Source organism: Topomyia yanbarensis, chromosome 3 (genome assembly GCF_030247195.1).
Source record: "Topomyia yanbarensis strain Yona2022 chromosome 3, ASM3024719v1, whole genome shotgun sequence".
In the NCBI taxonomy this organism is placed as follows: domain Eukaryota; kingdom Metazoa; phylum Arthropoda; class Insecta; order Diptera; family Culicidae; genus Topomyia; species Topomyia yanbarensis.
In genome coordinates, this window is record NC_080672.1 from 137,864,080 (window position 1) to 138,112,001 (window position 247,922).

A 247,922-nucleotide genomic window follows, 5' to 3' on the forward strand; every position below is an offset into this window, starting at 1 on the left:
TATTTTCATGTCACTAAACTCAATTATTTTTTTGGTAGTGAAATAAGTGCGAGGAAATATATTTCCAAACCACTAGGCCTCGTGTGAAACTATCTAAGATATAACTTCGTTAAAATCTTAAACAACTTTTCCGGGTGATTTCAGGTCAATTTTTAGTTGTCAACAAACTTGTAGATAATTAAATTGTCTATAAAATTCTCACATTTAGTGTTTTTCGAATGTCTAAAGCACCGCATCTACGGACAGAAATATGAACTAGCTCGAGTAGTAAAACCAATATTGTTACGAAAAAACCTATTTTAATCCACCTAGCGGTGCAATTGTGCCTTTCTCAATCATGAATCACGAGAATGTGTGCGTTGTTTATATTCATTAAAAACTTTTAAATGCATATATTACATTTTATTATTATACATCACATGACAACTATATACCGGAAAATAAATCATTATTCGAGTTCTAAAATTTTGAAAAAGAAAAAACATCCACGGTAATATTGAACTGAAAAAAGGTGCGAAATCGGCAAAGTCCCAAAAAGTCGATATCCATAAAAAAAATTTTTTCGAGATAACATAAAATCTCGACGTTTCATGCATTTTAAAGATATTTGGCATCAAAAATACGAATTCGATTTCTGAAATTTCATGGGGTCCCCCCTTTGAAAAAAAAAATGAGTTCCGGCTTATATGGGAATTTCATATGTGACCGGACGATTTAGTCTATATTTCCGGACCCATATAAGCGATCCGTACGAAATTTTATAGACATCTGTGGGGATATTATAGCTATCATTTGGGACTAAGTTTGTGAAAATCGGCCCAATTATTTCAGGGAAACTGATGTGAGTTCGTAAATTTTGAAAGATGGCCGCTTTTCCCGGGCACTTCCGGAACCGTCTATGGTGGTCAATGTAGTCAACGAATGTTTGGTTGGCCGTCGGTGACCTAGAACAGCAAATTTAAGTTGTTTGAGACATTTTAGCGACATTTTTACCTTTTTTGCTTTCATCGGAGTATCGGTTTGAATCACAATTTGCTATGTGATCGCACGCCACAACCTGTAACTCCGGAACCAGGAAGTCGGATCGGGATGAAATTAAATAGCCATTTACGGGGACGCAATACCTTTCATTTGAGGCCAAGTGTAGTCGAATCGGTCTAGCCATCTCCGAGAAACCGATGTGACTGTTACTCTGAATTTGGATACTTCCGCCGGGGCTTCCGGAACCGATGATGGTGGCCAATGTGGCCAAATAGACTTTGAATGGATTTTAGTGACCTAATACTACAAATCGAAGCAGTTGTGGTCAAATTTTGGAAAAATTTTCACCTTTATACATTCATTGCAGAATTTATTAAAATCGACATTTTCTGCGTGTTCGTGCTCATCACCCTGTAATTCCGGAACCGGAAGTCGGATCCATTAGAAATTCAATAGCAGCCTATGGGAACGTTGCACCTTTAATTTGAGACTAAGTTTGTCAAAATCGGTTCAGCCATCTCTGAGAAAAATGAGTGACATTTTTGGTCACATACACACACACATACATACACACACAGACATTTGCCGAACTCGACGAACTGAATCGAATGGTATATGTCACTCGGCCCTCCGGGCCTCCGTTAAAAAATCGGTTTTCAGAGCAATTGCAATACCTTTCTATTGCGAAAGGCAAAAAAACATAAAAAAAGTTGCTCTGGACCCCCCGACGGATCATTTTGATCTTAGTTTCAAATGAAAGGGGAAAGTCCATTCTTTCATATTCCGAAGTTTCAAAGATGCTGATTTTTTTGCATAAAGTTTTTCTAATAAATACACCGTGTTCACATATGAAATTCCCATATAAGCTAGAACTCAAAATTTTTTTCGAAGGGGGGACTCCATGAAATTTCAGAAATCGAATTTTTTATGCCAAACATCTTTAAAATGCATGAAACGTCGAGATTTTGTTATCTCGAATTTTTTTTGTAGAATCGACTTTTTGGGACTTTGCCGATTTCGCACCTTTTTCAGTTCAATATACCGTGGCTGTTTTTTCTTTTACAAAATTTTAGAACTCGAATAATGATTTCTTTTGTTGTATATAGTTGTCATGTCTGTGGTAGGTAATCCTAGAAAAGAAAATGATTACTAAAGACTTGCTTTATATTATACTTACCTTAGATTATTCAGCAGCAATAAAAATTAAAAAAATACAAGCTAAACGAAGCGATTACATCGCGACTCAAAAATTAATAACAAAAAAAAATGATGACAGTTTGGATATTGAGAACCATTTATCAGAGTCCATAAATACAAGTCGCGCCAAGGAACCTAATCACAATCGACTACTCGCTTACGATACGTAGAGGTAAACGAGTAGTCGATTGTGATTAGGTTCCTTGCGCGACTTGTATTTATGGACTCTGATAAAGGGTTCTCAATATCCAGATTGTCATCATTTTTTTTGTTATTAATTTTTGAGTCGCGATGTAATCGCTTCATTTAGCTTGTATTTTTTAATTTTTATTGCTGCTGAATAATCTAAGGTAAGTATAATATAAAGCAAGTCTTTAGTAATCATTTTCTTTTCTAGGATTACCTACCACAATGTCATGTACAATAATAAAATGTAATATATGGATTTGAAAGCTTTTAATGAATATAAAAAACGCAAACATTCCCGTGTTCATGATTGAGTAAGGCACAATTGCACCGCTAGGTGGATTAAAACAGGTTTTTTAGTTAGGATACATAATCACTCTCTTTTTTACTGCAAAAATCGATTTTACATTGAAATTTACTGTAAAAACGTTAAAGTTTATTGTTTTTGTATTGTAGCATAACATGAGCCTTTACTGTAAATTATTTTAAAATTACTGTACTGTCACAGTGAAAACAAATATAAATCTCGACAAACATATGATTACGGCGTAAAAGCCAACTGTCAAAACTCTCTTTGAAAGGAAATTTAATTTAATTTATTTTTTTTATTTCCATATCAACATTAGAATAGGGCTAATAAGATTTGTAAACAAACTTTTGTTTTGCTGATTGCTCTTAATTTGTTATATTTTCAACCCAGAAGACATTTGAAATTTATTCTACCAAGGGTAAAGATGTTGATTCATGTGTATCTTTCATGAAATTCGACTCGACCGCGGAGTAATGAGCGAAATAAGTTGGTTTATAAAAATCGCATTAGCCCTTTTGAAGAACTGATATTGATTTAATATGTTAATTGACATGGCATCTTTTGCAATTTTCTCAATGTTTACGTTTTGCAGATAGGCCCTTTTCAAATGTTTGACTTTGCTGCACATGTGTGCACATCACATTTGTGCCATTTGCGTCTTTTGAAAAAATAGTCGTCACCCGAGCGTCACTAGTATCAAATGTCAAAAATCTACCGCTCAGTAAAGAGTCGTTTTTCGCGTTTTTCTTTGCTGATCGGCTTCCTGTTTAATGTAGAATAGAGAAAAAGTTGCTTTTCTCGAGAAAAAGTCCCAAGAAAATTGTTTAATATGGAGACCCGTTCTGCGAACAACGTTTCCGGTATAAATTTTATAGACAAAGGTCCAAATATTTGTCGAATTTGTTTGGCTAATGGCGGTCCGCTTCCTGGAAATGATCATTCCAAGGGAATGGAATCAATCTTCAGCACGATCCGGGAATACGAGGAGAAAAGTTTGTACGGTATCCTGGTGACGGTGTGTGCTCCGCTTGGCAATCGTGAGATGCTGAAAGGGGTGCCGGAACGAATCTGCCGTGGTTGCAAATGGCGTCTGCTGTCCGCTTACGAGCTGTACGAGACCTGCCTGCGGAGCGACGAAAAAATGCGTGCAGCCTTCGAGGCGAGAAGACAGGTAAGGATATCAGCGTAAATGGAGATTTTTTGTAAACAGTTTTTTTTTAGCAGGAACAACCACAACAAATACAAATCAAGCAGGAAATTTCGGATAGGGATGAGGAAGAGTACAATCATAATAATGCTCCAAGTGTAGATATGTCTACTTTTATGTCGGAGAGCAGTTATTTCCCTGAAGCGGAGAGCACAGAGTTTTTAGATCAATCAACTGACTTGTTAGAGGAAATGGTTCCAGCTGTAGATCCAAATGAGTCATTATTTGAAGAGCATTATAAACTGAATGAAAGGGGAAACCACTGCTGTGGAATTTGTGAACAAGAGTTTCCTTACAAGAGCACATGCCGAACACACATCATCGTGAAACATGATCCAACAAAGCCATTCAAATGTGATGTGTGTCACTTTACGCTAACGACGGAACTCCGACTTATAAGGCATAAAGCGACCACCCACGGAGTAGGCGTTTTCAAAATCGATGAGGTTGCACCAGAAGAGTCGCAAGGAGACTCAATTTTTTCTTGCAAGATTTGTTCCAAAGAATTTAATTCGATTGTGCGTCTAAAACGGCACAAAAATGTCCACGTAGCCTACAATAGGCCATTCAAATGTGAAATTTGTTTGTACCGATTCCCGAATCGAGCTCAATTTACACAGCACTTGAAAACACATCAGGAAAAAGCGGATGAAGCTGAGCCGGGTTCCGAACAGGACGACTGGAAATGCGAACATTGCGAAGAAAAACTGCCCGGTAAACGAGCTTTAACAATGCACACTCGGCGTTTTCATCCGGAGACGCTTCAGAACGAAAAAGAAAAGAATGATTATAAATGCATTATTTGTTCGGAAGAATTTGCCCGAGAGAGCGTTCTTAACACGCACATGAAAATGCACGAACTGATGGCATTCGAAAAGGAAAAGGAACAACGTAGGGAACTAGAATTGTTAATAAAGACGGAACTGCAAGCTGCCAAAAGGGAGTCGCTATCATATACCACTCCCGTTGTGGATACTAATGTCAGTAATGGCAATACGAACACGAACGTCAACGCCAACAACAATACAGTGAGTGCAAAGAAGAAGAGCGATGCGGACGTTGCATTTGTTTGTATGGTCTGTGAGGAGGAATTCGAGGAGCGCGACTTTTTGCTGAAGCATCAGAAAAATCTGCATAAAGAACTTCAACTTAACATTGTTCCCGGTGCCGTGGAGAATGCTGATGAAGGTGAGTACGTTATCTTTATCTATATTGTATTGAATAGTTCTATTTTGATTATCTAATTCTTCGCATACGGTTGAAAGCTAAATCCAAATCTCGCCTTTTAGTAGAGCTAGTATGGCTCATAACGAATCAAGTGTTAGAGATTCTACGTGCCTTAATTTGCTCTCAGTCCATTGGATAAGTCTAGCTATAAGAAATCTCGCTGCAGTAGCTGCAGTATGATCGCTGGCCAAAATTTTCGAAAGCGTCAATGGTGAGCTGCGGACCGTAGTCCATCACCATAAATTTCGACATCTCAAATCTCTCTTGAATATGTAGCGAGGATTCGAAACGATAGCAGCTGTGGAGTGAGAGTACCATCTGTTTCTCGCACCAGTATTGTTTTTCTAGCGCATTGATAGATTTTGTATGGTTTTTTTGGAATTAACGTTTCATAAAATAAGTGTTCGTGTTTAAACCCTATCCCTTCGGTCTACGATATGTTTTCTAAATAAAAATAGAAAATATTTTTAATCATGCATACCAAAACCAAAGTCCTTCTAAAGGAAGGTCCTAGCATGCGTCATAACGAAAACTGCCTCTGTGCTCGTGTGTGTGACAGTTTCTTCGGCGAATGGTAGCGTCTACGTTATCAATACCACGTTTTATAGGATGTCTTCATTACCACTAACAGTTTTGACGCATACTAGGACCATGTTTAGAGGAACTTTGATACAAAACCTCTTTTCTTTATCCTTGCATTGTAGTCTCCAGGGGTTGTATTTCTCTCTCACTCACGCGAGAAGTAGCTTATCCGATGTCCAACTTTTCCGAGATAAGATGAGTCGCAAAATTCTCCGCCTCCACAAATAGCGTGAGAATGATTTTCCGGATAAAATTTATTTGACTTTTTCCTTCTCACCGGAAAAGGTGATAAAATTTTAATTTCGTGGAAATCAATAAAAACTTCAAAAAATACACGTAATTACAAAGAAAAGCGGCAAAGAAGTATGATGGACTTGTTTTATCGTGTTTTGGAATAACGACAGCAAAGCAGGGAACGCCAAAAGGATACCGTGATAAACTCATTCACTCATTCTCCGGCTGTTTTATTTATCCGGAGAAATAACACGTTGTATTTATCCGGAGAAGTTGTGTGAGTGCCAATAACTTTTCGTGTGAAAATGTGAGTTTTTATTGTCGCAGTAGCAAACTATCCGGGCGCATTTACTCATATGAGCGATAAATGCAATGCCTGGTAGTCTCTAATGCCATTTTCGTTTTTGACAGTGCACTACACTGCCTATAATCGCAAGTCAGTCCCATGTAGATAGGGAATCCCATAGAACATGGGACTGACTTGCGATTATGGGCAGACTGTAGTCGGTGCTACACTCATTCAAACTTGAAAACGTCATAAGGTTACTATGCCTGAAATCTGATGTGATGTCAGGAGCACCACCAGACACGCTTCTACCATATTTACCCGAACGACATTTGCCCGAATATCACATAAACCCGAATGCCATTTGCCCGAATCCCATTCACACGAAAAACATATCGAAATGATAGTACACCAGAGGAGATTAAATTTACTGAAATGCAATTATTATTTGATTTACATTCAATCCTACGAAACAATTAGCACTAAAGCTATACCTGTTTAACAGTTAATCCTATCATCTGGATTGTATGATTTAACTAATGTCTCCAGTTTTAGGTCTCTTAGCTGCTGGTTCCACCTGCAGTGTGTGTAAAACGTTGCAAGCAAAGCCGACCAGGTTATTGGCCATTGGACCAAAGGCCATTGTATGTTCTATGCTTTGAAAGACATTTGGCATAAAGGTCGTTTCGAACAAGGGTCAATGGGTTTATGGTACGAAAAAAGCTTTTGTCACAATGTGCATTCATTTCGATACAGATTCATAGAAACTTTGGAAAGAAGGAATCAAACCTCAAGTTAAAGTAAGCCGGGCAAACTAGTCGATCAACAGATTGCTTGCGAGAGCTACTTGGTATATAGATTCAAAGAACTGCTCTTGTGTCAAAGAAGGAATTAAATTGTATGTTTGAATGAACCGGGAAAACTGGATCACCAGTTTACTTGCGAACTTACAGTGGCACACAGATTCAAAGAGCTGCTCATGTTTGAAAGAAGGAATCAACCCCTACATTTGAGTAAATCGGGCAAACGAGTCGATCACCAGTTTACTTGTGACTAGAGATGGGCGAAACAGTTCACTTCGAAGAACCATTCCCGACTGAACAGTTCTGTAAAAAGAACTAGTTCAGATGAACCGTTCTTCCGTTCAGCTGATAATTTACTTGTATCTAGCGAATGTCTCTAAAAACATTCGATTCTTGGAGAGGAACCAAACAGATGCTGTCCAAACTATTATACCCCTGTATGCTTAACAAGTTCATCAAGGGTAGCGATTTCTTCATGGTGTATAACTAGAGAAATAGAGAATGTGATGAGTCGTTCTTCGTCGGTTCCATTCTGGGAGAGCACAGAGAGCGGTTTGTGGGACGGCAAGTCGGTTCATTTTCATTCGTTCGCCTAAAAATCGGTCCGAGAAATTCGCCAAACGGCTTTAGGTCAGGTTCAGTTCATTCGCTTTGAAGAGAATTGAGAACTACCGTTCTTTTAAAAAGAACTTCCGTTCGCTCATTCTCTTCGAAGAACCAGTTCACTTGAACCGTTCGCGAACGAATGGCCCATCTCTACTTGTGACAGCAGTTTGATATATAGATTCAGAGAACTACTCATGTTTGAAAGAAGAATCTACCGTTATGTTTGAGTAAACTGGGCAAACAGTTTGCTTGCGAACTTATTTGGCATGTAAATTCAAAGAACTGCTCATTATCAACTCTTAAGTTTGAGTAAACCGGGCAAACGAGTGGATCACCAGTTTATTTGCGAGGGCTATTTGGTTTGCACAATTCAAAGAACTGTTCATGTTTGAAAGAAGGAATCAACTCTCATGTTTCTGGCAAACGGCTGTTGATCCAACGAATCTTGTTCCAAGGACAATGGAGCCGGTGGAGTGAACTTTTGCTCTCAGCCGACAGCAACCAGGAAATCACAGCAATCCCATCAAGAGTTGGTGCCGGGAATGATGCGGAATGCACGAAGGTATGCTCAAAACTGTTTTCTGGCCATCAAACTCCTTTTGAGATTTAGCTGGCGGTGGCTTAAACGATTGACATGATAATGATGATGTCGCTAATAATTTTCTGATCTCACGTGGTTTCCGAAGATAGAAACGGAATCAATGTAAAGTTTAAATTGCATCACTGACGACTTAGCACGCGTTGTTAGGAGCAGAATACATTGAAGTAGATAAAATAGAGGACTTGACGTTGCACAGTTCTAGACAAACAGGCGCAAAATTTAGTCCACCTCCCGAGGACCAGTGGCAGACAGTCACCACTTCGTCCGATTTTGCAAATTTTGTCTCGCTGGACGGACCGAGATCCCCTAAGCTCTAAGCTGCAGTCCTATCAGCCCGCTGAAAAAAGTGGTTTCTTGTTAATCCCGGTTGAAATCATGTGTTATTTTTATGGCAGAAAACGATTTATCAACACAATTCTCCTAAAATCCGTTCGAATCTTCGTTTAACCTCTATTTTGCGTATTCGTGTGCGAGATTAACATGACTTAATGGTGTACAAAATAAGTTGAACATTTTTAATATAAATTTTAACCCTCAAAAAGGCAAGGGGTTTCAGGCCCCTCAGAAGCCTCTCAGTTACAGTTCACCAGTTTCAATGAACACGTAATTTGAGATACAAATGATCGAGCGTTTTGGGGCTTTGCATTCTCTCACTGATAAAACGACAAAAAAGAGGCTTTTGATTTAATTGGGTCTTAGGAGCGATGCTTCGTGAAGTCACAATTTTAGCTTGCCTGTTTGAGTGGTGCTCAATGCAACATGCATATCGTGGGAAATCTAGGATCACGCTGGATGTTGATTTTCACATTGAGAAGGTCTTCTCGCTCAAGTAATTTAGCTTGCGTGTGTTCCTAGATATTGAAGGTGCTTTTGACAATGTGACAATGTGTGTTTATTCCGAAAGCGACGCGCGGTTATAGGGTATCTACATGTATCTCAGGTTAGATAAACGCAATGCTTAGTAACCGCATTCTTTGTTTGCCACTAAGACAGGTAGAGATACAGAAGCTTTTGCGGTTGTACTCAAAGTGGCGTTGTCACATTGGTTATGGAACTTGGTTGTCGATGGCTTGTTGAAGAAACTAAATGACTTTGGATTTCCTACCTGCGGGCTTGCTGCGATTACCAAATTCTAATTACTGGACTTTGCATCGGAACAATCCTTGACCTAATACAACAAGCATTAAGAGCTGTCGACAAGTTAAATTATCAGTTAATCCAAACTTCAATGGTTCTTTTCACGAAGAAGCGAGCAACAATCATGGTTCGTCCCTTGCAGTTCTTTGATTCTGAGCTACTATGTGCAGATCAAGTCAAATACTTTGAAGTTATATTGGATTCCAAACTGAATTGGTCTGCTCACATTGCACGGTGGGGCAGGAACTAAAATTAGCAAGACAAAACCTCTAGGGCTTTGGGAGTGAATTATTTTTACTTGATTTGTTCAGCAAAGTATCTTGGTTTTATCTGCACCTTATTTTGATTATGTAAATTAGTTTGGATTTTCACCGCATAGGTGGCGTTGCGATGTTAACTTTTTGATTTCGCAAGTTTGGTGTCTTCGGCAAAGTTTTAGAACGTTCAAAACTACAAGTTGTCGAAGATAGTTAAGCTCTATGCTGTCAAGCATATTTGTCACTTATTTGTTGCACATCCAAAATATGTTTGGGTTTTCCTTTAGAATTCGACTTGTTTAGTTGTTTTCCGCACTGTGTATGTACCAGGTACCACATTTGCAAAACCCCTTGTATTTGATGCAGTCTTCGTCCGCTTTCAGTCTTGGTACAATAGTACGCGTAGATCGGACAATGCCAAAACTAAGATTTAGGTGACGCTGCAGTTGGGGAATATTTGGTGGTTGCCTGAAAAATTTTCTTGCTCAAACGGTCATTTTTATTCTAATTTCCAAAGTTTGGAAACGTTGTTCATGCCTATATTTTTGCATCATGTGATTGTGAAGAAATCTGATGTAATTAAAAAAAAGAATTAAGATCATACGTTAACTAAACTGTCAGAAAATCTAACTTAAAAAAAGAGTTGAATAAACGCTCTTTACATAGCAATACGTTGCAATCCCATCAGCTTATTAATACATCTTTCGGCTGCCTTAGTGAGCATTTGTTCCGCTTCTACTACCTATCGTATCAGCTTCTCTCAACCAGCAAATACTTTTAATAAACTTATCTAAAAAACTGTAAATTTTCCTTTCAGTGCCGGACGTGTCAATGGAAGATTCTCCCGAGGATGAATCAATGGCAGTAGACATCGATCCGGCCGAGCTGATGTCCCAACCGCAATCAGAAAATGATCCGACGAAAGGTCCTCCTGTTCCACCACCAATGCCCAAGTGCCATCTCTGCCAGAAGTCCTTCCTGTATAATTGCTTGCTGCAAACCCACATCAAGAACAGTCATAGCGAGGCTAAGCCGTTCGAATGCAAAGTGTGCCATATGCGTTTCGGCTATCGCGGTACTCTACAGAAGCACGAATTGATACATTCCGCTCAGAATATTCGCCCGGGAGGGCACGGTTCCATAATGTACAAATGTAAGATTTGCCTTGCCAAATTCTTGGAGCTTAAAGCTCTCACTTTCCACATTCGAAGTCATCGAAACTCTTTGCCCGTGGAACCAACCCATACGAAGAAGATAGAAATATTCCAGTGCACCTACTGTCCACAAATTTTCAACGATAAGGAGGCATACGATGAACACCAAACGAAGCAGCATCCTCTGATGCAATCTCAGCAGACTGCGATCAAACAGCAACCATCGTCGACAGCACCACCAGTCCAGTCACAAGCACACCATCATTCACGGAAGAATCCCGACCCGAAACGGTTGGTGGAGCGGGTACCAAAGAATGAGAAGGAACTATTCTTCGATAGTCTGTCAATCGTCAAGGTTGAACGCCAATAGGAATCGGCGGAATTTAGTGTGAAGATTTTTGTAAGATCAAAAAGAGTGTAAGATGTAAAGACAAAATTTCGCATTAGCGGTACTGGTAAGTACTTAGGATTTAAGTAATCGTGAAGCCATTATTATGCAGCATACTTTTATTGGGGGTAAATATTGACTTTAGCCTATAGATTCGGCGTTTATTGTGTTACCGAAACAGATGCTACAGGTGTATTATAAATCATTGACTTTACGTGATGTGGAATTTGTGATTGATTTCATAAGTGTTTGAATAAATAGACGAGATGTATATTGGAGTAAAAATTTTGGTAGTGAAATCACAGCCCAGCTGAACCAGGCATGCCAAAAGAGGTGTACCCCATAATGAATGTTAAACATTTTTCTTAACACTATTATAATTTTGGAGCGTGAATTTTAATATATTCAGTGCTGTGATTTTTTCAATCATTTCAATTGGGAGTCCGGCGCACGCGAAACTTAACGCCAATATACTATTCCGTGCATATCACTAAATAAATACATGAAAAATGTAGTGATTTACCCTTCTTTACAAATAACACAATTATACTTATGTATTCTGCTGTAGTACTGTACATATTACTCCTTATTCAAGTTACCGAATAAAGGAAATCTTACTTGCTAAATTTACATCACGTAATTTGAAGGACCCATTTAACCAATTAAAAATATGCTCAAATGTTCAAATGCGCCTATCTCTAGTCGCTTTTCTTGGCTATCCATCTAAATACTTATAGATTGCGTGATTCATACAATAGGAAACATATTTTTTGAATGAATTCCATGTTAAAGTAACGAAATAAAACATCATGTATAAACGACAAAAGTTTATTATGATAAATTTGGCTGCACTCCCCAATAAGTATTATGCCAAATGTTCCTTAACTCCCAATAGGTATTATATCAAATGTCCATTGTGCCAAATGTCCGTAATACCAAATGTCCTTTAGCCCCCAATAAATATTATGCCAAATGCTCATTATCCCAAATGTCCCTACTTCTCTATAAGCAGTATGCCAAATGTTCATTATGCCAAACGTCTCTTGTGCCATACACCCACTTAACCACGCTTTACTGCTCCGGTGTTTTTCAATGAAAAACGACATAACATTTGTCGGAATGCCATTCATCCCAATACCACGTACACCGGACTGTCGTTTGACCGAATGCCTCGCCTCAAGTCCACTAACCCGAGAATCATACCAAAATAAAGTATAGGTACTGCAGTAAATTAAATTTTAGAACAATAAAAAAATTTACGATGACTATTTTTTCATCATTTCGCGCAAAGGTTGGATTTTCATAAACGATAGTTTTATTACGCTATATTTCACCCTAAGGAGAAAAGTAAACACAAAAATTTCTTACCACGTTAAATCCCTACAAAAACTAAAACACACTTTGTGTTTCAAACGAACGACTGGTCAAACGTGATCTCCCGTCCGAGCAGAAGTTCTGTTTATGCCAATAAGACACAGTGAAGCCGAAACATGTCTTGGTTTAGCAGGCCTATGCGAAAGCATTATGCTATATTTCAAACAGAACTTCTGCTCGGACGGGACATCACGTTAGACCAGTCGTTCGATTGAAACACAGAGTGTTTAGTTTTTAGGGATTTAGCGTCAAGCCGGCGCTAATCTATTCCGACAACAAGCTAGTGTCGGTTTCTGATGAGACGAAATTGAAACGCACTCATGACTGATAATTTTATGCAAGAGTGAAACATTGCTTTCCAACGTTTATTCAAGTGCCTTCCTTGGTTGATGGGTTTGACGGTACAGCGAAGACCCGTTTTTATCAGCCCTCTTTGTTTATGTTTGGTTGACCAAATGGGGACAATGGCAAAACATATTTGATTTTTTTTTAATAAACCGAAGCTCTAAAAATATTCTTCTTTAATCCCTAGACATAGCATCAAAATACTGGTTGGTCGATAAAATCGGGTCAAAAAACTGATAAAAACAGGGACTGATAAAAACGGATTTTCAATGTATTGCAAACATCATCAATAATATTTGTGCATCAGTTTTAAAGAACCTCTGACAGACAATTGCTTTAAGATGGTTATTGCATTACGCCTGGAAAATGATGCATCGAGGAGACCGAGAGGGCTTATAGGTGTCACAATGTCCCGGGTGTTATGACGCACATTTGTTTGTTTCGTACGGACTGTGACGTACTTATAGTTTTGGATATTATGACGTATAAGAACTGCGTCATAATGTTCCAATGCTGTATGACTTGGGACGCTATGACGCAAACCTGTTCGTCAAAATATCCCACACAATGAGTGCGTTATATCATTCCGGACATAATGATGCAATACCTTTTCATCATAACATCCCAATATCAGTGCACGTCATAAGATCTCGGACATTACTTTCGGAACTTGTGATACAAGATTCTTCAGATCTTTTAACGAATTGGTGCTTTTGGATCTTATGACACACACTTCTACGCCATAATTTCCCGGACTTTTTGACGCTCACTGTAGTAGGAAGTTATGACCTGGGACGACGCTTCATAATGTCCGACACTATGAGTACGACACAGCGTCCAAGATGTGCATTGCGACACAAAATCCGAAAACGACAGGGCGTCAAAACGTCCGGGACATTATGACGCACAAATGATAAGCCATACTATCCGAAAACGCATGTGCGTCATATGATCTCGGAGTTTATGACGCACTCTCATTTTAAGATTCTATGACGCACCTTTTGTGCGTCATAATGTCCCAGATACCTCTGCGTATTAATATCCTAATGTCAGTGTGCGTCATAAGTTTCCCGACATTGTGACGCTTTATTGATTTATGGTGCGTCATAATGTCCAGGAAGTTTTTTTGTTTTTATGCCTGATGCCTGTTTCCTTGGCCTGATATAAGGCAAATACACTAATAGGCTATCGTCACAAATAAACATACAAATACTATTACAATACTATTTACATTATAGAGGTTTTAACCTCTGACCTTCGCCTCCTCGGGTTAAAGAAATCTTTTGGAAAAATCTCTAACCCTATGTGCCGGGTTGGGACTCGAACCCAGGTCAGCTGCGCACAAGGCAATCAATTAACCAACTACCCTGTGTCCAGGTAGTTGCGACGCGCCACCTTTCTGTCGTGATGACACGGTGCCGGGATAGTAACCACATACACACACGTTATAATGAACGCGATTGCATGTTCGCGTTTTTTACCAGATTGGTATCAACGCGAAAGACACGATCGTTACCCTTATGCTCAGTAAGAAGAATTAACGCTTTATGTCAGATTGGTCGTGGTACATATCGACTGTGAGTCAGTGAATGGCTGACGCACAAAAGTGCCCGAGCCGAGGGCAATCACTGGCAATGATCAATCGAAGGTTATGAAGCTGAAATATGACTAACCATATTTCCGTTTAATATCCATTGAACCATACTGAGCGGCCAATGTACATTTATATTAACAACGTTGTTCGTCATTATTTTAGTTTAGTGTTTCTCTTTAGGAAATAGCAAAAATTTATGGAACTGATACGCAAGGAGAGGATCGAAGACACCATGGGCAAAGTCCGTAAACGGTAAGAGCCGAAGCAAATACTAGGCCAGAATGCGACATTTACGAAAGACCAATTTGCTTCAACGAATTTTTCAGTATCTCTCGTCAGAGGACGCTCGATAGTTGTCAAACCTCATGGAGCAATGGGCATCTGGGACGGTGGCTACATTCCATTATCCCGAAGGTATCAACGAATGCTTTGTTTAAGGGGTTGGATGTGAACCGGGACTTTATTCGTACGATGTCAAGGATCATGTCCAACCATTACTCGTTTGACGCGCATCTCCGTCGTATAGGGCTTGCTGAAAGTAATCATTGTGTTTGTGAGAACGGCTATCACGACATCGAGCATGTTGTTTGGCTGTGCGCAGAGTACTGTGTTGCCAGGTCCCAACTAATTGATTCCCTTCGGGCCCGAGGTAGATCACCCTATGTGCCAGTCCGGGACGTCCTGGCTAGCCGTGACCACCCCTATATTTTTTTATCGATATCTTCTTGAAAACTATTGATGTCCAAGTTTAATACATTTTCCCCTCTCTCATTCACAGTAGAATCTCACCAACCTATCCCTGTATCTACAATATGGCATCTCTTCACGAGTCTTCGGTGCATACCCTTCTTGATAACCGTCTACCCAGAACATCATGACATACCTCACATGCAGATGATATAGAGAACATCATGACAGCATCAGAGTGCCAATAATTATCCGAAATATCGACCCTCCCCTCTCCCCTGCGATTACAGGCTGGAAACTACAACACTACAACAAAGTGTGCATATCCGCCACAATGATCAATCAGCAAACGACGATGTCAATTACACAATATGTATCCCACTTCCTACCTTTTTCCTTTACTTACATAAGAGGGGAGCAAGCCGCCCCTAAATACGGCTTTCCCTTCCCCCACTAACATGTGACATGTAATTAAAAAAAAATGAATTATCGGCCTCGTTAAGCTAAAGCATTTGGGCCTAAATAAACGTATTTAAGATAAAAAATACTAGGCCAAAGCAGGCCACTGGAACGTCGAGCAGCACACAGCCTGCGAATAGCCGTCGGCCAAATAAAGGGGTTGTATGGAGTATGGACCCTAAAAATCGACGGCAGAAAAACACCACAACAATGAGCAGCATTTGGTGCATCAAAATTAACCTTCGTCACACAAAAGGTTCCACAAGTGTCCTTGCCGGGTGGTTCAGCAAAGAGCGCCTAGACATCGCTCCTTTACAGGAGTCGTGGGCAAATAAACATAAAATCTTTGGTTTAAATTTTGTCGGCTCACAAGTTAGTATATTATAAAGACCAGCTAATTCCAAGAGCTGTAGTCTTGTTAAACTGAGCAATAAAATTCTCTCTAATTACAGGAGTCATTCAGCGAGATGTCGTTACAATGACAGTGAGGGCACCGACGGCTATGGGAAAGCAAGAGATTGTGATCACATCTGCCTACTTCAATGGTGATGCGGATACAGCACCACGTTCTGAAATCGATACCCTCATAAAGTACTGCAGAAGCATAAACAAGCCCTTTTGTCATTGGATGTGATGCCAATGCGCATCATACAATATGGTGTAGCTCGGATTTAATCGTGGGGTGAGTACCTACTAGAATACCTTTGGTCAAATGATGTCAATGTATGTAACAAGGGAGTTGAACTTACATTTCTAGTAGTACTATCACAGTCACGTAATGTTTGGCATAGAAGCCAATAAATTCATAGTGCCAAAACACAGAAAAATAAGGAAAACAAATTGGTGTGTAATCTTCTGCTGAACTGGATAATGCGGCAAACGACCTACAAAAGAGGATCATAACCGTCGATAATGACAGTGGCTCCTTTGTAACGAGGTCTGTATGTCGTGATGTTCCTTGGTGGGACGTAAATTTAGCAACACTTAGGAAGGAAGCTGGGTGCCTGTTCAATAAAGCGAAGATTACTGGTAACTGGTCAGACCACAGGACCACTCTTACTAAATACAACGCTGAGTTGACAAATGCTAAGAACTCAATGTGCGAGATTTGGGAAAATATCGCGAACTTTCCAGACGCAGTTCGCCTTCAAAAAGCCTTATCAAAGAATTACACAAATGGCCTAGGACAAGCGAAAAAAGGCGATGGCTCCCTCACAACTGACAATAGTGAAACATCGGATATTCTAATGAACACCAACTTTCTTAGGTCGATTGCGAGAGACGAGAATATGACAGTTTGGGATTGTGATGGACTCGTTCTAACAGGACTCGCTGAAACTAGCCTGTTAGTCTTTTACACCATCTCTAATTAAATGGGTTATCAACACGTTAGAACCCTACAAATTCCCCCACCCTGACAATTTTCTTCCAATATTTCTACTAAAAACTGTAGAGATAATTCTCCCGAATCTACTAAACATCCTGAGATCCACTCTTATTCTTAGGCACCCACCTATAAGCTGGAGAGAAGTTAGGGTAATATTTATTCCAAAAACAGGTAGCAATGACCTGATACTTCCCAAGGCCCATTAGTTTGACATCAACACTTCTGAAACTGATAGAAAAAGTACTGGACACCATATTCGAACGGAGTACTTATCGAACGTTCTGCTGCCCAAGTACATACCTTATTGACAAGTACATATCTGAGTGTGGAGTTAGTGTAGCTGGTAAATCGATTGCCTTGTACGCAGATCACATGGGTTCAATTCCCAAACCCGCACATAGGGTTAAAGTTTTTATTAAAGAAATTTCTCTAACCTGACAAAGAGGCGAATGACCCTAAGGTTAACACCACTACAATCAAAATAAAAAATATATACCTTAGTGACATTTATTGGGTTAATCCTCGATTTCAAAGAAATAGCTATTTGCGCTTTTTCTTGCCATCGAGATTGCTTTTGAATAATACACTCTACATATCAATGCACAAGGCCCTTAGAACAGGGGAGCGGAAAGTCAATAGGGCAATGCAATACTGTAGAGTCCACAGATCATAGCCGCGATGGGATACACTAAAGCAACTGTAACATAGAGGCTGTCCCCTGGGAAGTGTGCTGTTACCCCTGCTCTAATCACTTATGGAAACCGTGCTGCATCTACCATCATTGTACAAAATGGGGGAGACGGAACATGGCTCTCTGATAGTGCTAAAGGGTAAACCGTTATTTAATGAGGATTTAAATGATCAACTGAGTATAATAAAGGAACTCAAACTAAAGCCTGTCTTGACTTTTGAACTATGGAAATGGAGGCTAAACTGAACTTTGACATTTCATATGAGGTTCACATAATGGATAATAAGATGTGGGATGCAGAAGGTCCCATACTACCTCAAGGTACAATATAATACTATACTGATGGTTCTAAACTGGCTCGGGAGTCTACGGATCAAGAAATAAAGAAGCGATAGTAATGGGAGAGTGGCCTACAGTTTTCCTGGCAGAAATATATGCAATGTACACCTTAGAAAAATGATGAATTTTTGAAAACTCAATCGACCTACCTCTTAGTCGATTCCTAGTCTCATAAGGAGTACTTACTTTAAATTTGACGGCAATCGGACAAGTCACGCTACCGGCCCAATGTACCTGAAGTTTGTATGGAATTTTTTGACAACTTCCATAAAAAAAATCCATCTACTTGCGTTGTCATCTCTAGGTGGCACTGCATGTATTAGATTATCGCTGCAACTGAAAATAACAAACATAATTTACTTGTCTACTACTTTGTTGAAGTCTGCGAGTCAATCTGGCTTTGTTAGAAGATTAATTTTTCAACGATGTGATGTCTTGCATGTTTCATTATGCTCTGTATTTTTCAAAATAACGAGCATTATACAAAAAATCGTAAAATTTTCAAGTTCGTGTTTTGAAATTTTTCACTTGGCACTTCGAAAAACATATCTTTGAAACCGTGAACTTCTGCAGCTGTTCTTATGCATCTGTAAAATCGACGCAAGATTCGTTTCATTCTGTTTTTCCTACAACACATAGGTATATAGTAAAAACGTCCTGAGCATCGAAATAAAACAAATTATTTCTGTTCGTGCGACTTATTTTCGAAGTTGAATTTGGAAAGTTAAATAAATTAAATTATAATTGAACCCGCATGTATTCTGTAGTAACATGGTTAATATAAATTAAAGTTTACCGTAACTTTTTTCTCCAAGACTTCTTTTAAATCCAGTGCAGCTATTTACGATAGTAAGAGAGAACATTCATATTCCGGTGCTCATTTTATCGAAGACCTCGAAGCAATTCAACATTTATCGTAAGTGTCACTCTTGCTGAAAAAACGTAGCGTCGTCTGATTCTTGAACCCGTAAGTCAAAGGTCCTATAATTTTCAAAGGAACGCACTATGCTAATGGGCTTAAAAACTACATTAACACTAAATATTCATTTTTTTTAGTTTTATTTACTTAAAGAGCATAGTCCTTAGATATTGGCATAATTGTTTTATTGAAAAACATTTGTTCTCAAATATGGATTTCTTCTTGATCCATGAAATTTCAGCCTCCTTTTTCTCACTTCGAGCTGAACTTGGAACCTTTTGAATAAGTACTCTTGATTTACCATCGGCTGATCACGCTCCTCAATAAAACCTTGTTTTCCATTCGTTTACCCCTAGCTAATTTTGGGTAATATGTAAAATTACGCATGACGTTTAACTGATTTTTTAGCTGCAGTCGCTGCAGTGCAGTACAGCTCAGTTAGCGAACGCTAAGCCAAAAAGCAGCCCACTTCAAGAATTCTGTACTGGTAATCTGGTGGGAAATTTTCTAGTAACACCGTAATAATCAAAATAGAAAGTAAATAAAGACAGACTCTCATTGTAATTATTGAAATTTGCTCCCAGAATTATTTGTCAAAGCTTGCCATTTATTTTACATAAATTTTCCTCGTTTCTGCAAACTTACTCCGTTAATATATGTGTCCGAAGATGACTTTGTAACGATACCTTTTGGGAGAAACCTTTACCACATATATGACACGAGATTTTTGCCAGGACGTAATGCTTGTGTTTTTGATGGAACTGAAGGGAACTTTTCCGACTGAAAGTCTTTTCGCATATTTCGCATTTGAATGGCCGATCGTTCGAGTGGCAAATGGCATGACTGAGCAGCTCATCTTTGGATATGAATTCTTTGGGGCAACTGGAACACATGAAATCTTTCTGTCGCAAATGTTTCCGTCGTTTGTGCATGATTAGATTGCAGGAAAATCGAAAGTGCTCACCGCAGAGATCACAAACGTACGATTTGATGTCGGAATGGGTTAGCATATGCTTCTTAAGGCCACTTCTCTGTGTCGTTGAGTGACCACAAATGGAGCAGCTGAATGGTTTTTTCTGACTGTGACTCAGTTTATGGCTACGAAGTGAAGCTGCTTGACGATATGTTTTTCCACAATCATCGCATCGGAATTTGTCCGGATCGTGTGTAGCCATGTGACCTGTGTAAGCCATTTTAGTTTTAAATCGTTCACCGCAGCAGGTGCACAGGAAGGATGCTTCCTCGGAGTGAAGCTGCATGTGGCAACGTAAGGATTTCCTACTGCTAAGCACTTTATGGCAATATTGGCATTCGAGATTCCGAGTCGGGTTGGTTCTAGTCTGTAAGTTAACTGATTCAGGTTTGGTAGATTCGAAGATTTCATTGAGGAAAATATCGTCTAGTATTGTAGTGGACTCTGGCGTCATACTTTCTAATGTTATATTAATCAATTCGTCGTTGATGCCAGTGTTGTTTCCAGTAACTAACTCTACTCCGGCAGTCATATTTGTGTTTATCCAAGGCTTTGTTCTCAAACGATCATCTGACTGTAAACATTGGTTGCGGAACCGAATTAGGTGTTTTATTGTTAAACAACACCTATTGCATATTGTCTTGGGTAGGTTGTCACTTTCAATGATCTAAAAAGAGATTTGTTACTTGATACAATCCGAACCTAGGGTATAATGTGTAATTGTAACTATAAAGTGGCCAGACATCCCGGATTTTAAGCACTTATCCCGCAAAGCAAGAAGTCCCGAAAAGTGACCGGCATTTTACAATATACTGTCTTTTTACTCACATATCGTAACAAAACACTCATAAAAGGTATTGAGTTTCTTATTCTCCAAAGAACTTAAGCTTCTTTAGATTCTGACGGTACGTATTTTGATTACTAGTACTGCATCTCAGGAAGTTTCGCAGTATTACTGTGTAAATACATGGAAAACTTATATCTTCAATTGGTTTCTTAAGGGATCCCGCATTCACCTCGAAAACGGCTGGTCACTTTACTTTAGCACCTACCTGTAGGTTTGGAATAAACTCCATAAGCAAGTCGGAAAACTTTCGCTTTTTACCACAAATGAAAGATTCTTTGTATACACGGAAATAAAAAACAACTCAAAATTGGCTTCTTTTGACTCAATCTTGGACTATCGTGGAATAAGGTAAATTTGAGTAAAAGTAGATATACTTAATTTTGGGTAAATTGGTGGAACCTATTACTACGTAGAATTGACCCATTTAAAAAAAGCCAGTGTTGTGTAAATTTAACTTACTAGATGGTAAAAAAGATGGGGAGAGGAACCAGCTGAACTAGGTGAATTTAAGTCACTAGATAATAAAAAAGATCCATTGTAAGGTTAACGATATCAATCTATAAAAATACACAAATTAAGTGGAAGGAATTGTTTGGATATGTGATAAATAGAATGCAGATAAACATAGGTTATAGATTCAATGGTTTTATTTGAAAATGTTTTTTTGAATTTTCAGTTTTGCGATAATTAAGAATTGTTACAAGATATTATTTGGATAGTGAATTCGCCAAAAACTCTTTGTATCGTACAGTTAAGTCTGTAACAGCTTTACACTTGCTGTAATCTTTTGTTCCCCAGACGTTAACGGAAATTAGGTCATCCACTTTTCGAAGCAACACGGGTACCGGCAACCCAAAAACGACAAATGCTTTGAATAAAATTTCGATGGCCCGTGTGCTAGAATTACCGCACGGAATGACGTTTTGGTTAAAAACAACGTACATGTTACCTCTCTTATAGCGATCAGCAATGCAAATTATGTGTGGTTCAATTATTGTTGCAGATGATTGTTGCACAGCGAGTTTTTCGTCAAAACCGATCTCGGTACGCACGTAGCTTTTCCATCTTATCAAGGGCGCAGCTGCTATCTCTTCCATACTAGCATTTTCGAGAACGGTGGTACGTTTGATGCCTCTATTTGACAGTTTTTTAATCAGCCTCAATGCTCCTCTGACAAAATCTGATTAGGGAAAAACAGGAATTAGAGAAATATAATTACTTGACACAATTATAAAATCTCTTACCATCTTCTACCATACTCCAGCTAGCATTGTCGAATAACAATCCTGCACGGAGTAGTGTTTGCAAATCTCCAAGAGCGTGAATATTCGTCTGGATACGATCAAATGCCTGTATAATCTGTAGAAGAACTAGTTAAAATCTCGATGATACACTATAAAATGCTACTAACCATTTCACCTTCATACGCCAATAAATGAGGAAATGTTTTTACTATAATATGAAAGTTATTTTCCTGTAGAAGTGCTTTATGCAAACTATGCACCTGAGCCATTCCCTCCGCTACTTGCCGAGCGTTTGTAGCTGTTGGGATAAGGGCGGCAAGATGCGCAGCCAGTTGCACCAATTCATCCTCAACAATAATAACAGTTTTCTTAGTTCGCCGAAATAGCCTATCCTCGGGAAGTAAGTCCTTTCGCATGTTGCTTACTCTCGTTTCGATTAAACCCGTATGTGGTCCTCTATCCAAACCACCGTTTTTCCAAAAGAAGTAAGACTGAAATTAAAATTAAGGAAGAGATTGATCTGAAATGTCGCAAAAATTCGATAAATGTAGTTTTAATCTATTCCATGTATGATTATATTGTTCAATAATGCTTGAAATGTGCTTTCAGTATCCGTATAAATATACAAACATGTTGTTTTTAACTTATGAAATATGCGGTTGGGGTAGGTTAGCAGTGACGCACGCGAGTCACGTTGGTGACCAATATTCAGTTCTATTGCAGATATTTAGCACTTTTCATGAAAGTAATTTAATTTCCATTTGAATACTTATTTGCTGGTTTACCCACAACTTACCCTTTTACCCCTCAGTGCATCAAACACTTTGACAAAATTTCAAGATATTGCCAACAGTCTGCCCTTCTATGCAGCGTGTTTTATTTTACTCGATCTGCCCGAATCAAAGCGGTAAAACATGAAAATTGAAAACACCGCCAACTAGTCCCGAAGTCCCTATATAATCAGTTTTCACACAATGTCCATTATATGCCTTAAGCGGCCCTTACACGTACAATATTTTTGTCAATACACAGTATTGACGATATTGCTTCAATACATCAATCCCATTTGAAATGCACATCGTCAATACAACTTTTTTACATCACACGTTCAATACTTTTGTCAATACTCTCTAGTATTGACAAAAATATTGAACATGTAAAGCGGACATTAAACTCACCTCCTTTGGTGCGTTTTCTGAGACGCAAGTGTTCTCCAACTGAGGAAACTCATCTAAGATATGGATTGCAAGATCTTGTTTTTGCTGCCAAGTAGGATACCTTTAATGACAATAGTAGTAATTAGCATTAAGATAAAAAGTAGCATCTATAATGACCGCATACTTCTTTTCACGTAAAATTTGATGTTCAAAGAAATGTTTTGTGAGTATACGGTTCATATAGAGCATTTTTTTCGGTTCAGGGACTATCCCGCAATCCAACTGCCGAGTTAAAATCTTTAGAAACTTAGGTTCCTTAGCAAGGATGGAGCGTATCGACTCTCTTTGCTGTTCCTCGTTGAATAGGTTTTGTCCGTTTTCTGCCACATTTTCAGAAACAATATTTTCAAAGTGTCGTTCAATAACGTTGAGAATGATTTTGCGAGGGCCTTTTTCGATGATACCCATTTCAAGCAAGTCATCTTCATTCAATTGCCAAAGGGACACGTTGTCTATAAGGTTCGCTGAAATAATAAAAAAAAGAAAATACGATGACTTAAGTTATTGTTAAATACGAATAGACACCAATTACCATAAGATAATTCAAAAAGTAGGTTTCACACACACACATACTAATACAGAAATACACACACATATATGCACATATAATGCGATCCTGGCATATCCGGACATATTCAGGAACTTCCCCGTAATGTGGAAGTCGGGCCGTCAGTGAACCGGAAGCTACGCTCCACTCAGAATCGCTGGATGGATCTCAGCACCTACTGACTGGGTCATTGAGTAGGCTAGGTTCACCACCGGGGACTAAATCGGAACGAAGCGGGGAGCTAAATGGCTCAAGGAAATGCAAATCGGTATCGGGAGAAACCTACCGCTCAGTTTCGGGAGAACTTCTCTCACTGGGGAATTCTTCGTCGGAGTAGGCTAGATCCATCCTCGTGGACAGACCGAGTAGTTCGCGAACAAGATTTTAGTATAGTCGGGAGCTGAATTGCTCATCGGGGAAATGGAGCGAAATGGAACGAGAGGGGAACCAAAGGGCCTAAGGGAGTTGCGGTGGTGAATGATACCGGATAGGGTGCCAAAGGGCTCAAGAAGTTGGGGTGCTAAAACCATAGAAGAATCGGGAGAACTTCCTTCACCGGGGAACTCTCCGTTGGCGTAAGCTAGATTCAGGGACTAGACCGAAACACTACCATTCGCGGATCATCGGGGCACCAGCGAACCGGAATCGCCGAACTGACCTCAGCACCTGGCTAGTTTCGGGAGAACCTCTCTCGCCGGGGAATTTTCCGTCAAAGTAGGCTAGGTTCACCGTCGGGGACTAGACGAAGTAGTTCGCGAATAAGTCGGGAGTACAACAAGTAGGTAATGCTGAATGGTACGAGAACAGGACTTGCCATGCTTAAGGGAGCCGAAGGGCTCGGTAAATTAGACAACCTGAAGTTTGCCGTCCAGATTGTCTTCGTAGGGGAAGAGCACTAAGTCTCGACCCACAGCAAGTTTTCCAACTGCCATGCAGAAAATGCCAGTCTATGTAGATGGTGGAGAACTAGTGGTGTGTCGAGAGAAACGCTCAAAAATATACACACAGTTGCGCGCTCACGTTAATACAACTTATAGAGACACACTATACACAAGTGCACGCATACATATATGGATAACCAGGTATTCATACTTATACAAATACGCATACCGATTGGCACACCTACGCACCATACGAGTGCGCCAAAATTCTTTGCATGAAAAATAAATTTAGAGTATAATTGTTTAACAATTTATTTAGACATTTTATAATATTTTAGTTATCATTGTATTTTAAGCTAATGTAATGGAAACTTTCCAACTCATCTCCTAATTGCCACAAGCTGTAGCATTTTCTGCTCAATAAATTTTCAAAAATGATTCTTACGACATTAGAGGAAATTGTAACTTTATATGCTAGAAGTTCTACATCAAATTTAACAATATCCAATTCTTGAATAATGAAAAATATGACAGAATCACACTCGACTATTGCTAGAAGTATGCCATATGATTTAACAGAGCATTTTTCGTATTTGACAACAAAACCAGGACAAAAAGTGATTCCATTAATTTCAAGATGACTAATTGTTTTTATTTCGGAAGGTAGATCGAATAGCAACAGGGAAGTGTCTAATACACTTTTTTGTATTAGTGATGATGAAAGAATTATTGGTTTATCAACAACATAATTATGTTTTAAAATAGAATTAATTTGCTTCAAATTCAGTCTCTTTGTGAGGCTAAGGGATAGGTTTTTAAAATTGCCACAGGTTTTGCTTTGAGATTTTGATTCTTTAAACTTGGCTTCGAACATCATGCAACTGAAATTTGCAATAGGGCCATTCTCTCTGCACACTTGAGCGTAATGTACAATGTGATGAATTTTGTTTATGGCGTTAGCACACGGAAAACATATCTTAAACAATTGATGAAATTTTGTGACAGATTCTGACAAATTTTGAACCATTTCTGAAGTCACTTTGTGTGAAAAACTAATGTAAGTAATTTGAAGCAAAGCTGCTATTATCTCTTGATACTTCTCATTGGACTTCAAAATATTGGTAAATATGAACGGAAAACTACGCAATAGTAGCCAACATTGAGCCGCTGACTGACTTAGATTATTATTTTTACTTCTCAAATTAAGTTTGCTGAAGTTTGCAGATGGCTTGTCTCTAATCTCAGTATCACCGTATTCAAATTTGTCAATTAACTGATTTATACGATTTTCAGTAATTATTTTGTCTCGAAACACTGCTGCTTGTAAAATTTTTTTAAGAACCATCGGAACCACACCTTCCAAGAGGTCGTGCATAGGATCTAGCGTGCGGCTTGATGGCCACCTGAAATAGTTAAGCATATGGAGAGCGCAACTAGTTTTTATTCCGTACAGACTTGATGGTATTTGAGATTCTTCACATGCAATTAGAGAATTTTGAACTTTTTCAATAGTTCTAAGGGGAAATTTATCACTGAAATCTCCTGATATCAACTCATTTCTACTTATTTCGCAAATCCTGCAAAACATATTAGCAGATGGTCCCAACATGCCGTATATATCGTGCAACGCCAATGTATCCCCGAGTACGTGAACAAGTACTGCCCGTAAAGTCCAGATTCCGGACTCTGTTTTAACTGGAACTCCTTCATTTGATTCTAATCGCGAAAGGTCATTAATTAAAGGTTGTAGCACTGTTTTGTACCTAGCAGAGCCGCAAAAAAAAAAAACAAATAAAATAAATGCGCTGTATCAATAGGTTTTTGATTAACAAAGAGAAGACCGGAGCAAGTTGATATACGTCATTTCATTTGGCAGTTTTGTGTGTTTAAGCCAGAGTCTACAAAAATTGACATCCCCACGTGAGCTTGAAAGAGAAACAAAATTCTATTCATGCTCGCCGGGATGAATGGCATATTCGGTTCGCATTTAAAAAAAAAAAAGCATTTCATGTGGCGTTTCAAATTAAATTCAAACAAATTCCACGTGAATACGACATATTTATCCATTGAATGTTCATTGCCATGCTATTGAGTCGTAATATTCACGTGTAATTCATTTGGAAATTTTAGTCAATGGTATTTCTTATGATGTTGATGTGCTTTTCACACCATGTTCGCATGAATTTCATTTGAAAACCGTATTTCTCACGCTCGAATGGATATTCAAGTGGCAACCGTGTGCGTTTCATGTGTTTGTGGATTGAAATAATTCAATAGATTTCCAAATGATGTTAACGTGTTAAGTTTTTTCAGTGCAGGTTAAGTTAAATGTTGACATTTTCATGAGTTCCTTCGTGTCATCTTGTAGAACTCAATATCCCAGTAGAGAGATATCCACAGGGTCAATTAAATTGAAAATTAAAAGGAAATGATTGAGCAGCTCGGCTGTTTGAATGAATGAATGACACGAACAACTACAAATTGAACATAGTAGGACATGATTTGAAATGTGGTCCTCTCTCAAGATCAAAACAACCTGTTGAAAATTTGCAGCTCGGTCTGCACTCAAGCATTCGATTCTGCGTAAAACCACAGACTAACAGAAATAACATTATGAGGGAATTTCCACAAAAAACATCGAACCGACGATTTTCCCAGAACACTAGGTCTACTATGTTGAAGGGAACCTGAGATGTCTTTATGCCATGCGAGACTGGCGACAAGCAGCCATGGACGGAGTGAACTAGAGATGACTTCTTGATACGGCAAAGGACATAAAGAGTTTGTATTATCAAATTGTTCCGGTCTATCCTACCTAATTATTCTATCATCTTACCCGTACTGTTTGAGGACACTGGATTTGACCATCAACGCCATATAAATACTATCCAATGATGAGTTTATTCGTGGATCAAAGTTTTCAATTTTGAAACAGATATTGGTCATTTTATTTTTGCTTTTGCGTGAACCGAGTGGGTTCAGATACTCTCCATCGTCAATGTGAATTGAGAGTCTCAAGCAATTTAGATGAAGTTGGAGTAAAGGATGGGTTCGAAAGTGCTCACCATCTTTGAACGTTTCAAGCGTATCATCTGTCCTCGTTGTTTCCTTTTCAACCATCGCTCTTGCCTTGGTGTTAGACATAATGAGTTGTAGTGTCTCTAGAATCGATATGTAGTGAAATACATCTTTCTGGACTTTTACTTTCGTAACGTATTTATGTCTTCGAAATATGCGCTGAACTTTTTTCCCTCTTGAACGGTAGACTACGACACGTCGTAATATTTCGCGCTTTCCCAAAACAGTCTCTATCGGTTCCGGAACTGAACAGCCAGCTTTCCCAGACAAATATGCAATATTATCAGCAGGAAACTTAACATCTCTAGTAAAGTCAGGAATTTGCAATTCATTGATAAATCCTACAGTATCCTTGTCTTCTAGCAACTTTTTCGTTGTTAGGAAAGATTTTATTTTTGTCATTGTATACTGCTGAATCCACTCCGATACGAAGACATATCCGTCAATGAATGACTTTAATTTAGTCTCTGGAAGAGATACATCACACCTGAGATCTGTTATCATATTAGAAACAGCATTTGTGATATCTTGTAATGAAACGGGACTCTTATAGAAAAATGGATTTTCTATTTCTGGTTCTGAGCAATAATCGTTACTCGTTTGTGTTGGCTCTGTAGTCTGATGACTGTTGGATTGCAAGTCAAAATCTGGTAAAGGATGCTTTTTCAATATGTGAAGCTTAAAACTTTTGAAATACGAATAAATTGATCCACACAACGAACATTTAAATGGGGATTCTGCTTGTAAACTTATTGGTATTTCATGACTCGTCACAAAATGATGCTTAAGTTCATCTATGTATCCTTCGACGAACAGGCCACAATCCTGAATGTGACATTTAAAACCTTTAAAAAAATATAGTCGTTAAACAAATATTAACGTGTGCGTAACTCGAGTAATCGTACGGGGACAAAATCTCGTATGGGGCGGGCATAGCGTAGTTGGAAAATCGATTGCCTTGTACGTAGCTCAGCTGTGTTCAATTCCCAACTCCACACGTAGGGTTATAGATTTCTCTATCCCGAAAAATAGGCAAATGACCCTAAGGTTAAACCAACGACACTACCACACCGAGCTGGGATACACAACACAACTGCGCAATGAAAAAACCACAGCCACTTTTTCAAAAGCACCATCCAGCTAAGCCGATGGTTTTTCCAGCAGGTATTTTGCATGAATTGAATCTTGATGAACTAATAAATCGACTGATATTCTTCTTTTAGAGTTTTAAAAAGGTTTATATGGATAATCCGGTGGCAAAGCTGAACACAAATTTTCCTAAGCACACTACCAAGCGTTCAATTCTAACACATGCTTAAAAACGTAACTTGAACCTTTACATACCATGTATGACTAGCGCCGCCTAGTGTGAGAACTTTGAAATAATTTATACACCATGCATTGGTCAGTGCTGATAAATATTACCGAAAACACTACCCTTCCAAATTATCATGACAGAATTTTAAAAAGTAACATGTCCACTAACTCTGCCGTGCAGATTTATTCTAAACCAATCTTCTTGTCGTCGGATGAACAGTGGTTTATAATACAATCTTACAAAATTATCACACTTTTCAAGGTAGATCATAAACTATCACATGCTAAAATATTGCAAGTTCACCAGCGCCGCGTTTGGAATCATCGGTAACCCTTGTCCTCTCGAGCAATTTTGCTAAAAGTAACATCGGCCTTCTAAACATCGGCCGCCAATCGAAAAAATATGATCATGACCCAAGAGAAGACCTGACCTCCACTTGTAATACAGAGAAAATACCAACTCATCACGTTGATTTTTGATTGCTAGCGTCGCCAGTTGAAGAAATTATAAAACAAATTCGTTCAAACTTACAACTTTTTTGAACACCTCAAATTTCTATTTCCCTACGTTCCAAAATACAGAGAAAATATCATTTCATAACGCCAATTTTTGCACACTAACGCCCCCAATCGGAGAAATTCTAAATCAAATTCACAAACCAAGAGAAGGTCTGCCCTAGACTTGCAACTATTCTGAACAGCTCAAACCATTGTTGCTCCCACTTACCAAGATACAAAGAAAATACCATCTCATAGTTGATTTTGCACACTAGCACCGCCAATCGGAGAAATTCCAAAACTTATTCATGACCCAAGAGAAGGCCTGCTCTAGACTTGGAACGTTGTTGAACACCTCAAAGCACTTTCCTAAATACAGAGAAAATACCATCTCAAAGCACTTTTAGTTATTGTTGAATAGACAAACGAATAGAGTAGGTACAAACAGAATGAAGATTAGGGATGATCGACAAACTACAGATCCACCCATGCAAAACGAAGTACGAAAGGCAATTTTAGAGCTAAAAATAGCAAGGCCGCTGGAATTACGAAATCCTAGTCGAACACTTAAAGATCTGGAGAGAATCCACTGCATGATTGGGATGATCTGAGTGGAAGAAGAACTCAAATTCCTTATTACCGCTGTCTCGGCAATGAGAAATCCGCTCACTAGGAAACCTGACAACACATCATCAATCAGCCCACTGAATTCTCACACCAAATTTCCCAAAGAGCGAAGCAGAATGTTTTGAACAATAAATAGCAGCAGCGATTTGTATCTTGATGTAAGATAAAATAAAAAGGGTAAAGGGTTCCGGATCAACTGGTATTGTGTTTTACTATTCGTCTTTGCGAATCAAAACCATTTTGATTCGTAAACTATGTAATACATATCTATAAAAAGTTTATATATAAGGTAAGTAGAATGAGACTTACCAGTTAGTTTTTCGTATGACCTATCGTCTAACTTTTTGTGAAGTTGTTCCATTTGCGATATTTTCAAGGCGGAATTAAAGCTCGCAAAACTCTCACCAGACGTGATGTGTACCGCGTTATACGGTTGCGGAATGTAAACAAATTTCGTGGGGTGTGCAGGATTTTTGCCTCATGCAATTCACACAGTTCAAAAAATGCAAGCAATCCTGCTGGGGGTGTCGGATATCTGAAAAATAAAACAATCTGTTAGGTAACTTGTACTTCACCAGCGCGTTGAATTTACAATTTACCTGCAATTTACTGTAATGCACTCGCCAATCTGTGTAACGAAAAAAGCGTTGTTTTCTTCTCTGGGTAGAAACTTCACCGTTGTCGTGATCACCAATGGGAAAAGAAAAGTTTGCGTTGAAATTTTCTCCACAATGCACAATGTGCGAGATGAAAACACAGGACAGTATTTGTGACGGATCTCTGGAAATAGAAAAATGAATTATGTACACGATTTCTGCCATTCTAACGCGTTGGATTAACAATATACCTGCAATTGCTAAAATAAATGTAAACTCGGTTTCCAGCAATTCATACACCAATCAGTGCAATGGAAAATGCTGTTTCCAATAATTCATGCAGCAATCTGTGCAACGAAAAGAAATTTTCTCCTGTAGTGCACTGCAACCTTTCCGGACTGTATTCGGTTGTCTTTACGCCACTCACGACGAAATCCGTAAATTACTACACCAGGAAAAGACACGGATTTTTTTTTCAAGCGCAGCGGAACTAAGCGTCTATCGCGACGGAAGCCAAAAAAACAAATGGCGTCATCCACGAAGCTAGCACGTCACGCTATTTTTCAACCAAATCAGGGTTACTATTACTCAACGCAAGGTTAGTTGTGATTTACCTTCCGTTGGGTAAATTTAAACCAATGACTTCTGTTCTTAAATTAAGCCAATTTGAACGATTTCCATGCTTTTTTTAGAATGCAAAAAAAAAACAAATCGAAATTTACAAATCAAATAGTAACATCAATAAATTATGAATACTTTTTATTGTTTTTTATTTCATTGCGTCTAAATTTTTTTTCAATTTATTTTTACTCATTATTAAGTAATATACGTACTACTTAATCGTTGAGTCAAAATAAACCAATCGTCTACTTCGAAATCTACCCAACTTGATACTTTAGCACTTGTACTCAATTTTAGGTAGTTTCAACTCAAATTTTGAGTACTTTTTTATTTCCGTGTAATGAACGATACGTGGCTTCTGTTGTAGAAAGACAGGTCCGGCAAACCATTGCTTATTGATGCACTAACCGCCTATTTTAAAGAACAGCTCGACAAAATGATTGCTAAAATTGTTGTGTTATCGTCAAAACCTAAACATTCTATTATCATGCAAGATTAAATCAAGAGTACTTATTTAAAAGGTCCTAATTGACATTTAGCGCGAAGTGAGAAAAACTAAGTTAAAGTTTCATGGATCTAAAACAAATCCCTATTTGAGAACAAATGTGTGTTTTGATGGAATAATTCGACATACACGGAAAACCGATTTATCACAATTTCAACCAAATAGTTGATTTTTTGGTTTCGTCTATTTGATATTTGGGCGAACTAAGTTTTTGCTGAAAACAATAATCCAGCGCTGTTGGTTTGATGCTGTCAGTCTTAGTCTGGACACGAACGCTTCAGACTAGCACAAAACTTGAAAAGCCTACCTGTAGTAAAGCTTGAAACGCTTTTCTAAGCTTGTAACGATTGTTTCAGTCCGGACACAATTGCATATGCGATTACATTACCATTTCAGCCAAGACACAAACGAATGGAATTCAACTGATCTCATTGTTGAATTAAACTGCTTCATCGTAAAATACAACATAGGATATTTCAAACGTTTTGTTTCCTTGACCGACGGATGAAGGTATGGAATTAAATTGTTGAAGTATAACAGTAATTCGTACGTGAACATAATATTGAATTATGTTTCTCATAATATTATCTTTTTATGAACTACACTCTTAAAAGTGGCGAAATGGCCAAAGGTATTTAAGGATTGTTGGTAATTGATTGATGATTTCAATTTCGGATGAAAGGCACAACTACAAAAAACAAAGGCACACTACAAAAAAATCATACTTATTCCACATCTAGTTTGGCATCTCAAAAGATGCAAAATAATTATATTGCATATTTCGAAATTTGTATATGATTGAAATTTTACGATATAATCAACTAAATCCGAAATAGAAAGATTTTGACAATTTTCGCAATACTTTCAACCGACACCAGAGCTGCCTTTAGCTCTCCAAATGCTGTCTCGGCTGATTCTGTCCACACGAACTTCTTTTTCGACTTTTTCAGCAGATCGGATATCGGGGTTACGATGCGGCTGTAGTCCCGTGTAAAACGCTGGTAGAACCCTGCCAAACCTAAAAGTCTCCGAATGCCCTTCACGCTCTTCGGACGGGCATAGTCGAGAATTGGTGAAATCCGCGGATTGTCAATCGATACGCTGCGCTCCGTCAAAAGGTACCCGAGGTATGACGCCTGTTTCCTGCAGAATCTACTTTTATCAAGCGAAATCGTCAGATTTGCCTTTGCCAAACGTTCTGCTACTATTTTCAGCAGTCTCACATGCTCACTGAACGAATTCGTCGCTATCACGATATCGTCCAGATAGACGAAAACGTTTGGTTCGAGATCGAAACCGATTACCCGGTCCATAAGCCGGCACATCGTGCGTTTGTTAAACCAAACGGACAAACTTTGTACCGAAACAAGCCTTGCGGTGTGCGGAATGCAGTATAGTCCCTTGATTCTTCCTTTAGAGGAATCTGGAAATAGGCATCCTTCAAATTCACTACCGAATAATACTTCGCCTTCCCTAAACGATGAAAGATCTCTCCCATGTTCCTCATCGGGTACGAGTCTTTCTTAGTCCAGGCGTTTATCTTGCGAGAGTCCAGATATACTCCAGTTTACCATTCGCTTTCCGAACTGGTACTAAAGCGCTAGCCCACTCGCTCGAACACTCTTCGATAGCATCCATCTGCTTGTATCGTTCAATCTCAGCTTCCATTTCCGCTTGTACTGCTGGTGAACACTGATACCATGATTGTCTTCTTGGTTTCGCATCTTCGGTCAATCGAATCTCGTGCTGCAACAACAAGGTTCTGCCAAACTTATTTGCTGTTGTGCATGGAAACTGCTTGATTGCTTCAATTAGCTCCTTGCGTTCAACGGATGTCAGATCGTGTTCTGTTTCTACCGTCTCCGGAGTCGTTTTTGACGGTTCTGGTAGCTCTAGAGCTGGAATGTCCAACGTCGCATCAGGGTCAACGTTCTTCAACGCGGGTAGCGTCTCGATCGGCAGCAAGGTGAATTCGATCATATCCACCTTTCCATTTCTCATTGGGATGGTATCAACAGTGGCCACTCGTTCGAATCCGTGCTCTCCCTCAATCATCGGCTCGATTCCGAACGATTTCCAGAAGTTGTATACTAGGATCAGCTCTCTACAAATCTGCGGTACAACTAGCGTCGGAATCACTCTGATCATTCCCTTGAATACCATCGGTAGCTGTACGAATCCGAGACATTCATGTACGGTTTTATCGGCCGTGACAATCTTCAGCGGGCTACGCTGCATCGTCAGTCCATATCTTTTGGCAATATCGGTCATGCTCGTGACACTGACGCTTGCTCCAGAGTCGAGTAGAGCGTCGTAATCGGTGTCAAAAATCTTCACGGTCACGTGAGGGCTGCTTTCGGTGCGAACCCTTAGCTCACACACCTTCAGAAATGGGTCCTCAAACGGACTAGAACTGGGAACATCGTTCATCAGCGGAATGTTGTTGTTCCCTATTGCGCATTCCTGACCTAGTTTCCCGATGGATTACCTATCCTGTCCCGGTCAATCCGTGGGTGGTTCTCGCCGGTCACCGCTGTCTTATCGGGTGTTCCGCAGATGTAGCAGAACAACTGCTTTTCGTGTCTGCAGTTTCGCCATATATGTCCCGTTCTGCGGCAATTCCAGCAAAGGGGACCATTTTGCTGTTCGACTGCTGGCGTGGTACTGGGTTGCTGAGTACGCGTTAACGGTTTGGACTGCTCCTTTGCTCGCCGATTACCATCGAACCTCTTTCCTAGTGCGTTCACCTCTTCTGCTTCGGAGTAGGATCCCGTTGACGCTTCAGCCTCGATATTGTGTAGACGTGTTACGTGTCGGTCCTTCTCGACATTGTCTGAGTGCCGGAACGTTCGCATCGATGCGGTACGCATAGTACTCAAGCTTTCGCACATCTCGTACCGTTCTACACGCTAGTTTTGAACGGTAGTGTGAGCGCATATTGTCCCAGATGTTTAAGCGCTCTATCTCAGTCTTGAACGTCAAAAACGGCTCGTTCCGAAGTTGTTTCCGCTCGTAGATTTTCTGACGGTTTCCTTGGTCCTTATTTGGGTTACCATACATGTAACGGATTTTCTCCTCGAAGTCTTGCCAATCTAGGAACTCGTCAGCGTAGCACAAGTACCAATCGTAGGCATCTCCCCGTAATATGGTATGCACTCGCTGCAACAGAATGTCGTCTGCGATCCGATCCATTCGCGCTAGCCACGAATCTTATGAAGAAAATCTTCCAACGATCGATGGCGGGGGTCGCCACTAACAGTTAGATGCCATTTCTCCATACGCTGGTCTGCGTTCTGAATCTCACGATCCGCGATTCGTCGACCCAAACGACGTCTTGGGCGAAACTCCTCAGCGTCATACCCATCTTCGTCCTCGCTACTCTGCAGGATTACTGCACTCTGCCTTCGATGCAGGCCACCAGTGGGATTACCTCGACTATCCCACTGAGAAAAACTCCGTCTGTCACTCCACCGCCTATCAGCTGGATCCTCCCGTTCAGCTATTCTAGTCTCCATGCCACACATTCTGCTCAACCGTCGCGCTTGCTCCCGACCGTCTCGTGCATCGTAGTACGAACGGTCGCTTACTGTCTCCATCCGTCGTTCGACTGATTCCCTTCGAATCACTCGTCCTCTATCGAACTCATCCTGTCTCGTCTGTGGAATTCCGCTATATCTTGCTTCTCTCTGCCTGCGTTCGGTTCTGGACGGTTGACTCGGATGTACGGTGTCGGTTGCGCTTCTCTGTCGAACTCCACCCTACTCATCAGCTCAGGAACTTGAAGCCCTCGAATGGAAGGGTTGACGAGCCTCGTCAGATCCGGTATCTGGGTTGCCAGTCTAAATTCTGCCAATTCTCGCCTGAACTCAACCACTTGCATTCTCAGCATTCTGTTTTCGTCGTTTAATTGGTTTTCTCTCCTCAGTTGTTCCTCACTTGCCGTTTTGGGAATAGCTCCAAGGGATCGCTTCGAATGCTCATCAGACGACCTGTCCTCGCGTTCTTGTCCGTCGTCTTGATGCCCTTCGCCTTTCCCATCATCTTTCCCTGACTCCAATGCCATCTGCTGATTATTGACAACTTCTTCTGAGTGAGAATCTTCGAAACCCTTCTTCCCACTAAATTTATTCAACACACTTCTAATTTCCCCCACGAGTTCTTTACGCATGGCTTCGGATCCCAGATCCTCGGCGATGCTTCGGGCGACCCTAAGCGCGTAATGTTTCAAACGAGAAATACACCTTTCATCTGGACCCTTCTCCAACTTCCCTCTCAAGCCATCGATTATGCCTGACACGCGATCGAATTCTTGTTCGATAGTAAACAGCGACGGATAATCCCGATTTTCCCTCACATATTCGTAAAAAAGGTTTCGTAGGAGTCGGTATCTGGCTTCCGAATCAGTTTTAGTTTCCTCAACCTTACCACGAATCATGAGCTCGTAATCTACTTCCTCATTGGTTAAGTGGTCGGCTCTCGGAAACTTAGAAGCCATTTCGGTTTATATTTGAATATTTAAAAATTTATAAATTATATAGAAAATGTGCAAAAGAAATGGTAAAGATAAATATACAGCCTTATCTCTACTTGATATTCCCATACAACGACAACATCACATGAATATTCCTTAGAATCCAAAATATTTCCATATCCTCAATACATTTCTCCAAAAAATATGCCTGATGATATTTCTCTAAAATAAACGGTCTCCAAAATATGTTACATTACCCTAAATACTACATAAATTACAAAAATGAACCTAGACTAAGTATGTACATAAGAACGAAAATAAATGACGAAAACAATCATAACTTCAACAATATTCTCCAAATATACTTCAAGAATTCCGAAAAAAAATCGTACAGGCCAGAGAAAGGCAAAAATGTAAAAAAAATATCAATTAAATTCATCCCTTTATTTAAATGTTTTTAAAGATAAAATAGTTAAAATCGACAATGAAGTCAGGTAAATTTCTGTTATTTGTGTATTGGTACAGGTAGATGCGTCCATGCTAAAACAAGCTTTCCAAGCTGAGACAGTAACCTACCTGCGTAACCGTTATGCCCAGCGTGTATGAACCTATTTGCTGTCGCCACCTTGATGTATTTCAGTAAGGTGCACTAGTTTGCTGTCATTTTGTATGATGTGCGTCTTGACTCAAAATCAATAATCATTTTCAATAGCTACTATTTGAGAATCTCGCAAAATTAAAGGAAAATGTAGTTACGTTTTGCCTTTCTCAATAGAAAGGTATTGCAATTGCTCTGAAAACCGACTTTTTAACGGAGGCCCGGAGGGCCGAGTGACATATACCATTCGATTCAGTTCGTCGAGTTCGGCAAATGTCTGTGTGTGTGTGTGTGTATGTATGTGTGTATGTGTGTGTGTATGTGTGTGTATGTGACCAAAAATGTCACTCATTTTTCTCAGAGATGGCTGAACCGATTTTGACAAACTTAGTCTCAAATGAAAGGTGCAACATTCCCATAGGCTGCTATTGAATTTCTAATGGATCCGACTTCCGGTTCCGGAATTACAGGGTGATAAGTACGAACACGCAGAAAATGTCGATTTTAATAAATTCTGCAATGAATGTATAAAGGTGAAAAATTTTCCAAAATATGACCACAACTGCTTCGATTTGTAGTATTAGGTCACTAACATCCATTCAAAGTCTATTTGGCCACATTGGCCACCATCCTCGGTTCCGGAAGCCCCGGCGGAAGTATCTAAATTCAGAATAACAGTCACATCGGTTTCTCGGAGATGGCTAGACCGATTCGACTAAACTTGGCCTCAAATGAAAGGTATTGCGTCCCCGTAAATGGCTATTTAATTTCATCCCGATCCGACTTCCGGTTCCGGAGTTACAGGTTGTGGCGTGCGATCACATAGCAAATTGTGATTCAAACCGATACTCCGATGAAAGCAAAAAAGGTAAAAATTTCGCTAAAATGTCTCTCAAACAACTTAAATTTGCTGTTCTAGGTCACCGACGGCCAACCAAACTTTCGTTGACTACATTGACCACCATAGACGGTTCCGGAAGTGCCCGGGAAAAGCGGCCATCTTTCAAAATTTACGAACTCACATCAGTTTCCCTGAAATGGTTGGGCCGATTTTCACAAACTTAGTTCCAAATGATAGCTATAATATCCCCACAGATGTCTATAAAATTTCGTACGGATCGCTTATATGGGTCCGGAAATATAGACTAAATCGTCCGGTCACATATGAAATTCCCATATAAGCCAGAACTCAATTTTTTTTTCAAAGGGGGACCCCATGAAATTTCAGAAATCGAATTCGTATTTTTGATGCCAAACATCTTTAAAATGCATGAAACGTCGAGATTTTATGTTATCTCGAAAAATTTTTTTTTTGTAAAAATCGACTTTTTGGGACTTTGCCGATTCCGCACCTTTTTTCAGTTCAATATTACCGTGGCTGTTTTTTTTTCAAAATTTTAGAACTCGAACTCTTTTAATGAATATAAACAACGCACACATTCTCGTGATTCATAATTGAGAAAGGCACAATTGCACCGCTAGGTGGATTAAAATAGGTTTTTCAGTTCAATATTACCGTGGCTGTTTTTTTTTTCAAAATTTTAGAACTCGAACTCTTTTAATGAATATAAACAACGCACACATTCTCGTGATTCATAATTGAGAAAGGCACAATTGCACCGCTAGGTGGATTAAAATAGGTTTTTCATTTTTGTGTTGTAATCAACTAAACAGGAAAACAAAAATTCGCTTTGTTTTTTTTTCATCGAATGGCTTTCAGTGTAGAACTTTCATTAGGGTTTAAATTGCAAATGTAAACAAACTCCGTTTTCGCTATTATGACATTATGCGACAAAAATTCTACAAGATTAAGGTGAAAATTAGTTAAAATGGTTTTTAGTTCGATCTATAATTAAAGAAAACAAAACGGCTAAACATGCATTTTCTTCGAGATTTCGACTTAGGCTTTTCTTCTCATATGGAATATAAAGGCTAAACTTACATTTTTAGACAGGACCGAGGCAAATGGTTATTCACAAAATTATTCTGTAATCGGCGGTTCTATTATATAAATGATAAACAATATCTACCATGATCATGTCTACTCGGTAGTTGTTACACATAAACTTTCGAATATTTCGATATTTTCATGAAATTTGAAGAAAAGATGCACGCGCCATTTCATTTACATAGGGTTTCTATGCGCCCATTTGCTGGACCCTATTAAAAATATCCTGTCAAGCTCGTCCATTTACCCAGCCCTACCTAGCAAGACAGAGTCAGTTTAGCCCATTTACCGCGCCCTTCTGAAAATTATGTTCACGGTTTAGCCCTGGTGGTTGAAATCACGACTGGAATGCAAATTGGGCGTAAGCATTCTTTTAGTTTCTACCAACTAAAAGCACATAGGAACTAAATTCTTTGTTATATTGTCATATAACATTGCTTCAGGAAAAACATGGTCATAAAGTAATTTATACCTACAATAAAAGCTACATTTAGAAAAGCATCGCCGAATATTGAAACTGATTTTTCTCCATTTGAGTACATTGCGACTTAGGCCCTAATGAATGATCTGTGTCGAATTATACCAATATAGTGTAAAGACTATGTTCTTTAGGTGAATGACACTAAACACATAAATATTTTAGTGCTAATGTATTTTTCAACCCTTTCCTAATAAACATCGCATGATTTAAGATAGGTATCATCAGAGACTAATTGAGACGGCGGACTCACGAGTTTCTCATAGTTCAAGAGGTACTAGCTCATGTTGTACTAGAGGGTCCCTCGAAATGTCAAATAGAAAACGGGTTTATAATCGAAGGTGCTTTGCTTTTCTTTGGAGAGTGCTGTCAAATACAAATTTGTATTTGGTGCTGTATAGTCCTTGACATCGGTAGTGATGGATTCTTTGTTATTTTGGAACAATTTTTTTTTCAAAATTTGCAGATTGCGGATGCCATTACGTATTCATTAGCATGGCACGCAACATCTGGAGCAGTAAGACGTACAAGCTGTGTGTCATAAGATCAGAAATTGAGTGTGAGTCATAGAATCGAAAAAATTAAAGTTTCAACCCAAATTTGTTTCCGATTTTTTTAAATGTGTCATAAGGGGTCTGGCACGACGCCAATTCATGATCGGTTTCAATTGTACAAACTGCGTCAAAACATCTGAAATCATAAAATCCCTTTACAATGAAAAAAAAAAGATTTCAGATTGAAATCATTAAAATACTATTTCTTCGCCCTTTACGAGTACAAGTAGAAACACCAGTACTTAATCCCCTTACGCTTCACTAATCTTCTGACGACTTTCCTAGTCTATTTAACCAGCTGATTTCTCGGTGGCGTTGCAACCTTTACACATTTTTGCTCACAAACAATAACAAATGCATGTAGCAACGATCCTAGAAACGAACTTAGCAACGAACAATAAACAATTCCTACTAACTTTATGAGCCTGATAGAAAGCTCGATCATCAGATTTATTTATTAATGCTGATTTCGTTTTTAGAATCGAGTCGCTCTAGGTTCGCTCTGAGCTGTCACTTTTGTATGGATTTTGAAAATATTAGAGCGAACCTCGGGCGACTCTGATCTAAAACCGAAATCAGCAATAAGATTGGCAAAACTGAGGACCGTTCTTCCTCTATTTCTTCAAAAGATCTAGTACATGATGTATAATGAAATTTGGAGTACTTCTTCGTGAGTTGGTAGTCTCGATTAGTCTCTGGTATTATCCAAACAATATGTGAAATCGTTGTACTGTATTGGTTAAAGTTCGTGTATAATTTTTTATTTAGGGTTTAGTATGATGCCTCCTTTTGAAAATTGAAGTACCTTTTGGGCCCAAGAATTATACGACGCTAATCACATAAGGCCTTCTTCAGCAAAAGTAGCACTTTCAACGAATATTGAATTTCTTCAAGGTTTTCTACAAAATGAGCACCGGACTACGAATGTTCTCTATTGCCATTGGAAATAGTTGCATTGGATTTAAAAGAAGTCTTGGAGAATAAAATGCGGGAAAGTATAGTTTATATTAACTAACCATTGGCTGGAAGTGGTTAAAATCAATGAATGACATGTTGCATCAGAATAAATGAGGTTTTCAATTAGGGGAATTATGGTTAAAACCGACCCTAAGGTTAACACCTTTTCTGAGTTGCCACAAAACCAATAAAATTATATTTTTTATGCAGAATTCTGCTTAACAAGGCTTAATTTTTTCAGCGCTTCAAAAAATTGATTTCAATAAAAATTATTGCGTGTAAAACTTGGAAAACAAAGTAACTTTTGTTCGGTTAAAAACTTAAAATCTACCAACTAAATTTAACATCCAGACGAGTATGAACGCTTCTATCGTATGTTTTGTTTATTTTTGTGACAGTCGGCGTTCTAACGTAAATCCAATTTTTCTTCAAATGTTCTACATAAACATACTTATAATAAAGTGTCATTATGAAATGAATAAAAATTTGATTTGTAGGGAAAGTTGTGGGGTGTCGGTTTTACCCACAGTGTCGGTTTTCCCACATTTCCCCTATAAATTATTTTACTTTCCAAGTTCAACTTCGAAAGAAAGTCGCATGAGCAGAAGAAAATAATTTGTTTTATTTCGATGCTTAGGACGTTTTTACTTTACTACCTACACTCAAAAAAAGTAAACTTTATGCCTATTGATTTTACACATAGATTTTTGCAATTAACGGAGGCATATAGACACTATTTGTTGGCACATAAACCTAATGTGTATATTTACAAGAAATATTAATCTTACATTCACATTTCATAACTATTAGGCACATAAAACCCCATTCTATAACAATATGCACATATAACTTATGTGTGTGCATACATAGTTTATACAGTTGACACGTAGAAGGTATGTGTGCGAGTGATAACAATAGCATTTCTTCTTCATATTGCTTGTGGCACTAAAACTGGATTCCAACTGCACTGCGCACTTACCATTCTTTCATTAAATTCTTCTCATAGACCGGTTAGTTCGACTGGTCTGTCTATGAAAGTACCATCTCTATCACTTGAAATACATGTTTTTTGACAGCTCGCAGTTTTGAGATCACTCGCACTTTAAAAGTGCGGAGTCCAGGTTGGTGGGAAGTGCGCAATATGAATTTTAAGCGGTTTGAAGCAAATAGAATTAACGTTTGGATTTTTTTCAGTGTAGGTGCAGTGGGAAAAACATAGAATGAAATTAGCCTTGTGTCGGTTTTGCCAGGAGTCTATAAACAGGTGCAGAAGTTTTAAAATATTTCCCGCATGTGTCCTTTTTCTTTAAAAGGTATCAAGTCCAAAATTTCAAAATAAGGTCATGAAAAGCTTTCAACTTTTTGTGTAACGCTTGTTATTTCGATATATACCGTGTAATGTAATGTGTATGTAATAATCATATGATGTTCTGCAATTAACTCAGTTTGTTTACATTTGTCACTAAGGACCATTTAAATCAGCACTCTTGAAATCTGGTATAACTTCAATGTGTTACCTTAGATTGTTTACTAATTATTATATTTGTGTGAGTGTTATTTGATATCGATATATCACTTTCAGATACACAGTTGCTGTAACAAACAATGAATGTACAAGTAATAAACTCTTTCCTGTAATAATTCGGTCGTCGATAATTTTTTTTCCAAAAATACGACAAAATTCGTTGAGCGAAAATCTTCCATGATTTAGAGGGTTCATAGCGTCGTATTAATCGAAAGAGGAGAAATCAAACAAAGATTGGCACATTTGTTGTTTTCAAAATGTGTGGCAAAATTGCTTGTTTACGACGAGGGACTGTGTGTGGGACAATCGAATGTGTGTAACCGAACTTGTCGACAAATTCCTTCTACACGGTTAAATAAAACAACCTGCAGAATAAGTTCTTTTAACTTACTTTTGAGTTGTGCGTCGCTTTCGCACTTATTAGTGTTATCAAAAACAAAACGAGAGATTCGACTCAGTCGAGGTCTTCCGTGGAGGAAGGTATTTTTGAGTTGTTTGGGGTATACTCAAAATTAGGTAAATTCAACTTAAATTTGAGTATAAAAACCTATCAATGAGTTGTAATTTTTGCCGTGGTTGAATGGAAACTACCTTCAACACGGTTTACCTAATTTTAACTTCTAAAACTAAAAACTAACTAAAAGGAACTCAATTTTAGGTAGTTTTTCGTTTCCGTGTAGAGCCCATTACCGATAAGTAAATGACAGCTGATCTAAAGTCTCGCTTTGCCAGTGCTGAGTCTCGAGCAATGAAATCCAATTGTGAGAAGCATTACACGCAATCTCTTTTCGGTGGAACGAGATAGCACTAAATTCGATCGATTGCCTGCTCTGCAAAGCTAGTGTGTCAAAAAGAGAACGGAACCAAGTAATTTCTTTTCGCCATCACTCTCTCCCTTCCTCCTGCACCGCTCGACAGCGATGATCTTTCGTCCGTCGCCTGTCGTATATTATATTTTAAAATGGCCGTCCGCCATGGTCACGACGGATAGCGAGCGATAGTGCTTTGCGAAGTGTATTCGTGAAAAAAGTGTGTCTGATGGCTTTTGTACTCCAGTTCGCGAATGTGACGTGCTGAAGTTACTGATAGTGAAGGAGTACCGCGCTATTCTGTGGTGCAAGTGGAGTAAATTCGAACAGGAATATCCGCCGGAAGGTTGGACCTTTTTTCTGCTAGGAAAGGACTGAAAAAGCCTCGTCGACGGACGCGAAAAAACTTCCCGGGAGCGTTTTTTCTTCAGTTCTTCTGTTCCTCTTCCCACAATCGCAAGCTCTCCCTCTCTTACTGTCTATCTCAACTCGGTCGAGCGCGCTCTAGTTGTATGGCGAACTGTCTATTTTTTTTATTTTCCACTTGTGGGCATGTGTGTGTAAACTGTGGTGTTCTCTTGCGTAAGCTATTTGTATACGTGTGGTTTATCGAACCACATAGAAGCGATAGATTAGTGTACGCTATGTTGCCAGAATCAGCAATGATCTATGGAATGTTTATTTTCAATAAACATTTCTATCGCTAAAAAAATGGTGCCGAATTATTTCGTGAGGAAGACATAACATTTTGCACTGCGGTTGAAGTTAGATATTTCGTGAGAAAAACAAAACAAACTTCTTTGGTTTGACTTTGCATCTGTGGTTGTAAATGAGCTGTCAGAAACCTTAATGGTGATAGGGCTTTTCAGGCTTACGAAGTTTGTAAAGTATTTTGATTGACAACATTAAAAAAGCTATAAATAAAATAGCCCAAGAATTTTTAAATTCAGCTGAGCTTTTATTTTTTTTTATCTAATTTTGTAATTATTGAACTCGATATCCTTTTAGTACAGACTCTGAATCAGGTCAAGGAAATTATGGAAAATTTTACGTTACGGTAACCGAAAAAATATATTCACCCTAATAACACTAGCTTAATATAAAATTTTATATTTGACCACGGCGAAGTTTGTCGGCAAACCAAATGTCTGCTTTGGCAACACGGTGTACATGAATTCGGAAGAAGAACAAAGTGTTAGAGGCAGCCAGTGCTACCAATCATGTCTCCTTGAGCCGAAACGCTACGTGGATGTTTGTATATGTTTTATCGATGGAAAATCAGCGGTGGCTACATGGCAGAAGATCTTCATCGATATACTCTTTATTGCACGTCCCGCGTTACAGTAGACATACCCTATCAACATACCATAGTGTGAATCAAACTTGGAGCCCAATGTGAATAATGTGAAGTACCGTGCGTGAACATGCAGAACAGAAAAATCGAAAAAGAATTGGCACGGGACAGGAGAACGATCTTCGTTCGATGTGCTCCTTTTGGAGGCACACATACACATCTAAGTGGAAGGGTGGAAAACCAATCTTTATAATAGCAGTAAATCGTTCAGGTGGAAAAGCTGTCGTTTCGCGTTCGTTAGTGAACACTCAAAGTAACAACAGATAGCGCAGTTAGTATCGTTAGTATCATCTAACGATTTTAGAGTAATCGACAAATGTTAGCAAAGTTATCAAATCTAATTTGGTACATAATGAAATTTCAGTTTGAAACACCATGTTGAAAAATGATGTTGAAGAAGTTGCACACTCTTAACCTGCAAGAGTGCATGTATGTAGTTATAGGTTGCGTGAACAAAGTGTGAAGTGAAAGAGGAAAAAGTTGAAGAGTGAACTGGCAAACCTTCATGGATGAAGATTACGGAAGAACGCGGAAAAGAGAAAAACGGGCAACGAGAGGGGCGGCAGGTCGTCTCCGTTGGCCGTCATTATCTCGTACGGCTTTTATTGTAGTTGCTGTTGATGAACATGGAAAACACTCACACATAATCGCAGACAATTAATGTTCGCCATTGTGACACCAATACAGTTATAAACAAGACCTAAGTTTACACCCGCGCGCTCGTTTTCACTGCCATATCCCCCTCGCTTGTTTTGTTGTGTTCGCTATGATGGGCTCTCATTTCGCCGTCCAGTTAGGCCAGGCCAGAGTTGCCAGCTGATGAAGACCAAAAGTCACATTGTGTAATGAAAGTACAATAATACTAGCAGCGAGCATTTTGTCGTAAGAAGTAGTGATAACACACATAAATTCATTTTGAGTTGCGCATTAGTGTGTGGTTAACAGTTGTGATAAAAGAATAATCCACACCAGATTTATACCATGAGTTTTTCGAAGACGTTGACAGACTCATTCATTGCCTACCCGAGTATCTAGTACGTAATGAAATAGTGAGCACTTTAAAACTCTGAACTGCATTATATTAGCAGCACGAATCCAATTGGAATAAAACAGTTTCTAATAAACTTCAAATTCGGATCTATTGGATTATTCACCTGGCAGGCAACTCTGGCTCGTTCAGGGAGAATCACCGCTTCGCGTTCTTCCTTTTCCACAACCCACCATCGTCGTCTATTATAGCATTTTTTCGCTTTTCTCTTGGATGTTGGTTGGTCGCCGTGTCTCCTTCCCATCATCTTCTTTTTTTGGTTTACGGCATTTTTTTTTGGCTGCTGTGATTCTCATCGCGAACTCACCGCGGCGCGGATTGGATTTGATGATGGCTGCTGCTGTTGGCTTCACCAATGTTTCAAAAGCGTCAAGTGCGGAAGAAGTACTAGTAAAAAATAGGCAGCATATGAGTGAAACCAAATGTATACCTTCAGCAGCACCTCACAATCAGAATCAATAATTTCGCGAATGAGAAATAGAAAAGTGCAATAATGTTATTTTTAGTGAAATCAGCCACGGGCCAAGACAAATGAAAACAGTCCAATTTCAATTTACTCAGTAGCGATAGAGAGTGAATAAAACTCGTAATTGAGTCATTTTGACAGAAAACAAGCATACTGTGTTCGGATTATGGAGCATCAGTAAAGAAAAGCAGCTGAGGCAGTGTTGAAGGAAAAAAGAAAAAAAAATCAGTGTGCGTTCCGATCTTTACTGCCCAAATTTTTGTTTTTCGGAGTTGTACAGTTAACTAGAGTAGTAAGATGAACCGGAATTCAGCGAGACTGGAGTTTTGCTGTTGCTACAATACCAACTATCGCAACTACTGCTGGTGCTATTATTCAAGCCGTGCTTGCTGTGGTTCGTTTCCATCATCTCGTCATCCAAGGAATATCACCTGTTTCGTAGGAAACTCATCTTAGGAACCATCCTCCTCATCCCCCAACTAATTTGCTTCGCGACACGCAACGTTACGCACTGTAAAAGACACTGTAACTGTATAAAGAGAAAAACAGGGAAACTGCCGAGGACGCCAAACGAAACGTGGTTTTTATCCCCGAACCCAAAAAGATTTCGTCACTGCGTATTCCCGTTTAGAATATGTTAGGTGAGTAAAGCAGTAACTGTAGCCATATTTGCATTCTCATGACAATCATAAACTTAGTCTAGCAAAACAGCACATAACCAAATTGTGAAACTTTTGACACTAGAAGCAGTATGAGTTTTCTTGGGGACACCTCCTAAGCAATCCTACTACTTATTTTAAAGGTATTTGCAAAAATCTACCGAATAAACTGAATAACGGCTTTGTTCCATACATGATTAGCAAAACGACTGTTTCGAGCATTTTTGTGTGTACGAGGTTATAAAACGCCCCAGTTTCAGGGACCGCCTAATTATCTGAAGCGCAAAAATAACTGATAATAGCATCATTTCGTGAAACCAACGTGCTAAGTTAGTTTCTCATGCGATGCGCAACAATAATATACACAAAATTTCCAAAAAAGGCGTTTCGATGCAATCTCTCTATTAGCATTTCAACCAATCAGAAAAAGTCAAATTGGAAAGACTCATTATTATAAAGTTCATATATCAGTTTTTTAAATGGGTAGAAACCAAACAAAACGTCCCAAAAAATTCTGGATGGTTAGCCCCATTATTAACACAACTGTAAAACATGCAAAGATTTCAAGTATTACCAATATTTATTTATTAAGAATTATGTTTTAGGTAAATCGTGGTTTCTTGCGTTTTTACTTTTATTTGATTTGATAAAAATTTCAATCGATTGGGGCATATAAACCACAGTAACTGTCCGGACGAAGGAAGAAATTAGAATTCAAGCATCTTCGCAAAATGTACAATTTTGAGATTTTAAGAAAACAATAATCTGAAACTAAAGGGTGTTACTGTCAAAAATTGGTCAACTTTATCTTTTTTTCATAATGCAGTAAAAAAATCTGCGCATCCCTCATTTTAAAGATGTATGTGTATCATGGCTACTGTTTGATTTCGATATTTGGCATCGAATCTAGAGGAGCAACGGAGCAAAAGCATCACGAAAATCCGAATTACTCGTACGCCAATAAAATTATTGAATGTGTCCCAACCGACAGTCACCAACGTAATAAAAGCATTCGAAATACGTCTGTCGACATCCAGGAGGACTAGATCGCGAAGAAATCGAAAGCCAGAGGCCGCAAAGACGACGAAAACATTAGCCAAGGCAGAATTTAAGGGGTCCTCTGCTCTCGAGGCCTGAAATTGAGCTGTTTTGTTGAATAAATTGCGAGATATCTCTGAATATCTTATGAAAAGTTTTACTCGGAAGTTATTTCAACATCAATGTAATCAATAACGTTTCACGGTTACCAATTTTTTTCTGGTCTTCAAAATTAAAATTCAAGGTTAAAAAATTTGCTTCAGATTTAAAATTCCAGATCCGCTCATTAGATACGTCGCAATCAATTCCCTAAATGCAGCTCAGTTTCAGGCCACGAGAGTAGTCCCGCTTAAAAAGTTTCCTGGATAGGAACATTCTACGTCGAATGGAAGAGAAAAGGTGACTTAGCTTTTCAAACACATTTAGCTGCCGAAGTTTGCAAAGAAATATCTCTTTTGGCAGGTCATCTGTTACTGATGACATTCACGTCGCAATCGTTACCATCGACCACGTAATTTATGTGCAGGAGTGCCTGCAAAAACGGCTATTGCCTTTCATCAAGCGACACAATTGTTCGGTTTTCTTTGGCCACATAGGGCATCTTGCCTTTACGGAAAAAGGCCATGGAGTGCTAGGCCACGAACAACCTCCAGATGGTGTCCAAGACCATGAACCCTCCCAACATGCCAGAGCTTGTCCTAATAGGAAAATATAAGGCAATAGTCACGCGCAACCTCAAGAAGACGCGAAAAACAGTTGTCAGCAAGATGCGGTTCAAGATAAACTGGCGCTCTGTGGCGAGGAAAGTGACCAAAGAGGCTCTGCAAAATTTTATGGAAAGAGTTAAACAAAAGACTCGGCCGTTCGCGTTCGATAAAAAGGAAGCAGGAGAGAATATTTTTTCCTTATTCTATTTGAATTGAACTTGCAAAAGAAACTTGATCCCATTTTTTTAAATAAAAATTTGATCGATTTACACACATTCTTGTTTGACTAATTTTTGATCGCAACACCCTGTAATTTGGAACTAAAAAACCAATACTTTAGATCAGTTGATGCGGAGATCATAATGTCCAACGCAGAAACGAGGGACAACATCGCCAAATGAGGCAAGTAGAGCACTCCTGTTTTCTTAGAAACAACCTTTTTTTTGTTTACACAAATGATCTGTCAACCATAATCTGTTGATGTATTATTTCAACTCCTAAATATAACATATCTTAAGCTACAAAAAATACAAATATCCATCGTGAGAATCAACCTGTATGAAATAAGCGTTCACATTGGGTATGCATTAGAGTGTCCCAAAATGACATTATGTTAAAAAAGCCATCGGGCTCACTTCTTAAATGAAAGGTTAGGGTACTTTCTTCTTCGGAGTGAATTTGTTAAAACGCTCCCTACTGGTGGCGAATGTAGATTTTTTGAAAAATGGGCCGATTTTGGGTAAAATTTCAAATTCATGCCTGTTGAAGTGCTCCTGAACTGTCATAGATTTTTTTCAACATTTTTCTTTTTTATGGAGATCCAAATGGAGAAGTTTGGTTTGTTAGTTTTTACAAATTATGGATTATAAGACTTGCTAAACTTGCTAAAAACTGTATTTTGTTGGTGTTTTTCAGTAGTTTTTCTTCAAAACAGGGTGTCTACAAAATTTTAAAAGCATAGGAAACACTTCAAATAATTGAGCCGAATATAGGGGCGTATTTTTGTTGAAGAAAGTATATAGCTGCGGCTAATAGGGTATGTTTATGTTTATTACCTTCACCAACAGGCCCCTTGGCCCCAATGGTGGTTGCTTAAACTAATTACATTTTAAAATTGACAACATTTTCACTTTTATCGCATTCCGCGTCCTGTTGAAGTCAAAGGCCGTCGCCACACTGTTAAAAATTCGTTGGAGTCCGGTAACAGCGCTCTGGCAACCATAGTTGGTTCTCCTGAACGGAACTCGCAGAAGGGAGTTATTGCATAGAGCTCGAACGCGGGCTTGAAGATCCAGACGTCCGAGGATTGTAGGGCAATCCACTCTGGTAGAGAGTAAGCCCGAGACGAACAGGGCTCGAGAGCAGTCCCTCCGAATGCTGAGTGTATCGAGGTGTATTAGCTGGCAACAGTTTTCATAGCTCGGCAGCTGAAATCTGTTTCGCCATGGGAGATGACGAAGGGCGAAGCGTATGAACCTGCGTTGGACAGCCTCGATTCTGTCAATCCCGTTCTGGTAGTACGGATTCCAAACAGCTGAACAATATTCTAACGTTGAGCGGACCAATTTAAGACAATATACGTCCCTGAAGTTTTTCGCTATTCGGAAGATGAACCCAAGCTGTCGTGATGCCTTATCCACGATGTATGACGTATGTGGTTTGAATGTTAATGCGGAATCCATGATGACTCCTTGATCTTTGATGTGAGAGTGTCTTGGAATGCTCGAGCCGAAGAAATAGTAGTTAAACTGAGTCGGTTGGCGTTTCCGCGTGAACGTAACGATTGAGCATTTGCTCGGGTTTAAAACCATTCTGTTTAGATCACACCATGTACTAAAGATGTTCAGTTCCCTCTGAAGAAGCTCGGCATCGGTTTTATCACGTATTTGTTGAAAATTTTTCATGTCATCGGCGAAAGAAAGGCGGGGTCCTTGTAATGTGAAATTGACGTCATTAAAGTAGAGGAGGAATATTACTGGACCGAGATGGCTTCTTTGTGGTATGCCGGATGTAGCGAAGAATGGTGCAGATAGACAGTCCTTAATGCTGATTTGGAGTTGCCTTCCATTGAGGTAGGAACGAAACCAGCGCAGAAGTTGTCCATGAATGCCGAGTTTGTGCGGCTTCGCTATTGCAATATCATGGTTGATTTTGTCGAAGGCCGCAGATAGATCCTTATAAATAGCATCGGTTTGCAATCCGTCAGCGAATCCATCCATTACATATGTTGTGAACGAGAGCAGGTTTGTCGTTGTCGATCGTTTAGGCATGAAACCGTGTTGGTCATCTGCAATGTAGTGTTTGCAGTGTTGCAGTGAAAGAAAATAGGATCTAACACAACCAGCTCGAACAGTTTTGATACAGCACTTAAACACGAGATTCCCCGATAATTGTCAATGTTCGATTTGTTTCCTTTTTTATGAACTGGAAACATGTGCGCTGCTTTCCAGCAGGAAGGGAATGTACCAGTAAACAGTAAGTAAGACACAAATTCGGTTGATGGTTCGTCCTAGAGAAGGAGTTAAATTAGCGTCGGCAGCGACTTGTTGTGGTGGCAGGCGCTCGTTGGAAAAAACGCTTGAAAATTTGTCGGAGAACAGTTGGCAAATTTCCTTAGTGTCGGTGCCTAAAACTCCATTAAACGACATACAAGATGGCAAACCGGATTCATTTCGCTGCTCGTTAACATACTTCCAGAACGACTTGGGCTTGAATTTCAGTTGACGCTCGACGTTTCGCTGGTGCTTAAAAAAGGCGCGTCGGCTTTATTGTTTGTATTCGTGGTTGAGTTGAAAGTAGTGATTTCGTAATGCAAGTGTCTTATGCTTCGAGAATTTTTTAAATGCAGCTCATTTGGCAGATTTTAAACGTCTAAGGACGATTGATTGCCAGGGAGGGTGTTCATCGGTACTAATTGTTCGTTTTGGTACATGGCGGTCGATAAGGTAGTTAAGAATACCAGAAAACGTCATCGCTGCTTCGTTCGCGTCGTCATTGTTAATATTTTCGTCCCAGTTTATATCCAACAGCGTGCTAATGATGCTGTCGTAGTCAGCGTTTTTAAAATCGTAGACGATAGAGCTTGAGACGTCTTCAAAATTCACTCCTAGGTTACCAGCGAATACAAGATGTAGTGGGCGATGATGACGCACCTGCTTGGTTGGTGACATTATTAATTTGCCGAAGAGTTGCGCTGCTGTAGTTGTCCAAAATGCAACTGGCATTGTTGAAAAGCGCAGATTTTTCGATATCCAATCGTAGAAAACCATTACATGCTTGGCACCACGTCAAGCCAGGTAAGTTGAAGTCGCCCAGTATAACGATATCATCAGACGGGGCGGCGATCGAGGCGATAAAAGAAACAGAGGAAAGATGTACATCGATCAGGCTGGAATTACGAATTCTGTCAGGTGGAAAATACACAACACACAGGAACAGATTGTGATCGGCAAGTTTCACTGATATCCACACTTGCTCCACTGTCCGGACGGATCGGGTACAGCAGAGAGCGAAGCCATGTTGCCGTGTAGGAAGATCCTTACGTCAATCCCACGAACAGTATCGGAACGGTTCACGGTCGCCTGGTCGACTGTGGTGAGGGATTCGAGGCATCCCGAATCAGCTGCGTCGCGCCCCAAAATACGACTATCGTCGTCGTCGAGAGGAATGGTTGGCATCTGATAACAAGGTGTCGGAGCAAAAGGGTATGAGTTATTTATGGTTTTGTTAAATAACCTTTTGACATTTTATGCTATTCATCAAAAATAATACTGTTCTACAAAATAAAACAATTTCAGTGTGTTTAGTTCTCATTTTGTTTTTCGAAAAATAATGAAAAAAGGCGTTTTTTACTTGCCTCTAGTACATCAGAATCGGTTTTTATGATCATTTGACGATTTTTGCATTTCTCATATAAAGAAAGGCTATGCAATCACTGAAAAAATCGACTTTTCAATCGAGGCCCGGAGGGCAGAGATCCATATACCGTTCGATTCAGTGTGTCATTTAAACTCACACAATTTTCTCAGAGATGGCTGAACCGATTTTCACAAACTTAGTTTCATCTGATGAATACCAAAAATTACACTTTTCACTAAGTTTCAATGGCTCTGCCGGTTATATACCATAGAACCAACTAACTTAACTTCTCCATTTAGATATCCAGAAAAACAAAAAAATTCTGAAAAAAATCTAAGACAGTTCAAGACACCAGACATGAATTTGAAATTTTACCGGCCCATTTTTCAAAAAATCAAAATTCGCCACCAGTAGGGAACTTTTTAACAAATTCACTCCGAAGAAGAAAGTGGTCATGATACCCTATCCTTTCATTTAAGAAGTGAGCCCGATGACTTTTTTAACATGATGTCATTTTGGGACACCCTAGTATGCATACGGTAATTGTAAAATTCCTGCATCCATGGAATGTTTATCCTGAATATAATAATAATTGAAGGCCGTGTTGTGTCCAGCGGGCTAAAATCGTCTTGTATTAATTCAGTCAAGAATAACACCACTGCCCAAGTAACCAATAAGCATTAAAACGTAGCCTAATATCTGCTTTATATCCACATATAAAGCTATCTTAAAGAGCCGTGAAGCCTAAATACTGATATAATGCTAGTATTATGCCAGAAAAGGCGAAATATAGTGTTATTACTGTGCAGAGATTGACAGCTCGTTTCTGCAGTACTAATGCATATTATATAGCACCAGCGTACAATTATCCAATTTGAAAGCCTAATGTTGGCACTACTAATGCTATTAAAAAGCTTTAGTTGGCTGTCATTGTCCGCCATGGTTTCAAAACCATTTCTTTCTTTTCCTTTCGGTATGATGAGCAAAAAGGAAAATTTTTAAAATAATATGTTCTGTTTTTTCGTAATTGACTCTCTTCTAATGCATTCTAATGAATATCCTTAATGGGGTTTCGTTTTCACATGATATGAATGTTTTACGAAAATTACCTGTAGTAAGTCTCGAACTGAGGTACCTTGCCTCGTCCTTCACGGTAAGTGCGCTGGCTTTGGTCCCTGGACTATATTGCATATGTTCGATTGAAATAAAATATGCCGAATATAATCTTCAAGAAGAGTTGTATAACAAATAAACCCACAGCATTACAATGGCATTATATCGGGTTTTTATTTGCTCTATAATGGCACTAAATGCACTTGTTAAGCTTACATGCTTTAACGATCCTTGAAGCATGTACGCATCAGCTTTATATACGCATATAGAGCAAGCGATAATGCTAAATGTCGGCTGTGCAGTTATGCATTATTGATACTAATATAGAGCTTTATTACATTGTTAATGCTGTAATGGAGTTTCAATGCAACATTAGTGCAAATGTATAGCCAATATAGTGCAATGGCTTAATGTTATGGTTACTTGGGTGGGACCTGCTTCCATGTCGTAAGAGGCGACTAACAACATGCTAGGAGTTCCTAGGTATTGCTCCGTACCGAAGACTTAAGCTGAATGGATCTTAAAGTTTCGCATCATAGCCTTTAACCTTTTCTGATTCGCTATTCTAGATTGTACGCTAAGTAACAGCATATACCGGCTCCCCGACTCCAAGGTATAACTTTTAGAGCTTTGGTTTTAAAACTGGATTTAAAGAACAAACTTTTATGCAGAAAATTTATTGAATTGGCCTAAGATGAAGCTGTCGAATTGCACCAAGAGTTTTTTGTGCGGCAAGTGAACCAGTAAACCAGTTTTTTTATGAAGTCTAGAACCGTTTACCGACAAATCTACATTAAAAAAACCTCTAAAAGTGACTTCTTGAGGTCTCACGAAGGTCGGACACTAGTTTTGTACTCTATTAATGTGGAATGTGAGCAGCGTAGCTGGAACTAAGTTCTCAAACATCACAAACATTACGTAGCCGGGAGGATAACTAAACATAATTACCAAACACATAATTTGCCCAAAACCGATCCTTTTTTGTCCGGTTATGTAAATACACAAATAACCTTCCGGCATCAGAGAGGATTTTGTTAAATGAATTTTAAACTAATAGGTTGTCGAAACAAAATGTGTTCCAGGTTAATATTATAGTCGCGTCGATGACGTATTTGAAATACACACCAAATATAATGAATTTTAAACGATATGTAAATCAATACGCATGTAAACATACATAGCTTGAATAAAAAATTTGATTGAAAATTTAGTTGAATTTGATGCACTCAATGGGAGCATCAAAAAGCATATCGATCGTGAACCGACAAATGGGCGAAACTAACAAATGTACACAAACAGAGATTTGATTAATATCTGAAAGAGGAGTAAAAATACTTTATAAAAAATATAAAAACTCATTTATAAATATTTCACACTTCATGAAAATCAATAAAAAACAAAACGGCGAATCCGACTTTCGACTGTAAACAAAAAGCCAGGCGGGTTACGCCTCTGCATTTCTAAGGTAGTGTATACAGGCGAAATTGACAGCATCATTGTTTACAAGGTCCGTAAACAGAATCGCCCTAAAGAAAAACCAAGTGCTTGTTACGCCCAGGGGGAATAACCAATTTTCCCCTCCAGCGAGCACGGCGAAAGCCACATTTGATTTTTGATTTTTGGCGACACTGCAGGGCGAAATTGAGAGTCGTCAAAACAAGAGGGCGACTCAAAAATGGCCTAATCAACATTTCATAACAACACTCGGCGAAATAATCTGTTTTCAATTTTATCAACGAAAACGTTATTATATAAAACATTTTAGTTATGCTTCCGAAAACTAGTATTGTTTCAAAGTGTTTCAATACATTTGAAGGCGCAGTATGCAAACACTGTTAAAATACGATTTAATTTTCTGAACCGAATTTTCAAAGCTATTTTTCTCGATTCGATATCATTGCGACTTCGGCCTTTTGGTCGATTCATGATCGATATGATTTTACAATTTCGACGTGTGATATTACATGTCACTTATTTTACAGCAATATTGAAGTAAAATTACATTAAAGTGCATTGGTATCCCGTTTAATGAAGCTGTAATTTTCTGTCAACGTGTAAAATTAAATTAAAGTTCGTTGAAGAAAGCACGACAAGTTGTGTGTATTTGTGGAGAAACTTAATTTTACATTTTTATTCATTCTCCAAATATGTGCATGGAAATAAATTTAAAATTACAAAATATTTTTTGCAGTGTAGTAATAGGTTAATGCGTGAATTAAACGTAAAATGCATTATTGTGGTACAAGTAACCACATAGGTATTTGTTGGAATCAACCTGTCCAAGTTGTAATATCCTCACAAAAAAGCTTTTAACATAAGATGAAAACTTTTCAATGAATGGATCCACTTCTGAAATTTCCGTTTGTTTACATTTGGATCATGCGCTCTTCTCCGCAACTACATAGACAACATACTGAAAGCAAACTGTTCTAGGCTAGCATTTCACAGTCATTTTTATTGTCTCTGTAGTCGGTACGGTACGACCTTTTCCCAGCATAGAAAAACTTCTGCCATACCATCACCCCCACCCCATAACCGCCCTCCACCCAACCAATGATAACTAGGTGAAACATCGACGCAAATGCAGAAAAAATCCGTCCCTCTTGTTTACACTTCACATCCTTGTAGGTGCATGCCAACCGGAGGATGATCTCTCACTCCGTATCCTCTGATTCTGGAATCGATTCTCGTCAAATGCGCGCCGCGGCGTCCATCAACCGTGCATTGAAAGCGTCTGAGAGCGCCACAAGAGAACGTGATTGGTGCGAGTGAGAATTGGAGAGGACCTCTGCTCGTTTTATCATTTTTCCCTTTTCTCCGCTTATTGTCGCCCAGAACCTTCGTCGCCCTGCCTGGCGGAAGGAAGATGAGCGCAATAACAAAAAACCGGTTTTTGCACAACCTCACTTACCGGGATGGAGGAAACAGGCAGGCTTCTGCTGCCTTCCGTTGATCGCAAGAACGCAATGCCCCTGGCTGAGGCTGGCTGTGTAGCAAGTGAACAAATCGGAGCATTTCGCGATGAAACCTGTGTTGCCAAACACTTTGAGCGGTGTCTAGAGCAGAAGGTATAGCTGTCGTTGGAAAATGGCAAATATTTGGTGCGTATCCAGGTCTCGTGGTGCAGTGTTTTGTACTTCTTTTTTATTTTTTATTGATTTATTACGCATATTCAATTATTCTACCTGATCCTACGATTTCAAAAGCATGAATTAAATGGGATCTGATTAAACTCGGTTACTCTTTAAATCTCGAGTACTTTTTCAAATGGACGTAAGTAACAATGAGAGATTCTCTTTGAGGTCTTTCTCTTCTGTTCATTACTCGGCCATTTCAACATTTACTACTCTACTCTTTGCATAATATTGTAGTAAAAACCGTCGGCTTTCGATATGTACTGGAAAATTAGTACAAAGTGTTGTAATGACGTCGTAATAAACGAAAGAGAAAGTAAACAAAGAGAGGCTCTCAATGTTACTTACGTCCATTTGAAAAAGTACTCGAGAAATGTTTAAACATCAATTAGTTTACCACTTTAGTCAGATAAACCTAATCATTTGAGTTGAAACTGACAAATGTCGCGTTGAAATAGAATTAAAATAAATAACATTTGTTTACATAATTTTTACTGTTCTCTGCACTTGTATAGAAAGCGCCAGGGTACACCCAAAGTGTATGATATGTTGAATGTCGTTTGTTTCTGTCAATTGAAATTGGCTGAAGCTGTTTTTAAATGAAAATGGTTCAGAGCGATTGGAAAAGATCGATTAGGCATTCAATGAGACGTTTGACAATGCAAAAATTTTGTTTGGCTCTGCTTCTGCGACCAGAAAAAATCCTTCCGACAAACAGCTTTCGCGTGATTTTTGAAAACAACTCCAAATGAGTGCCTCTCTTTGTTTCCTTTCTCTTTCGTTAATTACACGTTCGATTTTACGTTACCTCTAAAACTCTACAGAATCTACTTGCCAACAATATTATCTTTCGATGTGTACTGTGAAATTATTGGTAAGTTGCGTTATATGACCATAGTAATCGAATAAGAAAGTAAACTAAGAGAGGTTCTCATTTGTTTTCAAAAATCACGCGAGAACTTTGGTTGATCCTTTGGTTATCCTATCCTATTCCTGATGTTGGATCGAAACGACGATTTTGTCGGATGTCGAGCCCACCCAAGAAACAGCGAGAGAAATAAACAAGAAATAATAAGCTAATTAACTGCTTAATTTATGCATCAAATCTATCAATCAAATCTGTGGCAGTCATTTACGCGATGTTGGAGTTTTGTCCATCACCGGTTATCAAATCAAAGTATAAACAAAACACTCTTGGGCAAAATTTGAGTGAAATTGGACAATGTTAATACGTAATTTGTACCATATCAACACTTGCTCCGAAGCGATCGAAGTACAGTAGTTACAGCCGTGTGGTATCCGGTGGTGGCTGAAATCTCTTGCAGTGTTTCAGCAAAGAATTCACCCACTGGGTTTCTGTTCCCCATGTCGTAAGAGGCGACTAACAACAGCTGTGCCGTCAAATGGTGAGATAACATCGTACTCACAAGTTTCCTATCTCATGCCTCCAAGAGAGTCAATCGATGACATTTGGTCATTAGACTGACGTCAGCTGGGTGCTGCTGTAGCATTGGAATGAGAGGGTGCCAACGGGCGGGCCTCAATACCCGAACCGTAAAATTTATGCCCCAATCCATGATGATGAATGGCGGGGGCATCAACACTTCGAACCCTAACCCTACGTGTAACTAGGACTGGGATCCGAAGTGTTGACAAATACCAAGCCGCGCACGGAGCCTTTGGGGCACTAAGGCGCACCCACAGTATTTTTGCCCTTACCCTATCAAGTGGGGCTCTGACAGGGTTGACTTTCTTTCTCTAGCTATTCGTGGGAACAAAACGGAAAACACTAAGAACACTGTAAACATGAGTTTGGAGTAGAATGCGGCGATGGAGGTCGAAGAGGAAAAGGTGCGCAGAAAGCAAACTTGGCGAGCTGCTGAATAGTGGCTCATTGGAGGATGATGTTTCCTGCACTTCGTCCATTCTCAATTCTCCAAATAGAGACGAGGATCGGACAGTGACCAGAGAGGACACAGACCAGTCCTGCGGATCAACTGGGGGTCGGAGGGCTCTGAGAATAAAACAAGAGGAACAGGAAGAGCTCGCCACGGAGCAGCGAAGAAATGCTATGGGTGGCTGCTGAGAAACGGCCACAAACCCGCTGAAACGCTAGACTTGACAAAATCTATAGGGAAGGCACCATCCAAGTGACAGCGTTCGACGGACACGGCGTCGCCGAAGAATAATGGGTTCAGGAAGGAACCGCAATCGAAAAAGATCAAGGATCAGGATCCTAGATAGACACTAAATACTGGGCAGCGCCTAACCTTCAACGAAATGGCCAAGTCGTACTCGATAACCATCATTCCGGTTGGGTACCCTGTGAATACCCTCAGCCATGAACAGGTGAATGCTACTCGCTGCGCTGATCGGTAGCGTCATGTAGTGCACCTACAAACAAGGGTATCTCTAAATCGCCTGTGTGGACAAGGATGCAGCTAAGTGGCTACAGGATGCCACAGCTGCGATCAAGCAATGGGAAGGTGTTTCATTGGAAGTCGTTGAAGCGTCACAGATTCCAAAACAAGCACTTTACATCGCGTATTTTCCCGACAGCATCGAAAGGTCCGATGGGAGCATCCTCTACCTGGTGCAGAATCAGAACGACAATTTCTGCACAGAATGCTTGAGGGTCGTAAAGAGAGAACTACGATCCTCAAAACGGTAGAGCTCCTGTTGGCGGTAGATGAGGTTTCAGTGAAACTGATAAGCTCCCAACACAACCAGCTGAACTACGTATTCGGAAAGGCTAGAATGCGCCATTTGAAGGGGGCCCGGTCTTCGCCGAACGTGGAAGTTTTAAGCAAACATGGACTTTAAAGGTCCTGTGGGTGACCCAACACAGAGCACCTCACGACGGACTTTTGATTATAGCAAGCCAGCAGCAATAATAACGAGTGCATCGGTGGCAGCCCGTCTTGCGAGCTATACACAAAAGAACCAAACCGTATGCGGCTCACGAAGTGGAGAATCCTCAACTCACAAGATAGTATATTGTAACGACCAGCCAACTCCAAGAGCTGCAGTTTTGATGTTAGATGTGATGCTCATGCACATCACACAATATGGGGTAGCACGGATTTAAATACTAGAGGTGAGTACCTACTAGAATATATGTCGTCAAATGATGTCAATATATGTCACAAGGGAGTTGTACCTACATTTCTGTCCGCAGTTAGTAGCGAAGTATTAGACCTCACGTTATGCAGCCCTCAAATAACGGAAAAGATGGGGTTGGCACGTTTCTGTCGAACCTAGTCTTTCGGATCACAGACACATAATGTTCGCCATAGAAGCCAATAAACCACAGCGCAACAACACAGGGAAATAAGAAAAACAAGTTGATGTGTATTCCACTCACACCTGGAACAGCCAGAAAAGAACGGGGAGTAAGATCCAATCTCCGGCAAATCTGGATAATGCGACAAACGACCTACAAAAGAGGATCATACTCGCCTATAATGACAGTTGCCCTCTTGTAGCGAGGTCTGTATGTCGTGATGTTCCTTGGTTGAACAAAAATCTAGCGACACTTAGGAAGGAAGCCAGGCGCCTATTCAATAAAGCGAAGATTACTGGTAACTGGTCAAACTACAGGACCGCTCTCACCAAAAATAACAGTGAGTTGAGAAAGGCTTAAAAACTATCAATGCGTGAGTTTAGTGAAATGAACACCCACTTTCCTGGGTCGGTTGCGAAAGACGAGAATTCGACAGGTCAGGATTGTGATGGATCCTAACAGAAATTGGCCTGTCAGATTTTCACATCATCTCTGATTACATGAGCTATCAACACCTGCGAACCCTACAAATCCTCCTGCCCTGATAACATTCTTCCAATATTTCTACAAAAATTGGCAGACATGATTCTTCCGGATCTACTATACAACCAGTCTTATGCTTGGGCATACACCTATAAGCTAGAGAAAAGTTAGGGTAATATCTATTCCAAAAACAGATGAATAAAACTTGTTGCTACCGAAGGTATATAGAACTATTAGTTTGGCATCAACACTTCTAAAATTGATGGAAAAACTGCTGGACCACTATATACGAACAAAGCACTTATCGAAAGTTCCGCTGAATAAGTACCAGTTTGCATATCAAAAGGGCAAATCTACGGAATCAGCCCTACATACCTTAGAGACATTTATTGAGAAAACTCTTGATTTCAAGGAAATATCAATCGCTTTTCTTGAGGGTGCTTTTGATAATACGTCCTACATATCAATTCACAAGACCCTGGGAAAAAGAGAAGTGGAAAAATTGATAGGAGGCTGGTTTCTTGCAATGCTCAAGAGTCGAGAGATCACAGCAACGTTGGGAGACACGAAAGCAACTATAACACTTAAACCTTGTCTTGACTACAGTTCAAGATAAATAGAGGCTAAACCGAACTTCGATGTCTCATATGAGGTGGACATAGTGGATCGTCAGATATGTGATGTAGGGGATCCCATTCTATATCAAGGTACAATACCATTCTATACGGATGGTTCTGAAATGGGTGAGCTGACTTGCTTGGGAGTCTACGGACCAAAAAAGCGATATCAAAGTAGTAGGAGAGTAGCCTACATTTTGCCAGGTAGATGTATATGCACTTGCTCGGAGGTTTGTAGGAAACGAAACTACAGGAATGCAAAAATCGCAATCTTCTCGGACAGTCAAGTAGTACTGTTGGCATTAAGGTTGTCGAAATGTGAGTTCAAACTGGTTTGGGAGTGTATCACATCTTTACAACAACCGGTAACGCGGAATAAAGTATTGATATGCTGAGTACCTGGACACAAAGGAATCGATGGTTACGAAGTGGCCAACGACTTAGTCAGGCGTGGTAAATCAAAGATTTTTTGGTGGGACCAGAACCATTTCTGTGGATCTACCCATCAAATGGAACTTTCAGCTTGGGCCAGAGACCAACTACTAAACGTCTGGCTTAACGTAGCAGGCGCTCGGCAAGCCAAAAAATTCATACATCCAGATACAACGAGAGTCAAAAAGCTAATGGATCTAAAACGAAAATATTTACGTATAATCACAAGTTTATTTACGGGACATTGTCATGCTAAGTATCATCTGAACAAAATTGGCAAAAGTCAAGACATTTGTCGATTCTGTAACTACTAGCCCGAAAGCTCGGGACATAGTCTCTGCCATTGTGCAGTACCATTTCTTCAAAGGGAGCGATACTTCGGAAGGCATCTTATGACGCCTCACGAGGTATGGCATACCTGTCCCAAATGGATCCTCAGCTACATTAATAATGTACTACCCGGTTGGGACGACACATGTGGACAATAAAACAACTCGCTTCCTACTACATTGTATTCGTGCAGTTTGTAACATGTAGAGTAAACAGGGGCAGCCACAAAAGATAACCTGGTTTCCCTATTTTTCCCTTAACAAAAAAAAAAGAAAAACAAAAGTAGTTAAATTATATGGGAAATACATGTACTTCTCCATTTTAAATGAAAATTTGGGATTCACTTTTTTCATCGCTTTGGTAAAATTTTTAAGCTTTGTAAAGTTCGAGCACAAAATGCAAGGTTTCAAACGTATTTGTTTGTACTCCCAAAAAATAGTTCATTCTTTCAATATTTTTTCTAGCTTTTCATTATCTGCTGAAGCTCATATGCTCAAAGTTTTATAATTTTTTGAGCATTTTGAATAAAGTTATGAATTTTCAAATCGATCGTACCTAAAAATGCATGTATTTTTCAGATCTATTCAACTTCTATCGCAACAGGGCACTTTGTTAATAGAGTCCGATTTCGCTCAAACTTTTCACATTTCATTGATTTTATGATGGATGGCGATGGACAAAATACCAACTACGCAAAAATCTATTTCACTCAACATGAAAAACCAGCTTTATAGAGCTATAATTAATATCTTGGTTAACAACTCTGTCGAAGTCGGTAACTAGCTCAGAGTTAAAAAAAAGTTATAACGATTTTAAAACTTACGGTTCAATCTAAATGTAGAAATTTATTATATCTTCCAACCATGTCAGTGCACCACCGACATTGACATTTAAAACATAAATAAATCCATACTAAATTTTCAACAGGGCGAATAAGATTTGTAAACAAACTTATTTTGATGGTTTCTCTTAACCTTTATATATAAAAGTGAAAGTTTGTATGTATATGATTTATAGACTCCCAAACAGCTTAACCGATTTACGTAAAAATTTACACACAGTAGGCATTTGTTATGGAGCGTGTTTGTGTGCTATTGGTTGGGGATTATCTGCCCGCCAGATGGCGCTACGGAACAAATTGTGTTTTCTTCCTGTTTCGTTGAAAATCGCAGCAGCGCGCGATGGGTATTAGCTAGTTTACTATAATTTCAAAGCAGAAAACAATTGAAATTACTTCTACGAAGGGTAAAAATTTACATAAACGCATATTTTACATGAAATTCCACTCTGCAGCAGACTAGTGAGCGAATCAAGTTTGTTTACAAAAAACAATTTCACCCTTTTGACGAATTAATATTGAAATGAGAATATAGTTATCGCAGAGACTTGGTACTTTTGAATGACATGTTCAGAATGAATTGCTGAATAGCATAGACGTAGTTAGAAAATAAAAAGAAGAGGAGGGGGTCTGGTGTACTCCCCAGTCCCCTTTTAGATAGTTTAGTAACTTTAGAGTACATATTCAACGCAGGTTTGTACCGCCGAATTGAAAATTAATCTTACGTATTTGAGTGCTACTATTCACGGGCTCTGCTGTTATCTCATTTAAAATGGTACAACAATTTATAAGTTTTACATATTTTAAAACCCTAGCCTTTAGAGTCAAAAGTTAAAAGCCGTTTAGAGTCAAAAGTTAAAAAATGCATGTCCATAGATTCCTTGAAGTCTCGGAATTGTTTTTATTGACGTTTTCGTTTGATAATCTAGGAAAGAAACCAGGATATTTACTTTAAACAAACGTTTATGATGAAAGTGAGTTAGGTTCACGTAAAACAGCGGTGATGTTAGAAAAACTGAAATATACTTCAGGTTAGAACCCAAGACGATTTTCAGAACTGGGTTAGTTACAGCCTCAAGCGAAGCAAAACAAGTTTTTGGGTGTAAATCCTGAATGTTGTACATGTTACTTCCCACAGCAACGGTTGTAGTCACAGTTTATAAAGAACAGCTGCGCAAAGACTGAAGCAAATCTACCTATTGAACACTCAAAACGTCTACCTATCGGACACGAAGAATAATAATGCTCGAATGCGTGGGGAGTATCGTTATTATGTGATTATAATTATGAGAAAAAATTCAATGATGTAATATTAACATTTAAATAATGTTAATATTTCGCTTAATGACAATTATTAAAAAATACATGTTTACTGATATTCAAATTTGGCACTATTTCAAACACCGGAACAGCTCTGGGTAGTGTTAATAATCTTCCACCGACAGTGGAAATATGAAGGTATTTCTCAGAGTTAAAGTGCAGCTAAAATTTTGACAAATTTGTGTATTCATTCCACTTATACATATGTACCTGTTTCAAATTTATCTTACGCTGCAAATTCGACTGTTTTTTGTCACACCCCAATCAGACGGCAAGCGGCAAAAATCGATGCATTTCGTTCTTAGTTGCGGATCAGTTGAGAACCGGAAAAAGCTTATATTCTTTATACGATGTTATTTATCGTACTGATTTTTAAACACTTAATTTTAAATTTTTAAATGCACAAAGTTAACTTCTAACTGAAGCGTTCGGGTTTAGTCATTTGAAATTTAACCACAGATAACAGACGTTTGGGCTCGATTTGAATCGTGTGTAAATACCCGCTACTGAAATTCCGAATAAATCAGACGTCTGAAACACGTTTGGCAATCGTTTGTAGATGTCGCAGTGATCGATACAATGCAGTTAGAGTGCAGCTGTCAAACACGTGTAGCAAACAGTTGCGCAGATGGCAATAGTGAAACACGGATTTCCAACGTTTATCAATTTGAAAGTTTACACAGGTTTTTGAAGAAATTTTGTTCTAGCCTAAACGTCTGTTATCTGTGATTTAACTAAAAATAAAAGGTGGCCAAAATTTAAAAAAGACCAATGATTGGTCCAATGTTGCCAATCCTCTTTACGCAACTCTACTATTAAAAACTCTGGTTGTAGTATGATTCATATCCAAATATTATTTACGTTCAATCGCTCACTTTCACAAGGACGTAAGGATTCTTTGTCTTATACAAAACTATATAAAAAGGGGACTGGGGAGTACACAACTATACCAATTTTGACGTATATTCAGTAAACGCAGAAGGGAGTAAAATCAATATACTTCTTTATTGGGTAGTCCCACTTTCCCGACAAAGAGCCTACTTCTTAGTCTTAAAAGAATTGGGTGCGGTTACCGTGACCAAACGAAAGAACGACAGCAACGCACCTGGTGATGATATCCCAACTACAATCAAAAATGTCTTCAATTTTTACACACAACGCTGAAGTTGGACATCTATTTTCTGTGGTAAAAGTAAAAAGACTAATAAGTAGGGTAGACGAGCCCTTTTTCATCTCATTAGTCAGGATGTCACACTATCTCAATTGTAACTCGGCTTATAGTGATCGGATTGAGCTTAAATAGGTATCAGCATGCTTGCTTCGTTCTTAAGAAGCAGTAACATCAAAAATCTGGTTTGGAAAATGTAAAATACTCGCGTTTGAGCGAAGTGAAAAGTCGAGTACAACGCTCCCGTATTCATCCTACCATTTGACCTACACGGTAAAAAAACTACTCATTTTATGTATTTAAATTGCCCATTTTCGGAAGTTATTCGAGCTGTCAAAAAATGGGTATTTTTTGTTTCTAACAATGAGTACTTTTTATCCATTTCACAACTACTCGATGAGGTAATGTCAATGGGTATATTGATCTTAATAATGGGTGAAAAATCCTTAAGCATTATTTCAAGCGAGTTAACCTGCAAACTAAGGAACCTGCAAATTATCGCCCTGCCTCGGAGTCCGTGGCGGAAACGGAACATTTCGGCAATGCTCCGAAAACAACGTCTGTTTAGACTACTGAGGATGTTGAAAATATGCGCCAGTTAGGCATTTTTAGAACAGCCAAAAGATCCAGCCATCAAAAATATAACCAGTTGGCGGTTTTATTTTGTTAAGTATTATTAGAATAGGATTTCTATCTAGATTCCTATACTTTTATAAGGAAACAATAATGTGAAATGAATGTTATTTTATGTCTTTTTTAATTCATAATTTTTATTGACAATATTTTTCATTCTGGCGCGAATTTCATGAACGGGTATTTTTTACGCATTTTTTTTGTAACAGTTCTGCGAAAATTAATGGGTGAAACATACCCAGGTTGACGTACAAGGTCTGTACTCATTTATGGGTACAAACGCTTTACCCATTTAATGGGTTATTCCACTTTTATTGAAAATGAGTAGTTTTCTACGCATTAATGGGTACTTGATTTTATCAGTGTAATGCGTTGAATAGAGAGAGAGCAAACACTGCTCTAACTAATGTATACAAATAGAGGGACGAATACAGGAGCTAAGATGAATTAGGAATTAGGGCACAGTAACTATTTTTCTCGACACTTTTTTGCTATTCGCCGATATTTCCAAAGCATACTTTTAGGCTATCAATGAGTCTACTGATGGTCAGATATCCGAGATTTCCAAAATATAAACCGCATGCGAATTCCAGCATAATTTTTAATCAAATCCCTATCGCCACTAAAAATCTCCGAGACACAAGTGGAGTGCGTAGTACTATAAATGGTCTCTGGCAAAGTGTCGAATTAACATTTTTTTTCATAGGGAAGCAAGGTTAATCCGGCACTTAATACTGCCCGTTGTTGCGAACTTCATTCGGGCCTGGCCGACCCAGATACAGATTGATCCATAAACAACTTGTAATTACCAGGAATTGTACATTGAAGAATGATTTGGCAATCCCACGCATTATCATCTCTGTAATTTGGCAATCCATGAGACGTTTCTGATCAGCTGATTATTTCTTGTTTATTTCTTCTGACGTTACTCCGAGGGGTGCGACGCCCAACAATATCGTTGATTCGATCCAACATCAAACGAATCGGACTAACGAAAGATATTTGTCGGACGAATTTTTCTGTTCGCAGGAGTAGACTTGTTGACAGAACCCACCGCTGAATTGTCAAATTTCAATTTCGAAGTCACAGAAACGTAAGCTCAAGCTTTATGAAATCACTAGTAAGGCAGGTTTGCGTAGTAAGTGAATTTTGTGTAGGTAAGTAAACTGCCCATAATCGCAATCTATGTCGGACTGACTTGCGATTATAGGCAGTAAATAACACTCATAAACTTGTACTTTGCGAAAAGTAAACTTTATGACATGATACTACTTCTGTTCGTCGTAGATTCTGATGATTATCTGATGAATTCATATAATTCAAAGTCTCAAGACAAGCTTAATGAAACGGGTTCCCAATGTTTTGCTTATGCTGGACTGTTTATGATTGTCAAATTACTTTAATATTAAAATCCAAGTACAGTGAAATTTGGCGATTTCCCGAAGCGAATCCAGTGTACTTGCGCCTTCACTCATCTCCAACTGTACATACTATAAAAATCTGTTCTCAATTACAGGATTAAGTCGTCGTGGAGTGAATGCTGGACCGCCCTTGAGCTTGCCATCTACACTGGAGGACTCTACGAATAATTGGAAAGGTACACCTACGGGACCCGCCGATCCATCTCAGCAACCCGGTGGACCCGGAGGAGCTGGTGGCCCAGGAGGTGGTGGACCGGGTGGTGGTCCTGGTGGTGGCGGGGTCAACAGCTTTGGTGGTCCTGGAGGAGGAAACTTCGGCGGGCCCGTGTTTCCTGCCGCCGGCCAGGGTTCTCCTGCGGGAGGATCCGGTGCCAATAGTTATCAGAATGTCCCTCCTGGAACTGGCTCAAATACCCCGCAGTATACGGCGTCGCCGGCTCCTTCCGGATCCAGTACACCTGGTCCCGGTCCGCCACAAAACGTAGGCTCCGGATTCCCACCACCAAACGCCGGTGCAGGCGGTCCTGCTCCATATAATGGTCCCGGAGGCCCTGTCGGTGGTGGTCCATTTGGCTCACCGTCCGCTAATGGTCCGCAGTTTGGCCGACCCGGTAGTTCAGGTTCGGCTTTTGGAAGCGGGCCACACTTTACGTCGCCTGGCGGCCCAGGCAGCTTTGGTGGCCCTCAGTTCGGTCTACCTCCCGGGTCACCTTTCGGTCATGGACCGAACGGTCCGAACATGGGCGGCCCAATGAATCAAGGACACATGATGAGTGGTCCGCAGCCGGTTGATCGAATGGATCAGAGGTAGGGCTTTGTAATGCTAACTCGCATTTGAAGCGATCGACTTATTCCGAATATAATTCCAGTCAATTGAACGTTCCCAGAAGGCATGCATACTTTGGACAACCTGACTATAGAATATATGAATTAAATAAGCGATTACAGCAAAGAACTGAAGTGAGTTTTCGGAAAAGGTTCCAGTTTGCATTTGGTGTTAATAATTTTTCGTTGTTTGCAGGAAAGTGATAACATTTGGTGGGATTCGTTTGCGAACGAATTCTTCGAAGATGATGCAACCCTAACACTAACCTTTTGCTTGGAAGATGGACCAAAAAGATATAGTAAGCAGTTTTGGCTAACTAGCTCGAAAATGTCATGAGAATAACTCGTTCTGTTTCCTCATTTGCAGCTATAGGACGCACACTAATCCCTCGTTATTTTCGAAGTATCTTCGAAGGCGGTGTAACGGAACTGTACTTTAACCTGAGACACTCGAAAGAGTCGTTTCACAATACCTCCATTACGCTTGACTGCGACCAGTGCACGATGGAGACGCTGCATGGGAAACCCATGTACACCAAGGTAAGCTGGAAACATAGCAGTTTATGATCTGCTGAGGATAATTCTTTTTTGACGTTGGACTAAGTCTGTTTTCGATGTGTACTTTACAAATTTAACAAAAATGGTTTGTAACGAAAAGTTGTTAAGTTTCATTTTTCGATAAATTTTCCAAATTTTTACAAGTACTTCTCAGAAATGCTTCTAAGAATAGATTCTAGTACATGAAACTATTATTTTATTATTATGGCATACATTCTCCTATAGAAGTTTGCGCTTCCCTAGTCTGGTACAACAGATTTAGGTACCATGGGCCGATTTTTTCAACGATGTATGTATAAATGTATAAGTCTTAATTTTATACAAAAGATCCATTGTCTTCAAAATTGTAAAGCAAAATAACTTTTGCTTTGAGCACTTTACACCAGAGGCCTTCTTTAAGAAGCTAAATAGACTTAGTCTAGGATTCGTATAATGAATACTGTCGATTAGTCGTCTCCCTATCCCGAATAATAAATTGGGAAGTGGAAAAATAATAAAAAAAAGTCTCGCAGAATTAATTATTTAACTGATGAACCAACCTTTCGATTGCAGGTATTCACCGAGGGCCGACTAATACTGGAGTTCACCTTCGATGACCTGATGCGGATAAAGTCGTGGCACTTTGCTGTACGGGCGCATCGGGAGCTGATACCACGCTCGGTAGTCGCAATGCACACCCAGCAACCGGATCCGTCCATGCTGGAACAGCTGACGAAGAATATCACCAGACAAGGAATTACCAACTCGACACTGAATTATCTGCGCGTGAGTGGTGATGTTTTATAAAACACTACCGAATGGAGCAGCATGCTGCTCCTGTGTACCGGCATCCTCACGCGGGACGTGAACCGTTCACTGCGTAACTCAGTCTCGTGTTTGGATAAACCGGCGTTTTTCTAGGCAAGATTTCAATAAAGTTATTGTTTTCTTTCTTTACAGCTATGTGTGATATTAGAACCGATGCAGGAATTAATGTCCAGACATAAAGCATACTCACTTAGTCCGCGGGATTGCCTGAAGACGACACTGTTCCAGAAGTGGCAACGAATGGTAGCACCACCCGGTAAGCGAGTACCCGCATAATTCAAATCCGTGCTTAAGCCATATCTGAAATCGTTTATCTTCCAAAACGTTCAACGTTGCAGCGAAAGTGTTCAAAATATTATTAATAGACTCGTATCACTGACTGCTAGTTGGTATATGCTATGTTACTAATGAAAAATTTTTCGAATGCTTCTCGTTATTTCGACGAATTTGTATTTATTGGAGGATTATTCTTAATGGAGACTGTGATAATTCGTTGTCCGTCGAAAGCATCGCTCTCGATGGTTCGTCAGATAATGGCCTATTTGCAATTGTCGCAGTGTATGGCAAATCCTTCAAATCCTGACTTGATAGTGGTAGTACCAGCAAGATTTTGACTAATAAGTTAAACTGACAGTTTTGACAACTACCTTGAAAAGTTTGGACCGGTCATTCGAACTACGCTTCGTAAATGATCCAACCTTACCAATCATTGGAAAGCGTATCGTAACTTTTCAATACTTACCAAGGTTCTACTGAGAACTACATGGGAAATCAGTTCGCGTTTACGTTGTTGGAGGTTTGAATTACAAGTGTCCGATATGTCTATTGAGTACCGGAAAGGCAAGGACAATGTTGTGACGGATGCGTTATCTCGGACCGTAGCAGCCGTTTCCACTTTATCCTCTATGTTCTATGTTATCTCTAGGATAACGGTCATTGGGCATATTTCCTACGCTTGTCCGGACATGCCGAAGACTCAAGCGATTCGCATTTAATACATCCTGTGGCAGAAGACAAAGGGTTAACATTCTTCCCTTGTTTCCTTGCCCTTCCTTGAGTACTATGGGCTTTAATATTAAAAATATTTTACACTTTTCAGTCCCTTGCTAATTGAATATAAAAAAGTAAAAAAGGCATAACGGACAACCTTCCTGTTTTAGGTAACATATTATCCTCATTTATGATGACCAGCAATCCGTTCCGCAGCTAAGTGAAATCCTTGTACCACTTGCTACGCTTCTGTAGTCCAGTAATATATTCTTTTGACCATCTTTGCGAAAAATGCTGCATCCGATTCTGCACCAACTGGTACCGTGACAAGCTATTCTCCTTCAAATCACCATACAGTGGCTCTGCTACCGCCGTCAACTCTCGTCCAACTAGGAAGTGTCCGGGACTCAGAGCTTCATAATCAAATGGACCATCCGTCAATTGCACAAGAGGCCGCTAATTTAGTATACCTTCTATCTGGATCAGCAATGTGTTCATCTCTTCATATGTCAAGTAGTTTTCGTTCAACGTTTTGTACAGGTGGGTCTTTATACATTTCCGTTGGACTCCCAAATTCCTCCATGATGAGGAACTTTGGGTGGATTGAAATTCCATTTGATTCCTCTCGGCTGGCAGAACTCGTTTACCTTGTCATTTAATATCTGAGACCGCAGTATCTTGAACAACTCCAATAGATTTCGATCTGCTCCTTGAAAGTTGCTTCCATTATCGGAGAATAACTCAGATGGGTTTCCGCGTCAACCAGCAAACCGATGAAGGGCCGCTAAAAATCCAGCCGACGTTAGCGAACTCACCAGCTCTAGATGAATGGATTTCGTCACCATATATACGAACAGACACACGTACACCTTTATCTTCGCCTTCATTCGTCCAACCTTTATGAAGATAGGTCTCGCATAGTCCATACCAGTTCTGACAAAGGGTTGAGCCGCAGTCACTCGGCAGGTCGGAAGGTCGTCCATATACATCTTTGGGATTGGTTCGAAAGCAACGTACGCATTTCTTCAGGACACGATGAATGGTTCGTTTTGCGTTTACAGGCCAGAACCTTTGTTCTACTACCGCGAGCAATCCGTTTAAATCAACATGAAGATGTTCTCGATGTAGAGCTTCGATCAAGATTTCAGTGAAGTGATTATTTTCCGGTAAAATCATTGGATGCTTTTGGTCTTCTGGTAGATCGGAATTTCGTATGCGACCGCCGACACGTAGCAGCCTTTCGTGCTCGCCATAAATTGGTTTTAATGTCGAATTTTTATTATAAACCTTGCGCTGTACAACAATCATCATTACTTTCTGCGCATCACAATGGTCTTTGAAGCCGAGATATCCCGTTCTGCGTTCAATTTGATTTTGTTTTGTTCGACAATTGTAAATAAAACGGATTATGTACGCGAAAATACGCTGTAACTTACGGTAACTACTGTGTTTCAGAATCAAATCAAACAAATCAAGCTGTGTCTTCGGTACTAACAAACCGATGATTTACAGAAGAGATGCTTCTCCAATCTCTTCAGACTCCGCCAAATCGATTACATCTTCATTGTCTGCAACGATTGAGAGAGCACTTGGACCAGACCACCATCCTTCACAGTGCATCAGGTTAGCTGGGAACACTCCACGAGTTACCAGATCTGCTGCATTGAAATATAACGCCATTTATCAGACGGATACAACTGTCGTATCTTCACAACACGATTTTGTACAAAAACAGGAGTACCTACCCGCATTTCTTTCAACCACTACAATACAATTTTCGAATCGGACCAAAGCACAACCTTTACGGTTTGTAACGCTAGGGTTTCGCGCACTTTTTTCCATAAGCTCAGCTAACAACAATGCAGCACACAATTCAAGTCTCGGAATCGTCATCTCAGCAGGCGTCGCATCTGCCCTGATATCCCGTTGCGTTTCCTTCATGGGAGCGATTCTCGACTTACCGCAAATCAGTCGAACTTTTGCCGTCCGGTCGAACGTTTGCGCTCCGCATTAATGTTTCTCAAATATATGAAACATTCGTAATCATCAGCAATCCGATGCATCAGTGAATCCGTGCAGCTCCATAGCAATAGTGTCGTCAATAGTTATCCGCCGGTTGATCTTAGAAGAATTCAAACTGCAAAGCTCGAAATCTGTTCCATGTGCGAAGTTGCTCTTGGGGAATTGGATCATTCCATCCTATATTCTGTTGCCATAGCTGCTGCACAAACAACTTGGTTACCATTATTGCTGGCGCCAGCAATCCCAAGTGTCTGGATGACACCATTGACTTCGCTGTCCTCGAAACTGAGTTGCTTCTCTTGGGCTTCAATGGGAATTCCCTCTAGTAAAGCATCGTCGTTCGCACACCATTTGTGGAGTTTGAATCCGCTTCTATCTAATAGTACGATCAAGTCATGCTGTAGTTGTTTCGCTTCTCTCAGTGTGACAGCACCAGCGAGTACGTCGTCAATATAGAAGTATTTCCTTTCAGTCAGGTTTGCAGCTGGAAAATTCTTCTGTTCATCTATGACCAGTTTAAGGACTGCTCGGGTCGCCAAATAAGGGGCGGTAGCTGTGGCGTAAGTCACCGTATTTATTTACAGCTTCCTGATTGGTTCATCTTTGCTCGCTCTCCACAGAATCCGCTGATATTTCCGTTGATTTTCGTCTATAATCACTTACCGGTACATTTTAGGTATGTCGGCAGTGAAAACAAATTTTCGCATGCGGAATCTCAATATTATATTGAATAGCAAATCTTGCACCAGTTGGTCCGACTTCCATGACATCGTTCAGAGACAAATCGGAGCTAGCCTTCGCCGAAGCGTCGAACACCATTTGCAACTTAGTGGTGGAGCTGCCTTGTATCATTAAGGACCATTCATAAATTACGTAACGCAAAAATTGCCCAAGATTGACTCGCCACAAATCGCCGCTTCGCTTGTTCCCGGGATTCTCGGAGATCTTCAACGGTTTCTCGAAACGGGAGCTTTACTATGTAGCAGCCATCCTTGGTTCGACTATAAGTTTCTATTCTCTGCGACCTGCACTACAGGTTGTGACTGCTGTGTGGAATCAGTTGCAGTGGATTTCTTCTCCTCCGGATGCAGCAACACATGGTGTCTTTTCATGCATGTCGGGCACGCTTTGGTGTTCTTACAGATTGTCGTTCGGTGTCCTCGTTGCAAACAACCGAAGCATAATCCCAGCTGCTTTGCCTTGGTGTATCTCTCTTCAACATTCAACTTTTTGAAAATTCCACATGCTTCGATCGGGTGACCAGTTCCACACAGCGGGCATCCATCATGCGCCTTCTGAACTGTCACGGTGTGCGTTTTAGTATTAACAGAAGAAGAAGTCTGGGTTCTAAGGGTTAAAGCTTTGCCTTTCGAAATTGCGATGTTCTGTTCACATCGCTCCAAGACATGAGAGCGTGTATGTAGAAAAGTGATAGTGTCCTTGAACACAGGTAGTTTTCCATATTTACAGGATGCCTCCCAGCTTCTTCGTGTGCTTGAATCGAATTTAACGCCAGTAACATGATTAGAATGGCCTCAGCCATCTTGTCCATTTTAAGTTTATGAAACTCAAGTGACTCAACATGCTTCGTGCAATCGTCGATCAACGTTCGCAACTCATACGATGACTCACTGAACATTGGTTTCAAGTTCAGCAACTTCGTTACGTGACTGTGAATAACCATTGGCATGTTTTCGTAGCGATCTATTAAAATCCTCCTTCGTAATTGTTGTTAGTCAATGTCTGTTCATCGATTGCCCCTTTAGCATCTCCATATCAGCCATCTTTGCTTCTTTTTGCCGATTCACTGCCTCAATTTTTTGCTCACGCACACTAAGAGGCACACTGTATGGTACTATGATATGGTATAGAGATGGTCGGGTTCGGGTTTTTGGACCCGAAACCCGGACCCGACCCGAACCCGACGGGTTTCGGGTCGGGTTCGGTTTCTGTAAATTTAAGCTTCTCGGGTTCGGGTTGAGTTCCGGGTTTTCAAATTTGAAATTCTCGGGTTCGGGTCGGGTCCGGGTTTATGAAATTTTGGACTTTCGGGCTCGGGTCGGGTTCTTAGAAATTATCGAGGTCGGGTCGGGTTCGGGTTTTGAACGAAACAACCCATCCATTTCATACTGGAATCAACACAGCGGGGAAAAAAGGCCAGCAGGAAAAACGATCGCTGCGCCACCTACATGTCAAAAATTGCACTACAAAGCCACGCTTTTTCCCGCTAACTTCACACATTCTAGCAGGAAAAAGTAATATATGCTCCGCCTTTTCCCGCTAACTTCACACATTCTAGCAGGAAAAAGTAATATATGCACCGCCTTTTCCCGCTAACTTCACACATTCTAGCAGGAAAAAATTATATATGCCCCACCTTTTCCTGCTAACTTCACAATTTCTAGCAGGAAAAAAAGATATGCCCCGCCTTTTTCTGCTAACTTCACACAATCTAGGAAGGAAACAAACATAAGGGCCCACCTTTTCCTGCTAACTTGGCAGGAAAATTGTAAATATGAGCTCGCAAGTGTTTCTGCCAACTTTATATTGCAGTAGAAAGACTTAATATTCGCGTTGCCTTTTCCTGTTGACTTCATATTTTCCTTTTTCAGGAAATTAAAATATTGATTAAGTAACAATAGACAAAATTCGATCAATTAATTGACGCCTCAACATTTATTAAGCATTACGACCGATGATTTCTCAAAAGTTTGTGAATTCCCCCGGTTGATTTTATTGATATTAACAATCCCTAACATATTCGTTTGCAATGGGAATGTAATGCAAAATAAGCCGCTTAATGTTTATGAAAGAAATCAAGTATTCCTTTTATGCAGAATGAAATAATAAGAAAGAAAGCAACGAAGGCAACCTGATAAATCATCGGATCTCTAATCAGTATATATCATAAAATGTTGGCGTTTTATTCCTGCTAAGCAGTTCGTGAATGATATTTATAATGGACCGACCATTTAACACTAAGCAGTTAGTTTCATGACATATATACATTTCCTTCATGTGCGGGCAAGTATGTTCATAAACAGATTAATAAGAGAAACTACTTCCTTTCTCATTAAGTATGCATGTCATCAAAAAATTGAATACAGATTTACTCAAAGATTATAATTATATTTTGTTTCAAAATTTAAATTATTATTTAATAATACAATTTTTTGTAATCGAATACCTAATCTAAAAACATTTTATTTTACAACTCACATGCTTCATTATTTCCTGTTGGTTCAAGCAACTATATCAGTATATCGGGGTCTTTAATAATTGAATGCATTTTATCGGCAATCATTGGATGAAGCGTCATATTGATTCATTTGATCCTAAATCTTTCAAACATCTATGTGAGGTTTCGTTCTGCAATTCTAGTAACAACGTTTTCTTTTTGGCAGTAACGAGATGGACAGATAGAGACAGAAATCAAAATATGTGAGAGATTTTGATGAACAATTCCAGCTATTCATCAATGATGGACATTTCAAGACGCCGATTAATATCATTGGCAACCTCTCATACCTACAACTGATTTCCAACGCGTCCAAAGTTTCTTGGTTGTTCAAAGTTTCCCCCACTTCTTCCGTTACTCCTTACATTATAAACATTTTATTGGCACCAGTCGCTCGACGCGTCCTGAAAGGCAATTCACTGAAGATTAACATAGCGACGTTACGCCAGAGCTTAGCTCAAACACAATGGCAGGAACAGCGAAATTAACCGTTACAGCTCGGTGTTTACCAGAATCCAACTAGGAAAGAACTCTCGGGTTCAGCTGGACAAAACCAGGTTCTCCGATTTTCTACCAAGATTCTCTTAGTACCACAATGAGAAGGATGCACCAGATAAAATAATTGAGTCAAAGTATCTTCCGATAAATCGCGATTCAGACTCATTCAGAGCTAGAGGACAGGTTGGCTAACTCATGTTCATTTTCACGACATGCTTCTTAGTATATTTTACTCTGTATTCTTCGGTTGGTTTATTTCGGACTGGGTAAATGACATACTTCGGAGCTCGGGCAATACTAAAATGGTGTTTTTCTGATTATTAACTAATCTATACGGAATCAATTTTCGTTCCATACTAACCTGTGTGAAATGCAAAATACACGGGTAGACTAAATCTTCCGGATTGACAGTACTTGAGATGCTCATCACACAGCTAGAATATTCTCCATCCGAACTATGCGAATTTCCCAGTACTTGGCAGCGAATACCTTGGTTCTCTATCATTTGTCGTTTGCCGATTGTGATGACGGAATGCAGAACCTGAAAGAATGTGTAAAAACTTGTTTTAATCCACTATTGATTTTCTCTGGTGATTATATGCTAGCAAAAAATCATTGCCCCAATATCACCGCCTGTGATCACGCACGGCATAATTACGATTTTTTTTACCAGGATTATGAAGTTAAGAAAATCAGGCCCGATAGAAAAGATGCAAATTCGGGGTTAATGGTATTATACATACATCATTATTGTAAGAAACTCCTTATGATGATGATTTAGTCAAATGATTTCGGGAGTGAGAGCGATCCAGCACACATGAAAAACAATCGAAATGCTAACGCTTTCAACTTCTCGCTGTTGTTGCAAGTTGTTGGCAGTTGAAAATCAATAGTTTTGAACATTTTCAATGCACAAGAGGGTCCGCCGGTGCACAGTGTTCCAAAGTGGCAAAATCGTGATTGAAATTGTTTTGACCATGAAAAAACGATTTTTGAGCTATAGTGTCTTCAGGAATGTTTATAAACTGTTTCCCATTTCAGAAAAAGTATTAGTTTGTCCCCCCCCCCCCCAAAAGCTGAGAAGCAAATTTTTGTTTGGTCGTTTAGGAAACTACAAAGGCAGCCCTACGTGGTTGGACGAATTATAGACGTAGGACTACATTACTTAAATGTGAAATATTTCATTTCTAAGCACATTTGGATTAATATTAAATCAAAAATATTTAGCCAGAAAATGAAATATTTCTAACAGATAAGGACGTAAATCTGTGCTAAAAATATATACAGTCGTGATTCGCTGGTTGGACATTTTTTAACTGGACCGCTTTTTAGTTGGACCTCCGCTAGCTGAACAATTGTCCAACTAAAATGCATCTGAATATCAGATTCTTATGTCAAATTTACTTTGACAATCAATCTGACAATTATTAGAGATGTGAATAGATGATGCAGTTACACTACTAACGTCTCCTTTGGAGAGTTTTTGACATCTGTCAGTCGGTTCAACTAACGAATCAAATTCGTTAGTTGGACAGAGGTGTGGTCCAACCAGCGAATCACGACTGTAATTTGCTAGCTTTTAAAAATAGCGTCGAAATAAATGCATGTTAGAAAAATTATTTTGTGCAATCCAAACGAAAATCAGGGATATCTAATAAGAATACTTATAAAAAGCATGGATAATCTGCAAGTTGCAGTTTGCGACGGTTTTTTGAGTGGCAGTGCATTCATTCATAAATAGGCCTTGTAGTATGTATTAGTGAAATCAAAGTAGGATAGGCTGAGTGGAAGTAAATCACGTGGAATCAATAGGGGTCCTTACACGCGCAATAAAAGTGTCATTACTAAGTAGTGTCATTACTGGAATTGTATGGGAATTCCGTCATTACTCACCTTACACGTTCATTAAAAGTGACATTACTGCTCAGTAATGACATTACTAGCGCCTCGTGTAAGGGGCCCTATAAGGGCCCCTTACACGTACAATAAAAGTGTCATTACTAAGTAATGACATTACTAAAATTGTATGAAAAATCCATCATTACTCACCTTACACGATCATTAAAAGTGACATTACTGCTCAGTAATGACATTACTAGCGCCTCGTGTACGGGGCCCTATAGGGTCCCTACACGCACAATTAAAGTGTCATTACTAAGTAATGTCATTACTAGAATTGTATGGAGATCCCATCATTACTCACCTTACACGATCATTAAAAGTGACATTACTGCTCAGTAATGACATTATTAGCGCCTCGTCTAAGGTGCGCTATTAGGGCCCCTTACACGCACAATAAAAGTGTCATTACTTAGTAATGTCATTGCTGGAATTGTATGGAAATTCCGTCATTACTCACCTTACACGATCATTAAAAGTGACATTACTGCTCAATAATGACATTACGAGCGCCTCGTGTAAGGGGCCTAATTAGGTATACACATTCGCCTCAAACATTGAACCCAAGGGAACGGTGTACAGTTGTACAATGCTCGAATCGAAAGGGGTCCTTACACGCGCAATAAAAGTGTCATTACTAAGTAGTGTCATTACTGGAATTGTATGGGAATTCTATCATTACTCGACTTACACGTTCATTAAAAGTGACATTACTGCTCAGTAATGGCATTACTAACGCCTCGTGTACGGGGCCCTTATGGGAATTCTGTCATTACTCACCTCGAAATGATAGATCCTACGAGTGAATGCATTTTGCCTAGTCACCTGTCAAGCATTTGTGTATTTGTGTATGTTGAGATATGTGTGGAGCCTGTAAATAATATTCTAATACGAATAATAATTTATACGTTAAAATAAGAAATTTGTTATATACTACTTGCAGTTTGTTGATTGTTCCTACTTATCTGATTCCATCAAGTATTATTCTCATACTCATCTCCATTGTTCTAAAACCTGGCGACGTCTGATGGCAGAGAAGAATCATTGTTGGCAGCAATGTTGCTCTTCTTGGATGTATGAGCTCGAAAAGGTCATCACAAGAATATAACGCATGAGACCGAAAATAAATAAAAATAAAATAAAGAGAAGAGTTAGTATTGTTATTGAGTATTAATAATATTCCGATTTTTTTTCTAGAGTTGTCCTACTGGAGCTGTGGAGTTATTTGATTCAATTAAGGCGTGGACCTAGACTTCTGGGATGGAGGATAAAGACTTCCGGACGTGAACGATTCATGAATGCGCGAGTGCGGGGGACTGTAGGTTCACGCTTGAGACTGCGTTTGAGTGATTACAAGTGCTGAGACGTTCATATTATCACCGGGATGTTATGATGTCTGGAAGAGTGCGAGTATAGGTTGCGTGGATGGTCGCGAAGGGCTCAAGCATTTTTATATTTGTTTGTCGCGTGTATGTGACTTTGTGTGTATACATTCGATTTTATGTAGTTTAGTGGATATGAGCATTATATTTTTGATTGGTCCACCTGAAAGTATTGGACTTATGCTACTAGGGCCGAGAATAGGGGATTCCGGACGAAACCGATCGCGTGAACACGGGCATTTGGAGGTTCACTCTCGAGACTGGGATTGTTAATTTATAAGTGCTAAACTATTCACTTAGTCACCGGGGTGTTATACTTTTTATGAGATCGTGGGTGTGGTCGTGCGTGGATGATCGCGAAGGACTCGAGCGTTTGTGTGTGGACGTTTTTGTCGCGTGTGCTAGTATGTATGTAACTTCTCGTGGACACATTATTTTTATAAGCGTGTGGCTATTCGCGTATTCTTCAATGATCGCGCGTGGACGTCTTGTCTAGTTTTATTTCTATCCAACTAAAGGCATGAATTTGGGCTGCTAGGATCAAGGGCGGAGACTTCCGGAGGTGACCGATTCATGATTGCGTGAGCTTAGGTTCTTAGGTTCCAACGTTCACCTAATCAATCGGGGTGTTTCAATATTGGCGAGATCGCGGGCGTTCGTATTTGTGACCAGGTTTGTGTTATCGCGTAGGCCACGTTTGTACGTTTGGAATGAGAGATTGTTAGTGTATATGAGAGAATAAGCAATTTGTGTTAGTGAGTGTTAGCATGGATCTAATTGAAAATATAGCAACAAAAGAAGAATGCCTGCAGAGAGAATTGGGCCCTAAACCCACATTGTATATTATTTGACCATGGCAGTGAATAATAAAGGTCGCCAAGTTAAGTACTAAAATTGATCACAATGTAGCTTAACTAAAAAGAAATTAATCGTATCCCAAGTTTCTGTGATATAATCACTGTAATACTGCTTTGGTGGAAAAGCCCCCGGACCACATCAAGGTACAGTATCATGCCGAGGGTAGAATCAACAAAACGTTTAGTTAAATCAAAAACGTGGCGAATGACTGTTTCAATCTGAAATGGTCGTTTTTTGAAAGCATGTATTTGGTTTAGTTCAACAAATACTTCTGTTTACATTTTAAAAAGAAACATTGTTGAATCAAAATAAAATTTGTTAGATCTAATTGATCCCTTTGTTAAAAACCAACAGAATCTTTATTTAATTTCAACTAAATTTGAGTTGTTCTCTCCTTTGGTTAATACAAACGATTTGTTTTTGTTTCTTCAAACTTGTTTGTTCGGTTAAACTTATCATGATTTTGTTGTTTCAAACGAAATATTTGTTGAAACTACTGAAAAGACAACAAATGAATTAGTTGGTAATTTCAACCAACAGTATTGATTGAAGCAAACCTAAATCTTGTTTGTCACTATATCAAACAGAAAAATTGTTATTTAAAACCAAAATTTGTTTATTTTTACTAATTTTTTTTCTGTGTGTAGCGCCTCGTGTACGGGGCCCTGAACAGCTGTGTGAGTACACCACACAGAAGAATCAGGCCTTTTTGAATCAACAAAACGTTTAATTGAATTAAAAACGTGTCGAATGGCTGTTTCAAACTGAAATGGGCGTTTTTCGAAAGCATGTATTTGGTTTAGTTCAACAAATACTTCTGTTTACATTTTAAATAGAAACATTGCTATATCAAAATAAAATTTGTTAGATCTAACTGATCCCTTTGTTAAAAACCAACAGAATCTTTGTTTAATTTCAACTAAATTTGAGTTGTTCTCTCCTTTGGTTAATACAAACGATTTGTTTTTGTTTCTTCAAACTTGTTTGTTCGGTTAAACTTATGATTTTGTTGTTTCAAACGAAATATTTGTTGAAACTACTGAAAAGTCAACAAATAAATTAGTTGGCAATTTCAACCAACAGTATTGATTGAAGCAAACCTGAATCTTGTTTGTCACTATATTAAACGCGCTATTAAAACCAAAATTTGTTTATTTTTACTATTTTTTTTTTTCTGCGTGACGAATGGAACACTGAGATACAAAAATATACATAGATAGCATACTTTCTATTTCCGTCTCTTTTCTTCTGCTGCGATTTTTATGCATTTTCATGCATATACTTCTAGTAAGCATTCAATGAGTGGATGTGAAGCATGAATCGAGGGGTGCTCCGATTAATGTCGCATGCGTTTTTGATGCTCATTCCAATGATCGGTTGAATTAGCTGAAACGTAGCGTACGGTGGCGTACACTAGAGATGGTCGGGTTCGGGTTTTTAGACCCGGACCCGACCCGAACCCGACGGGTTTCGGGTCGGGTTCGGGTACTATAAATTTAAACTTCTCGGGTTCGGGTTATTGAAATTTTAACCTTTCGGGTTCGGGTTATTCGAATTTAGATTTTTTTTGGATAGGGTTCGGGTTTTGAACAGATAACATTTCTTGACACTGTATACGTTTATACACAACACCCAGTCTCTTTTTGTAGTAACTAATTTTACTTCGTGATGGAAATGGATGACACATATAACCGTACTACATTTTACCGCCTTCAAATCGCTAGAATTTGTCGTATTTGCTGTATTTTTAATCTTGTACAAATTTTCTTCGCTTCAGATTTACAAACAGCGCGACTCATTTTATTTTTTGGGTGAGTACTCATGAGACAGTATTCAATAATAAGTCGATATAGATCTGTCATTGGGGCTTAAATCGCAAATGTAAACAAACTGCGTTCTCGCTATTGTGACATTATACGACAAAAATACTACAAAATTGAGATGAAAATTAGTTAAAATGGTTTTTAGTTCGATTTATAATTAAAGAAAACAAAACGGCGAAACATGCATTTTCTTCGTGATTTCGACTTAGGTCCTTCTTCTCATATGGAATATAAAGGCTAAACTTACATTTTAGACAGAACCGGGCGTACGGTTATTATTCACAAAATTATTCTTTAAACTGCGGTTCTATTATATGAATGATAAGCAATATCTACAATGATCATGTCTGCTCGATAGTTGTTACACATAAACATTCGAATATTTCGATATTTTCATGAAATTTGAAGAAAAGATGCACGCGCTTTTTCATTTACATTGGGTTTCTATGTGCCCATTTGCTGAGCCCTATTAAAAAGAATACTGTCAAGGTCGCCCATTTACCCAGCAAGACAGAGTCAGTTTAGCCCATTTACCGCGCCCTTCTGAAAATTATGTACACGGTTTAGCCCTTTCGCAAATGGTGCTTGCTGAAGGGCGAAATCACGACTGGGATGCAAATTTGGCGTAAGCATTTTTTTTACCCACTAAAAGCACATAGAAATTAAATTCTTTGTTATATTGTCATAAGGTTTAACCAAAGATGCTTCTAGAAAAACAATAAAAACTACATTTAGAAAAGCATCGCCGAATATTGAAACTGTTTTTTCTCCATTTGAGTACATTGCGGCTTAGGCCCTAATGAAAGATCTGTGTCGAAGTGTTTCGCATCTAAAATCTCTACACACTCAATTTGGCTCGATAATTTCCCAACAGCCGTGTAGTCAGTAAATTTATAAACTGAAATCTCAGTAAAGTGAGATTTGTTTGCTGATTTTCGGCGAAATATTTTCCGAGTCTCAGCTATCAACTATCAGGGCGGGTTCGGGTTTTTCGAATTTTGAAATTATCGGGCTCGGGTTTTACAAAATTTTCATTTTCAGGTTTGGGTTTTACAAAATTTTCATTCTCGGATTCGGGTTTTTCAATTTTTAAATGTTCGAGCTCGGGCCGGGTTCGGGTTTTTAAAATTTCGGGCTCGGGTCAGGTCCGGGTTTTTCAATTTTCAAGCTCTCGGGTTCGAGTCGGGTTCTGGTTCGAAAAAATTGAAACCCGACCGTCTCTAGCGTACACAGCGAAAACTTCGAGTGCCGGTCGGGCGTTATGGTTGGCTCCCGCCCGTTCGTTTGTGGACTGACTGAATCATACCGAATTTGACTCTTAGAGTCAGAATGTCGGCCGTAATAGCACTGTCCGGGATATTCCGCCTGTTGAACAGGCTGCTGTTCAACAGGCCCCTGTTCAACGAGATTATTGTTTCAATGAAATGCCTATTTTATTTGCCAGGCAATAATAATACATTTACTTGTACCAACTGCTGATAACAGCAAAGACATAATCCTATCGACCGGGCACACTATTTACCGATCATCAATTTTGATGGATCGGAGACAAATGGCGTAATATGAATTTATTTATATTATTAGCTCTCATTATTCTCGAACATTAATAATGAAATGATATTTAATATTGCTGCTGTATCGTCACCCGTGACAGGCTTTTAAGCCGTAATTATATATTTTATTCATATGATTTCAAGACAGATAGACCATTCAAGGCTGTCTTGAAAGGGCTACCTCAAGGTCAAAGTTTGGATGAAATATCCAACGAATTGAAAAATTTACTTGGCTTTTCTCCTTCACAAATTATTCTTATGAAGAGAAAGGCTACCGGCGATGACACGCCAGTACGATCTGGAATTATCCAGGAGCTATATTTAATTCATTTTAACCGTAATGAGGTTAATAATTTGAAAGTATTTGAAAAAGCACGTTTTATGTTCTACGTGCGAGTAAAGTGGGAACATTATAGACGACATGGGGGCAGAATTCAAAATCTGACCCAGTGTCGTAGATGTCAAGGCTTTGGGCACGGCACAAAAAATTGTCATTTGGATTCCAAATGTATGATCTGTGGTGATAAATCGCACACGAAAGATACTTGTCCGGTGAAAAAAACACAAAAAGTTTCAAATGCGCTAATTGTAGCGAAAATCATAAATCGAATTTCTGGGGTTGTCCTGTACGAGAAAAAAATATAAATTCTCGTTCTAGACAACAAAAACAACAAATAAAAAATGTACCTACTTCTTCAGGTACACTTCAAGAAAACACGCCCAAATGTGTTAATCCGATTCAAAATATGTAGATTAACAACTTCTTCTACCTCCGTCACACCATCCTACAATGGTGTGTCATCTTATGCTTCAGTGGCAGGTAGCAATGCCAAAATAACGGCTACAACTACCACGCCCTCAATCTCGTTTGCACCCAACGCTTCCTTTAGTCCAATGGATCTAGGTAGCGTAACGGAAGAAAAATTAAAATACCTACAGGAGTCTATGTTACCTATGATGATTGCCATGTTAAATTCTACATCCATGTTTGAAGCTTTTCAAGCGGGTTGGGAATTTGCTAACAAAATTGTAATGAAATAAAGTTTAACAATGACTTTAAATAATCATTTAAATTTATTAAATTGGAATGCTCGTTCATTCAAAACGTGCGAAGACGAATTTTTCAACTTCTTGAGGATACATAATGTGCATATAGCCGTTGTGACCGAAACTTTTTTAAAACCAAATATTAAATTAAAGAGTAACTCTAATGTTGTTATTCATCGATTTGATCGAATTGTTGGATTCGGCGGAGGAATCGCAATAGCGGTTAATCGCAGGATCAAACATTCCGTTACGCCGTCTCTTGACACCATGGTGATCGAGAGTTTGGGTATCGAAGTTGAAACTGATCTTGGAATCATTTTTATTGCGCCATCAATATATTGATCAATATATTATTTATTGTCAATATTTCTGTTCGTGTAGGGTCCGCTTTTGATCGGACAAGTAGCGTATCTCCACAGCCAGTGCACTGTTACACTGGTTGTGAAAGCACGCAGGCAACTGAGCCTGACCTACCAATTACGTTCCAATAGTCGAAGATGACGTCATTCATAGAAACGTAGTGCGCCAGGTACATAAATCTGTCGTGCCAGACTCTACGTTCTGTGTGCGAATATGTGATATTTCGACTATATTAAACATTATTTAATTTTTAAATGCCATCCCGCATAGATCTGTACCATATGTCAACCATCCCGTATAAATAAATACCATTCCGGAAATCTTCGGAACCATTTCCTAACTATTCATATAATACTCACCATATTGGAAATACTACTGATACATTCCACCATTATAATTCAACTATTATACTACCATACCCATTTTATTTACCATTTACAATACCTTCCGTGTATCCTATATTGGAGATTTGTATACTACATTGTACTTTTGCGCTAGGGGCTAATATTGCACTGGTGGTCTTTTTTATTCGCATATCTGTACACGCTGCTCCTAAAAACCTGTAGCTTAACATGACCAAAAATCCTTGTCTTGCAATATTACGGCGATAGCTCAGTTGGATAAAGCGACAGTCCAGTTAGTCTCAACCAAGCTCTATTTTATACATCGCTAGATCTAAAATATGCATGCCACCATAATCTGTATAGTTCTTGAATGGTATGTTGTCAAAATGTATATGGAAAATCGCATATTTTGATATGGTGACTGTTCTTAACGACCCGTTGTTTGTATGGTCGAGCATGGAAAAACGACACTGGTTATGTTCGATATTATACCACACGATAAAAAATCTTCACGTTGATGGAAAGTGATTTGCAGTTGATTTCGCACTACTTGCTCAACATTTCAATGCGATGTGTGAATCTATTGGAATGGATCATTTCAAAGCACTACGAAATCAACAGCAAATCACTTCCATTTGAAATGTGTTGCATTTAACTTTATACGTATTTCTTACGGTATATCTCATTATGGATTACCTGAGAACAAATAATTACATAATAAATTAACCACAAGTAAAATATACAATACTCACGTTCTACATTACTTTGGAAATGCAAGTTTTCCATTTTTACTCCTATTCCCGAGCATACGTTTGTAGTCGATTAAAGACTTTAATGTTTTGACACTTGTAATTAAAGATGGAACCACTCAAATTCAATAGATTAGTACAGTGGTGCGAGTTCATCGGATATTCATTTCAATTTAAAGATCATTTCTATTAAATAGCTTTCAAAGACCAGGTCATTCTGATACGAGTTATAAATCCTTAGAAAATCAATGCTAAATCACTTCAATTGTTAGTGATACATGATAAACTGATTCAAGTGCAACATCATTTGAATTAGACGTGACATTTTTTTACCGTGCAGGCAATGGTTAATCTATTGTTGAACGAACCATATTGAAAATGGTTTTTCGACGTTTGATACAATGGTTTACATATGGTATAGATTTATGCGGGATTGTATCAAACGTCCTATAAAAAGGTGGTACAGGACGCGAACAATAATTGATCGCCTCCGCATACGAATAACAAAAATAAAACAAAAATGTCAAAAACAAATACAATTTTTGCAATAAAATACCCAATATCACACACATACACAAATATGGCAATTGTTGTGAGCATACTGCAACGATGCAACATGTCTTAGAGTTCCTCTAACACCAGAACCACATGGCACGAAATCCATATAACGAACATGGAATCATCACCATTGTTATTTTTCAGTCTGAAAAAATCAATTTGTGCAACGCACGATATGAAAATAAGTTTGGCAAGAAAACAAAACTTTGCAAAATTGTCGCCTTCTTTTTTAATAGACTTTGTGCAACTGTTTCCTACTGTACAGAATATTGGATGAGTAGTGTTATGATCCCACCGACATTAAGAAGCCGTCTTGGTCGGTGCTCGGAATATGCGACGACTGACTTAAAAGACCAGCACCACACCCTCTAAACAACCGTACCAAGGCAAAATGAGTTGAGCATAAGCACTATTTATACTTATCCAATCACATCCGTTTCAGTGACCGGTCAGTCCGTGCACAGACGCCAGTATTATTTCATACAATTCAAATGCGAACATTCACACTTGTACGGGACGGTGCCGTGTAGGACAAGTGTGAATGCTCGCATTTGATGTGTATGAAAGAATATAGGTGTCCGTGCACGGAACTAAACCGTCATTGAATCTGATCGGAAAGGTGTAAATTTGGCTTTAAAATGGAAGATCAAGATAATTATGTGGCGGAAAAAGAATATACTAATCAGATTTACTAGCAGTTAGTGCTGATCATTGTAAAAATCTAGGAAAGCGAAAAATTGGATTCTTTTTCCTTTTCTTCAGCTTCCAGAAAAAAATGAAACGGCAAAACCGTCTTATACTTACGAAGATAATTTTCACATGGAATATATTTAACGACGCAGATCCAGATTCTTCAACCGTGACACAGAAATTATTCCCACAAAAAGAAATAAATTGGGTAAATTTCAATCACAATGATACGTCGTGAAATCGTCATCTCAACAGACATAGTAACCACTCACCAGTTTCATCTTCAGTGGCCCACACTAGTAGATCGACACACGCCGTGTTGGCCAAAACATTGATCTTGTACTTGTTTACCACAATGTTGGACGGATCATTCACTCTGTCCAATGAGCTATCGTGCTTTATTTTTGCATCTCGGTTTGATCTATCACAAACAAGCGCTTCATAAACTCCTGCAGATCTTTGATAAAATATAATACGGCGTAGGAAAATCTTAAAAACGTACCATTAAGCTTGGCGAACTAAGTAGTTCTTATGACTCACCATTTTGCAAAATTTCCTTCAACAGGGTCACCATAACCAGGTTGATTGTTTCTTAGCTTTTATCTGATGCAACGCGTAGATAGCTCCGGCTTGCTCAAAGTGTTCCAGCGTCTCCTTGGTGAGCAGCTGTTTGGCTAGGGTGAATATCGTCTGCAAATCACTGATGGTAAAATGAAGTCGATTTTTCCGCTCCGGAGAGTCGCAAAAACTCAGTGGTTAAAACTAGAGCCATATATGATGGAGAAAAAGTACATCGTCAGATCGTATGAGACGGAATAAAACGAATTGTTTTTTGGTATGCTTTTCCAGTGACGTTCCGGTGATTCGACTCTTAAGCGAAACTGTCTGATTGCATCGCTTTGCTTTAAATCAGTGTTCGAGCTTGTTTCCAGTCACTTTGGTGTTGGGATTACGTCCCATAAAAACAATAAAAGTGGATCACTTGTTGCGTATCGTCCCATAGATCTTCCTAAAACTAGGAGCACTGGGATTGATACCTTGTATAATTGGTGGTAAAGTCACGTAGTGTCGTTTTCCTTGCACCCTTTGGGCATGTTGGTGGGTACCGCTAAAACCTCGACCTGGTTCAAGATTATTTCATCGCGACTCTCAGGGCATCCCACCGCAATGTCCAATAGTAAACTATTCAAGCATAACAAAACTCGGCGTGCTGTATTTCTGAAAAAGAAGCAGCTACAGCATGTATATTGTATATTATAATTCCAACTTACTATCGATTTGTTGGGCTTGACGTCTCGATCCATACTGCTCTGGGAAGGGCTTTCGAACGCCTCAGAAAATAAGGTATGATTTCTTTCTCGTACTGATTTTCACTTTCTAGATAATATAAACCCAATGCAATAACGGCATCCCGAGAACTGAAGTCGAGACAGAAAACTCCTGCCGCATTTTCCTGCTACAAATTTTCACCATTTGACAGCTTGTGATGCGAATTGCTCATCGTGATGAAAAATATTTACATAACTGCACAGTGGCGTACCTAGCCTAAATTCATGGCCAAAATTATTTTGCATGTTTTTAAGCTTTATATGTCAAAGAATGGTAAAGTGATTTATTATTGTTTTGGACTATATACGAATAAATATTCAACGTATTATTCCTCCTAGCAGTGTAATGCAGCGCCGTTATAAAGAAAAACTAGATTTCACATTAATTCTTCAAATCTAACGATGTTATTGGGGATGACGGGTGTAAATTAGAAGGCTTCGCCCTTGGAGGTTTTGATTTTTTGAACGGACACCACAAATTAAAGCAATTTTTTGCTTTTAAAATTGGTTGATTTGCTATCAAACGACCCTAGTTTTTCTTTAGTGTACTAATATTGTTCCGCTATAGCTACAGTTCCTTTTTCAAATTTTCCAACATTTTAGATAAACATACGAAATTGTTCCAGTATTTGAAAACGACATCTTCTTGTGAACTTTTTTATGCTGTAATCAAAAACCCCATTATGGATGGTTCAAATATATCATACTTTGAAGAATTGAAAATTTATAATATACCAATAATGAACAATTTCATAAAAACGATTCTACAACAAATTGTAAACAAAATTTCTTAATACCGTTATTCAGATATTTGTGAGTGATCTACAGGAAAACGTGAATAAACTTTCTAATTAATAGACTATACACCAAAAAACGCATTTAAATATTCAGTATTCAAATTCACAACATATGCAACCTTAACAAATGACGATCCACCTACGTTTAGATGAAACTTGTAGAATAGTTATAATGAATCAGAAAGGCTGAATAGATTATTAGACAAAGGTCTAATTTTTCTTTTATATTGATTAAAATAGTATCTAAATCACAAAAGAAAAGAAATATACATACGGAGACAATAAATAAATAATTGTATACATTCACATACTCACATACATACTCACCTAATCAAATTCTTCTTGTCACTTGAAATGCTTTGTATAGTCTCAACAAAGTTTTTTTTGGGTATTATAGAAAATTATGGAAGAATGTAATACAAAGTTGAAAAATCTGTTTAAAATTTACCACTTTTAACTACTTACATACAAAAATTATCAATTGGAAAACCTCTTTTTCTGAAGTCATTCGTTTGAGTATGGTTTGAAAAACAAGTTTGTTAAAAAATAGGCAAAAGACAAAAAACTATTTTTTACTATTTCGGCCAGGATTTGGTACTAGCTCCGTCGTTGATGATCCTATACCGATGATTTTCTCTTTATTTGACTGCCACTTGAAATATAAAACCAGATTGTGAGACATTTTAGTTTTGTAAATAATTGAACAAATAGCTATGATGTAGTTTTTTCATGCTCACTTCACGAACCTAGCAGGAATTTTTTTTAACTTTTTTTTTTATTTGATAATTGCTCCGCCCACTCTAGTTAGAATTTGTTGTTGTTGTATTTTTCCCGCTCACTTCACGAACTTAGCGGGAATTTTTCTTATTTTTTTTTCAAGCTTTCAGGTTTTTCCCGCTAGTTTGACACTTTTGTTTACAAAATTGACATGCAGGTGGCGCGGCAGTAGAATTTGCCCGCTAACTTTTTCCCGCGCGTTTGACCGAAGTCATTTCATGACACTGTTTGCGTCTATACACAAAACGCAGTCTTTTTTGTAGTAGTGAATTATACTTCGTAATACGAATGGATGACGCATATAACCGTACCAAATGTTAGCACCTCTGAATCGCTAGAATTCGTCGTATTTTCTGGTGCTCAAATATTGTCTTTTTTCATTCTTGCATAAAATTCCGTCTCTTCCGATTCGCAAACTGTCTGAATTATTTTTTTTAAACGAACATTCATGAAAGATCATTCAACAATACGTGTTTCACATCTAAAATCTCTTTGCGTATTATTTTTCATGATAATTAGTAATAAACCAAGTCAACAGGAATTTATCGGAAAATATCGGTTCAACTTTCTATAATGGAATATAAATTTCGACAAGTACTTTAAAACCGATACTTAGGCCGCGGCGACTTTTTCTCTACGTAAACGGTTTTGTGGGGTACATTCGTACCCCAGAACTAAAATCGCTCTAGTATGTCTAATTTTTATTAAATTTATAATTAAATTGGATAGTTTTATTCTAAAATCATTCGTAAAGTAACCTGTTTAAAAATATTCGTGTTTTGGCTATTTAATTAGGTAATATTTCATTTTGTATGTTCTATACAAAAATTAAAAAAAAATGCGTCAAAATTCTCTTTTTTCCTTCATATTGCTATAACTCCGGTAGTTTCAAATCGATTTTGACCATTTATACGACGTTGTAAAGCTTATTAAATTTCCTTTTGAACAATTTTTTTCAAAATCCGGTCAAAAAGTATATTTATTCCGATGCTTTTTTAAAAGCAAACGCCAATACAAACGTTAAAAATACAGCAATATGCAGTAACAGAGATGAAACAGGAAGGCTTCGAAGGAATAGGTAGAGCCGGTGCATTGTACGTGTATATAAAGTAAGTATGTTCCAGAGCAGGCAGCCCAGGGTCTGCAGAGGATAACGATTCGAATGATGCGTCTTGCATAGTATATACAAATCATATTCACGAATGTGTTTTGACTCTTTCATCCGCAAAAGCAAAAATTATGATACCGATCCAAACGCATTTTCTAGTTGCTTTGCTATAGTGCTTTGTTATACCAAATAACAGATACTATTATTCAGCAGAGTTGAAACTTATGGCGTTTTCGTTTTTTCTTGGTGCTACACCGGTGTAGTGCAAAGAAAGAGATAGACTGATTACACCCAAGTTTGAATGAGTGTAGCACCGACTACACCGGTGTAGTGCACTGTCAAAAACGAATATGCCATTAAAAACAATTTTACACAAGTTTCTCGCTTACTATGTATCGATATTTTGCTTTTAAAAAAATATATATATTTTTTTTGAATTATGTACACATGAAAAAACACTAACGCTAACGGTTTTGTGGGTTACATTTGTACCCCAAACAAACTTTAAGCAAGCATTGTTAAATTGGTCAAATGAAACAAATAGGTTGTACCTGCCTTCACGGAAGTTTAATAATCAAATTGGTTTATGATAAAGATTTCTTGCAATTCTTGCAATAAACTGTAACGGAAAAATAAGGATTTGGACTCATAAATTTGGTGGTACTTTGGTGTCATTATGGCGGCTCAAATTTAATAAGGGCACATTATTTTTTTAAAAGCAGATAGTTTAGGCCAAATTTATTTTCTAGAAACTGTCTTTGTTCCATCAGACCTAAACCTAGCTTCACTTCCGCCAGGTTTCCTTGTTCATGACACTCATATGGTGATGGGATAATAGCACCATTATCAAATCAGTGGTACATATATGATACAAGCACTTTCTGTCAGATTGTTCCCGGGCTGAGCTGTTGCATGATCCGGATTCCTTCATGAAAATACATGAATTTCCACGAACTTAACGAAATGATCGCAAAAATTTTGTGTGTTCTGTTGATTTTTAAGTTTGGAGTCGTTCCGAGAGCTCCATTGGAGATGTCGAAGCATCTCTATTGGCGCGCATACCGTATAATCTGAAGCATAAAATAACGTCAGAAAATGATTGATACCCTTCGATACAGGTTTGACCGTTCCAACCAGTAACGTGGGTGACGGCATGTTAACTGTCGAATACGAATTGACAATTGCCATAGCTTAATTTAATACATGTAATAAATTATACGAAACTGCCTTGCAGGAATGGTTTCTGATAAAAAATCAGAAATTTTGGTTAATTACGACGGGCAAGGTTGTTGGAAACTGTGACCATTAAGCTTTCTGTTTCCCCATGAGTTGGCCGCCGATTTAACTTAATTTCCGGTTAAGATATCAATGATTTATCAAGTTTCTCAGCACGTTACAAATTTGACGTTCAATAATAGTAAATATAAATGCGGATTCTACTCGGTAGTGATTTGTTTTTCCATATGCAGATATAACTCAATGCGTATGGTGCTACTTCAGATTCGAGTGATTCTACTATTCTTAGATGAGTCAAGGGTCCAGCTCGGGTGCCTAGAATTAAAAATCTTCGAGATCTTTGGTTGATTCTCCGTATTAGCAAGCTGGATTCGGATCGGGCTTCTCAAATTTCAAATTTTCGGGTTCGTGTCGGATTCGGGTTTTCAAATTTTAAAATTCTCGGGTCGGGTCGGGTTCGGGTTTTACAAAATTTTCATTCTCGGGCACGGGTCGGGTTCGGGTTTTTAAGTTTTAAAATGTTCGGGCTCGGGTCGGGTTCGGGTTTTCAAATTTTGATGCGCTCGGGTTCGGGTCGGGTTCGGGTTCGAAAAAATTGAAACCCGACCATCTCTAATATGGTACTATGGTAGGTGTATAAAATGGTGTCGTTGGGAACAGCCCTTTTTCGACTTTTTCAGAGCGCAAAAACATCACATGAACCGAACTTCTTTTTCCTTTTTTCTTCTCGTTTCTATTTGTCCAAGAATTTTCAAATGACCTTTCGTTTTGAGGTTAGACCTTCACCTTTCGAATTCAACGCACTGATTGCTCAACACTTTTTTCCTAGATTCGCAAACCATCGGATATCATTTTCAGTTTCCCAAATCAAGCACAATATTTCATTATCGACATTCGCAACTGTCGAAAACCCTTTTCCGAAAGCAATCGGATTTAATTCGCGCTCCTGACCGTCGCAACAGCCGAGAAACACGTCGAATTATCTTCGTTTCGTGCACGAACGAAGAATCAATGATCTTTTCATCCACTAATCCGGTACGATCAGGACCAAAATGTTCCTCGAACGTATGGACTGTAGTTTTATTTGTTGTTTATTGAAAAACGCGTGCAAACCGCACGAAGGTTTAGTAGGGGAGACCGAGGAGGGTTGAAACAATTTTTTGTTTTTGTTAGATAAATCGAAAAAAAAACTGTCATTCGATAATTGCTTATTATTAAATTTCTTACTTCTGTTTATGCTTTATTAAATTACATCAGAATAACTGGTAAAAATCGATAACAAAGCATCAGTATATTGATTTTTGTGACACTGTTCTCTTTGTTTCAACTCTCCTCATGCCGAGGTAAGTTGAAACAGCAATGAATGTGAGTTGAAACAATTAACCAGTTACTTTAAATATTATCAAAACGTTTTCTAAAGCATCAAATGTTACAATTATGTCATTTTTATTCGTTCGCACTAAGATGATCCTTCAAAATGACATGCATTTTTATCAATATTTTTCACAGTGTATATCTATGTATAAACTGACACTTCTTTTGAAATTTAATGTTAGATTTTGGTTACAAATGCAGGAATTTCTGCACTTATCCCAACACTTATAACAATAAGATACTATACCTAACCACTAATTAACTGTAACTGTAAAATCAAGAAATTTGATACCCATTTTTCTGATATGAATTATTTCCCAACCACTTGCCCTAGAACATTCTACATTTATTAAAATGGTTGATATGACCAGTGATGCTATTCATGACTACAAGTGGTACGGGTTTCTGAAAACAGGTAATTTGGTATCCATGTCGGTAGTATTTAGTTCATTTTGGATTATGGTCACTTCGCTCCAAGCTTCAGAAGCTGATAGGAGTAAACAATTAGAACATATGCATATTCCGTGGTTTCAAATGACCTAGATCTATTAAATTGAGAATGTTGATCACTGTTGTCAATTCAGGAAAGAATAATCTTGATTATTATTATTTGTTCAGGGACGTTAATCTGATTATAACATTGCAATAAGACTAGAAGTTCATCATCGAGGAGGAATCAGGAATCAGAATATATTGGCTCAAATGGCACGTTCCCCGTACATAGTCGGGGATTTGTGCCTTGCCGTGTGTTTTCATCATTTCCTGAGCGGAAGGAAAGGACAAGGAGGTGTGGGGAAGTAGACTTGGAAGGGTGGGAAAAACAGCACAAAACAAAAAATAAACAACAGGTAAATTAAACTCACAAGAAGTTCAACTTGCCTGCGAATAAGCCTAAAGCTCTTTACCACATTGGATAAGAAACTTTAGTATGTCTCTGAGTTTCAGTCGACCAAACATGGTTTCGTCTATATAAGGACGGCTGAAGACTCGTAATCGCAATTGCGCTAGCGCTGGGCAGTTGCATATCAGATGATATGAAGTTCCGTAGTCGGATTCACAAAGATCACATGAAAAAGACTCAGCGCGCTGAATAGTTGCCATGTGATAATTGAGTTTGCAGTGGCCGGTTAAAGCCCTGGTCAGCATGCCGCAGTGGAGCTTCGAAAAATGTAAGAAATTTTTCGAAACCACTGGGCATGGTTGTTCTAGAAACGCCTTTGTTTGGCGACACGTTTGTAGATTTCTCCAATAATTGCGGTGCTCGGACGAAGCCCAGGACCGTATTTTTTCCCTTATCCAACTTGTCGAAATTGGCATTGGCATGAAATTTAATGTTAGATTTTGGTTACAAATGCAGGAATTTCTGCACTTATCCCAACACTTATAACAATAAGATACTATACCTAACCACTAATTAACTGTAACTGTAAAATCAAGAAATTTGATACCCATTTTTCTGATATGAATTATTTCCCAACCACTTGCCCTAGAACATTCTACATTTATTAAAATGGTTGATATGACCAGTGATGCTATTCATGACTACAAGTGGTACGGGTTTCTGAAAACAGGTAATTTGGTATCCATGTCGGTAGTATTTAGTTCATTTTGGATTATGGTCACTTCGCTCCAAGCTTCAGAAGCTGATAGGAGTAAACAATTAGAACATATGCATATTCCGTGGTTTCAAATGACCTAGATCTATTAAATTGAGAATGTTGATCACTGTTGTCAATTCAGGAAAGAATAATCTTGATTATTATTATTTGTTCAGGGACGTTAATCTGATTATAACATTGCAATAAGACTAGAAGTTCATCATCGAGGAGAGTTGAAACAAGATGTTTCAACTCTCCTAGGTCGAGAAGTAAGGCTTGATCCACAATTTACAATTTATACATCGCAAAGATAGAAAGAAACGCATACAATTCATAAATGTTAACTCTTAGACTACATAATAGTGATATTTTCATTGTTGAACATCACTTAATATCCTATTTATACCAATTTAAAGAAAATAATGAAAACTTACTTTTGCTCATTTTTTGCAGTGTGTTTACCGTAAATACTCAACCGCTCATTTGACGTAGTTGGCGTGTATTGGAGGGTTTGTGGGTACGATATAAATAAAACAAATGCATTATTGTTTTATCCCTAATGGTACTGTATCGCTAGTAATGGGCACTGTTTCAACTCTCCTCTGTTTCCCCTACAGTAGGTACAGTATGATCTTTTGGTACCTACTCTCCTATCTGCTTCCGCTCGTTGGAGAGTAAACTCTCCCTAACTCCTGTCAAATGAAATGGGGGTAAGAATCTTACGTGTACACAGAAATATATGTAATAATGAAAACAGTGCAATGGGAATTTATATTTGCGTGTAACAATAATCAGAAAGTAACCCAAGTAACAAATTCAGTTTTATCATTCACTTGATGATATCTTCAAGACTAGTTTCATAAAACCGAACATAAAACCAATTACTCTGCAAAACAGCTTCAACCCCTCTTAAGACACAAGTGCACCATAATTAAGATGGTTCTCAAAGGTATTTTCCAAGGTTCTCCTAAAAGTCTTAGGACCTTTTTATCGACACATTCTTATAATGGTGTTCAAGGGCATATTTCACTGATCACTTATTTCACAAATTATACTAACTCATCACAAATTTTGTTAGAATCTCAGAATTTTTTAATTTTTCTAGTTTATCTGGTTTTATTTTCTCTTCAAATAGACCTGAACGAGTTCAGGCGGTTTTGGAGCTTGTGTTCCAAAAGACCCGTTGGGTCGATTCAAACACAGTCGTGATCCGCTGGTTGGACACTCATTAACTGGACCGCTTTTTAGTTGGACCTCCGCTAGTTGGACCATTGTCCAACTAAAAAGCCTCTGAACGGCAAAATCTCGTGTCAAATTGACTTTGACAATCTATCCAACAATCTTTTACACTACTAATGTCTTCTTTGGAGAGTTTTTGACATTTGTCAGTTGGTCCAACTAGCGAATCAAATTCGTTAGTTGGATAGAGGTTGTGGCCCAACCAGCGAATCACGACTGTACTTCCCACCTTTCCATATTCGAACATGTCCTCTGTAGGGGTTCCCATAGTACAAGTGACGGTTATGCGTCTATTCGCATAATAAGCATGGTCCGTATTAGGCTACAGTCGTGATTCGCTGATTGGACAATTTTTACCCGGACCGCTTTTTAGTTGGACATCCGCTAGTTGGACCATTGTCCAACTAAAAAGCATTTGAATGTCAAAATCTTATGTCAAATTTACTTTGATCATCTCATCTCTGATCTGATAATTATTAGAGATGTGAAAAGATGCAATTACACTACTAACATCTCCTTTGGATAGTTTTTGACATCTGTCAGTCAGTCCAACTAACGAATAAAATTTGTTAGTTGGAGAGAGATGTGGCCCAACCAGCGAATCACGACTGCATTAGTTTTGAGGAAATATGTACTATAACCTAACACTAACGGTATTGGAATAGAATAAACGATTTCGAAAATAGTATTTATTTATGCGGGTAACCAAATTTTTGTTAAAAAATATTTGTTTTATGGCCAAGTTAAGTGTTAAAAGTATCGAACGCTATTTCAGATGCTCAACGTCCGGCGAACAAACGAAGGAAACGCAAGGGTTCGAGCTCTGGAGCAGGGGCGGGAAATGCCGGTCCGCCAGTGCCGAGCAAGAAACGATCACCCGGACCGAACTTCTCGCTGGCGTCTCAGGTAGTGAGTTGATTTTCCCATTCTTCGACGTAGTTTCTAGGTTTCGCACTAATCGGAAGGATCTTTGCGGAATGTTTAAGCAAATGTTACATTCCGAAGAGATCCACAAGCAGGATAATGTAATTAATTCAATATTTCTATCTCTTTTTCTATCTTTTTCACTCTACCACGCGACTGCATTCGCGCTACGTCTACGCCTCAAGGACGTAATGGTGGTTGGTGAGCCTTCCCTGATGGGCGGAGAGTTCGGCGAAGAGGATGAACGGATGATAACCAGGCTAGAGAACACGCAGTACGATGCTGCAAATTCGCTGGAGCATGATAGCCACAACGCTTTTGGCGGTCATAACGATTCACCGATGACGGGCGGTGGCCCTGGTGGTCCCAATTCGTGGCAGGTGGATCGAGGTGGTGGCCCAGGACAGCCCAACAATAGTGGACCGGCCAGTCAGGATTCGGACAAGAAAAGTCCGTCGGTGTCCCAGTGACAATTGTAATACTATAGGGTGAAAGAGGAAAATCAGTAGAACCGACTGGCCCGCAGCAGAGTCAATGCGCTCGCTGAAGGGTGCACCCTATATTGATTGCAATAAGCAAAACACAAGGTTCTCAATGACGACGACAACAGCAACGTAAGGCCACACAGAATAAGACAACAAACTTACCAGGGAGAATAAGAGAGAGAAGTAGCAGAATGTGCAGGATTGGCGTCCGCTTGAACCAGCTGAGTGTGGTCCGGTATCCGGATCGCTGCCAGTACCAAGATTTGTTCGCCAGTCCAATTCGGTTATGACCGAAACAAGCACAGCCGTTTCCTGCGGTTAACAAGATTTCCTAGTGTTTAAATGGCGTGCATGCGCTGGATACTTAATCCTGGAATTTGGCACTAATAAAGACAGTGTGCGACGTACTTTGGAGGAACATTTGGACTTTCTAAAAGCAAATCAAATATGATCATCATCTTTATCGGGTGGCAAGAAACAATTTTGACAAGCATTATGAGAAAACATTGCACGAAAACGTGATTTGGTGAACGATTTTTCGGGCGGAAATTTTGCAATATAGATATCGTGTTTTTCGTGGAAGGACATTGGAAACGAATAAAAAGAAAACTAATAAGTAGCATGGTAACGGGAAGTTGAATGTAAACCAGACAAACCACTCTGGAAAATTATAAATAATTCAAAAGAGTAGCGTTTTTTGGGTGGAATAGTGCTACTCAGTAGTAACAGTAGTGCGAGCGGAGAGAAAGCGATAGTGTGCTAGTGTAAATGATGAAACCAACCTTTAAGCTTAGATGTATATGATAGTCGAGCGGTGTAAATGTGGGGATCTACTACTGTTTTTCGTTTTATGTTCATTTCTCCTATTGGAATATGTCGATTGAGTGAAAATATGGGAACTTTCGGTAAGAATACATTTAGTTTTTATTTTTCAATTATTTATTAAAAATAAAACATGATAAAATGTTCAAACGACACAAAAACGGGGTTTCCGTAGAAAACCACGCGATCGCAGGCGTTTGGGTCTAGTTTAAAGAAGGTATGATTCGTTGCAAAAAAGAGAAAAAAAAATCATTTATCTGAACTGTAGTAAAGCATCATCCATTGATGCGAGAAAACAAAACAAATATCCACCTGCAGGACAAATGAACATTTGTAAAAAGAAACACCACTCAATTCAATATATTTCTCTTATCTAATCAATACACACTGACAAACACAAGAAACAAAGCGCGACATGGAATTCCGAAAGGATAAACCAAACATTAGAACCCATAGCAAAAAATAAATTACCCTCTGAATGCAGAAGCAGCAAAACAGCACAGAAATATCGGAACGAGTGCAGAAACCGTATGAAAGTGTATCTGTAAAATCTAGTATTTTAATGTATTAAAATAGGAAAATTAAAATATTCTCTAAAGAAAAAGGTAAAAGTTAATATAAATAATTACGTTTTTGAAGAAAAAAACTGAAGGCAAGACAAAAACCAAGTAAATTATTTTAATCATGAATCTCTTTTTAAAAAATCCATAAAATCACGACAAAAAGAGACGATCCGCGAGTAAATCAGAATAATAATCTAGAAACAAAAAGAATATAAAAATTATGTACATTGACAAAACTCTAACTCAGCCCTATAAATAGAAGCAAAACGAATCGTGAAAAAGTCAACCAGAGTAAACATTGACCCCAAATCCTGAGACAACGAGCCAAGAAGACTGGCAACTGTGTTTTTAGCCGATACAAATGTGAATCGTTATTGGTCACCTCTCGGCTCTCGAAGGTGGATGCTCAACAAAAATGTAACTATGTATCTACGGCATTTCACGCATTTTTCTCTGGTACCGTTGTCTGTCTTCTTGGCATGCTGTCTTTGTTAAATCTGTCAAAGAAGGAAAGCCATCCGGAAGATAAGCACCGCAGAAAGGTGGTTTCGACCGGTCGCGATAGACTCAGAGTAAAAAAAAAACGGCAGAAAACAATGGGAGAAGTAAAAAAAACATCGTCAGTATTTGTTATATAAACAATCATTAAGAAGAAAAAGAGTGATCATTAAGGAAAAATCATTATTTTTACGTGTATATCTTATTATTATTATTGTAATTTAAAGAAAAAGGAAATAACAGAAAAAAAGTGTTAGTAAATCATAATTTTACGCGAAAAAATGAACATCCAATCTTCGATGAGCTTCTTTGTGCGGCTTAAGCTCGCGTTGTAAAGAAATGTCCTAAACGAGCTTTTGTTATACCTCTTGCAGTTTTTAACTAATTGGTGAGTAATCCAAACAAATTTCATTTCTGTTTTGACGCTACATACCCGTCTATCCCCCTGAGGGCTGCTGTTAGTGTGTTGCTCCACCCTCTCCACTTATCCCACAACTTAGACATTCTCTGCTTATCGTCTGCAAAACACGGGTGCCACATTGAAATCAACGTTTCAATCAAAAAAATATTGTGGTTATGTCCGTGATATAACCAAAGTGTCTGACCAGTGGTGCGAATTTTCATGAGTCGAGTCTCCATGTGTCCAGTGGCCTAGTAGAACTTCCCTGCAGCTCCTACAAACAAGCTTATCCTCCTCAAGCCTCTACAGAAGAGTACTGGATGACACTGATTATTTTAGATCATCCGTGATCTTCGATATTGGTTTGAATGTATCCATAGTGGAAAGTCCCCTCAACCTAGGGGTTTGACGGTATTGCAAACATCATCAAGCATATTGCATGCATCAGTGCTACAGAACCTCTGACAGACAATTACGTTGAGATGGTTATTGCATTGTGCCTCGATAGTGGCGCATCGAGGAGACCGAGAGAGCGTATGGGGCTTTTTTACGTTTGGCGTTTTTTCATACTCTGCGCCAACCCATACTAACACTCAATCACTAGCCTGTGCGCGCTGACGAAGTCGACATAAATTTGACTTGCCGTATTTACCAACACGTCATTTTAAATAAAATTTCTATTTTTCACGAAAAATTCCGCCTTTTTATGAGTAAACACCCCCTTAATCGAAAAATTATCTCAAAAACTCAACGTAGGGGTTAGGAATTTTTAACATAAAATATGTATGCAAAGTTTGAAAGAAATCGGTTAACCTATTGTAACCGAGCTATGTTAAAACCTTTGGTTATTTATACAATATTTCGTGAACCGTCATATTATGCTCAAATAAGTATGGGAAAAATAAAATTATCACTTTGAAACGTTTTTTTGCGAAAAAAAACTAACGTATGAAATTTCATACGCTGGGCTGATAGGGTATCAAAAAATCAATACAGATAAAATTCAGGTAATATCCGTATATTTAGTATGAAATTGCACAAACAGCCTTATTCTGCATTACGACGGATCACATTTTCGAACTAATTTGGTTCGATCGAAGAAGGCTCCAGTTTGATTTTGTTGTCGTTATTAAGAATGCGAACCACATTCGTTCGAAAAAGCGATACGTCGTAATGCAGAATAAGGCTGAATATCTTCAACATTGCGAGATCATTCATTTATCAGCTTTTTTGGATGATTTTAACACTCCCGCCCTCTCCTTCATGCCTTTTCGTCTCATGATAGGTTCGTTGCATCGTGGGTGAATGGAGAACAGTGAGTCTAGTTATGTAAGGTATGCAAACTAGGCTGGATGGAACTATCGAAGTCAGTCTTGGATATAATATATATTTGAAGCAGCATCAGATGTTGCTTTAAGCTGTTCTCAACTCCTATTCGGCAGTTTTCACGCCGATACCAGCGTTACGGCTTGGTAAGGCCAAACTGGTGTCGAAGGGGGTCAATTGAGGTTGTCTGACGTATTCTTGATTAGGGCCTTTAATTAATGTGGTAAATAATGTCCTTTTCGCTTCAGATAGTTGATATTCGAGCCAGTAGAACTCCTTGAGCGTCTGACATACAAAAACCGACGGAAATTGAGGATCCGATAGAGATCCTTTCTATGAGACGGCGGCGTCGATATGCCAAAAGAGATGAACAGCGGCAAGCAAGTTTAACATGAGAGAATGAAACTACCATTGAAATGAAATCTGTAAGTAGAACTAAAAAATTCTTAATTTCAGGAACTGTACGAGATAGCGTTGGGCCTTCGACTGGCACGGTCCATTCTCGTTGATTCGGAAGTCTTCTTGGCTGGTTGGTAGATATGTGCTCTTACTTGCAAGTTGATCAATTCGTTTTGGTGGGGGACATGTGGATACTACTAGTTGTCGACTCTTTTGATCGTGAGTATGAGGCTAGTTCAGGAAAGGAGTGCAGGACTGGCACGTAAGAGATAGTTAATTATTCAGGACTTGTTCTTATGATTAATTAACTCATCCAAGTACACCGGCTCTCAGAAATGATAAGCAAACCTTTCGGGTCGGTGTGGTCTATTCGAGTCGAACCAGGCGGACATTCGGTTCGAGCAAACTTCATGGGGAATAGTGGATAAATATTTGTTATGCCTTTATGAGCCGAGATTCTTTTTACGAAATTCTAAAATACCTTCACTGGTATAGCTTCTCAGGATAATAATAATAGTATATTGACTAGAACAATAATAATAATAGTATATTGACTAGAACAGGGAATCGATTTATGTTATAAGATAGAGATGAAACAGCACAGTCGTAGGAAAAGTATTCACGAGTAAGGACTAATACTGCTAGTATGTATGTTTACCGTTTCAATTAACAGTCGATTGAGCCGCTTCGGACCTAGGAGACAAAAAGGAGATTAGAAAGAGACAGAAGCGGATAAATCGACTATTAGGAAAACTTTTTTATTTAAATTTTCTCCATGATCCAAATACACTGAAAAAGCTTCTTTTATGTCTGTAAAACGATAAACATGAAACTTTTGACAATTTATGATGAGGTAACGCGAATAACTTTTAAAAAGGACTTAATTACATGAATTTATTGTTCTTGTTGGAGCAAAATTCCAAATATCTCGAAAACTATCGCATTTTACAAGATATTTGTTAAATGCATTTAAAATGATACTTTATATTCTGTAATAAAATTACAGTTTTGCATGTCAATTAGTATGAAATTTAAAAACATGTATAAAGTTATTGCGAGAAAAACTTTTTTTTCTGATATTTTATCCATCATGAAATTACATTCAAAATATTTTTTTCTCCTTAGGTTTTTATTGACAAAATATAAAAAAATAGAAAAAATGTTTTTTTTTGCAATTTAAATTTTCATCATAAATTTTTGTGAAAGTCAAATGATACAAAATTTTTTTCAGTGTATATTTTTTTCGTGCAGAAGTATTTATTCCTTGTAACTCGTTCTCAGATAGTTTTACTGTATGAAATAGTGTAATCGAACAAAAAAAATTGAATTATTGCTCGTAGAAACGTCTACGCCCTTTTGAAAAATTGGCCTTGTATTAGAATACTGCAATTACCAGAGAAAATCATGGAGATTCATAAACCGAACACAAATGTAAAGTTTCGTTCGAATCGAGCATGGATATTTTGCGATCTGCCGGTTTCTCATGGAATCCCTCACCTCTTATGGCCATTTGTTCCCAATCCGAAACAAGCATTAGTGACATAAAATAAAAAAATAAAAAAAGATTATTGAGCATACATTATAAATTATTGGGTATTAATTACCATTCACAGAAGACCAGATGTTTGAAGACGCCTTTATTGTATAACAAGTATGGTCCAGAAATGTGTTGTTTTTGCGTATAAAATTTCATACGCTAGGACATAATGGGTTAAGTAGTTTTTGAGGTGAAACATTTGTGGTAACGTCTTCCTTCAGAAGGGAAGTAAAGCCGTTGGTTCCGGTCCATGTATTGATCGGCCGATATCTAGTGCTCAGATGGTGAAGTCATCTCTCTGGCATCAGTGATAGGAACTCATATCAAACAGCAGCCAATGAAATATAAAATAGAAAAAAGTAAAACAACTGTTTTAGTATCATAACCTCCCAGCAATAAAACTGATAATGAAGGCTTGTCAAAACTGAAAATATTTGAGCTGTAGCTCTCTCCTAATGGAAAAGGCTGCGCACGCGGCTATGCACAGAACCATCACAAAGCAAACAACTTTGTTCGCAGAAAATTTTGAGTATAAAATTTGCTATAAATGGCAATAGACTAAAACTTTATTTCATGAAATCATATAAATGCAATAATGTTCTTCATTGGAAATTTAATCTGGCTATTACAGGTAACACCGCAAATCATGTTTTTCCACAGATGTTCCACAAAAAGCTTCGTCACCGAGTCGCTTGTCGATATTTTCGCATAGAAAAATAACAGCATGTAATTGAAATGATACACAATAATGTACAAAATTTTTGATCAATTCACTCCACGCAAAGTTCTAAAAAAATCGCAAAAAAACGGTTTTTTACGCTGAAATCCTTTCGCTCCCCCTCCCTTAACACAACCCGATAAGAGTAGGAGTCCAGTTTTATTTGCTTATAGTTAACGTTAATTAGGATGACCATACGTCCTGGTTTCCCAGGACATGCCCTGGTTTTTCACTGACTGTCCTGGTGTCCTGGGAAGTTAAGGAAAACGCTTGATTTGTCCTGGTTTTTGTCCTGTAAGCCTAAAATATTTTTCTTTACTGAGTCTTCGCTTTATTTTCTCTGGTTCAGATTGCTGTTATGACCGATCGCAACCATAATTGCAACGTAAATTCACCCTCAAGCAAAATACGACAAACAAAATTTTAAATACTCGAATCCCTCAATTGTACCATCTGATGTCTTTTTTAATCTCTCGACTTTCTTCTCTTACATGGAAAATGAAAAGAAAAAGCATGAGGTGTTTGTACATAACATGTGAATGACCTGTACAACCGTGATAAGCAGATAGTATAGAAAATCGATAGTAAATGGGACTCTTATGCGTATCACGGCAGTGTGATCCGTTTTCAAGGAAATTTGGCAGCCGAACAAATCGAAACTAGAGCTTCTTCCCGGCTTAAATTGCCTTTCAATCCAGAATGCAAAGAATTCCTTTTGGCGCCCCTGAGAATACAAATAGAAGACGTTTTGGTGACTTTGCTTTTACTTGGGTTCTCTTTCAAGTGGTATTTTTTCGTCTTACTGGAAATCCGCGAATATTTTTCCAATCCATGAAAAGGGAAATGACGAAACATCAATAACTATAGTGGGAAAATTTCATTGAGTGCTTTCTCTAGCTGGTGATTATGGAACCACTTCAGGGTCAATGTTAGCAGTACCTAATCTACGATTGACATGGCCTCACTGGACGCTGAACAGCGACTATCCTGCCGAGTCTAGCATCCTACATAACAGGGAGTATGGAAGGTCGCGTTCAAACTGATATTATTTACACCAACCAATCCGCTAGTTTTCATATAACAATTGATAAACTGGAGGTATTTCTAATCAATGGTAGTTTTTGCAGCTGTTTCGATCAAAGTTCTCAGATCGAGAGATAATAATTGTCATTGGAGGTTGCCAGCTACTTAACTTAAAATCAAGAATGGTGTAGGTAAGTTACTTTGGATGTTTCTACTTTTCTTCAATGACCCCTCGCCGGTGCTGCACAGATGATTTCAGAATATTTCGTATCATCCGCTAAATTGATGATAGCCGATGTATCCAACAACATCATGTTACCTTTGCTGATGGTAATGTAACAAGCACTGCGTGTGTGTAAATCCGAAAAAAGAGCTCGATGATCGAATTCTCATGCAAGACTTTTTGGTTGAGCTATGTCTGTAAGACCCCTGAACTGTTTTACTGCTGAGTAGATCCCTTTTGGACTGTCCTGGTTTTTCACTCGCTTGATATGGTCACCCTAACGTTAATGTTAGCGAAAAGGACAGATAGGAAGAGATAGTTTTTGTCAGCCACCAATCACACAAACGCAGTTGTGAACGCCAGTCTAATGGTTTATCCAAGTATCGAGTGTCTCTTCTCCACATTCCAACATAAATTTTTAATGTTGTCTGATTTTGTAAGAGATTTTAAGTTGTGTGAACGTACTTTGATTTCAATGTCATCGAAGAAGTTTTCTGTTTGGGCTAAAATTCTCAACGTTACCAGTATACGATTACGTATGTGGTGTAGCTGTATGTATGCTTGAAATTAAGCTCAACATTAACTGTTTCACCTCGCTTTTACTAAATGTTCCACCTCGTCGACTGCTGGTCTAACATGAATAAAGCGAAATATCATGTCAAAGACTAGATAATAAGCTTTTAAACAAAAAATGAAAGGAGAAAGCGTTGTTAATATATTCATGTTACCAAAGACATGGTTTCAACAAAACGCATGTAAAATTTTGTTTACGATTGCTTACGGATTGAAATCAGTTCAGCTCAATGTGTTTTATCTCCATGAATAATAGTCCAATTTTTTTTTAAATTTTCAGCGAATATTTAAAAAAAATACATTTAGAAAATGTAGAATAATTCATTTTGTTTCAAATTTCTTCTTGGACCTTCACCTCGGGTTCGACGATTCTGTTTGCGCACTTAGTCCTATTTGCCTACGGGGAGCTTGATAACAACAGCTGAAGCTTTTTCTATCGTTCGAATTTCGACGGTCAATATCTAGTGTCCAGATGGTTAAGTCCTGGGACGGGACGTGCGAAGTGAAATAAAGTAGGGGAGACTGAGGAGACTTGATCCCCGGGGAGACTTGATCCCATCATTGTAACTCAAAGGCGGATCAGAATACATTAATCGAATGTACTATAAAGTTGCCTAGTTTTATCTAAACAAATTTCATTAACACAGAAAAAAGAAATTGGACTTTTGTGTAACCGAATTTTTACCGATTTTAAAAAAAGTCTCAGAAGAACTGAAGATTTATTTTTCAAATTTTCAAACTTTTATAAAATTGATAAAATCACCCACTACATACTCTACTTTTGCATACAGAATTACAGGAGAATGTCAATTATATGAATACGTTATGATTGAGCTGATTCTTTTGTTCAACTATATTTTTACTAAAGTTTGCTGAAATAGATGCTATGGGTTCACTTGATCCCTTCAAATTCGTGGAGATTTGATCCCCTTCGCCATACTTCATACACACCACTGAAAATAAACAAATTCACACCAGAACAATTGAAGTCATTGTTGTCATAAAAAAATGTCAAATATGAACGCTTCATCGTAAAGAAACATAACTGTAATTATTTACTACAGTATACGTAGCAACCATTCATCCCACATTTGACGTTCCTCAACCATAATAAAGACAGCTTTCAAATAATTGCACGGAGATTTGAAGAATTCGTAAAAAAATCAGGTGAGAGATGCGTAATATGTAGTAATAAAAATAACAATATCTAATCATAACAATTTAATCAATACTACAATCCATTTATAAAATTGAATGGGGTAATGTTTTTGCCCTATTAAGAAGGGTACCACATTATTACTACAATGATTTTATTATTTCAGCTTCTTTGATTTGTTATTAAGGTCCATTTTTTTTATTTCGATTATAGAGGTTTTAACGTTAAGGTCATTCGCCTCTTATTAAGAGCCATTATAATAACAAAATTGTCTTGAGAATGGTGAAAATCTTCTGTTTGAGCACAGAAAAATCTCTAATCGAGTACCCCCATTATCGCAATACCATTTGAGTCAATGCGTTGAGCAAAGATGGCAGACGCTGCTCTAACCAAAGGCTTCAGATGGGTAGGATGATAGTAGAAACAGGGCAAAAATAGGCTTATTACCCTACATGCTCTTTTAAACACGTTTTCATAAAGGAATCAAGTGTCCCCAAATTAGGGATCGAGTCTCCACTAATCTAAGAATTTTCCATTTTTTTGTTGTTTTCCAGAAATGCTCATAGCTCATGTCCATTATAATATTTCCAAGTAATTTTTTTATGATTATTAGTCATCCCTAGAAGCAATATAAAACTACAAAAAAATACATAGTTTTTTATCATTCCACGGAGTTGGACTGAAAAATAAAAAAGGGGATCAAGTCTCCTCAGTCTCCCCTAACTGTCACCGTGAACCGGCAATGGCTTGTCACTGCGAACCGGGCCTTTCTTGATGATTTTCATTTTCTTGTAATAAACAGTGTCTGGGTAGTATCGTAATATTCTGGCTATATAGGGCGTGGAGACCATTTTCGCCCTATTTCTATTATCGCCCTACCCATTTGAAGCCGTTAGTTAGAGCAGCGTCTGCCATCTTTGTTCAACGCATTAGCTCAAATGATAGTGCGAAAATAGGAGCATTCGATTCGAGTTTTCGGGGCTCTCAAACAGAATAGTTTCACTTTTTTCAGGACATTTTTGTTATTATATTGGTTCTTGGGAATGAAGCAAGGATACTGACGCCAATTTATGCGCATTTTAACGAGTGTAGGCTGCGTAATTAATAGAATGGTGTGGTACCCTCCCTAATGGGGCCAAAATTAGGTCTTTACCCTACAAGGTGTTTTTAGAACATATATTTTACATGTTGCTTAGATGCATGTACATGCAAAGAAACAAATATGAAAAATACAACGACGGCAAGTGCGATTTTATTATTCTGCTCAACAGTTATGGTTAATGTTGTTTTACATAGCGTAGAGAAACGATAACATAATTCATGTCATGTATGAGCTCTATTATTTTCGGCTCAAATCTGTACCTCATCGGCAGAAATCTATGCCGCATCAGCACAGCACTTTCATCGACATTTGCTTGAAATTATTTTGCAAGCTGATTTTTCCCTACAAAATAACATCAATATCGGGAAGCAGTGGCGGCGCAAGGCTTTTTACCGCTCGGGGCAAAAGTTAAATTTGCCGCCCTCTTACATATTTTTGGTTATCCAAACTATCTCATCAATGCAGTTGTCCGCGCATGTGGATGAAAATTATAACAAAATAGTTAAGAACAAGAAACATTACTTATCTAGTTTTTTCCACTTTCTTTTTATGAAAACTAATCTTAAAAAACTAGATTTACTCGAAACATTACTTGATGTTAAGATTCTTTAAAACTACACATTTTATTTTTGCAAGATTTTTCATAAACATTAATAAACCTGCGGTATTGGATTCAGAAACTCAACCAGTTTTAAAATCTGTAAAAATTCATCTGGTTCCCGGTTGTTAGGATTTCCGGAGGTATGTTCCAATATTGGGATATAATTTGTGAATTTCAATAGAATATTGGCAATATCGATGTCAACATTCTTTGAATGGATTCAGAAGACCGCACCTCAGGATTTTATAAATATTTACAAATGGTTTCCCAGTTCTGGAATATCCCTTCAGAAATCTGAATTAGCAGGAACAAGAGGCATCCGTACGGTTCAATTTCACAAATCCCAAAAGTATTCTTAATCGGTTAAAAATTGTCATAGTTAACGCGATGTTAACTTTTTTTCGCATCCTGGAGGTTTAGTGTCTTCGGCGAAGTTTTAGAACGTTCATAACTACGACACGTTGTCGAAGATAGTTAAGCTCTATGTTGTCAAGCAACAAAATTATAGCAATTATTACAAAATTTCACTAAAATTCCCATTTTTGTGTAATATTTGCTTCATTTTCGTTAAATTTTGTTACGTTACGTTACGATTTTATCAGAACTGATGAATTATGTCGATTATAGTAGATTTTATGGATTTTTAACACGTTTTAAGTTGATTAAAAAAATAGTTTTCTCAAAAAGTTTTGACAAACAATCATGAACGTTTATTAGTCTACAATATATGTCCATCCAAATGTGGAAATACGCCGGATACATATTTTGATCTATTTGTGATATCTTGTTTTGAAGTTTTGACGATTAGCCGCCCGGAAGCCGTATTAATGGCTCCCTAACCGAGAACCCGCTGATGGTCAAAGGCGGTTTCGCTAGAGTTTCTGAACGTGGTACACTCAGCGAATTCGCGCGACTGTCGAAAGATTAACTATCTATCTCAATGGAATATAATATTTAATAATATTTAAATATTTTTAATTTTTTTTAAAGCAATTCCTGTTTGCATTTGCTAAGATCGTTACGGTTCAGGTACATATTGTTTTGAATTCAAATGTTTTACACACACTTAACGTTTTTCGCGATTAACAATAATTAATTAGAATAATAAATTAATATGTCATAAAATAAATAACTATTGATAATCACTAATAAATAATTAAAATATGTTGAGCAGCAAATGCCGCCCCAAATTTAGCCGCCCGGGGCGACTGCCTCTTTCGCCCCCTCCTAGCGCCGCCACTGTCGGGAACGAATAAGAAGACCGTCTTCGCATGTCTCGTCCCAGGTTAAGTCATCGCTCTAACACATAGGAACTCATGTCAAACAGAGGCTGACGAAAAATTAAAAAAAAGTAAAATAACTGTTTTGGTATCGAAACCTCTACCAAAAATCAAACTTATAATGAAGGCTTGGCAAACTGAAAGTATTTGAGCTGTTAGCCTTCCTTACTTTAAAGGAAAAGGCTGCGCGCGCATATGCTCAGAACCATCACAAAGGAAACAACTTTGTTTGCGGCAAATGTTGAGCATAAAATTTACTATAAATGGCAATAGACTAAAACTTTATTTCATGAACGGTGAATCATATAAATGAAATAATGTTTTTAATTGAAAATTTAATCTGGCATTAAAAGAGATAGAGTTATAAAAAGTCTGTCAAAATATAGAAACACGCGCAAAGAATAAAAATCATGAATTGTGTGAGGGGGAGACGATTCTGTTCATGCATTATGATTTTATTGCGAATATTTCATGGTTCCTGCTGTTCGACCGTTTCCCTCTCTCCCCTACACTATATAATTAAGTACGGGTTTATGCCAACACTGTCGAAAATCTCTTCTTGTACCGTCTGTAGTTTTCATTTCACATGCTGCTCGCTCAATAACCAAGCAACGAATTGCAAAAACGAACATAACTTTCCAGTATTCGATTAGGTTTCATAGGCGCACTATATTCATGGCTCTGCATGAAATAGGTAGAGAAATTTCGTTTTTTCCACGTCACTTTCGTAAGCTTCTCTGAAAATTTGTTTTTGCTTTATTTATAGAAGTTATGCCTACTTCGAGATTTAATACAAAATTTATGCACATTATCCCAACTGATTAGTTTTAATATGGTGCAATTCCGTTCAGTGCAATGGAAGTTACTAGCATTCAAAAACTACCTGCTGTTTCTTCCGATATTTTGATAAGGGGTCGCAATATTGAAAGGTAAGTCGTATAGTCACGACAAAGCCACGCAACGAGAAGATCCAGCCACAGACTACCAGACATAACACTATGAGGGAATTCCCTCAAAAAACATCGATCCGACAATTTTCCCAGAACACTAGCTCCACCTTTTATTCACAGTCCCAAACACTTATTTACTGGTGGGTTACCCCTCAGGTTTGGGAACAATTTTTCACTAGTGGTCTATCCCCCATATGCTTGTTCATATGTCAGTGGCGCCATAATTTCAAATGTGGCCACAGTCCCAACTACAAATATATTTAAAATGACCGTTAAAGCTTTGTTTTTGAGTGTTATGTCTGTTAGTCTGTGATCCAACTACGGGGGCGGTTTACCGAATAACATGCGATGATGAGACAGGACGATAAAATATTAAAAATATGTTTCCTCAAGAAGGAATTTTGTCAGGAATTATAAACCTCCAGTTTCCAATGAGCTGCAACCGCCAATGGTCACTGGTTATGTTCTATCGAAGAGTGATCATTCAAGGGGACTTCAGTTGTCTACACACGAGGGAACAGAACACACGTCACAAAAAATAATTACTATGAATTTTGTGACGTTGTCCGGTTGCCTCGTCTGTGGATAGCTTTAGACTTAAGTTATCGAGTTAGTATCCAATACCGAGCAATCTGTGAACTTGAAATACATTTGGTAGTAGCTCAAACTATTTCCGGGACTATAAATAAGTAAGATTTCACAACACAAAAAACTTCGGATGGTTTAAATTTTTGGCTCAATGATTGTTCATTTTATTACCCGGATGTTGCTGGCGTAATCAATGTAACGGTAGTATTTGTTGGATGGTGATGGTGTGCGTGCTTCTTGCGTGTGTGCTTCTTTTAGCAAACGTAGCGGATCTCGTAGGGCGTTTGCTCCCTCATTCTTGATCGTTGACTGTGTTGACTTAGAGTTGTTCCCAATTTTTGTTCCAGTAGTTAGTTGGCAGCTGTCATTTGATAAGCCGTTCGGTAGTTTTTTCAAGAGGAAATTAGAAGGATCCAGAAATTTACCAGGCATAGCTGATTCCGAGTCCGTTGTTGTAGGTCATACTGGCGACAGCTGGGGCAGCGGAGTACGCAACTCCCAAGAGTCCAGCGGAGACAGCCTTAACGGCTGGAGCACCGTACACACCTGGGTGGGCATATGCACCATGAGCATAGGCTGGGGCAGCGTAGGCCGGAGCAGCATATGCTGGGGCAGCATAGGCTGGTGCATGGTAGGCAGGATAAGCAGCGGCAACGTGTCCGACGGCTAATCCTGGGTTGCTAATACGTACATCGGACTTGCTCGACGACGAATATGGGGTGTCGATGGTTTTGGAGTGCGTCGAAATCTGTCCGAGATTTCCGTAGGTACGCAGGATGTTGGACTGCTGGCTGGTGATGGCTGGCGTGTGAATACCGGCGTATGTTGGTCCAGCTGGGTTCAGGGAGTAGGCGGCCTGGCAAACGGCAACAGCGGCTAACAGAACTACGATCTGATCGAAAAACACAATGTATTAGACGAGCGCGTTAAAAAGTTTTTAGTTTGGACTTACTCTGAACATTTTGAGCGTTTTTTTTGTGTTTTAAATAAATAAATAACCTAAGGGTATGTGACTACACTGAGTGCAACTAGTAACTGATAACTTTATTGCAAAACGTAGTCTCCTTTTATAGTCGATTCGGCCGAAAGCTACGCTAAGACGCGCGCGCGCCTTCATTTTTGCCTATGGCACCGTTTAGCAGTCTGAAAAAAAGATAAAAAAAACTCATTGTAGATTCCGGCCGACCGAAACAAGAACATATCGCGATCAAATTCTGCCAGGGTGGACCCGGTGCGAGTGCTGCAACGGGAAAGAACGAGAACACAACACCGGCAACTTTTTAGAAGAATTATAAACCCTTTCCCTCGACTCGGGTGCAATGGATGTAAGTGCGTTGGATTTGCTCAAGTCGATAGATCGACTTTGGAGACAAATTCAATTTGCCCTTCTCCTCCAACACAATATGCTGCGCGTGTACCATGCGAATACCGTGATTAAACTCTTATTCACGTGTAGCTAAAGGTAACGACGTGTGCCTCGAACGGAAGACGGTAAGTGGATCGCAGAACGAACGCACTATGTAAAACAATTAGTTAGGTCTATGAATTTGTTTCGGAAAATCGAATAACCTAATCATCTGTAGGCAGTAGGGCTGGTCAAGGATATGACTTACTCTAGAGGGGCAACGATGACAACACCTTGTATTTTGGAATAATTTGAAAAATATTGTATTAGGTATATATTTGGTTTTCGTTTCGAGAGAGTGAGTACTCACTGTAATCAATAGCAAACCGATACAAACATAAGATACTATACTGATCCGGCACCGATAAGGCCTCCGGTGTTAGTTGGATTATATCTACTATAATAGCCTTCAACTTGAAATTGAGTTTTAATAATAGGTATGTTTAACATGTTTTCCAGGACCTCTACTTCTAAACGATAACATGTATCAATCGCCTCGGAATGTGAGTGACTGCGATGTCATTATTTATGTTTTCCTGTTAGCTCGAAGCAGTGCAATCGTGTAGATGATGTCGCAATTGCATGTTTATCATGCTGACTACTAAAATCATATAATGATTAATATACAACCTAGCAAAGTACACAAATAGTAAGAAAGAGAAAATCAGTTTATGAATATTGAGGCTATTTAAAACAATAATATAAAGGTTATTTAAAACAATAATAATTGAATTGATAAATATGATTTGATTTTGTATATTGTCTTCGATTAAAAATATTCCATCGCACAGACTAAATAACTATAATCTAACCATAAACTATTTTTAATTTGAATGATTCTTTGCTTATACTAAAATCAATGAGATGATAAACATTGTTGAAAAGCTGGCAGCAAACATCCAGTGGCTTATTCTGGCCGTATAGCGTGCGATAGGTTGAGCGCCGGAAAAAATCATTTCTCCGGAAAGACCTACCCGGAACGTTGAAATCAAGCTTTGCTAGCAGCGCAGGGTAATCTATGTTGTCTATAAGCAAGTCTATGTCGCCTATTTCGCAGCGTAGGGAGATTGATGAGAGCGCAGCGATCTTCGTATGGAGGTAGCAGTAATCGATTTTGCCAGAGCAGCCGACGAAGGGCAATGATGAAATTCTTCTGTACCCGTTCGAGACGATTAATGTGGACAATGTGATACGGAGCCCAAATGGTAACTCCGTATTCTAGAACACTGCGTACCAGGGTGATGTATAGAGATGTATAGAGACAGTAAACATAATTGAAATCACGAGTGTTGCGCTTGATGAGTCCCAGTACAGCATAGGATTTAGCTATGACAGAAGAAACAAGTGCGGTGAATTGTACCCAAGTGATAATTGAAGTTTTATAGCACGCTACAATTGCAACCTAAGTTTTATGAGCGTCTTTAAAACCACCGTAAAACCTCAATTGATACTAGGGTAGTTTACAGTCGAGAGTGATTGACTGATGCGACTCGTTGTAAAGGAGCAGAACACATCAGGTAGTCGAAACCAATGGGCGATCGAACTTGCGTGAAAGTTATTATGCTGCATTTCTGAATGTTCACACTCATGCCATTTTTGTCACACCAATCCCCTTTCGAGGTCCATTTGCAATGCGCAACCGTCCACCATAGTTATTATAATACGATACATTTTCAAATCATCTGCATACATGACTTTAGATGACGACAATTCACTGCAGAGGTCGTTCACGAAGAGTACAAAGAGAAGAGGTCCAAGATGACTTCTTTGAGGAACGCCCGATGTAATATGGAATGGATCTGAGAGTGTAGTTCCAAGTCGCACAGAAGCACTGCGATTTGAAGGGTACGATGAGATCCAATTTGTCAGCCAATCTGGAAATCCATTGCGCCTTAGTTTTTCTACAGCAAGTTGATGAGGAACACAATCGAAAGCTTTCGAAAAATCAACATACACCGGGTCGAATCCTGGCCAAAACTATTTTTTGCGGCTATTGCTGTTATTATGCCTTAATATGAACTAAAAATAGAAAATAACTAGTTTTTGGGACAATTTGGCATCTATCCACCTACCAGTGCAGAGGTCGATTTACTAGATCCTTCCGAATACTGGTACTTTCGAGGTGATCTTTGTGAATATATTTGTTTTTCCCGATGCATGAACAGTTGGTCAGTGGAAAAGGGAGAAGAAAATGGATACCTGTGCACATATTCATAGATATACATTTTGCCAAACATAGTATTTGGCCCCATAGGCATACTATTTTCGGTTATTTTAAAGCTGAGGTTACACTAATAGTTCTGTTCAATTACGTTTGTTATAATATTGTCTTATTTTATACAAACATCATCATTAGAAAGCGATTTTGCTGGATATATAATAAAAAATGTTTAAAAATCCCTTAAAATATCACCATTTTGCATCCATGCAAAAATTATTTAGCAATTTTTGGCATACTCTTTATTTTGCCACCATATGCAGTATGCCTTTAGGTATCTAAAAAAAATATAACTAAATAAAAAATCGAAAAAATAAATTTTTTTTTTTGGTTATTGGCCAAGAATTTGTTCTAGTTACTCCTCTGTGCATCGAGCTGTTGTCGTTTTTCCACCTTATCAATCAGCGTCGACACAGCTCACGAGGTTAGTAGTTGTCGAGCGTTTTAAAGTTTAGGGTTTACACCACTCCACTGCATTAGAATACGAACAATTGGCATATTTCGGGAATTTTAGTTGACGCAATAATAAATTAATCGAGATCTTGTAAAATGCTCAGATCGTCGCTGTTGTGCTATCTTATGACAAACGCCATTTTGGGGTAAACTGAGTTAGATATGCCACATTAATTGTCTGAAAAATCTCTACAAAGTGGCGCTTTCAAAATTTTGAATTTCTACTAGGTTACGTAGATATAGCGAGAAACATGAGAAATTATGAGTTTTTTGCTTCAAATCACTGTATCTAGGGATTTGCTCAAGTTACGTTGATGTTTTAGATGTTTTTATGTGTAAAAATGTCTGAGGAACACAATGGCATAAAAATTTTCAAAAGAAAAATGCACGTGAGTGTTGTGAGAAAAACACAGTTTAAGTTTTAAACTGAAAATATAGCATATTTGGCAACACTATAACCAAAAATAACTATTTTTTCTAGATTCCCTGACATTTCCTGATCCAGAGTTCCTTCAAAATGCATCTCTCCAATTGTTTATAGACTAAATGAAACCAAAGATATTCTATTCCATTCTATTCAATTCTATTCTATTCTAACCCTTACACAGCCAGTATTGAAGAGCATCCTGGAAAACACTGCAGTTATTCTGTAGTGTTTTTCTTATCAATATTAATATTTGAAGCATATTTTCGTATGTCGCAAATATTAAAACCGCCAGGCCTACTGTGCAGAGTTGGTATTGAAGATGTTTCAAAATTAGACAAAAAAATATTCATTTAATGAATAAGTTAATTAACGAATTGTTTTGAATCCTAAAGGAGGAAGAAACGAGGACAACCGTACCAACCGTTTCAGTTTAAAGGGGATATAATAAATCGTTGGGAGTGACTTGGCTAAGAAGGTTAATGTCACTCCTTTGGTCCTTTGGGATGGGACAGAGGTATTTACACCTTGCCTTGGCTCATTAAGCCCAGGTTAAAGCGCCTTTACTCGCTCTTAATTCGCGGCCGAGAAATCCGGATGTTTTTTCCGAACTATTCTGGCTGCTTCTGAAAACTGGAAAATCTGACCAGCGACAATCGTACTTTCTCTTATTCTAAGGAAGGGAATCACGTCAGAGGTAGCAGGCGTAAAGGATGACTCAGACGATACATCAGCTTTCGTCAACGTCACCGTTCCGTCAGGATAAGTTTAATACTTTTCTCTTGTGCACGTTCAAACGTACCCTACACACGTAGAAAAAATAGTGTAAATTTACGTCTCCTCACCCTGACATATACGAGCATCAAAAATGACTTAGTTTTACGGTTGACTTTAATTTTACATGACGTTTAATTTCGTAAATCATGTAATTTTACTCCACATACAGCGTTTGTTCTGAATGGTAGGAAGTGCAATTTTATGTCATTGCGCATGTAAAGTATATGTTCCATGTAAAATTAAACGGAACACGGTAATGTTACGTCATTTCGTAAATTACGGTTTGTTGAATTGTGTCATGTTTGCAATTACGTCAACGATAAAATTCAGATTTTTTTGGTGTGTACGTCAAAACATTCCGTGCCTTTGATGTTGTGTGTGAATGCTTCCATTTAACTGCATGTAGCTAAGCTTGAAGTTCCGTACCGGTGACGGAAGCCTGATGTATCGTACTTAATTCGTACAATGATGCGCTATAATGCGAACGACCTCCGACATGAAGGATTAGCACTAAACAAGCGAAAAAACAACCGTCGCTGGCCCTCAAATGCAACAATAATTTTATCGAACAAACCAACTAATTTCAGAAATATTCTTTTAGAAAATGGCAAATAAATCTGACTCACGTGTAATAAGATCATCCACAATGCTGTTATCTGTATCTCTCGTGATGGCGGCATTGACTCCCACACACAGAATACTCACGATTTTCTGGGTTCCAGTTGTAGTTGATGTTGCATTCAATCGAGCCCAGAAGATCCCTTATCGAGCAAGCCATCGCTTCAAACATTTTTTGAATGTTGAACACTCCGGAGTGAACGTATTTTTCGGGTTCAATGATAGCTGCAGCCAGGAGGTCACCGGAATTAAACAGTTCTGGGTTTTTCAGTTTTGAGGGCATTTCCTGAGGTTGGGCCGCTTGCGGTCTGCGGAGTGATGCCTGTAGTCGTATCTCCCCGAACTCAGTCCGCTTGGGGCACGAACTTCTAAATGCAAAATTGTTCTCTTCATCAGCTGAGTTGTTGAAGAGCAGCGAAAGGAAAACTTTATTTCCTCAAAAACTCAGGAGCGAAAAAAAAACACCTTCGTCGTCAGAGGATGCTGCGATCGATCATCGACTAAATGAAACCAAAGATATGAATAAAAACTAAAAATTGATAATCTTTCTATGGAAAATTTTCCATACACGATTAAGACACGTCATACAAATTTAGTCATCTAAAACTCGCAACATAGTCAACTGATCTTCGTAATATTTGAGAGATTAATACAGAATAGATAGAAGCATCAATTGTATTCTTTGGATTGTTTATATCATTAATAAGTTGCCCGACGTTTGGAAGCAATCCTACATGTTCCCAGTGTTCAAAGCCTGAGATAAGCGAAGTATCAAGCAGTACCGTTACGTTGCGTTGTGACGATGATTTTGACGGATTGCACACTGTTTGACTGCTGATTATCTAATAAGAGTTGCTTAGTAGGAATTCATACCAATCCGACCCATATTAAAACCTCAACAGCATGATAGCAATTATTGCCGGCAGCCCCATCTCCATCGTTCACGGGGAAGGATGAAGAATAAGGTAGACGGGAAGTGTTGATGCTCTACCTACTTAACGGAAAGTAGACGATTCATCAGGCTCTTCCATAGGTGTCGCGGAGTTGCTAGTTTGGAAGGGTATATGGTCTAGGATTCGCTCCAAGCAAGCGATGCGACCTTTAAAGAATAGTTTAGTTGGTTTTCGAGTACACCATCACTCGAAAAAGAAAAGATCTTGTTTAGTGTTTGGATCTTTTTAAACTCTTGGTAGTCGGCTACCGAGAGTATCCTATGTTTTGTAAACAAAGCAATTTGAACTTTTTGTAATCTGCGTAGTGAAATCACTTTTTGCAACAGTATTTAGATAGATTTTGCTATTCCTTCTCTACAATATATTTATGGGGTTTGAAAACTATCGCTTGATAACACGTTATACAGACAAAGAATTATAAATGTTATAAATCAAGGAGTGTATCTCCTATTTTACATAATGGATGATTTGTAAAATACACGTATATATACGAGCGATAATAACGACCATTGAAAAGAAATACCGTAAAACGGGGGAACATTGATCAATTTTTCTACATTTTTTCGAATAACTTTCTTCAAATCAGGTAGATGTTATTGTTTGCATTTTTAAAACAAGTACTGGTACCCACAGATTGAAAACGTCCAAATTGTTTGATAATTTATTTAATTTACTATAAAAATAAAAGAAATTTGTTGTACATTTTCATTCGTTATTTTTGGGGTAACTTTGATCAGTAAATTATGTGTATCAAAATAAGAAATAACGCTTCAAATGCTGTGTAAATTGCATATCTACAAGCGATTTTATGGCCCAATATTGCGTCGTCTCGTAAGAAAACAAAATTGCCTGGAAGGATACGGCCGAACTTTTATCGAGCTGTTTCGGGAAAATAGTAGAAATAAAATAGTTAGCAATAAAAATCTCGGATTTTAAAAATAAATTATTGGACATAAATATTTAAGGTTTCGAAAAAAGTGATCAGTTCAGATGAAGTTGGTTGATTTCATTAATATACAAGGAATTGTTTGAACAGATTGAAATGATGCATGAAAGTTGTATCATTTTTAATATGAATTTGTGTTTATAAAAGGTACATTAAATGGCAAAATAACCATTGCCGGTAGATGCTGAACATGTTTAGAATATGGTTTGTATTTTGTTTCGATGATTTTGTTAGCGGGAATCACCATATCGTACGTTACAGAAAAAAGTCTCATTCGATCAAACTTACCCCGGTGATCAAAGATACCCCGTTTTACGGTACAAAGGATTGTTAACCTGATACACATGCTGGTTCGCAATAACGCAACGCAATAACTTGAAATTAGGTTCATAAAAACAGACGCAGCGAATTTTCAGTACGTGTTGACCCGCGATCATCGATACTAGTCAGATTAAAGTCTTGTTGCGGCTGATTTCCGATCAGCTATTCATTTTTAAAGGTAGTGTTCCCTTGATTAGATCTGTTCGTACCCTCTTATTCTGCTACTATCGGCAGAAGGCTAATAGCACACGGTTGTCGCCGGTCTAAAAACTAAATTTCATCAATAGAGTTAGACTCGCGTGGAAGCATGAGATAGGACACTTGTGAGAACCAAAGAGATTAGAAAATCAAAGAAACGACATGCTTCGTCCGGAATCCGAACTCAGCTATAAGCTTCTGCAGCAGCATTGAAACTCCAAACGGAACATTACGTCCCCTTGCCATTCTAATCTCTTTAGAAAACTATGTTATCTCACCGTTTGACGACCTTGAGTGCAATTTTCTTCCATGGTGCCATGGAAGCACTATTCGTTAGCACAATAGCAAGAAACTACTATTATTTCATTACGAAGATCTAAAGCAAACCGACCCAACATTGGTACCAATCCAATTTACTTAATCAACGTTCAATCAAGTAGGTATCTGCAGAAGGGCACTCCGAAAGTTTGAATTTTGGAGCCCGGCGAGACTCTCTGCGGCTATGAATATTTGGACTGCTCTTACTTGGTGTACCGGTACTGCGAGTTTGCAACTGGTCTCGTAAACCAGTCGTAGGATGTCCAAGCTCTGAGCTTCTCGGAGTAAGTAGGGTAGGGTAGCCCTGTAATTGCTCTGATTTCTGGACTTTGAGAAGCCTAAATAGCCTATTTTCAGATCAAGAACTCGCCAGTGATTTGTAATCTTCTTATTCATAGAGAATTAAGCGACAAACCCTTTCGGTTGGCTCTGCGTGCGTGGGCTTAGGAACTTTCAACCATACAACATTATTTCTGCTACCAGAGTGTCTCGACTATGTTGTCCCTTCGAAAGTGTTCGACACAAATGTTCTAACACCACATTTTGCGTGTCTGACAGGGTCCCTGTCGGCATAGGTATAATTACCCATTTAGCCAAAATAGAAACAGAATGAATGTGTTCCCCCGTCCGTCTCAGGTGTGGTCGCGTGCGGTTCAGCAACCAAATCGATCTGCACCATTCACTGGGTTGGGGGTCACGTGTGCGTTTAATAGACCCTATCGATAGCGCATATTTATCGAATCTGTCAAAGCGCGCTAAGGCGGCTCCGTCAGCTACGTGTTTACCAGATCAACCGTCCGACGAAAGGTGCAACTCAATAGACAATTATTCTTTCGAAAACCTGTCTGCAAGAAACAAAACAAAAAAGATTAACCGTAACGCAGCTGACTTGCATCGGGATTCGCCTTCTGAAACTGGTATCATGCGTGGAAAATTAGTCGCGCAATGTCACGGTGCACCGAACGGTGTGGCGGTGCGTGAGAGTTCTTAAAGTCTCACTTGGCTGTGCGATATGTTGATGACTTACTGCATAAGCTGCGCCGTCAATGTACCGACTAGGTGAGGTTGACCTGAACTAAATTGAACTTCAAATCGTGGTGAGGGTAAGGTGGGCTTAAAGCTTAATAATTTACGATTGAAATGGAACCAGATGATTTCTAAATTTATTCTATAAGAATAAACTAAGTTAGTTATGGAATTTGCGTTTCGACTTCGTCTCATCAGAATCCGATACTAACTTAGTGACAGGACTAAGCTAGCGCTGGATTGACGCCAGCTCAAAAAACGGAGACACTGTGTTCCTGAGCAAACCCCTAGTCAAGCGTAATATCCCGCAAGAATAAGAGATCATTTGACCTAACTTTGTAGGACATCCTTAGGGTTTTCATAGGAGTCCAGTATCAAAAAGTGTTCATAACCAGTTTATCTGGTATTGCAAATAATTTAAATATGATTTTGCTTTGTTTTGATCCTGAAAGTTTTCGTTATTGATTATTATATTGTTTTATGTTCCATCCAACCCACTGAGCTGAACGGGTAAAATGCAACTTTCAAGTGCAATCACAGGGAGGGATTTCTTTACAGATACTAAAAGGGGTGGTGTTGATTGGGTGTGTGCAGCTTGTCGCATGGTTATAATACACATATGTATGTACGTCTCTGTCAACCTGCGACAAACGCTCTGCTAGTTCAACCGGGTCGATGTTTGTTGACCTTTAGATGGTGATAGAGTTGTTGCGCTGACACGAGGCCAGGTTATCGCTGTTCTGAACACAAGACTAAAGAACATAAGAAAAGCTCGATTGTCCTACAGCCACCTGGAGTCCTGATCTGCTCAATTTCGAGGCGCACCAAGCTTCAGAACTGAATGTAATTTTCTATAGTTATTTTACTCTTAAGTTACGTTCGCTAGCCATGCTAATGTCTAGTCTAAAAAGAATTGTCTGGATTAAATATCTCAGCAGTGTTCTTCGCGCCATGATGCTCGCTTGAAATAAATTTGGCATGAGAAGAATTTGAAGTCATCATCTATAGTTCTTTTGCCGGATTATATGTGCTCGCTACAAAAGGAATAAACGAAGAATAGTTTGTTATAAAAATGAGTAAAACAATTACAAATACTAGAATACAACCATTTTCTTGTTCAAATAACTACAGTCGGGAAAAGTTTTATGCAGCTATGGAACATACATAACGTCCAAGGTTATAACATCGTATGTGGATGATCTCAGGATATTTCATTTGACTCGTTCAACACCAACATCAGCTGCAAGACATTGCTGATTGGGCTAGCCGCATGCATATAAATCAGCAGAAGTGCACGATAATCTCGTTTTCACTGCCGTTTACTGGAAACACGAATTGAACACGTGGCTACGTGAGTGATTTTGAATTCCCAGCTTTGGATTAAACAACTCATCTTCAGTATAACCAAACAATGCGCATGTGTGAGTCACCATTGTATCCAAGTTTGCACACAAGTCCCGTATAGCGACTGCTGGCCGATCGAAGCGCCGGCCAGTGGCAAGTTGCCACTTGTTGTTGTCATTTTCAAAGCGACAGTTTTATTTCTTACACAAGTTGAAAACATCACTTGTATCACAGAGAACAGACATATAAGCACAGCCTAACAGACATAACACTATGAGGAAATTCCCTCAAAAAACATCCATCCGACAAATTTCCCAGAACACTAGCTCCACCTTTTATTCACGGTCCCAAACGCTCATTTGCTGGTGGGTTACCCTTCAGGTTTGGGAGCCATTTTTCACTAGTGGTCTACCCCCCATATGCTTGTTCATATGTCAGTGGCGCCATAATAGCAAATGTGGCCACGGTACCAACTATAAATATATTTAAAATGACCGTTAAAGCGAGAGAAAAAATGTTTTCGTGTGTTATGTATGTCTGTTAGTCTGTGATATAAGCTAGAACAAACTTTCCCGAAAAACTTGTGTAAACATTTAAATAAAAGTACGTTGAAAATCACCATCGCATACAGGTTCGCATGCGTGAGTCACCATTGTATAAAAGCTTGCATACAAGTCCCGTATAGCGATTGCTGGCCGATCGAAGCGCCGACCAGTGACAAGTTGCTACTTGCTGTTGTCATTTCAAAACGACAGTTTAATTTCTTACACAAGTTGAAAACTTTACTTGTATGTCAGTTGTCAGTGTTTGTATGTCAATTCTCAGTGTCTATACTCACGGTGTGTTTGGTAGAGCAATAGGTAGGCATCACTAAAACTTCAGCATGTGATAGAATGGGCTTTTTCCTTTCCTTTGAAAGTAAAATTAAAATATTCTGTCGGGGGCTCCAGATCAATTTTTTATTTTAAAGTTTTTTTTGTTGGAAAACATAGGTTGTTCAGTGAAACTGATTCACATTATTACCCCTAGGTAGTACTTTAAACATTCAAATATTACCAAAAGTGAGAATCTAATGGACAATTTCATTGTGTACAACTTTGTAGAAAACTGCATCGCGATCCAAAATCGCCAGAGAAAGCTATTCAATTTTTATCAAAGTTTCTAGATTCGCACGGGGCCTAATGGTTAAGAAGCTTTATTCTAAAAACATTTTTATTTGTGAAAAAAATGGATTGCCTTATTTTAACAGTGTGCTCAGAAGAACCTGAATGCTAGCAAAGTCCCACCTTTAAGCGTAAAAAACATAATTCCAAATTCCATCGTTTTATGCGCACCAATGATATTTTAGGAGCATGGTGATATAGAGAAGAGTAGATAAAATTTTGAACGAAATTTAGACACTTTTGAAAGATGCTGGGTATGGCAGCAAAATGAAAAAGTTTTTTTTTTCTGTCACAGATATATTTGTTTCTTCTTTTTTTCTTCACTCATTCTGAACTATGCTTGATGTAATCTTGAATCAACCGTTAGCATCTTGGATCCAAAACTCGAAGACCTTTTTTTTCTTTTTCAATCATCAATTAATCAATCAATTAATGTTGATAAAGACAAACAGGATTCTCAACCCAAAATTGCAATAAAATTCGTCGTTTATTACAATGACTCTAACTGCCTACTTTAGTTCATTCAAATATAAAGCTTTGAATTTAAGCCAATTGTATTTTACCAGGCAGGATATGATCAGGAAGAAGAGTCATTCTAGTTTACATTAGCTATCCCTTAGAGCGAGAAAAGAAATGAAAAAGGCATGATAAAATCCGTTACTACATTGATCAACATCTTGAAAAGGTATAAGATTATCGAATAAATTTGGTCAACACCTTTCCACACCTCCTCAACCCGGAGAAATCTGAAAATATATTTTTTCTGCTGAGAATGGGACTTTATATACATTGAAATTAATCTGAATTTACTGTTCATTTAAACCCAACATTTTTTGTAAGTCCTTGTTAATCAACTTCTTAATCCATAGGCCCCGCGCACACCTAAAAACTGATAAAATTTTCATAGCTTTCTCGGGTGATTTTATATCGATTTATAGCATTCTACGAAGTTGTAGACAATGGGATTGTTCATCAGATTCTCACTTTTAGTATTTTTTGAATGTCTATAGTACCAATTAGTAGCAAAAATGCGAATTAATTTCATTAAAAATCTTAAGTTTTCAATCAAAAAACTTGAAAATAAAAAGTTGTTCTAGACCCCCCGACAGAATATTTTAATTTTATTTTAAAATGAAAGTGAAAAGTCCATTCTTTCATATTCCAAAGTTTTACAGATGCCGAATTTTTTTTTGAATAAAGTTGTTCGACAAAGACACCGTGATACTGCTTATCAAAATTATTGAAAGATGAAGCTGAATGTTTTGATGCATCAAATAGCGTTTTAACACTTCATCACCCTCAGCAAATAGATAATAATTATTGCAATTATTGCTGAAGCATTGATATTATCTAGACAACATTTTATGTGTTCTCTGTATGGCCTAATCCATATGCCATTGCGTTAGTGTGAGTTTGAGGTGCAATTCTTGACTAAATAATGTGGTTAACCCTTCGGCACTCGCGCGAATGGCTCCCCGTATGAGCACCCGCTGGTGCTGGAAGAAGATTTCGCTAGAGTTTCGGAAGGTGTTGCACAAAATAAAACGGCGCGATTGCCGGAGGGTTAAAGCTTACGCACTCTCTTATTTCGTATTAAGTTTACCACCAAGCGACATAACCCTGTAAAATGAGTCGGTTGAACTTCGTTTGACAATTATCGGTGGTTTATTTCGACGCATCCTTGTGATAGTCGATTTCGTTAAAATTGTTGATGCATGTAGTTTTTATTATTCACTGACATGTCCAAAAACACTTTTCCTCAATTAGCAGTACAATATTTTCGCTTTTTAATAAACATCTAAAGGTTGAGTCATCCCGTGCCATGTCTGACTAGTGAAGATCGACCTTCGAGCAAAACTAGCAGAACAATTTGAACCGTCAGTGGGGCCCATAATTGGTGTGCCCGCTGAGATGTTGACTTACTTTAGATCAATACAAATCAATATTATTTCTTCATAAGGGCTAATGAGATCTTTGTAAACAAATTTATTTCGCTCATTATTCCGCTGCCGAGTTGAATTTCATGAAAGATAGACATGAATCAACATCTTTACCCTTGGTAGAATGAATTTCAAATGTTTTCTGTGTTGAAATTATAACAAATTAAGAGAAATCAGCAAAACAAAAGATTGTTTACAAATTTTATTAGCCCTAATCAAAAGTTGACATTGAAATGAGATAGGAGTGCCATATACGTGCATTATACAATTTCTCAGCCAACTTTCACAGATATTATACCAGAGATGCCAGATTTGAAGATTTGTCTTCATTTTGAAGACATTTGAAATGTTGTGAGGACCAGTTTTTCATTTAGAAGACTAATTTATTCGGATGTCCAATTGACTTCTAGCAGATATCTGGCTCAAAATCAATAACCGATTCAGAATCTTGATCGTTGAAGACCAATCATTTTCTATAAAATGTGAAGACATTTGAAAAAGATACCTGGTATCCCTGCATTATACTAAAAATATGACATTCCTGTTATGCAGCGACTCCCTTTGAGAAACCCAAAAACTAGTTTCAAAATCGTTCAACACGTGTCCAACGATAACCGTCTGTTGAACTGTTATATGGACGTCGTCTTACGTTGGTCCAACAAATGTCCTTCATTGGACGATTTAAGCGAACCCTACACTACCCTCTAAGAACGGTTGGTTTCAAAATTGTCCAATAAAGGACGTTCGTTGGACGAATGTGGACAACGTCCAATTAACCGTTCAACAAACGTCCATCGTTGGACCCGTGTTGAATGGTTTTGAAACAATTTTTTGGACGTCTTAGTGGTTAATAGAAATATTGTCAATACTATACCGTTTATTCAAAACGTCATATCTAACAAATGTAAACAAACTGAGTTAATTATGTCAAATAAAAGCCAAGCATTGACTCTTTATCGTCCACAAATAATAGAGAAAAATAATAACTCTAGAGAAAATTTTCAATAGGACGTAAGTAACATTGAGAGCCTCTCTTTGTTTACTCTCTTTCGTTTATTACGACGTCATTACAACACTTTGTACTAATTTTCCAGTGCATATCGACAGCCGAATATTATGCAAAGAGTAGAGTAGTAAATGTTGAAATGGCCGAGTAATGAACAGAAGAGAAAGACCCCAAAGAGAATCTCTCATTGTTACTTACGTCCTATTGAAAATTTTCTCTAGTCATAGTGTCACATATAGTATACCAAAGTTTTGCTAATATTTTGTAGATGTGATGTTTTGCGTCTAGGAGTGACGAATTAATTCACAATTTAAAGTCACTCCCTAATAAATTAAACAATCAATCAATCAATGTTTTGCGTTGTGATGTTTTTCCAAGTCGACTGTAGTTAGCATCTTTTTCCAATGCCAATCATCATATCTACACTCTTGGTTGCAATACAGCACATGAAATATATCACAACTACAAGCCCGTCTCTCAAAACGTCACGGTAAAATGTGCCATCTACAAACGGTTTTGCCAAGACCACATATGTAAAAGAGCATAATAGCAAAAGTGATCGGCAAAATGTAATAAAATAATAGTTATCAATTACCTCCCTATTATCTTCGCGAAAAACATGTAATATACTTATACGATCCTGCAATGAGTAAATGCAGAGGTGATAGTAGAATTAATAGCCTTCTGTGTGCTTTAATTGTTAAATAAATTTAAAAGTTGCAAGGAAATTTTTGCACGCGATTTTCTCCGTTTCACGTTTTTGTTAGATATGATGTAATGAAAAAACGATCTAGAATAAATCAATTATTGAACAATATATCGATCGTGTAAAGCCAATTTTAAAATATTGATCCGGTAGAATTCAAATAGGATTGACGTACTGATGCTGTATTGTTAATACAGCGCAAATTCGTTAGTTGAGTCACGACTGCGCCCCAACTAGCGAATCGTATCCAAGACGGATAAAGGTGTGCACATTTTTTTCTGTGTGTGAGTGCGGTTGTCATTTTTCTTTGATGAAGCCGAAAAAACAAGAGGATATGAAAAGAAAAGAGCAAACAAATGACGTAGTGGGCCTTTCTGTTGCCATAAGTTTTCTTTCGGTTCGGTCATAGTTAATTTAACCGGTTTTTTTCGAAGTAAAAAGTGTCCTTAAGTGTTCTAATAGGTAGATCCGAAGTGAAGCTCGGCCTTTTCTCACTTTTCATCGTGCGCCAAAGAATCAGGATGCTCGTTCGTTCATTTCAAGGGCCCCGACCGCCATGCTTAATTTTGCAAGTATTAAACTAATACACTCAAAAGTGTCAAATGTTCCCACCTTTCTCCATCTTGAATCGTATCCGTTAATTGGGGCAACTGACAGCTGACAAAAATTACCCAAGGGAAACGCAGATTTTTTGTTTTCTTTCATAAAAAATAAACAAATATTTTACGATTCACAAAAGTTGGCTGTTTCCTTCCAGTTTAAAGTTGTTTTTTTGTGACAAAGTATGTCATTAGTGTTCTTTTTGCCATCAATTATTTTTTGATAAATTCCTTCACATAAAACAGGAAATGGATACACCGTCGGGAAAAAGCCGATAAAGCACAAACATACTACGTTGTTACTAGCTAAAAAAGATTGGATAATGTGATTGAATACATCAGAGATGACCTTCAAACTAATTGATGTTGAATGGAAGAAGCGAAATATTTAACACATTTATTTCACTAAAGTCATTCCGAAATATAAATTCAAAAAATAAAATTCCATTGAATTTCAAAGTATGATTTTTTCTGGATCGCCACAGAAATCAACCGATGAACCCCTTGAAATCAATGACATTCAAACGTCAATCAGTTTTTGACTTTCAGTTTTGACATAAGAGTGTCTTTTAGTTGGGACATGCCCCAACTAGCGAACACCCAACTAACGAACAGCCCAACTAGCGAACACCCAACTAACGAATTTGCGCTGTATTCTTATTGAGTTCTTGTCGGCCAGTCTCACGAACACCAATGCAGCTTACTGGTTGAAAACAATCCCATTTACTTTTGCCGTCTTTGTTTATTATTTTCCACCAGCTAGTAAAGTAGTATTTGTGTCATGTGACGTGTACGTACATGAGCCGTAGAAAAGTCTATTGACAATATTCTGGTCTCGTGTATGAAGCAAAATACACTGTGTTACATACACGGAAACGAAAAACTACCTAAAATTGAGTTCCTTTGACTCAATCTTGTGGTATCGTGGGGGAACTTAAAATTAGGTAAACCGTGTTGAAGGTAGTTTCCATTTAACCACGGCAAAAATTACAACTCATTGATAGGTTTTTTATACTCAAATTTAAGTTGAATTTACCTAATTTTGAGTTCACCCCAAACAACTCAAAAGTACCTTCCTCCACGGAAGACCTCGACTGAGTCGAATCTCTCTTTTTGTTTTTGACAACACTAATAAGTGCGAAAGCGACGCACAACTCAAAAGTAAGTTAAAAGAACTTATGCTGCAGGTTGTTTTATTTAACCGTGTAGTGTTACTTTTCGAGCCCTAGCTCGACCGGAATTACATTTGCTGCAATCTTTGTTTACCGTTGCTGATCAGCTGTTCAAAGAGCGCAGCAAACGCCATTCCGGTTAAGCTCCACACGGAAACGAAAAACTACCTAAAATTGAGTTCCTTTCACTCAATCTCGTGGTATCGTGGGGGAACTTAAAATTAGGTAAACCGTGTTGAAGGTAGTTTCCATTTAACCACTGCAAAAATTACAACTCATTGATAGGTTTTTTTATACTCAAATTTAAGTTGAATTTACCTAATTTTGAGTATACCCCAAACAACTCAAAAGTACCTTCTTCCACGGAAGCCCTCTAAGAACGGTTGGTTTCAAAATCGTCCAATGACGGACGTTCGTTGGACCAATTTGGACAACGTCCAAATAAAGTGCGATTCAGACGATACATCAGCTTCCGTCAACAGAACGTCACCGTTCCGTCAGGATAAGTTAAATACTTTCTCTTGCGTCCGTTCACACATGCCGTACGTCAAAACGTTCCGTGCCGTTGATGTTGTGTGTGAATGCCTCCATTTAACTGCATGTAACTTATCCTGACGGAACGGTGACGTTCCATTGACGTTGACGGAAGCTGATGTATCGTCTGAATCGTCCTTAACCGTTCAATGAACGTCCATTGTTGGACCCGTGTTGAACGATTTTAAAACAATTTTTTGGACGTCTCAGTGGGAGACCTCGACTGAGTCGAATCTCTCGTTCTGTTTTTGATAACACTAGGGGACCATTCATAAATTACGTAACGCAAAAATTGCCCAAAATTGACTCCCCCCTCCCCCCATGTAACAAATTGTCACAAATTTCTTCATCCCCCCCTCCCCTGTTACGTAACAAATTCCTAGAAAAAAATTTTTTTTCTTCGGTGAAAACATGTTACGTAACGATCTAGCTAACTCCCCCTCCCCCCTATGTCACAACATGTCACAACTTGTTGTACCCCCTCCCCCCCCTAAAAGCGTTACGTAATTTATGAATGGTCCCTAGTAAGTGCGAAAGCGACGCACAACTCAAAAGTAAGTTGAAAGAACTTATTCTGCAGGTTGTTTTATTTAACCGTGCAGTGATACAACCGATTCTAATTAGAATCGGTTGTCTCGCTGGAGCCGGAATACTGAATAGATTCATCCAGCATTCCGGCTGAACTTACTGGGATGCTTCATAACGTGTTCAGCCCGCAGTACACAACGAGAAACGTCAAAAGCCCGACCTCACGAACACACACTAGCAATAAATTGCGACGATGTGAAATTTATAAGTACCAAAGATGAGTGAGTGTGCTGTGCTGCCACCATCATCACTCAGTTCAAGCCAGTTAGTTAGTAGTCGCGAAGGTGTCGAGTATCATCGTTAAGACGGTTTTGCGTTGTGCAAAGTGGTGACCCCGTCGGAACTTTACAACCATCAGGCTTCCCGCACCCCTTTCAATAGGTCTGGCTGACTGATGTCGTGAAAAACGGTCCAAATCGGATTCAGATTCCGTCCGGGTGTGCCTTGATTTCTTGTTTCTGTGGATTTTCAGTGCCGTATTGTGAAACGAAGAAGTTGAACAAAAAAGGTGTGCGGAAAAAGAAAAGCAGAGCAGAAGTGCGATCCAAAGTGGATAACGAGAAAGAGTTTGTGTCAGTTTTTCCATCTGCTCGTGTGATTGAGTATAATGGCGATGGTGAATGGTGCTATGCTGAAAAGTGCACTTTTTCTGCTGATTTTGCTGGCCGATTGCCGTGTGAACTATGCAGAAGGTGAGTTCTTCAAGGCAGTGTATTTGGTGGCGAGCTCCCCATCACATCAGGAAATGGAAAGCAGTGCAAGTGCAGTTTTTCTTTCTCTTCCTTTTATTTTTCTCTATCACGTCGCATTTTGCGTGGTGAAAATGTTCTTAAAATATAAGAAGTCCAAGATTTTATTGGTTTTCTTTGCACTCTTTACTTGTTGCTGTTTTTGTTGTTCGCTGAAAGGCAAAAAAGGCGGACGATAAATAAATCGCAATTTAAGAACGATCGAGTGAGACAAAAGTGGCTCTGTAGCTACCCAATGTACTCCACGCTCACAAATGCGGCGGGTGGCCCGCGTACGGGTCCGAAGCACACATGCAAACTTGCGCCACATTACCGTAACATACCAATACTCGTTGGGAGGACAGAGAGACTGGTTCGACAGCCTGTAGTTACATTTACACAGTATCGACTTCAAACACGTTCCAGATAGGTAGACCCGTTTATCCATCGTCGTATAGCCCGGCTTCTGCATGCCGATACTGTCTTCCTATCCTGTGATGGCGCACCATACACAGAGCAAACAAATGATCGGGTTCTACCTACTCGAAGAGGACAATAATTTGCAAAAAGGGGTTAGTGGGAGTGATATGTGTCAACCAAAGAATTACCACACCAAGAAGGCTCAAGCATATCTGCTCAGAAACCATGTTTTCGCTTAACTATCAAAACGTTATCAACTCAATTGCGTTAATTAAAGAAATAACGTAACTATAATAATATATTGTAATCCACCGATGTAATTGTAATTTGTAATTTATTAATCGCACGGTAACCTGTTGGTATGTACGTAGTATTCATACATATACACAGTAATCATTATCATTAATCTTGAACCGACCAAATGAGTTCAATCGTACCAGCATTGGATACAAAAAGCAGCTTTTAAATTATCCGAAGAAACTTTTATTCTGATTGGAAACTACTCATTATATTATCCTTCTTGTGTCATCGTCTAAAAAAGCAAACTTGATAGGTCCTTTGTCTTAAAACAATACTTTATAGTCAAGGCTGCCATCAATACAATAAATTTAAAAGCATCAGGCACAATTTGTTAGTTAAAATGTTACTATTATTAATTGCACCTTTTTGGAGACTAACAATGTACAGCAATCACATGCCATCTGTAGGCAATTGCATAACAATCAATGTAATAATTTCGATAAGTATTTAGGCAGGGTTTCTTTAACAGTAAATTTTAAAAACTGCGAAGCGATAGCAAAACCAAATACGGTATTTCATAACAATCATCAATTAAGACAAATCCAAAAATTTTAACACCTATTTCGATTAAGTTTTCATCAAAGGAATTTTGTTCTTACAGATGACAGTGGTTTCAAAGTGTTTTTCTGTTCTTGCGGTAAAAAATCAACGAAAGTTGCAATTGATCCAGCTATTGCAATTTCATTGCCAAATTTCCTCCCGATTGCCGCCCTATATATCCGGTTGTCTGTGCTGTCAAATCTGCGCGCACTTGGAAACTGCATGTGATCACTGCATCAAGATAATGCAAGGAATTTTGCAAAAATGTTCATATTCAGTGCGGGAGAGAAACTATTCAACAAAGCTTTCTTGAAGATTCTCACGGAAACTCCAAATTTTTATTGGATATTTGCTAATACCCGTCGCACGTTGCTACGAATTTCAACTAAATAGGAGTAAAACACCCCAACCAATAGCATACAAACACGCTTTATAATAAATGTCTACACCTACGTATAAATTTTTACGGCAATCGGTTATGCCGTTTGGCAGTCCATAAATCACATACATACAAACATCGACTTTTATATATGTAGATGTAATAAGTGTTGCAAACTGATGAAATTTGCTCGCTTTCATGAAAAAGTTTCCTACCTAGGCTATTACTGTTACGTCTGTGCTAAACTAAATGAAAAGTTATCAACAAATATCTGGCTTCAATAGAAATGCTATTTATTCCAGTCCGGCCAAATCTGGTACTTCTTGACCCGCCAGTCGTAACGAGGATGACTGATTCTAGCAACGACATAGTCAGCGATCGAAAACAAATAAAAAATATCAACATTATCACGGTTCCACATTCTGTGCCCTTGCTCTGAGTCTATCATTTTCGTTTTCAAGACCGCATTAGCCAGGAGACAGTGAAAAAGATGCCCATGATGTTTGTATTGCAACCCAACGGTGATATCAATTTTGACGTATAAAAAGGCTACGATGTCATCCCATTGCATTCCATGCCATTTCAAGCTGGACTTTACTCCAAATATCTTAAAACGGTTCTTAATCCGGAACAGATGGCGCTCTCCGGTCAATTTTCCTCCGTCTTCTGTAAGAGCATCCAATCCACTGATTCAATTCGATCCATCAAAGGGCCAGCCAAGACCAGCGCTACGACTAGTAACGTCGGTACATCAAGAATCATCGGCCTTGTGAATGAGTAGCAATGTCAAACGGGAACACAACGCAATTGGTACTATGGAAGCTCTTGAACCTTCTCCTTGATGTTCGACACTTGCTGCCAGCGTTTATTATTTTTCCCGGTCCTGTGTGGGAAAGTGGTAGAGGAGTCTTAAAAACCACCATTTCGGCAAGTATTTTTTATCGTACAACTTCTCTGTGATACAACCTTGAAACGGTTCATTCGTTTCCCGCTTCTAGCTGCCTTAGCGAGCTACTGCCGTTCCGTCACGGCTTTCAGCTTTGAACCATCGGAGTTCAACGCGAACTGAGACGCTCTATAGGTGACTCTATGGAAGCCCTTGATCCCTCGACACAATCAAGCTGTTGTCGTCAGAGTTCATATATAGTCTCGTCCCTCTGTGAGGGATGCGCACATCTGCTTAGAATACATCAAACATTGATTTATTCTAATTTTCCAGTAATTTACTCTTTGATCCAACATCTTCCGACCAAATGACAACCCTTTCTCTCGATGACAACGATCGAAGAATTCTGAGACGCAATGAAACTGATAATCCTTCGAATCCCTTGATTCTGTTCATCAGAGTGATGAAAAAGCAATGTTGCTATGCTCTCTGCTGCTACTCCAGTCGAAACCGATCCGTCGCACAACTTAATAGAAGTTTGCCGCCAGAACGTCGGTGACTTATGTCGTTTTCGATAGCGAACATGGACACTAATTCAACTCAGTTGCTTCAAACAAACGTTTTTAATGGAACTGAATAAGGTGTCTTAGGTGGCCTAACTTAACGTTAACATCGAATTTTATTAAACTTTAATTGAGCAAAGAACATTTCTAATTCACAGTATTTTTTTTATATAAGCCTCAATACACTAATCCATGCGATAATAAAAAACTGTGCATTTAGCGCGATCAATTTCCGATACTTCGAAACGAGCAATTTGAACTCCAAACAGCCAGCCATCGGGAGTATTGCTTCTTATTAACGCTTCAATGATTATTTCCAAAGTTTGCAGTACAAACCAAGCGTACAAAAGATATAAAAGATTTCCCAAATGAATGTGAAAATTTACTGTGAAATGTTAATGACAAGCTGGCATCTCCACTCTCCCTGTCAGACACGTTTCCATAATTGGGTTAAATGCCAAATTGCAAACGACATGTGTAATAAATATAATAAACACAACGAAAAGGGCTTTTCATCTATCAGTGGCCCAGAATAATAAAAAAAATGTGCATTTATGTAAATCAAAATATACGTAACTAGAATTTCCTGTTCGTTGATCTGGTGAAATTGTGTCCGGTTTATCAACGGTAGCCATTCAAAACAAGCTTGTGCTCCACAATCGTGGACCATCCACGATCAGGAGATACAGCCACAGAAGTGCTGATGAAGACGATCGCATACTAGGATCGTGCGGATAAGCACCTCACCGAGTTGATAACATGAGTTGTATTTTGTCGTTTTGAATTAGACCCAAATAATTGATGGACTCGGTGCAGTGGCAAAAGTATTTCAGAAGAAGGTGTGACCCTTTATAGCGCATCCCAAGTAACAATTGGAGTTTTATAGCACGCTATAAAGTGCAATCTAAGTTTTATGAGTGGTTATAAAACTATCACAAAACCTCAATTGTTACTAGGGATAGTTACTATTTTGATTGGTTGGATTTTTCGAAAGCTTAGTTACTATTCTTTCATAAACTGAAGTTTTCTGTGTTCTTAAAAAATTTTGGTTTTATTTATTTATTTCTGTTCGTACAGATCAGCCGCCTCTGTTTCACCTTCTTTGACCCAGCTGCCTCTCATGTACGAACGGTCAAAAGATTCCCCTCTCGATTGTTGATTATACCCGGTGTGTGAGTGTCGCATTGAACGTACGATTTTAGCATCCATATGTTTTTTATTGGTGGCGAATAGTCAACTAACAAATATTCCAGCTTAAAAGAACCCAACGAGCGAATACTGTACGGTCACTGCAGCATCACATCACTTCATTATATTTGACATGTAAACAGGCACGTTCAAGCAGAAATGATTTTCATTGCATTTAGCGAGACGTCGTGTTAATTGCTTCCAATTAACATTCGCTGTTCTGTTCTGTTTGTGGTCGCTAGAATTTCTTCACTGATGAGCTCCAGCGAAAGTACCAATTGGAATGAAATCATTATATGGATACCAGAACTCATCGGTTGGTAACGTTTGCTTATGATGACTGTGGCGATCGAAAGCGATGTTTTTAAATGTATATTGAGTGTTATCCGAGAACGTAATGTACCGCATTTGAAATGATGTCAAATGTACCGCATTTGAAATGATTCAAGAACTAACAACTAGTCCGTCTTGAATATCGTTTCTGTTTTGTACCTACAAGTGGTATGGTAATGAACCTATTTTCGCCATGCTTCTATTATCACCCCACTCTTTAAAAGCCATTGGTCAGAGCAGCATCTGTCATCTTTGTTCAACGCATTGGGTCAAACAGTATGGCGAAAATTCGAGACTTCGTTGCGCTGAAACACGAGCATTTCACCATTTTAATGACATTCGTGTTATTAAATTTGTTTTCAGCAACGGCGCAAATCTGTTGATGCCATTTCTTCAATTTTTGTTCGAGTAATTATTGAAATAGTGAGACACCCTCTTTGTTATGGCGAAAACAGGCACTCTACCCTATAGTCTGTTCGGAATAGTACACGATATCAGTATATGTTCTTGTGTAATAGACATATTTTACTGTAAAAATTATCCCCGAAATATCAACGAAAAACCTGTTTTAATGCACCTAGTGGTGCAATTGTTCCTTTCTCATTTATCCAAACTACACGGAACAAAATCGTTCCCAAAATCGTGAATAAAGTGCCATCAATCCTTGAACAATCATGTTTTTACGTTGTGAAAACAAGACCATGAACAAAAATCATGTGTTTTATAATTATGTTCAATTTCCCTTCAGTAACGCCCGCATGACGTTTATTTTAGTGGAACTATTTATTTTTGTTTTGTGAACTTCAGTCACGGTTTCCGCCAAGTCATTTCTAATGGGATTTTCAGTACGGGAACTAGCTCACAACTTTATGAACATTATTCATCAAACCAAAGGTTGACTCAAAATGATTTTCATAGATGTAGGAGCCTTAGTTCACAAAATCAAAATATTCTGGATATGTTCTCGTGAACTATTTCGCGAAATTCAGAATTTTATTCATGAATCCATTCAATTCTCGTGAACTAATTCATGATCTCCAATTTATTAGGCGCGATCCAATATCCGTGCTCGTGAAATAGTTCACAAAATCATCAAATATTGTTCATGAATTCGTGAACTGGTTCATGATACTAGTACAAGTCATGATTTACAATCTATTTTGCGTGGTGGTGATATTTAGAAGCTAATCATTTACAATTTCATGCAACATGATAATGAAATTTTGCCGAGAACTCACAAAATTTGGAGAATTATTCATGGAATCATTTTTATTCCATGCACTGTATGAACATTAGTCACATTACTCTTTATTTATGACTAAAATATTGCGATAATATCAACAGCAGTTACAGAAATCGTAACATAGATCCTGAAATCTTGAACATGAATCACTACTTATAACTAAAATATCACGATAACGTGAATATAAATTACTAAAAATCGCGACTAAGATCCTGAAATCATGAATAAGATAGCACAATAACGTGATGAGAAACCACAAGAATCGCCAATAATCTCTTGAAATCATGAACAATATTCGACTGTCAGCTGTGTATTCCCAAATCATGAACTAGAATCGCAACAAAAACTAAACATGTCCAGGGAGCAACAACAGTACCCTAACCATTCTAATGTAACGTCATGTATATATTTGGGGCGAACTAGTTTTTTGAAAACACAAATTGTTTCATGAATTCGAGGTTTATTATTCATAATTTCAGGAACTTGGTCGTGGTTTTCGTAAATCGTTCAGTTCACGGAAACGTAACCGAATTTATGAATGGATTTTTTTCCGTGTGCGATTCCATGGCTGATTATGTTCAATGTAATGGTGGAATTGTCCATTACATATTCAGTACGATTTGCACATAGGGGAAAGTGTGGCAATATCGCCATATGGGGCGAGCTGAGCACCCCCGTTTTGAAAGAATCTATGAACAATTTTCGATTTTTTTTGTTTCCACGAATGCTCCGTCAATCACTATTAGATGATGTAATACTTCAATTACGACATGAAAACAAATCTTAAATAACAAAAAATACAGAAATCTGACGGGATGTCAAAGAACTGAAAATGTTATAAGATTCAAGCTATATGAAATAAGCATTCGCATGACGTATGTGCGCGGTAATTGAAAAATGCATGCATCTCCGTATTATTTAACGTCTTTTTAACTATTTCAAACATAAAAATAATTTAACAAGGCTTTATAGTATCCATAAAAAATCTGCGAAAATAGCTCTACAGTATGGGGCAAAATGAGCACCACGCAAATCTCATATGAGTTTATGCATTAAATCCCGAAAAGTTATCCCTGTGCAAACGTTTTATACCTGAAGTTACTACGAACGATAAATAATAATATTTGCTCGAGAAAATTACTCGCAAAGTTATTATTAAATCAAAATGGACATTTGTATTTAATAGTTCCGAAAATACTGGTAAAAAACTATAAGATGAATTTGTTTGCCCACTAAATGTCACTAAATCAATGGAAAATATGATTCTTGTTGAGTATAAGTGAAATAAATTTTAAATTTTGTGATAAAATGCATTTTTTTCGATATGATCATATTGCCCCTTAAAATTGCTCATATTGCCCCACAAGGTTTTTACCAACACAAAAATCGATCATTACAAACAACGATTATTTTCAAAGATTTTGAATTTTCTTCGGCACGTTTAATAACTGCATGTGAAGAATATGTTGTATTCTACCAATAGAGGGAAATTTGGGATTATTTGCATGTTTTGCTGCAGATATATTTGCCTTCAGCCTTAGGGTGCTCATATTGCCTCACTTTCCCCTACAAACAATGAGTCGACAGCCACGAACTTGAGAAGCTATGTGTCGAAGCTGAAACACTTGAACCCAGCAGTGGATCCGGTAGAAAGGTTCGGGGGGTCCAAAAATTTTCAACTTGTTACCAAATATTAATTCAGTTTCAATTTTAAAGTACCGTGAAGACCCGATTTTATTAGCACCCGATTTGATCAGCCCCCGATTTTTTCTACCCCCGATTATATCAGCTTCATATGAAAATTGATACTTGGTAGTTTGATGGGCTCTAGCAGACGAATCAAATTGTATTTGAATAAATCCTTTCTTGAGCATAGGTATTTTTCTTAGAGATCCGAAATATACAAAAAAAAATATTTTTTTAAAAATTTTGCGCTGTCAGACCCCCTTAATGGAAGTTTAAGATAAATAATCAGGAAAGGTTATGAGTCTAGTCTAGGGACTAAAGAATATGTTAAGAACTTTGGTTTCTTAAAAAGAAACCAAAATATATGTCCCGATTTTATCAATGTCCCGGTTTTATCAGCCTAAAATTCACCAAGGGGCTGATAAAAACGGGTCTTCACTGTAGTTTTAAACTCAAAATCATTTCAAACCAAATTTTTACTGGTTTTCCAAACCAATTAGGGAAGTTTGTTTTGGAGGAACTAGGAAATTTTCTTGGGGGGAGGGGGGGTTAATTAATTGATGAGGGAAGGTGGGTTTAGGGAAAGGTGGTGTGTAATGGGGGGAGGGGGTTGGTTCCCGCTCACCGCATGTCCCTAACTAAGCCTATGTTAAAATACAGAAAACCTATATTAGTCATAAAAATAGACCAGGATTAGGTTGACGATGTTCAGAGTGCATAACCTTTCTAAATGAGAAAGGCAAATAAGTAAGGTGAACTTATAAATATGTCTTTTGTCACTTAAACTACCATAACAAACGAACAAAACGCACCAGGGCTTCTAAATTTCGAGAAACATCGTTGATTAAGCTTCAAAACAAACGCTAAAATTTTGGTGCAGTTTGTTTGAATAGAAAAAGCCGCTTTAATCCACCTAGTGGTGCAATTGTGCCTTTCTAATTTATAAAAACTACGATTCCATGGCTGGTTATGTTTAATATAATGGTGGAAATGTCTATTACATATTCAGTGCGATTTGCACATACGTACAATGAATCGACAGCTACGAACTTGAGTTGCTATGTGTCGACGCTGAAACACTTGAAACCAGCGATGGATCCAGTAGGAGGGTTCGGGGGTTTGAACCCCGCCAAAAATGTTCAAATTGTTAAGAAATTTTAAATTAGTTTCTCAACTCAAAATCATTTCAAGCCAACTTTTTTCTGGTTTTTCAGACCCACTAGGAAAATTTATTCTGGAGGAACTAGAAAATTTTGTTTGGGTAGGGGGGTACGTGTTGAGGGAAGGGCGGTTTTGGGAAGGGTGGTGAGTGATGTGGGGGTTACCTATCACCGTATCCCCCTAACTACGCCCCTGTTAAATTACAGAAAACCTATGTAAGCCAACAAAAATTGGCCCTCCGTTCAGCCATCTGCGAGTAACCGAAGTGCATATTTTTGGTCACATACATACACACATACATATGCATAGACAGACATTTGCCTAATACGACGAACTGTCGAAAGGTTTATGACAGACGGCCCCCAGGGCCGGGATTTTGTTGACGATTTTCAGAGTGATTGCATAACCTTTCTATAGTAGAAAGGTAAAAATGTGAATTCGCTGTGTGTTCGCACTCTTAAACCCGTAACTCCGGAACCGGAGCTCGGAATTTAATGAAATTCAATAGCAACCTATGGGAACGGTGTACCTTTCATTTGAGCTAAGTTTGATGAAATCGGTTCAGCCATCTTCGAGTCACCGATGTGCATATTTTCGGTCACATACATACGCACACACAGACATTTGCCGAATTCGACGAACTGAGTCGAATGGTATATGACAGACGGCCCTCCGTGCCGCGATTAATTTGTCGATGTTCAGAGTGATTGCATAACCTTTCTATAGGGGAAAGGTAAAAGTAATTCTGAAAAATTAGGGTGAACGTATAAATGTGGGACTCTATTTTCCCATGGAACCAATGTCAAAAACTTCAAGCAAAGTGGGCGGAGGTCTAAAATTGTCCAAATGATATAAAATTTAGCATCTGAACTTACTTTGCTGTTTGTCACAATAGGAGACCTTTGAGATTGTTTTAGCAATGCCTTAAGGACATGCTGAATAGAGTTACAAGGTTGCATCTAAAATGGCTGCCGTCGTTTCTGCTTCTTCTTTTTATTTCATCGTCAAAATCAAAACATTGCATTGCCGCGCAAGACAAAATCATTTGTAACTTAAACATTTTACCTCAGATTGCTTAGAAATTGTACCACTGTATGTAAACATGTTAGCACATGCAGATGAATAGATTCTTTTCGCAAAATTTTGATTCGTTTGGAAAATGTGTACCATTTTATTTTTCAAAACAAATGAAACACGTGGTACAAAAATCAATCAGCTGATTGCTGAACAATACGCTTGTGTGCGTGCCATCTCCTGTCGGTATAGTACGTTCTAGCCGCACGCAGATGCTGAACGTAACCCGAATATACCCGAACATAACCGAACCTTTGTTGTGATTTTGGCATCGCTTCACCTTAATGCGGGTGCGTGTGTGGCCAAGGGAGGTGGAGTGGGTTGATGAAAGCTGGAGGTGTTAGGGTAAATGGGGGGGGGATGCTACAACGAACTGCATATTATACCTTTCATTTAGGACTTGTTTTGAGAAAATCGGTTCGATCATCTTCGAGTAACCGATGCGCAAATGTTGGTCACACACATACGCACAGACATACATACATACAAATACACATGTTTTTCGAACGCAACGAAGTGAGTCAAATACTATAAGAGTGTCGGCCAACAATTTCAAGCAATTTGTAATCGATTTATATGGGAATTTCGTATGTGGCCGCATACTTCAACCCGTAACACAGGAACCAGAACTCCGATTTAAAGGAAATTTAATAGCATTCAATAAGGATGTTCTAGCTTTCATTTGAGACCAATTTGGTGAAAATCGAGTCAGACATTTCTGAGCAGATGTGAATTCAACTCAGGAACATAACCACTTTCCCAAAGCTTCCGGTTTCGCCGAAGCTGTCCAATGTAGTCAACGTGTATTTGACTGGGCATCAGTGAGCTGAAACTATAAATTTAAACATTTTACAACGCATTTGATGAAGTTTTGCATCTTTTAGATTCTATGCAGATTCCGATTTATATGGGAATTTCATGCGCGACCCCACTCTTCAACCTGTAACTCCGGAACTGGATGGCGAAATTAAATTAAACCGTACAGACGAATTTAAATTAAATTTAAAATGCGTCTGTACGGTGTATACCGAAGATAAGGAAATAAATAAATAAAATAAATGAAATTCATTATGTTTATGTTTATGTATATTACTTCACCACCCTTGGCCCAAATGGTGGTTGCTTAAACTAATTATATTTTAAAATTGCCAACATGTTCGCTTTTATCGCATTCCGCGTCCGGTTGAAGCCAAGGGCGTCACCACACTGTTAAAAATTCGCTGGAGTCCGGTAACAGCGTTCTGGCAACCATAGTTGGTTCTCCTGAACGGAACTCGCAGAAGAGAGTTATTACGTAGAGCTCGAACGCGGGCTTGAAGATCCAGACGTCCGAGGATTGTAGAGCAATCCACTCCAGCAGAGACGAACAGAGCTCGAGAGCAGTCCCTCCGAATGCTGAGTGTATCGAGGTGTATTAGCTGGCAACGGTTTTCATAGCTCGGCAGCTGAAATCTGTTACGCCATGGGAGATGCCGAAGAGCGAAACGTATGAACCTGCGTTGGACAGCCTCGATTCTGTCAATCCCGCTCTGGTAGTACGGATTCCAAACAACAGAACAATAACGTTGAGCGAATCATCGCGCAGTAAAGCGATTTTTTTTTCGAGAGTTGTCCTACTGGAGCTGTAGAGCTAGGTTCTCGGAAGGGCTCCCCGTCAGAATCACATACTACAATTTGCAGACGAGACAGGCAATGTCGCCCACTAAAACACTGCATTAGGCCAATTGTAGCGGGCCGTGATTCTGAATGTGATATTCATTGTACGGTTCAGGTATGTGTGGGCACAGGGACTCGCGATCGCGTGTATCATCGCGAAGGATTCGAACATTTGTACGTTAACGTGCTCGATCACGTGTGCGTTTGTATGTCGCGTGTGCTAACGTGTATGAGCTTCGCGTGTATAAATTCTATTTCATAACCGTGTGCCTTTCGCATATTCGCGTGTGTTCTAGAATGATCACGCGTATACCGTGAATCTGATACTTAATTTTTTGTGTACGGTTCAGATTCCATAAGAAAGTGGGTTCTTCCATATCATTAGAGTTCCCAATCATGTCGCCGTAGAACGCGTGGTCTAGTGGATATGAGCTTTATTTTTTTGATTGGTCCAACTGAATGTATGGACCTAAATTGCTAGAATGAAGGCTAAAGATTTCCGGACGTGACCGATTCATTATCGTGCGCGTTTGCGGGTTCGCGTTTGAGACCGCGTTTGTAACTTCGTAAGTACTAAAACGTTCACACAATTGCCGGAGTGTTATCAAGTTTATGCGATCGCGGGCATAGGTATGCGTAGATGATCGCGAAGGGCTTAAGTGTTCGTATGTTGACGTGTTTGTCGCGTGTATGTGACTTCGCGTGTATAAATTCGATTTTGAAACCCTGCGGCCATTCATATATTCGCGGACCGTCATTCTGATCTTTAGCTTTCGGTGTACGGATCACATTCTGACAGGGAGAGAGTTACCCCATATCACTAGAGTTTCCGGTCATGTCGCCATGGAACGTTTTGTCTAGAGTCTGGATATGGGAGTTATTTTTCAATTTTATTATTTTTTTTATTAATTAACAGGGACCTAGATTGTTGGTACCGAGGATAGAGACTTCCGGACGATCCCGATTCATGATGGCGCGAGCGTGGGAGTTTGTAGGTTGACGCTTGAGATCGTGTTGCTAAGTTTATGAGTGCTGAGATTTTCACCTTATCACCGGGGTGTAATCACGTTTGCGAGTTCGTGGGCGTAGGTTGCTTGGAAAATCGCGAGGGGCTCTAACGTTTGTGCGCTGACGTGATTTTGTAACGTGTGTTCTTGAATGGTCGCGCGAACCGTGAGTTTGATATTAAATTTTCGGTGCGCGGTTAGAATTCTGGCAGAGAGTGGGATCGTTTATATCGATAGGGTTCCCGGTCATGTCCCCTTAGACGTGTTGTCTAATAGGTATGAGCGTATTTTCTTAATTGGTCCAGCTAAAGGCATGGACCTAGGCTTCTAGGATCAAGGATAGACTTCCGGACGTGATCGATACGTAACCGCGTGCGCGAGGGTTTTTTTTCTAGGTTCATGCTTGAGAACGCGTTTGAGACTGTGTGAGTGTTAAGACGTTCACTATCACCATCTTTGCTGACCCAGTTGGCGGGTGTAGAATGGCAGTATAGGACTCGAAAAGAAGAAATAAAGGACAATATATGAGAGACGTAATAGATTAGATAGGTACAAGATACAGCTGAATTTATGATCATCACATGAAAGACATACATTAGTACTTCAAACTCTACCAATACTTGAATAGCCAACCACCACACATAGCACATCCTTTCTTTTTTTTATGTCGCTAGCCGTGCATTGGAGAATGCCTAAAACTCTGAACTAGGCCCCGTCGAGTCCAGTCCGTCATCTGTCCGTCTCGTCCTGTCGTGTCTTGGGCTTCCAGGTTACATGAATTCACCAGACGCGACTAGCTTATGTCAGCTTAATTGTGCACTGGTTTCGTAGAATCGAGGCGATCATCGAAATGACAGATCCTACGAGTGAATGCACTTGGCCCAGTCACCTGTCGAGCATTTGTATATTTGCGAGTTTGAATGTTTACGTGTGTATGGGAAGTGTTGTGTGTTGAGATATGTGTGTTACCTGTAAATAATAAGTTAATACAAATAATATTTAATGTGTTAAAATAAGACATGTGTAATATGCTACTTGCAGTTTTTGGTCGTTCCTACTTATCTGATTCAATTGAGTATGAGAGTACATCTCAATTCTTCTAAAACCTGGCAACGTCTGATGGTAGCGCATAGTCATTGTTGGCAGCAATGTTGCCCTTTTTTGATGAATGAACTCGGAGAGGTCATCATAGGAATGTGACGCATGAGACCGAAAATAAATAAAACAAAATGAAATAAAGAGAAGAGTTAGTATTATTATTGAGTATTATTTGAACAACACACATGTAACATGCAATAAAACTACTTGGAATCGTCTAAATGCTAGAAAATGATATATATTTACTATTAACGACAATTGCATTCCGTTAAAAGTTTCTCATGCTATGCTGACGGGGAATGGATGATTGATGTTTTTATTTATTTATTAACAGATTAAGGCCGAAGTGGCCTGTGCCGTATACAAAAGATTCCTCCATTCCACTCGGTCCATAGCCGCGCGTCGCCAGCCACGCAGTCTGCGAAGGGTCCGCAAATCGTCTTCCACCTGGTCGATCCATCGTGCTCGCTGCGCGCCACGTCTTCTTGTACCGGTCGGATTGCAATTGAGAACCGTTTTCACCGGGCTATTGTCCGACATTCTGGCTACGTGCCCGGCCCACCGTAGTCGTCCGATTTTCACGGTATGACAGATGGGCGGCTCCCCCAACAGCTGATGCAGCTCATGGTTCATTCGCCGTCTCCATGTGCCGTCTTCCATCTGCACTCCACCGTAGATGGTACGCAGCACTTTCCGTTCGAAGACACCAAGTGCGCGTTGGTCCTCCACGAGCATGGTCCAGGTCTCGTGCCCGTAGAGAACTACCGGTCTAATCAGCGTCTTGTAGATGGTCAACTTCGTGCGACGGCGAATTCTGTTCGACCGAAGTGTCTTGCGGAGGCCAAAGTAAGCACGATTTCCTGCCACGATGCGTCTACGAATCTCTCTGCTGGTATCATTGTCGGCAGTCACCAGTGAGCCCAAGTACACGAACTCTTCAACCACCTCGATTTCGTCGCCACCGATGCAAACTCGAAGCGGGCGGTTCTCATTCTCTTCTCGTGAACCTCTTCCTATCATGTACTTTGTCTTCGACGTGTTGATGGCAAGTCCGACGCGCTTGGCTTCTCTTTTCAGTCTGATGTAGGCTTCCTCCATCTTCTCAAAGTTTCGTGCAATAATATCAACGTCATCGGCGAAGCCAAGTAGCTGAACGGACTTTGTGAAAATCGTACCACTCGTGTCGATCCCTGCTCTTCTTATTACACCTTCCAGCGCGATGTTGAATAACAGACACGAGAGACCATCACCTTGCCGTAACCCTCTGCGTGATTCGAAGGGACTCGAGAGCGTCCCTGAGACACGTACTACGCACATCACCCGATCCATCGTCGCCTTCATTAATCGCGTCAGTTTGTCCGGGAATCCGTACTCGTGCATAATCTGCCATAGCTGATCTCGATCGATAGTGTCGTATGCGGCTTTGAAGTCGATTGATGTGCGTCGGTAAATTAACCGTACCTTCATTTATCTAATCTGAATGAGTCGAATCGAATGCACGAATTGAACACAGATAAAAGGTGGTCCAAATAAGGATTACCCACTATTCTATCATATAAGCCAGTTCTGCATCCATTCCCTGACCCATATGTCACAAATACTCAGACGAACACATACACAGATAGACATACGAGTAGCACATAACAATTTTACACTAGTACTAAAAACTACAATTATTACAACACAACACAACTAATATGGTTCAACTGTTAATTTTAAATGCGCCTGTGCACGTTGACGAGATCGACCGATAAATCGACACACAATGACTCCCACTGCGAGCCGTGCTCAAAAAGACAGCCGTTAAGCTGTTGAACAATGTCTGCAAACACAGCCCACAGAAAAAGTCAATCCACGGCGACCCGGCAATCGTCCACGCCAGTGTGCACAGGTTCTTAGCTGACTGTTAGTTTGGGCTGGTGCAGAGTATGAAATAACAAAAAACATAAAAAGGCCCATAAGCTCTCTCGGTCTCCTCGATGCGCCACTATCGAGGCGTAATGCAATAACCATCTTAGAGCAGGTGTCTGCTCAAATATGCTTGAAGATGTTTTCAATACCGTCAAACCCGTCAGCCTAGGAGAGGGATTTTTCTTAGAGATCCGAAATATGCAAAAGAAAATATTTTTTTTTTAATTTGGCGCTGTCAGACCCCCTTAAGGGAAGTTTAGGCTAAATAATCAGGAAAGCTTATGAGGCTATATCTAGGGACTAAAGAAGAATATGTTAAGAGCTTCGGTTTCTTAAGAAGAAACCAAAATATATGTCCTGATTTTATCAATGTCCCGGTTTTATCAGCCTAAAATTCACCACCTGATAAAAACGGGTCTTCACTGTAGTTTTAAACTCAAAATAATTTCAAACCAAATTTTTACTGGTTTTACAAACCAATTAGGGAAGTTTGTTTTGGAGGAACAAGGAAATTTTCTTGGGGGGGGGGGGGGTAATTAATTGATGAGGGAAGGTGGGTTTAGGGAAAGGTGGTGTGTGATGGGGGGAAGGGGTTGGTTCCCCCTCACCGCAGGTCCCTAACTAAGCCTATGTTAAAATACAGAAAACCTATATTAGTCAAAAAAATAGACCGGGATTAGGTTGACGATGTTCAGAGTGATTGCATAACCTTTCTATATGAGAACGGCAGATAAGTAAGGTGAACTTATAAATGTGGGGCATCACTTTTTTACTTAAACTACCATAACAAACGAACAAAACGCACCAGGACTTCTAAATTTCGAGAAACATCGTTGAATAAGCTTCAAAACAAATGCTAAAAATTTGGTGCAGTTTGTTTGAATAGAAAAAACCCGTATTAATCCACCTAGTGGTGCAATTATGCCTTTCTCATTTATAAAAACTACGATTCCATGGTTGATTATGTTTAATATAATGGTGGAAATATCTATTACATATTCTGTGCGATTTACACATACATTTGAGTTGCTATGTGTCGACGCTGAAACACTTGAAACCAGCGATGGATTCAGGAGGAAGGTTCGGGGGTTTGAACCCCGCCAAAAATTTTCAACTTGTTAAGAAATTTTAAATTAGTTTCTCAACTCAAAATCATTTCATTCAAAAAATTTTCACTGGTTTTTCAGACCCCCTAGATAAATTTATTCTGGAAAAACTAGAAAGTTTTATTCGGGTAGGGGGATACGTGATGAGGGAAGGGCGGTTTAGGGAAGGGTGGTGAGTGATGTGGGATGTACCCCTCACCGTATCCCCCTAACTACGCCCCTGCTAACCCCATGTTGTTTGTGGACAACAACGTTTTTAAACAGCTATAACTTTTGATTGAGGCAAGATCTGCTCCCAAAAACAAGTAAGGCTAATAAATGTGACTATTGCGTTTCATTTCAGCGTTAACAGTTACAAGAATCGGTCTTAGAACTGAAGTTATTGCAATTACTCTGATTGGATACCGATCGACCAGTGCTGCCAGGAACAGTTTACGTTGACAACGGAAAATGAATTTTTCATATATCTTCGTTATGGTGCAATATTTTTGAAAACCGATAAAACTTATCAATTTTGACTGTCTTTGGCTACGTTTTCCATGCAATTGAACTATTCTATTCTAAATAAATATTCTTGAAGAATTGTATTGAGCATAGGAAGGTAAAAATTAAGTAGCTTCTAACACTGCAAGGGAAGCACCTATCTTTATGAAAAAAGACTTTTCGTGTATCTTGATTTCGCCGTTTTCAAGGAAAAATAGTTTTGAAACCCTACATGCACTAGAAAAAAGATGGGCATGAAAGGGTTAAAATACAGAAAACCTATGTCAGCCAAAAAAATGGCCCTCCGTTCACCCATCTCCGAGTAGCCGAAGTGCATATTTTTGGTCACACACATACATACATACACACATACATATGCACACACAGACATTTGCCGAATACGACGAACTGAGTCGAAAGGTATATGACAGACGGCCCCCAGGGCCGGGATTAAGTTGACGATGTGCAGAGTGATTCAGGTATCAGAATATATTGGCTCAAATGGCACGTTCCCCGCATGTAGTCGGGGATTTGTGCCTGAGATACATACATACATACACAACCAATGTCAAAAACTTCAAGCAAAGTGGGCGGAGGTCTAATATTGTCCAAATGATATAAAATTTGGCATCTGAGCTTACTTTGCTGTTTGTCACAATAGGAGACCTTTGAGATTTCAAAAATGAGTGTTTTTGCAATGCCTTAATACGGGTGCGTGTGTGGCAAAGGGAGGTGGAGTGGATTGATGAAAGGTGGAGGTGTTAGGGTAATTGGGGGGGGGGGGGCGACGCTACAGCCAACTGCATATTATACCTTCCATTTAAGACTTGTTTTGAGAAAATCGGTTCGGTCATCTTCGAGTAACCGATGCGCATATGTTGGTCACACACATACGCACAGACATACATACATACTAGACTTCTCCACATTTTGAAAAAGTTTTGAAATATACATGGGTTAGCTCAAATTTTTGTTCTAGGTGTGAATTTAAAAACTTTCGCCAAAAATGGCTTAATTTGGACATGATTTAGAGGTGTCTCCAATCAAAAATCGTGTTTTTGCTATGTTTCCATAGGAAGCACTTACACTTTGATTTGATCGGCCCTACATGCCCACATATCATCAAAGGTTGTTTCTTACACATATCTTAACATGTTTTAACAGGTGAACATAGCTCTAATGGCAATAGAAAATTTGGTAACTGGATTTTTAAATAAAAAATAATGCAAAAACCAAGAAAAAAATACTACTAATTTTCTTTGGTTTTGATACACTTTTCTATATGAAAATCCAGTTAACAAATTTTCTATTGCGATTAGAGCTATGTTCACCTGTTAAAACATGTTAAGATATGTGTAAGGAACAATCTTTGATGATATGTGGGCATGTAGGGCCGATCAAATCAGAGTGTAAGTGATCTTCCTATGGAAACATGGCAAAAATACGATTTTTGATTGGAGACACCTCTAAATCATGTCCAAAATAAGCCATTTTTGGCGAAAGTTCTTAAATTCACACCTAGAACAAAAATTTGAGCTAACCCATGTATATTTCAAAACTTTTTCAAAATGTGGAGAGGTCTAATACATACAAATACACACGTTTTTCGAACGCAACGAAGTGAGTCAAATACTATAAGAGTGTCGGCCAACAATTTCAAGCAATTTGCAACTCATTTTAATTATTTTTGCATCATTTATACGTATATTGATTACCGGTTTATATGGGAATTTCGTATGTGATCGCTTACTTCAACCCGTAACACAGGAACCAGAACTCCGATTTAAAGGATGTTCTATCTTTCATTTGAGACTAATTTTGTGAAAATCGAGTCAGACATTTCTGAGAAGAAGATGTGAATTCAACTCAGAAATATAACACCACTTTCGCGAAGCTTCCAGTTCCGCCGAAGCTGTCCAATGTGGTCAACGTATATTTGATTGGACATCAGTGAGCTGAAACTGTAAATTTAAACATTTTCGAACACATTTTATGAAGTTTTGCATCTTTTAGATTCTATGGTGATTCCGATTTATATGGGAATTTCATGCGCGACCCCACTCTTCAACCTGTAACTCCGGAACCGGATGTCGGAATGAAATGAAATTCATTATGTTTATGTTTATTACCTTCAACAACAGGCCGCTTGGCCCAAATGGTGGTTGCTTAAACTAATTATATTTTAAAATTGCCAACATTTTTGCTTTTATCGCATTCCGCGTCCGGTTGAAGTCAAAGACCGTCGCCACACTGCTAAAAATTCGCTGGAGTCCGGTAACAGCGCTCTGGCAACCATAGTTGGTTCTCCTGAATGGAACTCGCAGAAGAGAGTTATTACGTAGAGCTCTAGCGCGGGCTTGAAGATTCAGACGTCCGAGGATTGTAGGACAATCCACTCTGGCAAAGACGAACAGACTCTAGAGCAGTCCCTCCGAATGCTGAGTGTATCGAGCTGTATTAGCTGGTAACGGTTTTCATAGCTCAGTAGCTGAAATCTGTTACGGGGGTGCCGAAGGGGGAAGCGTATGAACCTGCGTTGGACAGCCTCGATTCTGTCAATCCCGTTCTGGTAGTACGGATTCCAAACAGCAGCACAATATTCTAACGCTGAGCGGACCAACGCGCAGTAAAGCGAGTTAAGACAATATACGTCCCTGAAGTTTTTCGCTATCCGGAAGATGCACCCAAGCTGTCGTGATGTCTTATCCACGATGTATGAAGTATGTGGTTTGAACGTTAGTGCCGAACCCATGATGACTCCGAGATTTTTTATGTGAGAGTGTCTTGGAATGCTCGAAGAAATGGTAGTCAAACTGAGTCGGATGGTGTTTCCGCGTGAACGTAACGATTGTACATTGCATTTGCTCGGGTTTAAAACCAATCTGTTTAGATCACACCACGTACTAAAGCTGTCCAGTTCCCTCTGAAGAAGCTCGGCATCGATTTTATCCTTTATTTGTTGAAAAAAAATCATGTCGTTGGCGAAAGAAAGGCGGGGTCCTTGTAATGTGATATTGGCGTCATTAAAGTAGAGGAGGAATATTACTGGACCGAGATGGCTTCCTTGTGGTATGCCGGATGTAGCGAAGAATGGCGCAGATAGACAGTCCTTAATGCTGATTTGGAGTTGCCTTCCATCGAGGTAGGAACGAAACCAGCGTAGAAGTTGTCCATGAATGCCGAGTTTGTCCAGCTTCGTTATTGCGATATCATGGTTGATTTTGTCGAAGGCCGCATATAGATCCATGTAAATAGCATCGATTTGCAATCCGTCAGCGAATCCATCCATTACATACGTTGTGAACGAGAGCAGGTTTATCGTTGTTGATCGTTTAGGCATGAAACCGTGTTGGTCATCTGCAATGTAGTGTTTGCAGTGAAAGAAAATAGGATCTAACATTAGCAGCCTATGGGTACGTTGTAGCTTTCATTTGAGACTAAGTGTGAAAAAATCGGTTCAGCCATCTCTAAGTAACCGATGTGCATATTTTGGTCACATACATACATATACACGCACACACACACAGAGACATTTGCCTTATTCGACGAACTGAATCGAATGGTATAAGAGACTCAGCCTTCCGGGCTTTGGTTAAAAAGTCGGTTTTCAGAGTGATTGCGTAGCCTTTCTGTCTGTACTAAACTGTGGATTTAGTTATCTTGTTTGCGGGAAATTTATCTGAAAGTCACCTTGTAGGCAGACATGCACAGAACGGAGACCATGAATCGAATGAAGAGCTTGAGAAGATGATCAACTGACGACTCGAAATCGCCCAAATTCGCAACGCATGAAATTGGCAACGTGAGACAATACAAAGCTGCCTCGCAGTCATTACTCATTCCACCGCATCACAGCAAAGATGTAATCGCAGATTTTCCATATCTCCAGGGTTAATTGAGCGAATAAATTGGAACAAAACAGCCACCCGCCGAGCACAGTGCTCTCTTCTGTGTGCTGACGTGTAAATATTGCACATCTTGGATCAAGTCTCATTGGGTCACAACTCAACAGTAGCTCACACACAACTACCACAGCGAACCTTGTTCGGCCCTTCAGCAGAGTCTCGTTCATTTGTATGCAGCCGCCACCGCAATGCATGATCCGAACGTAAACAAAGGCGATGTTGTCAAATGAAAAACATGAAAAGTAACAATTGATTCGGGGAGGCTAGACTAGCTGCATCTGCGAAGATAACTTGGCGAGGCGTGTAAATTTCGCGGAAGAAAGTAAAAGCAATGAAGCTATTAAATCTTCAATGCTGAGTAGATGCACGATTGTTACGTTTGGATACGAGTTTCTGGAGGGGGCTGCCGGGTGGCTGAACTAATATAGCTTCATCGCTGTTGGTCTCTCCCAGTTGAGCGAGTGAATAGAAAACTGCAATGCAAACAATGGAATGAAATGCAAAATTTTCAATGCACATTTCATGGAGCCTGCCAAGCTGCAGCTGCGGGATGTCCTATAAGTGAATGAATGTATGCTGGTTTGTGTGTGGTTTAGAATATCATAAGATCTACTCGGTGAGCACTTACCATGTGGTTTATGGAGTGATAACATCTGCCTGAATGCGTGTGTTGTTGTATTCGGTCTATTGCACAAGTGTATTTATTTACTGCGAAGGCACTATAACGTATGCGGTGAAAAAGAGATTTTTTAACTAGCCTCAAATATAAATAAAACGCAAAATAAAACCATGCAATTGTTTTGGCTTAGAAATAATGTATATTATTTTGTTTTAGTGGAGTGGCCACAGATTTTGTTTGGTGAACGTAAGATGGCCTGGTCTATTCGATGTTTGAAAAAATACTCAATATTCGACATATTTGATAACAAACAAACTGAAAACTTCAATTAGCAACAGTTTGGTTTTCTAATGAAATATGAAATTCAAAATTTAGCTTAGCTTAATTGACCGCCCGTGTGTTTTCCATGATTAATCAAAGCCTGTTGAAATTGCATATTGAACCAATTGTATGATACTTGGGAGTAGTACATCATATTCAACGTGCAACCTCAAGAGAGACTAAGATTATAGTATGATCAATAACGTAGCTGGCCACGCCCTTGCAGGTCAATTTTGGGATGGGAAGGAATGTTAGTTCAACACTTGTGACTATTATAACCAAGGAATTCTCAGCATTATCAACAAGTGTCGCAGGATAGGATTGGTGTTAGTAGGTAGGGAAATGAATCAGGATATATCTTGGTAGATATTGTGATTTAGCTCAGTACATATGCGCTTTGTCTTTCCATTTTAGATCAAAGTTTTCAGGAGTAGGAATATGAATGCCGAATAGGCATTTTGAGAATTATTATTCCGCGGGAAGTTACGTAACAGGATAAAGCCGCATGGAATATAACAGAGGTTCATCTATAGGCAAAATGACCTTAGCAATATGTACGAAAGTCGCTGGCGATCAATTTTCAATAATTCGAAACGAGCTATTTGAACTCCGAACAACCGGCCATCGGGAGTATTGCTTCTTACTAACACTTCAATGATTATTTCCAAAGTTTGCAGTACCAAGCAAGCGTACAAAAAGTATAAAAGATATTCCAAATGAATGTGAAAATTCACTGCAAAAAGTTAATAACAAGTTGGCATCTCCACTCTCCCTATCAGACACGTTTCCATAATTGGGTTAAAAGCCAAATTGCAAACGATATGTGTAGTAAATGTAATAAACACAACGACAAGGGCTTTTGATCCATCGGCAGGCCAGAAGAAGAATGGATGGGTGAAGAGCAATACTGGCAAAACCGACTACCATATGAGCGGTTTAAACTCGAAAGAGTGTGGCAGAGTACTGCGCTGGATGATTTTGAAGAAAAGATTAGGAATGCGATGTTACGAAGTTTTAGCTTCCGATGGCCTTACATTTTCTGAAAATGTTTACCATTGTTTAGGAAAGCAAAATTAGTACAAAGCTAGTGCCAGACCTTCATGAGACCTCAAGGAGCCACTTTTGGAGGTATCCGTCAATGTAGATTTGTCGGTAGACGGTTACAGATTTAATTAAAAGCTGGCTTATTTTGACACATCTACAGAGCGCTTGCCACACAAAAAACTTTTTGTATAATTCTACAGGTTCATTTTAGGCTAATTAAAAAAATCCTACTTGAAAGTTAGCTTTTTTTAAATACGGTTTTTAAACCAAAGCTTTGAAAGTTATACCTTGGCGTGGAAGAGCCGGTATAACTAATACATGCTGTTACTTAGTGTACAATTAGACTTTATCTTTTACGGCTATTGTACAACCGCCAGAAGAAACCCAAAACGTTGGTACACAATCGGGAATAACGAATCAGAATAGGTGACTATATGTCGGTGATTTACTCAATGGATAAAGGTTATGATGCAAAAACTTAAGGTCCGTCCAAGTTAAGTCTTCGGTACGAATCAATACCTTGTCCTAAGAACTCCTAACATGTTGTTAGTCACTTCTTAGAGCATTGGAGCTGGTTCCCAGTGGTTTTATTCTTGGCTGAAACAGGGCAGAAAAAACGGCTTTAATATGAAATTTAAAATTAAGCAAGAAAAACTGCAGTTCAGGATATTTTAGTCTGTAAAATGGGGTAAAAGTGCGTTGCAAAAGTACGCATTGGACTTGTTGAAGCATACAACCATTAGACTTACTACTATTTAAGGCTGCATGTTCACCCATATTTAGTTTTTGATGTCAATGTTTTGCATTAAATGTTTGTTTAACCTAATTCTGAAAAGATACTCCCTGTTGAATAACTAGATGTTAATTGGTATTGTACAAAATATTTCAATATACTGTAAAATTCGAGTAACCAAAATTCGTATGATTCGAATCCAACTAAAACAACAGAATCTGAAACTGTTAACAAATAGTTTCATCCATTTTAATACGTTGGTGTATCGCATATAAAAAATATTACGAATTTTAGCTTGAAATAATTTGCAATATTTGGAACTAGTTACACGAAACAATATTTTTATGATATGGCAGTAGAACCTTTTTCGCTCCTCTTGGTTTCGAACCAAGCATGTGAGATAATGACAATATTTATTTGGCTAAAAAGGAGTGCTAAAATAAATTGTATTATTCCAGTGTTATTCACATATTTATTTAGAACTATCAGTTAATTTCAACTTTTAATTAAAATAAAATTACCTTCTTGAAATATCTACTAATTCATCTCGTTCGCAAAATAAAACGATACCGGACGCAACGGCGCTTAGCAAATTATATCACATGATCGGACAACTACGGCCTCATGATACATACCTTCATCTTAAGTGGAGAATCCACTTATGATTAATTACCTCCCCCTAGTTTGATGGGTTTGACGGTATTGCAAACATCTTCAAGCGTATTTCGTGCATCAGTTTGGAAGAACCTCTGACAAACAATTGCTTTAAGATGGTTATTGCATTACGCCTCGATAGTGGTGCATCGAGGAGATCAAGAGGGTTTATATGCATTTTTTATGTTTTGTGTGTTTTAATACTTTTCCAGCCCAAACAAACAAAAAACTATTAAAGAAATGGAAAAATCGAAACCTATTAGTGCTAGTGTAGTAATAATAATTGCTATGGGCTAGTTGTTTGTCTATCTGTGTATGTGTTCGTCTGAGTATTTGTGACAACTGGGTCATGGATGCAGAACTGACGTATATAACAGAATAATGAGTAATTTATTGTCACCCGGGACAAGGCTTTTGACGTCCACATGTGCTGTGTGAACTGTTTGGATTTTTTTTGTCTAAGTAGAGCTAATTTGGGTACTAGTTTAGATACATCGTCTGACTAAACCCAGTTGGTGCTAGTTACTGACGAGATGAATTCGAAACATAAAAATTAAAATTAATTTAATCATGCTAGCATTAAACCGAGTACAATTAATTTGATTGTATGTTACGTATATTCTTATCCTCTACTTCATTACTCTGCTTCTGTTGTACTTATATTAGCTTGCTTTTCCGTTACTCATATATTACCCAAAATATTATCGGTCAATTTATATGCTTCTACTTAATCTCTCTGCATCATTTCTATCTTTATTCTTCATTTTCCTTTTTTTACTGTATCTTAAATTAGATTGATACTAACACAATCCATTGCGTATTTTCCAAAAGGAACCTAACGATTTCACTCATTCCAAACATACAGACGCTCGTTTCTTTTGCGATAACACAAACCGGGTCACAAACGCGAGCATGCTTTTGCAATCATCCACACATATTTACGCTCGCAATCTCACCAATATTGAACCATTCTGGTAATTGAATGAAGGTTTGACCACTTATAAATTTACAAACGCGGTTTCAAGTATCAACCCACCGTTCGCGCGATCATGAGCCGGTCACGTTCGAACATTCCTATCCTCGGTCCTAGCAGCCTAAACTCATGCCTTCAGTTATCGCTCATATCCACTAGAAAACACGTTCCATGGCGACATGACCGGGAACTCTAGGGGGAACTCTCTTCTAGTATCTGAACCATACACTGAAAATTAAGCATCAGATTCACGGTCATCGCGATCGCTCAAGAACACACGCAAATATTCGAATGGCCACACGGTCGAATTTATCCACGTGAAGTTACATGTATGCTAGCAGCCGTGATAAACATATTAGCATAAAAACGCTTGACCCTAGTAACATTTGCGGTTTTATGATAGTTTGAAAGCCAGTCAAAATGTAGATTGCACTTGTAGCGTGCTATAAAACTGCAATTGTTACTTGGAGAGCTTCGTCGACGCACAACTACGCCTGCGATTTCGCGAATATGAAATCACCCCGGTGATTCACTGAACGTTTTTGCATTCAAACACGGTTTTAAGCGCGGATCTACAAACACATGTGTGTGCGCGATCATGAATCGGCCACGTTCAAAAGTCCCTACTCTCAGCCCTAATAGCATAGACCATGTCTTCAGTTGAACCAATCAAAAAATGACTCATATCCACTAAACAACATTAAATTAAAAAACTGTGACATGGCGCCATGACAGAGAACACTAGTGATATGGGGAATCTCACTCTTCTAACGTTAAACACTTTATCATACAAACGCTTAAGATCTTCGCCATTATTCACGCACACCAAAGTCCGCGGTCTCGCAAACATGAAATTACCCCGACGGTTAAGTGAATTTTTTAGCACTAATAAACTTATAAACACTGTCTCAAGTGGTAACCTATAAACGCCCTTGTTCACGCGATAATGAATCGCTCATGTCCGGAACTTTAGTGATATGGAAGAACTTACTTTCTTCTAGCTAGCATCTGAACCGTGCAATGAAAATTAAGTATTAGATTTACGTTCCGCGCGATCATCTAAGAACACACGCGAATATGCGAATGATTACACGGTTATAAAATAGAATTTATACACGCGAAGTTACATACACGCTAGCACATGCGACATACAAACGTCCACACGACACATAAACGCGCACGAGACATACAAACGCTAACGCGATGGTACACGTTAACTTACAAGTGCCCGAGCCCTTCGCGATGATACAGATGAACACGCGATCTCGATTAGTGCTCGCTATATCACTTATAATCTGATTAACGCGATCTCACGCGGGCACAAATAAACGCTTATTCCTACGCAATCGTAAAGTTGCTACATCCGCACATCTAAACCTCAATATCACAAAAAGAATCACGGCCCGCTGCAATTGGTTTAAGCAATGTTTTAGTGGGAGACATTTCCCGTCTCGTCTGCAATTGCAGTGAGTAATTTTGACGGGAAGCTCTTCCGAGAACTCTGATTTACAGTTCAAGTACAACAACTCTCAATAAAAAAATGAAACAAATTATTACTTTTGTATAGAAACAAATAGACAAAAAAGTCAAAATAAAACGTATCTCACTTATATGTAAATAAATCACTGCACCGTGTATTCCTATAGACGCACAATCATAAAATCAACAACTTCTCTGAACAAGCTATGCGTCTATATTGGACAGTTTAGACGCCCTTAATTTTGAGAACAAAAACGGCATTAAAAAACTGTGACATTGTAATGATCTTAAACATTACACCCATGTAAACCTGAAATAAAAATAGCTATAATGGAGTTCGGAACGGGGTTCAATGAAAAACACTACACACTCCGAAATTTAATTAAAAAACTTTAGTTCCTGGAGCTAAGTTTCTTGGTTTTTTTGTTGGAGACGGACCACTGCGATGAATATTTAGATCTATTGTGATATGCCCCTTCCTTAATCTAAGTGTACTATCAACTATGACATATCACTATTGATGAATGATTGTCTTTATTGAAATACACACTCTTCCCAACTAGGCACTACACTTCGGATGAAGTTTATTACCTGTTTGGGATTTGCAGTCCAAATATCAAAAGGCTCCAGTGTTTCTTTACCGAGGACTCTAAGTCTGCGTTGCATCAGTGCACTGCATTCGCAGAAAAAATGCTGTGATGTTTCACTTTCTGATCCGCAGATGCAGCATATATCGTTTGTAAGTTTACCAATCTTCATAAGATGGTATTTACTCGGACAGTGTCCTGTAAGTAGTCCTGTGATGATGCATAGTTCTTTTGTCGTGACTAACGACTTCCCCTTCAATATAGGGGCCCCTTTTCAAAATTTTGTTGTACTGAATGGATTTAATCAATTTCTTCGGCAGTTTGTCGAAAATATTTGTACCAATGTTGTATTAAATTTTGGAATATGTAGGACATTATCAACGGAAAAATAGTGTTTTGAAAAATCTTTCGAAAACGACTCGGAAAAGTGAAAATTTTCAGCCCATCCCGCACAGAGCCGTCAAAATGGTGCAGCTAGTGAACAATAAAATAATGAAAAGTTTATATATAGGTCCACTACATGTTTGTTCCTATGATTATTCGTATTGGGTTGCTTAACGAGAGCAGTTGGTGGGGGAAAGCCGGCATATTAGTTTTGGTTAAGCCATTAGAAGCCGGACGGAAAGGAAAGCTCATGCACGCCACGAGAACGAGCAAGAAAGCGATAGTAGTGCATATTAGCGAAAGCGTTACGTACATTTTGAACCTTAATAACTTTTCTTCTACTAAACGGATTGCCAATCTTGTTTCATAAATCGGAAGGAAAACGTTCAACGCTTGCTACCGATACGTTGTTTGCTATATAATTTTTTTTTTAAATAGTTCAAAAACTACTTTAAATGAGAATCAACATTAATGATAAAACCTATAAATAGGGGTGTCGCACCTTTTCTCAAAGCCAGACGCGTGTAAGACGCAGTGCATAACAGACGTGCGTGGTCGTGAGAAGCTGCATCGGACGACCAATCAAATCGGCTACCACCGGAGAGAAGAAAAACGTTGGTGGCGGTGAGAAGGCCAAAAAGCCAAAGGCTAAGAAACGCAGTCACTGAAAAGGCGGTAGTAACTTCCACTAAAATTGCCACCAAAATATCGAAGGCTGCAAAGCGTACTCATTCGGTGTGAGCTGCGAAAGGGGAAAGATGTATGTACGCAGTAAAAACAATCGTCGGCAAGGTTTGAATTGTTTCAAAAGATTCTCGTCTTGTATTATCTACAAACCGTTCTTATTAGGAAGAATGCAAAATGGAAAAAGAATTTATTTAGAAAGCTTCTTTTATTAACTAGTACTAAGTTTGCGCTTGTTAATTCTGTACTTTTACCAGTGAATCATAAGAAAATGTTTTTCTAATCTACAAACTCGACGGTTTTTGCAAATCCTTCCAAGAAAATCAGTGAATGTCGCAACTCTGCCACTAAGCGAAAGCTACACCAAAACGAATGATGAAAAGATGGGTTGGTAATGTATATGACATAACAGGGGTGTCGTGACCACACTTCGAAGTTATTTCAAATCTTGCAAAGCATAAATTGACATAATTTCAATGATTGTTCCTTTATGAATAAAATGACAAATTTTCAGATCAACGCGGCAATAACTTTGCAATTTATAGAACAATTTTATATTTTTAGTTATCGTATATTAACTGTCATCTCTTCCAAACAACTTAACCCTCTGCTGCCAACCGCGTGGTTTTGCAGGGTTAAGGAGAATCATTGTAAAATGTCCAATACATGATTTTATGTTGTTACCTCCACTAAAACCACTTCAGAACACTGCCACCTGTCAGATGTACATTGTCTGCTTGTTGAAATCATTATATGAAATTATTGACCTGTATTCAACGCGGAGAACTCGGTAATAAAATTGTTTTGCTGAATATACTAACAAACGGGATCCCCAGGAAAATTTCGCTGAGCCCGGTGAATCGAACTTAATGCGTAAAATTTAACCATTTGAAAGAGATACAAGCAGAATTTTAAGAATATGATCATCGCGGTTATGTCCCGGACATTACCCGCCCCTAGTTTTTCGCTAAGCGTGTTCATTTCTGTACGAAAAAGATTCCAATGGTTGTTTCGAGAGATTTTAACATTGATATTTCAAAGCAAGAAAAGTGTTCATTTCATGAATGAATGTCTCAACGAGCTTAGAATCCAGCGCATCCCCTATCAACGCAGACGCCAACAACAAAGGTTCTTTTCAGAACCACCATAATTATTATAAAGAATAACTTGAAACATTCCCACATATTTCATTGAGTATCATTCGATTTGAATTACAAGTCAAACGAGTAGTCACGACACTCCGGTTATGTCCTAGACATTACCCACCCATCTTTTTTTATTTAATCTAAGCAACTCCAGGCTTTTTTATCGTTAGGTGAAATAAATTTCTTTGATTGTCGCAGTCCAGTTATGGTACTCCAATTGTTGTTTATAGCTGTGATCTCTCACTTTTTCAGCTCCATTTTGAGGGCACACGATGAGACTCCACAGAATGGTTCTGGTCCGATAAAATTAGTGGAAGACCCTCTTCTTGCTAAATCATCGGCTTTTTCATTCCCTACAGCTCCACAATGTCCTGGAACCCAGTACAAATTGACCTGATTTTTCTCCGCCAATTGTCGGAGTGCAAGGATGCATTCCCATACTAGTTTTGAACGACATGTAGGAGCCCTTAGGGCATTTAGTGCTGTTTGACTGTCTGAGAAAATGCAGATATTTGCATACCGGTACCTTCTCTTCAGGCATACATAGGTACATTCTAGAAAGGCATATATTTCTGCTTGAAAAACTGTCGGCCAGTATCCCATGGGAATACTAGTGTTTATTCCTGGTTCTATAACGCCAGATCTAGTCAAATGGTTCATTTTAGACCCATCTGTGTAGAAAATTACTGAGCGAGGACGGAGAATAGGGCCACCTTGTTCCCAGGCTGACCGTTCAGACTCATTAATTTTGTAGGGAGTTTCAAAGTTCGGTATTACCTGTAGCCAATCTTCGTTTGTAATGACAAGGTTATTTATAGGGAAATATTTTAGAACCGCAAGGTGTCCTGTTAAGTCTCCAGATAATAATTGTTTATGACGAGTTATTTTCAATGCGCTTTTTACTGCTTCTAATTTTATCGTCTGATGAAGCGGAAGGAGGTGCAGCATTGCATTTAGTGCCTTCGATGGAGTACTTCGCATGGCACCGGTTATCGCTCCACAAGCAAGCCTTTGAAGTTAACCTAGCTTTTTTTGAATTGATGTCTCTTTTATTTTAGGCCACCAAACTAGCGAGGCATATATTATTCTTGGTTTGACAATTGTGGAGTACCAGTGAACCATACTAGGTCTGAGACCACATTTTTTACCGAATATTCTACTGCACACCCAAAGAGCACTAGTTGCCTTGCTTATAAACTGCTCAATGTGTGCATTCCAGTTTAGTTTTTTATCTAGTATCATTCCCAGATACTTTATCTCAGAGGACAATTCAATTACTGTTCCGTTGAGCAAAAGTGTTGATAAAGAATATTTCCTTTTTCGAGTAAATGGAATTATGATTGTTTTGGAGGGATTTATGTTCAGGACCTCCTTTTTACACCCCTTCAAAGTGAAGTTTAATGCAGATTGCATTCTATTTGAGATAACAGTGTCAAATTTTCCCCTCACGAGGATTACAACATCATCTGCAAATCCCATCACTTCGTATCCCATTTCAGTTACTGATTTCAATAGTTCGTCTACAACCAATGACCATAATAAGGGCGATAGAACTCCGCCTTGAGGGCATCCCTTATTTGTTTTCATAGTTAGTGTCGTGTTTCCGCGTGCTAGTTACTTCACGTTTTATAAGCGTCGAGTTGATCCAATTTATTGTGTAGATATCGAACCCATGTTTCCTCATAGCATTCCGCATTGAGCTATGAGATGCATTGTCGAAAGCTCCCTCTATGTCGAGAAAGGCAGCCAGTGAAATTTCTTTTGTTACGATAGAATTCTCCAGTTTTCCGACCAGCATGTGTAACGCATCTACTGTTGATTTGTTATTTCGATATGCGAATTGAAACTTGCTCAGTGGAGATTATTTCAAATATTCTGATTTAATGTGTAGGTCCATCATTTTCTCCATTATTTTTAGAAATGTGGAGGTCAAGCTGATTGGTCTAAAAGATCTTGGAAGTGATTTTTCGCGCTTCCCAGCTTTTGGTATAAATATTACCCTTGTTTGTCTCCAGCTCGTAGGTATATAATTTAGTACTAGACTTAGCCTAAAGATTTTCGTCAGGTGTGGAATAATATGTTGTTTGCTTTTTTGTAGCATTATTGGCAGTACACCATCCATACCCGGAGATTTGAATGGTTCAAAGGAATCAATCGTCCATTCAACTTTTGCTTCTGTAAATAAAGCATTGGCTATTTCATGAGCTTCGATATCAGCTTCATTGGAGTCAGGCTCTGCGTACATTTGATTTTCTGCTTGTATACTATTTTTGGGAAATGAACCAGGAAAATGTTTCTCCATCATGATTCTGAGTGTATCTTGGGAATCGATAGTGAAAGTTCCATCGCCTTTCTTCACATTACCTAGCCTGTTTGTATGATCTTTAGAGAGAGCTTTTTGTAGTCTTGCAACGACGGGAGTTTGTTCAACCCGTTCGCACATTAGTCTCCAACTCTTTCTTCGAGATTTCCTAATTTCTACGTTATAAACCGTTAGGGACTTTTTATACTCATCCCACTTTCCTATCCGTTTGGCACTGTTCCTAGTAACTTTTCTAAGTTTCTCTAAGGTTTTGTTCCACCATGGCGCGTCCTTATTGGATGTACGCGTTTTAGTTGGACAGTTTCTATTATAAGCACCTATAAGTTTAGACGTTAAAATGTTTGACAAGATCTCCAGTGATTCTTTAGTTAGTATTTCTACTTCAAAGCATGCTTTTTCACCCTGCAGTAGGGAGCAAATAGAATCCCAATTTGTATTTTTAGGATTTCTGTAGATTTCTGTTAGGGTTTCCCCAGCTTTATATTCGAAAAGTATATGCTTGTGATCTGATAAAGAGGTTTCATCAGACACATGCCAATTTATAATGTTTTCAGAGAGTTTTGTACTGGCCATTGTTAAATCCAGCACTTCCTCCCGTATCGCGTTTATAAAAGTAGGTTTGTTGCCTCTATTACATATATCAATATTGTTGGATAAGTTTCTTGGTTTGAGCAGTGCTTAAATTTTGCCAAATCGATCATTATTCTATAACATCGCAAACAAAAAAATTTTTTTTACGTGGATTTTTTAATTACCCGAGCAAACGGAAAACCCATAATACCCCCATGTTCATGGGGTTTGACATGGGTGTTTGAAATGGGTTCAACCCATGAATACAGCATCACCATGGTCCGGTAGATCCCATATGAAATACCATATGTTGGTGTTTTTATGGCTAATTCAGACCACTTTATGGTGTCTTGATGGTTGTGAATTTTGGCACGGACCATGTTTAAGGTCTTTTCACGGGGCTATGTGGTGTTTGAACCCATGAGTATTTGCTCGGGTAACCCGGGGTTTTCACGCGTTTTTTAATAAATGCGATTTTCACGCGAATTTTTTAATTACACATTTTTACACAGTTTATGAATACGGCGGTTTTTTTTTAACTAACACGTTTTTTATTCGTTTCTTTAACGCGCACGTATCGTCCGTGTAAAAAAACATCTATCTCAAGTGAGTTGATGACATCTATCTTATGTGTGTTGAGACTTTCAAATGGTTTTAATTGTTCAATTTTTGAAATTATTGAACAATTATGGCGCATTAGAAAAAAAAAATGTTGCAAAGTCTATCACATTCCCACAAGATGTGCACTTTCGAATTTTGTTTAAACCTGCTAAATTGTGGTCATCTCTGGACTCAATTTATGTGTCAAGATGCTTAGAAAGAGCTGCTACATTTAGCAGCTCATCTTCCATTTATTTCTATATCTATACGTATGCATCAGACGTTGCTGAACGTAAAATAAGATCGGTACAGTTATAGTTCAAATACTGAGACAGTGCCGATCTAAAGATAATTGATCCAATATGTAAATGATGCCGGTTGATTAATAATTCATACAGCGAACGATCATGCCGCTTCGCTTCCAATAAAGTAGATATACTCCGCTGACTGTGGAGTAGAAGGGGGTTATGTAGTGCACTCACAGAACAGAGTCGAACAAACTGCTTGTGGGTGATATGGTACATAAAAGCAAGCATACAAGCAAATTACAGTACCGATACTAATATTTTTCCAGATCGGGGCTCGAACATACGACGTGTATCATATTTCGATTTTCACAGTATCAAACAAAAGCGTTCGAAGAAGTACTATTATATGCTAGGAATGATTATTATATCGCTTTTCGACTTATTTCATCAAACAGTTTTTTAGATTCAATAAAATTAAACTGCCCATTAAAGTATAGCAGTCCCATATTCACTTTTGTCAAAAATGAGTTCTCCGGTGGCTTCTATAGTGGATCACCTTAAAATTACAATGTACAATTGAAACTTGTCGCTTTGTATTAAAAAATATCATGACAAAAAAAGTTTGTGTAGATAGGACAAGACTCAATGAAACAGTAAATCTTCAACAGCATTTTTCTCGGCTTGTTGTTTTTCGTTATGGGACTTATATGCATTTATAGGAAATCTTTAAGTGTAAAAATAAAGATATATTTTAAGTGACTGGTGCTGCGGTCGGAACTTTAATTTTAAAAAAGCTTAAATATGCTATTTTATTATATATTTTCAAATTCGACTGGTACATAATCGTAGCAAAAACTGTTTTTTGGATGTATATAATGTATATGTACTCATTCATCACAATTATGTCCAAGGAAACACACTTCATAAGCCCTACATTACTCTACGCATCGTAATGACCAATGCGTTGGTATGCTTTTCATCTTCTTTACCCGGTGTCGTTTATATGCACACAGTCTAACAAGGCTGTTCGATACGCACGCTCCAAAATTTACGAGCCGTTAAAAGTATTTTTTTACACAAATTCATTTGAATTCTATAGAGAAGATTTCTTTTAGACCTTGAATACAATAGCGTGATTTGGCCTTTGCACCTGCGTTGCTCAGGCAAGAAAAAAATACTCCAAATTACGTATCAAGCGTATGGAAACTAGTGCCACAGTACTTAGGGCCGATTTCTTCACCCTCGCTTAACTTTTAAACCAGGTTCACCAGTACGTTTAAACGTGGCTTAAGCGTTAAGCGAGGGTGAAGAAATCGGCCCTTAGAGAAGTAAAGGAGACAACCTAAGAGTTGTGGTAGTGAGGATAGTTGCGCTAGTTAGTTATTCTCCCAATTTCGATGTGAACCATCATAAAAAATTGTGCTTAGTATATCACACTCTAATCGTGCTGCTATAAAATTTGAAAATAAAATCAGTGCAATAATAAATAGGGGGTAGATATTCCTCTCCCCAAGGTTGAGGGGTTTGACGGCATTGTAAACATCATCAAGCATATTGCGTGCATCAGTGCTACAGAACCTCTGACAGCCAATTGCTTTAAGATGGTTATTGCATTACGCCTCGATAGTGGTGCATCGAGGAGATCGAGAGGTCTTACGCGCCTTTTTATGTTCTATGTTCTTCCATACTGTGCACGTGCGCATACCAACGCTCAACCACTAGTCTGTGCGAGGTGACGTTGTCGACTGGTGGGTCGACGTGGATTGACTTTTGCTGTGTGCTGTGTTTGCAAACATTGTTCCACAATTTGATGGCGGTATTCGTGGACGGGGCTCACAGTGAGAGTCATTGTGTGTCCGTTTATCGGTCGACTTCGTCATCGTGCATAGACTAATTAAATTAATTTAATAAATACATAAGTAGAAACCTATTAGCAGTCGTTTTGTAATAAGCGTAGTTTTTCGTACTAGTGTACAATTGTTATGTACTAGTCGTATGTCTATTTGTGTATGTGTTCATCTGAGTATTTGTGACATTTGGGTCAGGGAATGGATACGGAACTGGCGTATAATACTTCCGGTGTTTAATTTGCGCATTTGGTTCTATTCATTCAGGAAGGTGAGTTTGGATAAATTAGGGCATACTGAATTTACCGACGCACGTGAATCATCCATTCCCGGCCAGCACAGCATGATGAAAGTCTAACACAATTCAATTGTCGTTAATGGTAAATATACAACATTTGCTGCGTTTAGATGAGTTTATCCGCATGTTACATGTGTTTTTCTATTCTATTTTAGTCTGTTTCATTTGTACATCTATTAGATTGCTTTTCCATATACTTCTAATCAAGCTTTTTGTATCTTTTTTTCTTTATTCGGCATGTTATGGTTCCTTTAATTAGTATATACCTACTATACGCTATCTATACTCATATAGGTGCAAACGCTCGTGGCCTTCGCGATAACACAAACCTGGTCACAAATGCGACCATGGAATTGCAATAATCCACTCATATTTACGCCCGCGATTTCGCCAGCATGAAAACACCTTGGTACAGGTCGGACTCGATTATCCGGGTATTCGATTATTCGGGGATTCGATTATCCGTGATTCGATTATCCGGGGAAAATGATTCGATTATCCGGTGCATCGAAAAAAAAAAATTAAAATTTCAATGTCCAATTATAATGCCAACATGATCATTGCAGTCGAATTTTTTTTTCTGTGGATGGGGGTCTAGGGTTAATTTCCTCTCGAATTTTGGTCTACTTCAACAATAGCGTATATATAGGGGTTATTTCGAACAAAATAACCAAAGAAAACCAAAATTTGGAATCGACCTTCACGGTTTGAAACCAGTTTTGAAGAAATTTTTTAGCTAGAGTCAATATATAATAACCTAAATTATTATGTTGTTTGAACCACCCCTCGGTCCATGAGGACACTATTAATTTAAACAAATTGTTTAAAAAAATGTTTTTCTACGGATTATATCTCTGGTACTGTTTGTACTAGAATCAATCAGCGAGATGATTTTTGAATGTTTTGTTCAAGGAATCTAGAAAAATACTAGTTTCTAATGGCAGTGTTGCTAAATATGCAACTTTTTAGTTTTAAACAAAAAGTCCTTTTTTTCGTGATACACACATCGATTACTGCAAGCCTTTTTGGCACATAAAATGTCATTATACCTACTTTGCTCGATCGGTTTCTGGCACTCTCTCGGGATAATGATAATAACATAATTCTCAGTACACTCAGGTTTTTTTTACGCGGGGGATACGAGCCGCGTAAATGAAAACCGCGTAAATTTCAAAATCCGCGTAAATGAAAACCGCGTAAATTTCAAAATCCGCGTAAATGAAAACCGCGTAAATTTCAAAATCCGCGTAAATGAAAACCGCGTAGATTTCAAAATCCGCGTAAATGAAAACCGCGTAAATTTCAAAATCCGCGTAAATGAAGACCACTTAAATTTAAGAATCCGCGATAAAGGGAACCTCATTGATGGATACCGCGTAAATTCCAAAATCCGCGTAAATGAAAACCGCGTAAATTTCAAAAACCGCGTAAATGAAAACCGCGTAAATTTCAAAATCCGCGTAAATGAAAACCGCGTAAATTTCAAAATCCGCGTAAATGAAAACCGCGTAAATTTCAAAATCCGCGTAAAAAAAACCGCGTAAAAAAATACCGCGCAAAAAAAACCGCGTAAAAAAAAAACTTGAGTGTATTCTGTTTGGGTACTTTCCAGTATTCTGATCGAAGCTTTCTTAGCATTCCAATGCAACCATATATTTATATTTCAGAATTTCGATTATCCGTATTTCTACGGGTTTTTTTTGCTGAATTTTTGATACAGGATTCAATAAAAAAAGCTTAGAGGTCTGGTGGAATCCTCCTCAAGATACAATTTTGCGAAGATTATGATTTGCTGCAAGATGCTGATAGAATCATGTTCTTATTTCTTATGAAATCCGGTGTAAAGGTCTAATGAATATCCTGCTCTGAGTATCAGTGGACTTTTGACACAATATTGCTCTTCTCCCATTTCCCCGTTCAACTTTGGGTACCTGCTCAGAATCCTAACGGCACCTTCAACCCCTCCATGCTCGTGTAGTTGATAAACAAACCACGTGTCTAAACGACAATAACTTTTGGTTTACACAACATATATTTACAACGACATGTAATGCTAATATTTGGGACTAATATCTTTCATTTGAGCACCAACAGTTATAAATATTATCAGTAGAACAAAAATTATTACAATTAATCTGATTGGGTTCCGCTGAAGCAGTGTTGCCAGGTATAGTTTCTGTTAATGGTGAAAATGGAATTTTGAAATATTTTCGTAGCCTTACAATATTTTCGAAAACTGATAAAACTTGCTAATTTCGGCCTTCAAGTACCTTTTTCGTACAGTTGGACTAGATCGGGATGTAAATATTGAGCAGCCTCTGGCACTGTGAAAGAAGCACACATCTTCATTAGGCTAAAGAGGGCGCCAGCAGTACTTCTAGCTGAGGCGGCCGGGAACCCATCACCTACATAATCGGTGGTAGTCGTTCGCTGGTGGGTTTGCGAAGACTACATGCGTAGTAGTCACCTAACAATACGGTACGACATTGGTCAACTAATTGATGCTACAAGGACAAAGACAAGGATCTCTTTGTGGAGGCACAACGCGCACTCCTCTAACAAGAATCAGGTTTAAAAGAAACGCTAGCTGTGATATGTGAAACCACAACGTAAATTAATCTGGAGTAAAGAAACATACGACCCCCAGCTTACTTACTGATTTTGTTTTTTCTAGTATACAAGTAATCGAATCATTTACCCCGGAAGCCACGGGTAATCGAGGCCAAACGTATTGCAGAAGACACACCATATTAAAAAGTTTTTCTTGGAATTCTTGCACAAATAACTATAAACAACTAATACATACCGTTAACTCGTTACCAATATAATTAATAAATTAAAACCACCTGAAAATGCAAATCACACCTTGAAGTTCTGAAAAACCGATTAGGACCAAAATTGGTACATTTACATTTACCAAAACAAGAAAATATACACTGATTATTTTATTTCCCATTTATTCGCGAATGAAGCTTATATTCATAAAATAACACAAAAAAGTTTGATTCGATTATCCGGGTGATTCGGTTATCCGGGGTGAGATTTTTTTGAAATCCCCGGATAATCGAGTCCGACCTGTAGTTAAGTAAACGTAGCACCTTTAAACTTCCAAACATTGCGGTCTCAAACATTAACCCACTACTCGCGTGATCATGAAACGGTCACGTCTGGAAGTCTTTTCTCGGCCCTAGCGGCCTGGACAAATGCCTTCCGTTGAACTAATAAAAACGTGACGCTCATATTCACTCAACAACACGTTTCATGGTGAAATGACCTGGAACTCTAGTAATATGGGGAAACAGACTCTCTTCTACCATCTGTACCATACACTAAAAATTAAGCATCAGATTCACGGTCCGCGATTATTCATGAATACACGCGAATATGCGAATAGCCTCACGATTTACAATCGAATTTATAATCGAATTTATATTCGCGAGCATCCACGGCACCTACACCCGCGGTCTCGCAAATATGATAGAATCCCGGTGATAAGGTTAACGTCTCAGCGCTTATAAATTTTCAAATGAGTTCTCAAGCGTCAACCTACAAACTCCCGCAATCGCACGATCATGAATCGGTTACTTCCGGAAGTTCCTATCATTGGTATCAGCAGACTAGGTCCATGCCTTCAATTGGAACAATTAAAAAAAAGAAAGCTCTCATATCCACTGGACATGGGCATGGCGACATGATCGGGAACTCTAGTGGTATGGGGTAACTCTCTCCCTGTCAGGATGTAAATCGTACACCGAAAACTAAATATCAGAATGAGGTCCGCTTGACCATCCAAGAACACACGCGAAAATGTGAATGGCCATATGGTTACAAAATAGAATTTATAAACGCGAAGTCACATGCACGCGAGCACACGCGATAAACACGTTAAAATACGAACGCTTAAGCCCTTCGCGATCATATACGCACACCTACGCCCGCGATCCCACAAACTTGATAACAGCCCGGTAATAAGGTGAATGTCCATACCTAAAATCTTTATAAATGTATTCGATAAATAGATCGAATACATTTATAAAAATTAATTCGAATTGTAGATTATCAAATTTGGTCTCGGTCCGCTTAAGCATGGGATTGCTCATCTGTAGACGGAAACTAAACAACATGGAGTCTAATTCGTTTCTGAGTACAATCTTGTAGTCCATAATTTTACTAACCTGTTGGTAATCTTAGTGTTGTGTAGTAATGACCAAAAAATGATATGAATGTGTCTAACCGACAATGCGACAAAGCTAACCCCAGGTAAATAACTGAACCTGAACAATATTTGCCAAAAAAAGAAAAAAAAACGACACATTTCTTAGTTATACTGGATTGTGTAAGAAAAACTGCAAAAATCCGGTTTATACTCGCAGCTTGGCACTGTAAGCTGCCCGATGTATACAAATTACTGCAAAATGAAAAAAAGGGAGGACTAAAAAAGTCCCGCGAACGCCCGGCAAGATCTGTTTTTTTTTCGTTTGCCATTTCAGTTCGACGCACAGTGGCGAGTATTCAATCAATTGTCGGACAAAACCTAAAATGTTGCTTAGTTTGGCCGAAAATAACAAATTAAACTAATTTTGGGGTGATTAATTCACTTTTAATGTCAAAAGTCAGAAAAAAATGAAATACCTTTTTCCATACAGTGTTATTGAAACTTTCTTATGATTTTGTTCCTATTTTTTTAAAGATTTTTTTTGACTGATCCCTTATATCAATAATATCATAAAAATTGGAGAACACCACTCTTAACGTAACGTAACGCTTTCATTTACTTTAGATTTTCATTTTCTCTTGCCCTAAACACCATGGGCCTCCATATCAGTAAAACAACTTAAAATCTTTCTAAAACCCTTGGCGTAGTTGGCGCAGAACGAAACCTTTTGAAATTCGAAAAATAGAGATGATTTCCCATACAATGTGTACTATTTGTTCGTTCCAAACAGTTTCACCTAATAGAGAATAATGCATTTGTAAACTAAGTATGTCTTATTAGGTCACCTCAGATATATTAAAACAAAAAAGTCACTATTCGAAGCAAACTTGGTGAATATACTACATTCGCAAACAAAGTACTTTCTAGTAAAATCGGATCAAAATCAAAAGAGCAACATGCACGTGTTGTGAACGTATAAATTATATTTTTCGATATGAAAATGGTTAAAATGTCCTGACTTATGTTAAAAAATCAAAAATCGTGTTCCCATCAAATAGTAAAAAAAATTGAAAATACATCATTCAATACATGAGAAGCTTAGGAAAAATATAAAATATCAATAATGAAAACATAACTTTTTGAGGTTTTCTTCGGTCTCCTCCGACCACTGTGCAACACTGAGATTCATTTCCCAATCTGTCATTACTTTGCGTTCTCTCATACACCTTATGTGAGAGATGGTTGCTTGATACGAATACTTTGTTTAGAAATGAAACAGATTGACTGTCATTTGCACAATATAGCGGTAATTCAATGTTATAGCGTTTTCGTTTTTGACATTGCACTCTACGGGTGTAGTCACTCATTCAGAGTTAGGTGTTATCAGGCTATCGCTTTGCCGGTTAGCACCATGTAAAAACGAAAACAACAGTAGTGTTCAAATACAGTCGTATAAATGCACAACACGGCCTTGTCTCTTCGTTCAAAATCTACATATAATAACAACACAGAAGGAAACCTCAATGAACATGTCGTGAAGTCCTTCGCAACTACTTGCTCTAGTCTACCGCATGCAGAATTATCGTAGTTTGATCGATAATTGCTGATAATGGTTATATCAAGGTATATGAACCAAATTTCAAGTCGGTACTAGCTGCAATGCTGAGGTCAATGTTAGCATTCGGGGTTCTTTTTTTACGTGGCAGCTTTGCTCAAATTTTATATGTACTGTTCTGGACTTTCTAGGCTGCAAACTACCATAAAGCTGGTGGATAAACGGACCTTAGCTAACTTCCCACGTTACTTGTGTCATAATAAATCAACAGTATCCAATTAATCACAGATTGTAGGTGGTAACAAATAATGGTAATTGAAATTCGGGATTGGGATACTCTGAGTTTTGTGACGTTCTGTGGCCTCCACTAAAATTTCAACTCGTCACTATCGCACTAAATAATCAAGCAAGAAATAAATTACATAAATGTTGATTGTACCTACCTAATACCTAGTATTAATTTGTCAGTTCTTGTCAAACGATATCACTGACTGTATCCTATCAATACAAACCCTTTCGCACATAGGAAGGTAGCTTTTGTCCACTCCACTCATCTGTTGCGCACCCCAAGACATGCATTATTACCGTAAAATACGTGGTGCTTTATTTTGCTAACCCAAACTCGAACAAAACCACCACACTAAGCTCCGTATGCTTCTATCTGTGTTCATAAGCCATTTTCTTTAGTTCACTTTTTTTCTCCTTCACTCGCCAACAACGGCCCGACTAAGTGACGACGGAAGCTTATTACATCACCGGTTTTGTGTAACAACACAATTACGGTCCATCGTTGGACCAGCAGACTCGGCGCGATGAAAAGTTGGGGTAGTTTTTTTTGCTGACTCTTCCGACGCAAGCACTCTACGACCTTCTTTTTGTGTCAGCCTTAGCGCCGAGTCGACCATTGATGCAGAGTGTACAATAAGTGTATACAGGTACACTTTATAGCTCATTCATTAACAGTGATACTGATGGGGTTAGACATATCTGCTCAGATTTCAGAGCCGCATCACAGTCTCAGCTTCTATGGAGAAGTTGGTAAGATTTGCTCTTGTTTTCTGAGAAATTGACAACATGATAAATTTTTATGTGTTTTCCAGAAAGCAAAATAAACTGCTTGCTAAATTCCTGGGCAATTTTCACTAGGAATATGTTTGATTTTCACTTTCAATTTGTTGTTTTCGATTAAATTTTGTACAATGTTGTTATGAAAAAGCAGGCTTTTCAAGGCAGTGGGCCCTATCCCCACGGTCACGCTACCTGGTAACAAGAAGGAACTAAGTGACGTGACTATTAGTATATGGTCCAATGGTAATTGACTGAAGCTAAAACGTTCATTACGAGCATCAAAGTTGTAATCTTTTTACCTTTCCTATTTATTTACAAGTCATCAAAAATCCGGATTAAAAAATACCACCTGTGTTGAATGGTCGTTCTTGGATATACACACATTTATCATATTATTTTGACTCGTTACGTACTCTGCTTCAAACTAAATTTTATTTGCAGTTAAAGCGGTGCGTGTTTATCATGTAAACAATAGGTGAAGTTCTAGCTAAAATTTAATTGTTTTTTGTATTGTCGTGTTCCAGCACTTCCTTCGCAAGGCCTCGTAAATTGTTCATGTGATTATTTGTTAATAGCAAAACCACTGCGTTCGGGTTAAAGGTATACTAACGTTTCAAACCCTTTCTTCCAACCCTTAGGTTGACGGGTTTTACGGTATTGCAAGCATCGTCAAGCTTATTTTGTACATCAGTTTTAAAGAACCCCTGACAGACAATTGCTTTAGGTGGAGGTTCTCATTAAAAAATTCACAAAAAATTGATTCTTTTTATTTTCTTTTTTTACAATGGAGAAGACCTTTACGTCCTAGCCCAGTACACGTGCTACTGGTAGGGTCCAAGCTACCGCACGGGGTGCACTGGGGGCGTGTCGGGCTCGAATGGTGACGCTGCCATTAATACCGACTAAACTCCATTGGGCTCCGCCATCGTTCCTCCCAGGAACTACATCTCGGTATTACTTCTGGGAGGATGGCTGTACTTAATGTACTAATTCACTCTCACTCACGCGTTCATACGTCCTGTATGAGGCTTACTTGGGTGCTCTCTCTATCGCACCTTGATTCACTCTCAAACACTCCACATGAGGCTGACTTTTGTGCTCACCTTTTTCGTTCCTTGCGAGGCTGACTTGTATGCTCACCTGACTCATTCCTTGCTAGGCTTACTTTTGTGCTCGCCCCACCCATACCATGTGAGACTGACTTGGGTGCTCACCCTATCACCTGGTTCACTATAAGTCGTGCCACTCTATTGTACCTCTGTCACTCCCCCTGGCATCCCATGTGGGACATTTTTCTTAGGCCCCACTTCTGTCATACCATGCGGGGGTGCTGACTTGTGTGCTCACCTTTTTCATTCCTTGCTAGGCTTACTTTTGTGCTAACCTCTACCATACCATGTGAGGCTGATTTTTGTGCTCACCTTTAACATGCCCTGTGAGACTGACCTGGATGCTCACCCTTTCACTCCTCTGCCACGCCATGAGGCATCGATAGCTAAGTCCCAACATACTACGCTACGACCATCCCGTCTTGGCATGAGGCAGTCCACTTATACGCCTATACACTCACTCTTCTGTCTTGCTTCGGGGTGGCTGGGTTTACCCCTTACGCGGTTGCCAGTCGCTGCGCCAAACCTGCCTCAGCATGAACAGACCATTCACTCCCTTTTTTGCGCTTGGCCTTTTTCGCTCCAGCTAACCAATCACTAGTTAGCCGTGCCCGTCGTCTGTTGCTCGGTTCGCCAGATTACCTGTAGCCTACAGGCAATCTGGATGGTAGCAGCCGAGACTGCGTTCCACTTCTCCACCGATTGACACATCCGCTGAATAAGGGTATCAGGGGTTGTGTCCCAGCCACAGACGTCCAGCATTGCTCTTCTTTCGACGTCGAATCGAGGACATACGAACAGTATGTGTTCGGCAGTTTCGTCTACACCTGGGCAGTCCGCGCAGGCTGGGACCTCCGTGTGCCCGAACCTGTGGAGGTACTGTCGGAAACAGCCATGGCCTAACAGGAATTGTGTCAGGTGGATGTGAACTTCCCCATGGGACCTTCCCACCCAGCTCGATATGCTAGGTATCAGCCGGTGGGTCCACCTACCTTTCGAGGAGTTGTCCCACTCACGCTGCCATCTGGCGACCGAGGTCACCCTGGTGCGCTCGCGGGCTCCTCTATTTCCACGTAGCTCGAAGCACTCCTCATCTTCCCGAATGACCAGCCCGACTGGCATCATGCTCGCTATCACGCAGGATGCATTGTGTGATACCGTGCGGTAGGCAGATATCACTCTGAGGCACATCACGCGGTAGGTGCTCTCCAGTTTCTGTAGGCAACTGGTTACCCTCAGTGCTCTTGACCATGACGGGCCGCCGTACCTGAGGATAGATACGGCAACGCCTGCCAGTAATCTACGTCTACTGGCGCACACATTTGAGCTGTTGGACATCATCCTCGATAGAGCCGCAACAGCAGTCGACGCTCTCTTGCATGTATAGTCGACATGGCTGCCGAAGGTCAGCTTGTCGTCTATAATGACTCCGAGAGACTTCAGACTTCGCTGTGAAGTGATCGCGACTTCTCCCACATGGATAACTGCATGTTGTACCGACTTGCCGTTGTTGACGATAACTACCGCCATCTTATGATGAGCGAGCTCCAGGCCTCTCGCGCTCATCCATTCCTCCACCGTGTTGATCGCGTGTACTGCGGTTAGTTCTACCTCAGGGATTGACTCCCCGTAAACCTCCAAGGTTACGTCGTCAGCAAAGTCGATGATCTTGGCCCCAGGAGGGAACTTCAGTCTCAGAACCCCGTCATACATGAGATTCCATAACACAGGGCCTAGGATCGAGCTCTGTGGGACTCCGGCGGTAATCGGAACCCTTTTCTGACCGGCATCGGTCTCGTATAGCAGTACGCGGTTCTGGAAGTAACTTTCCAGGATCTGGTACAGACCCACCGGTAGGCTAAGCCGGTGTAACGAGAGCGCGATGGCATCCCAGCTTGCGCTGTTGAATGCGTTCTTCACGTCAAGTGTCACTAACGCACAGTATCGAATGCCTCGTCTTTTTCGTTGGATCGCTATCTCGGCAGTATTTATCACTGAGTTGAGAGCGTCCACTGTGGACTTACCCTTCCGTAAGCCAATCTGGTTGCTTGACAGGCCGTCCGTGCCTTCCGAGTACGGGGTTAGCCTGTTGAGGATGATCCTCTCAAGCAGTTTGCCAGTCGTGTCGATCAGACAGATTGGCCTGTACGCCGATGGGTCGCCTGGCGGCTTCCCGGGCTTCGGCAACAGCACCAATTTCTGCCTTTTCCATCTATCGGGGAAACGGCACTCGTCAAGGCATCTCTGCATAGCTAGCCTGAACATGTTCGGGTTCGCTATGATCGCTGCCTTGAGAGCGTTGTTTGGAACTCCATCCGGCCCTGGAGCTTTGTTCATTGCGAGGGATTTAGCCACTGTAAGTAGTTCTTCATTCGTCACTGGAGCCACCATTTCGGCCGTGCCCGCACTGTCTCGTAGTGCAGGTGGTCAGGGTCTTGTGGCACGAGACGGGAAGAGTACTTCGATAATCGTTGCCAACCGGTCCGAAGACCGTTCTGGGGGTGAAGAGCCCCCTTTGGTCTTGGCCATCACAATCCTGTAGGCGTCACCCCACGGATTCGCGTTGGCACTCTCACACAGGTTGTCGAAACACGCTCTCTTGCTGCTTTTAATGGCCTTGTTAAGGGCCAATTTCGCAACTCGAAACACTTCACGGCGGTTCTCTCTTGCATCCTCGGTGCGAGCTCTTTGCATCCTACGTCTAGCTCTGAGGCAGGCTGATCGTAGAGCTGCAATCTCGGCACTCCACCAGTATACCGGGCATCTGCCGTTTCTTGGCAGGGTTTTTCTCGGCATAGTGGCGTCGCACGCGCGTGATAGAACAGCTACCAGCGCATCCCCGCTTAGACTGTCGGTGTTGGCCTCCAGTCCCAGGGCCGCGGTGAAAGCTTCGCTGTCGAAGTGATTGGACTTCCACCCGCGTACCTGACAGGGATCTCCCGCCCTCGGATGCTGCACACCATAGTTGATCCTAAAACGAATTGCTAAGTGATCGCTATGGGTGTAGCCTTCGTCTACCCTCCATTCTATGCCTGGAACCAGACACAGGCTGGCAAATGTTACGTCAATCCACGCCTCCACCCCGTTTCTACGGAATGTACTAGCGGAGCTATTATTAGCTAGCACAGTATCGAGTTTAACAAGCGCCTCCATTACCGCCTGACCCCTGCTATTTGTACAGCGGCTGCCCCACTCCACTGCCCAAGCGTTAAAGTCTCCCGCTATGACTACCGGTTTCCGGCTCACTAGGTCTGACGAGAGCCTGTCGATCATCTGGTTGAACTGTTCTATGCGCCATCTTGGTGGAGCGTAGCAGCTGCAGTAGAACACATCATTGATCTTGGCATTCGCAACACCCTCGGCGGAGGAGTGTATTGTCTCTTGAACCGGGAACCGTCCCGTTGTACAGATTGCCACCATTCCAGACCCGTCCGACACCCAATTGCCATTGCCTGCAGGGATGTTGTACGGGTCTGATAGAAGGGCGACATCTGTCCTCGACTCCGAGACCGACTGCCACAACAGCTGTTGGGCTGCTGCACAATGGTAAAGATTTAGCTGTGTGACATTCACGGATTCTTATTTACCTCACCGAAGGGACACGAAGGTCCGCCCATAGCATGTTTATGGGCTTGCTTCTTAGCGGTGCAGATAAGGCACTTGTGCGCCTTAGTGCAACCCCGCTCCTTATGCCCCTACTCGCCGCAGCGACGACATAGTTTGCTCCTGTCTATGCCCTTGCACTCGTAGGATTTGTGGCCGGACTCAAGGCACCGATAGCACCTATCCACTGAAGGCGGCTGGGGTATGCTAATTGGGCATACCGACCAACCGATCTTCAGCTTACCTTTCTCGGTTACCTTTTTGGCATCCGCCTTCAGTAGCCTGAGGTAGGCTACTTGGGTGCCGGAGGGTCCCTCTCTAAAACGCACAGAGGCGACGACATCTTCTGCGGTCGTGAACTCGTCCAGATGCTTGCACTGGAGAGTCATTTCCGCCCCTAGCGACCTGACTTGGGCGCCTTCACCAAGGACCTCTTGGGCCAAGGCCTTGTACATCGCACTAGATTGTGCGCCTCGCTTCAGCACCAGAAGCATTTCTCCCGTGTTGGTGCGTCTCACGCTACGCACATCTTGCCCAAGGGCCGAGAGGCTTTCGGCCGCCTTCATCGACTTTAGGACGTCGGCGTATTTGTCCTTGTCGGTTTTTAACCACAAGGCCTCACCTCTGTCCTTGGCCTTCTTTGCGGGCCGCGGTACCTCCGGTGTTGGTGCCGGCTTGTTCTTGGTGACCAGCGTCCAGGGGTTTACACCCCCCTGCCCCAGTCGGGCTGGGTTGCTGGTACCATCGCTCTGCCCAGCGAGGTCACTCTCGCCCTCGCTTACCTCGACCAAACGGCTTCTGGCCTTAACGGTTGCACGCCGTGTGGTGTCGGTTTTTGCACCCTCGCCTGGCGACTTCCTAGGGCGCTTCGCGTTCGGCGCCGTCTTACGATTTCCCTTGCCTTTTCCCTTCGAGGGGAACTCGGCCGCCGCTCCGAGCGACATGGCTGCTCCATAGAAGGTGAAGGCCACTGTCTGAGTGCCTGTATCGACCTTCTCTCTTCCCTCCCTCTTGGAGGCCACTGCCTGGGTTTCTCTGTCGGACTTCTCCCGACATTCCATCCTCTCGGCATAAGCCTGCTGTTCCTGTCTTGCGACACGAACAGTTTTCCGGAGCACCAGGAGGCTCTGCTTCAACTCCTTGCTTATGTTTTGCTTTGCGCTAGTGAACTCGATTATTAAATCGAGCTGCTCCACCACTTTGCGCATCGCGGATAGTGGCCCGTCCAACGCGTTGGTAGGGGTATTTCCTACCACTACTGGGGGGTCACTGGTGCTATCAGATGCAGCACTCGTCGCTCCACTACTCTCCCCACGGGGGGGAGACCTCGCCAAACCACCAAAGGGGTTTGGCACCTCCGTTTGTTTGTTATTTTTATTTTTGTTCTCCATTTTAGTACCCACGAGTAGCGCGAGAATAAATGTCCGCCACGACAGAGCTCCGCATTAGCGTGGTAAGGGACGCTCCTACTGTGGGGGTTGCCCAGGTACCCCACAGGCTCCGTTAACGATCGAGCATCTTTTTCACCCCCTCGATCACTCATCCCTCGGCACGGGTCGCTTCACGCCTTGGAATTGGGGTTATGACCTATCTTGCTTTACGTGGTGACCGCGGCCCAGATCATCACAACTATCCTCCTTTACCAGGGCTTTGGACCTGTAGCTCTGGTTCTCAATTGTTCCATGTACGTATATTATTACAGACATGCTACTATTGAGATCCGTCATTCACTAGCGGAGTTTGATTCTTTTTCTTTGCATTTTTGAAATGTGTAGGTGTGTACTATATTGTGTTGAACGGGCTTTTCAATCCGCGCATCAAAAACATTTTCTACAGGCCATTGTTCGAAACGGTGTCCTGGCTGCCATGGGACGCTCTTGGCTCGAGACGCGCGCCTCAGGTAGAAACCTTTTCACGGCATTATGCACGTTCTCAGAATTCTTCGCGTTGCACTGTACATGTGTATAGAGAGAACGTATTTCTGTAGAGGGCGCCACGGCTGAACTGCGTCTGCTTGTAGCGCATCTGAATAGTTAGTATTGCGGTGCTTCCCATAGAAGCCTATCGCGTTTCGTCTCTCGTAAACATGCCGATTTTCTTGAAAAGGGCACTCGCGGCAGTAAAAGGCGCAATAGTCGACCCTGATCGAAGGCATTCAGCTTACCGCCGAAACCGACACCGAACATGTGAGCACGTCCGTGAAGAAGTTGAAAACTATGAGTTACGAGGACACTGGACTGGACCAGGGCATCAGTTCTCATTTCATTTCGTCACTATCGTCAGTTTCTTGAGTGAATGCTTAGCTTGCAAGTCCTGCGGCGGAGACGTGACATTCAAGCGTGTATCTGGAGCAGGATTAGCGTTGAAACTCGTGGTGAAATGCCAGTGCAACACGCGGTATGTGGATTCGAGTCGCATTATCGGCAATTCGAATGGAGTAAACCGTCGTTTCATGTTCGCGATGCGCTTGTTGGGGGTCGTCAAATTCGTGTTTTCTTTCACTGGAGGAATGGTCTATAAAATCTACAAATTCTTTGTGTTCACTATTTTTAGTAAAGCTATGGCTTTCGTGGAAAAAGGGCTAAAAAATCGATCATAAAGTTTAGGTCATTACCCCAACAATTTTGTTTTAATTTAGAGCCTAAGAGCCCTATCAGCTTTGTGTTTCAGATCGATCCTGAGGTAGTAGGCTATACGCAGTTTTGGAATTCCACGCGCATCTTACCTTACACAGAATGTTACCACGGGTTCCATTTTGTTTTTTTGTATTAAAAAAAAAATTGTAAATGAATACAAAAATATAAGCTTTTTGAACCCTAAAACTGTTTCCTTCTATGTTTTTTCATTGGCCTAGAAAAATTACAAATTTTGATTACTTTTTGGTCATTTGAATGGCAACCTCCCGTTAACCCTCCGGAAGTCTCGCAAATGGCCCACTGAATGGGCAGCCGCTGGTGCACTAAGACGATTTCGCTAGATTTCAGAGCAGCGTACACTAGCGCAGTTTCCGGAAGATTAAGATGGTTATTGCATTGAGTTCTTGTCGCCCGGTCTCACGAACACTGCTGCAGCTTCCTGGTTGAAAACAATCCCATTTGCTTTTGCCGTCTTTGTTTTCCACCAGCTAATGATGTGTTTGTGTAATGTGACGTGTACACACACGAGCCGTAGAAAAGTGTATTACACATCGATAGTGGTGCATCGAGGAGATAAGAGGGCTTATGGGCCTTTTCTATATTTTGTGTTTTTTCATACTCCTCACTGCACTAGCACAACCATCAAAGGAAGTTGTAATAATTGCAGTTTATATCACTAGTGTACGATTGTTATGTGCTAATCATATGTCTATCTATTTATGCGTTCGTCTGCGTATTTGTGACAAGAGCAGAACTGGCGTATATGATAGAATAGAGGGTAATTTATTGTCTCGCGAGTATTTTTTTATCCTTCCAAGGATTCGATAGTTACTTTTCCCGGTGTTCAATTCGAGCATTCCATTCACTCGGGAAGATCGGATTGTATAAATTGTATATTGGGTACGATTTATTTACCGACACATGGAAATATCAATTCCAGATCAGCAAAGTGTGGAAAAATCCTAAGCGAATGCAATTGTCGTTAATGGTAAATAAATGTCATTTGCTGACTTTTAGACGAGTTCAAGTAGATTGATTGCAGGTTACCTGTGTTCTTTTTTTCTATTTAATTAGTCTGCTTCTGTTGTACTTCTATTAGTTTGCTTTTCCACTAGGGTAAATGGAAATGAGGGACTATAGAGAAACTGATCAAGTTTGGGACTATTTAAAAAAAAATGCGATACGACGTACTAAAATGAAGTAATGCGCCAAAATCATCATATTCTGCAATATTTAACATATTTTAATCAATCTGTCATGGTTACATATAGCTAGAAATATTTCTAAGACACCAAATTTTCCGAAACAAAATTACTTCTTTTTCTGATACATTATGTCGCCTTGAGTGAGCTTTGTTGAATAAGCTTGCTTATGATAAAACGCTCGAAAATTAGAGTTTCATATTTACTAATGTGAACAAAACCTACTACATTTCCATCTAAATAGATTGAAAATACTACGGAAAATATCATGAATTAGATTTTAAATAATGTTTTTTTATATTAAATCGCACTACAAATAATCGTGATTGAGACCACCAGTTTCAGCTATTGACTCCTAGAGGAGCTTTTTGTGGTAGCATTTTGTTATGAAGAAAACATAAATTCGGGGGTTATAGATGCATACATACTAATTTGCTTTTGGCATGTTTTGATAGCATATACTCTCGACATATTTCATAGAAATTTGAGCATTTCTAAATATATTTTTCCTCCGTTTGATATACCAGTAATTCATTTGAAACATATTGCATTTTTTAAAGGGGGCAGAAATTATAGTCCTAAACAAAATTATTTTAGTTCCATTCAAGATAACTACATTCCCACTCATGATCAATATTCTTTAGTCAGTAAAACTGTTATTCTGGTTCCAATCACAGATTAATTTAAATTTCAATCCACAAATTACCATTATTATTAGTTTTACCTGTCATCTAAAACGTTTTTGCTAAAATATTTTCCTAATTTTATGCCGAAATCGAGATATGTGTATACGATACTGCAGAAAAAACAAATTGTCCCACTTAAGATCATTTACCCTACTCATGCACACCAAAAAATAATTTCGGTTAATTTATACGCTTCTACTTAATCTTTTTGCACCTTTCTTTATTTTTATTCGGCATGTTATTTTTCCTTTTTTACTATATCTTAAATTAGACTCATACTAACACTCACTAACACAATCAATTGCAATTTCTCTCATATGCACTCACAATCTCTCGTGGCCTTCACGATAACACAAACCTGGTCACAAACGCGAACATGCAGTTACAATAATCTGAGTGTCGTATAGGTTGGGACAGCGCGATATTTTCATTCGTATGCCGTGTTGCCATCTGTCATTTTTAGCACATACTAGTCTCGGTCGTAGCTCACTTTTTATGTCAAGCTGAAGTTATAGTTCATTCTTGTCACAGCTGCACTTAGCAGTGTCAAAAAACGAGCGAAAAATCTTTTGTTGAGCTGATTTTTGGGGCATCTTAAATTGAATCTTTTTCATTGAAATCGCAACGCAAATAATTTTAAAGTGTTAAGAGTGCTTGCTTCATTGGATTTTTTCCTCGAACAATAGGTTGGGACAAGCGAGTCGTATAGGTTGGGACACCATGCACTTATGCATGCGTACAAGCTTGCGCACAAGTTTTACATGTAAAAACTGTAAGTCAGATTAACGTCCCTCTCGCAGGTTGCTGGGATCCAATAGAGCTATCTATGTTTAGTTCCTATTTGCACCAAGTTCTACTATGGTGGTTAATTAGATCTCATGTTAATAATCCACCAATCATTATGACTTCTCAGGATTTGAATTATATAAGAAGTCCGCTTCAAGGTGTTGATTACAATATGCCTCGATAGTGGTGTATCGAGGAGGCCGGGAGGGCTGATGTGAGCCTTTTTTCTGTTCTATACTTTTCCTCTCTTTACCAGCTCACAACCAACAATCAACCAACAAAGGAATAGATAATTGAGAAAGTTTATGCTACGTGTGGTGGTTGGCTATTCAAGTATTAGTAGTGTTTGAAGTACTAATGTATATTTGTCAAGTGATGAACATAACTTCAGCTGTATCTTGTACCTAATCTATTACATCTCTGATCTATCGCCTTTTGTCTCTTCTTTTCGAGTTTATAGTGCCATTCTACACCCGCCAACAGATAACGCGTTCCATGGCGACATAATCGGGAACTACAGTTGATACGAGAGAACTCACTCCCTTCTAGCGTCAGAGCCACACACTAAAATTTAATATCAGATTAATGGCTCGCGCGATCATTCAAGACCATACGCAAATATGTGAATGGTAGCACAGTCACAAAATCGAATGCATACACGCTAGCACACGCGAAAAACACGTTAACATACAAACGCTTAAGCCCTTCGCGAACGCCCACGCATACCTCGGTGATAGTGAACGTTTAAACACTCATGAATTCTCAAACGCGGTCTCAAGCAGGTACCTACAAAAATGCCCGCGCGCACGCGATCTCAAATGGGTCACGTCCGGAATTCTATTCTCGATCCTAGAAGGCTAGGTCCAAGCCTTCAGCTGTACCAATTAAGAAGATACGTTTATACCTATTAGACAATTTAATATCAGACTCACAGTTCGCGCGATCATTCAAGAGCACAGGCAAATAAGTTACAAAATCACGTCAGCATGCAAACATTTGAGCCCCTCGCGATTATCCAAGCAACCTACGCTCGCGATCTCGCAAATATATAATAAAAAAAGAAACAAAAAAAATAAAATTGAAGAGTTAAGAAAAAAATAACTGCACTAGACTCCAGTAGGACAACTCTGAGGAATGAGGGTCCGCGTGGCCATCCAAGAACACACGCGAATATGTGAATGGCCACAGGGTTACAAAATCGAATTTACTCATGCGAAGTCACGTACACGCCACAAACACGTCAACATACGAAGCTTAAGCCCTTCGCAATCATCTACGCTTACCTACGCCCGCGATCACGCAAACTTAATAACACTCCGGTAATAATGTGACCGTTTTAGTACTTACGAAGTTACAAACGCGGTTTCGAACGCACGCGATCATGAATCGGTCACGTCCGCAAATCTACTCTCCATTCTAGCAATTTAGGTAAATACATCCAATCAAAAAATCAAGCTCATATACACTAGACCACACGTTCCATGGCGACATGACTGGGACCTCTAGTGATATGGAGGAACCCACTCTTCTGGAATCTGAACCGAACACGAAAAATTAAGTATCAGATTCACGGTCTGCACGCGATCTAGAACACACGCGAATATGCGAAAAGCACACGGTTTTAATATAGAATTTATGCACGCGAAGTTACACGTTAGCACACGCGATATACAAACTCACACGCGATCGAATGCGTTAGCATAGAAATGCTCGAGTCCTCCGCGATGATACACGCGATCACGAAATCCCTACGCCACCATATACCTGAACCGTACAATGAATATCACATTCAGAATCACGGCCCGCTGCAATTGGCCTAAAGCAGTGTTTTGGAGGGCGCCATTGCCTGTCTCGTCTGAAATTGTAGTGTGTGCTTCTGACGGGAGCCTTTCCGAGAACCTAGGTCTACAGCTCCAGTAGCACAACCCTCGAAATTTTTTTTACCATATATCGAATTGTTTTTTAGTTATCAGTGATTGAAAAATGTTCTATTTTATGAACTTCAAAAGGAAAAAAAAAACTAATAGCTTGACAAAAAAATCATATTCAGCCAAAACAAAACATACGTGTCGATTATTTTTAGTCAAAGAATGCAAGATAATATGTTGGAAGGAATTAAAATTTTGGTTGTAAATCTGTAAACTTCTGTTGAGTCACTCGTCTCGTTTTCACACTATACGCAGTAGAAATAGGGACAGTGGCTTCTTTGTTGGTTGTTCCTACCGTCCTTTTACGACTACCGTTTGTTTTTGATGATCGTCTCGACAAATGATATAGAATCGCTAATATAATTTTCCATGACATATATTGTTTCTAATTGTTTTGACTAGATTGTTTCTATGATGGTTTTACTAGAACTCTTCGATCGAATTGCACTCAGTCGTGCAAAGCTGTTCCATTCTACGGTACACTTCGTACACCAGAGAAAATGATTGACCTTCAGACAAGAAGCAAGCACATCAATACGCTTTGGAGTGCTTAATTGAGTTCAACGCAAACGTTGAAGGCTTCGAAACTGATGGGATCCGACAGATCTGGGTTGGTGGGGAGGTGCAATCTTTTATCGCAATCTTTGCCGTTAGCCGATGCTTCTTTCTAGGTATACATATATACAATTATTAAGCGGAGGTGGTAGCACAAGGTCGGTCCTCGTCACACTAAACGTAGTCGTGTTTCCATCAATTGAACACAATAATTAATAGAGAACGGTGAAATTGATGTGAACAGTAATCTATGATGAGAACTGTTCAAGGGCCGTGCAACTACAAGTATTTGTTTACTTATCTTGTTTGTAGATTCGAGAATTAACAATTTCTCTAGAATTATGAAGCTTCCATCGGACAGAAAAAATTGTGTGATGCGATACGACAATCTAATTTACATGAAAGCTATCTGTTTAATTGTCTTACCACACTGCCACATACTTCCCTACACAGCACTTTTTCTCAATCATTGCGCAATGAACCTCATTGGGGGTCAATCCTGCCAGCTGACGCCGTCGTCAGTTGGGGGAACGCAACTAACGTCATCGATTTCACATTGTGCGGTTATTCTTTGCCGTGAGCAATATCAATAAAAGAAACTTATAGCTTGCGAATTACTAACGATCAAACCTTATCTTCACACATCAATTTATACTGTAGGCAAGTATCCGCCCCCTTTCTCGAAGCATGAGAATTCTTACTCTGTTGCATTGCAATATATTGAGGATCGAGAGATAATGAAACTTGCACAAGCGGGAACTTTGGGTAGGGCGGATTCAGACAAGCGTACTTGGTGTGTGTGAATTATTGTTTTTAACAAATCTTCGCAATGGGTAACGTATAGAACTTACTTCTCGACTAACTCGTGATAAGGGATAAGGAGTACCAATCAGATTGTATGAAAAATGATTTACTCGAAATTTGTTTTTTTTTCGTATCTGACCATCATGCGAGCCGTTTTGCCCCGATTAGGTAATATTGTTTATAAATGCGTATGTCAATATTATGCCTGTACGATCGACGACTCGTGAAATGAGTGTTGTCTTCTGTAATACTGATTATTTCCAGACATGACTCGATGTCGACGAAGACGGCGCAGTCTGACCCTTCGAAGGCGCCGGCGCTCATTAGGATGAGGCATTTAATTGCAGCTTAAACACCCTTATCAACGCGATAACATTTGCCCCCTCGCACAAAGCTGGTTTCCTCATTTACATTACTGTTAGGGGCCATGCATAAATGACGTAGCATTTTAGGGGGTAGGGAGGGTATACCTAATTTGTGACGAAGTGTGACGTGGGGGAGGGTAGGGTCAGGAGTTGTGCGACGTAGCATTAAGTTTAAATTTTTTTAAGAGTAGAGAAAATAATTTAATGTTCCTCCATTCCCAACAGAAATAAATTTAAATTCACAAGCTCGCAAAAAACAACGAAACATTTTGTACGCGGAATTAACTTACTACATTAATTAGCTTATGTTACTAACTGGTAGACTTAGTTTGGTAGCTTAATTAAATTTTCTCTTCGGATTCAACCAAACAAAATTTAGTAATTTAGATGAACGAATGCTTCATAGAATCAGGATTTTCAACCGTAAACACTATATTTGTGATGAAATGGGCTTATTTTGTACGCAATTTGCTGTTATAATGAAAATGCTGATAAAAGCCATCAAACCTGCTGTAAGGAACATATGTAATTTTTTTCGTCCCCCGGCAGCGTTGCGCAAGGAGGGGGGGGGGGTGTAGGAAAATGCTACGTTATTTACGAGGGGGAGGTTTGAGTTTTGTGACCAAATGCCACGAGGGGGGAGGGAGGGGTCGAAAATCGTCGAAAAAAAGCTACGTCATTTGTGTACGGCCCCTTACTTGTTACATGTCGTAATTTACATTTTTCTGCTCTAAAGATTTTTTTGATCGCGAATGCCTTCTCATAGAAATTTATCCTATTGCTTTCAGATTCTTCGGTGCCATTGCGTGTGCGGCGCTCAAAACCATCAGACCCACCGACAAAATCGTCCGGTGAATTGGAAACGCTGGATAGTGTACAGATGTTTGGCCACAAGCCACCAATTAGTGAGAACAAAACCAGCGTAGCGAAACAGAAACTGATGAACGAAAATCTCACCGGTAAGAAACCACTGAATTTGAACAGTTCGACTGTGTACACCGACCATCTGTTGGGATACAACGGGACGGGTCAGCGGAGAGAATTCTCTATTGTGTCCATCAAACCGGGTGCAGAGCCTACGACAGTTTCGACGCCTTCCGGCGGCAGTGCAATCAATGTGTCTGTAGAAGCCAAGAGTGGTCTTGGGGTGGCTAAGTTAGGCGGCAGTACCTCAACGGTTGACCCTTTAAGTGATGCCATCAATATCGACACGGTGGAGAGAAGCGAGGCTGATCTGAATACAACTCTGCAGAATCATAACATCACCTACACACAGGAGGACTACCACACATACTACAACAGCGTTTGGACGACTGATAAGAGTGCGAGCGATGCGTACTGGAACCGATTGGATAACATGAACGTGAGCAGTTTGCTGTCCAATTCGCACCGGAGAGCCACGGTAAGGACTAAATTGGTTTATACCTAGCGGTGGTTGCATTTTGGAATCAACATGTTATCACTAGATCAATACCCCATTTATTGTTTGTGTTTATTCTACACGATTTATTGATGACATATACCTTTTCGTATTTCTCAAGCGCAAACTTTCAAAATTATGTTGATTTGATTGAGCAATTGCCAAGTGTTCTAAACATACTAGGTGTTAGAAATTTAAAGAAAGCAAGCAGATGATTCAGCAGATGGTCATTGAAATCATAATCATAGTGTGACCTTTTGGGACGCATTCATTTTTGGCGTCGCTAGCAAATATTCACTCCAACTTTGAAAACTTTTTCCGAGGCCCGGAAGGCAGAGTCTCATATACCAATCGACTCCAGTTCGACAAATTGGGACAATATCTGTATGTGTTTGTGTATGTACACTAATGTCATGTATCTCAGCAATGACAGAACCGATTTTAACGAAACTAGTTTCAAACGAAAGGCCTAACGTGGCCATAAGACCAGTGCACAGTGGTCCAGATCGCTAATTTAGGAGGAATTTTTACTTTCTGACAAACCTGTATAATTTAGCCGTATCATGTCTTAGGATGAATTTGTGTACTTTAGAAGATGCTTCTTTTTATTGGAATAGTTATTAGGGTGGTTCTAATTTATCTAAAATACGAAAATAAACTTTTTACTGATGAAAGATAGAGCTCCACAGTCTTCCACAAAGTTGTAAAGTAACTTATTTTGAATAAATTTGTTGAACATATTAAAGCTCTATCTATTTTAGTTTTTGTTATACAAGAAATTTAAAAAAAAAGATTAGGGTGTTCCTGAAAAAAACGTTTTTTTAGTATAACTTTCGTATCTTTTACTTTTTGTTAACACAACCTTTGAACAGCTTATTGAAAACTTCAAGCCGAGTATTTTTCTCCAAGACACCGAAGGTCTAACTTTTTTCTTTAAAAAGTTATGGACACTTTTCGTTAAAAAAAATAGCCTATTTCAAGGCTCAATATCGCTGATGCGGGCACCTAAAATTGAATTCTGTTTCCACCACATGAAAGACCATACTTATTAGTATATTTGAGCAAAAATTGGCGAATACGATATTTTTTTAAAATTTGCAATTTAGATTTAAAGTTTGTAGTTTTGCAGGTTCAACGCATTAAAGCATTTACACACATATCGTTGTATTATGAAAAAAGCCACTTTCAAATATCATTCTCTCATCGCAGCAAGCTTTGCATAAGTGAAACGACTGTCAAAAAAGGTTTCTGATTTTATTCGTTTTAAATAAAACTAGTAAATATGGATATTAGTCGAAGAGAGTTGGCGAATTTGCTTATTGCTGGTAAAAAGACAGATGAACTGCTTAAGTTCATTACAAGTAGTAATCCAAATGTAAAATTGAGACTTGTTAATGTTCGAAAGAAATTTTATATTTTGTTAAAACAACCTTTGAACAGCTTTTAGAAAACTTCAATCCACGTTTTTTCATAACTCTGAAAGTCTAACTTTATACTTTCAAAAGTTATGGAAACTTTTCGCTCATAAATAGCCCTTTTTCAAATGTCATTATCTCTGATTGGGGCAAATAAAAGTAAGTTCGGATTGAACCATAGAAAAGAACATACTTTTAAGTATATTTGAGCAAAAATTGGAAAATATTATTTTTTTTAAGCATGTAATTTTAAATTTACTAACCAAAGTTTTAAATTTTATCGCATAGCGACATAAAAGAAATTGCCTAAAGCCTTTGTATTTCCTTTTCTGTTTTGCTTACATATCAACAATACAGAATGTGTTCATTAAAAATAATTTGGCTATGACAACAATTTATGATTTATATAAGGAGAATTTATTCAATGCCAATTAATTCAAAAGTAGATGCATTGCATTTTCAGGTATATCCAGCGGTGCTCGTTGAATTCGAAGAAGTCTCTTGAAAACGTCATCAAGATTGACGAGTCGATCGAATTTGCGTGCGTGGAATTCTCGGAATCTGCGAATACTTTTATTCCTGGTTTCTTGAACTTCTTCACTGCACATACCTACTGGCAGCATGTTATGTTGAATAATGCTTCCTCCATGGACCAGGAGTTTATGCACGGTTGGTGAGAGAGCGTACCAACCATACAGGCGTACATAAATCAATCGTGTATCTTCGGCGTAACTCCGGTAAGCATCCGCGTTAATTCCCAATTTGCTGTTGATGATTGTTGACGTTCTAGCAACATTTCGTCCAACCCGGTTTCTTCTGCAACGACATCTCGGTTTCTGAAAAATTTTCGAGCTGTGTTACCATCGTTAGAATTTCCGCCACCTGGCAAAGGTTCGCTAATACGAAGACCTAAACGGTCACGTAACGCTTGTCGAATTTTTATTTGTCGTTCCTTAAGCTCGCTGGTATTTTTGCCTACGCGCCAACGCGGTTTTGCTAGAGCTAAACGGTAAGCAATATTCAATAGTAACTCCATTGCTCGTATTAATGCATGTAAAGGTGAAAAAACATATAAACTATCCGGTGGATCGCTGGCTTCCAGTAAAGGATCATTCAATCGCTTTCCGGAGCGTTTGCATATATAACACGCTTGAGACGGTGTGCCTGTTACGTCATTCACTACCTTCGTATCAACCATGGAAAATATGAAGCTTGAACTAATCGGAATCTTGCGCATATTAACATTTACTATAGTCGGGACTAATTCATCGATTTGCTTGTTCATCGCGGCAACTTCATCCTTTGTTAGTTCAGGATTTTCCTTCTTGAAAATTAATTTTACTGGTCGGCACAGGGATACTGAAGATGGAAAATCATTATTCCAAAGAATGCAATCTCTTGGCTCATCTTTCCGGCGACTAACTACACGTAAAGGTACTATAGATAGAGCAAATATATGCGAATCGTTATACTCGAATAGTTCTCCATTTTCATCTTCGTCAACGCACATTTGCTTGTATCTATGTTCAAGTGGAAAAGAGACTGTCAGTCAAAGTTTAGAAGAAAAATAATGTTGCCTACCGGGAATGGTTGCTGCTTCCATCGCAGCCCCACTTAAAGATAACAAACGTATTATCCTCAGGATGCAGTGGTAGAACTCCAATATTCAGAAACGAGATGAGTCGTTCCACGGTATGGTTAACAAGAGCTTGAAGGGGAACATACGCACAAGAAGGCTGAACAGAAATTCCTGAAAAAAATTGTTGATTCAGGGACGAATCTTTGAGAATAGTACATACCGATCGGATAGCATAGTTTCTTTTCTTCTACTATTTTATTATACGCGGGATAAATGTCCAAACCCTTCTGCATAACTGAGCTGCGTATGTTTTGGTACTGCGCCTTAGAAAAATCATTTTCACAAATAAATCTAAGTGCCTCCTCCGCAGTAAACGCTTCTGCAATCGGGACAGCCATAGATCCTAAATTCTCTACGGTAGATCTGACGGGACTTTTCGACAATCGTTCGATTTGTCTGCCAACTAAACGGAAACCAGTAGAATTAGCGTTGACGGCTGACGCTAAACCAAGTTCTTCCGTGGAATACTTATCGCGCAACTTTCCTAATCTTTTTATTTTGGCTCTGCGACATATTTCGGAAAATGGTTTCCTCTTTCGGCCTTTACCTTTACCTTCGACTTCGAATCTTAGCTTTCCTTCAAGCCACACAAAATTTTCCAGCTCAAACCGAATTTGCGTGCGCTTACTCCGAATCCACAACCTTCTAAATTCCAACATGAAGATTTTTATTTTCTTCCGAGCACTAACAAGTCTCAATTTTACATTTGGATTACTACTTGTAATGAACTTAAGCAGTTCATCTGTCTTTTTACCAGCAATAAGCAAATTCGCCAACTCTCTTCGACTAATATCCATATTTACTAGTTTTATTTAAAACGAATAAAATCAGAAACCTTTTTTGACAGTCGTTTCACTTATGCAAAGCTTGCTGCGATGAGAGAATGATATTTGAAAGTGGCTTTTTTCATAATACAACGATATGTGTGTAAATGCTTTAATGCGTTGAACCTGCAAAACTACAAACTTTAAATCTAAATTGCAAATTTTAAAAAAATATCGTATTCGCCAATTTTTGCTCAAATATACTAATAAGTATGGTCTTTCATGTGGTGGAAACAGAATTCAATTTTAGGTGCCCGCATCAGCGATATTGAGCCTTGAAATAGGCTATTTTTTTTAACGAAAAGTGTCCATAACTTTTTAAAGAAAAAAGTTAGACCTTCGGTGTCTTGGAGAAAAATACTCGGCTTGAAGTTTTCAATAAGCTGTTCAAAGGTTGTGTTAACAAAAAGTAAAAGATACGAAAGTTATACTAAAAAAACGTTTTTTTCAGGAACACCCTAATCTTTTTTTTTTAAATTTCTTGTATAACAAAAACTAAAAGAGATAGAGCTTTAATATGTTCAACAAATTTATTCAAAATAAGTTACTTTACAACTTTGTGGAAGACTGTGGAGCTCTATCTTTCATCAGTAAAAAGTTTATTTTCGTATTTTAGATAAATTAGAACCACCCTAATAACTATTCCAATAAAAAGAAGCATCTTCTAAAGTACACAAATTCATCCTAAGACATGATACGGCTAAATTATACAGGTTTGTCAGAAAGTAAAAATTCCTCCTAAATTAGCGATCTGGACCACTGTGCAGTGGTTTTCAACCTTTTTCGTTCCATGTACCCCTTTCCGAATATTGATCCCCACGATGTACCCCTTTCTGAAAATTGTTTAGCATCGGTACCCTGTGGGGTTGCTACCCCTCCAGTTTTTGGAGAGGATCTCATTGCCTCCGGGTTTTGCATCTATTTCTCCGAGTATAGTGATACGATGAATAATTTTAACTCAATATGTTCAAATGAGTTTCTCCGGTGTTAATGTTGACTGCTCTAGAAGCGGACCTTAACTGTTGGCCAGATAGAAAAGATTTGCTACTTTGTTGGAACCTTCCTAGCGACTGTGATGACGAATAACCAAATATTTTGTGCCCAGCAAAAATTTCGGAAGACACCGCGGTGTGCTTCACAGATGCTACCGCTTTCCTGCCTGATTCACGGTACTTAGCTGTGGTAGAGAGCAAAGGTTGTTCGGCTGCTCCTCCACAGCGTGAGTGGCCGGTGCTTTTGGATTTTTGTCGTTAGCCAGGGAAGTGAAATTTCACACCAAACCTTACCAAAGGTGGTAACCCTATTACCCTGTAAAAAAGATTTTCAATTGGATGAATGCGCAATTTTACAATAAGAAAACTGTTCCAGGGAACTCTCAGTAAGCATCTGAATTCTTGACATACTGAAATAATATATAAAAGCAAATACCCGACGAGAACGTTAAAATTTGTCCCACATAATTCACCCCCAACAATCGTCCAATTTACCCCTGGCGGTGAATTCACCCCCGGTTGAAAACCACTGCATTAGACACTATTATTTTAGTATTTGGATATGTTGTTTACTTTCCGAGTTGTGTGTGTGAACATTTTCATCGCATCTCGATCAGAGCCGTCAATATGGTGCACCAATCGAAACTTAAATGATGAAAAGTTTTAAATATAGGTTCGCTACAGATTTGTTTCTATTATCATTTGTATTTGGCTGCTTGGTGCAAACAGAATGGCTGTACAATATCGAGAAGGAAATATTTGTGAGCTGTGCATGGTTAGTGGATGTATCAGTTTGGGTCATTACGTGCTACTTGCAGTGGCTATCATTTTCATTTCCGATGGGTGGAAGATAGCATACGAAAAAAACGGTTTTAAATATGTTTATTTGTTGTATAAACACCAACAGGCCCCTTGGCTCCAATGGTGGTCCCAACCCTAGTTACACTTAAGGATAGACAAAAAAATATTTTTAATCATTTATAGTCCAATGAAAGTCGAAGCCTGTAGCAACTCTATTGAAGACTCGAGGAAGTCCGGTCACAGCGCTGTGGCGACCATAGTTTGTTCTCCTAAAAGAGCAGAGTAAGTCCGAGACGAACAGGGCTCGAGAGCAGTCCCTCCGAATGCTGAGCGTATCGAGGTGTACTAGCTGGCAAAGGTTTTCATAGCTCGGCAGCTGAAATCTGTTTCGCAATGGGAGATGCCGAGGGCGAAGCGTATGAACCGGCGTTGGACAGCCTCGATTCTGTCAATCCCGTTCTGGTAGTATGGATTCCAAACAGCAGAACAATATTCTAACGTTGAGTGGCCCAACGCGTAATAAAGCGATTTAAGACAGTATACGTATAGTAGGGGAGACCGGGGCTAGTTGGCGGTGTTTTCAGTTTTCAATTTTTACCGCTTTGATGTTGCTAGATCTTGCAAAATAGAACACACGGCATAAAAGAGCAGGATGCATTGTCTCCATTTTTAGAGACACAAATATGCGACGCGGAAAACCCGCCAGCTTACCCCGGCCCAGGGGTAAGTTGGCGGTATGTGAGGATACGCCAAAAAACTAAGCAATCAAATGGAGATTCAATTACTTCAAGGGTCCTTTTGGAACGTGCTGAAATTCTTTTCGAGAAAACTGTTTATTAACCGACATTTGCTATTATATTTCAGTTTCAATGCTCCGGCATTTTGACTTTGACGTGTACTCCCTATTCAAAAGCTAATTTTCGGAATTCTTCATGCAATTGGCCAGAATAAATGTCTCCTACATTGGTGAGATACACATGAAAAAGATTTTCTTACTTTGGGGTGAATTCCAGAAATAAAAATGGCTTTTTTGCACTGTAAATAGTACCGCCAACTTGCCCGGCGTGCAGCACCGCCAACTAACCCCAACCGCATATTTTATTAAAAACTATTTAAAAAATAACTTGTTTGTGATATCTATGTGGATACTGAAAGCTCTTTTCATGCGCAATCGAAAAATATAATCATTCGGGAAATAAATTTAAAATCACCCTAAATAACGCAAAGTATTTAAAATTTAGAAAATTTACTTGGTATGCTCGAAAGCACAATATCACCCACAACTTCCACCAAACAATTCGTTTTACAACAAAAACACATTGGATAACGGGTTTCACATAACTTGACGTACACAAGAAAAGGCAGCGTTATATATGTAATAGAAACAGAAAAAAAGGGATTCCGCCAACTTACCCCAATCGTCAACTAGCCCCGGGCTCCCCTATATGAAGTTTTTAGCTATTCAGAAGATGAACCCAAGCTGTCGTGATGCCTTATCCACGATGTATGAAGTAAGTGGTTTGAACGTTAATGCCGAATCCATAATGACTCCGAGATCCTTGGTGTGAGAGTGTCTTGGAATGCTCGAGCCGAAGAAATGGTAGTTGAACTGAGTCGGATGGCGTTTCCGTGTGAACGTAACGATTGAGCATTTGCTCGGGTTTAAAACCATTCTGTTTAGATCACACCACGTACTAAAGCTGTTCAGTACCCTCTGAAGAAGCTCGGCATCGGTTTTATCCCATATTTGTTGAAAAATTTTCATGTCGTCGGCGAAAGAAAGACGGGGTCCTTGTAATGTGATATTGACGTCATTAAAGTAGAGGAGGAATATTACTGGACCAGGATGGCTTCCTTATGGTATGTCGGATGTAGCGAAGAATGGTGCAGATAGACAGTCCTTAATGCTGATTTGGGGTTGCCTTCCATCGAGGTAGGAACGAAACCAGCGCAGAAGTTGTCCATGAATGCCGAGTTAGTCCAGTTTCGCTATTGCGATATCATGGTTGATTTTGTCGAAGGCCGCAGATAGATCCATGTAAATAGCATCAGTTTGCAATCCGTCAGCAAATCCATCCATTGCATTGGTCGGTTTCTATTAGTTAACCTTGTTGGATGGACTACATTTTAACATCGGGAGAGAAGATGATTATTAAGACTCAGCCGGCTCCGTGAACTGACTGTAACGATAAGGTTGCGCTGGTAACGAGTACCAATTGTCAATTCGAACAAAAATATCCCACCCAGAAACGCTTTTCTTTGGAAAACTAATTAGCTCTTATCAGCGTTATCAAACCGTCAACCAAGAATGAAATTTCAACATCTTTTCCTTCACCAACTATTATTATTTTTTCCGACGGGTCGAAATTAGCATAAACATCCACGGAAAAACACAATTTTTAATCTGACTGAAGGTCATTCCTGACTGGTTCCCGCTAATTACACGCACGGGCCGCAAATCTTGAACAGTGTTTGCTCCTCTTTCTCAATGCAAGTGAACTGATTTCATTCGATGCCTTGCCCATTTCGCTTCGAACACAAACTGAATCGATCACAAACACACTTTTAGTAAAAGGTAGTATGTTCTTTCCTTTCGATGACCAGCCCCTTTGGCTTCGAACGCAAACTAAACGAAGTACAAAACTGGGGGCCGTATGCGAGTTCGGCATCATTCGTGTGTTATATTCGTACTGGCAACATATGCGCATATGGTCACGGTATAGGAGGAAATGTGAAGGAAAAACAAAAATCCCGCTTGGTTCGTACCGGTAATAACAAAAAGATCAAAAGAATACCTATGCAATTTGAAAAGCAATCTTTCGGGGCCATGGCGCGAATAATTCTTCGCTACTGTTGCTGATGCTGGCTGGTAACAGGTATGTTCCAATACACGAAAGTTGCTCCGCAGCAAACAGGAGCGAAAACTACTTGCTCCTATTCACTCCGATTGCTACTAGAAGAAAAAAGAAGCAAATACTGGAACGGTTTCCTACCTCTTTGCTCAAGAATACTTTCAGTTTCTCCTGGTACTGGAACAAACCTAATACGAGAGCAGGGAAGCGAACGGTACCTGTAAACTACATTTTTTCCGGTATATTTACCTTTTCACAAGCCGTACAGCGACGCATCACTACTGCTCTTGCCAGAACGGTAGCCAAACCGAGTACATTTTCCCGTAGGGGAATTATGGTTAAAACCGACACCTTAAGCTTAACACTTTTTCCAAGTTGCCACAAAACCAATAAAATTATAATTTTAATGCACAATTCTTCTTCAGAAAATTCTTAACAAGACTTAATTTTTTCAGCGCTTCGAAAAATTAATTTCATTAAAAATTATTGGTTGTAAAACTTGAAAACCAAAGTGACTTTTTGTAGGCACTGCGGGTAAAACCGACACCCTATAGGGGTAAGATCGATGATTTTTCGGACTCTGATCATCAACGATCTATTGGAGTATACATAATATCATTGTCTCATTGTGATAAAGTTCGTCTATGACAAACCAAGAGAACACTAGAAATTCGGTTTGATGAGCTTTTTGCAGAAATAGCAAAAGCTTCGATAGAATCACATAAGCAAAAATTCCAATTTTTTATTTTTAAAGAGACTTATAAGAAATAAACATAATAAAAGTATTTCTGTGTATTTCAGCTATTACTGTAGTGTGCTAATAGTGTAATTGAAGTCTCACAAAGATCCCCAGCCTTTTGTAATGCATCGCAAGTAAACACAACCATCTTAACAGTGTGTCGGTTTTACCCTAACCAAAGGGTGTTGGTTTTACCCCAACAGCGCACATTTTTTTATAAGAGCAATTAAAAATATTGAATTTCTCAAACTCATCTTCAATGCACCTAGTTGATCATAGGAAAGGCCGATAATAATAGGTACTGAAAAATGGGGTGATTTGAAAAGCTTTTGTTCCGTTAAAACCTTAAAATCTACCAACGAAATTTTACATCCAGACGAGTATGAACGCTGCTGTCGTATGTTTTGTTTATTTTTATGACATTCGGCGAACTAACGTAAATCCAATTTTCTTCAAATGCTCTACATAAACGTACTAATAATAATGTATCATTATGAAATGAATAAAAATTTGATTTCTAGGAAAAGTTGTGGGGTGTCGGTTTTTTCCACAATTCCCCTACAGCAGTAGAATACATTTTTGTTTTGCTGCTGTGCTCCGACTGCTCGGTGAGAGTGTGGCATAGTAAAGTTTGTTCTTTCGATTTGTACACTTTTCTCTGCATAGTCAAAGGGAGAGGGCCCGCACGCGAAAGCGTTGATGCCGGTCGTGGCGTAAATGAACCGCATTCATTGTCGTTGTTTGTGATTAAAAATATTGAATAAATTAAAAATATTAAAAGGTGTAAAATGAGGAAAGCTGTACCGCTCGCCTCTGGTGGCTGTACTGGGCGCAGTATTTTTTTGTCATGTTACTGCTTTGCTTACAGGCTGCCGTACAGCGCTGGACGTCCTGCACTAGCGAGCGACAGCAGCATGTTGGGGGTATGGAGAATGTAGGTAGAAAAATTACAGCCGTAGAAAAGGTAGGCATTTTGCATCCTTGTACGAGAGTCAAACGAATGATGAGAAAAACCGATTCGCGTGAATACGCAATCTATCGCTCTCTAGTTCGTTTTCTTACAATGTGCTTTTCCATTTCTTTCTGCTACTAATGCTAATAATATGTATGCGTCTTTCCTTCACCCTTCATCCAGTGACCAGTGTTGCCAGACATATTTTCAGCTTTTGATCAATAACATTGCAACAATATTTTCAAATAATGATGCAGATTTGAAAAGAAAGGAAATAGTTGGTGAAGGAAGAAATTTATAAAATTTATATTTTCGAAAATTTCCCATTCCAACGTGATCCCGTTAAATATCATTAGATTTGAATTATCACTCCGAAGTGTAGTCACGATACTTCGATTATATCTCACAGTATCCACTCATATTTTGCACTATCTGATTGGAAAGCAATGTTGTTTATTCTAGGAAACTGAAATTTTCGAAAATTTGTGAAAATTCATTCCTTTCTGCTACTAACCAAAACGAATATGTGTCTTTGCCCCACCATCCATTTAGTGGAAAGTGTTGTCAAACGCATTTTCAGCTTTTCATCAATAACATTCCCACAATATTTTCAAATAATGTTGCAGATTTGAAAAGAGGAAAAATAATTGGCGAAGGAATCAAAGAATCATTTCAAAATTTCCTATTCAAACGTGATGTCATTAGATTTGAATTGACCTCCCGAAGTGTAGTCACGACACTCCGGTTATGTCGCAAACAGTACCCACGCATATTTTTTATAATGAATAATTTCAAATATTCCTCGCCAAGATCACTATTTATCCGAAAATTCTGATAAGTACACACTTAATTTCTTCTGCCGAATCTCAACTTATTTCGCATCTATTGCCGAACTTTCAACATCTGAGATTTCTGTTAACAATTTTTTGCTGAGATCTCAGTAAAAGTGATGGAAAATACTTCACCGAAAACCAGCAACCAAATCTCACTATACTGAAATATCAATTTCTAAATTTGCACACGGCTGTTGGGAAATTAACGAGCCGAATTGAATGTGTATCAACACATTTGAAGTACCGGTTCTTTATGTATTCTACATCTTTCCGGTTATGTCGCAGACATTACCCTCACATCTTTTAGGGGGAATGAAACACTCAGTACGCGCTTCTTCCTCTTCTTTCAGAGCCAGAACGCAGGCTCAGAGAGCCGCTTTGAAACGGAATATGTATTAAGCATAGCAAGTCCGATTACCACAGAGATCTGTGCCGCAAAGTACACGCCAATCCCTGGGTGGACGCGCATCTAGTCATGATGGCAAAGATGAAAGGCCCGTCCGCCAGTGGAAATGTGCACAAGTGAGCTGGAGATAATCGTTGAGGGTACACCGTACAGCGAAGAAGAGAAGCAAACACGTACGATTGGCACGTGATTAACAACGAGCTCGCAGCAGCGTCGAGGCGATTGAAATCAATGAAAGACCCCGGTCTGAATGAAATACCGAACGTGGTGCTCAAAGCTGCGATCTTGGCATAGCCGGACATGTTCAGGAGGGTGCTGCAGAAGTATCTAACTAGATGAAGGCAACTTCCCCAAAATATGGAAGGTACAGAAGCTGGTACTGCTGCCAAAGCCAGGCAGGTCACCGGGGGATTCGGCTTCGTATAGACGCGTATATGATGTAACAGACTGACGAAATGCATGGAGGGGGTGCGCGGACTATCCAAGATGCAGTTTGAGTTTCGCAAAGGAGTATTGCCAGTTGAGGCGATTTGGACAGTGCCCGAGAATGCCGAGAACAAACAGAAGCGAATAGGCGATCGATACTGCGCTGTTGTCACGATAGATGTGAACAATGCGATTAACCGCACCAGCTGGGAAGCCATCGTCGTAGCGGTGCATAGAATGAGAGTCCCAGACTATCTATGCTAGCTCTTGCGGAGCTACTTCTAGAGCAGTGCTGCTGTACTAGACGAACGAAGGGCAGAAGTGAATGCAAGCCACAGCGCGCGTTCTCCATTCTCGGTCCAACTGGGGTCGATGGGGTCTTGACTCTGCGGCTGTCCAGGAATTTTTAGCAGATGCGGATCGACGTCGTAGGGCGTGTGATCGCATCGAAGCGTGCACTGAAGCAGTTGGGAGTGATAATCGACAACCGGTTGTGCTTCAAAAGTCACATCGACTACTCTTGAGAAAAGTCGGCGAGGGCAACGAACGCAATAGTAAGGATCATACCAAACGTCGGCGGTCCGAGAAGCAGCACGAGACGTCTGCATCTACTGTTTCGTTATCGATACTGCGCTAAGGGTGCGGCGCTCAAAACCAAACGGAACCGCGATTTTGTCTATGTTTAAAATATGTTTGTCATAAAAAAAAATATATTTATTAAATCATCCAGATTACGTACCCAAACCGTACTATTTCAGAATGTTTTACCATGAATTCCCCAAGGTGGTCCAAAAACATCTGTTATTCTACTGCCTGTCAGTCGAACAGTAGACCAGCAGTGAGGTCACTGCTAATGACTGGTTTCATAAAATCACTTTTTAAGCAATTTTCATGAATATTTCCGATCAGGGAGCGTCAAAATCTATTTATTCAGTTCAGGTTTACAGTCGTTACTCACGTTAAAAAAAATCTTGGAGATTATTCCGCTCGAAATGAAGCCCCAATATTGAAACTTTAGAAGCATTGCGGCCATAAATCCGGTCATTCTTCCGACTCCAAATTATTGGTATTTCTTGCTTCCTTTCGATGGATGTATGTATGACATTAAGTTTATGAGATTACTTTCATTATAAGATTTTGCTGAAAATTTCAAGACAAAAATCCAGTGTGTGAGTGACGTTTGCCCTAGAGTCGCTCTCAGTAAACTTACTCAGCCGAGTTCCTACGTTGTAAGTTCTAACATCATTTAAATTAAAGATAAAAAATCCTATGAGATGTAAGTTGGGGGGGGAAGGGGAGGAGTTGCTTCTCTAATCTTCCGGTCATTACATCGGATGCTTTGGTATTCTTAGTATGTATAACAAACATCAAGATGTGACACAAGGTGCCAAGAGCGCACTAAAATTTTGTCAATCCTATTTTTCATTGGATTGTCTGCTCAAAATATATCACCAGGGGACCATTCATAAATGATGTTGGATATTGACAATAGGGGAAGAGCGTCACGTAACGAGATAAAAAAAACTAAAAATGAATTTTAGACGTATCAGCGGATCAGGGATAAAAAAACGTACAACATTGTTTATGAATGGCCCCCAAACAAAGAATATTCCATAACGAATATCACGTAACATCGGTGACAGAGCATTGGGATCAAGGCCAAGTCCCCCCTGGGTCGTGCAAAACTGAGAAGCAACATCAATTTAGGCACAGATAGCAGACGTCCATTTATTTTCATTTTGTTTTGTTTTGTCATTTCATTTGTTTCTCCTGCTACGATGTGTGCGGGAGAACGGGACGGCCAAGGAAATGGAAAGCCAGTGGCCCAAACATATCAGGAACAGGAGGGAGGACTGCGAACAGGGAAACCGACAACAGAGGAGAAATCGTTTATTTATTTATTATTGCTACGATACTAATCACAATTGTTTTGTTTTGCTCATCTTGTTTCGTTTCAGCAAACCAAAATCAATACGGACGAGCACATACGAACAGTTAGGCTTTGTAGGTTCTCATCTTGAGAAATGACAATGACACTGTACGAGATGGCGCTGGGCCTGTGGCCTTCGACTGGCATGGTCCATTCTCATTGATTCGGAAGTCTTCTTGGCTGGTTGGTAGATATGTGCTCCTACTTGCAAGTTGATCAATTCACTTGGGTGGTGGACATGTGGATCCTACTAGTTGTCGACTCTTTTGATCGTGAGTATGAGGCTAGTTCAGGAAAGGAGTGCAGGACTGGCACCTAAGAGATAGTTAATTATTCAGGACTTGTTCTTATGATTACTAAACTCGACCAAGCACACCGGCTCTCAGAAATGATAAGCAACCCTTTCGGGTCGGTGTGGTCTATTCGAGTCGAACCAGGCGGACATTCGGTTCGAGCAAACTTTATGGTTAATAGTGGATAAATATTTCTTACGCCTTTATTGGCAGATTCTTTTTGCGAAATCCTAATATACCTTCACTGGTATAGCTACTCAGGATAATAATAATAGAAAATTAAGGGTTTGCCTGGTCCATAATGTAATGAATATGTATATTGACTAGAACAGGGATAATCGAGTTATGTTATAAGATAGAGAAGAAACAGCACAGTTGAGGGAAAAGTATTCGCGAGTAAGGACTAATACTGCTAGTATGTTTACCGTTTCAATTAATAGTCGATTGATCTGCTTCGGACCTAGGAGACAAAAAGGAGATTAGGAAGAGACAGAAGCGGATTCAATGCAAAATTTGCCAATATGACGTTGACCCCAAGGCGATGGTAGGATTATTTTCCATAGGATGACAGACTAGATGACACGACGTTACACGCTCTGAACTTGCGTCAAATAGTTTGTATCTATGTATGAAATTCGCGGACATCACGGCTGACTACGATCTCTAATTTACTTAACAGTCGATTGATCCGCTTCTGACCTAGGGGACCCATGAGGAGATCAGGAAGAAAATAGAAGCGGAATCAATGCGAAGTTTTAATTGTATCACTGACGACTTAGCACGCGTTGTTAGGAGCAGGATACATTGGACCAGACAAAATAGAGAACTTGACGTTACGTTAAGCTACAGTCCCATCTGCACGATAAAAAAAAAAACTGATCACAATTATTTTGCTTTTCTTGTCTCGTTTCAGCAAACCAAAATCTCTTTACTATCTCTTCATTTTCTGTTTCCAACTATCCTCTATGTAATGTATCTGAAACTTGTGGGACTGGTTAACAGCCGGCGCCTGCTTGTGGAAGAAACTGGTGTGCTATACGGACTAGCACATACGAACAGTTAGGCTTTGTAGGTCCTCATCTTGACAGAGTCTAGATGGGCGGATGAACGTCTGCCAGGGTGTGGGCTGAGAAATGACAATGACAATGACAAAAAATCCTATGAGATGTAAGTTGTTTCTCACTTGGCCTAGCAGAAATTTCAGTTATAACTCTTACTACAATAATTTTATGGTCCAGTTAGGGGTCGTTTATTTTTTGCTGTGGCAGAATAAGTTAGGCTCTATGCCTAACTGGGGCATTTATGCGAGCGACTTTCGTTGCCAACTACTCGTGAGTAGTCTTTCCTCCAGTGGATCCTGCGAGCGGTTTGCTTGATATGGGCTATTGCAAAATGCTGCTGCTCGCTGCAGCTGGTCCGCACTTTACAATAACAAGACACAATATGTAGAAGTTTTCTTACAGGCAATTTATTTTATGTATGATCACCATTCATGGGACGGTGCTAACAGTGCTCGCTCGTTGCTATATTGTACTATACTAATATCTATTCTTTTCTAAAATATCCAACAGACCGTCCTGCTGTCGTTTGATTTTCCTTACTACGGATATCCAATCCGGAACATCACGATTGCTACCGGAGGATTTCTCTACACCGGTGACTACGTCCATTCATGGCTGGCATCGACACAGTACATTGCTCCCCTAATGGCAAACTTTGACACAAGCTTGTCAAATTATTCGTTTGTCAAATTCCGTGACGATGGTAGGCATTTTCGTCAAATTAAATGAAGTTAGTTTGAATAATATTCTCTACTATCTACAGGTGAAACCTTCACGGTGGTGTGGGAGAATGTTTCACTACAAGATCGCCCTGAGAATGGTTCGTTCATGTTCAGCGCTACGCTTAACAAATCCGGCGATATCGTGTTCGCCTATAAAATCATTCCGATAGACATCCAGCAAATCTACGACGATAAACATCCGGTCAAGGTGGGCCTGTCTGATGCGTACATCATCGATAAGACCATTTTCCGTGAGTCTGTTCGAGCGACTGGAAACACGGCGCGGGAGAAACTAATGGCCTCTTTTTTTTCTCTCTTTAATACAGGTACGAAGCAGAAAACGATCTACGAGTATCACAGGGTTAACTTTGGGCGCTCGAAAGTGCAGAACAATACACTGATAACATTGTACGCACAACCAACGTGCTTCAGCTTCAAGGATTGTCAGTCATGCATGATACACGAGGGAGCTGAGTTTAAGGTTGGTTGGTTTTATTTGGGAATCTGGGTTGTATGTCGCGTCCCGGACATTTTTAGCAATATGATTAAGAGCCAGTTTTCCAAAAGTGGGAACCCCTTTGTTCGAGAGGTCGTATTTGATGTGCTCCAATTTTAATGAAAATTTCAGCTTTTCTTTGTGCGTCCGTGTACGCACATAATTCCGCACACCTAAGGTATAAGTAAACCTAAATTCGAAATTGAAAAGTCAATCAAAATTGATAGAGTTATGAAATTGGTCCAACTGGTTAGCAATTTTATCATGTTTTTATGGAAAATTATAATAACAGGAGATTTTAAACAAAATTATACAAAAATTGCAAAAATGAATGATGTGGCAAATTGAAATACCGCGCACAGGCGCTGCAAATTTCGCGCAGCGCACTATTTAGCAGGAATCTAACAAATATGGAAACTCATTTCTGTTCTTCGTCAAGTTTTGTTTTACTTGCTCGTTTTTATCTGTTCTTTTTTAACTCGATTTTTATTTAATCTCACTTCCCTTTTTTGTAAATTTACTTCAACAATTTTTTCTTCATTGTAATCTCATCCAAATATTGCTATAGACTAGTTGCAACAGACGATAACTATCCTTTCGTATTGTCTTGGGTTTCACGTTTGCTGGTTTGTGAAAACCTTTATCAAAAAGGATTTTGGGATATAGCCAATTCAGCAGGTTCTATAATCAAATCATATTATTTTTGATATCAACTCAGAATGAAAAATCCAGAATTTGAGTTTATCTGACTACGTATTGAAATGTTGCTTTTAAATCGCAGATTATCAATTGGAGAAGAACATCCTCTTTCTTGGGATACTGGGCGGATCTATATTGTTAATTCCAGAAGGCTCAAAAATTGCTTCCAGTATGCGTTGGAAACAGAAGTTTTGAATGATTCGAACTAAACCAAAGCAATAAAAGAGTACGTGATAGGTACACGTACTCTTTTATCTCCTAGGTTTAGTTCGAATCTTCCAAAACTCCGGCTCGATGTTTGAAGACAGATTTGGTACTCTATAGCGGTAAGCTTGAATCTAGTTGGTACCGCCACACGGTACTATCTTTGATTTTAGGCCTGAGTTTAGTCCGGCCTAAGACGTTAGTACCTGTCATTGCAGAAATGGCTGCATCCTGAAGCCAAATGAAAACAGTGTGAAAGGCCGCCATGTTCCTCTTGCATACATCTCAATAATTTGAATCAACTTTTCGAACTTTATGTGCAATATTATGGCCCATGGTGGACACAAACCATATGAGGGCAAGTAAGCAAGTTTTATCCCGTACGAAAAACAGGTATAATCGAATTTTAAATGCATTTTTAAATATTCTTTATCGTCCTATATCTACAAGGTGCTACACGCTCATTTCAAAACGCCACACCGAAGAGTTATATTGCAGGTTAGCAGAAGTCGAATCATATTGAAACAAACTGTCGAACGAAATTTTATAATTAGATTCAGAGATGAAAATTGTTTTCGTTCGTTAGTTTACCTATGGCTATCAAAATGAGCGGAGTTTAAGTTGCTCACAATTTTTTAGTTATTTTTACACGACAAAAAGAATATATAATCACAATTTGTTCCCTTTTCTAGTTGTATCTTCTCACAAAGAACACCATAAGCAAGTGGAAGGTTATTTATATTTTACTGCTTTTGAAAGAGTTCAAAACTAAGATTGAATAAAAAATTGTAAATGAAGCCATACCATATAGCCTAAGCAACACTTTTAAATATGACGGCAAACAAACTGTTACAAATATTCTCATTTTGATCGTTATTTAAATGTTATCGGAGCTTGCTTGTATTGTTTCGTAATTTATAATTTTCTAGCATATCTTGAACGATTTGCATTTCCGCTGTAGTACAAAATTTGCTTAATTCTTTATGATAGAACAGATATGCACAGGGTATGAAAGAGCTGTGAAAGCTGAGACTAGACAGATGACTTGACAAAATGACGCAAAAAGTTGAATACGGAAAAATCGCTTAAATCGTGTCGGAACTTAAGGGGGGTTGGCTTCCACTCTTTTTCTATAAGCATTTGATTTAATTTGGAACAGTCAGGTTTGGCTGAAGTGACAAACTACTAAGTGTAATGTTAGAGAAGCTCTTCAAGCCCTTGGAGTGGCTAGCGCCTAACAATACAACTCTATAACGTTCTCGATAGTATGCACCATTATTAGCAAAATAACGTTTTAGTCAATTATGGATCTTAAATAATAAATTGTTTAAGCGGTTACTCCACTGTAGAATTTTAAAACAATCGATTTTTTTTATTTATTAGTCTAAAATTTGCTTTAGGATGTAAAAAATAATATCCCAAAACATGGAGAACGAAAGCAATTCAAAAATATAATTTTCAATTATACTGCAAACTTTGTGTACTGCAAACTTTAACCGCGTTTTTCTCGAAACTACTGGCCGGAAATGTAACTCGAGCAAATGATTTTTGGTCGCTTTGATTTTCACATTATATTAAAAATTTATATTTCTAGTCACGTAAACAGGATTAAATTTTTTATTGCTTACCTTTTTATTGATTAACGATTTTGTGTAGATTTTTATGACATTCTCTACGTTTTTTTACTCAAAACTGCGCCATTTCGCTTAAAATCAAAATATCGAAAAAATCCTACGTACATCGCTATTGACATAAGGAATCAGAAAAACTTTAATTTTTGGCGCTAGGTCAAAAATCACGGGAGATAGATTTCCGACCGTGGACCCCTTCCAAAAAATGCGCATGAGGTGAAAATGCTGCAGAGCCGCCATCTTGTGATGAAATTGCTCGAAAAAATTATTTTATTTGATACAATACTTATGTTATAAATCCCATTCAACAAGATGTCGATTCACCATTTTGTTGAGCAATAAAAAAATTCTCGAAATAATCAGACTTTTAAATAGCATAAACAGTGAATTTTAAATTAACTTTATTGTACAGTTTTTTAACATAGCCGTGTATTGCTGATCAGAACGCAGCAATGCAAATGGCAGCATCATGTTACCGGAAGAAGACAAAAATATGCAAAAATTTGGCATGCTTCTCTTGCATATATTTCGTTATTTTCAATCCTCTCTTCGGCTCTCTTCTGGATAAATATGGCTCTCTTTGCTCGCAATAAAGATGACAATAAATAAGCCAGTTTATCAGGTAGGAAAGACAAGCACTGTCGAACTACACTGATAAAATAAAATACCAATTAATGCGTAGAAAACTACGCATTTTCAATAAAAGTGGAATAACCCATTAAGCGGGTAAAGAGTTCGTATCCATAAATGAATACAGCTCTTGTACGTCAACCTGGGTATGTTTTACCCTTTATTTTTCGCAGAACTGTTACAACAAAACGCGTGAAAAATATCCATTCATGAAAATCGCGCCAGAATGAAAAATACTGTCAATAGAATTATTTCTGAATTAAAAAAAAACATAAAATAACATTCATTTCACATTATTGTCTCCTTAACTACTTAACAAAATAAAACCGCCAACTGGATATATTTGGCTGGATCTTTTGGCTGCTCTAAAAATGCCAAACGCATATTAGCAACATCCTCAGTAGTTTAAACAGCCGTTTTTTATGAGCATTGCCGAAATGTTCCGTTTCCGCCACGTACTCAGATGCAGCCCGGTAATTTGCAGCTTCCACTACGAACCTTAGTTTGCAGGTTAACTCGCTTAAAATAATTCTTAATGACTTTTCACTCATTATTAAGATCAGTATATCCATTGACATTATCTCATCGAGTAGTTGTGAAATGAATAAAAAGCACCAATTGTTATAAGCAATAAAATACCCAGTTTTTGGCAGCTCATAAAATGGGTAAAGTTTTTTTTACCGTGTTTATCTACCCGCATTTTTTTTTTATTTCCTCGTTCTTTCATTCTCTCTACACGCTTGATTCCAATTGCACATCAAAGGGTACAGTAGAGCACGTTTGGATAAATTGAGATCTATTCAATCAATTCAGATCAAAGTTGTTTTTGTGAATTAGAAACAGAACTACAATAAGAATTGTTTTGATTCTTTTCTTTTTGCTTATCGCTAAGAGAATAAGCGGGACCATTTAATTCGTTAATATAAATTGATAACATATTTTCACGAATGATTGCCCATATATCTATTGTATCACACATCAAAGAAAGTAAATAACGGAAGAAAATTATTGTTTTAGGGGATAGATCCAAACAAATGACAATTGGGTATAGATCGTAAAATGCAATATTTTATGAATTTACTTACACTGGTCGTTAGCAAATTGAATCAGAATGATAACAGCTTAGAAATTAGCTCCACAAATACCCTAAGCTAAGAGTAAATAATTGATTTTAAATATGTGCAATGTTCTAATAAGAATAAAATCACATAAAACTTCTGAATACAAAATGGTTTGAAATTTATTGTGAAACAACGGTGATCAATATATTTATTTCGATTTTTGGCATAAATCGTTCCAATTTGCATTGATGCATTATAGAAATATATCTATATTCTGTCTGCCACAGTGCAAAAAAAAAAATAAATATAGCGCTCGTGAATATAAATGATCATTCAGTCAAAGTTTAATTTTCTATTTGATCTTTGTTTACTTTTTATTTAAACCTCGCTGAAAAACGTGTATAATTTTAATTCGCAGACCTTCATTGATAAATAATCTTTATTCCAAACTTGTGTAAATTCACTTGAAACGAAAATAAATGTTCTCCCCCACGTTGATAGGTATCATGTTCAATTAGAAAGACACTCACAGTTCATTTTAAATTCAAATTGAAATATTTTAACCAATTTTTAATCAAAGTATGAAATCTCGACAAACATATAATTCCGGCTTAAATGCCAACTGTCGGAATTCTCTTTGAAGGGAAATTCCGGACAAACCGTTACTCGCCAATCACAGATGTTGGCAGTAAACAAAAGAGAAAAAATTTCTCTTCCATTAACTACTATGAACTGTGTTTATCCAGCGACGGTTTGTCCGGAATTTCCTTTCAAAGAGAGTTTTGACAGTTGGGTTTTAACCAGTAATCATATTTTTGTCGAGAAATAACTATCATGGCACCAATTACAACCGATGGTTTAGCCACCTCTAACTCGACGAGCGCCTATTCAAACTGAATAAAAACATGCATATGTATCTCAATTTATTTTCTTTTGTGCATATTATGTCACTACAAAGTACTGCACATCATCGGCCAACTTTCAACTATCCAACACGTTAAAGTTCTATGTTCAGAAACATATCGGAAACAAGTTGACAAAATTGTTCTCAAACCCTATGGAACGAGATATTTGACGAAGAAAAGCTATTTTACTGCAAGAAAATATCGGAATGAATTTACTCATTTTCTATAACTTGAATTTGTTGTTTTTTAACATTGACGTGTAACGCAGATAAGAACGCAGCCATATAAATGACAGCATCGTTTGATTAAAGCTTACCAAATATTTTAGGCCGGTTTAAAAGTTAGTCCGGTTTAAAAACAGTTAGTACGGCTTTGTGCTTACGGCTATAAAAGATATGTTTGGATGGCGCTGAAACCTTTTATTCATAAACTTTCCGAAATTTTAGCAGCTTTTTAGGTGGAACCGGACCATAAGCAATGTTTTTGGCGTTTTCTAGAGTGTATTATATGTTTTCCTTGTTAGCCGTGACCACAATATATATGAGCGGAATTAGGCTCGCCCAAATTTAATGCACCTTTTTCCGCGCATTATAATTTCAGCCTTTTGAATTGTTATTTAACCTTCCGTCAGTCGTGCTGCGCTAGTGCACTGAGTGCATGCTGCTCTGAAAAGCTAGCGAAATCGTCTTAGAGCATCAGCGGCTGCTCGTTCAGTGGGTCATATGCGCGAATTCCGGAGCGTTAAGATAGGGAATAAAGGTTTCAGCGTAAAAATATCAGTTTTTTGTCAAATTTTTTAGAAAGTTGGGTAAAGCGAATTGATCAAAACTTTTGCACATTAGACTACATTATTTAAATAACGTCCTGTAATTTTTTCATGCAAAAATATCTACAAGCGACTCCCTCTCCTAGGTTGACGGGTTTGACGGTACTGCAAACATCTTCAAGCATATTTGAGCATACTCTGCACCAGCCCAAACTAACAGTCAGCTAAGAGCCTGTGCACACTGGCGTGGCCGATTGGCGGGTCGCCGTGGATTGACTTTTTCTGTGGGCTGTGTTTGCAGACATTGTTCAACAGCTTAACGGCTGTCTTTTTGAGCACGGTTCGCAGTGGGAGTCATTGTGTGTCGATTTATTGGTCGACCTCGTCAACGTGCACAGGCGCATTAAAAAAATTAATGTTGAAGCCTATTAGTTGTGTTGTGTTGTAATAATTGTAGTTTTTAGTACTAGTGTAACATTGTTATGTGCTACTCGTATGTCTATCTGTGTATGTGTTCGACTGAGTATTTGTGACATATGGGTCAGGGAATGGATGCAGGACTGGCTTATATGATAGAATAGTGGGTAATCCTTCTTGGGATCACTTTTTACCGGTGTTCAATTCGTGCATTCGATTCGATTCATTCGGATTGGATAAATAAAGGTACGATTAATTTACCGACGCACGTCAATTATCCATTCCCGGTCAGCATAGCATGAGAAACTTCTAACGTAATGCAATTGTCGTTTTCTGGCATTTAGACAAATCCAAGTAGTTTTATTGCATGTTACATGTGTATTGTTCAATTAATACTCAATATCAATACTAACTCTTCTCCGTGGGCTTGACGGTGGCCTCCAGACTGCAAATTCTTATGCTTAGGGATTTGTAGTTGGAGACCTTGTATTCTGTTGGCCCCTAGAATTTAATAGCAACACAGCGCGTGATTCTGTTGGTGGATAGAAGCGAAGGACTGACGACTAGAAGATTGAATTATTTTTGCTATCTATTCAACTAGATGCATTGCTATCTATTCCAGACCGATGCAGTATCCTATAGTTGATGGTTCATTACATATAATCTAAATTAAATATCATTCAATTTGCACAATGCATTAAAACTTAAGGCAATCAGCCAAAGTACTCGAATCATACCAATTTAAATCCAAATCTGAAGTAAACATCCTTCAATTGCACAATGTATTGAATTTAAAATTTAAGTGAACTATCCAAAGTATTGGGATCATATCAAGTCAAATGTTCAAAATGTGCCTAGTAATTTTGAAGAACGATCATCCACGCGAAAAAAACCGTCAAATAAAGTGGCTGTTTTTGTTTTTCTTCTATTAGTTTGCTATTCCACTACTCATGTAAACCAAAAAAATTAGTCAATTTATACACTTCTACTTAATGTCTTCATTTTTCTTCTTCTTTTAATTCGGCATGTTCTTTTTCCTTTTATCACTATATCTTAATTTAGATTCATTATAACACTCACTAACACAATCAATTGCATATTCTCTCATATACACTCATAATATATCATTCAAAACGTACAAACGCCGCTAGCCTTCGCGATAACACAAACCGGGTCAAAAACGCGAACATGCAATTGTAATCATCCACACATACTCCCGATCTCGCCAACAACCCACCGCTCGCGCGATCATGAGTCGGTCACGTTAGGATGTCCCTACCCTCGTTCTTAAGAGCCTAGATTCATGTATTCAGTTGGACCAATGAAAAATGAGGCTCATATTCATTGGACAACACATTGCATGGAAACGTGACAGGGAACTCTAGTGTTATGGGGGAATTATCTTCTAGTACCTGAACCGTACACTAAAAACTAAGCAACAAACTCACGGTCCTCGCGATCATTCAAGAACACACGAATAATATGGCCACACAGTTACAAAATCGAATTTATACACGCGAAATCACATACGTTCTGGCATACGCGACAAACACGTGAACATACAAGCGCTTGAGCTTTTCGCGATCTTGCACGCACATCTACGGTTGCGTTCTTACAAACTTGATAAAACCACAGGATAAAATGAACTTTTTAACACTTATAAATTGGCATCACCTAATCACAAAATACATACATTAGCTATCAAACCTCATGGAAAAATATATTGTATTTATTTCTGAACAGCCAACAGTAGTACTGTTCAATGCACCTTTTCATCACATTCTGCAGCGCAATTATTCGTCAAGTATACATCAATCCATTAACCCTACCCCAACCCACACCCTGTTCCTCTCCCATGGCGTTTTGATGGTCCGCATAGACTATTCTGCCATTACCCCTCCTATCATCGGCCTTGGACTGACTTGCGCTCTCATTGCCCCACCAAACGCTGCAAAATGAAAATGAAAAATATCTACAAGCGACTCGGTGACGAATCTTTTTGTGGAACGTGTCTGGAAAAACACAATTTGCGGTGTTGAGGTGAAGCGATGCCTAAAATAACAACAAAGGTTCGGTTATGCTCGGATATATTCGGGTTACGTTCAGCATCTGTGTGCGGCCATAACGCACTATACCGATAGAAGATGGCACGCACACAATCGTATCGTTCAGCAATCAGCTGACTTGTACCACGTGTTTTATTTGTTTTGAAAAATAAAAAGGTACGAATTTTCCAAACGAATCAAAATTCCGTGAAGAGAATCTATTTATCTGCATGTGCTAACTGCCTACGTACAGTGATACAATTTCTAAGAAATCTGAGATAAGACATTTAAGTTACAAACGATTTTGTCTTGCGCGCCAATGCAATGTTTTGATTTCGACGATGAAATACAAGGAAGAAGAGAAACGACGGCAGCCATTTTGGCTGCCACCTTGTAACTCTGTTCAGCATGTCCTTAACTACCATTCAAAAACTACTTGACCGATTCATTTCAAACTTTGCATGCACATTCTATGTTAAAATTACCTAACCCCTACGTTGAGTTTTTGAGATAATTTTTCAATTGAGGGGTTTTTTGATAATAAAATGGCGGAATTGTTATTTTTCAAAAAAAAATTGGCGGCCACATAGACGAAGATTCTATTTTATTATTTTGTAGATATATAAGCTACCAAATTTTTTTCTCAGTCGGTTCAGAGTGCGCGGAATTATTCACGGTATGTGGGATAGACTTCTTTCAAGTATTAGATTCTTACGTTGAGGGGGAGTTGGGTTAAACGGGTCGCATTTTGCGATGATGGCGCCACTGACATGTGAACCAGCATGGTGGGGAAAGAACACTAGTGATAAATTGTTTATCGAAGTGTTGAGGTGTAAACCACTAACAAATGAATGTTTGGGACCGTGTATAAAAAGTGGACCAAGTGTTCTGCGAAAACTGGCGGATCGTTTTTTTTTTGAGGGATTTTCTCATACTGTTTTGTCTGTTAGTCTGTGGAAATAGTTCGAAATTTTAAAACCTCTTTAACTCTGGTTTAAATAGATGAAATCTAATTCTGTTTAGTTTTTCTGAAAAGGGCTTTGGGAGGGGTTTGTATGAACGAATTTTAAAGTGGACTTAGGACTATAAGCTAGTGATAATAACCTTTTAGGATGTCTTGAAATTCACGAAATGTTGATGTTTTTTAGGATCTTCGTATTTTCGAAATATGTATTTACTCAGGTTTTTTTCCCACCAATTTTTCATTAATACCAGTTTCAGATTTCTCACATAAAGCATTATAGCTCTACAAAGTAAAAATAAGTCGATAAGCAAAAAAATACATGGTAACAATGCTAATGTCAAAAATTTACAGCAACGTTCGACAAAGGTGGTATATAGGCAAATATATAAGTAGAAACAACCTTTTGAAGACATGTAGTACAGCTTAACCCATTATTGCCCAAGGGACCATTCATAAATTACGTAACGCAAAAATTGCCCAAAATTGACTCCCCCCTCCCCCCATGTAACAAATTGTCACAAATTTCTTCATCCCCCCCTCCCCTGTTACGTAACAAATTCCCAGAAAATTTTTTTTTCTTCGGTGAAAACATGTTACGTAACGATCTAGTTAACTCCCCCTCCCCCCTATGTCACAACATGTTGTACCCCCTTCCCCCCTGAAAGCGTTACGTAATTTATGAATGGTCCCCAACCTACTATATATAGTAGGTGCTAAGAAGAACTCCTATTACTAAAACAATAACGCAGACCAGGCATTATCAATGAGTTAATATTGTTCATACACTCTTGCAGAATACGTTTAGAGAAGTTAGATTGGTTAAACTGGTGTTTATGTTTTGTGTTCAATCAATTTTTCCTTAAGGGATTACACATTTTTGTCAGGATGAAAAAAATCGAATTTTTGCAAATTAGATATTCTGAAACTACATACGCTGAGGAAAATTTTCTCAAAATTTCATCAAGATCGGAATACTACATCTCGAGTTACAGCTATTCAAAGACCGCTACCCATCGACCACTAGTAGGCGGCACTTAGTGTTTGATACGCTAGACCGTTAACTCGCTGCACCGACAGCAAAACTCGATTATTTCGGAGTTGTATTTTGTTGAAAAGTTCATTCGCGGCGATCACGATATCTCAAGAACCAATTGGTCGATCAATCTGAAATTTTCACTGGTTATTCCTTATTATATCAGCTACTTTAAGTACAGAAATAATTATACTGGAACGACCACATCATTTTTTTCCGATCGGAAAACTCAATTTGTGATGCGCGTGAAAAATAAGTTGGGCAATAATGGGTTAATGAAGAAGGGTAATAGTATTGGCAACAGAATCATTTATTCAACTCGTAATTCAGCCTAATTGGGATGGTTGAATAAAAGCTTTTACATTTATTAGCAGTATAGTTTAGCCTAGTTGGAACTAGCGAATACTGGATTTTACATAGGCTGAATAAACTGTTAATGTTCAAATAGTTCAGCGAAAGTTTTATTCAGCTTACATAACCTTTAATCTGATTTTAATCAACACGTTGTCTTATAGTTCAGCTCCTAATGTTTGTTGGGATGTTTCTACTTACAAGTGAATTGATCACTTGGCTTGGGTGGGGATACATACGGCTCCTGCTAGTTGTCGACCCTTTTGTTTTGTTGTTGGGTATGCTGGCTAGTTCATTGGAGAACTGCAAAAGGGGAATGTGGGTTGTTGAACTCGACCAGTCACTTTGGCTATTAGGAAAGAGCAAATCGCTTCCTCAAACCGGTGTACTTTGTTTGAATCGAATGCCTAATGGTTTAAATGGTCATTAAGTTCGAGCAGATTTGTTCGTTCGGAGAATTCGTCCTCTCCGAGAGTTGAAGCGAATATTTGATAAGTATCTGATGAATGGAGATTATTTTTGAGTTTTCCAACATACTCTCACTATTCTAGCGTATTTTCCTAGTCCACATTATGGCTTTATGTGTGAATTATAGGGGCTTCAAACTTATTCACGTTAACATGCAAACGCACGAGCACTTTGTAATCATCCACGCACACCTACGATTACGATCTCGCAAACAGGACAACATTCCGGGAACTAACTGAACGTTTTAGCACTTGGCACTAAATTTACAAAAATGCTCGCAAGAATGAACCTACAAAAACCCACGTTCGCGCGTCCTGAGGTCCCTACTCTAGTGATATGGTTAAACTCACTCTCTTCTACCATCTGAACTATCTTATTTGGGTTAAAGGTTATGCAAAAACTGATTCGAATTACGCAAAGGGCGTACACATCATGAACCATGTCCTGAAAATAAAATTTCAAACTCACAATCGGTCCGATGATCCAATAAAATACGCGAATATGCGAATGGACACACGGTTATTAAACCGAATTCATACGCGCGAAGTTACATACACGCTACGCGACGTACAAATGTTCACGCAACATACAAACGCCCACGTTCTTGAACACGTTAACTTACAAACGGCCGATCCTTTCGCGATGATACGCAAAGACGAACATGCCACCGCGAACAACTACGCCCAAGATTTCGCAAACACAAAAACGCCCCAATGATTTAGTGAACTCCATAGCACTTATGATCTGATTACGCGGTCTTAAGCGTGCACAAATTAACTCTTACTTTCACGCGATCGTAAAGTTCATAAGCCCGCATATTTGAACCGTACACTAAATATCAATCTAAATCATGGTAGTCTGCAATTGGCCTTAAGCAGTGTTTTGGTGGGTGACATCACGCTCTTTGAGACAAATATGCGCAAAATTTTGTCCTTCTGAGGATCGATGTTTACTTGGCAGACAATCGCCACTTCGTCCCATTTTAGCCATAGGCATCGCAGTTCTATCAACCCGCTAAAAATAAATCCTTTAAAAAGTTTTCTTTGCGTGCCTAAAAATTAAATTGACACCGATATGCAGCAATTTCGACTGGAAAAGGGATTACCAAATTGAAACTCAGCATAACATCCAAAATAGCTGTAACTAATAATCTGAATATTACTACTTTTACTGTATTATATCAGCTTTGACTATAATCATTAATAGTCGAAAGATCCGCTCTAGACTTAGGAGCGTAGACGTAGATCAGGACCAAGATAGAATCAAAGCCTTAGTGTAACCTCTTGAAAAACTAAACTTCTATTTTTCGCTCAAATTTGCATCACACAAGCGGTATCTTAAATATAAACAATATTTTTTTCTTGTTTCAGTGTATTTGGTGTCCCACGCTTAACCGATGCTCCACTGGAGTCGATCGCAAGAGACAAGACTGGATCCAGAAAGGTAAATAATCTCCACCAATAGAACATTATTGTACAAACACTAGCCAGCTAAAATGTACCCTCTTCTCTGAAGGTTGCGATAAAACTCAAATCATGGACATTACCGTGTGTCCTGCACTGGGCCAGAAGGGCAACAACTACGGGGAACCGGTGGAAATAAGCACCGAGGGTAGCGAAGCAAACGGAACCTACCGACATGAAACCGAGATTCAGTTGTCAAAGAACGTAAACAACAAAAGCGGAACGAGCGGGGACGACGGTGTGAACAAGGTTCCAGCCTTCCATGTAGCCATGGAACAGCACTCGTCCAGTAGCAGTTTACTCGTGTCGATGATGGTCATCTGCGGCATTCTACTGAGCTGTGGGTGCTGGGTACTGTACGCATACCGAAATCCACATACCAAGAGCGGTCAGCTGCTCATCAGAGTGAGTATTGAGATGGTAGTCTAGGGCACTGTCGACAAATCTAACAATATATTTTTTTTCTATCCTATACTGCTTCGAATCAAAGATGCAAAAGGTATCGAAGTGTTGTGATCGTGGTTTGGTCATAGTTTACATATAGCTCATCCTCATAGCTAGATAAGAGTCATAATCCGATTTTATTAGTCCCTTGGTGTATTTTAAGGCTGAGAATATTGGGACACTAACAAAACTGGGACATTTTTTAAGGAAAACCGAAATTGTAAAATTATTGTTAACCCTCAAAAAGGCAAGGGGTCTGAGGCCCGGCTAGTTATATTTCTCTAGTTTCAATGAACTTGTAATTTGAAATACAAATGATCGAGCGTTTTCAGGCCTTAGATTCTCTCACTGATAAAATGACAAAAAGAGGCTTACGATTTCATTGGGTCTTAGGAGCGATGCTTCTTGAAGTCACAATTTTAGCTTGCCTTTTTGAGGGTTAACTTCGTTATCATTTTCTATTAAGTATTTTGTATGAACTTCCATTAGAGGATTATTCTTTTGTTTAGGCCTAATCTAACGGAATAGATTCTAAGGTGCATAGGAGTTCATTCCCTAACATCTAAAAGTGCCCAAATCGGTTGAAAATACGGTAGGAGCATTTCAATTTTGTGGCCGGATACCCTGCCGGCATGTTATGGGATAATAAAAGTCAGAGCTGATTTTCCTCCAAAAGCTATGCATGGTAATGTTCTAAGACGTCACTCAGTATCAATTTCTATATTGGGAAAGAGCATTGACATTTCATGGATTGAAATCTGAAAAGGCATCCATGTACTCTGTTGGACACGGCATAGATTGGCATAATGTCCGTTAGACAAAATGGACGATAAACATAATTCACAAAAATATAAAAGTTATCGCAAGGCTTCTCTATTGCAGAGATTTCAACCTTACGCTTATTTTTTCGGATCAGGATCTACATAACGAGACACTGAAAATGAAAAATACTGTGGGAAATATTTATCCCATACGAGTGCAGAATTATTTTTTTTTTTTGCTATTTTTCCGTGAATGAGCTGAATGTTTTCTTAATTTAAGTGAACAGTTCTGGTTCAAGCCTATTTCAAGCCCATTTGACGTATTACCAATACAGTTTCACGAAATATTGAAAAATAGAGTATACTAAAATAGAGTATACTAATGAACAAATATTAGGTTTTGGAAACTATGGAAGCTTACAGTGTTATGGACAGCATCAGCATCAGACTACGGATTTAATGTTTGTGACGAATTTTTTTTTGTTTTGGTAACTTGTCACTGTACAAGAAAAAACTGTCTCGCAGCAAACAGTTTCCGTAATTCTATCTTTGATGGATCATAAATATAAACATTGAAATGAATAATATGGTAGATCATCAATATAGAAGAAGGCATATTCGAGTATTCGTTGAATGAATAATTGAATACATCATTCTTTCTTTCATGAGCTGTTCTTCAAGGCATAATTTTCTTCTTGGACATTACATCATGTATGTAAGAACTAATCCAAATTAATATGTGTGATTCATACTTTAATCCAAATGAAAGTGTTGTTAGACAAGAGTGTTGAACAGATGTTAGTCATGCGCTTTTTATCTGTTGTACGTCTGATTCTTTTATTTTAGTAACGATTTCTTCAAGTATATGCAGCGTAATAAAATGTTGATCTAGTTTGATGAGCTTCCAGAACAATTCTACAACATCAAAAGAAGTTCAAACATCCGCGAGCTTACCACCCAACGCCATCACTGCCAAAAAATAAGTTCCGTTAAGTGATATGTGATAATTTATACCGAGCCTAACGTCGTTATACCTAACGTCCATTATGCCTAACGTACGTATGCCGAACGTCCGTATGCCTAACGTGTCACGTTATTAGCTACATTTGGGCGACCACCTGGAGCTCAATGACGATTACACCTGCATTTCAAAACGTACTCTCAGTGCGGAACACGACTTTAGGAAGGTTAATCACTAGTTAACCAATTGATTCAGCATTTCACATCCTTCCATTAATTTCCGGTTAATGTAATCTAGTTAGGATACACATACCCATCAAGCAACGAAAGCTAAACAAGCCTTTATTACAAAAGAACAAGCCGAACAAGAACTGTTCCAGCTATTCAGCTACTTTGTTTGTTGAGTAATCATTCATGCTCATTCCATCGAAATTAAAGCTTTAAATCCGAACGCTCAAATAGTCATATGTATCTCCATTTCTAGTACCGTCCGAACAAATGGTCTTGGCGGCGAGGTGAAGCACGCTACACGGCCGCCACGATTCACATGTGAGACCAACATCTACAGCACCATCCCCAGCATCCCGAGTACCATCGACCGATGCTGCACCTGGTCGGCAATGAGGAGGAACGGCTGCTCAATTATCTGTACCAGCTGGAAGACGGAGGAGGCGGTTATTCCACCTCATGTGGCCTAATGGAGGTGACCGACTATACCTTTACAACGGAACTGGGTGACTGAACGATGAAGGAAGAAAGCTAGAGCTTAAACGGTGTGTTTATTTGAATGAATGAGAGCGAGAAAGACCGCGTGTGCAATAAGTAAGCGTGAGCTTCTTTGTTATGTTTCTTTTAAATTCTACTCAGAGAAGAATACTTAATCCCCTTCAACATATGATGTCCGACAAATTGTTGAAACAAGGGGCACGTCCAGGGGTGAGCCCAAATTAATTTTCCTTAACATCACAGAATTGCAATTAGTTTTTTTTCGTTTTAATATCTTTCGCCTCTAACAGTTATAGTGATATTTACACCTATAATTTAGCAAAAAATCTGTCCAGTTATATCGGTAAGATAGAATTGTAATTGTTTCCCTTCTTACATTTAATTTTATTACTCGATGTTTATTATTGAAAATTATGATTTGAAAGTTTTACTGTTCTTACAAAAAATATCGACCTTGTTTCTACCTTATTCAACTATCAAGCACTTTCGCCTAGCACGCATAGTTCTAAAAGCTTATAGAGTATATACAAAAAAACAGAAACGATGTATTTCACTTTGTGTTGTTGAACGAAAGGAAAAAAAGTCGAGCATAATAAAAGATGTGATACCAATTCATTTTTTTAAAGACATTTAAAAGTGTAATCTTAATTTCGGCACAAAATCGGCTTAATTCTCTAATATTTATTTTCAGAACTGTACTACATGAATATTCCGCGAAAACTGCTATCACGGAACTGTATTTATTTACCCTGTATTTTTGATATATGCCCGTTCAAGCGCGATTTGGCCTATGTTAAGCCGTACCGAACTGAGCGCCAATAATTTTTTTCAATTAAAAATTATTTTTCAACTATTGATCATTTTCATCTAGAAGTTCCTTATTTGCTTTTATTTACTACTGGCATTGTCAAAAATAAATCGATGTACATGTTTACAATGTAATATTGAATACAATGGAATATTGCAGTATTGAATGCGATATCTCAAAACGGCACTTGACCCTTTACAGCTTAACACAGGCCATTTTGTCAATAGAGAAACACATAGATGATAAATAGAATCCTAAACTGTTTTCTAGATGATTAGACACTTGTGCAAACAAAGATAAAGTTGATAGATAGTATAATCATAAATAATGGCAAGTCAACACAAGCGCAGAGATGATTTAGATGTTTGAGGTCATTGGGTTGGTGGAGACTGTGTGATACTTCAACTTCAGACTAATTTATTTTAAACCATATGTTGGCTTGTGTTAAATTTTTGTTTTTTTAGTTTGTATTTTAAAATATACTTTGAATACGTTGCGTTTGTTGACCAAGCAAAATTCAAATTAATATTAGCAGCAATTGTTTGGCATAAGTAATTATAGGGTAGTTGATCATTTGGCATAAAATGCTTAAAATTCAATACATTGGAGGTCTTTTGGCATAACGGTTGTTTGGTATAAAATATCAAATGATTCGGTCATATTCAAATGTTTAAGTAAACCGAGCAATCGTGTGAATCGCATGTTAAATGCTGTAGAATCCCCCAAGCGACTGATCAAAATGTGTAGGGTAACTTGGCCACTTCAGACCTAGCAACCTGGACATTTTCTTTAGAATGGTTTTTTGCTATCTCGCACCAGATTGTATCTATGGAAAAATGTCAGAATTGAATCACACTCCAACACCGTACAAGCGAAAAGAGTTGATAGTCTCACCCAAAGCAAGATATGTGTGTTTGCTTGTTTTCGACCAAGTTAGTGCAATCTACTTATCCCTCTTCGTAAAGGAGATATAACTAGAGACCCCATTGTTTTGATTTTCGAACGAACTTGCGGTGGCACCTAAAGCGCTATCTTGTGGCGAATGGGCGTGCAAATGCGTCCATAAAAAAAACAGATGACAATCCCTGCTCATTTCACCCATCCACAGTTAGGTATTGATAAATGCGCACGGTATGTTGATTCTAGTACACCCATATGCCACCGTATCTGAAGAATCGCACTGATTCAGTGTAACTGGTGATTCGTTACAATGGGGTCTCTAGATCATCATTTCTTTATGTCCTCTTGTAGTTGAATTAGTGAGCACTGCTATATTCTGGTTGTAGTTGTCATTCTGAGGAAACACGTTTTTCGTAGCGGAAAAAGTGTGGTCACAGAATTAGCACACTTGAAGTTTTTTTTGTCTATTTGCCGAATAAACTAAAAATACAAAACAAACCTTGTGTAGGTATTAACAAAAGGCAAGCTTTAAAATGCTATATTTCTGAACAAAATCTGAATAAAATGTTTTATGGATGGGTAAAAACGCATCATGTTCTTCCATCAATTTTGTCGACTGAAATCAAAAACCTCGTTGATCGACATTATGGCCTGTCAGTGAATAGAAAAACCGTACGAATATGACGTCTGAAGATCGTTTGATCGTCATTATTGCACAACATAGACCGCTTATTTCCAAAAACAATTCGACAGCTAGAGTAAACTTTGCTGTGTTGTACGGAAAAAACGTCTGCAACTTTTGGAACAAAATATTTTTAGGAGCGATGAGTCGAAATTCATTCGATTTGGGTCACACGGAAAATGTTAGGTTTAATTTCCATTATTACACGGGTGCGTTTCGACTTCGTCTCATCAGAAACCTACACTAACTTTTCGTCGGAATAGATTAGCGCCGGCTTGACGCAAATCCCTAAAAACTAAAACACGTTTTGTGTTTCAATCGAACGACTGATCAAACGTGATGTCCCGTCCGAGCAGAAGTTCTGTTTATGCCGATAAGACACAGTGAAGCCGAAACATAGCATAGCATAGTTTAATTTCCAGCAGAGAGGTATAAGTACCATAAAATCAGTAAAACACGGTGGCGGTTGTATTATGCCTGATTTTTCATGGCATGGTAGGGAGCCAATCGAGAATATTGATGGCAGAATGGATCATTACAAGCAAATATTGTAGGATCATATGGAACATTTTGCCGGTCTATGTGGTGAACATTTATGCATTATAATGGCCCTACAAATACATCTCGGTTCGTTAAACAGGGTTAAACGGTTCGTTATCAGATGGTTAATATTCATTAATGGCCTGCAACCATGCCTATCTAATTAGGTTTTACACAATCCGACATAACCCTACAAAAGGAGCCGGATGAACTTGGTTTGACAATTCTCGGTGTTTTGTTTACATGAGAGTTACGTGAGCACCCGTTGCAGTTGCACTCACGGAACTGACAAAGTAAACAAACCACCGAGAATTGTCAAACATGAACTTCATTCATCGTGAGTTTATTCGTGTCGTCGTCTTGTAGAACTCAATAGAAAATCTGTGGAACGACGTGGAAAACACGTCAAAGCGAAAAAATCCAAGAATCAGTATGATCTCTGGATCTCAGAGATTCTAAATGATCATGGTATGACGTTCGAGAGCTATTAATTCTAATGTAGTGATATCGTAAGCTGGTTGAAAGCGTCCCCCATTGTCTAGAGATTGCTTTCAAACAAACATTTTTCCTGACTAAATCTTAAGTAGCTATGAACCAATATTCTTGATCTAGATAAAAATTAACAGTTTTTAAATATGTGCTAAATCCGTGTCCGCCCCATTTAACTTCCTTGTTAATTTTATTCATATAACTGAAAATTGCGTCTTATACCATACTATATGACAGTACACTACACTTCCCCGTTATCGCAAATAAGTCCCATAAAGATAGGAAATACCACAGAAAACGGAACAAATGTGTGATCATGGGCAGTACGTGTCTTGAAAGAATTAGTTAATGATCTATTTGATTTTATTACGTTATCCCGATCAGAAACACATAACAGAAATATTTCAAAACTATATTTCGCATTGTTACATGTTGTTGGGAATATGAGTGTGCTAATTCTGGGTCCACTGTACATGCCATTCAAGTGATGCGATCGTATTTAACTGGAAGAACGCAATTTGCATCGTGCAGAGGTATGACTTCAACAAATGTACCGATTACCTCGGGCATCCCGCAAGGCTCAATCATTGGGCCCAGAGTTAAAAATAATCGAAGCTCTTTTTTGACGGCTGAAAATGAACCTGACGCGACTCGCGGTGAATGGAAAAAATATTCAAATATCCATCCTCATTCATTCAGTTGAATATCGTACAATATATTCATTTCATTAATTATCTAGCAAAATGTTTTCAAATGCCGGTAAGACATATGAAACAATAATCATCATCGCTTACATTGTGCTAGGGCCTACTTTGATGCGTTTGATTCGTTGCTGCACGGTCGCTTCGTGTAATAATCGGAGACGAATGAAAATCTGTATGGATGAATGGGCGGTTTGTTCGTTTGACGTTTTCAGCTGCGTCACTGAATATTGAAAATGAATGCGGCTGAATACAAGAGGGTGACACGACGTCATATTATGGTAGTCAACATAAGAATACTCTCTGTAACAAAATGACCGAAATTTGTACTAAATAGGGACGAGGAGCACTTTAGTTGGCATCAAATCAGCGAAAGTGGTCATTGTTTTCTTTTGTTAACTGCTACTGCTGCTTGCTGATGACATTTCAAGCGATTTTGACGTTGTCAAACTGAACCCCATCGATCGGTGGAAAAACGATGTTGCCTATTGTCAAACTCTGTATGTAGAGATAGGGAAGTCAGATACCTGGCTCAATATGATCAATTTTCATTCAATGAATTTGAATATTTTTAACTCTGCTTGGGCCGATTCTTCTCGCGGTGTACATTGATGAGCTTGGTGTTTTAAAGAACTGCGTTATCCAGATGTTTGCCGACGATGTCCAACTGATTTGCATACAACCGGGAATGATGCTAACGGAACTCTTTGCACTACTGATGGAAGATGTTGTAGTGCGATGGACCAAGGAAAACTCATTACACCTCAATATTTCGAAGACTAAAATTATTTCATTTGGTGCAAATCGCCGACACACTATCACTATCTGAAATGGTTTTCGAGCAAAGTCGCATCAAGGTCGCTGATCATGCTGACGACCTTGGACTCATTCAGATGAATCTTGGATGCGACAAAACTATTGCGGTGCAGTGTGGAAAGGTATATGCTTGTCTGCGTACTCTAAAATGAACAACCTTTGATTTGCCTGAACACATCAAATTTAATCTCTTCAAAACCCTTGTTCTACTGCATTTTAAAAACTAGCGCAAAACTAAATTAAATTAAATAGGACTGCAGCTTACAGTTTAGGGAATCTTGGTCCGTCCCGCGAATCAAAATTTGCAAATTCGGACGAAGTGGCGACTATCTGCCAAGTAAACACCAGTCCTCCAGAAGAGGATTAAATTTTGCGCCTGTTTGTCTTGAAGTGTATTACGCCAAGTCCTCTATTTTGTTTAGGCCAATGTATCATGCTCCAACAACGCGTGCTAAGTCGTCAATGACGCAATTAAAACTTCACATTGATTTCGCTTCTGTCTCCTTCCAGATCTGTTCTAGTGTGTATAATTGATTGTTTTGTTCAAAAATCAAAAATAATTTAAAGTTTTAATATGTTACAACTAAGTCACAGACTTGTAAATACTTGTTTCGCCAGTTTAACAAATATCCTAGATCACTATACTGACATATCCCAGTAAATTGCGACAGTCACTTGGATATCAATTATGTAGTCCACTGTCAAAACTTAGGCACTAAACGGAATAACAACAAAACACCCTCTGATGGTAACATCATAGCCGCCTTCGGATTTGTCGTGAATTTTTTAGTCAACTTTTACGCTAGGAGTGGACGTCTGTTATCTGTGCCTAAGTTAATGTTGCTTCTCAGTTTTGCACGAACTGGAGGTAACTTGGCCTTAATCCCACTGCTCTGTCAAGGATGTTATGTGATATTCGTTATGGAATATTGTTTGCATGTCTCGAATAAAAGCAAAATAGTCCAAAATACACTTCTCCAAGCATATTGCAAATTGTTGTTGATTTTATGATCCCCGCTCTAGTGCTACGTCTCAAATTCATTATTAGTTTTATCTCGGTAATTTATGTTACATCATGCTCTTTTCCAACTGTCAACGCGACATCATTTATGAACGGTTTCTTGGTGATATATTTAGAGCAGACAATCCAATGAAAAATGGGATAGCACCTTTATGTTTGTTATACATACTAAGAATATCAACTCATGTGATGTGATGGCCGGAAGATTAGAGAAGCAATCCCCCTCTCCCTTCCCTCCGAGGCATCTATGCAAGAAACATTCGGATATAATGTGACTTTGTGGTGATTATCATGTTTTAAACTAAACAGCAAATAGAAGTATACCAATTTGAATTTTAAAACAAAACTAAAAAATCTGTATTCTCGGGTTATAACTGTTTCAGTTCCAGTACCACACTGGAACTCCTATATAAAATAAAACGCTGCAGAACATGCATTAAGGGGGCGTCTGGTGTAGTGGGCAAAATAATCGACTTTTTTATCCGCTTAATTTTTAGTATTGAACCTCTAGAATAGTCTCTCGCAATCTCTGTGGCTACGCTGAACTTTTTTGTTTTAAACAGACATAAATTCCTCGCGCGTATTTGCTATAACACACATATAGATTTCAATCTATCGGTAACAATTTTCGAAAAACTGACAGCGATAAAAATACAGTGTAAACAATACACTCTAAACTACTTCTACCCAAATTTTCAAGAGAAAATATCGAATGGGTCATTCTCTACTGTGTTTTTTTCCGTGATGCAATTTGATGTGATGAAACCTTTAATAGCGTTTTTCTCGAACGAATTGACATAATTTTTTCTGAGAATGTATAATATGATGAACTACAGAAAACTGAAAAAAAAATTCTCATTATTTTGAAGACAAGTAAAATATGAGATTTTTCGGTTTTCATTCCCGAAACTCGATTTTTTTTCGATATTTTGTGGTTCATCTACCAACTACAAGTCTAAGCTTTACAAAATTTATTGAATTTCCCATATCAGACAATTTTATCGAGAGTTATCGTGTTCGCCGCGGCGCTCCTCGACTTGGAAATGGTTGGACGTCTACTCTTGGAACGCTCGTATATGTTCCGCGTGACTGAAAATATTTTTTTTGTGCACAATAAATGTATAAATAAATCTGAAGATTACCAAAAAGATCCATTGTTACCTTGCTTTCAAAATCGTGCACCAAAATAACCTTCGGTTTCAGCACTTAACACTCAGACGCCCCCCTTAAGTTCATTTTGATGAACTACTCTCCCTCCATCCCTCCAAGAAATAAGCGCTCGACCCCATGACTCCGAATCAATCTAACATTGACTGCAATTTTGTTGACTATTTTTAAGAAAACGCACTTGAAATAAAATTAAAACATCATCACTTGAACAGGAGCAACACAACCATCGCTTGTTGTCAAAGAACAACATGTTCACAGCTTAACCGCTAACATCTATGTAGCTACTGATAATCGCACACAAAATAGGGCCGGGTACCAAACTGCCGCCTCATTATAGTTGTAACACTACTCTCCCAACAAGTCCAGAATGAAGTACCTCAATGAAAATCGAATCTACGAACTAAATCTGAATGATACTCAAATAACATAATAATGAAAAATAGTGGGTCAAAGTCATTGCGATTGTCCATATTGTTCAAATTTTGCAAGGTCAAACCGAAACTAATGTTAAACCAGCATCATAATATGGTTTTGATGCAGGGTTCAAATCTCCGATCAACATGGGGAACGTGCCATTTGAACCAATCTACTGATTCCTGAAGCGATGAACGCACTTGGGACAAAACAAAGAATGACCTTATCAATTGGACAAATACGAAAGGTCTGTGTCTCTGAGTACGAGATCGTGGATCGGCTCAAATCGAATTAGTTTTGGTGATGTACTACCGACGAACCGATGTGCCACATACATGTTGTCTTAATAGTTTAAACTAAAGATTAGCGGCATCTGTTTGATTATTTGCGTAGTAGTAGTACCAGGTATGCCAGAATGGACAAATTTTCTTTTATCCATCATATAAAGATCGTTTACGCAGCTTTTCATTCTCTTTTGTATGCACTATTTTACAATAGTTTTAGTTAAAAGAAAAAAAATATCATGATACATGCATTTTCAGTGAATTCTAAATACTATTTTGATACAGCTGAGGGGAATGCACACCTTCTATAATATCAATATTCTCATCGAGAAGCATACTCTGAATCCAACATGGCGGATCGTTTCATTTCAACATTATCGTTATTTTGTATGGGACAATTTTGGGATCTTCTGTCACTTTGGTTCGTCTGTGGTTATACTCGACTATACTTCATACTGGACGGCTCAACCATCAACAAGCTTCTGATGCTTTAAAACAGATTGTAACGATGCAGTTTAGGTGATATAGAAACGCACTGATGGCACTTTTGTTAGCTCTTTTAACGATATATATTAAACAAAGTAACAGCGAAATAAACACTAATCATGTGATTTACTCATTTTAAACGAGTATGCTTTCATGTAAGCTCCCTCATATCCGATCCTACAGAGGATAGTTAAAACGAATCGAGCATATTAACAATTCATCAATCTCTCATATAGTGCCTTACGATGAGATAGACTTTTTTCCGTTCGCATGAGGAAATGCACCTTTGCTGGCAAAATTTCTCTCGTAGAAAGAACAGATTTGGTTTAGCAGCACCTACACTCATCCATACACCCAAACACGCCCATCACGCACTATTGCAGAGTAAAGAAGGCAATAAACTATTAAATTATTAACATGTTGTACAAAGACCCATACACACACATAGTTTGCATAACTTGTCGCTATTACTAGCATCGCACACACTCCCAATGGTTTGTCTCGTTTTTTTTACTTTTCACAAACATAGAGGGAAATAAAACCTGGAAAAAATAAGTGTAAAAATGCGTCGCCTATTTATCTGTATCAATAATATCACATCACTATTATCTCGGGCCCTATTCTCACAGTCACGTCATCTAGTAACTAGAAGAAATTTTTCTTCTAGTTACTAAGTTGTGACTGTGACTGTGAGAATGACTGTGACTGTGAGAATAGAGCCATCATCTTTGGTCTAATTTGTTTCGAATTAGTGCTGAATTGAAGTAGATGCATTTCTGCGGAATCGTTTACAAAATAAAAATAAAAATCTGAACTTTAATATTCTAACACCATTTCTGATGTAAAATTTCGTGCTGAATCCAAAAATGAGGTTAAAAAAATTACAGTAGAACAGTTTTCGAGTTACAGTAAAAAAATGAATTTTACCTTTAAAATTAAAAGCGCATTCAGTAAAATCCAAATACCTTCGGTTGTAGAGCATCGATTTGAAATATTGTAATGTTGAATTAAAGGTAATTGAATGCACTTTTGATCGTTAGAACATTTTGTTTTAGTGCGATTACTGGTTCTGGCGTTATTTACGAACCTATTGAACTTTTTCTTGATTTTTCGTCATTTTTTGAAGAAAAATGAGCGCTTGGTCAATATTTTGGGCAAGATAATGCAATCCTAAAAAATAATATTTCATGGGAAATTAAAGCCCACTAATAACCAATGAAAATAAGCACTTACTAGTTTAAATCGGATGGAAATTGTGAACGTTATTCAATTTTTGTAGAATGGAGATTTTTGAGTTTCTCTGGGTCAACTTATAGAACCGTCTCGATTCCAATTTTTTCTAGGTTTTGTTTCATAATATATGAGGGACTCTTTGTCAGAATTCTGTTAAACAAGTAAGTGGAAGAATATTGAATGATTTTAATGTGGGGTAATATTCGAACTCGTTTATCCAAATGATTCATGACTTCTGATAACAATAATTTTAGGCTCAATGAAATTATAAGTCATCGAATGATTGGTATGCAATACTGCGTGTAATATTTACAAGTGTATTACATAAAATAACACTTATAATACAAAACTCGTTATAAACTAAATCCTCACACGTCATAAAATTCGTTTTTTGAAACGCTAGCTGCTCAACTGGATTTTGTACAACGTTAATACAAACTATACGAATCAGTAGAAATATGTGATACCACATACGTCAAGTATTATAAAATTAATAATTTGTAAAACTTTTAATTTATTATACTTCACAGAACACCTAGCAGTTCGTGTTTTGAAATCATGTAGGACATCGAATAAGACTTTTTTAGGTTTAAAATCTAAAAATCTGAACTTCAGAATGATTTGAAGAACGTCGAATATTTTGTAATTGCACTTAGATGTTTTACGCAATATATTGTAGTATATTAAAATTTTGTGAACCAGTACAGTAAAATCGGTACACCGTAGAAGCCAATGTGGATCCCACATAATTTCAAATTATTAATTTCAAGACGTTTTTAATAACGTAAAATAAATTGTTAGTAGAACAAAACGTGACGAAATAGGTGGATAAGTCATCATTCGTGAAGCTAGTGTCCGAATTTAACATTTTGCACCGTCATAAGCTTCCGATGTGCGTATCCAGGCGTTGTGGAGCGTGCGGTTTACAACGTTTCTTGAACATATGCGATTCTGTATGACACATTTGAACTTTATGCGTATTTTTTAATGTCAAATTTTTGATGACATTACTCCATTGAGCCTGAACTTATTGTTTTAAGAAGTCTTGAATCATTCGGTTTAACGAGTTCGAATATTACCCCACATTAAATTTTCTCAAAATTCTTCCACTTGTTTAACAGAATTCTGACAGAGAGTCCCTCATATATTATGAAACAAAGCCGCGAAAGAATTGGAATCGAGACGGTTTAATAAGTTGACCCAGAGAAACTCAAAAATCTCCATTCTACAAAAATTGAATAACTTTCACAATTTCCATCCGATTTAAACTAGTAAGTGCTTATTTTCATTGGTTATTAGTGGGCTTTAATTTCCCATAAAATATTATTTTTTAGGATTGCATTATCTTGCCCAAAATATTGACCAAGCGCTATTTTTTCTTCAAAAAATGACGAAAAATCAAGAAAAAGTTCAATAGATTCGTAAATAACGCCAGAACCAGTAATCGCACTAAAACAAAATGTTCTAACGATCGAAAGTGCATTCAATTACCTTTAATTCAACATAATAATATTTCATGTCGATGCACACAGTCGTGTCACCTAGTGATTAGAAGGAATTTTTCTTCTAGTCACTGAGTGATGTGCCTGTGAGAATAAGGCTCCTCATCTTTGTTTCAATTTGTTTCGAATTAGTGCTGAATTGAAGTAGATGCATTTCTGCGGATTCGTCCAGTCTATTAATTATTGTTGTGACTACAACCAACGTTTCAATATAGGGGTCCCTTTTCGAAATTTCGAAAGAAACAGAAGGTACTTTTAGTAACATCCATTGTACTAAACGGAATTACGCAACTGCAGTAATCAGTCAGAAAAATGTTCATGAATCTTCTATTAGAGTTATTAGCATATATAACTTAGGCAAATATAGATAAATTGATTTTCACATACCAATTATCATTTGTGTCATGATTGGTCAGTAGGGGAGACTGAGGAGACTTGATCCCCTTTTTTTATTTTTCAATCCTACTCCGTGGAATGATACAAAAACTATGTATTTTTTGTAGTTTTATATTGTTTCTAGGGTTGACTGATAATCATAAAAAATTACATGGAAATATTATACTGAACATGAGCTATGAGCATTTTTGGAAAACAAAAAACTGGAAAATTCTTTTATTAGTGGAGACTCGATCCCTAATTTGGGGACACTTGATTATTTTTTGAAAACGTGTTTAAAAGAGCATATAGGGTAATAATCCTATTTTTACCCTCTTTCTATTATCATTCTACCCATCTGACGCCTTTGGTTAGAGCAGCGTCTGCCATATTTGCTCAACAAATGGTGTTGCGATAAATGGGGTACTCGATTAGAGTTTTTGCTGCGCTCAAACAGAAGATTTTCACCATTCTCAAGACAATTTTGTTATTATATTGGTTCTTAATAAGAGGCGAATGATCTTAAGGCTAAAACCTCTATAATCGAAATAAAAAATGGCTCCTAATAACAAAGCAAAGAAGCTGAAATAAGAAAATTAATAATGAAATAATGTGGTACCCCTCCCTAACCCCATTCAATGTTATAAATGTATTGTGGTATTGATTACATTGTTGTGATTACATATTACTATTTTTGTTACTACATATTACGCATCTCTCACAAGATTTTTTTACGAATTCCCCAAATCTTTGTGCAATTATTTGAAAGCTGTCGTCATTATGGTTGAGGAACGTCAAATGTGGGATGCATGGTTGCTACGTATACCGTAGTAAACAATTACAGTTAAGTTTCTGTACGATGAAGCGTTAATTTTTGACAGTATTTTTTTTTTGTTATTTTATGGCAACAATCGTTTCAATTGTTCTGGTGTGAATTTGGTTATTTTCAGTGGTGTGTAATGAAGCATGGCGAAGGGGATCAAATCTCCACGAATTTGAAGGGATCAAGTGAACCTATAGCATCTATTTCAGCAAACTTTAGTACAAGTATAGTTGAACAAAAAAATCAGCTCAATCGTAACGTATTCATATAATTGACATTCTCCTGTAATTCTGTATGCAAAATTATAGTATGTAGTGGGTGACTTTATCAATTGTATAAAAGTTTGAAAATTTAGAAAATAAATCTTCTTCAGTTCTTCTGAGATGTTTTTCTTTGAATCGGTAAAAATTCGGTAACACATGTCCAATTTATTTTTTTGTGTTAAAGAAACTTATGTTTAGATAAAGCTGCGCAACTTTCTAGTATATTCAATTAATGTATTCTGATCCGCCTTTGAGTTACAATGATGGGATCAAGTCTCCCCGGGGATCAAGTCTCCTCAGTCTCCCCTACTATTCGATCCGCTCATGCTAGCGTTTCATATCCTTGCTAGCCCCACCTTTTTTATAACGTTGAACCATGCAACGATTATTAGATATTTGAATTTTTCATCATTCGTTTACACGGTGCTAATAGCAGCGGTAGCAAGCCAAAGAACAGAAGCAGCATGGAGGAAAAGTGTCCGTCCCACGGAGAGGCATGGATACTTGCCAGAAATCACCAACCTGAGAAAATCGTTGCTATAAGATGCCGTTTTCGTTGGTAGTGAGCCGGTGAGGTGAAGTTCACCCGTATTGCTTTTTTCGACCACAAGTGCCAATGAAACATACCCAGCAAGCTTCGCTTTCAGCTACAGCCCCCCCCCCCCCTAAGAAACATAGAGGTGTTATCTATTACCAAGAACTCTCGAAGTGTCAGATTTTAACCAAAAGTTAAAAATTTCACCAAACGGTTCGCAGCCTAAGAAAGGTGAGGTTGACAGTCAAACTAGATTCAGTGATAACCTTTTCGTTTTCGACGGCCCTTGATGGTATATACAAGCATAAAAAGCTGACAGAAAGCAATCCTATTGGCTACCAACGTCAATGCGATTATGTATTAACTTTAACGCTCTCTCTTACACTTGAGAATTATGAAGTTAAATCTTTATCTGTTATCTACTGTTTCTGTTGTTCGGTGTGCTATACGATTAATCCGCCAGTACTACTCTCGTGTATGCTGCTTTAAACTCAGCGCCACCTGCGATTTTTTTTTATCGAAACGCACGATTCAAATTACTTTTCGTCGATTCTTTATTGCTGCCTGTCGGCTCCAACAGTACAAGCGCGATCGCCCTCACTTTTTGCTATAACAGTAGAAAAATGTGTCTACCCGAGGATTAGTGGCGAAACACCTCTTGTTGAGGGTGTTTTAATCACCACGTTGCAAGTATGGTTAACCACGTTGCAAGTATGGTTTTGCGCCTTTAAGGGTTAACGGTTGAATTGCGTTGCGTTGTGACGATGATTTTGGCGGATTTGATTATGTAATAAGATTTGCTTAGGAAGTGGTAGGTAGGAATACATACCAATCTGACCCATATTAAAACCTCAACAGCATCTCCATCGTTCACGGGAAAGGATAAAGGATAAGGTAGACGGGAAGTGTTGATGCTCCACCTACATAACGGAAGGTAAACGGAAGGCTCTTCCATAGGTGTCGCGGAGTTGGTCGTTTGAAAAGGTATAAGGTCTAGGATTCGCTCCAAGCAAGCGATGCGACCTGTAAAGAATGGTTTATTAGGTAGTAGTTTAGTTGGTTTTCGAGTACACGATCGCTCGAGAAAGAAAAGATCTTATTTAGTTTTTGGTTCTTTTTAAACTCTGGGTAACCGGCTACCGAGAGTATCCTGTGTTTTCTATACAAAAGCAATTTGAACTCCACACAGCCGACCGTGGGAGTATTGCCTAGGAAAGATAATCTCACGCGTGTTTTTTGAAAAGGGCCAATAAGCATACTGTCAAAATTCACTTTGAAGGGAAATTCCGGACAAACCATCAATCGTAGATTATAAGTCATAGCAGTAGACGACAGAGAAAACTTTTCTCTTTCATAAAATATTAACATCCATTCTCGGCGAGTTACGGTTTGACCGGAATTTTCTCTCAAAGTGAATTTTGACAGAATGCTTATTGGCCGTTTACAAGAAACACGTGAGATTATATCTGCGTAATGGGCCGGATCACTATTTATTGCGGCAGTATTCAAAAAAAAAATTCCTTCTCTACGATATATTTATTGGGTTAAAAACTGCCGAATGACACGTTGTACAGACAGAGTAATGATAGTTCGAGATGTTATATATCAAGGAAAGTTTTTCATATTTTTCAAATCGGATTGTTTGTGAAATGCACGTATACGAACAATAATATCGAACACGAAAACCAAGAAATAATTTTGAGCAGCCCAAAATAAACATTAACTGTACCGAAAGATTCACTCTGCAAGACGGATACACTAGCAGTTTCACGCGCGCGTCGTTTGTCCCCCTTCCCTGTCAGCATACTACCACAGATCCTAGACGATCTTCACTAATGCCACTCCCGCTCGAAATGAAACTGAGACAGGCTCCAGTCCGTCAACCTGTCGAAGTGAACGAATTGACAGCAGTTGGGGATAGAATCAGATCCAGTCCCGAGCTTAAGCAAAAACGGCAAAAGGAGGCCTATACCTCGGTTGGCACCACGGGGAGGTAAGGGATAGGAGTTCTGTATCAGAGGGGAATGCCGACATAGATTGCACGATAATACAGCTTTGCCAACCCCTTTAAGGATTAACGGTTGAATTGTGTATAAACTAACCCAGTCAAAAAGGCGAACGAACATTGTCAAGCGAATTGAAATATTTTGACATTTTACTATAAGTGCTTGTGCTTATTGCCCCAAGGAACAAATGCAACTTGCGAATGCGATTTAAAAGTAATTTAAATTTTTCACATTTCTCGAACATTAAAAAGTCATTTCAAGCTTAAGCCAAAAATGGCGGTTCATTCATCCAGCTTGAAATGACTTTTTAAGCAATTCGCGTGTTCTCGCTTGTACTTTGTTGGTCTAGTGCATTCATTTGGCCAGGAATCAGGAATCAGAATATATTGGCTTAAATGGCATGTTCCCTGTATGTAGTCGGGGATTTGTGCCTTGCCGTGTGTTTTCATCATTTCTTGAGCGGAAGGACAGGGCAAGGAGGAGTGGGGAAGTAGAGTTGGAAGGGTGGAAAAAATAACAGCACAAAACCAAAAATAAACAACAGTTAAGTTAAACTCACAAGTAGTTCAACTTGCCTGCGAATAAGCCTAAAGCTCTTTACCACATTGGATAAGGAACTTTAGTATGTCTCTGAGTCCAAACATGGTTTCGTCTGTATAAGGACGGCCGAAAACTCGAAATCGCAATTGCGCTACCGCTGGACAGTTGCATATCAGATGATATGAGATTCCGTAGTCGGATTCACAAAGATCACATGACTCAGCGCGCTGAATAGTTGCCATGTGATAATTGAGTTTGCAGTGGCCGGTTAAAGCTCTGGTCAGCATGCCGAAGTGGAGCTTCGAAAATGTAGGAGATTTTTCGAAATCACTGGGCACGGTTGTTCTAGAAACGCCTTTGTATGGCGGCACGTTTGTAGATTTCTCCAATAATTACGGTGCTCGGACGAAGTCCAGGACCGTATTTTTCCCTTATCCAACTTGTCGAAATTGGCAGCTCAGGACCAACGAAGTCAATCACTGAACCTGCCCTGGCCAATTCGTCAGCCCATTCATTGCCACTTAGTTCTTCGATTTGGGCTCGGCACGCGATCACTAGCTTAGACCGTGATTTTTCTGAGCTGAGGGCCTTGATTGCAGCCTGACTATCGGAGCAGAAGTTTATAACTCTGCCGGACAAACTCAGTTGAAGGACCGATTGTACCCCGCACATAATTGCAAAGATTTTTGCTTGGAATACAGTACAGTATCTACCTAGTGAGTGACATTGTTCCAATCTCATTTCACTACAGTAGACACCAGCACCAGCGCGTCCCTCCATCAGAGAACCGTCAGTGTAACAGACCACTTGCGTTTGTTGTTTTTCCATATAGCCAGACAACCACTCCTCTCGAGAGAGAATCTTCACATGGAATGTCCTGTAAGGAAAACTACATGTGAGTGTAATATCACTGGGATCAAGAATATCTTCACCCTACGTAACCATTTGTGACCACAATCTTTTATGACTGGTAGCAAGATCAACATGGTTACTGTTCCAAAGCCCAATAACCTGCAGTCTGTATGCACATGATAATGCTTCTTGTTTGAGGTGTATGTGTAACGGTTTGATATTTAGAAGTGCCTCAAGAGCAGCAGTCGGAGTCGTGGTGAAAGCACCAGTGAACGCCATGAGCGCCATTCTTTGCAGATGGTTTAGCTTTGACTGGACTGTCATCACCACTCCCCTCTGCCACCAAACAAGGCATCCGTATGACAGTATTGGACGTATAATTGTCGTGTAAATCCAACAGATATATTTAGGTTTGAGACCCCAGGACTTTCCAAAAGTTCGTCTGCACTGCCCGAAGGCCATGAACGCTTTCTTGACTCTCAACTCAATGTGAGCAGATCAATTCAGTTTGGAATCCAATATAACTCCAACGTATTTGACTTGATCTGCACACAGTAGCTCAGAATCAAAGAACTGCAAGGGACGAACCCCGGTTGTTATTCGCTTTTCGTGAAAAGAACCATTGAAGTTTTGCTTGGGTTAACTGATAATTTAACTTGTCGACACCACTGTTCGACAGCTCTTAATGCCTGTTGCATTAAGTCAAAGATTGTTCCGATGCAAAATCCAGTAATTAGTATTTGGTAATCGTCAGCAAACCCGTAGGTTGGAAATCCAAGCTCATTAAGTTTCTTCAACAAGCCGTCGGCTACCAAGTTCCATAACAAAGGTGACAGAACGCCGCCCTGAGGACAACCGCAAATACTCAACTTCCGTATCTCAGCCTGTCGTCAAAGTATGCGGTTACTAAGCATTGCGTTTATCCAACTCGAGATACATGCAGGTATCCCATGATCGCGCGTCGCTTCCAGAATAGACTGGAAGGATACATTGTCAAAAGCACCCTCAATATCTAGGAATACACCCAAGCTAGATTGCTTGAGCGAGAAAGCTTTCTCAATGTTGTTAACAACATCGTGAAGCATAGTGATCGTGGATTTCCCACACTGATATGCATGTTGCAGTTTGTGATGTGATGATCGATTATCCGTTTCAGCTTTCAGAAGAAAAGAACTGATAGGCCTAAAACTCTTGGCTTCTTCATAGCTTGAGCGCCCCCCTTTGGGAATAAATCTAACAGTTATTTCTCGCCATGCTTTCGGGATATACGCGGTAGCAAGACTGGAAAGCATAATCTTTTTCAAGACATGTTTAAGAATATCAAATCCCTTTTGCAGTAGCACGGGAAGTATTCCATCTTTTCCGGGTGATTTGTATGGAGCAAAGCTGTCAACTGCCCACTTGACCGATTCAGTGGAAACCAATGTGCGTGCTAACGCGCACGAGTCCGAATCAACAGAATGAGATCTGTGAACATTGTTCAGCACCGGATCAATACAACCTGGAAAGTGTGTGTCGAAAAGACAATTAAGAACATCTTTTTTGTCCGTCACATAAACACCATCTCTGGTTAAAAAAGGGAGTTCTTCTGAAAATCATTCGATTTGGAGAGAATTTTATTTAACCTGCTAGCCTCGTTCAGACTAGAGACACTAGTGCATAGGCTTTGCCAGCCAGCCCGTTCTGCAGATCTAAGACATTTCTTATATGCACTACGAGCTGACCTGAAAGCCCTGGAGTCATCACGCTGACGCTGGTTTCAAGCTCTTCTCATAACCTTCTTCATTCTTTCAAGCTCAGCCCTCCACCAAGGGGTTCTCCTAGTCGATTTAACAGTAGGAAGTGGGCAAGCTTCTTCGTAGGATGCTAATATGAATGAGTTTGTCGTATCCACGACGTCATCTAAGTCGTCTAGTTGACTAATTGTTGGCAAATATCCATGAAATTTAGTCGCCAAGTTTTCCAAAAAGAGGTCCCAGTTTGTAGATTTAGGATTACGATATGTTACCACATTGAAGGTGACATCAAAATGATCGAAAAAAATATATTTATGATCGGATAGAGACGGTTCACTTTCATTTGGAACCTGTCAATTTCCCAGCTCATGCAAAATTCTATCACAGCAAAGTGTTATGTCTAACACCTCCTCCCTCCCAGACCTCTTTTTTTGTTTCGTTTCCGAACCATCTCGGACGTGTGCTCGATTCGGTCTTTCGTTCTGCTGCGCACGATTTGGTAGTTGATTGTTGTGAGGCTTCGCTGCTACCCGTCGATTTACACCATCCGCCTTTAAGTCTTTCGTCGCCAACTGAGCGTCGCAATAGTGAAAAGCAAGCGTCACATTTAAATGAATTAATAGCCGTAAGCTCAAACGCGTACTAACTATATTTAAACCGGACTAACTTTTAAACCGGCCTAAACTATTTTGTAAGCTTTAACCCAACGATGCTGTCATTTATATGGCAGCGTTCTGATCTGCGATACACGACAATGTTAAAAAACAACAAATTCATGTTAAGAAAATGAGTAAATTAAACAACATGGAGAATTGTTTTTCATTCCGATATTTTCTTGCAGTAAAATAGCTTTTCTTCGTCATATGTCTCGTTCCATAGCGTGTGAGAACAATTTTGTCACCATGTAATTGAAATGTTTCTGAACTTAAAACTTTAACTTGGTGGATAGTTTATAGTTGGCCGATAATGTACAGCTTTTTGTAGTGACATAATATTTAATGCACAAAAGAAAATAAGTTTGAAGTGGTTGAACAAAAGAGATTATAACTACTAGAGGGAGCAAAGCGCTACTGTCTCCATGTATTCACGGACTGAAACATGGGGTCTCGCTCTAGCATATTGTATCCCATTATTTTGACAGGTTTAAACCCGGGCAATATGTGTAAAACTAATGGGCCTAGCATATGTAAGAGCGAGATGATAAATTTTCAATGTTAACAGCGACATGCGACCTCTAGTAGTTATAATCCCTTTGGGTTGAACCATCGTTTGTAACTGGTGCCATGATAGTTATTTTAAACTTTGATTAAAAAATTGGTTGAAATATTTCAATTTGAATTCAAAATTAACTGTGAATATCATTATAACTGAACACGATACCTGTCGACACGGGGGGAGAATATTTATATTCGTTTCAAGCTAATTTTCACAAGTTTGGAATAAATATCAATTACAAATAAAGGTTGGATCACACTCCGCGAATTAAAATTGTGCAAGTTTTTTTTTTCAGCGAAGCTTAAATAAAAAGTAAACAAAGGTCAAACAAAAAAATAAACTTTGACAGAATGATCACAAGTGTTATATTTCATATTGTTGATTGCATATTTCTGTAATGCATCAATGCAGATTGGAACGATTTTATTTGCTAACAACGATTCTACGATTTTATAAATAAACAGAAATGAAAGTTTTGAGCATCCTAGTAATATATTTTTACGAACGCCGTTGCGTTCGCAATCAATTATAAAATATTTTTATTTGGATGTTTTATGTGAGTTTATTCATATAGGAAAAATGCGTATATTTAAAATCTTTTATTTAATATTTGCTTAGGGTATTTATAGAGTTACTTTGTAAGCAGTTAACATTCTGATTCAATTTGTGAACTGGTAGTGAAAATAAGGAAATTTATAAAATAGTGCATTTTACGATCTACATCCGATTGTCATTTATTTGGATCTATCCAATGAAAAATAAACTTTTTTTCGTTATTCACTTTCTTTAATGTGACATACGACAGATATATGGGTAATAAGTCGTGATAACATGTTATTGATTTATATTAAGGAATAAAATAATCCCACTTATTCTCACAGCGATATGTAAAAAAAAGAATCAAAACAATTCTTATTGCAGTTTTGATTCGAACTCGCAAAAAAAACTTTGATCTGAATATGAGATAATCGATTCGATTTATCCAAATGCTCTCCTGTAACTCTTCGATGAGCAATTGGAATCAAGCGTGTAGAGAGATGGACAGAACAGAGAAATCAAAAGTACAGGTAAATATAGTTCGACGGTGATTGTCTTTCCTACCTGTTAAAACTGGCTTATTTATTGCCATTTTTATTGCGAGCAAAGAGAGTCATATTCATCCAGAAGAAAGCCGAAAAGAGGATTGAAAATAACGAAGTATGCGCAAGAGGAGCATGTGATATTTTTGTCTTTTTCCGGTAACATGATGCTGCCATTTGCATTACTGCGTTCCGATCGGCAGTACACGGCAATGTTAAAAACCGTTCAATGAGGGTAAAAGAAAATTCACTGTTTATGCCATTTAATAGTCTGACGTATTTATATTTAGTTAAAATAATTTTGGAATCCTTGATTTAGCTTAAACAAAGTAACATTAGAATTATTTAAGATTCAAGTGGCTAATACTACGTTCACACAACAAGTAAAAACGTGTTTTAACGCTATCTCGATGACATTTTTCTTGTTGCTAATTATTATAACATGTTTTAACTCTGTAGTGTGAACATGGTATACAACGTTATTTCACTATTTTGTTAATAATGGTGCATACTATCGTGAACGTTATAAAGTTGTATTGTTAGTCTTTAGCCACTCCAAGGATAGCAAAAGCTTCACTAACATTATATTTAGTAGTCAGACAGTTCAGCCAAATCTGACTATTTCAAATTAAATCAAATGCTTAAGAACAATAATGGAAGCTTACCTTTTTGGGAAACGTTTGTATTAGTTGCTGTTCTGCTGCACATGAAAAAGCCAAAAACAATTATTTATTTGCTTCAGATAATTATGTGGCCATTGGAAAAGAAATCTGACATTTTAGCCTGGTGGGGCTTATTATACCATCCTACCCAACTACTCCACTAACCATGAATATAGAATTTGGCAGACCTCATTTGCTGAAAATTAAGTAATTCAAATTATCAGCACGATTACCTAATCAATCCTGAAATACCAAAAGTTCAGTAATTGAGCTGAGAATTTGACAACTTCAAAAACTGATTTTCAACGAAGTAAATCTGTCAAATGGGTTAAATCCAAATTGCTGAGCTTTCAACATCTTGGATTGCTAAAACGTTCAATTCAACGAGATTTTGCGACGTTGTGCGAAAATTGAGAAAACTTCAAATCCCGGTTACAAAATAATAAAATACAATTAATTATTTCCTATAGTCTGCAATCTGTCTGATAATCAATTGACAGATATAACTTAACCCTTGAATGCGCAATGTTGTTTTAAAACAACATTGCGAAAACCATCTTAAAATTTTCAGAGTAACGTAGTAATGCTGAGAAACAATTTTCAGAAAATTTGAAAAAAATTGCTTTGCGCCTTTAAGGGTTAACAAATTGAACCTGACACTTGATGCAGACAGTGAATCTTCAGGAGGCACCTCGACAAAATGCGGTGTAAACCGTAACTCAAAATTTCCTGGACCAATCGTACTGAATTTTGCACAGTTTTTCTTCTTTACATCATTGCCCAGATAACTACAAAAGGTTTTCGCAAAATGCTTGATATTCTTATTTTTTCAATAGCATTTTCATCATTTTTTAGCATTAATCGGACTTTGGCTTCAAAGGGCTACGAAAAGTTCGAAAATCAACCAAGAAATAAAAGCTCCATTAGTTACTTGTGGAGTGATGTTAAAAACAACTATGCAAATGTATCAACGATTGGTCCAGCAGATTTTGAGTTATGGTGTACACCGCAAAACCAGTTTTCGACGTGGCACCTGACTGAATAGATAAATAATCTTTGCATCGAAAAAAAGATTAAGGAATCCAATTTTTTGCCGATAATACTTTACACAACCCCCTTAAGTTCCGATTTAGGCGATTCTTCCACATTCGACTTTTTGTGTCATTTTTTCAAGTCATTTGCCCAGTCTCAACTTTCACAACTTCTTTCAAACCCTGTGCATTTCTGTTCTATCAGATTGTTTGCCGTCATAGTGTTACTTAGGTTGTATGGCATGGCTTTATTTGAAATCTTTTATTTAATCTTAGTTTGGATTCTTTCGAAAGCAGTAAAAATATAAGAAAACATTCACTTGCTTATTGTGTTCTTTGTGAGAAGAGTAGAAGAAGTAGAAAAGGGTACACATTGTGATTATATATTCTTTTCTTTTCATCTAGTTAAACTAACTAAAAAAATGTGGGTAAATTAAACAGCTTCAGTCATTTTGATAGCCATAAGTAAACTAACAAACGAAAACAATTTTTATTTAATGCAGCTCTGCACCCAATTATAAAATTTCGTTCTACGGTCAGTTTCAAAATGATTCGACTTCTGCTAACCTGTAATATAACTCTTCGACATGGCATTTTCAAATGAGCGTGCAGCACCTTATGGATAGGACGATAAAAAATATCAAAAAAATGACATTTAAAACTCAATTATACCTGTTTTTCGTACGGGATAAAACTTGCTTACTTGCCCTCATATGGTTTGTGTGCAACATGGGCCATAATATTGCACATAAAGGTCGAAAAGTTGATTCAAATTATTGAGATGTATGCAAGAGGAATATGGCGCCCCTTTACCCTGTTTTCATTTGGCTTCAGGATGCAGCCATGTCTGCAATGACAGGTACTAACGTGTTAGACCGGACTAAACTCAGGCCTAAAATCAAAGATAGTACCGTGCGGCGGTTCCAAATAGCTTCAAGCTTACCGCTATAAGAGAATTAAATTATAGAAGAATCGATTTCTTTGTTCTCATGGAATATTTGCAACATGTTTATTGGGCATCTCTCTCGGAACTAGAGCATGTTAATGATATGGCGGTGCTCTTTCGTGATACTTTGTATCAATGGCTTAGCTCAAATTTGCCTTTCGTGAAACGGCCTATTTCTCCTCCATGGACTACACCACGTTTGCGTGAGCTAAAGCGGGAGCGCAACACCTGGCAGCGTAAACATTGTCGTTGACGCACTTCAGAGACAAAACGCAATTTTAAAAAATCCAGCGATGAATATCGTGGATTAAATGCCGGATTGTATAAAGCATACGTCATGCGGGACCTTCGGCGAAATCCTAAAAACTTCTGGAGCTTTGTGAACTCGAAGCGAAAATGTTCTTCTATTCCTTTGTACGTTCATCTCGACGAGATTGAATCAACGTCTGCTGTAAATTTGTGCGAGCTGTTTGCAAATTTTTTCGCCTCTGTCTTTGCTGAGAATACCGCCTCCAACTTAGAAGCTGAAGCTGCTTTGATGGATGTTCCTGAAAATTTAGTGGATTTGAGCACATTTTTGATCACTTCATGATTGTTGCCGCTGCGAACAGGTTGAAAAAATCGTACTCTGCGGGACCGGATGGCACACCAGCTGTCGTTTATGGTCGTTGTGCTACTTCCTTAGCCGAACCTTTATGCAGTATTTTTAACAAATCGTTTGAGCAAGGAACTTTTCCGATGATTTGGAAGGAATCGTTCATGTTCCCGGTTTACAAGAGCGGTGACCGTCGAAATATATGGAACTACCGTGGTTTAACTAGCTTATCCGCAGCATCCAAGATATTTGAAATAGTTGTGAGCACCGTTGTACTTTCGCGCTCCAAAAGCTACATCTCTACCGACCAACATGGATTTATGCCAGGACGATCCGTAAGTACTAACCCTTTGGACTTCACATCAACTTTCATTTCGCAGATGCAGGAAAAGGCACAAATTGATGCAGTATACACCGACTTAAAAGCAGCATTTGACCGAATCGACCATCGAATATTTTTAAAGAAAATGTCCAGGTTGGGTGCGTCGCGCAATTTTGTTAAATGGCTGAGTTCTTACTTGCGTGATAGAATTCTACGTGTGCAGCTTGGCTATTGTGTCTCTTCTCAGTTTACGAATAAATCTGGGGTCCCACAGGGCAGCAACATGGGGCCACTACTGTTTGTGCTATTCTTCAACGACGCAACTTTGCTTCTTGATTTTGGATGCAAACTGGTTTACACTGATGTCCTGAAGTTGTACCTCGTAGTCCGCAATATCGACGACTCATTGTTAACATCGCCAAATGTCAGATAATAACTTTCCACCGCATAGTCAATCCTATACTTTAAGACTATCAGATCGATGGGCAAAGGCTCAATAGAGTTTATCACGTCAGCGACCTTGGCGTCTTATTGGATACTAAGCTAACCTTCAATCTGCACCGCCCAGCTTTAATCTCGAAAGCTACTCGACAACTCGGGTTTATTTCCAAAATCGGCCGGGACTTTAAGGATCCGCGCTTCGCAACGACCTCTACGCTCCACTGGCTTGCTTCAACCAAGGTTTCATCGCACGATGCTTGGATTCAACGAACCGATATCAGCATGTATGTGAAATTTCTCCACAGTTGAGAATCTGTTCGCCTTTGGAGAACCGTCGCACAAATTCGTGCAGAAAATATCGCGATCTTCGTTACTATAATTAGATTTTCGTTTATTCATTGAGACTGTGTTGCCAGATGAATTTATTAAATAAATAAATAAATAAAAAGTTGGTCGGTTTCCCACATTCAGAATATGGAGATTTGTACTACTTATGTACTCCATCAGTTCAGAGCCTCTCAGATTAATGTCTGAGCTGCCCCAAATGAGTCAAATTTTCTGGCGGCTGAAATGGACTTGGTTGTTTTTGCGTTTTTCTGACATGGCGGTTCATGTTTGGCTTGAGCTTAAAATTGTTTTTAAACAATTGGTGTGTTCTCGCTTGTATTTTGTTTGTCTAGTGCTCTTTATTTAGCCAACTAATGTGGGAAACTGTGGAATCGTGTGTAAGTATAGTGGAACAAGATCTCTGACCTAAAGTCTTAATGAAAGTTAAGTTTTTGTGTGCAATATCAATTTCATCATTGATTCTTCCTATAGTTTGGTGGTGATTACCTAGTATACCGATAAGTTTATATAATAAGTTTATATAATGAATCCGAATATAAGTATTATTTGTAATTCTCATATTGGGCAATTAAGGGCGATTAAATGGCGCGTTCCGTGGGCGACTTAAGGGCGGGTAGAGCGGCAAAAAAATGACGGCGGCAAATCGCCCAAATGTTTCATTTGAAATAGCTCCCTAATTGCCAGCAATTTCCTGGCAAATTGAAGGGCATCCGAGTTGGCAAATAGACCAATCAAAAAAGGTGGACGAACATGGTCAGACAATTTAAATACTTTGACGTTCGACTCAACTCACCTGCACTAATTGCCCCTAGGAATAAATGCGATTTAAAGGTAATTTCAATATTTAGACAAATTGTCTGGCGGCTGAAATGGACTTAGTTGTGGTTCACGTTTTTCTAACATGGCGCACAATGGGAAAAATGAACCCAAACGCGACTTTTTTTGAAAAGGCTGGATGACTTTTACCAGAAAGGGTGTTTCTTATATGAAAAGGTCTGAACAATTGATTGGCAGTACATTTACAACGACCGCACGGTACGCTATCATCGCCCGTTTTACCCCAATTCCCCTTTTCGTTTGAGTCTATGTTCAAAACTGAAGATATAACTCGGATGAAAGTTGAATACGGTTGACCAAAATTAGTATTTTTCATGTAAAAAAGTCCAGAGAATCGATTGAAGATAATTGGAATAAGCTCGATACATATGCATCCATTTTACCCCAATTCAAAGTTTGAAGTTAATCCTGGCTTTATATTTCGATAAAAGCCTATATGCGGCTGATCAAAAGTGGTAATTCTTATATATAAAAGTCCCGGTTATCGTTTGAATATAGTTTGACTGACCGCGCGAAATGTGTGTACCCGTTTTACCCCAATTCCTCCAAAAACTCAGGTGTGAAGTGTCAAGGCTGTGCTTCTCGGAAGAGGCTGAATGTGGCTGATGAAACGCAGTAATTATGTAGAAAAATCTGGAGAATCGATCAAAGGTAATAAGAATGGCCGCACGAAACTTTTATATTCATTTTACTCCGTTTCTTCTCATTACTCATGCGTGAAGTTAAACCTAGTTATGCTTCTCCGAATGAGGCTGAAAGCGGCTGATTAAAAGTAGCAATTCTTATGCAAAACATTCCGGGCAATCGATTGAAGGTAGTTACAGTCGTAATTCGTTGGTTGGGCCACAGCCTATATTTGCCCCAATTTTTCACATAATGTACGTGTGAAATTATACAAAACCTAAGTTGTGAACCCGTTTCACCCTAAGTTCCTCTCATAATTCAAGTGTGAAGTTAATCCTGCCTGCACTTTTCCGAAAGAGACTGGATGCAGTTGATGAAAAGAAGTAATTCTTTTGCACAAAAACTTCTCGTTCAACCTGTTTCTGAAATGATGAGTAAGGTATAACTTCACACATGTGAAGAATTGGGGCAAAACGGGTGCACACGTTTCGTGCGGTCATACTATCTTCAATCGAATTTTTACATAGGAATTGCTACTTTTCATCAGCCACATTCAGCCTCTTTCCGAGAATCTCAGCCAGATTGAAGTTCACGTTTGAGTAATGGGAAGAATTGGGCTATAATGGATATACACACTTCGTGCGACAATTCTGACTATTTCCAATCGATTCCCCGGAATTTTGTACATAAGAATTACTATTTTTTAACAGCCGCATTCAGCCACTTCTAGAGAAGAACATCCAGGTTCAACTTCACGCTTGAGTTATGGGAGGAATTTGGGGTAAAACGAGTACACATGTTTTGTTGTGTCAATCGAACTATCATCAATCGCTTCCCTGAACTATTCAACATAAAAAAATACTTCTGATCAGCCGCTTTCAGACTCTTTCTGAAAAGTTTAGTAAAGAATATCTCCGCACTTGTATTACGTGAACAATTGGGGTAAAACGGATACAAACGTTTCGTGTGATCATTCAACCGATTCCCCGGATCGTTCTGCATAAGAATT

The 247,922-nt window shown here is 38.9% G+C and overlaps 6 protein-coding genes across 18 annotated transcripts; 3 read left to right on the forward strand and 3 right to left on the reverse strand.

Moving 5' to 3' along the window:
- Positions 1–3,359: 3,359 nt before the first annotated feature.
- Positions 3,360–11,427, forward strand: LOC131690595 (zinc finger protein 62-like). Of its 2 annotated transcripts, none has more exons than XM_058976498.1 (3): positions 3,360–3,845; positions 3,899–5,069; positions 10,432–11,427. In XM_058976498.1, exons 1-3 carry the CDS (start codon positions 3,504–3,506, stop codon positions 11,136–11,138), a joined length of 2,220 nt encoding a protein of 739 aa, XP_058832481.1. In that variant the 5' UTR covers positions 3,360–3,503; the 3' UTR covers positions 11,139–11,427. The 2 variants fall into 2 exon arrangements, with proteins under 2 accessions (XP_058832481.1, XP_058832480.1); XM_058976497.1 differs by having other exon boundaries at positions 3,361–3,845; positions 3,896–5,069.
- An 8,110-nt stretch (positions 11,428–19,537) lies between these two features.
- LOC131692503 (gastrula zinc finger protein XlCGF17.1-like) lies at positions 19,538–31,879 on the reverse strand. Its single transcript, XM_058979587.1, has 3 exons — positions 31,736–31,879; positions 20,977–21,051; positions 19,538–20,591 (listed from the first exon to the last, which is right to left on the reverse strand). Exons 1-3 carry the CDS (start codon positions 31,784–31,786, stop codon positions 19,593–19,595), a joined length of 1,125 nt encoding a protein of 374 aa, XP_058835570.1. The 5' UTR covers positions 31,787–31,879; the 3' UTR covers positions 19,538–19,592.
- LOC131692502 (uncharacterized) lies at positions 21,458–31,271 on the reverse strand. 2 transcript variants are annotated; one of them, XM_058979586.1, is made up of 8 exons: positions 30,780–31,271; positions 30,490–30,715; positions 23,357–23,696; positions 23,194–23,293; positions 22,183–22,506; positions 22,016–22,130; positions 21,714–21,951; positions 21,567–21,594 (listed from the first exon to the last, which is right to left on the reverse strand). In XM_058979586.1, the coding sequence occupies exons 2-8, from the start codon at positions 30,539–30,541 to the stop codon at positions 21,588–21,590; spliced, it is 1,176 nt and encodes a 391-aa protein (XP_058835569.1). In that variant the 5' UTR covers positions 30,542–30,715; positions 30,780–31,271; the 3' UTR covers positions 21,567–21,587. The 2 variants fall into 2 exon arrangements, with proteins under 2 accessions (XP_058835568.1, XP_058835569.1); XM_058979585.1 differs by having other exon boundaries at positions 21,458–21,951.
- An 11,495-nt stretch (positions 31,880–43,374) lies between the features above and the next one.
- LOC131694273 (LIM domain-binding protein 2) lies at positions 43,375–100,392 on the forward strand. 10 transcript variants are annotated; one of them, XM_058982854.1, is made up of 10 exons: positions 43,375–43,588; positions 46,151–46,751; positions 67,240–67,951; positions 68,014–68,104; positions 68,166–68,268; positions 68,337–68,509; positions 69,080–69,292; positions 69,467–69,590; positions 97,551–97,708; positions 97,912–100,392. In XM_058982854.1, exons 2-10 carry the CDS (start codon positions 46,745–46,747, stop codon positions 98,194–98,196), a joined length of 1,866 nt encoding a protein of 621 aa, XP_058838837.1. In that variant the 5' UTR covers positions 43,375–43,588; positions 46,151–46,744; the 3' UTR covers positions 98,197–100,392. The 10 variants fall into 10 exon arrangements, with proteins under 10 accessions (XP_058838837.1, XP_058838832.1, XP_058838830.1 ...); XM_058982849.1 differs by having other exon boundaries at positions 43,376–43,588; positions 46,081–46,751; positions 97,551–97,711; XM_058982847.1 differs by having other exon boundaries at positions 43,376–43,588; positions 97,551–97,711.
- An 11,712-nt stretch (positions 100,393–112,104) lies between these two features.
- On the reverse strand, positions 112,105–113,030 carry LOC131689834 (cuticle protein 67-like). Its single transcript, XM_058975155.1, has 2 exons — positions 112,923–113,030; positions 112,105–112,862 (listed from the first exon to the last, which is right to left on the reverse strand). The coding sequence occupies exons 1-2, from the start codon at positions 112,929–112,931 to the stop codon at positions 112,392–112,394; spliced, it is 480 nt and encodes a 159-aa protein (XP_058831138.1). The 5' UTR covers positions 112,932–113,030; the 3' UTR covers positions 112,105–112,391.
- A 17,891-nt stretch (positions 113,031–130,921) lies between these two features.
- Positions 130,922–229,088, forward strand: LOC131693462 (plexin domain-containing protein 2). 2 transcript variants are annotated; one of them, XM_058981296.1, is made up of 9 exons: positions 130,922–131,060; positions 131,152–131,371; positions 188,097–188,710; positions 204,402–204,594; positions 204,655–204,864; positions 204,940–205,094; positions 217,654–217,726; positions 217,799–218,151; positions 220,396–229,088. In XM_058981296.1, the coding sequence occupies exons 2-9, from the start codon at positions 131,287–131,289 to the stop codon at positions 220,462–220,464; spliced, it is 1,752 nt and encodes a 583-aa protein (XP_058837279.1). In that variant the 5' UTR covers positions 130,922–131,060; positions 131,152–131,286; the 3' UTR covers positions 220,465–229,088. The 2 variants fall into 2 exon arrangements, with proteins under 2 accessions (XP_058837279.1, XP_058837278.1); XM_058981295.1 differs by having other exon boundaries at positions 130,924–131,371.
- Positions 229,089–247,922: the final 18,834 nt, after the last annotated feature.

Bases quoted from the DNA above. Each gene is read 5' to 3' on its own strand.
- LOC131690595 (XM_058976497.1), top strand. From the start codon at position 3,504: ATGGAGACCCGTTCTGCGAACAACGTTTCCGGTATAAATTTTATAGAC. The intron at 3,846-3,895 runs GTAAGGATATCA...GTTTTTTTTTAG, and splicing joins CCTTCGAGGCGAGAAGACAG to CAGGAACAACCACAACAAAT. The intron at 5,070-10,431 runs GTGAGTACGTTA...TTTTCCTTTCAG, and splicing joins CGTGGAGAATGCTGATGAAG to TGCCGGACGTGTCAATGGAA.
- LOC131692502 (XM_058979585.1), bottom strand. From the start codon at position 30,541: ATGGAACAACTTCACAAAAAGTTAGACGATAGGTCATACGAAAAACTA. The intron at 23,697-30,489 runs GTAAGTCTCATT...TTATTATTTCAG, and splicing joins GTCATACGAAAAACTAACTG to CGAACCTTATAGACAACGTG. The intron at 23,294-23,356 runs GTATGCGGTCAT...TTGTCATTAAAG, and splicing joins CAAATTTTACGTGAAAAGAA to GTATCCTACTTGGCAGCAAA.
- LOC131692503 (XM_058979587.1), bottom strand. From the start codon at position 31,786: ATGGTTTGCCGGACCTGTCTTTCTACAACAGAAGCCACGTATCGTTCA. The intron at 21,052-31,735 runs CACGGAAATAAA...TATTTCCGTGTA, and splicing joins AAGCCACGTATCGTTCATTA to TACAAAGAATCTTTCATTTG. The intron at 20,592-20,976 runs GTAGGTGCTAAA...ATCTCTTTTTAG, and splicing joins AGTTTATTCCAAACCTACAG to ATCATTGAAAGTGACAACCT.
- LOC131694273 (XM_058982849.1), top strand. The intron at 68,105-68,165 runs GTGAGTTTTCGG...CGTTGTTTGCAG, and splicing joins GATTACAGCAAAGAACTGAA to GAAAGTGATAACATTTGGTG. The intron at 68,269-68,336 runs GTAAGCAGTTTT...CCTCATTTGCAG, and splicing joins AGATGGACCAAAAAGATATA to CTATAGGACGCACACTAATC.
- LOC131693462 (XM_058981296.1), top strand. From the start codon at position 131,287: ATGGCGATGGTGAATGGTGCTATGCTGAAAAGTGCACTTTTTCTGCTG. The intron at 131,372-188,096 runs GTGAGTTCTTCA...TATTGCTTTCAG, and splicing joins CCGTGTGAACTATGCAGAAG to ATTCTTCGGTGCCATTGCGT. The intron at 188,711-204,401 runs GTAAGGACTAAA...AATATCCAACAG, and splicing joins ATTCGCACCGGAGAGCCACG to ACCGTCCTGCTGTCGTTTGA.